Raw genomic sequence first — 286,398 nt, forward strand, 5'->3', positions numbered from 1 at the left:
AAATAAACTGAAAGGTGTTAGGCATCAGAATAGAAAAGAGTTACATTGTAGAATTGCAATTTATAGAAATGTGTTCATTGTATTGCCTAAAGTCTGGGGACATTTTTACAGGTCAGGCTTTTAAGAATTCCTGGAGCCCAGGAAGTTGAGGCTGCAGTAAGCTGTGATCCTGTCCCTGCGCTCCAGCCTGGGCAACCGACAGAGTGAGACATCGCATTGAACAAAACACACAAAGTGACAAAGGAATGAAACACAGGAAGGAAGCAATGAAAGCAGAGATTTATTAAAGCAAGAAAGCACTCCACAGGGTGGGAGTGGGACCAAGCACACAGCTTAAGGGCCCAGTAACAAAGTTTTCTGGGTTTTACACAGAAACTCTCTGCACCATCTTCACAACTTTTCTATAAATCTTAAACTATTCTAACATTAAACAAAGTTTATTAAGAGGAAAAAAAAACCCAGGCTTTAGATTTTGGAGCCTATACTTTTAACCACTGTGCTATACTCTATCTCTAGACTCCTGGTCCAAGGGAAGCTCCGAGGAGTTGACAAACGCTCATTTCCTAGGTCCTCAGAATGTCCTCATTCCTGCCCATGACAAAAACTGATTGTTTAGACTTTGCTTTGTATATCTGACATTCTGTAGTGTTTGTTCAGTGCATCTCCCTTGTTATTTTAATTAGACAAAAATATCTGTATTACTTACAAGCTAAACACATCAGCAGGGGCAGCAGCATCAATTATAGCCAACACTTATCACACACACTGTTAACGGGTCCTGTTCTAAATATTTTACACATATTCATTCATTTGATCCTCCTGAGAACCCTGTTAGTGATAGGGACAGGAGGCAGAGAAATTCTAGGCAGAAAAGGGCAGAGTCCCTGGAGAAGCCCCACCCTCAAGCTTGGAACCATGGCCCAAAGTGAAAACATGCATTCCTGTTTTCCTACTCAAATATTGCCTTTTCCAAAACTACACATGGCCTGCCCCACTCCCAATCCTGTACCCATTAAAAACCCATTACCCAACTGGCAGAGAGCAGAGAAGGGGAGAAGAAGAGAAGCAGCTGGACGTTGGAGACTGTGGTCTGACGTCAGAGACAAGCAGCTTGACTTCAGAGGGATGGTTTGACGGTGTTGCTTCAGAGAGGAGTCTGGCCAGGGATGACCAGACTCCAGGGCTCCAGGGGAAGATCACCTTCCTGCTCCAGCCCTCTTCCAACTCCCCTTCCTGTCGAGAGCCACTTCCATCAGCAATAAAATCCTCCACATTCACCACCCTTCAATTTGTTCATGCAAACTGATTTTTCCTAGATACTGAACAAGAGCTTGGGTATCATGGGTGTGGACACTAAAGGCTGTCACATTGACCCTCTGCCCTCACTGGCAAAGAGCAACTGCCTCCCACAAAAAGGCAGAGAGCCCACTGAGCTGTTTAACAGTTAAGCCATCCACGGACAGCAGAGTTAAAAGAGCACTGTAACATGTGCCTTCTGCGACTTTGGGGATCATGACTACTCCTCCCTAGATGCTGCCTTGGGGCCTACATGGAGTTTTGCTCCTGCTGGCACCCAAAAATGCTCACTCTGGCTCCTACACCCGCTCACCTGCATGCTCCCCCTCCCATGAGGGGTTGAGAGCTGCAGGCTGAATAAGTGAGGCATCCCTGTCACGAGGCCTGTGAAGGGGTCAAGGAAAATTTCCTGTTTCATTAGGTAGGTGTTAATATCTTCCCATTTTATAGGTGAAGCAACTCATGCACGAATAAATTAACTTGCCCAAGGTTACACATCTGGTAAATGGCAAATCCAGGAGGTGTGGCTCTGGAGTCTGATTCTCTTGCCCACTTGCTGCACTGCCCTCTCTAAGGAATTTTAATGATAGATGGTCTCAGACCTGGATTGGATGCTTCCTTTCCTTACGTTTCAAAACAGTGTGCTCCTCTCCTGAGCTTTTCCAGGGAGCATGAAGCTCTGAGCTCTGAATGTTATGGTCATCTTCCGACTACCTGGGGACAGGTACTTTGAGAGCACACAGAGATACAGCTTTTGGAATTCTCCATGCTGCATGTAGGTTTGTAAACCAATACCCTGCTCAGACACTGCATTCTTCTAACACCCTAGTGATGGGGTCACATTTCCCTCTCTAGGTACGACAATCTGGTTTTGAAGTTGCCAGAAGAAACTTGAATGGCTTCCTCTTTCATTCCCACAAGTCTCTGAAAACACTTCTGCTGATCTGCCGTCTTTACTCCTACCTCACCTTGGCATAACTGCACTCTACTCAAACTCTATCTGGAAGGAGCAGAGCTCAGGGCTTCTGACCCCACAGAATGGACTCCAGGCACTAAGAGGTGAACTACACAGAACACCTGTTCCATGTCGAGTTGGTTATCATTTTATACTTTGCTAAAAACCTCAAGAAAAATCTTCAACATAAGCCCTGGCATAAGACATTTTCTATGTATTCAAAATAAGAAAAGGGAATGGTGAATATATTGACAAGTAGCAATTTGAATTATAATGACAATTCTGTAGGATTTTATGTAGCTTGCATATTTAACATTTAAGTATATTGTTCTTGGAATTGTATGATAAAACTAGAAAATAAAGAGAAATTATGATGACCATGTGTTCACTCTTCAGACTTTCATCTATGAATCAGCTCACTGAGAGTGATACTTGAAAACTTCGCTTGTTTTCTTCTAATCCAGCTTTGGAATGTCCTCCACGGATGGATGCCATGCAGTTGAAACATAAATGCCATAAAAATTAATCCCCCTAGCACTACCGCTGTTGCCACGGCAATAAGCGTGTGTCCTGGGAATGGCAGTGGTGCCTCATCAACATAAATCTGCAACAGAAAAAGCAAAGTCTTTAAGCTTTCTGAATTTAGCAATGCAAAACACTGAAAATTTTATGGTCCCCACAATTAATCGGAGAGCAAAATGCTGCCCAGAGTTACAAAGACATTCAGCATCCACAAATCTTGGAAACAGTCTCTTGACAATTGAACAAGTAACAATTTGCCTACAATAAATAGGGGCTAAGAAGTCCATGTATTATCCTATGCCTTTACCCTGTCTTTAACGGTGGAAGGAGGCAGATAAAATGCTTACACAGCAGAACATTCTCTGTTCAGTCACAGAGGAATGGGCAAAGAGCTGTGGGAACAGGGAGGAGGGAATGCCTACCTGCCTAGGGCAGTCAGGGAATGCGCTTTCTGAGCTGGATCCTGACGAATAAGTGGGTTCACAGAAGAGAAGGAGATAAAGGAACATTCCAGGTAGAGGCCTATGTCTGTGCTCTTTCAAGCTACCACCTCTTTAGAAAATCCTCTTTGTAGGTGTATAGGAAACTTTTTATGTATTCAAAATGTTTCGTCTGCATGAATAGCTAATTAACAGAAGCAAGTAAATTTCTGGAGGAGAGATAGGATTATTGACAGAGAGGGACAGTGATGTCTTTTTCTCTGAGATGTGAGGCAAGGGTGGGGTCATTGTATGTTAAATATAGAAGTGGGGCATAAAGAGAGTAGGGGGTTCAAGCCCAGGCTTATGTTTCCTTTGTGAAGCAGGAAGCCAGATCATCTTTTGTGGGAGAAGAACATGCTGATGAGTGGAACTAGGACAGTAGGGAATGTGGGAAAGTGCAAAGGACAAGAAAAAGGATGACGGGCTGCTTTAAGGCCTAGCTCAAGTTAAAGGTACGGCCATCCTCCCAGTGACCCAAGGAGGTAGCTGGTTTCTTAGAAACAGTCCCTCCCATGCTACAAATTCTCTGAAATTCCCCTCACATTCATTCTTTCCATTCTTTCAGTACTGCTACTGTGATTATTGTGCCACTTTTCATAAATAGGCTACTCTAGTAGCCTCCTTCCCAGGCCACCAGTCCATGTTGACATCCTAACATTGCCAGATTTATCTTTGTATAAAACACCAGTCTGTGTATAAACACCTTTTTCCAAAAAATGTTTAATAGCTTTTCATTGTTGACAGGAATGCTCTAAAGCTTTCACTCTGACATTCAAAGCTTTCCATGACTGGACCCTAAGCTACCTGGTTTTCTTCTAAATAACCTTATATTCCAGCCACGTGGATTTGAGCTATTCAAAAAGCAAACTTTATGCTTTTGAGAGTGATAGGAGGCAGTCAAATGCCTAGGCAGATAGGGCGGGTCCCTGGTGAAACCTGACCTTCAAGCTGAAGGCAGTCCCAGGTAAATCCACATACTGAATTCAGAACCGGTGTTCCTGTTTGGCATGCTTTCCTCTGACTGATCCCACCCTTCACCTGTTTTACATATACCTATCCTTCCTAATTGGTTTTCTACACTGCTGTGCCCACCTTTGAGTGGTGACTTCGCTTTAGCCTTTCTTTGCATACTCATAAACCAATCAGCACCCTCTCCCCTATTCTGAGCCCATAAAGGCCCCAGACTCAGCCACACTGGCAAAGAAACCACCTGACTGCAGGGTGAGGGACCACCCCCTATGTCCCCTCTCTGCTGAGAGCTGTTCCATCACTCAATAAAATTATTCTCTGCCCTCCTCACTCTTCAATTGTCAGTGTATCCTCATTATACTTGGATGCAGGACAAGAACATGGGTACAAGCTACAACACAGGTGGGACAAGTGGGCAGGGTGCCTCCAGCAGCAGGCTCAGGGCTGAGCAAGGCCCAGGTGGAGGGTGTCACCAGCTGTGGAGGTCCCCGGTTGGTAAAGAGGCCAAGAAAAATCCTGAATCACTTTCCCATATCTGTACCTGGTCTCTCCATACAGAATGCCTTCCTTATCTATTTCTACCTAATGAAATTTCAGTCACTCCACCAGATGATGTAAAAATTTCACTTGTGGCTGGGTGCGGTGGCTCATGTCTGTAATCCCAGCACTTTGGGAGGCCGAGGTAGGCAGATCATGAGGTCAGGAGATCAAGACCATCCTGGCTAACATGGCAAAACCCCGTCTCTACTAAAAATACAAAAAAATTAGCCAGGTGTGGTGGCGGGTGCCTATAGTCCCAGCTACTCGGGAGGCTGAGGCAGGAGAATGGCATGAACCCAGGAGGTGGAGCTTGCAGTGAGCCAAGATCACACCACTGCACTCCAGCCTGGGCGACAGAGCGAGACTCTGTCTCAAAAAAAAAAAAAATTTTTTTTCACTTGCTTATTTAAGCCATTTATTGTATGTCTAAGATGAGAAACGTTTATCACCTCTGAATTCTGTATTCTCCATCTAAACTGCTACCTCTAAAGTTCTGAAATACACTTTTTCTTCAAATGTTTCCCTTCTAATCTTCTTCAACCATCCAAATATTCCACACCATTTCTAAAAAAGGTTAAACCTCAGAATTATGAGTCTGTTTTAGATACAATGTCTATTTACTCCTAAAGTAATTTGTATTTTTAAGCACAAAAATTCACTTAAATAACCAGAGTACAATGATCAAAGTCAAGAAATTAACATTAAGACAATACTATAATGTAATTACAGATCTTACTCCTTTTTTTTTTCTTTTTTTCAAGTTACCCCCATAATGGATTTTGGGTGAAAGAAAATCCAAGCTTATGGGTTGCATTTCATTGTTTCAGGATTCTCCTTTCTCCTCCCCTTTCTTTCCTTGACGGAGCTTTGCTATGTTACCAACCTGGAGTGCAGTGGTTATTCACTGACACGTTCATACTGGACTGAGGCCTCAAACTCCTGGCCTCAGAGGATCCTCCCTTGGCCTCCCAAATAGCTGGGGTTGCAGTCACGTGTCACCAGGTCTGGCTATTTCAGGGTACTTTCTTTTTTCTTTTCTTTTCTTTTTTTTTTTTTGAGACAGAGTCTCACTCTGTCACCCAGGCTGGATGAAGTGCAGTGGTGCGATCTTGGCTCACTGCAATCTCCGTCTCCTGGGTTCAAGCAATTCTCTTGACTCAGCCTCCCGAGTAACTGGGATTACAGGCATGCACTACCACACCTGGCTAATTTTTGTATTTTTAGTACAGATGGGGTTTCATCATGTTGTCCAGGCTGGTCTCGAACTTCTGAGCTCAAGTGATCCACCTGCATCAACCTCCCAAAGTGTTGGGATTACAGGTGTGAGCCACCACACCCAGCCTATTTCAGGGTACTTTCAAAAGCAGGTTCCAACAGTCCCAAGAACCTTTATACACTTTCTCTATATTTTCTTAACAATTCTTTTTCTTTATTAATGGTGCAGTCACTGCCTATCTTTCTTTTATCCATTTTTGTTCTTCCTCCATTCCTGAAGCTTCAAGTTTCCTGCTGTTATCACTTTTCTTCTGCTTGAAGAACTTCTTTAAGCATTTTCAAAAGAGAAGTTCTCCTGACAATGGATTTTCTTAGTTTTCTTTCATTTGAGAAAGTCTTGATTGTTTATTCCTGAAGGATATGTTCCAACACTTTAAAGATGTTGTATAACTTTCTTTTGCCTCTGTGGTTTCTGTTGAGAAATCAGCAGTCATTCAAACTGTACCCTTGTATAAAGTGTGATTTTTCTCTGACCGCTTTCAATATTTTATCATCTTGATTTTCGGTAGTTGATTATGATGTGTTCAGGCATGGTTTTCTCTATCTTTATCTTGTTTAGGGCTCATTAAGCTTCTTGAATATGTAAATTTATGTCTTCACCAAACTTGAGGCTTTTCAGTCTTTATTTTTTTCCTTTCTTCTTCTTTTTTTTTTTTTTTTTTTTGAGACAGGGTCTCATTCTGTCACCCAGACTGGAGTGCAGTGGCATGATCTCAGCTCACTGCAGCCTCGACCTCCCAGGCTGAAGCAACCCTCCCACCTTGGCCTCCAGAGTAGCTGGAACTACAGGTGTGTGCCTCCACACCTGGCTAATTTTTTTGTATTTGTAGACAAGGCCTTGCCATGTTGCTCAGTTGGTCTTAAATTCCTGAGCTCAAGTGATCCACCCACCTTGGCCTCCCAAAGTGCTGGGATTTTTTTCCCCATACCAATCTCTTTCTCCTCTTCTTCATGGATTCTGATGACATAAATGTGAGACCTTCTGATACTGTCACACAGATCCCTGAGGCAAGATCTTCTTCTTAAAATACTTTTTCTTCAGGTTGGGTTTCCACTGACCTGCTTTCAAGTTCACTGATTTTTTTCTTGTTCCATATCCATTCAGCAATTGAGTCCTTTTGATAGTTTTAAAATTTAGATACTACAGTTTTTAGTTCTAAAATTTCCATTTTGTCCTTTTTAAGTAGCTTCTAGATCTCTGCTGATAATCTATCACTTTCTACTTATTTCAAAAGTGTTTGCCTGTACCATATTGGAGCACGGGCATAACAGCTAGTTTAGAATATTTGATAATTGCATATGTGGTCCTTTGTTGATGTCTTTTCTCTTCAGAATTGATTTTATTGTCTTGGTTCTTGATATGGTGAATAATATCAGATTGTATCCTGGTGAATAATGGTGAGTAACATCAGATTGTATCCTGGTAAATATGGTGAATAGTAGCAGATTGTATCCTGGACATTTTTGATGTTATGTTGGGAGACTCTGGTTCTTGTTTAAAAGTTATCTGGAAAACGCTGATTATCTATTGTTCATTTTTAGCAATCAATCACACTGTTTGAGTTCAGTTCACAAGTTATGACTCACCTTCTGTGGGTGGTGGTTTCAGTGTCAGTTCAGTTTTCCAAGCTGTTGCTATGCTATTTGTGTCTTCCTGGTTGGTACCTGTGCCACTCAGGAGCTGCTCAGAAACTAGAGGATGTTTACTTTGTAGTTTTATTTCAAAGCCTTTGCTATTTTCTTTAGGTGTGCCCTGCTCATATGCAGCTTCTTTCTGGTGCTAGTTTCTATGAAGAATCAGGACTCCCTTTCTCCAGCCCTCTTCTCATAGAGATGTCCCTCCATGCTTTCCACTCTTAGAGGTCCTTTCCCTCGTTCTCTGAAAAGAAAGCTGAGCTTCTACGAGAATGTTAGCCCTCTGTGCTATTGTGCTGTTCCCCACAACCAGGGCTGCTCTTGAGCCAAAGAGATGAGAAAAGAGAGAAAAAAATAACAGGGATTTTCCTTCACACTCCTTATGTGACAGATGCTTCTTTTCCTAGTTTCTTTACCTAGTGGGTTGAATTTTTCTCTCAGGGTTTTAGAGGTTTACATTGCTGCAATGGCCACCCACCACTGTAGTAGTGCAGAGCCATTATTGGGGCTGGCCTTAGAGCTGGGTCAGAACAGGAGAGAGAGAGAGAGAGACAAAGAGAGAGAGAGAGAGAATGTTAATGTAACATCAGCATTTGACAATGACTCATTAATTGATTTTTATCAAATCCTTATTCCTTCCCATGCCTCACAGGCAACAGATGTCATTATGTGAACAAGCAAAAATGAGTTGTCGCTTTTATGGGATGATTTGGGAAAGACTGATTCTAGTTTCCAATTTCTTTGGATCTTGATAGCCTTTGAAATATTTAAGACAATGATTACAGTTCAAACAGCCATAAGGAGGATAATCAGACTAGAAACTAAAAGTTACAGAAATACGTTCTTTGGAGTAGGGGTGAGAGGAAGAGCATTAAAAGTCAGAAAACTGGGCTCAACAAGGAAGGTGGAGAAGGAACAAAAACAAAAACAGCCACATATTATTATATGTATTATTAAAATTCTGCCAGTATCAATCAGTCCTGGCACCCATCACGCACCCTGGCTTCATCACTACTGACAGTGTCTCTGCTACCCTTCAGGATCCCCTGTCTTTAAGCCTCATCCATCACAACAATTCTGCCAATTTTTTCTCTTCAATGTCTCTTGAATTGGTTTTGTCCTGTTTTTTCCCCAGCCATCACACCTTCATTTTACCTGAAATTCTTCAATTAAGTTACAAAAAGTAACTCCTGAAATGACGGTCACTCTAAAGTGGAAAAGTTCAGAGCCCTGTGGAAAAAAGCACACCCAGTTGTTAGCAGCATCAACATGTACACTCCTTTAAGTATTAATAAAAATATACCCTGGGGCCACTGTTCCTATGGATGCTGCATGAAAAAATTCCCATCCTCTTCCTAAGGCTCTCGGACATACACATCATGTATCAAAATAAAAAAATAAAAAGATGGATTGAAGTGGAGGGATTCAATAGTTGATACTGGTTTTTTTTTTTTTTTTTTTTTTTTTTTAGAATGAGGAGACAAAAACTAAATCTGGCCTTGATAAATACTTTGGACTAATCTCGTATGTGTGGTTTCAGTATGTTCCCTAATTCTGACTGGTTTTCACAATTATCTGTATTATACCAACTTCATGTATTTTTATGGGCAGCTGGAACCAGAAGACACGTTCCCCGTGCATATCCAGGTGAATAATACTGAGCCCATTTCTTCCCTCTCACCTTCGGAAACACTCTTTCTTCTCCACTTTGCTAAATAATATGTCTTGCCTATCTGCTCAAAACTTTGGAAATAATAACACCAAGGGAAATGGAGAAAAAATAAACTCTCTTCATATACTTTAAAGGTATATACTTTAAAGGTGTTATTCCCACCATTCCTGATTACCTATACTTTCTAATTAAAACCAATCTTAGTTTAGACATACATGTTTTATCTAAACTCAACACAGTAAAAACAACAATGCCATCATTACCTTTATGCTTAAGTTGAGACCTGAAGGATTATACACTGCAGCACCAATAATTGGTTCTACTAATTTTTTCATTTTTTTAATCTTTTCTGGCACAGTGTGTTCTAAAAAGACATAAAACATATTTTAAGCACACTTATTTTCTCATTTTGTATTAGGTTGGTGCAAAAGTAATTGCTGTTTTTGCCATTACTTTTAATTTACTATTACTATTTCATTTGCAATTACTAATATAAAATTTGTTAGGCCCATTAAGGTACAATGAAAGATTTCACTCCATAACATGACCAAGTTATCCCACACTTTTAGTTCTGCTTGACTTTGTAGACGATGTATTTAGGGGATTGAGGCCCAATATCTCACATTGCCTTTGAGAGCATCCTCAAGAAGTTCAAGACTTCTGATCACCTTCACGCTGACCTTTTCCTTCCAGCCCCATGCTCAGGATCAGTCCTGACCTGCATGTGCTTCGTGTTTTTGGCAGTAAGGTCATCTTAGGACCTCCTTAGTGGTAGGTAAACGATTTATAATAAGGTGGCAGTAAAGTTTTACAATGGGATTACTTGACGATTTTCCTGCCTTTCTTGTCATCCTTTATAAAACTAGACAGGTAGTGTAGGGGTTAGACGTTGCAGGGGTATAAAGGTACACAGAATCTAAACGAAAAGAAACAGCTGTGATTGTAATTTCCAATTTCCATAGTGTAAATACTCTCACCCTGGCTAATTTCAAGCTACCAATGGTTTAACATCCAGCTTGTAAAATGTTTTAATATTTAATGATCAGGACTCCAAAACTGGTAAGAACAGTTTCCAGCACACCACAGAAAATGGGGATGTCAGTTAATGCAAAATATTTAGTAACTTTATTTTGCTGGATTTTTCATTTCAAAAATGCATATATGTTGGCCAGAGTAAGACTCACTGAATACCAAATGCCCAGATATTTAGTAACATATTAATGGCCGACCAAAATTTGTTTAGTTAATTATTTCTACCTACCTACCTATCTCCTTAGAGTATTCATACGTGAACACAAAATGTGCAACAAAAAGTTACATATTTGAGGTAAAGTGAATAGGGGTAAACATCTTATTTAAAATATATCTGCATCTTTTCAATTATTTTACCATAAAACCTTTAAGAATTAGAAGATAGATCCTAAAGATTATCTGGCCACACCTTTTACAACCCCCTCTGTCACACTGAATCAGCAGGGAAAGGAGACGCCAGACCAGCATGCAGCACAAATTCAATCAGTCACTGTTGCTATTTTTTTTTTTTTTTTGAGACAGAGTCTTGCTCTGTTGCCCAGGCTGGAGTGCAGTGGCACATTCTCAGCTCACTGCAAGCTCTGCCTCCCGAGTTCACGCCATTCTCCTGCCTCAGCCTCCCGAGTAGCTGGGACTACAGGCGCCCGCCACCACACCTGGCTAATTTTTTGTATTTTTAGTAGAGATGGGGTTTCACTGTGTTAGCCAGGATGGTCTTGATCTCCTGACCTCATGATCCGCCTGCCTCGGCCTCCCAAAGTGCTGGGATTACAGGCGTGAGCCACCATGCCCGGCCCCACTGTTGCTATTAATCCACAAAATGATTTTCCATTTTTTTTGCAGTGTAAATTATTCAAAAATGCTTTTACCATAGAATCCAGGCCACTGGAAGTGATGATGAAATCAGTGGGAAAGAGAAGTAAACAGCAATATGCCAACTGATCCAAATCCATTTGCAAGAACTCCTGGCTCTCTTTTGTGTGAACAGGCTTTGAAAACCATTGATCTTTGTAAACCAGTAACAATATTACTTATAAGATAAAATAATTACAGATGAAAGCAAACCCTACTCAGTTTCCAGTTTTGCCTCATGTTCACTTCAGTCACAGTAACCAGATATGGAGATTCCAATGGGACACGTCCATCCTCGTTGATAATTTCCAAAGAAACTGGATATTGTGTAATTGGAAACTTAAAGCGAGGAACCTAAAATACAAATTCCAAGAATGAATGCAAACTTGGAAAAGTCAATAGTCACTTCATTTCCTGGTAAAAAACAAAAAGATATATTGCCAATAGTTTGGCTGTTCAATGAAATGTGCTTGTGAGGGGTTTCTGCCTTTTCAGTCATGAAAATGTCTTAGAGCAGAATCAATGTGAACTCCAAAGGCAGTCTATACATTGTGGTAACAAAACTCATTACTTCTATAGGCCCTTTTCACAGGAATTTACTATGATGTCACTCAAACTTTTTTTTGGCGAAATCATATCCCAGAAAGCCATGCATAGATCGCTCACCCTCCTTTGCCACTTTTCCAGCCAGTCAGTCTTTCAGGCACAATCTGTAAACTTGGCTCTGGCGTCAGAGCTTAAATCCAGCCCCAAAGCATGTTAATAATGTGATCTTTGGCAAATTGCCTGACTTCTCTGTGGCTCGAATTAAATGAGACAAATCTCGGAGAAGGCTTAGAGTAGCATTTAGTAGATAGTAAGTGCTCACAAAACATTATTTTAGTTCAGCAAGGGGGTATATAAAAACAGCCCTCATAATTTACAGAATGCTGGCCAGACACAATGGCTCACACTTGTAATCCCAACACTTTGGGAGGCCGAGGCAGGCAGATCACTTGAGGTCAGGAGTTTGAGAACAGTCTGGCCAACATGGTGAAACCCCATCTCTACTAAAAAATACAAAAATTAGCTGGGCATAGTGGTGGGCGCCTGTAGCCCCAGCTACTTGAAAGGCTGAGGTAGGAGAATCACTTAAACCTGGGAGGCAGAGGTTGCAGTGAGCTGAGATCACGCCATTGCACTCTGGTCTGGGCGACAGAGCGAGACTCGGTCTCGAAAAAAGTAAAAACAAAAATAAAATAATGATAATTTACAGAATGCTGACTCTATGCCAATGTATTGTATGTATGTGTGTATATATATATATATATATATATATATAAAATACGTATCATATATAGTCTCTAGATATCTTATATGTAATTTTATATATGTGTAGTCTGTGTAATAACAGTTTCTCAATATACAGTCTTACAAGGCCTTTGAAATTGATCTGTTTGAAAGATATACCAACTGCATATTTGTTTTTTTCTTTTTTTTGAAATAGAATCTTGCTCTGTCACCCAGGCTGGAGTGCAGTGGTGCGATCTCTGCTTACTGCAACCTCTGCCTCCCAGGTTCAAACAATTCTCCTGTCTTAGCCTCCTGAGTAGCTGGTACTACAGGTGCATGCCACCATGCCCGGCTAAATTTTGTATTTTTAGTAGAGATTGGGTTTCACCATATTGGTCAGACTGGTTTCGAACTCCTGACTTCAGGTGATCCACCTGCCTCGGCCTCCCAAAGTGCTGGGATTACAGGTGTGAGCCACTGCACCTGGCCCCAACTGCGTATTTTACTCTTCTAATGCAAACTTTGATACTAACAGAATAAAATATTATTTGACACAGAAGCCTTCTCTTAACCAACATATTATACTGTCTTTCATTTGTGACTGTCAGCAGGCTGAGCTTGATTACAATGACTTTGCTTTCTATGTTCCAAGAACCTGATACAAGATACTCAAAGTTGTTTTAAATGAATCAATATTTACTATAACCTGGTATAGTGTTTTACAGACTACAAGTTGCTTTCGTATACATAGGGGTGTGTTTGGGTGTGGGCGAGTGTGTGTCTTTATACGAATGCTGTGGAATGGACAAGGTAGTGCAGGTATTACTGTTTTATTTTACCAATGAGGTTCATTAACTTGCAAGGTACATTTAAATCTGGATCTTTCTAGCTCAATGTCATATTTAGCTCTGCATCATAATAAGACATTGTTTATATGTCCTAGTTTTCATGTTTAACCCAAAGGCACATTTCAAAATCTTGTTGATAAGAAAGTATCCTATCTTCAGGTAATTAAAAATGATCTTACTTTTTCCCTGCAATCTGAGAAAGCAACAGCATATGAAAACTTCTGATCCTTTGTGCAGTTACACTCCTCCCGAGTGGAAACATTAGCACACTGTTTGAATTTACCAGTTTTCTGCAAATAGAAGTAACAGATGTTGACTTGTTTTTCTGTGTTGCAGGATTTCTGCAAACTGATAAATATCTAATAAATATTTATTCCCTGAGTAAGCGAAATTCCTGAGAAATTAAAAGGGGAAAGCAATTCATTAATAATAAAGCAAGAATAGAAGTACAGTGTTTCTGAATTTTAATTGCCCCCTTGTGTGGTAATTTGAACCTGAGTATTACTCAGCCACTTGCTGGTTTACCTCGTGCAGTTGCATGGGACCTAGAAAGGCTGTGTCATTCTGAATTCTAAATCCCAGGACTACCAAACTAACTACTCTTGGCCCCTGCCATTGCAGGGATCCAGACGGAGACCTAAAATGAGTGGCCTTGATGACGTGGGGCTGCACACTCTCCAAACCTACTATTTCATACTTGTCTTTTTTCATAGCATACATTGATATTTTAAATCTCCACTCTATCTGCCCATTTGTCATTCATTTATACTTGATCTCTCTTGCCATTAATTAATATTATTATTATTATTATTATTATTATTATTTTTAGAGATAATGTCTTGCTCTGTTGCCCAGGCTTTACTGCAGGGGCTCAATCATAGCTCACTGCAGTCTTGAACTCCTGGACTCAAGTAATCCTCCCGTCTCATCCTCCCTAGTATTATAGTTGGGACTACAGGCACACATCACCACACTTGGCTGATTGAAACAAAATTTTTTTGGTAGAGAGTCTATCCTGACTATGTGATAGAAAAGAAAAACCCATTTTCTGGGGAGAAATTCAAGCCAGTTGCAGAAATTTGCAAGTAGTAAGGAGCCTACTGTTAATCCTCAAGACTTTGGGGAAAATGTCTCCAGACCATGTCAGAGACCTTCATGGCAGCCCCTTCCATCACAGGCCCAGAGGCTCAGGAGGAAAAAGTGGTTTTGTGGGCCAGGCACAGGGTCCCCACGCTGTGTGTAGCCTAGGCGCTTGGTGCCCTGTGTCCCAGCTGCTCCAGCTATGGCAGAAAGGGGCCAACGTACAGCTCAGGCTGTGGCTTCAGAGGGTGGAAGCCCCAAGCCTTGGCAGCTTCCACATGGTATTGATGCTCTGTGGGTGCAGAGAAGTCAAGAATTGAGGTTTGGGAACCTCTGCCTAGATTTCAGATGTATGGAAACGCCTGGATGCCCAGGCAAAAGTTTTCTGCAGGGGTGGGGCCCTCATGGAGAACCTCTACTAGGGCAGTGCAGAAGGGAAATGTGGGGTGGGAGCCCCCACACAGAGTCCCTACTGGGGTACTACCTAGTGGAGCTGTGAGAAGAGGGCCAACGTCCTCCAGGCCCCAGAATGGTAAATCCACTGACACCTTGCACCATGTGCCTGGAAAAGCCGCAGACACTCAGACACTCAACATCAGCCCATGAAAGCAGCCAGGAGGGAGGCTGTACCCTGCAAAGCCACAGGGGTGGAGCTGCCTAAGACCATGGGAACCAACCTCTTGCATCAACATGACCTGGAGTCATAGGAGATCATTTTAGATCTTTAAAATTTGACTGCCCTGCTGGATTTTGGACTTGCATGGGTCCTATAATCCCTTGGTTTTGGCACATTTCTCCCATTTGGAATGGCTATATTTACCCAATATGTGTAACCCCATTGTATCTAGGAAGTAACTAGTTTGTTTTGATTTTACAGGCTCATATGTGGAAGGGACTTGCCTTGTCTTACATGAGACTTTGTAATGTGGACTTTCGGGTTAATGCTGAAATGAGTTAAGACTTTAGGGGACTGTTGGGAAGGGATGATTGGTTTTGAAATGTGAGGACATGAGATTTGAAGGGGTCAGGGGCAGAGTGATATGGTTGGCTGTGTTCCCACCCAAATCTCAACTTGAATTGCATCTCCCAGAATTCCCATGTGTTGCGGGAGGGACCCAGGGGGATGTCATTGAATCACGGGCGCTGGTCTTTCCCATGCTATTCTCATGATAGTGAATAACTCTTACAAGATCTGATGGGTTTATCAGGAGTTTCCACTTTTGCTTCCTCCTCATTTTCTCTTGCTGCTGCCATGTAAGAAGTGCCTTTTGAACTCTGCCATGATTCTGAGGCCTCCCCAGCCATGTGGAACTGTAAGTCCAATTAAACCTCTTTATTTTGTAAATTGCCCAGTCTTGGGTATGTCTTTATCAGCAGCATGAAAATGAACTAATACAACGGTGAGGTCCCAAAAGCTCATTTTTAGCAGATTGTGAAGACTCATGTCTTGTGAAGAGAAAATAGGGGGAAGGAAGGGAGAAAAACAACAACAACAACAACAAAAAAGAGCAGTCCTGGAAAAATCAATATAGGCCACATTACTCTGAAGTCCATACATTAGTAGGCAGGTATGAAAGTGGCTTATGTATGTAAATAGGTTGTAGTTATTTTCTTCTGAAGTTTAAGTTGTCTGGCTTCAGTTCACAGGGTTTTAAGAAAGCACAGCTTAGTTTTCAGTGTCTCCAAATTAAGAAAAATGGGGGAAAAAAGAAGGAAAAAAATTGAAAACATTATTTTGAAGACTTGTAGTCAGGAAAAATTAGAATTTGGTCTAAAATATAGAAAATAATAAAAATTGAAAAAAACATTAGGCAAGACTAGGATCTAACAACAGATCTACTGTAGTTTAGAAACACAATTTTTCTCTCTCCAGTTTCTCAGTTTTACTAAAGACAAATCATGGTATGACTGGTATGCTTTATTACACTTGGCCTAATTATTTATATATAGTGCAGCAAGAATAATTATTTTTTACATAGGCTTTTAACTTGGCTTTGATGGAACTTTGTTCCATAGGAGGAATCAGACAAGACTTATTTATTTATTTATGTTTATTTATTTTTATTTTTATTTTTTAGTAGAGACGGGGTTTCACCGTGTTAGCCAGGATGGTCTCGATCTCCTGACTTTGTGATCCACTCGCCTCAGCCTCCTAAAGTGCTGGGATTACAGGCATGAGCCACCACACCTGGTCCAGATAAGACTTTTTTAAAGCCGAGCCCAGCCATGGATTTGTGCCATCAAATATCTATGAGTTTGGTGAATTTCCTCTCCTCTTGAGGATCCAAGATAAACCTGGGGCTTCTGTGCCTGTCAGAAAGTGACATTCTTTACTAAAGACAGGTCAGAAACTCTGTACAGGGACTGTGTACACAAACTATGAGGCCAATTTCCCAAGGGCTTTATTGGCTCCATAAGTCAAGTTTGATTCCTTAAAGAAAAGCACATCATTCCAGTCAAAGCCTTGGTAAAATAACCAGTTTCTCCAGTTGTGTCCTATTGCAAAAGAAAATTGATTCTTATTGCACTTATGCAAATAACTATATTGCCATAAATTAAGCATACTCACAAATAGTTTCCAAATTCTAGAGAAATCAGGTAGAGGGAAACAATTAGGTTCCACATTTTGTTCACAAAGTATACTTTACTCAATTGTTAAAAGCTGTAAATAGCTTAAAAGAAATGTTTTCTTAACTCTGAAAAACAAAAAAAGTATCAGCAACATTTTAAGCAAAAAGTCAAAAAGATTACTTCTGTTTTCTATCGGTTCAGTTAATTCGGTTAACTCCTATTCTGTTTGATAGTCATGAACATTTCAGCTCTCCATCAGAGTTCTGAAAGTTCCTTTACTCCAATGTCACAATTTCCAAAGTCATCAGAAAACCTGCATTTAAGTGAACTGTTAGAGTCCTATAGCTAATTATAAATTCATCTGTTTTTTTTTTTTTTTTTTTTTTTTTTGGAGACGGAGTCTTACTCTGTCACCCAGGCTGGAGTACAGTGGCACGATCTCAGCTCACTGCAACCTCCACCTCCCGGGTTCACACCATTCTCCTGCCTCAGCCTCCCGAGTGGCTGAGACTACAGGCACCTGCCACCACGCCCAGCTAACTTTTTGTATTTTTAGTAGAGACAGCATTTCACCATTTTAGCCAGGATGGTCTCAATCTCCTGACCTTGTGATCTGCCTGCCTTGGCCTCCCAAAGTGCTGGGATTACAGGCATGAGCCATCTCACGTGGCATATAAATCCACCTTTTAAAGGGCGTTTAAAACAAGGCAAAACAAGACAATTGTCTGTGGATGAAAAAAAGTTTTAAGGCAGCCATAGTTAAAAGCCACAATTGACAAGGAAATTTGTTACCTCTGTGGCACACAATAATTTTAACATAACAATTATGATTATTACTATAATGTACACTAAGGTATATCAGAATTACAGGAGTTTCCTATAAATTTGGAACACAATTAGATATGTATACAAATACAGCCCAAAGAAAACCAAACACCATTTCATATTTGACAATGCTTCCTGTATAATTTTTATACCAAAATAAGCCAAGTTATGTCATTTTTGGACTTAAGGAAACTAATGTCCTAAAGGACTAATTAGGTTAGATAAAGACATAATTTTTTTTTTTTTTTTTTTGAGACAGAGTCTCTGTCTGTCACCCAGGCTGGAGTGGCTATGGCGCCATCTCAGCTCACTGCAAGCTCCACCTCCCAGGTTCATGCCATTCTCCTGCCTCAGCCTCCCAAGCAGCTGGGACTACAGGCACCTGCCATCATGCCCAGCTAATTTTTTTTGTATTTTTAGTAGAGACGGGGTTTCACTGTGTTAGCCAGGATGGTCTTGATCTCCTGACCTCGTGATCTGCCCGCCTTGGCCTCCCAAAGTGCTGGGATCACAGGCATGAGCCACTGCACCCGGCCAAAAAGATATAATTTATAATTTGCTCTTGAAAAGTTTGTCAAATATAAAAGGTTTAAAATACTTGATATTACAAAATAGGATTATAGTGTTTGGATGAACGGAGGCAAGATGGCGCACTTCCGGGTTCTTCATCCCCCAACTTTTCCCGCCGCACGCCAAAATCCAGCGCGGCGCGAAAATCCAGCGGGCGACCCGGGAAGGTGCAGACCAACTAGGCATGCGCCAGGTGATGTCAATCTGAAGAGACCAAGATTTACCTGGTCGCACCTGCAGAACGCCCCCGGACACGCCCGTGCCCCGCCTATCGCCCTCCCACTCCTAGCAAAGCCGCTCCGGAGGATCGCCACGCATGGACTTCCCAGCTTCCCCACTGCGGTAGGTTCCCCACTGCGGTCGGGACTGTTGGAACTCCATCCTGAGAGCTGTACGGGTGACTCTGGGGGCCCCTTTTGTCGGGGGCCAACAGACCTCTCCCTACCCACCTTCTTCCCTTGAAGCTAGGTGACCAAAATAAACTTGCAGTTTTGCTCCTACCCTTGCCTAGTCGCTGGTTCTTTTGTACCCGCTCTGGTGGTCTTAGAAAAACAAAACATATAGGTCATTGTAAAGTCATTTATTTAACCAAAGTGATAATTCCAGCATTCCAAACAAAGCAAAAACCTTCATTATTTGAGTTGAGACTTAATTCTATAAACAAGAAACCCTAATAAAAACAGCATGAAGCCAATTACATTTGTTTTTCAAAATTTTGTAAACAATCTATAAAATTTAATCATGATTATAAAATATAACTTCCATAAGCCTTTTATAACCTTTATTAAGAAGTTCTTTAATGCTTCAAGAAAACCTTGTTAATCTGACATAGGTGTCCATTTACTGGTTTTGCAGCAGTGTGCCTTTGACATTAATAATTAATTTATAGAGAAACTGAACTTATTTTATCTTTCACAATTGGCCCTTACAATCTTATGTGCCCACCTCTTCTGCGATAGTCCCTGGGCCTTGAGGAGTTGAATGGCTTTAATATCCTGCCCCGTGTCTCAGGAATGCAGTTTGTTTTAATTTGTATCTTCTATGGGGCCTGAAAATGAGGCTTTAATTGCTGTCAGTGTTTAAGATTTAGCAGGACTTGGTGTCCTTTTTAGACCCAGGAGTTATAGCCCTGTAACTCAATGTTACAAGGACTTTAAAAGCACATACAGGAAGATACGTGGATGTAATAACATTACTTAAAAAATTTGTCTCAGTTTTTTTTCCTAAGCAAACCAAAAATAATAATATGACAACTTGATTATATAAAAGTTTTTTTTTTAAATATATAAATCCTCTTGTTGTGACTTATACTGACTATTCATGACATGGTTGTACCTTCTGATTTGTTCTGAAACTCCCTCCTTTTTAAACAACCAGTTATTTTATTTTAGACTAAATTTACCACACAAGATTCTTTCTTATATAAAATTATTTCTCTTTAAGCTTTTTTACCTAAAAAAATACCTCTTTATTTTTATAACTTTCTTTACATCTTTTTTTATTCCTGGCTCCTTTCACATTGTTTTGTATATAAGCTTTAACTAAGCTTTGAATTAGACAAAACTTGTTCATTTTTTTGGACACACTTTTTTTCTTTAGCAAGAATGTTTTCTTACAATATATATTTATTGGAAAATACCCAATAATGAAATAGCTATTATTTAGTTTAACTTTATTTTCTAAATTGTGACCAGTTTGTCTACAAGTATTTATCCCATTACATTTACCTAATTGTTTTAATTATTTACCTAGATTATTTATGAAAACTGTGATAGTCATGATTTAAAGTTATGAAACTGCCATTGCAAAATTATAACTGAGACAGCGAGAAAAGATTTGACTGGCTGGGCGTGGTAGCTCACGCCTGTAATCCCAGTACTACTTGGGAGGCTGAGGTGGGCAGATCACAAGGTCAGGAAATCGAGACCATTGTGGCTAACATGGTGAAGCCCTGTCTCTACTAAAAATACAAAAAATTAGCCAGGTGTGGTGGCGGGCACCTGTAGTCCCAGCTACTTGGGAGGCTGAGGCAGGAGAATGGCATGAACCTGGGAGGTAGAGCTTGCAGTGAGTGGAGATCATGCCACTGCACTCCAGCCTGGGTGACAGAACAAGACTCTGTCTCAAAAAAAAAAAAAAAAAAAAAGATTTGACCTAACTGATTCCATACTGCTCTTAACCTGCAAGCTGTACCTGTTCATTCCTGGACATAGGATGAACTAACTTTGGAAGGAACTTAGTTTATAGTTTAGCTTTGAAACAAAGATGATAACAGTCCTTTCCCAAAACAAACCTTATTGTCTGTGGATCAGACTGCCTAAAGCCACAGGATTAGAAGTTACGGTAATCTTACTAAATTCAAGATGCACCTATTTTCATTAAACCCATATCAATGTTTTATTTATTTAAAATTATACAAGCAAAGGTCATTCTATTTTGGGCTGGGTTTATAGTTTTGTAACCCCTATGCCAAATTTTGACATCTTTTAGTATTTGGTAGGGATAAGTATGAAATTGCTTGATTAATAAATGCAAACAAAAATGTATGCTGGGCAATTCTTAAGACATTTCTAATATTACTTTACCAATAATTTTAAAGCTAGCTATTTATTATAGATTTTACTTAAGTTATATAAAATTGAAAAAGCATTTGACTAGTCTTTGCTTTTTTAGTGTCTCATTTAAGTGCTTTTATTTTTGTAAGCCAATTAATTAGAGCTTTTATATATTTTTAGTAGTGAAGCATTCTGTACACAACACATAAATACAATACATATAAAAATGTATTAGGCATGCCGATGCAAGTACATTTTATAAATTCACAAAATCCCCCCTACCTTTTTTTCCTTAGACTTTCAGATTCTTGTTAACTGTTTCACAACCCTAGGCAGTTGTCAGCTAAATAGCCTTAAGTTTGCACATTAAAGGAAACAACTCAGGTGAAAACCAGGTAGAAAAATTTACATCATAAAGTACAGAGAGAAAATATCTGATGGTGCTAGAGGGTGACACTTTTATTTTTCTTTGAGCCAAATTAAACTTACTCTTTCTTAAAAACCCAAGAGTAGGCTGGGCGTGGTGGCTCACACCTGTAATCCCAGCACTTTGGGAGGCTGAGGTGGGCGGATCATGAGGTCAGAAGACCAAGACCATCCTGGTTAACACGGTGAAACCCCGTCTCTACTAAAAAAATACAAAAAACTGGGATTACAGGCTTGAGCCACCGCGCCCGGCCGAGCAGAGCTTCTTAACCTGAAACCCAAGATTTCACTAGAAGTCTGTTCACTTCCTAACTGTGTGTGTATGCATGGTGGTGAATGTGCATTAGTATATTTCACAATTTTAAAGCGTTCTCTAAGTCTGTCACTGTTCTGGGCACTGGGGATATAGTAGAGAAGAAACAGATAAAAACCTCTGCCTTATCAGCTTACCTTCTCAAGGGGTCAGAAAGACGAGAAGTAAAATAAGTGAGTAAAGTATGTAAAACCGTAGTAAGTGATATGGTGAAAAATAAGGCAGGGAAGGAGGGGAGACAGTGGAGATGGGGGTTATGATGCTAAATAGGGTGGTCAGAGAAAGGCTTACTATGATGGTGACTTCAGGAAAAGCACCTGAAGAGTCAGCCATGTGGTATCAGGCAGAAGAGCATTCCACACCAAGGGATTTTCTGCAACTGTGAAGGCCATGGGGTGGAAATATGCCCAGCATATTGGAGAAACAGCAATGAGACCAGCATGGCTAGAGCAGATCAAGCTGGGAAAATCAGGTCAGATGTAATGCCAAGGCCAAAGTCCAAGGAGGACTTTATAAACCATTGCAAGAATTTAGTTTTCACTCTGAATGAGATGGGAAGACAGTGGAGAGTTTTGAGCTAAAGAAACACCAATTTTATGTATTCACGTACATGCACATGTGTATGAATGAATATGACTGTCTGTCTGTACATGTGTATGGGCAGGTGGGTGCATTTTTCTGGAGAGATTCCACAGGCATCCATGTGGTGTCCTTGAGAAGCTGCCCCTGGCTGCACTTTTCCTCTGAACCTAAAGGCTCCCCCCTTGTCTCCCTCCCTCCCTCCCTCCCTCCACCTTTAGAGAGGCAGGGTGCTGCTGGGAGTTGGTTATTTTCTAGGCAGAATCTTAGCAGGAGTTTAAATGTGCCTGCATTGGAGCAGGCAGTTTTCTTCCCTCCTGGACATCATTCCGTTCACAGAGCTGAAGAGCTGGGGGCTCCTTTCATTTGAGAAAAGATGCTCTAACCCCATCAATGAAATCCAAAGGGGAGTCAGGGAGAGTCAAGGGGGAAAGAGTCCATTTAGACTCCTTGGCTCCAAAACTGTATTCAGAAATAGCTGTAAGAGGAGGGGCTAAAGTAGAAGGAGGAGGAACAGAGTAGTAATCACGATAATAACAGCTGCACCTTCTCATTTAACACTCACAGCTATATATATAATTTTACTGAATGATTTCCTGAATTCAAATAAATGCTAGTTTATTTGTAAAAAAGTTATTTACCTTTGACAAGTGAAACAGGTTTCTTGGTATGGGTTTGCTAGGATCTGCATGATAAAAATTATCTGTGAGTGGAATAGCAATTCCCATATTAGATGGAGGCCTGTAGTTTATCTGCAAGTGATTAAACAAAGAAAATGTATAATTCATTATTATGAAGTCTTTAATTTATAGATCTTGATTTTCTAGAAAACAAATCAATGCAAAAATTCCATTTTTAGCTACAGGTATTAAAGTAAATTTCTCCCCCAAGTTTTCTACCCCTCATTTTCTGGAATTTCAACAATTTTAACCCATGGTAATATAACTTGTAAATAAGTGAAAAAACTGCCATAAAGTCAATGCAATAAAGTTTAAACACTTTATCAAAGAGTCTCAGCAATGTATCATCGTTAGTAAATAATTCTTCAAGTTTGGTTATTTGCTTTTTGTCACAAAGAAAATTATAAGTAATAAGTTAGCTGACAAAGAGCAACATTTTATATTTAAAAAGAGTCATACATTCTGATAAGGCAAAAGTTAAAATTATTACATTGAAATGGGTAGATATATAGTTGACCCTTGAACAACACAGGGTTGGGGGTACAGACCTCCTGCATGGTCAAATATTCACATATAACTTTTGACTACCCCAAAACTTAACCATTAATAGCCTACTGTTGACCTGAAGCCTTACTGGTAATATAAAGTCAATTAATATATATTTTGTATGTAATATGTATTATATACTGTATTCTTACAATAAAGTGAGCTAGAGAAAAAAATGAAAATGCACTTATAGTACTATTCTGTATTTACGGATACTATAACTTTACATCATCTGTTTACAAGGTGAATTGTCTGTCTGAAATCCAGGGAAACTGCAGCTGAAGAACCTCAATCTACAGTGTACTTCAAGAAATTCAGCTTTTTTTTTTATGTCATGACTTTTCTCTGCCTCTTGGGAGTACTTTCAGCATCACTGGTGGCACTTCATATGGGACCCATGGTGTTATTTAAGGTTTACGGTATTACGCGATGAAAAATACATTAGAGACATGAGAGGTCACTTTTTATTGTGATTTGCAATTTATTGGCTAGGTGAACTGCTCACGTGCAGATGAATAGCCTCTCAGGGCATTTTAAAGGAATACTGGCAACATTTGAGTTCACCCAAGTAGCACCAGGAAGTGGCTACAAAATTATTACAGTAGTACAGTGTGTACTACAGCTGATTGTATGCAGTTATGATTTCATACTGTATCTTTACATTTGCTTACATTTCTCCAGCTCCATGTAGGATCTGTGTTTGTGTGTGTAAGTTTTGATAAATTTTAACTTTTTGTGCATAGTATATGATAGTAAATGATAAACTAGACTAGTATCTATATATAATTTATGCATTCATGACATATTCAACTTTTTATTAATTTTTTAGGTATTTCTTTTTAAAATGTATGTATTTATTTTTGAGACAGAGTCATGCTCTGTGCTCTGCTGCCCAGGCTGGAGTGCAGTGGCACCATCTCCGCTCACTGCAACCCCTGTCTCCGGGGCTCAGCCTTCCGAGTAGCTGGGATTACAGGCGCATGCCACCATGCCGGCCTAATTTTTGTAGTTTTTGTAGAGATGGGGTTTCTCCATGTTGGTCAGGCTGGTCTCGATCTCCTGACCTCAAGTGATCTGCCCGCTTGGCCTTCCAAAGTGCTGGAATTACAGGTGTGAGCCACCGTGTCTGGCCAATTTTTTCTACATTTTTAAGCTATGAGGTTTGTCTGTGAATTTTTTCAATTGTCACAAAATTCCAAAAAAAGTCCAATATATTTCTTGAAAAAAATCCGCATGTAAGTGGACCTATGCAGTTCAAACCTATTGTTCAAAGGCTGATTGTATCAGCTTAGGACAAGTCAATGTAAGGGAAAATAGTTGAATATATCACAAAAGCCAAAGGTCACACTAACATATGAAGTGTAAAATAATAATAATAATGACACTAAGTTACCAGGAAAAATAATTGTTTCAGAAAGCTTTTACAGTTTGGAAATCATCATCACATCCTCAAAATGACATAAGGATTACAAAATAACTGTGAAGTGTTTTGAGCCACTCACAAAAGAAATGCTGAAACTGAATGGGTAGGCAATCACACAAAAGTCACACAGCATTGCTTCTTAAACCAATATACTTAGATTTTTTTTACCGGCAAAGTTTTGATGAGGTTAAAACCTTGACTGTCTTTATGAACTCCACTAATCCAGTCTTCAGACGGGATAAATTTGCTAGGAATGTGATGCATAGATCTGAGATAACTACAGCTGCTTTTCAGTGTTGGCACCATGGTCGTAACAAAGCACTCAACAGAGGCTGACCACATAATAAATGCCATTGAAGTTGAACCCTGGAAATAACCAAATAAATGAAGGTTATTTAAAGTAACTGTTATGGACTGAACTGTGTCCAACAAAAATCACACGTTGAAACCCCAACCTCCAGGATCTCAGAATGTGGCTGTATTTGGAGATAGGGCCTTTAAGGAGGTAATTAAGGTAAAATGAGGTCATTTGGGTGGGCCCCAATCCAATGTCACTGGTGTCATCTTATAAGAAGAGGAGATTGGCCGGGCGCGGTGGCTCAAGCCTATAATCCCAGCACTTTGGGAGGCCGAGACGGGCGGATCACGAGGTCAGGAGATCGAGACCATCCTGGCTAACACGGTGAAACCCCGTCTCTACTAAAAAATACAAAAAACTAGCCGGGCGAGGTGGCGGGCACCTGTAGTCCCAGCTACTCGGGAGGCTGAGGCAGGAGAATGGCGTAAAGCCAGGAGGCAGAGCTTGCAGTGAGCTGAGATCGCGCCACTGCACTCCAGCCTGGGCGACAGAGCGAGACTCCGTCTCAAAAAAAAAAAAAAAAAAAGAAGAGGAGATTAGGATACAGACAACACAGAAACTGAGGGGCAACCATATGAGGACACAAGAAGATGGCCACACACAAGCCAAGTAGAGGGGCTGCAGAGGAAACCAACCCTGCTGATATCTTGATCTTGAACTTGTAACCACTAGAACTGTAAGAAAATAAATTTCCATTGTTTGAGTCACCAAGCCACCAAGTCAGTGGTATTTTGTTGTGGCAGCCATAGCAAACTAATACAGTGAAGAATATAGAAAACTAAAGAATATAGAAAAAGAAGAAATAGAAAAAGACATGACAGAAGTAGAAAAATATTTGACCATAAAGATTTGTTTGAGAATAAATCACAATAGAAGACATATTCTTTTCCAGGAAGAAATATATTCCAATCTAATTGGTTTTGGGAAGCATTTGGAAATAAGCTAGGAACCTGAGGACCAGCTGGGCACAGTGGCTCACACCTGTAATCCCAGCACTTTGGGAAGCCGAGGTGGGCAGATCACTTGAGGTCAGAAGTTCAAGACCAGTCTGGACAACACGGTGAAACCCCACCTCTACTAAAGGTACAAAAATCAGACGGATGGGTAGCATATGCCTGTATTCCCAGCTGCTTGGGCGGCTGAGGCAGGAGACCTGCTTGAGCCCGGGAGGTGAAGGTTGCAGTGAGCCGAGATAACACCACTGCACTCCAGACTGGGTGACAGAGCTAGCCCTCTCAAAAAAAAATGGCCGGGCGCGGTGGCTCAAGCCTGTAATCCCAGCACTTTGGGAGACCGAGACGGGTGGATCACAAGGTCAGGAGATCGAGACCATCCTGGCTAACACGGTGAAACCCCGTCTCTACTAAAAAATACAAAAAACTAGCCCGGCGAGGTGGCGGGCGCCTGTAGTCCCAGCTACTCGGGAGGCTGAGGCAGGAGAATGGCGTGAACCCGGGAGGCGGAGCTTGCCGTGAGCTGAGATCCGGCCACTGCACTCCAGTTCGGGCGACAGAGCAAGACTCCGTCTCAAAAAAAAAAAAAAAAAAAAAAAAAAAAAAAGGAACATGAAGACTATAGTTAATAATAGTGTATTATATTAAGTACTTAAGTATTTTTGCTGAATCAGCAGATTATAGCTGCTTTTACCACATTGGGGAAAAATAGGTGCCCATGTGAGGTATTTATTCCACAATGGTAATCGTTTTACTACATATATGTGTCTTATAACAACACATTGTATTCCTTAAATATACACAACAAAATTTATTTTAAAATATTTTTAAAAGACTTATTAAATAAATGCCATTATTACATCCAACTCATCTCGTTGAGGCTTCCTCATTCACTGATGAGCCCCTGAATATTTGGTTTGATGATATGAATAAAATAACTTTGATTGTTTACTGTTTACTCTTTCTTTCTTTCTCTTTCTTTCTTTCTTTCTTTTGTTCTTTCTTTCGTTCTTCCTTTTTCTTTAGAGACAAGATCTCGCAATGTCACCCAGACTGGAGTACAGTGGCACTATTATAGCTTACTTCAGGCTTGAACTCCTGGGCTCAAGCGATCCTCTCACCTCAGCTTCTTGAGTAGCTAGGACTACAGATATGTGCCACCACACACAGCTTTGGAAATCTGAAATTTACTCTTAGCAATTTTCAAATGTACAATACTCTATTATTAACTATATTCACCATGCTGTTCAAATAACTAAAAAAACTTTTTCTAAATTTTTTGTAGAGACGGGGTCTCGCTGTGTTGCCTAGGTTGATCTTGAACTCCTGGCCTCAAGTGATCCACCTGCTTTGGCCTCCCAAAGTGTTGGGAACACAGATATGATCCACCACACTTAGCCTGATTGGTGTATATTTTGAAAATGAAATTCACTTAGTAATCACTGTATTTCATAAAGATAGATTTTTATCTAGATTTTTGCTAGATTTTAAAAATATATGTACAGTAAATGTACTTGATCTTTGAACAATATTAAACAGCAATACAATTCAATAAATTCTATTTACAATTCTGAAGTATTTTTGGAACTTTAAAAATGTAGAAATACTAATAACCGTAGTGATATAGTAGGTTCTGGTAGCAGTCATTTTGTCCTGTCCCCATACTCTGTAGCCCTTAAGAATGGCGTATTTTTATTACTTTTGTCAAACACATTGACCCTGAATCTAAGCAGAGTTCCACTACTAAAGGAAATACAGAGGTCTAATGGCAAAAGTTAAGATACAAGGAAGCAAACAGAAAAATCTGGAATGTTGGAAATTCTATAGTACAACTGACCCAATTTCTATAATTCAATGGCAGGGGAAGAAAATGGAGTAGTAGCTGCCTTCAAATAAAAGACTTAAAAGATAAACAACCACATACTGTGTGAATCTTGTTTTTATCTCAGTTCAAACAAACTGACTATATATATATATATATTTTTTTTAAGAAAATTAGGGAAATTTGAGTATGAACTACATTTTATACAATATTAAAAAGTATTTTTAAAAAAATTTAGGGATGATAATGGCCATTGTCATTATGTAGGAGATAATATACATTTTTTTAGAGGTGTGTATTGAAATATGTAGGCATGAAATCACACGCCTGATGTTTGTTTTAAAATACGTCAAAACAAAACAAATTAAATAGGTATGATAAAACAAAAGTAGCACAATCTTGACTATTATTTAGTCTGGGTAATGGATGTATGGAAGTTCTACTTTTGTCTATATCTTAAAGTTTTCATGATAAAAAAATTTTAGAATATGTAAGAAAAATATTGACTTGAAAGGATTAAAACATACAGGTAAATGGAATGAGCACGTGTCTAAAAGTCTATATACCATGTGTCCTAATTTTAGGGAAAAAATAAGAAAATATTGTAAGTTAATAGTTACTGAGTGTTTTCTGGGTGCCAGGCATTGTTTTAGATATGCTATTTGTAGTATTGTTAGAGTAGGCAGAAGTGAGCAGGAAGAAGAGCCCCTGGGGAAGGAATCCTTGGAGATGCTGCCCACTGATTGTAGGCGCTGCCCACTGATTGTCAGCACTGCCAACTGACAGCAAAGAAAAAAAAACAATGGCTACAATGGCAACTTCTGGCCTCTTGGACTAGGCTTATCAGTTTTATCAGGCCCTAGCTGGAGATAACTGTGGTAGGGACTCTATCTGATGACAAGCACCGCACTCCTCCAAAATCTTGCCCTAGAGTAGCCTTTTGCTCATTATAATACTAAAAAGCACACCCTGGGTGGAGAATTTAAATGCTAATGAGACATACGATGCGACGTGTGTACTAGCACATGCAACCACAGCGCATGCGCCCAAGGGACCACTCGAAACATGCTTGCAAGTAACACCCCCTCATGGCCCTTCATGAATAATCATGTAAGATTCTCACGAAGAAGATTTCACCAACGCTAGCTGGAGCTGGATAGTTCTCTCGAGCAGCCAGCTCTGAGCGTATTGTCGCTTTAAATAAATTCTCTTGCCGCACATCTCTTGGCTGAATTTTTTCCTCCAAGAAGACAAGAACTGAGGACCCCACACTCCTCCTGGTAACATTATCATATTTAATTCTCAAAACAACCATATGAAGTAGCTATAATTATTGTCACCTCCATTTTATAGACGAGGAATCTTAGCCACAATAAAGTAACTTTCCCAAGGTCACCCACAATACCAGAAGTGAGAGCCAATCCAGGTAGTCTTCTCTAGGGCTCACACTTTTATCCTCTGTTCTGAACCTCTACACTGCCTTTTTAAATACCCAAAATGTTAAAAGTGCTTAGTCATCCTTGAAAGATATGGCTAGGTGCAGTGACTCATGCTTGTAATCTTAGCACTTTGGAAGGCCTAGGTGGGTGGATCACTTGAGCCCAGGGCTTTGAGACCAGTTTGGGCAACATGGTAAAACCCCATCTCTACTAAAAACACAAAAATTAGCCAGGCATGGTGGGCCTGTAGTCCCAGCTACCAGGGAAACTGAAGTGAGAGGACTGCTTGAGTCCAGGAGCCCAGTACTTTGAGAACAGCCTGGGCAACATGGTAAAACCCCATCTTTACTGAAAACACAAAAATTAGTCAGGTGTGGTGGGCCTGTAGTCCCAGCTACTAGGGAGACTGAGGTGGGAGGACTACTTGAGCCCAGGAAGTCAAGGCTGCAGTGAGCTGTGATCACACCACTGCACTTCAGCCCAGGCATCAGAGAGAGACCCTGTCTCAAAAATAACCAAAACAAAACAAAAGAAAGATAGAATTAAGCATATTTTTCCTTCTCTTTCATAACTTATATTCTAAATTTGCTATACTTATGAATATAATGTGGAATAATTAAATCAATCTGGTTAACATAGCCATCACCTCGAATACTTAATAATTTTGTGATGAGAACATTTAGAATTTACTCTCTTAGCAATTTTGAAACATACAATACTCTATTATTAACTATATTCACCATACTGTGCAACAGAACTAACAAAAACCCATATTCTTTCTGTCTGAGATCTTGTACCCCAGGGGTCCCCAACCCCTGAGGACCAGTACCAGTCTGTGGCCTGTTAGGAACCTGGCCTTACAGCAGGAGATGAGTGGCAGACAAGCGAGTATTAGTGCCTGAGCTCCACCTCCTGTCACATCAGCAGCAGCGTTAGATTCCCATAGGAGCTTGACCCCTATTGTGAACTGCACATGGGAGGGATCCAGGTTGCACATTCCTTATGATAATCTAATGCCTGATGATCTGAAGTGGAATAGTTTAATCCTGAAACCATGCCCCCGCATCCCAGTCCATGGACAAACTGTCCTCCATGAAACTGGTTCCTGGTGCCAAAAAGGGTGGAGACCACCATTGTAACCCTTGACCATCCTTCTTACCTCCACCTCTGTAACCATCATTTTGTTCTCTGCTTCTGTGAGTTCAATTTTTTAGATTTCACATACAAGTGAGGATGTGTGGTATTTATCTTTCTGTGCCTGGCTTATTTCATTTAGCATACTGTTCCAATTCCATCATTTTGTTGCAAATCATAGACTTCTTTTAAAAGGCTGAGCAGTATTACATTATGTATATATTCCTGTACCACATTTTCTTTATCCATTCATCTCTTAATGAACTTTTAGGTTGACCCAGTAACTTGGCTGTTGTGAATAGTGCTGCAATAAACACTGGTACACAGACATTTTTTTGACAAATGAATTTGAAATATTTTGGGTAAATACCTAGATGTGAAATTGCTAGATCATACGATAATTCTATTTTTAGTTTTTTGAGGATCATCCATACCATTTTCCTTTTTTTGTTTTTGTTTTTGAGATGGAGTCTCTCTCTCTGTTGCCCAGGCTGGAGTGCAGTGGTGCGATATTGGCTAACTGCAACCACTGCCTCCCGGGGTCAAGTTATTTTCCTGCCTCAGCCTCGCGAGTAGCTGGGACTACAGGTGCATGCCACCATGCCTGGCTAATCTTTTGTATTGTTAGTAGAGACGGGGTTTCACCGTGTTAGCCAGAATGGCCTCGATCTCCCAACCTCAGGTGATCCACCCACCTTAGCCTCCCAAAGTGCTGGGATTGCAGGCATGAGCCACCGCACCTGGCCACATCCCGTTTTCCATAGTGACTCTACTAATTTGCATTCCCAGAAACTTTGTACAAGGGTTCCCTTTTCTCCACATTCTCACCAAAACTTATCTTTCATCTTTCATCGCTTTGTACCTCATACATTTATACAATTATAAACTGTTAATTTACAATAAAAAAATAAAAAGGAAAAATGCCGAAGAGCACATTTATTCCATATCTGTATCTAGTCCTTTCCAGCGATTTTTTGTGGTTCTCATTTACTGAATAAAGTAATGCTAACGAAGGGTTTATGCCCTGGTAATTGTCCACTGTTAAAAAAAATGACTTGTAAATTTATAATTTGAAAAATGTTTGCTTTTCCTAAAGAATTGAGATATTTCTTCCTCTTAGATACTAGGAGTTTAGAAGGCTACATGTGTTTTATTTTTCACCATTTAGTTTTCATTTAGTAGCTCATCTTTATTCTATCACAATTTGAATAAATCAATCGTATTAAGTACATATTAAGAACATGGTATGAATAATAAGCCTTTATTTCAACTAGTGAATTTCTTATTATTTAAAGTGTTCCTCTTTTTTTTGAGACAGTTTCACTCTTGTTGCCCAGGCTGGAGTGCAATGGCACGATCTCAGTTCACTGCAACCTCTGCCTCCCAGGTTTAAGCGATTCTCCTGCCTCAGCCTCTCGAGTTGCTGGGATTACAGGTATGGGCCACCAAGCCCAGCTGATTTTTTTGTATTTTTAGTAGAGATGAGCTTTCTCCATGTTGGTCAGGCTGGTCTTGAACTCCTAACCTCAGGTGATCCACCAGCCTTGGCCTCCCAAAATACTGGGATTACAGGCGTGAGCCACCATGCCCAGCCTGTGTTGCCTATTTTTAAGCAGTTGAAGTAAGAAATGTAATTAACCTGTATATACATATAAAGTGATAAAAAGAAGTCCAAGTTAAACAACAACAAAAAAAGAAATGGCTTCAATTGCTACTGTTTCTTGTTAGTTTTTTCTTTAATTTGTTTTTTTTTTTTGAGACAGCGTTTCGCTCTGTCGCCCAGGCTGGAGTGCAGTGGTGCGATCTCGGATCACTGCAAGCTCCGCCTCTCGGGTTCACGCCATTCTCCTGCCTCAGCCTCCCGAGTAGCTGGGACTACAGGCGCCTGCCACCACGCCCAGCTAGATTTTTGTATTTTTTTTAGTAGAGACGGGGTTTCACCGTGTTAGCCAGGATGGTCTTGATCTGACCTCGTGATCCACCCGTCTGGGCCTCCCAAAGTGCTGGGATTACAGGCTTGAGCCACCGCGCCTGGCCAGTTTTTTCTTTAATTTTTAATGGAATATTTGCAAAATGTATAAATTGAACATATTAAATTGCCAAGATTTCACTGTGTTTTGGTCTGCAAAAGAGTAATTTCATATAGCTCAACTTAATATTTTTGTGGTGAAAAAATATGATTCTGAAATGTGCAGTTACCTTTAGTTGCATCTCAATTTTTCTTTTGTTAAGTTTGATAAATATATAAGTAATTACTAAAAATATTATGTAGGACATAAATCTATTTTTATAAAATTATTACAACGTTTTCTTCAATATATTTATCCTTATAACCCTATACTCTTATGTGTGTACTTATAAACAGAGATGTCTAAAATGATGCTCATTAAATGTTAATAATAATTGCTTTAGAAAATTTTTTCATTAGTAAGAATGTTTTGTAAATGAAGAAAATCCTACCCGATGTAAAACTTTGCTAGCTGCAGAAATTGCTATTAGATAACTGTCAGTATCATCAAAAGTGGCTTCAGCTTTAACTTCCAACAAATTAGGGTTTCCAACAAACACAGTCAGTAGCGGTATTTCAAGCATTCGAAAACCTATGGAAGCAAGGTTAACAGTTAATCTTATATAATGAAATCTGTAAACTCAATTTAATGATTGGCTAATCAGATTTTAGAACAAAAACAGAATCTATTCTGAAGGTTGCACGATGGCTGCACATAATTAGCAATTTATATAGAGTCAATTTTAAGAGTTCTGTTACAGGAATGGGTCCTGATCCAGACCCCAAGAGAGGGTTCTTGAATCTCGCACAAGAAAGAATTCAGGGTGAGTCCATAAAGTAAAGTGAAAGCAGGTTTATTAAGAAAGTAGAGGAATGAAAGAATGGCTACTCCATAGACAGAGTTGCTGGTTGACCATTTTTATGGTTATTTCTTGATGATATTTTAAATAAGGGGTGGATTATTCATGCTTCCCCCTTTTAGACCATATAGGGTAATTTCCTGACGTTGCCATGGCATTTGTAAACTGTCATGGTGCTGGTGGGAGTGTAGCAGTGAGGACGACCAGAGGTCACTCTGATTGCCATCTTGGTTTTGGTGGGTTTTGGCTGGTTTCTTTACCGCAACTGTTTTATCAGCAAGATCTTTATGACTGTATCTTTTCGCTAACCTCATATCTCATCCTGTGGCTTAGAATGCCTTAACTGTCTGGGAATGCAGCCCAGTAGGTCTCAGCCTCATTTTACCCAGTTCCTATTCAAGATGAAGTTGCTGTGGTTCAAATGCCTCTGACAGTTCTCAGAAAAATTGTTTACAGATATTTTCTCAGAGAAATGTTTCCCTCATTCCTCAGCCTGGTTCTCAAATGCTAATCAAGGTCTCCGATAATATTGGCTACACTGAGTCGGTTGACTGAGTAGAAAAACTGAAGGGTACATGGTCAATTGAAAGGGCTGCCAGTCAACTGTTGCCAAGACAAAATTCTTACGCATTTCAAACAAAATATTTCACCAGACCAATTTCTGCCTGCAGGCCACCTGTTTGCAACTTTGCCATACTGAGGACTTCAATGGAAAAACAGATTTGAAATACTATGTAGTCTAATTGGCATCTTTACCAATCAATAAACCAGAGTTCATAAACACCTACAGTTGTTTCCCTTAAACCAAAGTGACCTGGCCAGTGCTTCCTAGCCTTTACCTGGAGATTTTGTTGAAATACAGATTGAGCAGGTCTGGAGTGAGGCCTGAGGTTCTGCATTTCTAACAAGTGCCCTGGTGATGCTAACACAGTTTCAGGGACCACACCGTCAGTAGACTGGACTAGATTTTTCTGCAGAAACAGGCAACTTAGTTTATTTGTTGATTACTATTTGCTTCCGTCAAACTGAACACGTATAACTGACTGAGCCCTTTAATAAGCAATTCAGTATATTTTAAAGGGAAAATAATTAGAACATTGTGGCACTGGTGACAGAATGTAGAGAGATTACAATGGAACAAATCTCAAAAATTCAGAAATGGTCAGAATAATAGGTAAATTGTATACTAAGATAAAGTTATATTTTGAAATCAGTAGAGAAAGGATGCATTAGTCAATAAATAATATTGGAACAACTAGCTAACCATATATAATAACCAAAATAGAATAGAGGTAAAAATTAAATGGAAAGTTAAAACCATAAAATTAAAACTCTAAAATTACTTGAAGGAAATAGGGACAATTAGTCATACAATCAACAAGAAAGGATTTCTAAGGGTTTCAGATAGAAGAAAGGTTTTCAGGACATTTAATCCACGATACTGAGGGAAATAGATGTTCTCAATTTTTTTCAAAACTTCTACTTTTCACTTATATAAATTACTTGGTTCTGTTTTTTCAAATAAGCCTTTTTGTTTTTTTTTTTTAAATAGCATTTTGTCCTTTCGTTATGGTTCCTATTTCTTTTACTCTGAGAGTTTTATGCATACTTATTTGATAGTGTCATTCTGATTTTTCTGTTATCTCAAGTTCTTGAAGTCTAAAATTTTCCTATGCCTGTTGACTCTCAGTTAGGGTGGGTCATTTCCTTAAGTAGTTTTAAAGTTCTTTTCCTCAATTTGTGATCAATGGAGATTGATTTTTTCCCTGGAAGTCCATACTACCTGGGTTATGAAAGTATTCCTACAGAGAGTTAATTAAAAAAATATTTTTAATGTAATAAAATTTTGTGTGTGCGTGTGTGTGTGTGTGTGTGTGTGTGTTTTAATAGAAACAGGGTCTCGCTATGTTGCCCAAGCTGGTCTCAAACTCCTGGGCTCAAGCTATACTCCTGCCTCAGCCTCCCAGAGTGCTGGGATTAGAGGCATGAGCCACCATGCCTGACCCCTACAGAGAGTTTTGTGGTTCCTTGCGTTGGGGCCCAGGTGTTATTATTTCTCAGCTTCGAATTCTCCATCTGAATGCAGAATTCAGTCTCTGAATGTGATACAGTTTTGAAGTTTCGCTTTTTTATGGGAAATTCCTTTTCCCCATTCTAAGCCCATGCTGCTGCATGGACAGAGTTTTCCTAATTCTCTCTTCATGATTTGACGGTCCCAGCTTTCTTTAATGGTCTCCATTCCAACTTCCTTACACAAAGTAGTAAGGCCCAAAGTCAAACTTTCTGTCAACACTTGGGCATTAAAACCCATCTCACTGCCTTATGATCAGTATCTGGGTCTCACATCCTTCAGGGAATCATACATTAGCTAATCTCTTGGTTTTAAGTTCCCTCTTCATTTCTGGTGACACAATTTTCTTCTTTTTCTTATCCTTTCTCCCCTACTCCCTCGCTTCCATCTTTCCTTCTTCTCTTCCTATCTGTTATTTACTAAAATTTTTTGTTTTATTTTTTCCATTGTGCTATTCCTCTAGCATCTTCAACAATTTTTGTATTACTTTTGTAATAAACAAATAGCTTGAAAAATGGAGGAAAGTATAGAATTCTATTTCAAAGCCTTTTTTTTTTTTTTTTTTTGGTTTAAAATAAATGCAGTCATCCCATGGTATATACAAAGGGTTGGTTCAAGGAGCCCTGTATATACCAAAATCCACATATACTCAAGTCTCTAAGTTGGGCCTGTGGAACCCACATATAGGAAAAGTCAGTGCCTGTGTATATGTGGGTTTCACATCCCGCAGAAACTGTGTTTTCTGTCTGTGTTTGGCTGAAAAATATCTGCACATAAGAGGACCTGCACAGTTCAAACTGGTGTTGTTCAAGGGTCAACTGTAGCTGAAATAAATATAACAATACCAAAGTAATTAAAAAGTTTTCATTTCAGAGGGCAACAAAAATCTATACTAAAATTCTGTGTCAACTTGGGCTGGTAGCAATCTCATTTTCCTCATTTGTAAAATGAGGATTATAATCTATATTTTTAGGGTTGTTGTAAACATTAAATAAAATAATGTATAAAAACATGGCCGAGTGAGGTGGCTCACACTTGTAATCCCAGCGTTTTGGGAGGCTGAGGCAGGTGAATCACTTGAGGTCAGGAGTTTGAGAGCAGCCTGACCAACACGGCAAAACCCCGTCTCTACTAAAAATACAAAAACTAGCTGGGTATGGTCGTGTACACTTGTAATCCCAGCTACTTGGGAGGCTGAGGCAGGAGAATCGCTTGAACCTAGGAGGCGGAGGCTGCAGTGATCCGAGATTGTGCCACTGCACTCCATCCTGGGCGATGGAGGGGGAGTCTGTCTCATAAATAAATAAATAAAATAATAGTTTAATATAGAGCCCAGTACATAGTAAGTGCTCAATAATTAGGCACTAATACTGTTAGTAGTGGAATGCCAACAAGTATGGGAACCAAAGATAAAGTCAGTCAGTATCAAAGAGTATATTTCACATTCAAGAAAAGAAATAACATTTCCTTTTGATATTTTCCGATTCAAAACAAACTTACCTTTTGCATTCCGTATGACCTTAACTTTTAAAACATGAGAGTTTCCCAGATCAATGTATTTCACGACGTTGAGGGATGGTGAATCATCATGTTGAAACCAATAATTACATGGTTTTGAATATATTTTCCATGTTCGTCCATTCCTTTGCCCAAAGTTGTATAAGAACCATGTGTTCTTTAGAAAGGTCATATTGTTGGGTGCATTTTCAGGCATGGTAGCAATGGCTAATGCATTCTTATTATCTAAAATGCTTGTGATGAGGAAACTGCTGTACCCAGGAAGCACTACAGTCTTCTCTATATCTGTATCTTCAAACAAGGCCTGAACAACTGGAGATTAAACAGAAGAGACTTGGTATTAAATCAAACGTCTGGTGTTTGCCAAACAAACTGATTTACATAGCTAACAAATACACTGTTTGAGTTTTTAAACTATCTCTTAATCAGAGAACACATTTGCCAAATTTTAGTCATAATTCAAATTATTTTATAGAAAGTTTATCATGAATAGACCATGTACCTATGCTTTAATGTTTACTGTGAAACTACTGTATACAATTTTTGGCAGAGAAAAACAATGTAGAGCTAAGTAAAACTGATTTTTTTTTCACTATGGAACTATTAAAAGCCTTAATAACCTAAAATCTTTATTGTGATTCTACAAGAGAAGGATAATGTAGCCAGTTTCCCCAGTACCTAAAGATGTGCTTATTACAAAGAAGATACTCAATAAATATTTGTTGAAAGGATGAGTAATTGAGTATTTAAGGAGAACATGAAGATTTAGAAGAAAAGAGGTTCTTGGGCAGGACCTTAAGGAACATCATCATTTAAGAAATGGGAAGGGAAAAAGATCCTCTCAAGGAGACGAAGAAGAAATTAGTGGAGAAAATCAGAGAAGACATCAACGAAGCCAAGGAAGGCTGTTGAAATGAGAGGGAAGTAATCATTATCAAACTATTTTTGATAGGTCATGAAACATGTCATCAATACTCTCCTCACTCTAAAAAAAAATAGAAACAGTCAGAAGAGGGCCTCATCATTCCTTTAATTATGCACACATGCTCCATTTTCTCCCAGTTCAAACCAACCAACGAAAATCCTTTCCAATATTCCCTCCAACCGCCACGTAACTTCTCTTTTCCCCTTTGTAGTGAAACTTCCTGAAAGTTACCTTTATTCACTGTCTCTACTCTCCTCTCATAATTTTTTGAACCCATTCCAATCAGACTTTTGTCTACATGACTCCAGCCAACAGCTTTTTGTCAAGGTTCTCAAGGACTTTTTTTTTTTTTTTTTTTTTGATACGGAGTTTCGCTCTTGTCACCCAGGCTGGAGTGCAATGGCACAATCTTGGCTCACTGCAACCTCTGCCTTCTGGATTCAAACAGTTCTCCTGCCTCAGCCTCTCAAGTAGCTGGAATTACAGGCGCCTGCCACCAGGCCCAGATAATTTTTGTATTTTTTATTAGAGACGGGGTTTCACCGTGTTGGCCAGACTGGTCTCAAACTCCTGACCTCAGGTGATCCACCTGCCTCGGCCTCCCAAAGTGCTAGGATTACAGGCGTGAGCCACCGTGCCTGGCCAAGGTTCCCAAGGACTTTCGCACAGATCCACTGGCCAGTTTTCATTCCTTATCTTACCAGACCTACTGGTGTTATGCAACACGGGAGAGGAGACTCTCCTTCTTGAAACACCTTTCTCACCTGGTTTGACACACTCTCTCCTAGTTCTACTCTGACCAGACCACCCAATCTCCTTTCCTGATTCTCCTCCATCTCCCTGAACGCTAGATATTGCCCTGGATTAGACCTCAAGCCTCTTCCCTTCTATAACTCCACTCATTTCCCAGGTGTTCTCATTTGGTCTTATAGCATTAACTATCATACATATGCTGACAGTCCTCAAATCTGTGTTTCTAGGCCCAGACATCTTCTCTGAACTCCAGACTTTTATTTCTAAATGCCCGTCTTATTTCTCTGCTTGAATGAGTAACAGGCACCTTTAAGTTTAATATGATCTCACATGATTATTGTAATGGCCTCCTAGCTGACTTTTCTGCTTTCCTCCTTGCCTTCTCTCCATCACCTGCCCTGTCTACTCTCATCACAGCAGCCAAAGTGATCTTGTTGAGAGCTAAGTCAGATCATGTCACTTTCTGCTTAAACCTTCCAGTGGCTTCCCATTTAGTCAGAGTAAAACCTAAACCCTTAGAATAAACTGTACTAACTTTGCTGTGAATCAATAATCCTTTGAGATAGAAACATCCTATAGAACAGTGACTCAAAATTATTTTGTTAATGTAAGGCAAAATCTGTATGAACTTCCCATTTTCTTTCATTCCTTCTGATCACTCTTTAAGACAAAATAATCTCATAGGAATAAATAATAAGCACTACTATTGATGAAATATCAATGAAGTTATAACTATATTTTATTATATTAGAAAAAAAAATCTTGGGCAGGGTGTGGTGGCACATGCCTGTAATCCCAGCTACTCGGGAGGCTGAAGCAGGAGAATCATTTGAACCTGGGAGGCGGAGGTTGCAGGGAGTCGAGATTGTGTCACTACACTCCAGCCTGGGTGATAGAGCAATACTCCATTGCCAAAAAAAAAAAAAATCTTTCAGGAACCTAAATATATGTAAACTTTGGTAGGTTGCCAGTTGGACTAAAATTTGAAATCTATTGCTCTATAAATAAGCATTAAAAAGCCTTCAAAAGATAATTTTTCATTTTTTTCTAGCCATCAAAGATGTACGATATTATTATACCCACCTTGTGAATCAAGAGTGAGTTTATAGACATTTCCAGCTTTATTAATCAAAAGGGAACTAGACAAACAAGAGCTCTCATTCACTTCTTCTAATCCAAAAGGCTCTTTCATTTCTGCAATAACTGAGGACAAAAATCCTTTAGGAATGGTATGTTGCAATACCTTTCTTATGTGAGCTCTTCCAGTTTTCCTGAAAACAAATAAAACCATTAAGCAATTTGGATAAAACAGTGGATTAAATGAACCAATTTATGAACAAATAATTTACAAAAAAGTATACCACAAATAGCTTACAAATATTTGATTAACATTTGTTCAACTTCATTAGTAATCAATGAAATGGCAATTATAACAATGGGATACAATTTTTAACCTCTAAAATTAGCGAAGATCTTTAAATGACAGGGTTCAGTAGTGGTGGGAATTGAGTGAAGATAGGCACTTATCCACTACTGATGGGACTGTAAATTAGAACTAGCTTCCTGGAAAGCAATTTGACATTATGCATTAGGAGCCTGATAACCTTTTCCCCAGTCTGATTCCATGTCTATTATTATGGCTCTATCCTAAGGAAAGAACTTGAAACAGAGGGGTGGGGGAGAAAGCTTTCTACACAAAGATATTCATTATGGTAAAATTTAGAAATGAGAAATGTCAATAAAAAAACTAAGTGAATGATATTACATGATTTACTTAGAGAAAATGCAATGATTAAAAGGATGTTTAGAAATAGTTTTTAACAGTGTAGGGAAAATGATCATATTATAACGTCCAAATGACGAAAGCAAGTTAAAAAATGTTAAAATGCGCCGGGCGCGGTGGCTCAAGCCTGTAATCCCAGCACTTTGGGAGGCCGAGACGGGCGGATCACGAGGTCAGGAGATCGAGACCATCCTGGCTAACATGGTGAAACCCCGTCTCTACTAGAAATACAAAAAACTAGCCTGGCGAGGTGGCGGGTGCCTGTAGTCCCAGCTACTCGGGAGGCTGAGGCGGGAGAATGGCCTGAACCCGGGAGGCGGAGCTTGCAGTGAGCAGAGATCCGGCCACTGCACTCCAGTCTGGGCGACAAAGCGAGACTCCATCTCAAAAAAAAAAAAAAAAAAAAAAAAAAAAAAAAAAAAGTTAAAATGCATATAAAAAGGACTAACTGGTAGTTCATCAAAGTATTAACAGTCATACTTTCAATTATCTTAATATTTTTCTGTCTTTTAGGAAATTTCTATACTGACCATGTATTAACTTTATAAACAAGAAAACAATCTGTTTCTAAAATGTTAGCCTTGCATATCCACGTGCAAAAAATTCAATCTAGACACAGAACTTACAATCATCACAAAAATTAATTATAGGCCAGGCACAGTGGCTCACTCCTATATCCCAGCACTTTGGGAGCTGAGGCAGGCAGATTGGTTGAGCCTAGGAGTTCAAGACCAGCCTAGGCAACACAGTGAAACCCTATTTTTACTAAAAATACAAAAATTAACTAGGTGTGGTGGCATGTGCCTGTAATCCCAGCTACTCAGGAGGCTGAGGCAGTGGGATCACTTGAGCCTGTGAGGTGGAGGTTGCAGTGAGCTGAGATAGTGCCACTGCACTCCAGCCTGGGTGACAGAGCCAGACCCTGTCTCAAAAATGAAAATAAAGAACTCTAAATGAACCACAGACTTAAATATAAAATGCAAAACTATAAAACTCCTAAGAAGATAACATAAGAGAAAATCTAGATGACCGTGGGTATGGCAATTACTTTTTTCCCTCAATTAAAAAAATTATGTTAAAATATATGCTATGGTTTGAATGTATTCCTCAAAGTTCATGTGTTGAAAACATAATTTCCAATGCAAGAGTGTTGAGAGGTGGGACTTTTTTCTTTTCTTTTTATTTTTTTTTTTGAGACGGAGTCTCACTCTGCTGCCAGCCTCGAGTGCAGTGGTGCCATCTCCACTCACTGCAACCTGAGAGGTGGGACTTTTAAGGGGTGATTAGACCATGAGGCTCTGCCTTCATGAATGGATGAATGTCATTATTGCAGGAGTGGGTTAATAATTGTGGGGGTGGGTTCCTGATAAAAGAATGAATTCAGTCCCTTCCTTCCCCTGTCTTTCTCTCTCTCTTTTGCACATGAGTGCTTGTGTACATGTGTGCTCACATGTGCTCACTCTTCTGCCTTCCACCATGGGATGATGCAGCATGAGGCCCTCACCAGATGCGGGCCCACCAGCCTCAGATTTCCCAGCCTCCAGAACTGTAAGAAATAAATTTCTTTTCTTTATACATTACCCAGTCTGTGATATTCTATTATAGTAGCATGAAACAGACTAAGAAGATACACCCAACAAAATTTGCCATCTTAACGCAGTGACTGTTGAATACAACACCAAAGACATAATCCATGAAAGAGAGAATTGATACATTTCTCTCCAGTTTTCTGAAACACAAATAAAACCATTAAATAATTTGGATAAAACAGTGGATTAAATGAACCAATTTATGAACAAATAGTTTACAAACAAAATATACCACAATTAGCTAACAAACATTTGATTAACATTTGGTTAACCTCATTTGTAATCAAAGAAATCCAATTACAACAATGGGATACAATTTTTAACCAATTAGTAAAGATTTTTAAATGACAGTGTTAAGCAGTGAACACTGAATTTGTGTTAAAAATACATGCTATGGTTTGCATGTAGCTCTCATTAGTAATTGGTACCTTACTAAAATTACAAACTTAAGCTCTGTGAAATGTCCTGTCAAGAGAATTAGAAGACAAGCCACATACTAGGAGAAAATATTTTCAAAAGACATATAAAGGACTGTTATCCAAAATAAACTGTAGGGGAGGGGAGAAGAAACCTCTTTTTCCTCTATTCTCTTTAGTTCTGTAACTGAAACCTGACAATTATCCTGACAAATACAGAGTAATAAGAGAAAAACAGGGGGAATTTATTAACGTACGCATTGTGCTTACATGCAGGAAAAACAGCAGCGATGAGTAACTAAAAGGGGTAGTTAGAATATGGGGCTTCATAACAAATAACAATACATTTTTAGAGAAGTGACAAGACAAAGAAAAATGGGTTTAGGTTTTTAGGGTGAGCAAACTGTGGAAGGTAAATAAATGGAGGGAACTAATGGAAGATAAGGGTTGTTTTGACAAGGTTTCTTCTGTGAATTCTTTGTGTCTCTGGGTTTATTAATAGTCTAGAATTGCTTGTGTCTGTAATCCCAGCTACTCTGGAGGGAAGACTGAGGCAGGAGGATTGCTTGAGGCCAGAAGTTGGAGACCAACCTGAGCGCAACATAGTGAGATCTTGCCTCTAAAAAAATTTAAAAATTAGAAAAAAAAAACAAAAAAAAAAACCCCACTAGCTGGGTGTCGTGGCCCATGCCTGTAGTCTCAGCTACATGGGAGGCTGAGGCAGGAGGACTGCTTGAGCCCAGGAGTTCGAAGCTGTAGTGAGCTATGATTGCACCACTGTACTCCAGCCTGGGTAACAGAGTGAGAATCTATCTCTAAAAAGAAAAAAAAAAGTATATAGTCTAGAGTTATCTCAAGTGATTAAGAATCATTCTGCCCTTCCTGGTGGGAGGGGGCAAAGAGTTTCTCTTGTGTCTGTTTTTCCTTAATTGCCTTCAGCATAAATAATCTTAATGCCAAAGTGGCATACTCTTTGTTTTTGTTTTGTTTTGTTTTGTTTGGAAATTGGAGGTCTCACTATGTTGCCCAGGCTAGGCTTGAACTTGAGATCCTCCTGCCTCAGACTCTCTAGTAGCTGCAACTACAGGCACACACCACTGCATGGTTCTGGGGTGGCATAATCTGATCTCCTACAATACAAAAAACTCTAATAATACAACAATAAGAAAGCAGACAACCTGATTTTAAAAATGGGCCAAAGACCTTAACAGATACCTCACCAAAGAAGATGTGCATATGGCAGGTGAGCATATCAAAAAATGTTCTACATCACATATTGATATGGTTTGGCCAATGTCGCTACCCAAATCTTATCTTTAATTGTAATCCCCACGTGTCAAGGGGGCACCTGGTGGGAGGTGGTTGGATCATGGGGGTGGATTTCCCCATGCTGTTCTCATAACAGTGAGGGAGTTCTCATGAGATCTGATGGTTTTAAAAATGACAGTTTCCCCTGCACTGTCTCTTTCTCCTGCCACCATGTAAGATATGCCTTGCTTCCCCTTCGTGTTCCACCATGGCCTCCCAAGCCATGCAGAACTGTGAGTCAATTAAACCTCTTTCCTTTATAAATTAACCAGTTTCAGGTATTTATAGCAGTGTGAAAACAGACTAATGCATATGTCATCAGGTAAATGCAAATTAACAGTGAGATACCACCACATGCCTATTAGAATGGCAGAAATCCAAAACACTGACAACCCAAATACTGGTGAGTATGTGAATAATAGGAACTCTCGTTCATTGCTGATAGAAATGAAAATGAAAAAGTCTGGAGGACAGTTCCATCATTTTTTACAAAACTAAACATACTCTTAGCGTATGATCTCGTTCATTGCTGATAGAAATGAAAATGAAAAAAGTCTGGAGGACAATTCCATCATTTTCTACAAAACTAAACATACTCTTAGCGTATGATCAAGCAAAATGCCTTGGTATTTATCCAAATGAGTCGAAAACTTATATCTATATGAAAACCTGTAAATAGGTGTTTTCAGAAGCTTATTTATAATTGCTAAAACTTGAAAGCAACCAAGATGTTCTTCAGTAGGTAAATGAATAAATAAACTGTGGGATATTCAGATGATGGAATATTATATGATTCAGTACTAAAAAAGAAATGAGCTATCAAGCCATGAAAAGATATGGAGGAAATTTAGATGCATATTACTAAGTAAAAGAAGCCTCTGAAAAGGCTATATACTCTATGATTCAAACTATATGACATTCTGGAAAAGGCAAAATTATAGAGACAGCAAAAAGATCGGTGGTTGCCAGGGGTGAGGGAGAGAGAGGGATGAATAGGCAAAGCACAGAGAATTTTTAGGGCAGTGAAACTCTTCTGTATGATATTATGATGATGAATACTTGTCATTATACATTTGTTCAAACCCACTGAATTTGCAACACTAAGAGTAAGCCCTAATGTAGATATGGACTCTGGGTGATAAATGATGTATCAATATAGGTTCATGAGCTGTAACAAATGTATCACTTTGGTGTGGGATGTGGATAGTGGGGAAGGTTTTGTGTGTGTATGAGACAGAGGTATATAGGAACTCTATTTTCTGCTCAATTTTGCTGTAAAACTGTAATTAATTTAAAAAGTTTATTAATTAATTTTAAAAAGTTAACCTCTTTGTATCTGAAGTCAATGGCCAGTGGTCAGGCAGCTACCTTAATTATGAAAGCTGTCTCCCCACTTCTTCCTAGGATTCCACTTGGGGGTGATTAAGCACTGCTGTTCCAGAAGAGGAAAGAAAGTAGCTTTTAAAGGAGAAGGAAAGGGGATTTGGGCAATGGAGAATGAATCAGTGAGTTTTAGAGGTGGAAAGGAACAACTGTTGAGTGGAGAAAATACTGCAAAAAGACAAATATCACCAAACTAAGCTACCTATGCATTCTAAGCTCCCATCCCAATGCCTGTGCTATTCCCCCAGCCTAGCTGATCCCTTCCACTCCATGCCAATGAAACTGTTTTCATCAAGGTTACTACAGCCTAGAATGGTGCCAAATTCAAAAGTCACATCCTTAATCTTATTTTACTCAAGTCTCTTTGCAGCATGCATCATTGATCACTCCATACTTTCTGAAACACCCTTTTCTCTTGGTTTATGTGGCCCCACATTTTCCTGTGTATTTTCTACCTTACTGGCTGCTCCTTCTCATCCTTCTTTGCTAGGGCCTTCTTCTTAGCTCAGTCTCTCTTCCTGGAGTGCCCCAGGGCTTTTCTTCTCTACATACATCCTCCTCTGCAGGTAGAATCACCCATCTGTATCTGAACAATTGCCAAATGCCAAGTTTCCGCTCTGTCTCTTCTGAGCTATGAATTCATACATCTAACTGCCAACTTCACATCTTCACTTAGACACCAAACACACATTTCAAACTGAACATTTCCAATGTGGAACTCTCAGTTACCCTGCTTGATACCTGCACTTTTCATCTCAGAAAATGGTGGTATTGTCCTTCTAGCTACAAACCACAAACCTAGACAATTTTTTATCACTCTCTTGCTCATATCCCTAACAGGCAAATGCATCATCAGATCCTGTCTTCACTCAACTGCACCTGCTCCAGCACCATCATCTCTCACCTGTATTACTTCAATAACTTTCTAAGGGGCTTAGCAGCTTCTACTCACACCCTGTCCCACACTTTGCAGTCAGAGTGATCCTTTCAAAAATGTAAATTTGATTGTTTTTAAATAATCCAATAAAATTCTCCAATGGTTTCTGCTGATGCCAAGAAGAAAATTTACACTTTTCCTGCAGCCTATAATGCTGACTATGATTTGGCACTTGCTGACCTCCTTGCTGGCCTTTCCACCACACCATCACTGTGCATCATCTATACTGGCTTTCTTCATGCTTACTAAAAACACATCCCAATTTTTCTTGCCTCACTGTATGCAACTTCTTTAGCCTGGAAAGCTCTTTCATTGGCTTTCTGCTCTCTGTTCTTGGGTCTTTGCTTACCCTTCTCACTCTCTCTGTCACCATATTTACTTTCTTCAAAGCACATATTAGATATGAATTTGTTTTGGTTTACCTGTTTATCACCTGTATCTGTTTTTAGAATGTCATCTCCATGCAGGGAAGAGCCTTGTCTATCTTGTTTACCACTATATTCCCAGTGCCTAGCACAAGACTTGATATGTAATAGGCACTAAAATATTCATTGAATGAAGAGCTTTACTGAAACCTTTGTGTGTTGATGATACATTCCGTCTGAGTGATTTAATAAAAACATGGACATTAAGTCATCGCTTTTAAGATTTTGTGAAGATTCAGGGCCAGGTGTGGTGGCTCACACCTGTAATCCCAGAACTTTGGGAGGCTGAGGTGGGTGGATCACCTGAAGTCCAAAGTTCAAGACCAGCCTGGTCAACATGGTGAAACCCCATCTCTACTAACTATATAAAAAAATTAGTCGGGCGTGGTGGCAGGCGCCTGTAATCCCAGCTACTTGGGAAGTTGAGGCAGGAGAATCGCTTGAACCTAGGAGGCGGAGGTTGCAGTGAGCTGAGACCATGCCATTGCACTCCAGCCTGGGCAACAAGAGTGAAACTTCATCTCAAAAAAATAAATAAATAAATAAATAAAAGATTCTGTGAAGACTCTTAAGAACACCTGACCTTGTTACAAGATGACAGAAGTTCCTTCTCAAATATTTCACCATTTGTGCAATGACTATACTTCCCTTGTTACCAATCAGATAGTGTCGTTTATCTGTGTATATTTAATCAACTCCTATTGTGAAAGGATTTTGATTCAGTACCTAACATCTCATTGTAGGTGGTAGCCTATACCTTTGTTGAGATTTTGCAAGCCTTTTGGCCTCCATGATTCAGATTCATTGATAATGTTCAGAATCCCTTCTTTTCCATCATCTAACTTTAGTTCTTGATTCTTATTCTTCAAACTCTCTTCTGAATTCCAAGTCTACCATTGGCCATTCCCATACTGCCTGATTCCTCATCCATAGTCTGTCTACCTCAAGTACCTGTCCTCTTAAGCACAGTGTAAGAATCTCAGACAGCATCACCATAATAAGATCACATGTAGCTGGATTCAGTAAATAGAAGGCAAGAACAGTTGTGTTTTTTTAAGGCACAGAGACAGACAATGAAGTAAAGTAATGAAAATTGCTCTACTCCATTGTCCTGGTGAGTCTGTTCCCATGTATCTCTCAGTCCATTCATTCCCCTCAATTTCTACCATCAATATCTTAGACTAAAACATCGAAAATTTTAGCCTAGGCTACTGCAAAAGCCTTCTAAATGACCTAAGTGCATCCATAATTGTTACCCTCCAATTCATTCTCTATATCACAGCCAGAGTGACATTCTAAACAAAAGTTAGATTATTTAAGATAAATGAGAGGTGAAGAATTTAAAGAAGGAAGTAGTAATGGTGTATTGTGCATCTCACCTCTCATCTCCATGCCACCCTACACGTAGAAAGATAAGTGCCTCTCTTACAAAAAAGCCAAGAGGCAGCCGGGCGCGGTGGCTCACACCTGTAATCCCAGCACTTTGGGAGGCCGAGGAGGGCAGATCACCTGAGGTCAGGAGTTTGAGACCAGCCTGACCAACATGGAGAAATCCCATCTCTACTAAAGATACAAAATTAGCTGGGCAGCCTGTAATCCCAGTTACTCGGGAGTCTGAGGCAGGAGAATCGCTTGAACCCAGGAGGTAGAGGTTGCTGAGCCGAGATCGTGCCATTGCATTCCAGCCTGGGCAACAAGAGCAAAATTCCGTCTCAAAAAAAAAGCCAAGAGGGATTTCTTCAAGGGGACCACCTTAGAAACTATAATACATCTTCTGAGGTTTGAGGAGCAGAGGGACCAGAATTGGACTCATTCCTGAGAAATATAAAGGGTAGATACTGCCTAGATACCCAGAGCTTAATGATTACAGATGGAGTGGGAAAGAGATAAAGTTATTAATTAACTTTAGACTTTTAAGTTAACACACATGTAAAAATCTTGGGTAGCACTAAAAAGCAAAATAAAAGAGTGTAGAAGTCCTAATCAAGTAGAAGAAGAAAAGAATGGAAAGAGGAGAAAAAAGAACCTTAAAATAAGGTAAACAAGAAGAGAAGACAAAAATGAAACATAGAAAAAGTGGGACAAATAGAAAGTACAAAAGAAGATAGTAGGAATGAAGACAAATATATTAGTAAAAATAATAAATGTAGTTAAACGAAACTCTCCAGCTAAAGGACAGAAATTGTTAAATTGGCTAAAACCACAAAATCCATTTATGTCTTCTATGACAGATATACAAAGCAGGTGAAAGTTAAAGGATTGAAATAGTATACCACAAAAATATTATCCAAAGAAGGCTGGTGCCATGTATCAATAACAAAAAAAGCTACAAACAAAAACAAAACATTGAAACTCATAGCAAAAAAACCCTGATTGAAAAATGAGCAAAGGATTTGAATAGACATTTCTACAAAGAAGACACATGAATGACCAATAAGCACATGAAAAGATGAGCCGCATCATGAATAATTAAGGAAATGGAAGTCCAAATCACAGTGGGATACCATCTCATACCCATTAGGATGGCTATGATAAAAAAACAGAGAAAATAACAAGCATTGGCCAGGATATGGAGAAATCTGAACACCTGTACATTACTGGTGGGAATGTAAAATGGTACAGCTGTGGAATATGGTATAGTGGTTCCTCAAAATATTAAACATAGAATCATATGATGCAGCAATTCTACTTCTGGGTATATGCTAAAAAGACTTGAAAGCAGGGACTCGAACAAATATTTGTATACCCAGGCACGTAGCATCATTATTTATACTACCTAACAGGTGGTAGCATCCCAAGTGTTCATCAATAGATGAATGGAAAAACAAGATGTGGAATATATATATGCATATCACTCAGCTTTCAAAAGAAAGGAGATCCTGTCACATGCTACAACATGCATAAACCTTGCAGACATTATGCTAAGTGAAATAAACCTGTCACTAAAGGACAGATACTATATGATTCCACTTACAGAAGGTACCTAGAGTAGTCAAATTCATAGAGACAAAAAGGAGAATGGTGGTTGCCAGTGGGAGATGAAAATGAGGAATTATTATTTAATGGGTACAAAGTTTCAGTTGGGGAAGATGAGAAATTCTAGAGATGGATGGTGATAATGGTTGTACAACAATGTGAATGAATTTAATGCTACAGAATGGTACACTTTAAAATGGTTAAAAAAAAGCATAATAAAAAGCCACGGTCATGCAAAAAAGTATTATAATGATAAAAATAGTCACTAAATACCAACAAAATGTTCAACCAATCATGAAGAGGTAACAATTCTAAACTTATATGTATCTAATAACAATCTCAAAATATACAAGGTAAACTGACACAACTATAATTAAAAAATGGACAAACCCAGTATACACATTAGAAAGGTTTAATACAACTCTCTCAATAATTGACAGATCAAGCAGAAAAAAAAAAATCATTAAGGATACAGAAAATTGCAATATCACAAGGAACAGGATTAATCTAACAAATAAATATTAATACTGCACACAATAGGAAAGCATTCAGAACATAACACCCCAAAACATCTGCTCTAGACCACTGATTGAGTTAAAGTCACTTCAAACACACACACACACACACACACACACACACACACACACACACACACACACACACCAGCAAACACAGGAAGGACACTCTGACCTACCTAAAGGCAGGAAATAAAACTCCCATGGGGAAAGTGTCCTCCTTGCACCTGGAGAAGGACATTGTTTTTATTAGTAGAGATGGGGAGTCAAAGCCAAGAGAAATCTGTACAAATAGACCTTGTTAGACCAACCCTTATCTTCCTAGCCACTTCTCCACAGTTAACTACCCTATACCAAGCCCCCTTGCCTTGTCACATTTTCACAATTTACTGCTTTTTGTTCAACCTAGTATATACATGTTCAACTCTAACTTCTTCTTCAGGGGTCTTCATTTCTTTAGGAGGACTCCTATGTCACATAAAACTTACATTAAATAAATGTGTATGCTTTTCTCCTGTTAATCTGTCTTATGTCAGTTTAATTCTTAGGCCCAGCCAAAACACCCTAAGAGGATAGATGTAAAATTTTGCCTCCCATACAAAATATTTACTGAAATTGACCATAATGAATGGCCTAGTCCTAGGCCATAAAGTAAGTTTCAAACAATTTCAAAAAACAAATTTTCAAGGAACAAAATATTCCAGTCTTAAACTCTTCCAGAAAATACTACTACTAATAATAGTAATAAACAATTGTCTATGAAGCTAGTATAATCTTGTTAACAGAACCACAGAAGGACAATATGAGAAAGAAAAATTACAGGCAAACTTTCCACAAGAACATAGATGTTTAAATCCTAAATATTAGCAAACAGAGTTCAGAAATGTATGTAAATAGATAATATACAATGTCAAAGATAGGTGTATTCCAGCACTTTAAGGTTGGTTCAACATTAAATCCACAATATAATTTACAACATTAAATAAAAAGTTAAAGGGAAAAATTCTATAGATAAGCTCAATAGATACAGGAGAAATAATAATTAAAATCCCAAAGTCTAAATCTCTTAAACTAGAAAAATAGATAAACTTATTTAAATGATAAAGGGTTTAAGAAAACTATGTTTGGGAGGCCGAGACGGGCGGATCACGAGGTCAGAAGATCGAGACCATCCTGGCTAACATGGTGAAACCCCGTCTCTACTAAAAAATACAAAAAACTAGCCGGGTGAGGTGGCGGGCGCCTGTAGTCCCAGCTACTCAGGAGGCTGAGGCAGGAGAATGGCATAAACCCGGGAGGCGGAGCTTGCAGTGAGCTGAGATCCGGCCACTGCACTCCAGCCCGGGCGACAGAGCGAGACTCCGTCTCAAAAAAAAAAAAAAAAAAAAGAAAACTATGAAATGCTTTATATATATGAAGATATATATATCTATATATATAGATATCTATATATCTATAAGATATCTATATATATAGTCAGAAGCAACAATAATTCCATTATCTTATATTTAACAAAATATTGGAGGTCCCAGACACTATAACAGGAAAAAACTATAATATGCTAAGAAATGTTAAGGAAAAAACAAAAAAAATTATAGTTGACCCTTGAACAATGCAGAGGTTAGGGATGCCAACCTCCTGTGCAGATGAAAATTCACATATTACTTTTAATTCCCCCCAAATTTAACTACAAGTAGGCTGTTGTTGACTGGAAGTCTTACCAATAACATAAACAGTTGATTAACACATACTTTGTATGTTATATGTCTTACATGCTGTATTCTTATGATAAAGTAAGCTATGGGAAAAAATGTTATTAAAAAAATCGTAAGAAAGGGAAAATACATTTATTATTTCTTAAGTGGAATGGATCATCATAAAGATCTTCATTCTAGTCATCTTCTTGAGTAGGCTGAGGAGGCCTTACTGACTCAGGGGTGGCAGAGGCAGAAAAAATTCCATGTATAAGTGGACCTGCACAGTTCAAAGCCATGTTGTTCAAGGATCAATTGTACTGGCAGGTAATATGATTATCTACTTAAAAATATTTATACAGTATGGAAATTTCTCAAAGAACTAAAAATAGATTTACCATTCAATCCAGCAATCCCACTACTGGTTATCTACCCAAAGGAAAATAAGTCATTATATAAAAACAGACACCTGAACATGTATGCTTATTGCAACATAATTCACATTTGCAAAGATATGGAGTCAACCCAAGTGCCATAAACTGATGAGTGGATTAAAAAAATGTGGTGTATATATATACCATGGAATACTACTCAGCCATACAGAATAATGAAATAATGCCTTTTGCAGCAACTTGGATGGAAATGAAGGCCATTAACCTCAGTGAAGTAACTTAGGAACAGAAAATCCAAACACTGCATGTTCTCACTTACAAGTAGGAGCTAAGCCATGGGTATGCAAAGGCATACAGAGTGGTATAGTGGATATTGGAGGCTCAGAAGAAGGGAGGGTGGGAGGGGTGAGAGAGGAAAAACTACTTATTGGTACAATGTACACTACTTGGGTGATGGGTACACCAAAAATCCAGACTTCACCATTACACAATTCACCCATGTAACCAAAATTCGCTTGTACCCTTAAAGCTATTGAAACTTTAAAAAAAATTAAAAATTTACCTCTACTGTAAAACCCAAGATAATATGTAGAAAAAGTACTAGAATTATTAAAAGAATTTAGCAAATTTGAAAAATATAAGATTACTCTACAAAAGGCAATCACAAGACTTCTGCTTTTGCTTTAAATGCAGAAAGATGCTCTCGAACAAGAAAACAAAACAAAAAGTAGATAAAGTACAAAGTCATGACTTTTCTCTAGCTTGTCAGCGAACTAAGGTCACAAGATAACCAACTAACCTGAAACCCAGAGCAATAAGCCATTCCAGGGAGAGACTGAACACCAGGACAGTGTCACCTGTGGAAGAACATGGGAAGGAGAAACAGTGCTGACCTCAACACAAGCAAGTAAGAGTTAGCTGAAGTTGTAAAAAAGGGCCAAAGGTCAGGTATGTGCTAGCATGTGAGTCTGGAAGTGCTTGGGCACCTGACAAATGGGAGTCTGTACTCACTTGCAGACTTCACTGGCTTCCCTTGAAGGCTTGTGGCAAGGACTGGGGCAGGACCATAGACCAGAGACAGCCACCACTGGTGGTACAGATAGTTTGTGGGGATCAGAGGTTGGGAGGAAACAGACCTGAAGCATCACCTACTTCCCTGAACCTTCTCTCATAGGAAGTAAAAGCCTTAAAACACAGAAGGCTGGGCATTAGATACTTTTGCACACAGGCCTCAAAAGAGCTGATCAGTGGCTGAGGGTTAGGGGGTGTCAGGAGGGTGCTGGTATAGAAGTCCTGCCTCCCTCCCTCCCTCATCCTTTTTCCTTATGAAGCAAACACTTTTACCTACTGTCAGAGAAGAAGTAAGGGTCCACTCACCCACAGCGCCCAGGGAAAGACATGTGGCAGAGGAGGGAAGGAGGAAATAATAACTTCTATCCCTTAAGAAGAATCAGGAAACTGTCTTGGTCCTAAAATTCTACAAGAACTAACAATTATCTTACTGCTAGAGGAAGAGCACGAAATTCCCACCCAAGATCTATCTAACAGTGATATAAGGCAGAGTTTGGTTGCAAGAGGTAATTTCCATTACCAGGTTTGGGGGTTTTTATTTTCCTTAATGGAACTTGACAAGCTGAGTCTAACATATAAATGCAAGACCAAAAGCCAAGAAAAGGCAGAGGGAGGGGTTTATTCACACGTGTTTCATAATTAGAGTCATTTAGTCAGTGTGTCACGGAGAAGACAAATACACCAGTGAAATAGGAGAGAGGACAGGAGCAGACCTATGCATATATGGGACCAGGATATATCACAGAGCAGTGCTGTAGATCAGTGGGGGAAAGGAGGGGCTTGTATGGACAATAGATTACCCACATGAAAAAAAAAAAGGAAAAACTGGATTCCCACTTCACACTAGACACATCAATTCTACATCGGTAAAATTGAAAAGCCAGGCGGGGTCGCTCACACCTGTTATCCTAGCACTTTGGACAGCCAAGGTGGGCAGATGACTTGAGTCCAGGAGTTCAAGGCCAGCCTGGGCAACATGGCAAAACCCCATCTCTACAAAGAAAAAAAAAAAAAAAAAGAAAACAAAAAACCCAAAAAACTGGCTGGGCATGGTGGCATGTGCGTGCCTGTAGTCCCAGATACTCAGGAGGCTGATGTAGGAGGATCACTTGAGCCAGGGAAGTCAAAGCTGCAGTGAGTCATTATTGTACCACTGCACTCCAGCATGGGTGACAGAGGGAGACCCTGTTGAAAGAAGGAAAGAGAAAGAAAGGAAGGAAGGAAGGAAAAGTTTGACATGATTCCAAAACAATATAGGAGAATAGCTACATAAATTGTAGCATATTCATGTGAGTGAATTACAGACCACATACCAATATGGAGTAATTTCAAAAGCATAATGTTATATGAAAAAGGCAAGTCATACATTTCATAAAACTGGTGTTAATGCTCTAAAGCAAAACTTTAAAAGATGTTAACATAAAATCCAAGACAATGCTTGTCTCTGGGGGAGAAGGGTCATGTGGGGGTGGAGGGGAGGCAGGAAAGAAAAAAAAAATGCTGCCCAGAAGGACTGCTGAAAGGGTGAAGGGACCCCAACACAGTGATAGAATTCCAAGGGCTGGCAGGGCGGGGGTAGTTGTCACTAGTGGCAAGGGTAGCATTGCCTATAACCAAAGACTCTGGAAGTCTCCAACAGGAGGACTTCTTGTGCCTTTACCTCACCTCTCTTCTTTCACCCAAACTCTGAAGCCTAAGAAAAGAGCAGAAGAACAAGGATGAAGGAAGAGAGTGGTGGTTGGGGGAAGATTCCAAGTAAGAGGAACAGCATGCTCAAAGGCCTCTAGGCCAAAAGGAGCAGGATGTGTTACAGAAACCAAAGGAAAACCAGAGTGACTTCACTGCAGTGAACAAAGCAAAGAGGTCACTCAAGAGAGTGGAGCCAGGTCAGTGGGGCTTTTTGAGTTCCAGTAAGGAACTTGGGTGTTATTCCAGGAGAAATCTAGGATTCTCCAAACAAGAGCTCAAGCCCCAGGAAAAAACTCTCTAAATGCTGTATACTCCCCTTTTGTAGACTTAGTCAACTGTAATTACATACTTGTCTGCTTCTGGGGCTAGAATACAAGCTCACGGACTGAGATGCTTGAATGTCATGCTTACCACTCTGTTGCAGCACCCGCCACAGTGCCTTGCTGGTAGTCAGTGTTAAATGTTGATTGGTGGAGTGAGTGAATGGTTCACTCTGCCTTATGTCCTGACTACCTAGATAACTGGTTTGGCCTCCTGCAGACCTGAGAACACTGGGTTCCCAAATTCCTCACCTCCCTAGTTGAAGTTCCACTTGCTATCCAGGTCTCTGACCCTGGCTTTGCTCGTATTTCCTGCCTTGAAGATACCCATTCCCTAGTTTCTGTGCAAACAGAGCAAAGTTACTGAATCTTATCACAAATTGTGCTGTTCTGGTTTTTAAATACTCTGATTCTTAAGAGAATGACCATATGCTTTTAAAAATAATTAGAATATAACAAATTAAGATTAACATTGGTATAATATTAATCATATTAATATTAAAAGATTGAAAAGTGATTCTGTAGGTTTTCTATAGAAAAACACCTACATAAACATAAACTAGCTGATTTGGAACATCACACATACAAGATCCACCTAGAGCAAAAAACAATTCTAGAGATTACTGACACTTTTGTTAGAGACAAAATTTATACAGTCCTCATAAGAAAAAATATTGCTGATGTTTGTTATGGTAGGTCTAATTCCCATGTTCACCTCCGCTTCTGAGTGAGCTGCCTCACGGAGCAAGGTATTGTTAGCTGTGGGACAAGATACGTACTGACAGCCCCAAACACATGTAATATACAGATTCCAACCTGGTGTAAGAATAGAGCCCACCACTTTGAGACAAGGTGAATATCTTAGTCTATCTGGGCTGCTATAACAAAATACCATAAACCAGGTAGCCTATAAACAGCAGAAATTTATTTCTGACAGCCCTAGATGCTGGAAAGTCTGAGATCAAGGTGCCAGCAGATTTGGTATCTGGTGAGGGTTTACTTTCTGGTTTATAGATGGTGTCTTCTATCTGTGTCCTTCCACGATGGAAGGGCCTAGCTGGCTCTGTCCTTCAGTCCTTCCAGTGGTGGAAGGGTCTAGCTAGCTCTCTGGGGTCTCTTTCATAAGGGCACTAATTACATTCATGAGGGCAGAGTCTTCATGACCTAGATACCTACCAAGGGCCCTACCTCCTAATACTACCACCTTGAGGGTTAGGATTTCCACATGAATTTTGGGGGAAAACAGATATTTAGACCATAGCAGTGAGTTTCTGGTAATCTGAAATTGTTGAAATTGTTTCTGTTTTAGTTGGTAGATTTGGGGGTTATATAATTCATATTCTTTTTTCGAGACAGAGTCTCACTCTCTCACTCAGGCTGGAGTGCAGTGGCGCAACCTTGGCTTGCTGCAACCTCGGCCTCCTGGGTTCAAGCAACTATTGTGCCTCAGTCTTCCCAGTAGCTGGCATTACATATGTGAGCCACCACACCTGGCTAATTTTTTTATTTTTAGTAGAGATGGGGTTCACCATGTTGGTCAGGCTGGTCTCCAACTCCTGGTGTCAACTGATCTGCTGGCCTTGGCCTCCCAAAGTGCTGGGATTACAGGTGTGAGCCATGGCACCTAGCCAGAATTCATATTCTGAATAAGACTTATTAGGCCTTGAAGGGTTATTGACTTTTACTGATACCTTAGAAGTAAGCATTTCTGAGAATTCTGTATATTGTTCCATGCAATATTTCATAAAAGATAGTCTCCACTACATTAAACGTGTTAGTCTCTAGGATATACAAGAATTGTCATGTGAGTAAACTCAGTGGATAGGAAGTATCCAGTGTAGTCCAGAATATTTCTGATACTCAAGAAACACATTGCTATAGCTTGGCCTGATGGCGCTGATATAAATGGTCCTAGGTTTCTAAAATTGGGGCATCATGCAAGGCATCTTGGAGTCTATAAATGTATTTGGCCTTGTGGGGTGTCAAAAAAAGACTTACTCTATTTGACCAAGAAAATTATTCAAAAAAGTAGGTTCAAAATTTAGATCTGTTGGCCAGGTAAGTGGCTCACACTTGTAACCTCATCAGTTTGGGAAGCTGAGGTGGGTGAATCCCTTGAGTTCAGGAGTTTGAGACCAGCCCGGGCAACATGGTGAAACCCCATCTCTACAAAAAGTACAAAACTTAGCCAGGTGTGGTGGTGTGTGCCTGCAGTCCCAGCTATTCTGGAGGCTGGGGCCAGAGCACTGCTTGAGCCTGGGAGGTTGAGGCTGCAGTAAGCTGTCATCGCACTACTGTACTCCAGCCTGGATGATAGAGCAAGACCCTATTTCAAAAAATTTAAAAAGTAGCTTTTAGAAACCAATATACCATCTAAATAACTGCAAATCACTACCCAGAGTGTATCACTTTTCCGTAGTGTATATTGTTGAACTTCTTGCTGTAGATCGTTTCCTGTGGTTCGTTCTCAGGTACATATGCAAAAAAGATAATTTCATCTAAAGTGGTGTGCTGTGGGGCAAGCGCAGTCTCAAAGCCCATATCTGGAGGCTGGAAACAGAGAAAATATTATATTTAAACTACTTTATACTTCAATTATGACAAAATTCAAGTCACAGATTTATTTCCAGTTCACATTAAAACAATACTGGTATACTTAACAATTGGAGAAATACGTCAACATGTTTTGTTGGAACATCTACGTGTGTGCAAGGGAAGATGTATTTTCCTGTTAAGGAGGAATGGAAGTTCTGATGACTAAGATTTGGTGTAAGATTCCTATGTCCTTCGTGGATGGTTGGAGTGAAAGGGTACATGGAAACTTGACTCACATTGCGGGTGTGTGAGGAGCCTGGAGATGCAGAGTTTAGAACTGGGTTCTTATTTGAAGTTTTATTTAGGAAAGGGCCCGTGTAATCCCTGTCCTCACTTGCTGCTCCTGATCTCATGCTAGAGACTCTGGACAGCTGCTGTCTGAGTCTCCCAACTGGCAGCATAAGCCGTTCTCCTTTCTTGACTCACAGATCTCCCCTTGCAGTCTACCCAGGCACTTCTGGCCTAGATTTCTGATCTATAGGTCTTTCTTTTCAACACACCTTTCTCTAATCCTGACCCTGTCCTGCTTGGAGAACTTTTAGGAGAGAGAAGAGAGGTAAGGACCATCCCCAAAGGGGCTGTTGGGGTTGACTTTGTTGCTATGAGACAAGGTGTGGGTAGTAGATTATGCAGACTGGTTGGGGACGCATCCGTCCCATAGTGCCTCCAAGACTCATCTTCTGTCATGCCTTTTTCCCTAGTTACTGAATTTTGGGAATGCACTGAGGAGAAAGGGGAAATAGATGCCAGGAAAATAAATGTGGGACTGAGCCAAATGGCTTGAGGACTCTTGAAAATCACTGAAATGGCTAAACATCTTTAGAATTCTGTATGACACTGTAGCCTGCGAGTGGCAAGTGTATCCTAGGGAAAGTGTATGTAAATCCAATGAAAGGCAGCAGTATGGCTAAGAGCACAGACCCCGGAGCCAGTTGCCTAGGATAGATGTCTAATCCCAATAACTAACCAGCCTGTCTGTCCCTCACTTTCTTCATAAGTGAAATACAAATAAATAGTTGTTATAAAGATTAAGAGCTCCAACACTGTAATAAGAGGCAATGATTATTTTTATCCAGAGAGAATGCATGCATAGTTTGTGGAGAGGGAAGTGATATTGTTGAGTATGGCTTCATCAAACTTGTCCTAAGTATACAAATACCTGTAGGTTTTTTTTTTTCTTTTAATAATTTAAACTTTCACATAAGGGAACTAAGACACTTTCTACAAATTGTGAAGTTGGTGAAAAATGGAGGTAAATGCTTTTTTTTGGTTAGTTCTACGCTCCTGCCCACATCATTCACTTTGTATAAATGCAGAATCCACACCCCAGACTTGGGCAAAGACATAGGGCATCACATGTGGCATCTTCACTCTCCCATGGAAGTTCCCGCCCTCATTCTCTATGCAGGGTGGGGAGAGGGGAAGCTAAACACCATCCTCTCAACTGCAGCTTTGGCCTGGCAATTGGAATGATCTGTTAAAATCAGATTCATCTTTTGTTCCATTTCCTTGAAGTCAAAGGGCAGGTTTTACTAACCCCAGTCAAAAATATTTGATAATTTGCTCATGGTTTGAGAGTGTCCAGTTTTGTAACTGGTGCCCAAGGATGAGCTACCTTCACAAGTAGCATATTACACATTAAACTATTATAAAAACCTGTATCAAGTGTCATCTGTAAAGAAGATAATTCCTTTTTACGTTGTCACTAGAAAAAGAAGAAACCAGGGGGCAGGGTTAATAGGAAAGAAGAAAAGTAGACCACAGCTCATGTTCCTTTTTTTTGTTTGTTTTGAGGCAGGGTCTTGCTCTTTTGCCCAGGCTGGAGTTCAGTGGCACAATCACAGCTCACTTCAGCGGCATGATCGCAGTTCACTTCAGCCTCAACTTCCCAGGTTCAAGTGATCCTCCCGCCTCAGCCTCCCAAGAAGCTGGAACTACAGAAGAATGCCACCACACCAGGCTAATTTTTGAATTCTTTTGTAGAGCTGGGGTTTCACCTTGTTGCCCAGGCTAGTCTCCAACTCCTGGGCTGAAGCAATCTACCCACCTCAGCCTCCCACAATGCTAGGATTACAGGCATGAGCCACGGTGCCTGGCCTCACAACCCATGATTTTCCAGGGCCAACTTTAGGAGGTAGAGAATCATCCCTACCTTGGCCTGGGTTGGGAGTAATGGTTCTAGGTTAGAATGTCTAGTGTTGTTGTGTTGTGAAGATATTTGCATGAAGATATTCTAGGTGGAATTGAAACTATATAACCCCATATGGGACTTGGAAGAAGATTTGGAGATGTTTGTGGCACGTGGAGGTTCTTCCTTTAGTTAAATAGAGCAAACTGCATTAATGAGTTTGTCCCAAGGAAAATACTTTCCCATTTTCCCATTATTCTGTGTATCGAATGTGGCATTTGTCTTAAAATAAGGCAAACTGTTTCAATGCATTATATACTGACCTGTCCAAAAAGATTTCTAGAATTTCCAAAGGCTGTGGGTGGTCCACTAGCTTCAAAGCGACCCGGAGTCAGCTTATGTAGGAATCCCAAGTGATCATAGTATAATGTGAAAATTCTCTCAGTAACACTTCCAACTGCACCGTGTCTTCCCATTCCTATTAGGAAATAAAGAGAAGTGTCTTGATACTGATATAATAGAAGTCGAAAAACATTAATATCCTACCTTGTAAAGACACCTTCATTTAAACTAAGAGGTGGAAGTAGGGCCCTGAGACTCCTGAATTAGGAAAATGCGTGTTAGTTTTTGTTAAATCCCTGGGAAGTCGTTTCCAGACTCTGCGTCACTACAGAATCTGTTCACTGACGTAGGGGAAGAAACAAACAGAGGGGATGTTTAATTAAGAGATCTAGAGGAAAAGAAGTTAGGTCTCTCTAGCAGTGGTTTCTCTTCCTATTACCAGCAAATCAGATTCCTGAAGAGGTAAAAAGCAGTGAGAAAATGCCTTAGGAAGGCAAGGGGAATCATCAGTAGACATTAGTCATTAAGTTATACTAGGATTAATATGTTGAACCAAACTGGGTGCGCTGTGGTTCTCTCATCCTTAGGGCGCCACATTGAGAGGCACTGTCAGTAATCAGATGATGCCACAGCATTCACTTAGCCAAGCAGACACTGGTCCTGAGACAGGGTCCCCTCCCTTGGAAGGAGCTAGAGTGAAAGATCATGGCTCAGGATGAAAAAGGCTAATTTCTGCACACTGTGTCTCACCCAAACCCACCCAGTTAGCTCAGGCTCTCCTAGTTCATTCTACACATTGGAGTGTCCAGGACTCAGTTTTTAGATTTCTTCTCTCACTATCTTTGGAGATCTCATACAGTTTCAGGATTTTAAATCCATATTTAGATAGATAATTCCCAAATTTAAGTCTACCATCTAGTGCTCTTCCCTGAAGTCTAGGCTTATGTAGCTAACTGCCTTCCAACAGCTTCGTTCGATGTTGGTTGGGCCTCTCAAAGTGAACTCATTTCCAGACTGAGCTCCTGATCCTCACGCAAACCTCCTCCAGCCCCAGCCTTCCTCACCTTCATTAATGGCAGCTGCATTATTGCTGCTGCTCAGCCCAAAACCTCAGTGTCATTCTTAATTCCTCTGTCTCTCATACCCTGTATCGAATCCATCAGAAATCCTATTTACTCAAGCCTCATAATAAATATAGACTCCAGCCACTTCTCACCTCTGTCACCACTATCACCCTGTACAAGCCACTGCCATCTCTCGTGCCTCCTAATTGGTCTCCGTGATTCTGCCCATAGCTCCCTTCAGTCTATTCTCAAAAAAGCATCCAAAGTAACACTTTCAAAATGTTAAGTCACTTCATCCACTCCCCTTATCAAAACTCTCCATGGCTTCAACCTCTCTCTCAGTAAGAGTCAAAGTCCTTGCAATGCCCTCCAAGGGCCACCGTGGTCTGAATTCCAGTACCTCTCTGACCTTATCTTCTATGACTTTCTGCAATGCTTACTCTGCTCCAGCTACACGAGCCTGAAGTTGTCTATCTCCACAATTAGATAATCTGTTACAGGAATAGCTGGGCTCCTTCCTCTCCAACTTTACACTTCTAATATATTGTTCTTGCTTCTCTAGACTAATTCAGCCCTCCAATACAATGATGAATAGAGGTAGTGGTAGATGACACAGCAAAAGCTTTTGGTGTGTTACTAGAAAATCTGATTGGATATTTGCTATAGCTTCTTCCCCCCCAGATACTCTTAATCAAGAAGTTACATTCTATTCATGCTTTAATAAGTGTTTGTTTAAAAAATCATGAATGGCTGGGAGCAGTGGCTCACGCCTGCAATCCCAACACTTTGGGAGGCTGAGGTGGGCAGATCACCTAAGGTCAGGAGGTCAACACCAACCCGGCCAACACGGTGAAACCTCGTCTCTACTAAAAATACAAAAATTAGCTGGGTGTGGTGGCACCTGTAATCCCAGACAATGCAAATCAGGGCTGCAAATCTTACAGAGGCCTTCCAATGGCCATAACCTCTCAGACGGGGTTTTCTCTCTTTTTCTTTTCCTACCCACTTAACAAGACTACTTTGTTGTATTCCTTGGGGATATGTGTGAGTGTGTATGGATTTACCTCTGATTCATCTTTGTCCTAAGGGTAGAGCCCTTAGGGGTTCTGGTGTATGGTGGGGCACACCATCTATCATTCTCACTACCTGGGTAGACTCAGGGCCATAACTCTTCATTAGTCCACCAAATTCAAAGTCTAAGTTTGCAGGAATTTGTAAATCTCTTCAGGTCTAAGGGACTTTGGTACTGTGTGCCCTGTTTACCTCTCCAAGTGTATTAGCCTGTTTTCATGCTGCTAATAAAGACATACCTGAGACAGGGTAATTTATAAAGGAAAGAGATTTAATTGACTCACAGTTTCACATGGGTGGGGAAGGCCTCACAATCATGGCTGAAGGCAAATGAGGAGCAAAGTCACATCTTACATGGTGGCAGGCAAGAGAGCTTATGCAGGGGAACTCCCTTTATAAAACCATCAGATCTTGTGAGACTTATTCACTGTCACCAGAACAGCACGGGAAAGGCCTGCCCCCATGATTAAATTACCTCCCACCAGGTCCCTCCCACAACACTTGGGGATTATGGGAGCTACAATTCAAGGTGAGCTTTGGTTGGGGACACAACCAAACCATATCACCAAGGTTTTGTTTTCCCTTAGAGTTTGGCCTGGTTGTTTCTATTAGCTTTTCAGGTTATCAATTTAAAAAATAATTTTTCTAAGTATTTTGTTAAATTATTCTCAGCAGCAAAGTGATGCCACAACTGGAAATGGATACTGTGTTCTGTGGATGATGTTCATTGTATCATTACTTATCCAGTTGCCCTATGTGTAACTCTTGACTATACCCACTTCCTCCTATTTCACAGCCAATCCTTCACAAACTCCCACTGGTTTCATTCATAATTTGCCATTGTTTTCTTCATACTTATGGCCACTTTTCTAATCTAGACCCTCATCATCACACTGAAACTTTTAAAATAGCCTCTTATCAACATATCACTTGGCCTAAAATCTTACCTCTTCAGGAATCTGATTTGCTGGTAATAAGAAGAGAAACCACTACTAGAGACTTATTTTCCTCTAGATCTCTTAATTAAACATCCCCTCTGTTTGTTTCTTCCCCTACTTCAGTGAATAGATTCTGTAGTGACACAGAGTCTGGAAACGACTTCCCTTGGTTTCACAAAATCTTACATTTTCCAGTATATTCCCCTATATGGTCTTTCTAAAATACAACTATGATTATATTAATAATCTTTTAATGGCATGATGAAATTCTTTAGCTTGACTCAAATGGAAAACTGGCTTCAGTTTACCTCCCTGCTCTCATCAGCAATGAGTCATCCCTAGGAAATTTAGCTGTAGTATACTACATGTGCCATATATTTCAACACTTAATTCCTCTACATGGAATGTTCCCTTATAGTCTTATCTTGATCTTCATATATTAAAGATTTAATACTGTCAATTTCAAATGTATTTTACTTTGGCACTTCAGTTGATTTCTTCTTATGTTCCTTATAGTTCATTTTTGTATATTTACATATCTTGTATTATTTTAGAGCATTGATTCAATATGATATAATTTTACTATTTATATTTTATCACAGAAAGAACTTTATTGAATACTTTTAGCCTAAAACTCTTGCTCTGTGTGAATATGAACATTACTGCCTCTGCTTTCTCTCCCAGTGTGTTTGGCACAGTTGTTCAAATCTTTATTCATATTTTTTTCTCTCCACTTCGGGTTTAAGTTTTTCACTCCTGGCAATATATTTTAAGATTTTAAAATCCAAAATAAGACTCTGTCTTTAATTGAGAAATGTAGATTACCTCCGATATCTGCTCATTCCCTCATCTGCTTCAGGGCTGCTCACCTAGACTACAATACATGCTACACCACACAACACAACAAATGCTTCACCTGGCACTTCCTATTCACCTATCTTGCCTTTTTTTTCCTGCGTAGCATTTATCTTACATACAGCCTATTTTGGTTTATTTGTTAATTATCAGTCTTTTCTGACAAGTGTGTAAGTTCCACAGGAAAAGAGACTGCTGTACCCTTAGTGATTGGAACAATACCTGGCATATACGAGGTACTCAATCAATGCTGTTGAATAAATAAATCCATAACATTTGTGGTGATAATTGTAGACCAGCTCTACTTTTGGTTATTCTATTTTATACTTTGTACATTTTCCGGTATGCCTTCTTTTCTCTTTTTCATATCTATTTTTATGGGTTATTCTGTTTCCCTTGCTTTAATACATATACACAAACTTAAATGTATATATATGTGTGTGTGTGTGTGTGTGTAGACATTGTTGCCCCGGCTGCTCTTGACCTCCTGCACTCAAGCGATGCTCCTGCCTTGGCCTCCCAAAGTTCTGGAATTACAAGTATGAGTCACACATCTAGGCTTCTTTTGTTTTTTAAGACTTGTTGGCCGGGCGCGGTGGCTCAAGCCTGTAATCCCAGCACTTTGGGAGGCCGAGGCGGGTGGATCACAAGGTCAGGAGATCAAGACCATCCTGGCTAACACTGTGAAAACCCGTCTCTACTAAAAAAAATACAAAAAAACCTAGCCGGGCGTGGTGGCGGGCGCCTGTAGTCCCAGCTACTCGGAGGCTGAGGCGGGAGAATGGCGTAAACCCGGGAGGCGGAGCTTGCAGTGAGCCGAGATCCCGCCACTGCACTCCAGCCTGGGCGACACAGCGAGACTCCGTCTCAAAAACAAACAAACAAACAAAGACTTGTATTGTACACACTTTTTTTTTTTTTTTTTGAGACAGTGTCTTGCTTGCCACCCAGGCTGGAGTGCAGTGGCATGAACTTGGCTCACTATAACCTCCGCCTCCCGGGTTCAAGTGGTTCTCCTGCTTCAGCCTCCCAAGTAGCTGGGATTACAGACACCCGTCAGCATGCACATTTTTAAAAATTCCATGAATGATCACAATAAAGGATTCCAAAAAATTCCTAACTCCATGTAAAGTTATACTCAGATAAACAGTATTTTGGATTGCCTTTTAGGGATGGCAAAACTTTGGCTTTTTGGTTTTAACTTTTTGTTATTCCTCTTGTCTTTTAAATTCTTGATTATTTTATCTTGCAGTTCTGAAAGTCTCCAACTGTGTTTTTATTTTTTGTGTCAATAATATTCATAATTATTTCCTCTGAATCACATGTAGTCAGGTTTTTTCTTATGCTCCCGTGAGCTTTTCAGTAGCAAAACTTTGCTGATGTAATTGCTAAGGTTCAATATGCCATATTTTGTGGATAAATATGGCAAGAAATGCTTGTTTCACATGTTAACAGCTTGGGCATTGAGACACGTCTTATAATTGATGTGTCTTACAATCATTGTCAGCCAGAGGGCACTCAAACCATAGTGGTCAATTGCCTACCCATGCATGTACTTTGTCTCAGTTATTTATACTGTCATCACTTTAATTGAGCTTCCTAGATCATTGGTGCAATACATGTTGAGTTTTATTGCTGCTTAAAATGCTTTCAAACAAAGTTATTGTGGGTGCAGAGAATAAAACAAAGCAATAGGACCTACGTTTATCAGTAAAGCCAGTGTCACGGAAGGAATCACCATGATTTGTTGTAGAAGAATTCTACATTCTCTTTTAGAAAATGAATATGAATATGAATAATGAGTTGAGTTGGTTCCAAATTCTTATGTGAAACTAATTTTTTTGGAGGTTCTATATTAGAATATGCAACAGGCACAGTTGCAGCAGAAGAATCCAAGGCTGGCTTGATTTTTGTTTCTTTAAAATTGATTTACATTTTCCATTTCAAATAATTCAGAAGAGTGTTTCTGCTTTTAGTATTGGTTTGTTTTGCTTTTAGTTCAAAAAATTAATGTCATTATTGATTTTGGTTTCCTTTGTTCTTTCTATTTTTTGTATTTATCCATCCATCCATCCATCCACCCACCCATTTCTATCAGAGGGCTATACTATGCCAGGAACTGTAGATAAAAGAGAGAAACATACAGCCACAATTTTTGTTCATCACTAGAAATTCCTACAATTTTGCAGTTTCTGAATCCTTAGCATCTATATTTATTATTTTAGATTTTCTCCACTTATTTGTTCATTTTACATCTGGGTATGTTTCTGTAGTTTATATTTATAATTTTAAATATTTTATAATTTTTATTGACAATTTAGTTTTCTTAGGTGTTATTTTTACTGTTTCCAACATTATCTTCCTAGGTCTATTTTGGTTTTTATTTCACAAAATGCACTGTTTATTCTTTATTTGGCCATTCCTCCAGATCCACTCTCAGACTTTCTCCTTCCTGTTTGGTGCAATGGAAGACTGATTTTTATGAATTGCAATCTTTGTGCTGTTTCCAGTTGACTCCTGATTGGGCTTGGCAAATGAAATGCAGCAGCAGGAGTTAAGAAAGGGGAAGGAAACAGAAGTTAAGGTAGTTTTCACCCTCTTTCTTCTTGCTTTGGTGGTGTGGTTCTGTTGTGGCTGTGAGCTTCCTAGACTACACCTCTTAAAGGGTGGTCCCTACTCCATTCCAGCTTTGACTGGGCTTTAGTAATGCCATCTATCTATCTTATCCCTCTAAGCGAAGAGACTGTAACATCTTTCTTCCATTGCTAGTCTCTGGATATTTTAATATCACCGTTGCTCCCTTTAACCATGTCTGCCCTTTGCAAATAGTCTCCTTATAAAGCTTCTTCAGGTAAAACACCTGAGTGGAATTATGTTTCCTGCATAGTCCAAAACTGATATAGTGTTTTTACTTACAATGTCCCTAGGGCATAGAATATAGAGGTGGAATTCTGGGACTGAGCTGCTTACATACTTACTGAGTGAACAGATGACCACTTATGCCTGGCAAACCATAGCAAGCAAGGGCTTCACAATTACTCAAATTATCTCTGTGGCGAGTGTGGGATGCAGTGTCTGTGGAGGGCAAGGCTTGAGGTGGTCCAGTGGAGTAGCTACAGGTGATTACAATGACAACCATGGTTTTTACAAAGATTGGGGGTGGCGTGACTTTTATGGATATATTGGAGGGCTTACAAAAGCAAAAAGAAAAGCTTAAGATGAATATTCAATTCAAGGCCAGAGTAGAGGCTCTGGTAGTCATACGGGAAAAAAATGAACCTCACTTCATAACATATACAAAATTAGAGATTTTACATTTGATCTGTATATGAAATCTAAAACAATCAATTTCCAGATGAAAACAGGAGAATATCTTCATAGCTTTGGGATAGGCAAAGAATTCTTAAATAGAAAACAAGAAGTAAAAAGTGCTAACCATAAAAGTAAAGATTGATCAATTGAGCTTTCAAAAATTAATAATTTTTGTTCAAAAGATACCATGACTAAGGTAAATAAGACAAGCCACTAATTACAAGAAGATATTTCCAAGTCATATTTCTAACAAAAAATCATACCCATAATACATTAAAATCTCATGGAAATCAGCAAGTAACTCAAATCAAAATTTTATTCAAAAAAGACTTGAAAAGAATTTGCAAAAAAGAATATAAAAATGAACACATTAAAATGTGCTCAACATTATTCTCATGCAAACTAAATCTTCAATGAAATACCATTAGGCTGGGCGCAGTGGCTCATGCCTGTAATCCCAACATTTTGGGAGGCCTACATGGGCAGATCACTTGAGGTCAGGAGTTTGAGACCAGCCTGGGTACCTGTAATCCCAGCTACTTGGGAGGCTGAGGCAGGAGAATCACTTGAACTCGGGAGGTGGAGGTTGCAGTGAGCTGAGATCATGCCACTGCACCCCAGTCTGGGCAACAGAGCAAGACTCTGTCTCAAAAAAAAAAAAAAAAAAAAAAAATATGGCAAGAGGCAAGAGGGAGCTTTCTGGAATACTGGAAATGTTCCACATTGTGCTCCTAACAATATTCACGATTACTTTCATTTATTTCACAATCATATGATGCGTGATCACCAGAATCTTAGGTTGACACAGCTGCTGTCTCAACACACGATTCAGACATATGAACCACAATGATTAATCCTGATACTAACATAAGTTAAACAAAAGCTTTATTGACAGAATAGAGAATAAATAAACTGAGTGGTGAAGATCTGGAGAAATAGAATCAGGATTTTGTAGTCACTCTTTATCCTCAAACAAGGAAGGACCAATAGAGGAGATTCTATATCTGTAAAACTGCTTTTGCTGGTGAACATCAAGGACAAAATATTGAGGCCTACAAAACCATGCTTTTTGAAGTTATGTCAGAAACCTTCAGAAATTTGTCATTTAAAATCATATCAGAGACTGAAGATCAGAAGAAACTGGTTTTAAACTGGACAATAAAAAATGCTGTGTGTTAAAAACAAACACAGCCTCTGTCTTGTCTTGGTGAGAGTGTTTTTCTGATTCCTGTTAGACCTAATAAGATATTTCCAAGTCTACCTCAATCTCAAAACTTACCCAATAATCTATAATAGTTCATTGTTGAGGCAACATTGAGAGAAGGAAGGTAAATCAACAAAATCCTGAAGACTCTCGGTAATACTCTCCTAACAAGTAAGAAGGTATACTGGTCCCTTTTCATGCTGCTGATGAAGACATGCTCAGACTGGGCAATTTACAAAAGAAAGACATTTAATTAGACTTACAATTCCGCATAGCTGGGGAAGGTCTCATAATCATGACAGAGGGTGAAAGGCACTTCTTACATGGTTGCAGCAAGAGAGAAATGAGGAAGAAGCAAAAGCGGAAACCCCTTATAAACCCATCAGATTTAGTGAGACTTATTCACTATCATGAGAATAGTGCAGGAAAAACCAGCCCCCATGATTCGATTACCTCCCCCTGGGTCCCTCCCACAACATGTGGGAATTCTGGGAGACACAATTCAAGTTGAGATTTGGGTGAGGACACAGCCAAACCATATAAGAAGGTGACAGTGGATGAGAAGATATCAAAAGGAAAAGTAAAGGGAAAAATCAAACCCTCATGAGTGAAACCAGGTTTACCACTTTCCAAGGCACTTCACTGAGTTGAGAAAATGGGTCCAAGTCCTATCTAAATGAGGTGAAGCAGTTGGGTCTCAAGAATAATTCACTTACACTATGTTAGAGCAAATAGAAGATCTGACCAGTGCTGCATCTTTAATGATGAACTTGATGGAAACAGGAAGAGTGGGAGGAATAGAAGAAGAAGGAAGGAAAAGGGATAAAGAAGGAGGTGGGTGAGTAGAGGAGGGGAGTAGGGAAGATTAGAAAGGGAGGGATTATAGAGAGGAGGCAGAGCAAGATGGCTGAATAGAGCCTCCAATGATTATCCATCCCTGCAGAACATCAAATTGAACAATGATGAACACAAGAAAGCACCTTTATAAGAACCAGAAATCAGCTTGGGTACCAGCTTGGCCACAGTGGACAATGCATGAAGTGGGTTCCTGGGGTCTCTGGTTCCAGTACTTGGCTCTTGGGTGGTATTTCTAAACCTGCCCTGGGCCAGAGTGTGGCCACTGCCCTGAAAGGAGAAACCCAGGACTGGCAGCATTCACCAGAAGCTGACTGAAGAGTCCTTGGACCTTGAGTGAATAGTGGCGGTAGCCAGGAGGTAATTGCCATGGGTGGTGGCCATGGAGAGAGACTGCTCTGCTTCAGGATGAAGGAGGGAAGAGTGGGAAAGACTTTGTCTTGCAGCTTGGATACCAGCTTAGCCACAGTAGAATAGAATACCACATAGACTCTAAGGGTCTCAACTTCCTTGGCTCCCAGATGGCATCTCTGGACCTAGCTGGGGCTGGGGGCAACTCACTGCCCTGAAGCGAAGATCATAACCCTGGCTGGACTCATCACCTGATGACTATAAAGCTCTTGGGCCTAGAGTAAACATAGGTAGTAGCCAGGCAGTGGGCACTGTGGGCCTTGGGCAAGACCCAGTGCTGTGCTGGCTTTGGGTTTGACCCAGTGCAGTCCTAGTGGTGGTGGCTACAGGGGTGCTTGCATCACCCCTGCCCTAGCTCCAGGCAGCTTAGCACAGAGAAAGAGACACTATTTGTTTGGTGGAAAGTAAGGTAAGATAACAAAAGTCTCTTCTTGGTAATATAGGGAGTTCTCCTGGATCTTACACAAGACCACCAAGGCAGTACTTCTACAAGTTGGCAATAGCCAAAGCATTACTGGGCTTGAGGTACCTCCTAATGCAGATTCAGCTACAGTGAGCAAAGACTTAGATCACAACACTCAAGTCCCTTTGAATACTTGGAAAGCTTTCCCAAGAAGGACAGGTATGAACAAGCCCAGACTGTGAAGATTACAATAAATACCACACTCTTTAATCCCCAGACACCAATCAATGTCCAGAAGCATCAAGATCATCCAGGAGAACATGACCTCACCAAAGGAACAAAATAAGGCACGAGAGACCAATCTTGGAGAGACAGAGATATGTGACCTTTCAGACAGAGAATTCAAAATAGCTGTTTTGAGAAAACTCAAGGAAATTCAAGATAATACAGAGAAGGAATCCAGCCTGTCAGATAAATATAACAAAGAGATTGAAACAATAAGAATTAAGCAGAATTCTGAAGCTGAAAAACGTAATTGACATACTGAAGAATTATCAGAGTCTCTTAACAGCAGAATTGATGAAGCAGAATAAAGAATTAATGAGTTTGAAGACAGCCCAGTTAAAAATGCACAATTAGAGGAGATGAAAGAAAAAAGAATAAAAAGGAATGGAGCATGCTTGTAAAATCCAGAAAACAGCCTCAAAAGGGCAAATCTAAGAGTTATTGGCCTTAAAGAGGAGATAGAAAAAGAGATAGGGATTGAACATTTATTCAAAGGAGTAATGACAGAGAACTTCCCAAACTTAGAGAAAGACACCAATATTCAAGTAGAAGAAGGTAACAGAACACCAAACAGATTTAAGCCAAAGAAGATTACCTCAAGGCATTTAATAATGAAACTCCCAAAGTTCAAGGATAAAGAAAGGATCCTAAAAGCAGCAAGAGAAAAGAAACAATAACATACAAAGGAGCCCCAACACATCTGGCAGCAGGCTTTTCAGTGGAAACCTTACAGGCCAGGAGAGAGTGGCATGACATATGTTTTTTAAAACTTTTATCCTAGAATGGTATATCTGGCAAAAATATCCTTCAAACATGAAAAAGAAACACTTTCCCAGATAAAAAAAGAAACCTGAGGGATTTCATCAACACCAGACCTGCCATATAAGAAATGCTAAAGGGAATACTTCAAGCATAAATAAAAAGATATTAATGAGCAATAAGAAATAATCTGAAGGTACAAAACTCACTGGTCATAGTAAGTACACAGAAACACACAGAATATTATAACATGTTAATTATGGTGTGTAAACTCATATCTTGAGTAGAAAAACTAAAAGACACACTGATCAAATATAATAACTACAACAACTTTTCAAGACATGTCAGTTTAAAATAATGGGTTATAAGATATTACAGCAACCTAGAATTTAAAAACATACAACAGATATACAAAAAATAAAAGCAAGAAATTAATAGAATTGATCAAGTGGAATAAAAAATCAGTGAGCTTGAAGACAGAAATTAAAACATGCTACCAGAGAAAATTGCCTTCACTAAAAGGAAGATAGGAAGGAAAGAGAGAAGGAAGGGAAGACCACAAAACAACCAGAAAAAAATTAACTAAATGTCAGGAGTAAGTTCTTACTTATCAATAACAACATTTAATGTAAATGGACTAAACTCTCCAATCAAAAGACATAGAGTGCCTGAATGGATTTTTTTTTTTTAAAGTCCCAGTGATCTGTTGCCTACAAGAAACACACTTCACCTATAAAGACACACATAGACTGAAAATAAAGAGATGGAAAAATATATTTCATACAAGTGGAAACCAAAAAAGAGCAGAAGTCGCTATACTTATATCAGACAAAATAGATTTCAAGACAAAAACTATAGAAAGAGACAAAGAAGGTCATTACATAATGATAAAGGGGTCAATTCAGCGAGAAAATAAAAATTATAAATATATATACACCCAATGCTGGAGCACTCAGATACAGAAAGTAAATATTATTAGAGCTAAGGAGAGAAACAGATCCCAATACCATAACTGTTGGAGATTTCAACAACCCATGTTCACCTTTGGACATGATTTTCTGTCTGGACAGGTCATCCAGACAGAAAATCAAATAAGAAACATTGGACTTAATCTGCACTGTAGACTACATGGACCTAATAGATATTTACAGAACATTTCAACCAATGGCTGCAGAACGCATGCTCTTCTCCTCAGCACATAGATCATTCTGAAATAAATAGAATATATATTAGGCCATCCATATCCATATGCAGAAGATATCCATGTGCAGAAGAATGAAACTAGACCTTGTTCTCCACACACAAAAATCAAATCAAAATGGATTAAAGACTTAAATCTAAAAACCATAAAATGACTAAAAGAAAACTTTGAGGAAACTATCCAGGACATTAATCTAGGCAAAGATTTCTTGTATCTCACAAACACAGGCAACCAAAGCAAAAACGGACAAATGGAATCACATCAAGTTAAAGAGCTTCTACACAGCAAAAGAAACAATCAACAAAGTGAAGAGACAATCCACAGAACAGGAGAAAATATTTACAAACTACTCATCTGACAAGGAATTAATAACTAGAATATATAAAAAGCTCAAACAACTCAATAGGAAAAAACTTACAATCTGATTTTAAAATGGGCAAAAAATCTGAATAGACATTTCTCAAAAGATGACATACAAATGGGAAACAGGCGTATGAAAAGGTGCTCAATATCACTGACCATCAGAGAAATACAAATCAAAACTACAATGAGATTATCATCTCATCCCAGTTAAAAGAGCTTTTATCGAAAAGACAGGCAATAATGAATGCTGGTGAGGATGTGGAGATTGTACACTGTTGGTGGGAGTATAAATTAGTACAATGGAGAGTACATTAGTACTATGAAGGATAATTTGGAGGTTCCTCAGAAAACTAAAAATAGAGCTACCATATAATCCAGCAACCCCATTGCTAGGATATACCCCCCCAAAAAAGATCAGTATATTAAAGAGATAGCTACACTCCCATGTTTATTGTAGCACTATTCACAATAGTGAAGCTTTGGAAGCAGCCTAAGTGTCCATCAACAGATTAATGAATAAAGAAAATATGGTACATATACACAATGGAGTACTACTATTCAGCCATAAAAAAGAATGAGATCCTGTCATTTGCAACAACATGATTGGAACTGGAGGACATTATGTTAAGTAAAATATGCCAGGGACAGAAAGACAGAGTTTGCATGTTCTCACTTATTTGAGGGAACCAAATATTTTAAAAATTGAACTCACAGACATAGAGAGTAGAATAATGGTTACCAGAGGCTGGGAAGGGTAGTGGGGCATTATGTAGGGGGAGAATGGCGATGGTTAATGGGTTCAAAAATATCATCACATAGAACGAATAAGATCTAGTATTTGACAGCACAACAGAGTGACTACAGTTAATAATAATTTATTGTACATTTTAAAATAACTGGAAGAATATAATTTGAATGTTTGTAACACAAAGAAAGGATAAATTCTTAATGTGATGGATACCCCATTTACCCTGATATGATTATTGCACAGTGTATGCCTGTATCAAAATATCTAATGTATCCCATAAATTTATACACCTACTATGTACCCACAAAAATTAAGAATAAATTTTTTTTAAAAAAGGAAGGGAAGAGAAGGAAGAAACTAACAGCATGTAAAGATAAAAAGAATCAAGTTGAGACAAAGCATATCCCAAGAGAAGTGGTAAATTTACTTTCATATTCTGCTCAAAAAATATTAATAAACTAAATTCAACAAAACAAGATCTCAAAGACTCAATAATAGAATGACAAAATAAAACGAAAATGCAGGTCACGAACATATAGAAGTAAATTGAGAATCATGTCCCTTTATCACTCTAGGGTCCTAGGCTAGGACCTAGACTGAGTTGGAAAGGAGTGGGCAACTGTCATTAAGGTCAATCAATATTAACTGTTTTGAGATTTGCTAAAGGGTTCAGAATTACAGCCAGATAGGAAGAATAAATTTTAGTGTTCTATACCACTGGAGGATGGCATAGTTAACACTAATATGTTATATAGTTTCAAATGGCTAGGAAGAGAATATTGAACATTCCCAATACAAAGAAATGATAAATGTTTGAGATGACAGATATGCTAATTACCCTGATCTGATCACTCTACATTATATGTATCAAAATAGTACTTTGTACCCCATGAATATGTAAAATCAGTATTTGTTAGTTAAGAAGTACAATTATACTTAAAAATTAGCTACTTCTTTTGCTATGCAAACACTGATAGGAACTATATAGACTTGATCAATGAAAGCACAAGATTGCCAAATGAAAGCGATGACAGCAGTGTATCATTCACACAACTCCACCATTACTAGTTGTGTGTCAGTTGTATCAGTGTAATCAGCAGAAGTAAGCTAACATTACGTACTTCAGCAAGGTTGTTGTGAATATCGAATGAGACGATATTTGTAACATGCTGAGCACAATTGTAGCTTGACAAGTGGCAGCTGTTATTATTTGGCTTTTGGGACAGTAAAATATTTCTGAAATGGTAAATGAGAACATAGCATGGTGACCTAGTGTTGCCTTTCTTTAGGGCTATCCATAGGATACTACTTCTATAGATCCTACAAATCCATCACCCCTAATAGTTTTGAGATCTTAGGATTAGTTAATTAATACGGCAGATTTTTCATATATCTTCTAATCCTGGGCCACATGTAATGCTTACACCAGTGAAAGCAAATTTCTTACCTGCCTTTGTCAAGTAAACCTTTCCATGTTGAGAAACAAAAGTAATAGCTGATGTATAAAAACTATGAAAAGTCTTCTTTATGATATCATCATGAAAGTCAGCTACTAATTGAAAGGTGCTGCCGCCATCGACTGAAAGCCATATCTAAAGGAATAAAGAGATAATACCTCATTAAAGAGCTGCCATGCAACAGTTGGCAATTACCTATCAGCCTACATGAGAATAGCCATGTGGCATGATCTTTTCCATATGCCTACATTCATCACACACACACACACACACACACACACACACACACACACACACACTCGTATGCAGACTCCTTATCTACTTTGTCTACCTTCTATTTCCGTCCTAGAGTGTGTATGAAGGTGTCTGTGTCAGAGTACCAGGTCTACACAATATGCATAGTGATTGTATAAAACAACAAAGTTATTCCTATGATCTCCCAAATAATTCCGTGTTCATAAAAGAATGGAGTGCTGGGTGCATTTGGATCTGGGGAGGGGTTTATGCCATATTGACATAATACTTCATGTTCTAGGTATCTGGCAAATATATATGCAGACATAGTTTGCATGGAAGAGCCCTTGTCATTTGCAAGGGATGTGTCCTGGTACCTTCGTAGATCCTCAAATCACTTATCTCACTGTACAGTTATATTAGTTTATTACTGTAGCATCTTAGTTTCTCTATTTCCTCATCTTTAGGTAAGAGTTGTTTGAGGATAAAACAGATCAATTATGTATTAATGATTCTCACTTGCTACCTCTTTTAATAGCCTAAGACTCATTCACATGAAGATTTCTGTTGTTCGGATTTTTAAAAATTAATTTTAATAACAAGTTATACAAGAAAATAGGCTTTTCTTGCATTTCCAACTTTATAAATATGGCTGAAGAGTCTGAGACCACCATCCAAATAATTCTCCTTTTATACCTCATCTGATATAATCCTAGTCTCCTCTATCTCTTCCCAGAGGTAACCAGTTTTTCAGTTTGAAAATTCTAAGCATTTACATTCATATGTATGCAGATACCAATAAAATATGTACAGTACTGATTTCATTTTTATGGTGGGGAGTAGAGAAAGGCTTTTAGACTTGGACAGGAAGTACCTTTGCCCTGGACTGCTTGCTTACTGGGCCTGAATATTACAAACACACACAGGAAACGTACTGAATACACATAGGTGCTTCTGTTACTCAGGATGCAGCACTCATTGCTGGCATAATACAATCCATGAGCCGAAACATACGGTATGTGGACCTCAGTTTTCATTCTTGCTTTGGGCCCTGCAAACATTACTGGTGAGCAGGGAGGTAGTTAGGGTGTCTAAGGAAGGGCACCTTGAACAGTAGGTTCGAACTTGTATCATACTGTACCTGTTCTGTAAGTTACATTTGTCACGCAACCCTATGTCTCAGGTCTTTTTATGTTAGCTCATGTGGATCAGCACATTCTTCTACACTGTCCCATAATCTCCAACTTATGGATATATCATACTTGAGATAGTCTACTTTTCTACTAATGAACATTTAAAAGTTGTACCCAAATTTTCAGTGTTGTGAATAGTACTGAACTATCATTTATGCAGTGAACTATCATTTATCTGCCTATCTGTACTAATGTCACAGTGTTATCTTTAAAGGAAATACTGAAAAATTGAGTTGCTGAGTCAGATGCTATGCATATATATAAGACAGGTCTCTGTCACCCAGGCTGCAGTGCAGTGGCATGATCTTGGCTCACTGCCATTTCTACCTTCCCAGCTCAAGTGATCTTTTCACCTCCGCCTCCCAAGTAGCTGGGACTATCTGTGTATGCCACCATGCCTGGCTAATTTTTGTGCTTTTTTGTAGAGATGGGTTTTTGCCATGTTGCCCAGGCTGGTCTCAAGCTCCCGGGCTTGGCCTCCCGAAGTGCTGGTATCACAGGCATGAGCCACTGAATCTAGCCACATTTCTACAATTTTAATAGAGACTACCCAAGTGCTCTTCAGTTTTGCTGAACCAGATTATAGTCCCACCAGCAGTGTATGAGAGTATCTGTTTCTCCAAACCTCACCAATACTTGATATGACCAAAACTTTATTTTTAATTTTTACTTATGATCTGAATGAAAAATGACATCTCATTGCATTTTTTCCCTAAATATTTTAAATTATTTGTCTATACATGGCTCATTTGTATTTTTCCTTATATTATTTAATAATACAATGAACTGTGTGAACTGAAAACCTATGAATCAGCATATTGCTAGTAATTTACATCTTCCTGTTTCTCCCCATTCCTATCCCTCTACCTTTCCTGTTACATATCCAATATCTTGAATTTTGTGTTTTCTCACTCGCTTGGTATTTAAATTAATTTTAGCGCATATGTTTAAATAACATATTGTTTAATTTTACTTATTTTTGCTCTTTGTAAAAAGGGCTATCCATACCATATATTGTCTTCTATAACTTACTTCTCCTCAACATTATGTACTTAAATTCATACATGTTGCATACAGCTCAGTTCATTTGCTTTTTCATTTCCATATAAAAGTTCATTCGGTGAATAAGATGTAATTTACTTATTCATTTTCCTATTCATAGACATCTGGATTAATTTTAGTAATTTGATCTTATTACTAGCAGTACCCATGACAAACATTTTAAAATGTCTCTGGATATATGTATTTCCCTTGCTGAAAAGTGAAATTGGTGGGACACAGGATATGCAAATATTCACATTCACAAGATAATAATAATAATGGCAAATTGCTTTCCAGAATAGTTGTAATAATTTACTCTCCCAGCAGCAATATATAAGAAATCTTGTTGATCTACACTTTCTTCAACATTTTGTGTCGTCAGAATTAATTTTGCCAATTAAGTATCTGGAAATGATATCATTGTTCATTCCTGATTTGTATTTCCCTGATTGCTTGTAAACTCCATCATCTCTTCACATATTCATTCCACTTGTTTCCTTTTCTGTGATATGCTCATTTGTGTGTTTTTTCCTTTTTGTTATTAAGTTGTCTTTTTCATATTGCTTTGCAGAAATTCTTTATATATTCTTACTTCTATAATTCTTTCTTAGTTAAATGTGTTGCAAATATCATCTCCCAGTTTGCAGATTGTTGTTTTTCATTTCTTAGGATACCCTTCATGAAAAAGTCTCTTCGTTTTTCTCTCCTTCTTCCTTCTTTCTCCTTCCTCCTCCCTCCTCCACCTCCTTCTCCTCTTCTGCTTCCCCCTCCTCCTTTTTTTAAAAAGAGGATGCAGAGAACTTTCACTAGGTAAAAAGTGAAGTTAAGAGACTCTATGATCTGATTTGGGGGCCTAACCAAATGAGAAAACTGACTGCTAAATGGCTGACTTACAAGTGAGCTTTTGGCCCATATCACCAGTGTAACTTAGGATCAGTCTTCATTTCCTTTACTATTTTTCATTTTGAATGTTTAACTGGATCCAAATTATAAGTCATTGGCAAATTACTTTGGAAATATCCTTTGTCTTGATTGTGTTACTGCATATGGATGGTGCTCAAAATTATTAAAAATTAATTCAGATGTTTTCAATTTTGTGAAGAGATGGTGGATATTTTCTAGGTCAAAATACAAAAGTGATTTGTGATCTAACTATTGGTTATCTTATAAATTTTTCTTTTTTATTGAGGTAAAAAACACATATCATAAACTTTATCATGTTATTCATTATTAAGCATACAGTTCAGTAGTGTTACATATATTTACATTGTAGTGGAAGAGTTCCCCCACACATGCATAGTCTCCCCCATTACTAGCATTCCCCAACAACTGATGAACCTACATTGATACATCATTACCACGCAGAGTCCATAGTTTACATTAGGGACCTTTCTTAGTCTTGTATATCCTATGGACTTAGACAAATGTATAATGGCATGTATCCACCATTATAGTATGAGACAGAAGAGTTTCACTGCCCTAAAAGTCCTCTGTTCTCGGCCTATCCAACCTCTCTGCCCTCTAATCCCTGGCAGCCACGGATCTTTTTGCTCTCTCCATAGTTTTGCCTTTTCCAGAATGTTATATATGGGAATCATAAAGTTTGTAGCATTTTCAGATTAGTTTCCATCCCTTAGTAATATGCATTTAAGTTTCTTCCTTTTTTTTTTTTTGAGATAGAGTCTCACTCTATCGCTCAGGCTGGAGTGCAGTGGTGCAATCTTGGCTCACTACAACCTCTGCCTCCCCAGTTCAAGCGATTCTCCTGTCTCAGCCTCCTGAGTAGCTGGGATTACAGGTGCCCACCACTACACCCAGCTAATTTTTGTATTTTTTGTAGAGACAGGGTTTCACCATGTTAGCCAGGCTGGTCTCGAATTCCTGACCTCAGGTGATCCTCCCACCTCGGCCTCCCTTACAGTCTTCCATGTCTTTTACATGGCTTGATATCTCATTTCTGCTTAGCACTGAATAATAATCCATCATCTGGATATACCAAGTATATTTGTCCATTCTCCTAGTAAAGGACATCTTGGTTGCTGTACAACCCTCACATCCAGCTGGGCCGTTTTGTAAGCTCTATTAGATTTATATCAGTTTTAGCTATTGTTCTTCTGTTTCCACAAGAATTGTTCCAATTCCTTGGCCTTTCTAAATTTTTGTTCAACTGTTAGTTCTGTTTCTTAGCTCCATTTCAGAGGACACCATATAAACACTTTATCTTTAATTCTGACTATTTATTGTCCACAATCAAAACACACATAAATGGATTTTGTGTGTGTATGAGATCAGGTCTCACTCTGTCACCCAGGTTGGAGTGCAATGGCACAGTCTTGGCTAACTGCAACCTCTACCTCCCAGGCTCAATGAATCCTCCCACTTCAGCCTCCTGAGTAGCTGGGACCACAGGCACATGTCACCACAGCTGGATAATTTTTTTTGTATTTTTTGGTGGAGACAGGGTTTTGCCATGTTGCCCAGGCTGGTCTCGAACTCCTAACTCTGGCGATCCATCCACCTCGGCATTCCAAAGTGCTGGGATTACAGGTGTGAGCCACTTCACTCAGCCTGAATTTTTGAGATGTATAACATACTGGCAAAAAATTTGATTTACATGCTTTTAAACCGTAAGTTCAAGTATGACAACTCCTTACGTCACTGTTAGTTTCCAATCCATGGGCCCTAGGAATTCTAGAACAAAAGACAAGGAAGCAACCACTTTTTCAAAAAATGACAGAAAATGAGTAAATAAAGTCATAGGATTCTACACAGTTGGAGAAATACACAGAAAAAAAAAACACAAGATGGATACTGGAGGAACTTCATGCCCAAGAAGTCTATTTAGATGATCACCTGTTATATATGTGGAGAAACCTGAACACGACCAAATGCAAACTGTGTGCCTCTTATAAGGGGAACAAACATTCAAGGGTCAAAGAAGAAATTAGGGGTTTTAAACTGATATTGGCTGGGTGCAGAGGCTCATGCCTGTAATCCCAGCACTTTGGGAGGCCAAAGTGGGCAGATCACTTGAGGTCAGGAGATTGAGACCAGCCTGGCTAACATGGTCATGGAACCCCCTCTTTACTAAAAATACAAAAATTAGCTAGGTGTGGTGGCAAGTGCCTGTAATCCCAGCTACTTGGGAGGCTGAGGCAGGAGAATCACTTGAACCCAGGAGGTGGTGGTCACAGTGAGCCGAAATGGTGCCACTGCACTCCAGCCTGGGTGACAGAACAAGACTCTGTCTCAAAAACAAACAAACAAAAAAACAAACAAACAAAAAAACCAAAATTGATGTGGTTAGGCTTTGTGTCCCTACCCAGATCTCATCTTGATTTATAATCCCCATAACCCCCAGGTGTTGAGGAAGGAACCAGGTAGAGGTGATTGGATCATGGGGGCAGTTCCCCCATGCTGTTCTCATGATAGTGAGTGAGTTCTCATGAGATCTAATGGTTTTATAAGAGGCTGTTGCCCCTTCACTCTGCCACTCTTGTCTCTCCTGTTGCCATGTGAAGATGTGCCTTCTGTCACGAGAGGTGAAGCCAGCTGGACTTCCTGGGTCGAGTGGGGACTTGGAGAACTTTTCTGTCTAGCTAGAGGATTGTAAACACACCAGTCAGTACTCTGTTTCTAGCTAAAGGTTTGTAAATGCACCAATCAGCACTCTGTAAAAATGCACCAGTCAGCACTCTGTGTCTAGCTAAAGGTTTGTAAACGCACCAATCAGCACTCTGTGTCTAGCTAAAGGATTGTAAATGCACCAATCAGCACTCTATAAAATGGACCAATCAGCACTCAGTAAAATGGACCAATCAGTGCTCTATAAAATGGACCAATCAGCAGGACGTGGGTGGGACTAAATAAGGGAATAAAAGCTGGTCACCCAAGCCAGCAGTGGCAACCCACTCAGGTCCCCTACCATGCTGTGGAAGTTTTGTTCTTTCGCTCTTCACAATAAATCTTGCTGCTGCTCACTCTTTGGGTCCCCACTACCTTTATGAGCTGTAACACTCACCACGAGGGTCTACAGCTTTATTCCTGAAGTCAGCAAGACCATGAACCCACCAGGAGGAACAAACAACTCTGGACACACCCCCTTTAAGAGCTGTAACACTCACTGTGAAGGTCTGTGGCTTCACTCCTGAAGTCAGCGAGACCATGTACCCACCAGAAGGAAGAAACTCTGGACACATCTGAACATCTGAAGGGACATACTCTGGACACACCATCTTTAAGAGCTGTAACACTCACCGCAAGGGTCCGTGGCTTCATTCTTGAAGTCAGCGAGACCAAGAACCCACAAGAAGGAACCAATTCCGGACACATTTTGGTGACCACAAAGGGACAATCACCAAGTGGTGAGTACCATCGGACCCCTTTTGCTTGCTATTCTGTCCTGTTTTTCCTTAGAATTCAGGGGCTAAATACCGGGCATCTGTTGGCTAGTTAAAAGTGACTAGCATGACTGCAGGATTAAAGACACGGGTGTCAGGCTTTCTGGGAAGGGGCTCTCTAACAGCCCCCGACTCTTTGGAGCTGGGAGCTTTGGTTTGCCAGGAACCAGCTTCTGCTTTTCCTGTACTTCTGGGCTGAGCTGAGGGTCAACAGAGAGAAAAGCCATTCAGCTTCAGGGTCCCAACAACAAGTTGGTTGACCCTGCAGCCATGAGTGGAACTCTCAAAGTCACGTCGCCCAAGCAAGACTCGCCCATCTATCCTATCTATCCTGACCCTTGCCTCCTGGGTCCTAATGTCTGTCAGACAAACTTCCTCCCGCCTCTCTTCAACAAGGCTAGTCACGTTTCTAAAAACAACTCCCTGTCTCTGGTGCTTTTCTAGTTTCTCCTATAAGAATGATTTCTAGTATAAACTTTAGGACTCTATTCCCTTCTTCAGGCACCCAGGCTCACCAATCAGAAACACATAATTTTTGCCCAAAGTTCCATTATAGGGGGGACTACCTGGAATTTTAGGATCTCTCCTCAGACAAGCAGGCCTAATAAAAGCTATTCCTGAAGCTAGGATATGGGGAGCCTCAGAAATTGTATCCTTCCTATTCATGTAAGTGAGGACAAAAGGCATCACTCTTTCAACTCTGGAGATCCCTTCCCTCCCTCAGGGTATGGCCCTCTGCTTCATTTTTGGGGCATAGCATCTTTATAGGACATGGGTAAAGTCCCATTACTAACAGGAGAATGCTTAGGACTCTAACAGATTTTCAAGAATGCATCGGTAAGGGCCATTAAATCCGATTTTTCTCGGTCTTCTTTGTGGTCTAGGAGGACAGGCAAGGGTGCATGTATTTGAGAATGCATTGGTAAGGGCCACTAAATCCAACCTTCCTCAGTCCTCCTCGTCGTCTAGGAGGAAAACTAGTGTTTGTGCTGCTATGTCGGTGAGCGCAACTATTCCAATCAGCAGGATCCAGGGACCGTTGCAGGTTCTTGGGCAAGAGGTGTTTCCACTGCTGTGTTGGTGAGCACAACTATTTTGATCAGCAGGGTCTAGGCACCATTGTGGGTTCTTGGGAAAGAGGTGTTTCTGCTACTGCATCAGCGAGTGCAACTACTCTGATAAGCAGGGTCCAGGGACTGTTGCGGGTTCTTGGGCAGGGAGAGAAACAAACAAACCAAAACCACAGGTGGTTTTGCCTTTCAGATGGGAAACACTCAGGCATCAACAGGCTCACCCTTGAAATGCATTCTAAGCTATTGGGACTAATTTGACCCATAAACCCTGAAAAAGAGGCGGCTCATTTTTTTCTGCACGATGGCTTGGCCCTGATATTCTCTCTGTGATGGGGAAAAATGGCCACCTGAGGGAAGTATAAATTACGATACTATCCTGCAGCTTGACCTTTTCTGTAAGAGGGAAGGCAAATGGAGTAAAATACCTTATGTCCAAGTTTTCTTTTCATTGAAGGAGAGTACACAATTATGCAAAGTTTGCAATTTACATCCCACAGGAGGACCTCTCAGCTTACCCCCATATCTTAGCCTCCCTATAGCTCCCCTTCCTATCAATAGGCCTCCTCCAATCTCCCCAACCCAGAAGGAAGCAAGCAAAGAAATCTCCAAGGGACCACAGAAACCCCCAGGCTATTGGTTATGTCCCCTTCAAGCTGTAGGGGGAGGGGAATTTGGCCCAACCTGGATACATGTCCCCTTCTCCCTCTCTGATTTAAAGCAGATCAAGGCAGACCTGGGAAAGTTTTTAGATGATCCTGATAGGTACATAGATGTCCTACAGGGTCTAGGGCAAACCTTCTATCTCACTTGGAGAGATGTCATGCTATTGTTAGATCAAACTCTGGCCTTTAATGAAAAGAATGTGGCTTTAGCAGCAGGCCGAGAGTTTGGAGATACCTGGTATCTTAGCCAAGTAAATGATAGAATGACAGCCGAAGAAAGGGATGAATTCCCTGCTGGTCAGCAAGCCGTCCCCAGTATGGATCCCCAATGGGACCTCGACTCAGATCATGGGGACTGGAGTCGTAAACATTTGTTGACCTGTGTTCTAGAAGGACTAAGGAGAATTAGCAAAAAGCCCATAAATTATTCAGTGATGTCCACCATAACTCAGGGAAAGGAAGAAAATCCTTCTGCCTTCCTCGAGTGGCTACTGGAGGCCTTAAGAAAATATGCTCCCATGTCAGCCGACTCACTAGAGGGTCAACTGATGCTAAAAGATAAGTTTATTACCCAATCAGCCGCAGATATCAGGAGAAAGCTCCAAAAGCAAGCCCTGGGCCCTGAACAAAATCTGGAGGTATTATTAAACCTGGCAACCTCTGTTCTGTAACAGGGACCAAGAGGAACAGGCCCAAAAGGAAAAGCGAGATCAGAGAAAGGCTGCAGCCTTAGTCATGGTCCTCAGATAAACAAATCTTGGTGGTTCAGAGAGGACAGAAAATGGAGCAGGAATCACCCAGCAGGGCTTGTTATCAGTGTGGTTTACAATGACACTTTAAAAAAGATTATCCAATGAGAAACAAGACGCCCCCTTGTCCACTTCCGCTATGCCGAGGCAATTACTGGAAGGTGCACTGCCCCAGAGTGCAATGGTTCTCTGGGCCAGAAGCCCCCAACCAGATGATCCAACAACAGGACTGAGGGTGCCCAGGGCAAGTGCCGGGTCATGTCATCACCCTCACTGAGCCCCAGGTATGTTTAACCATTGAGGGCTGGGAAATTGACTTCCTCCTGGACACTGGCATGGCCTTTTCAGTGTTAATCTCCTGTCCCAGACAACTGTCCTCAAGATTCATTACCATCTGAGGAATCCTGGGACAGCCTGTAACCAGGTATTTCTCCCACCTCCTCAGTTGTAATTGGGAGACTTTGCTCTCTTCACATGCCTTTCTTGTGATGCCTGAAAGTCCCACACCCTTATTAGGGAGGGCTATATTAGCCAAGGCTGGAGCTATTATCTACATGAATATGGGGAACAAGTTACCCATTTGTTGTCCCCTACTTGAGGAGGGAATCAACCCTGAAGTCTGGGCATTGGAAGAACAATTTGGAAGGGTAAAACATGCCTGCCTAGTCAAAATCAGGCTAAAAGATCCCACCACTTTTCCTTATCAAAGGCAATATCCCTTAAGGCCTGAAGCTCATAAAGGATTACAGGCTATTGTTAAACATTTAAAAGCTGAAGGCTTAGTAAGGAAATGCAGCAGTCTCTGCAACACCCCAATTCTAGGAGTATAAAAACTAAACAGTCAGTGGAGACTAGTGCAAGATCTTAGACTCATCTAACGAGGCAGTAATTCCTCTATATCCAGTTGTACCCAACCCCTATACCCTGCTCTCTCAAATACCAGAGGAAGCAGAATGGTTCACTGTTCTGGACCTCAAGGATGCCTTCTTCTGTATTCTCCTGCACTCTGACTCCCAGTTTCTCTTTGCCTTTGAGGATCCCACAGACCACACATCCCAACTTAGGTGGACGGTCTTTCCCCAGTGGTTTAGGGATAGCCCTCATCTGTTTGGTCAGGCACTGGCCCAAGATCTAGGCCATTTCTAAAGTCCAGGCACTCTGGTCTTTCAGTATGTGGATGATTTACTTTTGGCTACCAGTTCGGAAACCTCATGCCAGCAGGCTACAATTTCTCGAACTTTCTAGCTAACCAAGGGTACAAGACATCTAGGTTGAAGGCCCAGCTTTGCCTATAGCAGGTCAAATATCTAGGCCTAATCCTAGCCAGAGGAACCAGGGTCCTCAGTAAGGAACGAATATAGCCTATACTGGCTTATCCTTGCCCTAAGACATTAAAACAGCTGCAGGGGTTCCTTGGAATCACCAGCTTTTGCCAACTATGGACCCCCAGATACAGCAAGATAGCCAGGCCCCTCTATACTCTAATCAAGGAGACCCAGAGGGCAAATATTTATCTAGTAGAATGGGAACCAGAGGCAGAAACAGTCTTCAAAACCTTAAAGCAGGCCCTAGTACAAGCTCCAGCTTTAAACCTTCCCATAGGACAAAACTTCTCTTTATACATCACAGAGAGAGCAGGAATAGTTCTTGGAGTCCTTACTCAGACTCGTGGGACAACCCCACAACCAGTGGCATATCTAAGTAAGGACATTGATGTAGTAGCAAAAGACTGGCCTCACTGTTTACAGGTAGTTGCAGCAGTGGCCATCTTAGTGTCAGAGGCTATCAAAATAATACAAGGAAAGGATCTTACTGTCTGGCCTACTCATGATGTAAATGGCATACTAGGTGTCAAAGGAAGTTTATGGCTATCAGACAACTGCCTACTTAGATACCAGGTGCTACTCCTTGAGGGACTGGTGCTTCAAATATGTACGTGCGTGGCCCTCAACTCTGCCATTTTTCTCCCAGAGGATGGGGAACCAATCGAGCATGACTGCCAACAAATTATAGTCCAGACTTATGCTGCCCAAGATGATCTTTTAGAAGTGCCCTTAGCTAATCCTGACCTTAACCTATATACCAATGGAAGTTCATTTGTGGAGAATGGGATACGAAGGGCAGATTATGCCATAGTTAGTGATGTAACCATACTTGAAAGTAAGCCTCTTCCCCCAGGGACCAGTGCCCAGTTAGCAGAACTAGTGGCACTTACCCAAGCCTTATAACTGGGAAAGGGAAAAAGACTAAATGTGTATACAGATAGCAAGTATGCTTATCTAATCCTATATGCCCATGCTGCAATAAGGAAAGAAAGGGAGCTTCTAACCTCTGGGGGAACGCCCGTTAAATACCACAAGGAAATTATGGAGTTACTGCACGTAGTGCAAAAACCCAAGGAGGTGGCAGTCTTACACTGCTGAAGCCATCAAAAAGGGAAAGGAGAGAGGAGAACAGCAGCATAAGTGTCTGGCAGAGGCAGGGAAAGACCAGCAGAAAGGAAAGAGATAAAGAGACAGAAATTCAGAGAGAAAGAAAGAGAAAGAGAGAGACAAAGTCAAATACAGAAGGAAAGAGAGAGATAGAAGTAGTCAAGAAAAAACAGTGTACCCTATTCCTTTAAAAGCCAGGGTAAATTTCTGTCTACCCAGCCAAGGCATATTCTTCTTATGTGGAACTTCAATCTATATCTGCCTCTCAGACAGTCTGCAAGAAATAACGAAATCTGTCTTTACTCTACAATCCCAAATAGACTCTTTGGCAGCAGTGACTCTCCAAAACCGCCAAGGCCTAGACCCCCTCACTGCTGAGAAAAGAGGACTCTGCACCTTCCCAGGGAAAGAGTGTTGTTTTTAGACTAGCCAGTTAGGGATAGTAAGAGATGCTGCCTGGTGTTTACAGGAAAAGGCTTCTGAAATCAGACGCCTTTCAAACTCTTATACCAACCTCTGGAGTTGGGCAACATGACTTCTCCCCTTTCTAGGTCCTGTGACAGCCATTTTGCTGTTACTCGCCTTTGGGCCCTGTATTTTTAACCTCCTTGTCAAATTTGTTTCCTCTAGGATTGAGGCCATCAAGCTACAGATGGTCTTACAAATGGAACCCCAAATGAGCTCAACTAACAACTTCTACCAAGGACCCCTGGACCAACCCACTGGCCCTTTCACTGGCCTAAAGAATTCCCCTCTGGAGGACACTACAACTGCAGGGCCCCTTCTTCACCTCTATCCAGCAGGAAGTAGCTAGAGCTGTCATTGGCCAATTCCCAAAAGCAGTTGGGGTGTCCTGTTTAGAGGGGGGATTGAGAGGTGAAGCCAGTTGGACTTCCTGGTTTGAGTGGGGACTTGGAGAACTTTTCTGTCTAGCTAGAGGATTGTAAACACACCAATCAGCGCTCTATGTCTAGCTAAAGGTTTGTAAACGCACCAAGCAGCACTCTGTAAAAACGTACCAATCAGCGCTCTGTGTCTAGCTAAAGGTTTGTAAATGCACCAATCAGCACTCTGTGTCTAACTAAAGGATTGTAAACGCACCAACCAGCACTCTGTAAAATGGACCAATCAGCAGGACATGGGTGGAGTCAAATAAGGGAATAAAAGCTGGCCACCCGAGCCGGCAGCAGCGACCCACTTGGGTCCCCTTCCATGCTGTGGAAGTTTTGTTCTTTCACTGTTCACAATAAATCTTGCTGCTGCTAACTCTTTGGGTCCACACTGTCTTTACAAGCTGTAACACCATGAGGGTCTGTGGCTTCATTCCTGAAGTCAGCAAGACCACAAACTCACTGGGAGGAACAAACAACTCCGGACATGCCACCTTTAAGAGCTGTAACACTCACTGTGAAGGTCTGCAGCTTTACTCCTGAAGTCAGCAAGACCACACACCTACTGGAAGGAACTCTGGACACATCTGAACATCTGAAGGGACAAACTCCGGACACACCATCACCACAAGGGTCCGTGGCTTCATTCTTGAAGTCAGCGAGACCAAGCACCCACCGGAAGGAACCAATTCCAGACACAATGATTATAAGTTTTCCGAGGCCTTCCCAGCCATGCAGAACTGTGAGTCAATTAAACCTCCTTTCTTTATAAATTACCCAGTCTCGGACAGTTCTTTATAGCAGTGTGAGAATGGACTAATACATAACCATTTAGTGTGAAAAACTAAAATATGGAAGAGAGTTTTAAGAAGACCTAGAAACAGGGTATCATCTTTACAAATCTCTAAATTTTGCACATAATATAGATAGTTGAGAAACAGAATTAGTTCCTTCTTTGGAAGTCATTGCAGTACTTTCTTAGTTCCAAAGTTTTGCTTAATGTTTCATAATCTGTGGCCCTTACTTTTTTAAACTGTTAGATGCTCCATAGATGGTATAACTACTCCTTTACCAAGCTTTCAGTGTACTGATACAGAACTGATTGAAGGAGCAGCCAGAGGGTGGAAAAAGCTACCAGAAGGAACTTAAAGAACAACAGAGTCAGAAAGTCAAGCTCAGACAAAATCAAACAGAAAAAGGCAAACATTAAATGCTGGAAACACCAGTTAGAAATACACTTTTGATGAGGTTAGTGGCAAAATCTAAGTAATTCAGAGCTGGAAAGACATGTATAGTAATTGGCAACATTCAAGATAACTCTGATGTACCCATGGCTCATTTTCATCAGCCAATGAACTACCTGAAAGGTAAAAACTGATAATAGACACCAAGCTTAGTATACAATAAATAGTCAATAAATATTGTCTTCCCTCCCACTGCCATCTCTAGGTCATCAGAGAAGTTCTGTTCTTAATGTACAGCCATACAGCATACAGTAGGTGGATGATTTAACTCTAACACAGACTGAAGTTTCATGTGTACGCACCTGATTGCCATAAACATACAAAAAGTGGCTTCGGGGATGAAATACCATTCCAACAGGAGAAGAGAATGATGGAGGAAACCGAAAAATTGGAAATTTTGATTGTGCACTTGGTTCATTATTTCTCAGGATGCTCACAGAGACAACAGCAGTTTTCTTAACCTAGGTAAACAAAGAATGAGCATGTCATAAGAATTTTGCCATTATTATTAGTCTGTGTTACAATTTTTAGAATTTCCTGTTACTTGCATTTTTATTAAGAGAGAGATACACTCACTAACACAACATAGAACTAGAAGGATTAACAGTAATTGTTATCTCTTTACTCCACTACTCTGGCCCCTGCCACACACCCATTTTATAGTTGTTGAAAATGAAGTTTAGGAAATTAAATAATTTGTTGAAAGTTCTATAATTAACAGCAAAGAGAGGTTTATTATAGAATCACTGCTGAACTTGGTAGACAGACTCCAAAGCCCATGCTTATGACTAGCACGCCAAAAGTATGGATGCCTAAGCCACACCCCAGTTCTATTCAACCATGATTTTAAAGGGGATAAGAATACGACAGCTCAGGCCAGGCACAGTCTTCAGCTTAAAATTATCTTTATATAAAAGTGGTTTGTAATCTCAGCACTTTGGGAGGCCTACACGAGAGGACTGCTTGAGCCTAGGAATTTGAGAACAGCCTGGTCAACAAAGTGAGACCCAACTGCATAAAAAAAATTAAAAATTAGCCAGGCACGGTGGCATGCACCTGTAGTCCCAGCTACTAATCAGGCCAAGGCAGAGGATCGCTTGAGCCAGGAGTTAGAGTCTATGGTGAGCTATGATCACACCACTGTACTCCAGCCTGAGTGACAGAGTGAGACCGTCTCAAAAGAAAAAAAAGAGATATGAAACCTCAAAATATGCTACTTTTGGCCAGGCACAGTGGCTTACGCCTATAATCCCAACACTTTGGGAGGCCGAGCTGGGTGGATCACTTGAGGCCAGGAGTTCGAGGTCAGCCTGGACAAAATGGCGAAAACCTGTCTCTACTAAAAATACACAAATTAGCCGGCGTGGTGGCACACACCTGTAATTTCTGTTACTTGGGAGGCTGAGGTGAGAGAATCTCTTGAACCTGGGAGGCAGAGGTTGTAGTGAGCCAAGATTGCTCCACTGTACTCCAGCCTGGGTGACAGGGACTCTGTCTCAAAACAAAAAAATGCCACTTTTATATAAAGATAATTTTAAGCTGAAGACTGTTGAGATTCAACAGATGCAGAGAAAAAACTTTGGGGCCTCTGGTGTCTGACTAAAAGCAGGAACTGCTAGGAAATGAGGCTGACAGAAATTCTTCTTTGGGGCAGATCTACTCCCAGAAGGAAGAATGCAAATAAAACCTGTCCCAAATCCCTTCTCCAGAGGAGTTTTATAGCCCTGAAGGAGAAGGAAAGACCACTCATACCTAGATTTTCAAACATTATCAAAATCATTCATATCTCCTGGCCAGGTGCTGTGGCTCATGCTTGCAATTCCAGCACTTTGGGAGGCCAACGTGGGTGGATCACCTGAGGTCAGGAGTTCAAGACCAGCCTGGCCAACATAACAAAACCCCATCTCTACCAAAAAATACAAAAATTGGCCAGGTGTGGTGGCGGGCACCTGTAATCCCAGCTACTTGGGAGGCTATGGTAGGAGAATCGCTTGAGCCTGGGAGGCAGAGGTTGCAGCGAGCTGAGGTTGTAGTGAGCTGAGATTGCACCACTGCACTCCAGCCTGGGCAGCAGAGTGAGACCCCATCTCAAAAAAGCCCCAAAGAACAAACAAACAAACAAAAAATCGTATCTCCTATTTGCTGTCATGAAAACCCATTTATCTTTTTTTTTTTTTCAAAAAAAGCAATTTGTGTTTCTATAAATGATTTTCTCCCTCTCCCCTTCACCTATTAAGATGGTACCTAACCTCCAAATTTTAACCTCATCACTGAGTTTCCCATGTGTGCACACTGCACATGTAAATAAACTGTTTTCTCCTATTAATCTTTTTTTTTTTTTTTTGGTTTAATTTGCAAGGCTCCAGTCATTGAACATAAGAAGGTGGAGGAAAGAGTTTTTTCATTCCCTACAATCTTGATGATAGGGGCTGAACTTATGGTTTTATTTGTTTGTTTGTTTGTTTTCTCAGACTGGGTTTTGCTCTGTCACCTCACCTGGAGTGCTAGAGTGCAGTAGTTCCTCACCGTGGTCTTGAAGTCCTGGCCTCAAGCCTCCTGCCTCAGCCTCCCGAATTGCTGGGATTACGGGCATGAACCATCAGAACTGTCAGTTTATGTGTTTTTTAATGGCTCCAAGAAGAATTCTAATTCACAGGTAAGGTTAAGGACGTTTGGAAGAAAAAAATATAGATCTGTGGCAATTAATTCCATTTTTTTTGTTTAATTAACCATTTTATGGAATCTTAAATTTATATAGAAAAATCCCAGTTTATATTCTTTAGAGAATTAGCAAGGGAGAATCACTATGCACACAGCATCACGTTTTCCATTTTCATCAAAATGAATGACAATCAGGCAAGAAATCTCTAAAGTGTCAAGCTATATTATAGATCTTAAATAATTTTGCTGTAGCCAATTTTATTAGGTTCTATTGCCAGACATAACAATAACTTGAAAATAACTTTCGCTAAGGTAAATTTTTATTGTTGTCATGTCAAGATAAATTCCCTCTGGGATATAAGGCCTACCTTGTTATGGAAGAGGAAAACTCCCGTACCATGCTCTTGGTCAACAAGAAATGTTAGCACTCTTGGAATACTTTTCATTCCTTTAAAAATGTAAGGTAAGCAGGGTACCCATTCAAGAAATGGTTCCTGACTATAAAAACAAGAACTTGACTATAAAAAAAAAAAAAGAAGGGAAAAATTAATGCTGTTTTTGAAATATAAGTTCTAATTCTCTTAGTGAAACTAGCCCAATTGTTCATAGAAGTAATACTTACAGTTTTTTTTTAACAAACAGAAATTAACCCTCCCTCCCTGGTCTTAAAACCCACTGGTCTTTAAACTCCTAGTCTTAAAACCTACATTTGTCTCATCTGAATTCCTTCTTTAGGAAATTGACCCTCAGGCAAGAAACTCGACCCTTAGGCAAGGAACTGAAACTCAACAGATCACCACATCCAGATAATGAGAAGTCAGACTCCTCATCCATCATGATTGCTTCCTTACCCATCTCTAATTCCTGTTTTCCTACCTTCCTTTCTGTGTAAATCCCCCAATTTTACTCAGAGAGACAGGCTTGAGATTTTTATCTCCCATTCTCCTTGGCTGCAGCACCCGATTAAAGCCTTCTTCCCTGGCAATACTTGTTGACTCAGTGATTGGCAGTCTATACAGCAAGCAGCAGGACCTAGACTGAATCCCTGGTGTTTTAGTAACAGTAGGAAAATAAATTAACAACCATTGTGTTGCTCTGACTGATCACAATTGTTTCTTTTTTTTAAATCCTTAATGTGACTGGGTTTGGTGGCTCACGCCTGTAACCCCAGCACTTTGGGAGGTTGAGAGGGGTGGATCATGAGGTCAAAAGATCAAGACCATCCTGGCCAACATGGTGAAACCCCATCTCTACTGAAAATACAAAAATTAGCTGGACATGGTGGAGTGCACCTGTAGTCCCAGCTACTTGGGATGCTAAGGCAGGAGAATCGCTTGAACCTGGGAGACAGAGGTTGCAGTGAGCCAAGATTATGCCACTGCACTCCAGCCTGGAGACACAGTGAGACTCTGTCTCAAAAAAAAAAAAAAATCCTTAATATCTGTGCCTCTCTTCTGAGGGATATGAGCCCAGAAAACATTGCAATGCATCTCTTTCTGGTACAAATTGTTTTTCTAAAATCATTGCTTAGGTCCTGATTAACATAATTAGGTAAGTACTACTAAACCCAAGTAGAAACACCCCTGGGAGCAAAGAGTGATTGTGAAGCCTTTCAGTCTGTAGGATTTTTTAGATTAATCACAATCCATGAAGTCATGTACAACAAAATTTCTTAACTTATAAAATATTCGATATCATACCTCACTTAGGGTTCTGTTTCTCTCAAAGGTGACTGTAACATAATCAACTATAAAATAAACACAAGGGTACAGGAATTATGAGCACATCTGTATTTCTAAAACTGGAAGGGTTAGTCTTAATAGTCATCATGAAAATCATAGAAGTTATTTTTGCAAGTAAACTTATGGTAAATGAAAATAATAATAAAAGTTATGTGTCATCAAGTAATGTATACTTGAATCTAATTTTCTTATCCCTATTGCAAGTGTACCTATTGTCTCAGATTTAAGTTAGAATTTTTTTTTTGTTTTAGGTCATTAACTTATATAAAGCAAACTTATCTTTATATTTTGGTCTAGTTTTATTTTATGTCATTTTATTAAATCTAGTTATAACTGAGTAGCTTAGATTCAAAATGCATTTTAAAACTTTTTTTATTCCTTTCTTGATTTTTGCCTTTAAAACATACTTTGGAACTTTGTTTCCCTCCCTTCCCATCTGACACTCCCTTGCACTGCTGACTTATCTAATTATGTGCTTGCTTAGAAGTTCCAGGGGCTAATTTTGAAACAAATCAGACATGGAGAGTCAGTTGTAAAATTCCAGAGATTACCTCAAGGAGGTTAGTCTACAACCTGGCCATCATGAAGATGACACCAGCCTATGCTCCAGGTGGACCATAATTCAAGACAGCCACTGGGACAAAACACACAGACCTTGTACCCAGCATCATTCCTGCATGTCTTCCACCCCAAGTTCCCCCTTCTAAACTCCTCTCCCCAGCCTAAAGTTTGGAATGGTCTTTTAAAGGCATGAGCCTGGCCACTCTCCCAACTGCTGGGTTTTGGAATAAAAGTCACTTTCCTTTCACTGCATCTCATCCTTGTTCATTTGGCTTTATATGTGGCAAGCAGCCAAGCTTGCATTCATTACAAATTTGGTAGTCCCTTTAGGGAGTCTGCATTTTGAGTGGTCTAGTCTGTCAACCTAGTTTGCAGCGAGTGGGTGAATTGGCTGCAGCAGTGTGCCAGAGCTTTCCTCTTCATGCTACCGGATGGGAAAAGAGTTGCTCATGAATACTAGCTGCTGCTGGCAAGCTGACCCTGCAGCTGGGGCTCTGGGCATTTTCCTGGCAGCTGCTGAGATACTTTTGTCTCAGGCAATCTTCCTTCTCTCCCTGTCATGGCGTTAGCTGCCTACTACACTTTGCTGGTGTAGGGTAAGTTACATGTGAAGAAGTTGACAGACTTCAGAACTGGATAAGTCAACTGGAATGCACCCAATTCTCCTCTGTCTCTTCTGTGGTAACACTTGAGCTCTGCTCCATTTGGACATAGCTGCTTGTGACACTGTCTGGGCAGGTACACTATCTTTATCTGTGGCATCACTTGAGCTTTGTTCTGTTTTGACCTAGCTGCTCATGGGGCCATCTGAAGTTGAGACAAGGTTTCAGGACTTTTATCCAGTCCCCTTGATGGGGAATCAGCCTGGGAGTGTACCATCTGAATCTGTAACTGTGTATGTATGTGATCTACATTTGGGCCCTTATCTACTTGCAACTTTCTTTTCTTCTTTCTCTACCCTTTAAGGCAGCGTGTATAAGCCCCCCACTCAATCTAGGGATCCAACCCTGAAGTAGAACAACTTCTGTCACCCTGGCTCTTGGCTGGGTTGCTCTGTATTGGACCCCAAAGTACTTCTCAGAGCTGTGCCAAATCTTACGGGGGAAAGAAGCATGTGAATTCTTCTGTAGGTTATCTAAATGGGTCTGTATCCCACTTACGGTTTTCAATGCTATTTGTCGGAAATACCTGGGATAAATGTTGAAACAGTCCCAACTCCAATTCTTTTGCCCTTTGTCCTTTCTGTCCACTTGTTTTGCCATCTCAATTGTTGCCCTTCCATTACTGCTTACTGGGATTGCAGCAGGACCTGGACTTAGATTAAGGTGGATATGCTAAAAAAAAAAAAGGCTATACTGGTCATTGCCAGTCATTAGCCTGTTGGGGAAACTAATTCTTTGACACATTTGGCTCTCCCAACTGTGTGGCAAAATTTACACAGGCATGCCTATTGGGACAATGAATGGTACCATCAACACTGGTTGTGTAAAGAAAGGAGAATTCGCCCAATTCCTGGCAATCTAGTTGAAGGGAATTATTGATACAGAGGCAAAAGCAAGGCATCAATCGAGGCTGCTCCTCTGCTCACTAGAGGCCCCTGATTTTGGGACTCCAGCTGGTTACGTATTATGGTCCATTTCTGTGCACATTTTAAACTGATGGGCAAATTATAGCAAAAAAAAAAAAAAAAAAAAAAAAAAAAAAAAAAAAAAAAAAAAAATCAGAGCTCACATGGTTAATTTGCAACTGTAAAGTTAATCAGCGTTCTAAAGCTATCTTCTCTTTTTTTCCTGCCTGCCTTGAATATGCTTTGAATCTGCTTTTACTAAGCTGTGGTGCTGAGATAGGACTCATTATTTATGTTCTAACTGAAATGTAAACATTGGAAACTCATTTGGAATGGAAGAAAAACAGGATAAAAGAGACTTTTAAAAACTGAACTGCCACATGAAATTTAAAGTAGTTTCTTCTAATTCTGTAAGGAATGTCAATGGTATGGAACCAAAAAAGAGCCCATATAGCCAAGACAATCCTAAGCAAAAAGAACAAAGCTGGAGGCATCATGCTACCTGACTTCAAACTATACTTCAAGTCTACAGTAATCAATACAGCATGGTACTTGTACCAAAACAGACATCTAGACCAATGGAACATAACAAAGACCTCAGAAATAACACCACACATCTACAACTATCTCCTCTTTGAAAAACCTGAGAAAAACAAGCAATGGGGAAAAGAATTCCCTATTTAATAAATGGTGCTGGGAAAACTGGCTAGCCATATGCAGAAAACTGAAACTGAACCCCTTCCCCACACCTTATAGAAAAATTAACTCAAGATGGATTAAAGGCTTAAATGTAAAACCCAAAGCCATAAAAATCCTAGAAGAAAACCTAGGCAATACCATGCAGGACATAGGCATGGGCAAAGACTTCATGATGAAAACACCAAAATCAATTGTAACAAAAGCCAAAATTGACAAACAGGAGCTAATTACACTAAAGAGCTTCTGCACAGCAAAATAAACTATCATTAGAGTGAACAGACAACCTACAGAACAGGAGAATATTTTTGTAATCTACCCATCTGACAAAGGGCTAATATCCAGAATCTACAAGGAACTTAAACAAATTTGCAAGAAAAAAAACAAACAACCCCATCAAAAAGGGGGCAAAGGATATGAACAGACACTTCTCAAAATAAGACATTTATGCAGCCAACAAACGTCTGAAAAAAGAGTGCAACATCACTAATTGTTAAAGAAATGCAAATCAAAATCACAATGAAATACCATCTTACACCAGTCAGAATGGCGATTATTAAAAAACCAAGAAACAATAGATGCTGGCAAGGCTGTGGAGAAATAGGAACGCTTTTATACTGTTGGTGGGAATGTAAATTAGTTCAGCCATTGTGGAGACAGTGTGGCTATTCCTCAAGGATCTAGAACCAGAAATGCCATTTGACCCAGCAATCCCATTACTGGGTATATACTCAAAGGAAAATAAATCATTCTACTATAAAGACACATGCACATTTGGGCCCTTATCTACTTGCTACTTTATTGCAGCACTAGTTACAATAGCAAAGACATGCAACCAACCCAAATACCCATCAATGATAGATGGGATAAAGAAAATGGGTACATACACACCATGGAATACTATGCAGCCCTAAAAAGGAATGAGATCATGTCCTTTGCAGGGACATGGATGAAGCTGGAAGCCATAATCCTCAGCAAACTAGCACAGGAACAGAAGAAAACCAAACACCACATGTTCTTACTTGTAAGTGGGAGTTGAACAATGAGAACACATGGACACAGGGAAGGGAACAACACACAACAGGGCCAGTTAGTGGGTGGGGGGCAAGGGAAGAGAGAGCATTAGGACAAATAGCTAATGCATGTGGGGTTTAAGACTTAGATGACAGTTGATAGATGCAGCAAACCACCATGGCACATATGTGTCTATGTAACAAGCCTACACGTTCTGCATTTGTATCTTGGAACTTAAAGTAAAATAAAAATAAAAATAAAAAACAAAACTGAACTGCCATAGAGACTGCTTTACCCAAATTTTGGTCCATCGCTTTTCTTGGATTACCTACTAAGGCAAACAAAGTTCAGCCATGTGAACAGATTCCAATTTTGTCACAAAAATAATTCAGATCCAGCTATCTTTTATAAAATGATGAGATTATATTGCTATCTTATGGCTAGAATTTGAAGGTAAAAGTTATTGGATATTTGTGTGTGCATATACATGTTTAGATATGTTTATGTGATACTGATATATTATGTGATGTGTCATATCTGGCACACTACCAAGCTGGCTTATAAGTAAATGAGTACTCATAAATGAAATCCAAAAGCTCTTCAAGTTCACATGAATCTTTGATAAATAAAACTGGTTTTAAATATGATTAATAAAATTAACATAGAAATGTCTTCAGAAGTGTCAGTATATATTTTTGTCTGAGTTTACTGATTAGATATGTTTTGTATTTGCCTCTGCTAGATATATTAAGCTGTCTGGATTTGGCATAAAAGTTATAAGGCTATAAACCCAGCCAAAAGCAGAATGATCTTTGTTTGTATGATTTTTTTGATACATAAGACTAATTTAATATTGGTGGTTCAATGAAAACAGCCAAATCTTCTAAGTTGTCAGCAAAATGCCCATGTGTTTAACTTTGAGGTTCTTAGGTGAACCCCTGATGTTTACAAGCTTTAAAAATGGTTAACAGGAAAATAACTTTAAATAATGACTAGTGCTAATATCTTAGTTTTCAAAAGTAATCTAGATTAATGATTAAAAATGAAAAAATCAAATACATATAAATGGGGTAAATGCTTGCAGGTAAACTTTTTATGAAATTTAAAATCTTAAAATTATTTGGGATGCTCATTTTGATGTCTGGGTCATTTCCAACTAAAAAAGGGTTATGATGTGGGAAAACATGTTTATAAAACTTGTAGAATTATTTCATCTATAAAATGTTAACATCTGATAAACAGTTCAGGATTTCTTGCTTCCTAAGCTTTCACTAAAGTTTAAAGTTATTAAAAATAAAAATACTAGTTAATATATAATTCCATAAGTTGTGTTCTTATTAACATAATTTTTGTATGAGAAAATATCTTATATGGTAAATTTCTGTCCTAAAGTAAAATGGTTGTTTAGGAAAGAGGTAATACAGGACAAGATAGAAAGTCTAAGCATGCCATAGATGGCCTGTGTCATAAGCCATATCCATGGATGGCCTATGTCAGATGTAAGATTTTACATCTTATCAAGATAATTTCTATGTTGTCTTTATTAGATTTTTGATAGCTTAAAAAACCTGAGATTTAAAAGGGTTAAGGTTCTTACAGCCACATAACCTTCTACATCGCCCTTAAAGTCTTTTGATTATTACTTTGATTAAATGAATAACTATTATTTTACAATGACCTATCCTTCTATTTTGACCAAATGTTTTGAGCCTTTTAACGTCTTTCACAAACGTCCTCAAAATCAAATCCTAAATTAAGTCTCTGACTTATTTCTTGGGCTCATCAAAGCTATAAAAATTAATCAATGCAAGTATGTAAATCTTTTTATGGTTTCCAGTCAGGTCATAGACTCCAGTATCACCATCTCCAGCTTCTTGAAAAGGTCCTTAACAGGTGCTATTAACTAATCCATGTGCTGTTAAGTTACAGGACTTTAACTCCTAGATGGACATATCTCATCTAAAGAAGATGCTGCCTCTGCCAGTATCTGATACCAATCTCAAGTCAACCAAAGCCTTATCTTTAGACCCAGACAAAGGTGACAATCAAAGTATACTGCCTTAATAGGACACAGGACAAGCCTGTATTAAAAAACATTAAGATTCACTTACTAATTTTGCCCCATCTGAATTAATATAATTTATTCTGTGCCTTAATTCTAAATAATTTAAATGTTTAGCTACCTGTGAGCTTCCTTTCCTGTCATTCTCAGAATGAGGCAAGGCTTATAACCATTTTGTTTGAAATGTTGCTAATTATGTTTTACTTTACCTCCAAAACTGAAACTATCCAGTCCTTCCAGGCCCAGGGACTATTGCAGAAGAGGTGGTCATGTGAAATTATAAGGGCTGGTTTTGAGGCATAAACTTAGTTCAGAACCTCCAAATCAAGGACAGGCACACAGATGCCTAAACAGCTAAACAAAATGCTTGTGTTTTGTATAACTAATTGCTACAAGCTAAGATTATAGTAGCCCAATGCATAAAATATATACATAAGTCAATTTTATAACTTTGTTTTTTGGCTTTTAGATTTTAGCTCTTATGCTGCTTACAAGGAATTTTAAGGGTTAATGAGTGCCTGCCCACCTCCATTATAATCTGGCCTGAAATGTTTAATTGGCTATAAGTCTTTTGACTCTAAGGTCCTTGGCTGTAGGTGTCCCACTGGAGGGCATGATGGACCTGGGACAGGTAGTCACACCACCCCAGCATTAGTATGGGACAAAGTAAAACTTGGCCATTGATACTGCCTCCGGCATATCTTTATCAAAAAAGAGGAAATATAAACCAAAAAATAAAATACTGAGTCCCCTACCAACTAAACAAATCCTCCCCCTTGGCCAAGGGAACCCCAAGAAAAACCCTTAAAAACTTAATTCCCAGCCATGATGGGATGGAAAGTCAGGCATGCCTCATTATATTCCCTCTGTTTTATGATTTAGACACTACAATTAATCACTATTAATTATCATAAGACTGACAGAACAGGTCTTTATGGCAATAAGCTATCAAATGATAAACAGGACCTAAGCTCATACCAGACAAGGATTAAGTCTCCCCCCAAGGTAAACAGAGTCATATGTTACATGCATGTTCATTCAATATGCATGTGTCAGGACCACTTTCATAAATATTCATAGGTCTTCCTATAACTTGTTCAATTCATACATTTAGCCAATCTTTCATCATGTCCCCACAGGACCTCTGAGTATGATGGACAATGGAAAACAAACTTACTTTCTTATTGATATGGGGGGCTATATATTCTACAGTTAACATCTGCCTATCCTCTGATTCAAAAAAGAATATGATGGTTGCAGGAATGTCAGGGCAAAAACTGTGACTCACCCCTTCCTACAACTTGTAGATTGTCATCTTGGAGACCACAATGACAGGAAAAACTAAAGAGATGAACCACACTCTAAAAAAATTGCATTGCCAAAATATATCAAGAAAGTAATTTGACTTGGGATTAATTTTTCCCATTGCCTTACTCTGAGTCAAGGTAACACCCCAAAGTGGGAGCAGGTTGAGCCCTTTTGAGATTGTTTATGGGAGACCCTCCCTGGGAGTCCCACCTTTAGATGTAATAAATGAATTAAGAATTAAACAATACATACACCAGTTAGGGCAGACATTACTAACCATGCATCAGTTTGCTGCTTCCAGGTCCTCATACCCTAGGGGCGAGCCCCTTCACCCTTTCCACCAAGAGTTAAGGTACTGCTAAAAAGTCTTGGAAAAAAACAAGGACCTGACTGGCAGCTACCCAAAAATGGATGGGCCTTATGATGCACTGCTGACCATGCATTCATCTGTCAAATTGGCTGGAATTAAACCTGGATACATCACACTCAGGTGAAGGCTCATCCTCAACCTGATACTTCAGACAACCAGCCTGCCTATTCATGTGTGCCAAGAAAAGACCTAAAACTGTATTAAAGGAAAAAAAATCACACAGATAAGTACTATCTTTTTCTTAACACGAACTTCTTAACAAGTTTTGTAGTCATGAGTACATTATTTATCTCTGCTGAAACTAACCTTTTTGCTGAATGGGCACAAATGGTAGCTTCCCTCCAGAATAGAACAGACTGCTGGGTCTGTGGGGAATTGCCCTTTCTTCCACTGCAGGCTTGCCATGGTGCATGCAAGCCACCAACCTATGTACTTGGAGTAACTTCTATACCTGGTATGGGGCACTTCACCCATTTCCCTTTCATGGCCATAACTCATCTCATCATAAGCCTCATGAATTTCCTACTTGCCAGGAAATCAGGAAACATGTTTTTCAACTAAGTCGCGAGCAGGTCAATGTCATCTCCACCTTGGGATATGCTGTACACAATGGTGTCAGATGGCTGACAGAGGTACAAATACAGGTAATAGGTCAAGCACCACTATGCACTGAACACCACAACCACAGCACACCTCAAACTAACACCTGTAACATGGGATGGTTACCTCCCCAGCAATGTAATCAGACTCTTCAACTGACTAGGAATTATATGGCTGGGGTAGCAAAACAGCTCCTTCTCACATGGAGCCAACCCTTCCCTCTGGGACTGGCTATGGGCCTGTGGCACTCACAGTTGGCCCTTCCTACCCTTTGATTGGACTGGCAGATGCATCTGGGAGTACCCTTACCTACCAGGATGAATCCTGTTCCATGTAGATTCTGCCTGCCAAGTGGAAAAGCACAGATGCCAGACACCACTGTAAAAAATGGGCATCCTGGTGGTTTTATCCACTAGCCATCTTTCTCCCCCAGGCAGTGATCATAGATGTAGAATTACAAGTAGAGGCCCTGGCTAAGCATATGGCTGCTGCCTTTAATAACACCCACCATGCCATCTCTCTTCTTAGTGAAGAAACTTCCAGATTAGGCAAGTGACCTTACAAAACTATATGGCTGTAGATATCCTGACTGCAGCCTAAAGCGGCACTAATGTATTAAGACTGTTGTCTATATATACTACATTATTCTCACAATATAACCTAAGCCATGCATGCATTGGATACTCATATTCTGCTATAGATGCCTTCTCCCAATAACGGATTGGTTTAGTCAGCCCCTTAGTGCATGGAAGACTTTCATATATAGCACAGTTTTGCTCATTGTCCTCTTCAGCTGCTGTGGATTTTATTGCTGTTGTATACTCCGCACAAGGATACAGGAAAGATGTTCTCAGAAACTCCTATGTCCCTGCACCATAACGCTCCCGCAAATTCCTACTGCAAGTCTAGGAACTTGAGAATATTTCCAGCTCCAGGTGGACAAATTCCATTCTGGTACCTCCTAACTATGGCCCTTCTCAGCAGGAAGTAGCCAGATCGACTATGCCACCCATTTTCCATAGAAATGGAATGGAATTTCACAATGGAAATTTGCAACTGAGTGGCTTAGGTTAAAAATGCATTTTTGAAACTGTTTTTTTCCTTTCTTGTTTTTAGCCTTGAAACATAGTTTGAAATTCTTGGTTTCCACCCGACACTCCCTTGCACTGCTGGCTTATCTAATTATGTGCTTGCTTAGAAGTTCCAGGGTCTAAATTTGAGACAAATCAGACATGGAGACTCAGCTGTGAAATTCCAGAGATTACCTCAAGGAGGTGAGTCTACAACCTGGCCATCTTAAAAGACCATTCCAAAGGCTGAGCTTGCATTCAGTTACTCATATATGTAAAAGTCTTTTAATACAGTATATCTTTAACCAAAATTTACCTTCAAAGTGCTCTCTGTTAGCAAAACATCTTTCATTATACCACAATTTTCCTTTCACATAGTCAACCTACATGAATAAATAAAAATATCACTTAGCCAATATGTAGACTTAAGATATCTTAAGATATAAGATAGAAAAAACTAAAAAATTTCAAAGTTTGATAGTTCAGGAATGTGAGGCAAATAAAGAGACAAAAATTGTATGCAAATAAAATGAAAGATTGTAGAATGAGGACAAGAAACAGGAATATACATTTTGAACAATGCACAAAAAAGGCATAAAAAGAAAAGAAATCACACATGAATTAGCGTATGTTAATGGAGGATGCCCTTGTCTATGAACTGTCTTTCAGAAGCTACCAGAAGTCATTAGTCTTTCAGCACAGTTACAATGGGTCACATGTTTATCTTTTATCCTCATTAGTGGCAGCTGGGTTTAAGGAGCATTCCCAGAAGCCTGACAGCAGCAAGAAGCAACAGGAAAAAGGTTTTGAAAATTGGTCATGAGAGAGAAGCTTCAAATATATTGAATATGTTGGATATAAATGTTGGATATTAATTAAATGCAACAGCTTGAGATTATTTTATTATAGGAAGATTCTGACCTTCAAATTTCTGTTGGGACATAAGAAAGACTTTCTTACATTTTTATAGACCAATAATATAATCTGTATGATTTGTGTGCAGAAGCCTTTGCTGATTTCTAATGATAAAACTTGAACACATGAGGAGACACTTCTTTTTTTTTTTTTTTTTTAATTGAGAAGGAGTCTTACTCTGTTGCCCAGGCTGGAGTACAGTAGCACAATCTTGGCTCACTACAACCTCTGCTTCTCAGGTTCAAGTGATTCTCCTCGCCTTAGCCTCCTGAGTAGCTGGGATTATTAGCCACCATGCCAGGCTAATTTTTTTTTTTTTTTTTTTTTTTTGTATTTTAGTAGAGACGGGGTTTCACCATTGTTGGCCAGGCTGGTCTTGAACTCCTGACCTCAAGTGATCCACCCACCTCGGCCTCCTAAAGTGCTGGCATTATGGGTGTGAGCCACCACACTGACAGAGGAGTCACTTTATTTATTGATTGATTGATATGGGGTCCTGGCTCTGTCACCCAGGCTAGAGTGCAGTGGCATGATCATAGCTCACTCCAGCCTCAAACTCTTCAGCTTAGCAAACCTCCCGCCTCAGCCTCCCAAATAGCTGGGACCACAGGTGTGCAGCACCATGCCTGGGTAATTTTTAAATTTTTTGAGGGAAAGGAGTCTCACTGTATTGCCCAGGCTGGTCTAGAACTCCTGAACTTAAGCAATTCTCCTGCTTTGGCTTTGTAAAGCACTGGGGCTATAGGCATGAGCCACTGTGCCTGGCTCCCAGTGAATTTTTTTAAGTATCTACATTGTGCCATGTACGGTGCTGAAATTTTTCATATGTAATGTTATTTGATCACCTCATTTCTAAGAGGTAGATATTGTTAGACTCATTTTAAAATGACGAAATTGAGGTCCAGAGAGTTATACAACTTGTTCAAAGTTTTATGTTACATGGCTGGTAAGTTAGTCCAAAATTTTTTTTTTTTTTTTTTTTTTTTTTTTTTTTTTTTTTTTTTTTTTTTGAGACGGAGTCTCGCTCTGTCGCCCAGGCTGGAGTGCAGTGGCCGGATCTCAGCTCACTGCAAGCTCCGCCTCCCGGGTTCACGCCATTCTCCTGCCTCAGCCTCCCTAGTAGCTGGGACTACAGGCGCCCGCCAGGTCGCCCGGCTAGTTTTTTGTATTTTTAGTAGAGACGGGGTTTCACCATGTTAGCCAGGATGGTCTTGATCTCCTGACCTCGTGATCCGCCCGTCTCGGCCTCCCAAAGTGCTGGGATTACAGGCTTGAGCCACCGCGCCCGGCCTAGTCCAAAATTTGAATCCAATCTGCCTTCATTTATTCACCCATTGACTCAATAAATATTCGTCGAGACTGCCTATATGCAAGGCCGTGTGGTAACTTATCAGGATACAATAGTAAATAAGATAGACCTTGACCGGAACCTAAAATCTTGTGAGGCTAGTCTGGGGGCTCAAAAGACAAAATAGGGTGATAATGATTGGAATCTGTGCTGAGAACTTGGACTGTGCACAGGAGGAGCACCTTGGTGGTCAGGGAGGGATTTCTGAAGAATAAGTTGAAATTCTCTAAGTGAAATAGGAGGAAGGAGTGCATGCTAAGAAGACAAAACATGTTATACAAAGGAGGTGAGGTGTGAGAAATGTTAGCGCATTCAGGGAAGGTGAGTGGTTTAGCATGGCCAGGCAGATGGCTGCAGGTAGGGGCAGGATGGCTGCAGGTAGAGGCAGGAACACTCAGGCTGAAGCATTAAGCATTTTGTGTGTCACAAGAATTTTAATTTTATCCTGAAAGAAGTGATCCATATTCCTTGCTGTTGCCACTAAACAGATTTTGGTGGATAACTAACAGATTTTATCTCATGTCAAACCCCCAATTTAGGGATCTTATACTTCCTATTACCTTTGCCTGGAAATGCTCTGTCAAAATAATTATTCCAAGTCACTCAAGTTTCTGCTTAAATTTCATCTCTTTGAAAAGGCCTGCTTTAATCACCCTATTTAAAACAGAATATTATCTTCCCCTCACTCTTTCTCTTACTCTGCTTTAATTTCAACAAGCACTTAATACTATCTAAAATCACATTATGTATTTGTTTGTGTATTTTTTAATGGTCTAACCCCCTCAGTAGAATGTTAAGCTACATGAAAGTAGGGACTTTTGTCTTGTTCACTATAGAATCCTCCTTGTCTGAATAAGCATTGAATATAGGAAGTGCTCAACAAATATTTGTTGAATGGATGAGATTTACTGAATGAATAAATCATTAAGTATTCACTCGTTCAATTACCTGCCTAAACACCCACATATATCTCATTCTGAATACCTTTGCTTCAATCATTAGTAAAAGAGGTCTTATTTAAAGATAGATCCTTATACCCTTAAAAATAATTTCACTTGGCCAGGCGCGGTGGCTCACGCCTGTAATCCCAGCACTGTGGGAGGCCGAGGCGGGCGGATCATGAGGTCAGGAGATGGAGACCATCCTGGCTAACACGGTGAAACCCTGTCTCTACTAAAAATAAATAAATAAATAAATAAATAAATAAATAAATAAATAAAATTAGCCAGACGTGGCAGTGGGTGCGTGTAGTCCCAGCTACTCAGGAGACTGAGGCAGGAGAATGGCGTGAACCCGGGAGGCGGAGCTTGCAGTGAGCCGAGATTGCACCACTGCACTCCAGCCTGGGCGGCAGAGCAAGACTCCATCTCAAAATAAATAAATAAATAAATAATAATTTCACTTTTCCCCTTTCCTCCACTCCCCAATCCCAGCACCTCTCTCTACCTTCGGAACACGGTATTTCCCCTCTCCCTCATCACTATCAACCATCCCTGAGTTTTACTAAGATATTTTAGTTTAATAGGACTTATTATAATATCCTTGCTAACTGTAAAAATTTCCATGAAGGGCAATTCGTGATTTTTTTTTTTTTTTTTTTTTTTTTGAGACGGAGTCTCGCTCTGTCGCCCGGGCTGGAGTGGTGCAGTGGCCGGATCTCAGCTCACTGCAAGCTCCGCCTCCCGGGTTTACGCCATTCTCCTGCCTCAGCCTCCCGAGTAGCTGGGACTACAGGCGCCCGCCACCTCGCCCGGCTAGTTTTTTTTTGTATTTTTTAGTAGAGACGGGGTTTCACCGTGTTAGCCAGGATGGTCTCGATCTCCTGACCTCGTGATCCGCCCGTCTCGGCCTCCCAAAGTGCTGGGATTACAGGCTTGAGCCACCGCGCCCGGCCAATTCGTGATTTTTAAAAAAATATTGCATAAGCATTTATCCCTTGATCTTCCAGTCAAGTTCTAGGATGTATTGTATCTACATGTCTGGACACATAAAATTTCTAGGTACAAAATTATTCATGGCAGCATTGTTTGTAATAGCAAAATATTGGGAAATTACCCAAGCATCCAGCAATGGATGATAATTTAAATAAACTGTGGTTAGTTCATACAATGGAATACTTGTAGCTGTAAAAAAGAAACAAAAAAAGAAAAGAAAAAGAGGCTATTCTCCATTTACTAATATGGATTTTTTTCTATGATAATTATTGATAAGTGAAGAAAATAATTCAGCATAAATACATATATTTATAGTATAATAAAAGGAAGAAAAGCATATATATATATATTCCTAATTATTTGAATTTCCATTAGAAAACACTGAAAAGATATAAAATAAAAAATGATTACCTGTAAGGGACAAGGAAAAATCAGGGTGAATATACAGAGAGGTGGGATAGAGACTTTTCAGTCTATATCTTTTTGTAACTTTTTTAGTTTTTAACTATGTGAATGTATTAGCTATTTGAACAGCATAACTTTTAGGTGTTGAAAATTCTCATTTCCCTTGCAACATGTCCTTTCTTGCTATAGGCTGTATGGGAGGGAGGTGGGGACTTTGGGAGGTGATAAGGTGAATGGAATTAGTACCCTTATTTGATGTGGGAGTGATTCAGTGAATCGAATTAGTGCTTTTATAAAAGAGAACCCAGGGAGTCCCTTGCCCCCTGCCATGTGAGGACACAGTGAACACATGGCTGTCTATGAACCAGGAAGGCAGCCCTCACCAGACACTGAATCTGCCTGCACCTTTATCTTGGACTGTCCAGGCTCCAGAACTGTGAGAAATAAATTTCTGTTGTGTATAAGCCACCCAGTCTATGGTAATTTTGTTATAGCAGCCCACATTGGCTAATGTGTCTCTGTTCAAAAATCCTTATCTAGGCTGGGCACGGTGACTCATGCCTGTAATCCCAGCACTCTGAGAGGCCAAGGTGGGTGGATCACTCAAGGTCAGGAGTTTGAGGCCAGCCTGGCTAACATGGTGAAACCCTATCTTTACTAAAAATACAAAAATTAGTTGGGCATGGTAACACACACTTGTAATCCCAGCTACTCAAGAGACTGAGGCAGGAGAATCGCTTGAACCCAGGAGGTGGAGGTTGCACTGAGCTGAGATTGCCACTGCACTCCAGCTTGGGCAACAGAGGGAGACTGTCTCAAAAAAAAAAAAAAAAAAAATCATTATCTAGTACTACATTTTAATTTATATGAATAGACAGAAAACACACGAATAAATATGAGATAAAATGAGAGAAACAGTCAAGCATTTCTCATCACTAGTCCTCTCCTCGTTTTCTTCCCCTTTTTTGAAATGTCTGTTCTTTTTCATTTGTTTTATTAAAGTTCTTTCTTGAGTATTTTCTTTAGTTGGGATAACCAGGTCGTATACTTTCTTAATCTGAAAGATGAATAATCTCTTGGCTGGAAATAGAAATTCTGGACTTTGGTTCTTTTGTGTTAAATAGACTGTAGATGTTGATTTCATGGTCTTCAAGCTTCTACTGTTGTGTACATAAAATCTAATACCATTGAGGTATATTTTGCTTTTGCTCTTTCTGTTTGGATACTTGTAATATTTCCCCCTTAACCTTAAAATTGAGGAATATTCCTTGGATATGCCTACATTTTTTCAGTGCTCCCTGGAATTTAGTGGATTATAATATATAGCTTTGGAACTTTCGTAATCTCAGTTAATGTTCTTCTTTTTTGTTGTTGTTGTTATTGCCTGTCTTATATCTGTTCCTTTTTAAATTTGTCTGAAAACTCTTTTGCTCACCTGTTAGCCCTTCTGGATCTCTCCTCAAAGGCTCACTTTTGCCGTCCATAGCCCTCTGGGCTGCCATGCCACCACCTTGGAAACGGAAGAGGCTCCCCTCTTTCCAGGTCTCCTTCAGCCTGCCTACCTCAGGCACAGGGAGAATGCAGCCCTCCAGGTAGGCCTATCTCCAGCCTCACCCTCAGCCACACTCCCAAAGCTGAGAGAACCCTTCCCTAGGAGTTCGTGGAGCTCTGCCAGTCAGACTCCCTCCAGAATCCTTCACCTTCCAGTCCTCTACTCCCCGCTCCGTGTTGCCAAGCACTTTGTTCTTAGGTGACCCAAGAGTGAGGTAATGGCATGCCAGATCTCCTCAGCGAGATTCCTCGAAGCAGGCTTCCAGTGACCCCAGCAGCCTTTTGACTTAGCAGGGCAGGTAGGCTGAAGATGAAAGCTAAACGGAGTTAAAGGTCACAGTCTCCTCCGTCCATTTATTTTACTTTTTGTGTGATTCTTCTTTAGGTATAACTTTCTAAAATATTTATTAGCTTTTCTTCAGTTTCCTATAATGTTCCTTTCCACTTATTGTAATTGCTGAGATATTTGGATTTATTTCTACTGTTCTACCTCGTAGTTTTTCTATTCTTTTACCTTTATCTCTCCTCTCCTTTCTTCCTTTTTGTAGAATAGATGGGTTGTTCTTTAATCTTGTTTTCCTTCCTCTGGAGGTTTGGAAGCTTTAGGTTATATTCTTCTTGTTTTATTTTAGTTTTTTGGTAATTATCCTTCAATTCTTAACATATATGCTGAATTACATATTTTTCTAACAAATTCTTAACTTATTTCCCATATTGGTTCTCCTTACAAAGGTCTTAAATGCTTTATTACCCACTGAAAACTATTGCCATTTCTCCTTGTTATATTGTCTAGAGTTTTGGTTCCATCCAATTATTAAACACAAAATGTATAACTTATTTTTTATTTATTTAATTTTTATTTTTATTTTGAGACAGAGTCTAGCTCGGTCACCCAGACTGGAGTGCAGTGGCGTGATCTCGACTCACTGCAATCTCTGCCTTCTGGGTTCAAGCAATTCTCATGCCTCAGCCTCCCAAGCAGCTGGGATTACAGGCGTAAACCAACACATCTGTCTAATTTTTGTATTTTCTGCAGAGATGGGATTTCGTCATATTGGCCAGACTAGTCTATAACTCCTGACCTCAGGTGATCCACCTGCCTCAGCCTCCCAAAGTGCTGGGATTACAGGCGTGGGCTACTGCACCTGGCTATAACTTATTTTTTATACCAATTCCATTCTTTGAACACATATTTACTAAGTACATACCTTGTATCAGGTGCCATTCTAGACACTGGGATCTAGTAGCAAACAGCATAGACAGGGCTCCTGCTCTCCTAGGTCTTAGAACTTACATTCTAGTTTTCCTCATTGCTTCTGGCATCCTACTCCTTCATGGGAATTTCTGGATGGTAAGCCTTCCCAATGTCTTTAGGTGTGAACATTTTCTTTTCACTCTCATTCTTGAGTTATATAGTTTAGCTAAGTATGGAATTCTATTTTGATAGTTATTTTCCTCTGTTCTTTATAATACAAATCATTTTTGCCCATCTGGCTCTCTTAGTTCTCTGCTTTGCTTGTCCTCTGATTAGTATGATAATTAGTCAGTTCTACGTGCTTCCTGAGAAATAAATGCTCCTTTCTCACAGACAGTGTGAATGTGGGTGTATGTGCACATGCACATGTGCACACAGACTGGAGCCTGCCCAATACAAGATAAAGTGCAGGCAGATTCAGTGCCTGGTGAGGGCCACCTTCCTGGTTCATAGCCATCTGCTCACTCTATGAGGACAGAATAGGGAGGGCATATGGCAAATGGCTAGGAACACTCATGATTTCATTTGTGGTTTTCCAACCGAAGCATGCTTATATTCTGATGGGAATGACCTAGCCCATTAATCACAAAACTTGACATTTTAACATACAGGGGAGATAACTGATGGAACAAAATCCCCCAAAAGGCCAGAAGCAGACCAGTGACTAGATTATGTGACATTTTTGTGTAAGTTAGAAAAGATACCCCTCTCTCCAAGTAGGATAGACTTACGCCTGGGTAGATGGATTGGGGAGTAAAGTGTTAGCCAGACCCTAGCACCTACTGTCTTCAATCAAGTGCCCTTGTGCAGAATCTGAACTGAACAACCACAGCTAGCCTGGACATAGCATAGGAGACGAGGTGAGGGTGGCCTCTGAAACAGGGAGGAGCACTTCTTCCTTTGAAGCAGAGGAGGCGAGCACTGCTTAATGATTGCTACAAATATATATATAAATAATATATGCTACAAATTCATATATATTTAAATATATATTTTGTTTAAACTATAAATAATGTAGTAACTGGAATAACATATATTGTGAATTATTGACTTGCATCTCATCTCAAGTCACCAAGTAAACACATATCTTCTAACCAGCCCTGGGAAATGTCAAGCTTCTTACCCTTTCAAAACCACAAAAGTCTGCTCTGGAAAACTAGAAGAAAAGAAAAAACTTTAATATTTGCTTGCATATCAGAAGGCCTAACAAAACATAGCAATTTAAATTATACCAAAGGAAATAAACCATATACATTCCTTGAAAAAAATTATACCAAAATTATATGTTTTTTCTATCCTAGCAGTTAAGATAGCCAAACATTAAAAGCAGACTCTGATATAGTTTATACAATATCCTGGGAATTTCCCCATCAGTCTTTGCCTCATTTCATTATTTTATTAATTTACTTATACCTTAGTGTGATTCCAGAAGAAAACCATGCCTTTTAATGATTTAAATGGAAGAATTAAGAAGTATGCAAGTGGTCTGGGTACGGTGGCTCACACCTGTAATCCTAGCACTTTGGGAGGCTGAGGCAAGTGGACCACGAGGTCAGGAGTTCAAGACCAGCCTGGCCAACATGGTGAAACTCTGTCTCTTCTAAAAATACAAAAATTAACTGGGTGTGGTGGCACATGCCTGTAATCCCAGCTACTTGGGAGGCTGAGGCAGGAGAATTGTTTGAACCCAGGAGAAGGAGATTGCAGGGAGCTGAGATCACGCCACTGCGCTCCAGCCTGGCGACAGAGTGAGACTCAGTCTCAAAAAAAAAAAAAAAAAAAAAGAAGTGTGCTGGCATATGCAAGTCTGCTGCCCCCTTGGGTTTAGGAAGGCACACCTTCAACCTATTATTTTCTCCTTTGCCACTCTGTTTCTTCTGCCCAGCCCAGAGTAGTCCGGAGATCAGGACTTACAATATACAATCCCTGTCTACTTCTCTGCACTTTGAATTTAAGCCATTGTAGCGTTCCTGGTTTCAGCTCTCTGTTTAAGCAATTATATAATAAGCATGCAAAAAACAAAACAAAACAAAACAAAACAACCCATATCCACTAGTCATCTGAGCAACAAATGGTACTTTCTCAGAGATGGTGAAGAAGGTTCAGGTATATGTGAATATTCTTATACCTGAAGAAAGATAATAATTACCACATATAAGAAATATCTGCCTCTCAATCAATACCATTTCCCCTTCTTTACTTCCCTCTATCTTTTCTCCTGCTGATCCCAAGTCTTTATTGCTGGTCTCATCTCTGTTGTGGTAATTTTTGAGAGGTATTTGTTAACATGTTTAAGAGTTTTATGATATATGCATATTAACAGTCTTCACCTAAACGTGTATTTCCCTTTGCTCAATCCCAACACTTACTTTTCACTTATGTTACTTTGTAATACTATATGTGGCTTTATAAATTACCTTAAAGCATTTGGGTAACATACATAGCTATAAATAAATGGATCAATCAATAGGTAGGTAGACAGATCTTTTCTACATGTATATATTTAAAACTTACTATAAATTCATACAGCAATAAAACTAGCACCATTTCCAAATTATATATTCAACACTACGAGGCAAAGGAAAAAGTTGCTGTATTATGCCTTTGTTTTTCGAATGAAAGAAGCATTTCAATTTTAAGGTACACCACACATAACTCAAGTATTAAATATTTCTTTTTGTGTCACAGAAGATATTTAAGGTTAGCTACTAGTTACAAAGCAATTTACATACCGATAAAATGTGGTGTGATGGATAACGAAGATCTTCACTTATAAAAAGGCCCAAAGAGGTGAGGATGACTAAAAAATGATTTGTTAAAACCATATCCACCAATGAAAGGTCTTCATGTTCTAAACCAAGAAATCATACCATGGATTAAAAATTAAGAAAAAAGTGAGCTCCTTAGTGAAGCAAAGACAATTTATAGATATTAATGAAATATTGATATAAGTAAAATGCTCAAGATGAAGGCAATGTTAGAGGAGTTACCTCCTTGAAGTTGGGAATTGATAACGCCTGTCATGTTAAACCATGTGGTATCAGAATAATGCCAGAATCCACAAAAGGTTATGCCTATGTAAACACCTGCCATGAAAGAAAAGGAAAATTAAAGCCAGGCAACTTTACAAGGTGAGTCACTCAATTGTATGGTGTCAGGCCTTCAGGGGCAAGAGCCCAGAGTCAGTTCCATCTTCCAACTTGTTGTCCTCTCTTGCCTCAACTCCCTCTCAGCACTTTGACTCTCACTTCCCCAAGCGTTGGAAAGATGAAGTAACTTCAAGTTACACCACATAATATTAGCCAACCATCTGATTGACTCCTAGAATGATTACTGCTGGGAATAATATGCCCTTAAAAATCAATCCTCTTAAGGTATTGGTTCATTCTCTTAAAGTATCTTCCAAATTGTACTGTATCTTTTTTTACATAGCAGGGCATCAGAATATGCCACCCCAAAATATGCTACTTTGGTTTAAGGATTTTTTTTTTGACCTGAAGGCAATTGAGAATCAATAAATGCAGTCTCTGCCCTCCCTTTATCTGCTTAAAAGCAAGCATAAATTGCCCCTTGTACCAGAAAAAAGAAAAAAAAAAAAAGAGCATTTTATCACTGGAGATAGGGAGCCCTTATCTGCCATTAGTTCCCCTATATATTTTCTAGTCACAACTTCCTTACAGCTAATTGTTCCTTGATTCCTAAATCCACTTCCTTTGTGAAAATGGTACATAATTTCCTGATTTAACCACTTGAGCTTCACTTCTTTTTTGTGAACTGCCATGCACATAAATAATAAAAAAAAATTTTTGTGCCTTTTATCCTGTTAATCTGTTATTTGGGCTGGGCATGGTGGCTCACACCTATAATCTCAGCACTTGGAGAGGCCAAGGCAGGAGGATCACTTGAGCCCAGTAGTTTGAGACCAGCCTGGGCAACATGGTATAACCCTGTCTCTACGAAAAATGCAAAATTAGCCTGGTGGTGCATGCCTGTAGTCCCAGCTACTCAGAAGGCTGAGGTGAGAGGATCGCTTGAGCTTGGGAGGTCAAGGCTGTAGTGAACTATGATCATGCGACTCCAGGCTGGAGACAAAGAGAGACCCTATCTCAAAAAAAAAAAAAAAAATCTGTTATTTGTCGATTTAATTCATAGAGCCCTATTCACTAAGCATAAGAGAACAGAGGAAAATTTTTCCTCCCTAGCAGTACCCTTCTAAGCATAAAGATGCTCCTATTTCAGGAATACAATTTTAGTTAATAATAATTTTTTAAAACTCCAAAGAAGAAAATTAAAATGTAAACTCCAAGAGAGGAGAAACTATGATTTACTTTTTTATTTGTGATTTTAAAAATAGAAAAAACTTTTGCTAAAGTTTCATTAAAACCTTGTAAATGAAGAAGACTGAACACATCACAAATCCTAAAAGTACTTTGTTCCCCGACCCCATCTTTTCTTGGTCTTAGGTAGGAATGTCTGGAGTCTTTTGTGTTTTAAATGTGAGGTGCTGATCTGAAGTTTTGTCAAAGGACGTAACTACTCGGCTGGGGAGGAGGGGAGGCTAAGGACCCTTGGCAATCTAACGCATATACTTTATTTCCAAAAGAGGACATTTGTAGAACGAGTCATATTGTGAAGTGTGAGTTTTAACTGCCAGCTCTTTTCTGTTTAAGGAAAGCTGTAGAAGGAAGTGTTATTTATTATTGTATACTTTTTCCAGGAAGAGGAAAACTAAATACAAACTTTGCCTTTCTGAGAGTTAAGTCTAGTTTTACAGATAATGGTGGAAATTTTTTTTTTTTTTTTAATTTGACAGAGTCTCACTCCACCACCTAGGCTGGAGTGCAGTGACGCAATCTCCACTCACTGCAACCTCTGCCTCCCAGGTTCAAGCAATTCTCGTGCCTCATCCTCCTGAGTAGCTGAGATTACAGCTACTCATGTAATACTCATGTGTACCACCATGTCTGGTTAAATTTTAGTAGTTTTGGTAGAGACAGGGTTTCGCCATGTTGGCTAGGCTGGTCTCGAACTCCTGACCTCAAGTGATCCGACCGCCTCGGCCTCCCAAAGTGCTGAAATTACAGGTATGAGCCTCCATTCAGCCTAACAGTGGAACATTTTAAGTGGGAATAATTATAGATGTCCAGCATGCTATCACATGACCAGATTCTTGCAAAAAATGACTAATGCAGAAATAATAAAATAAACACTTTATGCTGGTTAATATTTACAGACTAAAATTAAGTTACAGGCTACTCTCTGTGACAAACTATCCCAGGGCTTCCAGAAGCTGACGCAGACCATTGTGAAAAGTTTAGCTTTTATTCTAATGGCAAAGGGAATCCACAGGAGTGTTGGAAGCAGGGAAGTGATGTGATCTGGTTTATACTTGAGAACATCATTCTGGTAGGTGTATGGAGGCTGGTTTGGAAATAGAGAGATCATTCAAAAGGCTGTTAATTAGTCTAATTAAAAAATGTTGACCTGACCTAAGATTTTAGCAGAGGAGTGAGGTGGTCACATTGGGGATGGACCCTGGAGACAGCACAGTCGGAGAATGTTGTGAGGGTAAGAGCAGTCAAGAATGTGTCCTAGATTTCAATTCTGACCAATTTAATACTAATTGGGATGAGAAATACTGGAGAGAAACAGATTTTTCGAGGGAGATGAATCAAGAGTTCTGGATTAGACTTGTTGTATTTGAGATGCTCATTAGCCATCAAGAAGAAATGCAGGCCGGGCACGGTGGCTCAAGCTGTAATCCCAGCACTTTGGGAGTCCGAGACGGGTGGATCACAAGGTCAGGAGATCGAGACCATCCTGGCTAACATGGTGAAACCCCGTCTCTACTAAAAATACAAAAACAAAAACTAGCCGGGCGAGGTGGCGGGCGCCTGTAGTCCCAGCTACTCAGGAGGCTGAGACAGAAGAATGGCATGAACCTGGGAGGCGGAGCTTGCAGTGAGCTGAGATCAGGCCACTGCACTCCAGCCCAGGTGACAGAGCGAGACTCCGTCTCAAAAAAAAAAAAAAAAAAAAGAAGAAGAAGAAGAAGAAGAAATGCATAATAGACAGCTGAAGAGAGGATTAGTTTTGTTTTAAAGGGGTGGTCAGCAGCAGCAATACAGATTTGGGAATCATCAGCCTGAAGATGGCATTACTACCATCAGACTGGCAAGTCTTCAAGAAGGAGAATGTGGTAACTTAAGGAAGGAGAGCCAAAAACAAAGCCCTAGGTTCATCAGCATTTAGGGGTCACAACAAAAAGGAGCCCTCCTAGAAAACTAAAGAGTGACCAATGAGAAAAGATAAAGAACTTGAAAGTATTATCAAAAAAGCTAAAAGAAGAAAGTGTTTTGAGCAGAGACTGGTCGACTGTGTTAAATGCTGCTGGAAAGGAAAGTAGAATGGGCATAAAAGACTGGCTGTTGGAATTGGCAATATGGAAGTTGTGAGTGGCCTTGAGAAGAAATGTTTTAGTAGAGTGATGGAAACCAGAATCTGATTTGTAGTGGAAAGAAAATAAAACGGGAGGTGGAAAAACAGCATCATCTACACTAAATTCTGGCCTTAAATATTTTTTTTGAAGGGGAGATAGAAGTAAAGCGAGATAAATGAAGGTTTTGTTTAATTAAGATGGGGGATATTAGGGTATGTCTCTATCCTAATGGATACAATCCAGTGAGGAGGAAGAGTATGATGATGTTGGAGAGAAAGATGAGAATTGCACAACAGATGCAAGAGCAAGGTTGTTCAGATGACTGCAAGGAATGGGATCCAGAACACAAGGGCTGAGGGGTAGCCTTTGATTCCAGTAGAGACATTTCTTACAGTGCAAGAGGCAGAAAAGGCAAAGCATACAAATGCAGGTATGATGGCACATTTCCAGTTGCAACAATGTGGTTTCTATAATCAATCTTTATTTTCTCTGAAGTATTATATAAATGAACAGCCAAGAGTAAGAGGGGAAGAGTATTTGAGGAGTGGAAAGAAGTGTGATAAATTTATTTTGCAGAGTGGGAAAATAAATATACGAGGGAAGAGTGATAGGATTATAGACAGTAGGCTTTATAGGCAGTGCTGAGTGCCCACTTAAGATTCATGATCATGAATTTAGAGTGAGACTGGTCAGTAAAATGTCAAAATGAGACTAGCGTGCAATTTTTCCCCAGCAATATTCTGCTCTTCCAGGACAGGAGCAGAGGTGGTTTTAGAGTTGGGGTTGGGCAGGCAAGGAAGAAAAAGAAGGGCAAGGGAGTTACAAAAGTATTTAAAAAGATGGACTCTGAGAATTATGGTGAGAACAGAGGAAAATAAGGATGTTGGGTAGTGAAAAAAAGTGGTAGTGACAATGGATTAAGATCTCAATAAGATCAAAGAAATGTTGAAGTGTGAGTACTAGAACAGACTGAAAGAATAAGAGGCAGTGGACAGAGTGTAACATGCAGGTATTACGGATTTCAGGGACAATGACATTAGAGATGACAAGGTGAGGAGCATAATCATTTAAATCTTTACTCCATCTTGAGTTAACTTCTGTATATGGAGAAAGGCAAGAATCCAGTTTCATTTTTCTTTTGCATATGGCTAGCCAGCCAACCCAGCACCATTTATTGAATGGGGTCTTTTCCCCAATGCTTATTTTTGTTAACTTTGTTGAAGATCAGATGGTAGTAGGGGTGTGGCTTTATTTCTGGATCCTCTATTCTGTTCCATTGGTCTGTGTCTGGTTTTGTACCAGTACTATGCTGTTTTGGTTACTGCAGCCTTGCAGTATAGTTTGAAGTTGGGTAATGTGATACCTCAGGCTTTGTTCTTTTTGCTTAGGATTGCTGTGGTTATTTGGGCTCTTTTTTGTTCCATATGAATTTTAGAATAGTTTTTTCTAATTCTGTGAAAAATAACATTGGTAGCTTGATAGGAATAGCGTTGAATCTGTAGACTGACTGCTTGGGCAGTATGGCCATTTTGATGATAATGATTCTTCCAATCCATGAGCATGAACTGTTTTTCCATTTGTTTGTATCATCTATGTTTTATTTCAGTAGTGTTTTGTACTCCTCCTTGTAGAGATATTTCACCTCCTTGGTTAGATGTATTCCTAGGGAGGTGTGTGTGGGGGGGTGGGGTATTGGGGTATTGTAAATGGGATTGTGCTCTTGATTTGGCTCTCAGCTTGAATGTTATTGGTGTATAGGAATGCTACTGATTTTTCTATGTTGCTTTTTGTATCTTGAAACTTTACTGAAATTGTTTACCAGTTCTAGGAGCTTTTTGGTAGTCTTTAGGGGTTTCCAGGTATAAAATCATACTGTCAGCAAAGAGAGAGAGTTTGACTTCTTCTATTGGATGCCTTCTTCTCCTATTTGGATGCATTTTATTTCTTCCTGTTGCCTGATTGCTCTGGCTAGGACTTCCAGTACTGTGTTGAATAGAAGAGGTGAGAGTGAGCATCCTTGTCTTGTTCTGGTTCTCAAGGGGAATGCTTCCAGCTTTGGCCCATTCAGTATAATGTTGTCTGTGTGTTTGTCATAGATGTCTCCTATTATTTTGAGGTCTGTTCCTTCAATGTCTTGTTGGTTGAGAGTTTTTAACATGAAAGGATGTTAGGTTTTATCAAAGGTTTTCTCCACATCTATTGAGATCATTATATAGCTTTTGTTTTTAGTTCTACTTATATGGTAAATCACATTTTTGTGTTATTTTAAAAATGTCAATAGCTTTTGGGTACAAGTAGTTTTTTGTTACATGGATGAATTATGTAGCTGTGAATTCTGAGATTTTAGTTCAACCATCACCCGGGTAGTGTACATTGTACCTAATGTGTGGTTTTTTATCCCTACCTCCCTCCCAACCTCCCCATTCTGGGTCTCCAAAGTCCATTATATCACTCTATATGCCTTTGCTTGCTCATAGCTTAGCTCCCACTTAGAAGTGAGAACATACGGTTTTTGGTTTTCCACTCCTGTGTTACTTCACTTAGAATAATGGCCTCCAGCCCCATCTAAGTTGCTGCAAAAGACATTGTTTCATTCCCTTTTATGGCTTAGTAGTATTCTATGGTGTATGTATACCACACTTTCTTTATCTATTCATTAGTTGATGGGCACTTTGGTTTGTTCCACATCTTTGCAATTGTGAATTGTGCTGCTATAAACATATGTGTGCAAGTGTCTTTTTCACATAATGACTTTTCCTTTGGGTAGCTACCCAGTGGTGGGATTGCTGGATCAAATGGTAGATCTACCTGTAGTTCTTTAAGGAATCTCCACACTGTTTTTCATAGAAGTTGTACTAATTACATTCCCACCAGCAGTGTATGAGCATTCCCTTTCCCCCACATCCATACTGCCCAAAACAATCTATAGATTCAATGCAATTCCCATCAAAATACCAACACCATTTTTCACAGAATTAGAAAAAAAATCCTAAAATTCATATGAAACCAAAAAAGAGCGCACATAGCTAAAGTATTCCTAAGCAAAAAGAATAACATTTCTTGATTTGCATATGTTGAACCAATTTTGCATCCCAGGAATGAAGCCTACTTGATCGTGATGAATTAATTTTTTTTTTTTTTTTTTAGATGGAGTTTTGCTCTTGTCACCCACGCTGGAGTGCAATGGCGCGGTCTCAGCTCACTGCACCCTCCGCCTCCCGGGTTCAAGAGATTCTCCTGCCTCAGCCTCCCAAGTAGTTGGGATTGCAGGCACCTGCTACCACACCCTACTAATTTTTATATTTTAGTAGAGATGGGATTTCACCGTGTTGACAGGCTGGTCTCGAACTCCTGACCTCAGGTGATTTGCCCATCTCAGCCTCCCCGAAGTGCTGGGATTACAGGTGTGAGTCACTGTGCCCAGCCTTGAATTAACTTTTTATTTTTATTTTTTAAATTTTATTTATTTATTTATTTTAATAATATTTATTTATTTATTTTATTATACTTTAAGTCCTGGTATACATGTGCAGAATGTGCAGGTTTGTTACATAGGTGTATATGTGCCATGGTGGTTTGCTGCACCCATCAACCCATCATCTACATTAGATATTTCTCCTAAGGCTATCCCTGCTCTTGCCCTCCATCCCCCGACAGGCCCTGATATGTGATGTTCCCCCCACTATGCCCATAGGTTCTCATTGTTCAACTCCCACTTATGAGTGAGAACCTGTGGTGTTTGGTTTCCTGTTCCTGTGTTAGTCTGCTGAGATTGATGGTTTCCAGCTTCATCCATGTTCCTGCAAAAGACATAAACTCACTCTTTTTTTACGGCTGCATAGTAATATGCTGCTGGATTCTATTTGCTACTATTTTGTCAAGAACTTTTCTGTCTATGTTCATCAAAATATTGGCTTCTAGTTTTCTTTTTTTGTTGTGTCTTTGCCAGGTTTTGGTATCAGGGTGATGTACTTCCCCTCAAATCTAAAATAAAAGTTAAAATTATTAAATAAAAATTTTTAAGAAGAATAGTACCATAGGAGTAAGATAGGGGAAAGATCATTGTAGGAAAAGAAGCCTTGAAGCTGGGTACTGTGTGGATCATCCATATGGATGGTGAAGTTACTAAAAACAGTGATGAAAGTCAAGTGGAGAGGAAGGCAGGGACCCAGAGGTTAAACTTGTAAATGAATGACTGTGAGTGGTGAGGAGGTCACCAAATGCTGGCAACCAAGAAGAGTTAGAGGGAGGTAAAGCCTGAGTTCAAAAAAGTTCCATGTTTCAAACAAGATGACAGGAGTAATGATTAAGCAGTAATCCTAAAGAGCAAAGACAACAACCCCCACCCTGGGTTTTGAGATATGTGATACGTGGGAGGGCTGAGGGGAAAGAATGTCATCTGCGGATGACCAGGCACTCTTTATGGAAAGAAAGTTAAGGGACCATTCAGAGAAAAAGTGAGTGATATGGGGGAGTTTGTTAATGACAGGCCACAAATTCTAATGAAAGGATTTGGCCTCACAAACAAGGCCTCACAAAGGAATTGCTAGTTGGGTGTGGTGGTGTGCACCTGTAATCCCAGCTATGTGGGAGGCTGAGGTGGGAGGATTGCTTGAGCCTAGGAGGTTGAGGCTGTAGTGATCCATGATTGTGCCTCTGCATTCCAGCCTGGGCAACAGAGAGAGACCCTGTCTCAAAAAAAAAAAAAAAGAAAAAAAGAAAAAAGAAAAAAATGAATTGCTGGTTTAGGCAGTCACAGCTTGATACTGTGAGAACTTCCTTTTTTGCTTCAGCACAGTGATGACCAGTTGGGGAAAAGGTGGTTTCACCTAAAGAACCTGTTGCTGAAGTTGTTTGTTTTCTTTCTTTTTTTTTTTTTCTTTTTTTAATTGAAATTTTTTATTGATATAATATAGATTCATGTGCAGTTATAAGAAATGATATAGAAAGGTCCTTTGCACACATTGCCTAATATCTCCAAGTATTAAAATTTTATAAAATTAATGTATAATATCATAACCAGAGGTTGAGGTGGCCTCATGAGTGTGATCCCAAGGAATTAAGACTGCTGCTTCTCTCCCACGACTTTCATTTGTAAGGCAGAATCAAGCAGGTTGAGAATGATCCCTCTCCTGTGGCTCACGGAAGTAAGGTAGGTATTGGTGTTTGGATAAAGACGAGGAGGAGGAGGTCCTGGGTAGGACCTCCTATTCACAGAACAAGATAAGAAAAGGAGCCAAGTTTCTATCTGGATTGACATAGTGTAGCATATGACAGCAGAGAGTGGAAAAAGACACATTTATTAGGTTGGTGCAAAAGTAATAGCGGCTTTTGCCATTAAAAGTAATTGCAAAAACCTCAATTACTTTTGCACCAACCTAGTAAAACTGAAGGAATTCAGCAGAAGCAGACTGTAAGCCATTAGGAAGTCAAAGAGATTTGGGCAAGATTATTTGTCTATCCCTATGCTGATGCATACTGTTTTAATCTGTTGCTTTATAATAAGTCATGCTAGGATAAATTTTTGTTCTTTTTATTTTCTCTAAAATTATGTTTGCTATTCATGGTGTATCATTCTCCCATATGAATTTTGTGTTTGGCTTGCCAATTTCTACACCCTCCCACACACGCACACGCACACACACACACACACCAAAAACATTGTTATAATTTTTCTTGGAATCATATTGAATTGATTGATAAATTGGTAATAAATTTTATTTGTAATAAATTTATTTATAAAATAAATCTTTATAATACCAGAAGTTCCTGCTTATAAACATGAAATCTCTTATTTATTTTGGTCTTTTTTATTGACCTTCATTAGTTTTACAGTTTCTACACAATAGGCCTTGCAACTCCTTTTTTTATTCCTGGGTACTTTTTGGGATTTCTTACCTTAATAGGATTTTTTAAATTGTAATCTTTAATTAGTCCTTGGTGGAGTGATTTTTATACATTGTTATTCTATCTCACAACCTTCCAGCATGCCCATATTTGTTCTGAGTTTTTCTATAGATCTTTTTGGATTTTTATATAGGTATACACATTATCTATAAGTAATAACATTTTGTTTCTTATTCTTTAATTTTTATATGTATTTATTTTTCTTTATATTCACTGAATTTGGGGTCTAGGAGGTCATCAATTAGCTAGGAACAATAATTAGAATAATACTATTAGTAGTTGAAATGTGTAATGACATTGTAATATTGTGATATAATGAGAAATATATATTTGGTTTTCCCTGGCTCCTGATAGAGAACTCCTAAAACCCCCACAATTTCCTGCATGATGGAGTGCTAGGAACATCCTTTGTTCAAACATTTGGTCTCCGGCCCCAGTTCCTGATACAGAACCCCTAAACTCTTTGGAATTTCCTGGGTGATGTGATTGTCTTTTGTTCTAATGAAGCAACTCTTGACAGACCCCCAGATAGCTTTAAGATGTGGGGTGGTTGCCAGAAAAAGCAAGCCATGATTAGAAGCTTAGAGCCTTCAGCCCCTCAGTTCATCTCCCAGGAAGTGGGGAGGGGCTGGAGATTGAATAAATAATTGATCATGCCTATGTGATAAAGCCTCCATAAAAATCCTTACAGTGCAGGTTTTGGAATGCTAAAACACTTGTACATACCAGGGGTGTGGCGTGTCACAACTCCACGGGGACTGAAGCTCCTTTACTTGGGAATCTTTCGGACCTTGCCCAACTGTTTACTGTATCCTTTGTTTTGTCCTTTATAATAAACTGGCAAACCTAAATAAATGTTCCCCTGAGTTCTATGGGTTGTGCTAGCAAATTATTGAACTCAAGGAAGGGGTTGTGGGACCTCCCCAAATTATAATTAGTTGATTGGAACTACAACCTAGGACTTGTGACTGGCATTTGAATTGGGGGACAGTCTTGGGGAACTGAGTCCTTAATCTGTTGTTGGTTGGGGAGAAGGGTCTGTGCTAACTCCAGATAGCTAGTGCTAGAATTGAATTAAACCATAGGGCACCTACTCGGTCATCCACAGAGAACTGGAGAATCACTTGGTGTGGAAAATCCATACATTTGGTAGTAGAGTGTTATGAAATGAATATATAGAGAAACAGCTGTTTCTTTCCCTATATAGGTGCTCTCAGATATTACAGTAGTAATGAAAAAAATGCAAGCATAAACAAAGTAATGTAGTATTTCAGGAACAACAATACCTATTTATCCATGGCAGGAATAGCAGATAATCTCTGGGAGAAAGTAACATATTAATGGAGGGCATGGGATAAAGGAAATTAGGAGACACACTAAAGTCACAATTAACATGACAAAAAGTCACAGCAAGAAAACATACTTAGTATATCACACTTGCAAGCAGACAACACACAGCATTGAAGAATAAATTTTTAGATATTTTTAGGAAACAATTTTCCTTCCCTATGTCTATGCATTTATTTCTGCTGCCAGTTAAACATTACTGTTATAAAATACAAATGCCAACATCAACATTTAATGTAGCTGTAAACCTACCATCAAGTAGTGTATCCATAACGAAGCCTAGTAATGCCACGTCGTTGGCACAGGGGCATTTTGTCACTTTGAGATCTACCACATGTGGATATACTTTACCCATCTCACTTTCTGGAATCTCAACCCCAGGAGCCCACTGAAGAATCGGTTCTGCAGAAATCAAATTTGGGTGTTTAAATGGTGGGAGCACCCTTGAAAATGGAACATTGCTACTTTCCTTTAAAGGTTTTAAAAGAACTATGTAAAGAAACCATTCTATAGTTCAAAAAATGTGTATTACCTCACTCTGCATTGGTTAAAAATCAGTCAGTGACTATTTTCCAGGATATAAGGAGTAAAGTCTAATTCCCCTTGATGGGGGGCTGGCAAGGTTACATTGCAGCATGTGGAATAGGAGAGATTGTTTTGGCCACATTTGAAAAATACCATTTGCCACAGGATCTGTCCCTAGAAATGAAATTGCTGGATCACAGAATACACATATTTATAACTTCTGAGCCCACTCATTTACTTTTTACTCTCTTCCCAATCCCACTGAAATAGCAGTAGATTCATAAAAATGAGAATAAATCCAGAGTAGCAGGGGAGAACAGGGACAGTTATCATTAGTGGCCAAGAGACTTAGAGGGATTTCTGGAAGATAGTTGAAAAATACTATTTGCCACAGGATCTATCTGTATAAATGGAACTGCGGAATCACAGAATACATTTATAACTTCTGCTTCAAGAGCCCACTCATCTACTTTCTGTTCTCTTCCCAATCTCATTGAAACAACAGTAGGTAGATGAAAATGAGAATAAATCCAGAGTAGCAGTGGTGAACAGGGACAGTTATCATTAGGGGCCAAGAGACTTAGAAGGATTTCTGCAAGATAGAAGTTGGGAATGAGATGCAGAAGAAAAAGCAATCAGAGGTGAGGCATCTCCAATGCAGCACAGGCAGAATAGCAGCACTAGTGGCGAATAAGGTCTTTCACGTGGCAAACCAGGCCTTCCAGAATCTAACATCCTCTTGGTTCCTCAGCTTTACTTCTTGCCAGAACTGCCCTCCTACTAGAGGCTCTAGTTCATGGGGCTTTAAATGTCTGTTTTTCTCACAACCCTATTTTTCAGTCCTCGATGTGAATGTCTTCCTCTTTGGGAAGCCTTCCACGATGCCCTAGAATGAGTGAGGCTCTCCTCCCAGGTGCTCCAATAGGACTCTGCACTCACTGTTTAACTAGAAGAATCAGGTTACACTCTTCCTCACCAGACCAGGGTAGACAATGAGCCTTTTGAGAGAACATCATCAGACAAGGCTTCACAAATTTTAAAACTTAAAATATTACTTTTGGATATGCGAAGGATTGGAGCTAAAGTCGAATTTTCATGCATTAAAAAAAGGGAGGGTATTTTTTCTTTTGGAAAAAAATGAGAAAAAAAAAAAAAAAAAGAGTACAAAAAGTAAGCCAGGGCAATTTGAAAGACTACTGCTATCTGAATTTCAAAAATAGTCAAAGCACTTTTAAGAGCAGAGATAACTAATAACCAGTTATTTAGCTATTTACATTCTCCTCTGTCTCCCCACCTTTCAACAAAATCTGCTACAAACCCAAAGACTTTATGTGATATTTTTTTCACTTTGTGCAAAGCAAGAAGCTAACTTTTCATCAGGTAGACATAGTGCAGCACAGGGACAGCCAAGAAGGGAAAGAGACACAATCTCTAACTACACTAATTCACTAGGAAGTCATTCCAGAATTCACAGAAATGTGGGGCAAAGGGTGTAGTATGTGTTTGCAGACCATTCACACCCAGGTCAGGGAGATTTCAGCCTACCACTGGACATCACTGAGCTGACAATGCCCCCCTACTTATATACAAGCTCCTGAAGTCAGGTAGTATAGCTTAAGCATTTTAAGAACAAAGAAGTGATTAAAAGTTTTGACAGCTACTAAGAAGCCAAAAAGGGGACAGAAAAGTGACCAATATGAGGGTTGCTGGTGACTGTGATTAGCAGCAGTTTGAGAAGCGTGGAGGAGATGGAAATAAATGAGTGGTTTGGGGTGTGGATTGGATATAAAGAAATAGAGACAAGGTTTTACACTCTCTTTTGAGTTCAGTAGTGAATAAAGATTTCTAACTCTAGCTTTAACTCTTGATTCCTATTTCCCAGTGTCTGCTCCTCCTGTCTTCAGCATTTTGGTGAATGATAACATCCTCTACTTGAATGTTTGAGTAAGAAATCCAGGCATCATCCTTGTTACTTCTGTTTTCCCCCACCTTAGTCCACCAAGAAGCCATAGCAGCTCTACTTTCAAAATGTATTCTGAAGGCTCTGCTCACCACCTCCACTGCTAATGCTACTGTCCATCTACTCCAGACCTTCTCAAGGGGACTACTGTAAAAACTGCTACCAATTTCCTTTATTCCATTCTTGCTATCCTTCCTCAAGAGTTATTCTCTACACAGCAGCCAAAATGATCTTTTCATTATAAAAGATAAATCAGAATTTATTACTTCTCTGCTTAAAATATCCCAATGGCTCTAAATCATAATTACAATAAAGTCCACACTTTTTACCAAGATCCCTGCCAGCTTCTCCAAACTCATGATCCACCACTCTGTCATTTACTATGCTTCAGCAACACTAATCTCCTTTCAGTTCTTCAAACAGATCAATCTCATCTCCGCATCTGGCGCTTTCAAAGATCTACCAATTTGTGAAGCTTTTTGCTGCAATTATACCTCAGTACATTCTAAACAAATGTAAGTTAGCATTTTAATACAGTATGTAATATTTTAGGTGCATCTCAATTTGTAAATGATTCAGATTTCAGATCTTTTAAAAATTGATATAACAATTTTACATTGATATTTCAGTACTTAAAAAGTAGCATAGGATATCAAACTATCAGAGTCCCAAAAACAGTATTGCAATTACTATTGGACAATTAGTAACACTGTTTTTTTTTTTTTTTTTTTTAAATTTTGGAAGCTACCTAAAACTACATACTTTTTTGGAATAAGTAAATATAATCAACTTCATATGCCATTGTTTATAATGACCCTCAATATGGCCACAGTAAAATATGTATTTCCTTTTTTTTTTTTTTTTGAGACACAGTCTCACTCTGTTGCCCAGGCTGGAATACACTGGTGCAATCTTGGCTCACTGCAACCTCTGCCTCCTGGGTTCAAGCGATTCTCCTGCCTCAGTCTCCCAAGTAGCTAGGACTACAGGTGTGCATCATCACACCTGGTTAACTTTTGTACTTTTTTTTTTTTTTTAGTAGAGATGGAGTTTCACCATGGTGGCCAGGCCGGTCTCAAACTCCTGGCCTCAAGTGATCTGCCCACCTTGGCCTCCCAAAGTGCTGGGATTACAGGCATGAGCCACCCTGCCCAGCCTGTATTTCCATATTTCTATAGCACTCTTTGCAGATCTCTGTTAATAATTTACCCACATGTATTTAATTATTTGTCCTATCAGATTGTGAGTGTCTCAAGGGTCATGACTCTCTCTCTTTTTTTTCTTTTTTTAATCTCTAGGACCTCAGAATCTGTCATATAGCAGACGTCAAAGTTTGTTGAAACAATATATGAATTCCATTTTACTTCTGTCTGTTGGCATTTACCTCGTATACGATCCAATAGAGTTCCTTCAGTAGCATAAATATTTAGTCCATGATGTAAAGTGATCCTTACCAACCATTCTTCTACAGCTGCAATATCTGTTTGAAAACAAAAGGCAAATAATCAACTATGTTTTCATATGTCGTGTTGGTGAAATTTAAGGATATGTGAACATTACCAACAATGATAGCCTTTCCCTTTCCAACCATTTTGTTGGCATTTATATGTCAAATTTCATGTTTTCCCTATAAACATTTTGCTCATAAAATAATGAAAAAAGAATTATGAAGTGATATTACCATCATAGCAATGAATCTAGATACTAATATTTAGGTCATAATTGTTCTCCTAGAGCTGTAGGGGGTTGATAAAAAGCAAATTATGACTCTTCTTGTGAAGCAGACCATGATTAATTAAAATGCATCATATAAACCCTAAGGTGAACAACAAAAAAAGCTTTTAAGGTATAACTAATAAGCCCATAGTGGATATAAAATGGAATCATAGAAAAGAATGAATATGAATGAAGACAGAAAAAGAGGAGAAAACCAAAACAGGAGATTGAACAAATAGAAACAACATGCAAGGTGGTAGATTTTAATATAACTAGCTGTATCAACAATTACATTAAATGTAAGTGGTCTAAAATATCATCTAAAAGAATAGATTCGACAGATTAGATGTAAAAATCAAAATTAAACTATATGTTATTTATAACAAACTTATTTTAAATGTAAAAGCATAAATAAGTTAAAAGTAAAAGAATGGATAGGGCCTGGGGAAGCCAAGAGCAGTAGCTTTAGCCTGGGAGCTGCTGAAGTGGCTGTACCCATGGGCCAAGGCTGAGGTTGAAACTGAAACAGGGGTTCACTCATGAAGAACACGCCTAGTCCAAATGGTCTGGCTGCATAGACCCCCGTGTCCACCCAGGCATCTAGGCAGGTCTGTGCACTGTCATGACAAGGCTATGGCTACACTGGTGGCTACTAAAGCAGCCAGTGCCCAAGTACATCAATTGCTATCTGTGCCTCTTGCTGTCATCATTCTCCATCAAGAAGTTCCTGGACTTTGGGAGAGATAATGGCTTGAGAGAACATCATATATGATTTTACAAAGGGAGATTCCTGTGCTACCAGCTAACACAGTGAATGAAGCCAATTTTCTGCTGGGTAAGTGGTTTAACAGGCCTTCAATGGGATTGGTTCAAAGTTGGTATATGCAGAACTTTCTTGAAGTTTTAGAATATAAAAATAAGGGCCAGGCACGGTGGCTCATGCCTGTTATCCCAGCACTTTGGGAGGCCAAGGTGGGCAGAGCATGAGGTCAGGAGATTGAGACTATCCTGGCTAGCATGGTGAAACCCCGTCTCTACTAAAAATACAAAAAAAAAAAAAAAAAAAAATTAACCGGGCATGGTGGCGGGTGCCTGTAGTCCCAGCTACTCAGGAGGCTGAGGTGGGAGAATGGCATGAACCCAGGAGGTGGAGCTTGCAATGAGCCGGGTGAGTCACTGCACTCCAGGCTGGGTGACAAAGCGAGATTTCATCTCAAAAAAAAAAAAAAAAAAAAAAAAGAATTTAAAAATAAGAGCCCTGAAGATCTGAAGATCCACAGGTCTTAGATAACTTTCAATAAGTACTGATGAAAGTCAGAAAAAACATGCTTAACAACAGAGCTTCAAAATACTATAGTGGTACATGGAGTGATTGAATACAAGAAAAATTATGTGTTTGAGTCTTTTATTAGTAGTATTGCCAGTATCTTCCAGAATGGTTTTATCCCAACTCCATTTCTTCCCACATGCTTATTAACTAGCACGTAATTCTGTTTGATGGTGACACTATCCCTGCTCATTCTAAACCAGAAGAAATAGTGATCTCACCTGTAATGTGGCTGATGTAGTGAACAATGTATATGAAACAGCCAAGTGGCTGTGTGAATAGTATTAGCTGGTAGCTCCAGAGGTGGAAGTTGAAGAGGTCAGTGCCAAAGCTCCAGACAAACCTATTCAAGTAGTTTATATGCCTATACATCTGTTATACATGCAATTCAAGAACTCAGTGAGAACAACAGTAGCACTCCATGAAGACAGAAAATAGAGATATTTGGCTGTTAAAACCCTTGTTATTTGGGTTAAAAGATTTATTCATTAACATAAGTGACCGAGGTGGTGGTGACTCACTTTGAATATGCATCTTTTTAAAACTATGTGTATTCAAATTCTAATAGACATAGCTATAGCCTATAAGAGTTGTCCCTTTGGCTGGATTCAGTTAAAAGTCACCATTTTTTTCATCTGAGTGCTATATTTTTTAAGGAGATCTAATACTATGTGATGGAATAAATGGGTATTGATGCTGTCACTTATTTAAAGGCTGTTTTAAGTGAATCATTTGAGAGACTTCCAGTTTTTAAGAACTCTACTTGGCACCATTACAAAACTACACCTGAAGCTGATGATTGATATGATCCTAGCAGTAAACCCAGAGATGCTTCAAAATATAAGACTAAACAGGAAAAGGTCAGTACTGATAGAACCTTCTAGTACTCTATGTGAAGAAAGATTGTTTTTTGTAAGTCAATCAGAGAGAACACCTTTCGTCTACCCACTCTTGAGCGTGGCACTATAACTACTCTAGTGGCTGAATGTTTATTTCCTCCATGCCAGTTGGATGTTTTCATGGAGCCTTTCCTGTAGCCACTCTGACTCTTCCATTAAACTAGTAACTTGAATAATTTTTTACCATATCTTGCTGCAGTGTGGTTAGTGACACAAAGAAAGAGCTTCCCTAGAGCTCTAGCATCCTCATACCCTCCACCTCATTATTATAGAGTTAAATGCCTACAGTCTCCACAGGATTCTGAACTTTCTTCCCATTCTGGACATAGCATATACCCACTGTGACCAAATATAATGCTTGTCTCAAACCACTGATTAGGGGCTCAGGGTATGTGAAACTTAAAGACATCAGCTGAGTCCATCTGATAATTCAGTCCCAGGGTCCTTCCTTCCTCATATGCATATCTCCTCCACTCTCTTAGACTTTTGTCTTCCTCCACCTGATTATATTTTCGTCATGAGGTATGGGTACTTTTGTGTTAGATCTTACTCATTGATGCACTCGTTTTATTTTATTTATTTTTTGAGACAGAGTCTCTGTCTCCCAGGCTGGAGTGCAGTGGTGCCATCTCAGCTCACTGCAACCACCACTTCCTGGGTTCAAGTGACCCTCCTGCCTCAGCCTCCCAAGTAGCTGGGATTACAGGCATGTGCCACCACACCCAGCTAATTTTTGTATTTTTAGTAGAGACAGGTTTTCACCATGTTGGCCAGGCTGGTCTCGAACTGCTGACCTCAAGTGATCTGCCGGCCTTGGCCTCCCAAAGTGTTGGGATTATAGGTGTGAGCCACTGCACCCAGTTGGTTTTAAGATTCATTTGTGTACTTCCATTCTGTTGATGAAAGTGTTCCAAAAGTTGTCTTGAAAAAAAGGTGAAAGGATGAAGAAATATGACACTAATCAAAAGAAAGTTGTAGCAGCCATATCAATATCTGACGAAGGAGAGTTCAGACCAATGCAATATCAGGAATAAAGAGGGACAATACATATGATAAAGGCATGACAACCCTTAGTGTAGACATGCTTAACAACAGAGCTTCAAAATACATAAATCAAAAGTTATGTCAAGAGTACATGGGACATTTACTAAATAAGCCATAAAACACATTTTAATAAATTAAATTGCTATCACATGAAATACACCCTCTAAACATAATGGAATAAGCTAGAAAAATCAGTAACAGAAAGACATCTGAAAAATTCCCCAATATTTGAACATTTTACAACACACTTCTAAAAAACCATATATCAAAGAGAAAGTGCTGTGGGGAATTAGAAAATATTTTTAATTGAAAGAAAATGAAAATACAACATCACAATTTATTGGATGCAGATAAAGCAATACTTATAGAGAAATATATAGCAGTAAAATACTTGCATTAGAAAAAAGAAATCTCAAATTAATTACAGTAAGTTCTCACCTAACATCATCAATATGTTCTTGGAAACTAGGACTTTAGGCAAAACAATGTATAATAGAACCAATTTTACCACAGGCAAATTGATATAAACAAGAGTTAAGTTTCTACGGCATATGCCTGGTCACAAAAACATCACCGAACTTCTAAATAAAGATCCCAAATTATTTTAATATTAAACACTAAAATAAATGTGAGCTATGCATAGATTTTAAAAAGATTAGTAAAAACAAGTAAGATAATTATTTACCCAATGTTTGGTGAATCCGTAAGTAATGGTGGTCATAGTGGTGGTGGATTAAATCAAGGAATAAATGTTTGCAAAGGAAAACTGTAAGGAGCATCCTCTACCACATGCAGTTAAAAAAAAATCACAAACATGGCAGGCTAACTGTGGGCTTTTGTATTGCATCATTTACTGTCATGCATTTGTTTGTATGATTATCGTATACTTTATAAATTTTTACTTTATAATAATTTGTAATTATTCATTCATTCATCCATTTTCTAGCCTGCTTATTTCAGTTCAGAATCACGGGAGCCTACTCCAGCAGCTCAGGAACAAGGCAGGAACCAACCCTAGATTGAACGCCATTTCATCACAAGGTGCACTTACACACACACTCAAGCTCAGTCATACGGGGACAATTTAGACACACCAATTAACCCAACATGCACATCTTTGGCTGTGCTAGGAAACTAGAGTACTTAGAGAAAACCTACGCAGACATGGGGAGAACATGAGCACTCCACACAGACAGTGGTCCTGGCCAGGAATTGACTTTCTTTCCTTATCAATATTATAATGAAATGATGTTGAATGAAATGAGGTTATTCAAAGATCTGCTATATATGAAGCAGGCTTTGGAAGATAGTAAAGAGTTTGTAAAGGGTCAGATAGTAAATATTTGGGGCCTTATATGTCGTATGATATCTGTTACACCACTTCAACTATACCACTGTAGCATAAAAGCAGCCACAGAAGACACATAAATAAATGAGCATGATTGTGCTCCAATAAAATTTTATTTACAAAAATAGGCAGTAGGCAGGATCAGGGGTCAGTAGTTTGCTGACCCCTGATCTAAAGATTCCTAACAAACTAGAAAAAAAAAAAAAAAGAAGCAAATTAAATCCAGTGCAAGTAGAACGATAAGATAAAGAATGGCAATTGATGAAATTAGGAACAGAAAAAAAATACACAATTAATGAAATAATGAAATCAAAAGATGTCTCTTTGAAACATAAAAACTGATGAATCTCTGCAAGACTAATAATTTAAAAAATACAAATAACTCATGTTAGAGATAAAATAGGGAACACCACTACAGACACTATAGATATTCTAAGGATAAGAAGGGAATATCACAAACAACTCTGTGTCCATAGATTCAACAACTTAGATGAAATGAACACTTTCTTTGAAAGACACAAACTGCCAAAGCTCACTTAAGGAGAGACAGAAAACTTGAATATTCCTAAATCTATTAAGGGACAATGAATGTGTATTTAAAATCCTTCCACAAAGAAAACTCCAAGTCCAGATATCTTCACTGGTTAATACCACCAAACATTTAATGAAAAGGTGACACCAATTCTACAAAAACTCGTCCAGAATATAGAAAAGCAGGGAACTCATCCAAACTCATTTTGTAATGACAACCTTACTCAAATACCAAAATGAGATAAAAACATTACAAGAAAAGAAAAGAAATCTCCAGACTGATAACCTAGGAAACCTAGTAGCCAAATGAATCCAGGAATATATAAATAAGATAATACATCACGACCAAGTGTTGTTTGTCCTAGGATTCCAAGACTGGTTCAAAATTCAAAAATGAATCAATGTAATTTATCATATCAACAGACAATTATAAGAAAATCCTTATAATCATCTCAATAGATGCAAAAAATCATTTAACAAGATTTGACACCAATAATAAAAACTCAGCAAACTTGTAACGAAGGAAATTTCTTCAACCTGATGAAGGGTGCCTATGTAAAATACAAATGTTTTTTCTCTAAAACTGGAAACAAGGCAAGGATGTCCTCTCTTACTATTCCTTTCATACCGGAATCATACTAGAGGTCCTACCAGTACAATAAGGCAAAAAAAAAAAAAAAAAAAAAAAAACCCAAAAAAACAACAAAAAAAAAAAAAAAAAAAAAGAAAAAGAAACAAAATGAATACATATTGGAAGAGAAGAAATAAAATTATCTCCATTCCTAAATGAGTAATTATCCATGTAGAAAATCCCAAAGAATATATTAAAAGCTATTAGAACCAATAAGTGAATTTAACAAGATTGCATTATACAAGATCAATAAACAGAACTCAATCATTTTTCTACATACGAACAATGAACAATTGGAAATCAACATAGTAAAAAGTACCACTTACAATAACACTGAAACCATAAACTACTTTTCTTTTTTCTGAGACGGAGTCTCTCTCTATCACCTAGGCTGGAGTGCAATGGTGCAATCTCGACTCACTGCAACCTCTGCCTCCTGGGTTCAAGCAATTGTACTGCCTCAGTCTCTTGAGTAGCTGGGATTATAGGTGCCCTCCACTGCGCCAGGCTAATTTTTGTATTTTTAGTAGAAACAGGGTTTCGCCATGTAGGTTAGGCTGGTTTTGAACCCCTGACCTCAGGTGATCTGCCCGCCTCGGCCTCCCAAAGTGCTGGGATTACAGGCCTGAGCCACCGCGCCTTTAGAAAACAAAAAACAAAAAAACAGAAACCACTCAAACTGCATTCTCTCCCTCTTCCTCTACCACAAGAAGGGAAGAATGATCATCAATGGCAAATGGCAGTTGCAGCCAACCAACACCAGGTGCCAGCTTCACGCTTAGGAGAGAATGCTGAACCTTCACCTTGTAGTTTCCAGTGCTCTACACATTCACAGAAGCTTCTCTAGTAACAAAGTAACAGACTATAGAGATGATTCCTGAAAGAATAATTTTGGTATACTTTTTTTTTTTTTTTAAATATGCAAGTTCTCTAAGCTGAAAGCCACAAAACCTGGATGAAATAAATTTTTAAAAAGACATAAACAAATGGAGAGATATAGTGTCTCCATGGCTTGGAAGACTCATTACTATTAAGATATTGACTCTCTGGGCCAGGCAAGGTGGTTCATGCCTGTAATCCTAGCACTTTGGGAGGCCAAGGTGGGTGGATCACCTGAGGTTAGGAGTTCGAGACCAGCCTGGCCAACATGGCGAAACCCCATCTCTACTAAAAATACAAAAAAAATTAGCCAGGCATGGTGGTAGGCGCCTGTAATCCCAGCTACCAGGGAGGCTGAGGCAGGAGAATCGCTTGAACTTGGGAGGTGGAGGTTGTGGTGAGCCAAGATCATGCCACTGCCCTCCAGCCTGGGCAATAAGAGCAAGACTCCATCTCAAAAAAAAAAAAAAAAAAAAATTGACTCTCCCTAAACTGATCTATAGATTCAATGCAATACAAAATTAAAAATCACTGCAGGATTTTTGTAGAAGTAAACAAGTTGATTCTAAAATTTACATAGAAAGGCAAAAGAACTATAATAACCAAAACAATTTTGAAAAAGAAGATCAACATTGAAGGACTAACATTACTTATAAGACCTATTATAAAGCTAAAATAATCAAGACAGTGTGGTATTGGTGAAAGGATACAGTCCAGAAATAGCAATTCAATGGAGATAAAAAGTTTTCACAACAATGGTACTGGAATAATTAGATATCCAAATTCCAAAAAATTAACATTGGCCCATATAACTTACAAAAATTAACTCGAAATAAATCATAGACCTAAATACAAAAGCTAAAAGTGTAAACTTCTAGAAGCAAATGTAGGAGAATATCTTTGTGAACTTAGGTTAGGCAAAGATTTCTTAGCTGTGATGTCAAAAGTACCATCCATAAAATAAAAAGGTGATAAATTAGCCTTTAGCAAAATTGAAAATTCTGATCTTCAAGAGATACTCTTAAGAGATGAAAAGACAAGCCCCAGACGGGGAGAAAATATCTGCAAATCATATCTAGTAACACCCGTATCCAGAATATATAATAAACTTGTAAAACATTTGAACAGATACTAAACCAAATGGCAAATAAGCACAAAAACAAGATGCTCAATGTCCGCTGTTAGAAAAATGCAAATGAAAACCACAATTAGACCGGGCACGGTGGCTCACGCCTGTAATCCCAGCACTTTGGGAGGCCGAGGTTGGTGGATCACCTGAGACCAGCCTGGTCAACATGGCGGAAACCTGTTTCTACTAAAAATACAAAAAATTAGCCGGGCCTAGTGGTGCATATCTATAATCCTGGCTATTCAGGAGGCTGAGGCAGGAGAATCACTTGAATCCAGGAGGCGGAGGCTGCAGTGAGCCGAGATGGCGCCACTGCACTTCAGCCTGGGTGACAGAGCGAGATTTCGTCTCAGAAAACCCCAAACAAACAAACAAACAAAAAAAACACACAATTAAATGCCACTACGCTTTTTTTAGAATGGCTAAAAATTTTAAAACTATGTCTACCCATACATATTTACAAGCATACACACATACACACATATACTACATTCTGGGATGTATGCAGATCACCTGGTGGTCAGAACGCAAAATGATAAAGCCAGTCTGGGAAATCGTTTGACAGTTTTTCTTATAAAGTTAAGGTTACACTTACCATACAACACAGTAATCCTACTACTTGGTATTAGCTAAATGCAACAAAAATGTATGTTCACACAAAAAAATGTATGAGATTGTTTGCAGTACCTTTATTCATAATTGTCAAAAACTGGAAACGCCCAAATGCCCTTCAACAAAATTAACTATTCACACCAAAAAATACTACCCAATGAGAACACTAGAGAAACTATAACATAGACAAATCTCCAATGAATTAGCTAAGTGAAAGAAGCCAGATTCAAAGGCTGTATAGTTTATGATTCCATTTATATGCCCCTGGAATAGACAAAACAACAGGAACAGAGAACAAAACAGTGGTTGCCAGGGCCTGGGAGATGGAGAGGGGTTAATTATGGGTGGAGTGATTTTATTGCCTGAGGCAACTGTGTATGTCTTCACTGCAGTGATTACGCAATTGTAAACATTTATCAAAACCCATAGAACTGGACACCAAAAAGGATATGTTTCATAGAATGCAAATTATACCTTATTTTAAAATGAAAAGAAAAGGAGCAAATCATGTAGTGTAAATCAAGGAGGTGCTGTTTACTTTCAACAACAGTTTGTAGTTCATACTTCAAACTGCTTTCACCACCTAGTTATCTCTAAATTTCTATACAACTCCATGGGCCTCAGTTAAATCATCTGAAAATGAAGATACTAACAGTATCTACCACATAGTTAGGAATAAATGAACTAACGTAGAGCGTTTAGAGCAGTGCTGACATATAATAAGAATTCAATAAATGCTGCCTGCTATTTCTACTGCCACTACAATGACTATTTTACTACCTTTGTTGTTGATGTTGCCTAACCTACTTTTCCAAGATTTTACATACACTCAAATATATTCCCAAGATTTTACATATACTCATAATACTCAAATTCATGCCATAGCAGTAAATAAGGTGATTAAAGAGAAAAAAGTAAATGAATATGATCTCCTTACCTCTGAACATTTTTTCTCTGATTTTTAGCATATTACTATCTACATAAACCAGCCTCTCCTATTACAGTACTAGCACAACGATATTTCTTTTTACTCAGTCCAGGGAGTTGTATCAGGAGAGGAAGAGCTAATTTTGTCTTTTTCTAAAATCCTTAAGTTCTCATATCATCTTTGTTCCTGTCTGGGTGACTTTAGAATCAATGCTTTTCTAAAATTAAAGTTTGTAAATAAAGAGTAGAAGTAAAAATAACATGTGATCTTCACTTCTTCGATGGTCAAATGAATGTCAATATTGTGCTAAGCTTCTGGAATAACACTCTATCATTATATTAATAAGAGTTAGGCTACATCAAAAATAAGAGTACAATTTTCAAGATAAATTCCTTTAAAAATCACACATAGCTCCAATAAGAAAATTAATTTGAAAAAAATTTGAGTAAAGGGTAAAGATAGTGACACAATCTATGCCAGATGTTATGGCACTGGAGCATCTATTGCAGACCTTTACCTTTGACACATTTTTATTTATAGAATCTTTTCCGTCATCTCTAACTTACCCTCACCTTGCCTTGCTTTCATTCTATAGGACACAGTTTGGAATGTCCTTTACTTCAGTACCAGGAGGGGTTGGCCTGTATGTTTCCCCCATCCCACTCTCCCAATCCATATTTGCTTGGTACACAGGTAGATGCTGGATCAACAATGAGTCAACTGCAGATACTGTCCTGGGAATTTGGAATTGGGCTGACCCATAAGAAAGATACATAAAATTCAACTGTAATGAGGCCACTTTAGAAAGCCTGTCTACAAAAAAGAAAAATAAATGTAAATTTATAGAAAATACAGATAAGACAGACAAACAGGGTGAAAGTATTCCCTCAGTTCTTGATGGTTTTCCATTTCTTATTTCTAATTCCTTCTTATAAGATGGCACATTTTTGTCTTTGGGGTCTATGACTAAAATAAATTTCTTCTTTTTCCTTAAGTGGAGTCAAGTTGGTTTTGTTTAATGTACCTATCATATTAAAACAACAAACCTTCCACCATTTTTAACCTCTGGGAATGTGTCTCATGCCTAGAGATCTACTAGGTTAGTTCACTAGATCAATACTCACAGTTCCTGGAATTCGACTTTTCTCCTCTTTTCACCTAGGTATATACAGTAGCATATGATGCTACACTGCCACAAAATACTTAATAGTAGATTCCATAATAAAATAATACATCATATGTACAGCTTATAACATATTAAAATTAATGATTCATCTTCAGTAAAATAAATTAGTACCCATATTAATACTACAATTTCCAAGTTCTAAGAAATGAGTTTATTTTAAATAAAGGATAACATAAACGTTGTATATGTCAAAACAATCTACCTATAATAGGACTGTCAGATAAAATACAGTATCCCAGTTAAATTTAAAATTCAGATAAACCACAGATAATTTTTAGTAAGTATGTCCCAAATATCACATGGGAGATTTACATGAGACAACAAATCATTTTTAAGATAATAAATTCTTTTTGTTCTTTTTATTTGATAAATCCAGACCCGGGGGTAAAAGAATTAACTCAGATCACTCTTACCTGTGTTTTGTGTGATGTTTTCTCTAGGAATATCAACCAACCAGAAAATCCGATCACTGAACTTGAATAAAGAAGACATCAGAAAACAATGTTTTACAACATTAATAACAACATGTCACATTCTACGCTAGCTTTTTAAAAGAGAATTAAACAAAAACATCCAATGCATATACCTTTTACCTAGAAATTTCACTGTTAGGAATTTTTCCTACATTATGCTCACATATGTGTGAAATAAAATGTGTTCAAGAATAATTTTGCATCACTGTAATGGCTGAACATTGGAAATAATGAAAATATTCATCAGTTGTGTATAATATAGCCACGCAGTGGAACTCTATACAGCCAAGCTTCGGTAGCACAAAGTTGAAGTACTTACTGGCATGACATGTCAGAGACAGAGCTTGAAGTTGACAGAGCATTTGGGATATTAAGAGGAAAATTCCAGGAATAAGGAAACTGCAAGAACGGTAATCTCTGAGATTTAAATATAAACTGTGACCAAATTCTTGGGCAATAAACATGCAAAGGACACCCCCAGAAGACCAGTTTGAAAAAACTAGCAGTGCAAGCTAAAAGAATTGAGTAGCAATTTCAGCTGCCAAAATCACAGGTAAGATATTAGAGACCTGTGGTACAATTCATTTTTGAAGAAATAATGGCCGGAAACGTTCCAAATTTGCTAAACTTACAATTCAAGAAGCCCAGGGAACCTTACTTGGGTAAATCCAAAGAGAAAAATCTTAAAAGCATCCAGAGAAAAATAACATATTACATACAGGAGACAATCATAAAATTAACAGCTGATTTCTCATTCAGAAGCAAAGGTGTCTGATGACATTAGAATAAAATTTTCAAAATGCTGAAAGAAAGTGAAGTCAACCAGAAATTTTATATTTGACAAAACTATGCTTCAAAATTTCAGTTGACCGCTAAAAACCTATTAGATCTTACAGACAAGTTTAGCAAGGCTGCAGGATACTAGATCAACATATAAAAATCAATTATTATATTTCTATGTACTTGCAGTGAACAATCTGAAAATAAGATTAAGAAAGCAATTCCCTTTACAACGTAAAAAAGAATAAAATATTAAAAATAAATTTAGCAAAAGAAGTGTAAAACTTATATTCTGAAAACATAAAACATTGTTGAAAGAAATTAAAGATCTAAATAAATGGAGAGACATCCATGTTCATAGATTGGAAGACTTAATATTAGTAAAATGGCAATACTACCCAAATATATGTATGGATTCAGTACAGTCCTTATCAGAATCCCAGATGGCTACTTTATAGAAATTGGCAAGCTTATCCTAAAATTCATATGGTAACTCAGACTAGCACAAATAATCTTGAAAAAGAAGAACAAAGTTAGAAGATTGATGCTTCCTGATTTCAAACTGTAGTACAAAGCAACAATATCAAAACAATATGATACCAGTATAAAGATAGACATGTGGATAATGCAATAAAATAGAGAATCTAGAAATAAACTGTCCCATTTATGGTCAACTTATTTTCAACAAAAGTGCCAAAACAATTCAATAGAAGAAGAATAATAGTCTTTTCTACAAGTCATGCTAGGACAGCTGGATATCCATATGCCAAAGAATGAGTAAGGACCCCTATCTCACATCAAATACAAAAATGAACTCAAAATGGATCCAAGATCTAAATGTAAAAGGTAAATTATCAACCTCCTAGAAGAAAACATGTGGGGTAAAATTTCATAACCTTGAGTCAGGCAATGGTTTTCTACACATGACACCAAAAGCACGAGCAACAAGAGAAAAAATAGATACAGCAGACTTCATTAAGAAAAACTTTTGTGTATCAAAGGACACTATCAAGAAAGTGAAAAGACAATGCATAGAATGAGAGAAAATATTTGCAAATCATATGTCTGATAAGAGACTTGTATCTAGAATTTATACAGAACTTTTACAAATCAAAAAGACAAATACCCCAACTAAAACTCAGCAAATAATTTGAATAGATATTTCCCCAAAGAACATATTCAAGGGCCTACTAAGTACACAAAAAGATACTCAACATCATTAGTCATTAGGGAAATTAAAATCAAAATTATAATGAGATAGCACTTTATACCTACTAGGATGGTTATTTTTAAAAAGACAAATAAAAACTAGCATTGGTGAGGATGTGGAGAAATGGGAACCCTAACCCAGGTGTGGTGGTATTGCACTTGTAGTCCTGGCTACTCAGAAGGTTTAGGCAGAATTTCTGGGCACTTTAGCCCAGGAAATCCAGCCTGGGCAATACAGCAAGACCCTGTCTCTAAACAAAAAGAAAGAAAGAAAAGAAATTGGAATTCTAACAAGCTGCTGGTGAGAATGTAAAACAGTACAACCACTTTAGAAAACAGTCTGGCATTTCCTCAAAAGGTCAAACATGGAGTTATCATATGATCCAATAATTCCATCCCTCGCCATGTAGCTAAGAAAAATGAAAACACATTTCCACAGAAAAATTTTCACACAAATATTCACAGCAGCACTACTCGTAAGAGCCAAAAAGTGGCAACAGCCCAAAAGTTCATCAACTGATAAATGGATAAACAAAATGTGGTATTTATACAATGTGATATTATTTGACCATATTATGCTAGCTGAAACATATTCTAATTGAAAGAAGCCAGTCATGAACACTACATATATATGCTTCATTTACATAAAATGTTCAGAGTTAGAAAATCTATCGAAACAGAAAGATTAGTGGTTGTCTAGGGCTGGGGAGTGGAGGGGGGATTGGGAGTGACTGCTAATAGTTATAGACTCTCACTTTCATCACTTTTGGAGTGACTAAGGTATTCTGGAATTAGTAGTGATGGTTGCACAACTCTATGAACATACTAAAAACCATTTAAGTGCACATTTTAAATGAGTGAATTGTGTGGAATTATATCTTAATAAAGTTGTTGCCAAAAAAGAGGTGAAATAAAGACATTTTTAGGAGGAAAAAAACCCAGAGAATTATTTGCCAGCAGTTCTGCACTGTAAGAAATGCTAAAAGAAATTGACATCAGATGGCAACTTATATCTACAGGAAAGAATGAGGAACAGTATAAATAATAAACATGTAGGTAAAGGGTACAAATAAGTATTTCTTCTTCTTTAATTTATTTAAAAATATATGACTGTTTAAAGCAAAAAATGTAACACTATCATTGGGCTTAACACATACATAGATGTAATATTACTCAGCTACCTATTTTTAAAAAATACATCCTATAAGGAAGAGTATGCTTCTTGTTAATAACATATCACAGAATAAGATAAAATGTAATTACCAACGTTAAATTGAAGTGGAAGATGCCATTATATGTACTATTAATGATTCCCAAGCTGGGAGCCAGTCCTCCTGATGTGAACACACTTAGCATTCCTTTTGATGCAATTTCATTTTCAGTTTGGAAGAAACACTGGATTTTCTTTAGGAAAGAGCAAGAAAAAAAAAACAACAACTAATAACCACTTGCTGCAGAGACACAAGTTAGTTGATCTAAAAGTGATTAGTAATTCCAGTTTCTAGTTAGAAAAAAAAATCTATTTATAAAATTACACTTTCAGAACTCAGTAACCTATTATGCTGGCATCATAAAGGTTTCATCTTTATAATAATCTTTTCTATCATAGAAATGGTCATTATTATTACATGTAGTAAACATAGACTCAAAGCAATATGTTATCACAAATAGAAGTTCTAATTTTATTAAAATTGTTATTTTGTGTCTAAATAAAAAAGAAGCAACTGTATAAAGCAAACCTCATTTTACTGCATCTTTATTGGATATTTCCTAGTTTTGAGAAGGTATATGAAAATGTAGCCATCAGGAATGGTGAATTTTACTGAAAACTAACAAGAGACAGATACCAAGAGCTTTATTTCAATTAGTTCTCCTAGTACTTAAGATAGCTTTGCGCAAGTTCCTTATCTGAGTTTTAGTTTCCCTAATCTAAAAAATGGGGAAATACATTCATTCCAAAAACATCTATTGAGCCCTTCCTATGAATGGTGCTGGGAATGCAGATGTGAATAAAACAGACAGAACCCTTTGCCCCTGTGGAATTAACATTCTAATGGAGATTGGCAGGGAGACAAACTGGATGGAGAGATTGGTGGATGGATTGGTAGAGAATGAAGGAAAAGATAGAAAAAATGAAATGAATATAGAATACATTATAAGAACGAAGCAGGGAAGGGAGGTTGACAGTGCAGGAGTTTGGGAAGGCAGTACAATTTTTAACAGGGCTATTAGCAAAAAAAGAAACAATAGTACTTTCCTCAAATAAGATTAAATGTGTAGATTAAATGTCATAATGAATATTAAACATTTTTTTTAAAATGCCTGATACACATAGACACTTTATAAATGTTAGCTATCACTTCTAATACTACTGCTGCTAGAACTACTGTACTACAACTATCCAAAAAGTAGGTTATAATTCCCATTTTAGAAGAAGAACTGAGGGTCAGAGAGTTTAGGTAACCTGCCCCAGGACACACAGACCACAAATGGCAGAACCAAGACTGGACCCCAGCTATGAAAGTCCATTTTCTTCCGAAGCCCATTCTTTTTCCATAACATATAACAACAAATCAGAAATGCATTTTTGGCTCAGAGAGCATACACTTCTCAATAGTTGTATATGTAAAGTTTAAATACATACTTAAGCATATCAAGAGGAAATTGTGGCCTAAGTCAAAGCAGGCTTAGGAATAAATTTGTTCTCATGGAGTCTTTTTCTTTGTTTTTATTATATTTATCATAGATTTTTAGACAATCTGTGCATTTTTTATTAACGTATATTTTTGTATTTGCTGCATGATCTTGATAGCATGCTTTATTTTACTCTGTTGTGTGTGTTTTTAAAAAGTCTCCCATTCTTTGAATCAAAGGATCATATCATTCCTTACCCAAAATGACAACTTCAGTGTGGTACTTGTTATAGAAAGGCAAGACAGATTTTCAAGGTCATGTGAGGTAGCTTTCCTTCTCTAATAGGCTACATCTGTCAGACTTCAAAAGGCCAAATCAACTCCACTAAAAAGTGGAGGGAGGAGGCATCATTTTAAAAAAGAAAGAATAAAAGCAAAAACACCCAGGATACTCTATGGCTAAGTGAAGTAGTGAAGTATTTTACCTGCTCCAAGTAGACATACACTAGCAAAGACAGAAAAAATTATTATTTATATAGAATTTTCCTCCCCAAATCTGAATGTTGTAGAGGGTATTTGGAAGGAATACAGTGCTATTGGTTTTACACATGGACTTTAAAGGAACGTGAAGGGTTATAACACATGCTATCAGCGGACCTTACCAAGTTTCCTGAGAAAAGAAATAACTTGATTATTTCAGTCTCTTGAGGGAACCCTTTGCTAGAACATGCAAAGCGTTTCTCTGTATCACCTAAATAATAAAATATATATATATTAGATCACTGATAGAAGACTGTCCATAAAAAGTACCATGTTTCTAAAAATGACAAAATATTTTTAAGGAATAAGAATTATAATTGTACATTTTAAATTCACTTTAGGTAAAATTCAAAATTTCCCCCTTGTTTTTCTTTTTACACATACGCTATCAGGCATGTTTAAAAAGGGAAGGTTTGGCTGAAGCACTAATATAACTCATGCTAGACCATGACACAAAAGTTTTAGAGGTAGACAAAAACCAGTTCTTGACACTTCAGCGCCTCACCTGGAGGGTATAGAAGGATCCAGAATTGGTGACTGCAGGGAGAATTTGTGTTTTGATAGAGAGGTACTGAATGAAGATGTTGGGAGGAGGACCCCTTCTACTTATTTACCTTGTGTCTGAGGCAAGATGGTCTGATGGGCACACTAAAAAAGTAACATGTATCCCTGCAGTTTGGGGCGCAAACTCAGACTCCTACTTAGAAAATCTAGAAGGTAAGAGATGATTTGGTGGACAGAACAGGATATGGTTTGTTGAGAAAGAGATGGGTATGTTAACGATACAGACAGGAGACAGAAATACTGGGTAGAAGAGGCAAAGGCCCCATCCTCAAGCCTGGAAACCCACAGCCCTAATGAAAACAGGCATTTCTGTTTTCATGTCCAAAAGTTGCCTATCAGCCCACCACGCCCCCTATCCTATACCCATATAAATCCCAGACCCCAGGCCTCAGAGCAGACAAGTAGACAAGCAAGGAGATGAACAGAAGAGCAGAAGAATAGCAAAGAGAAGAGAAGGAGCGTCTAAATGCCAAGACGAGTTCTGCTGGGGATGGTCGGAGAGGCCCAAATCCAGGGGAAGATCATCTTCCCACACCATTCCCCTTCTAGCTCGCCATCTATCCTGCTGACAGCCACCTCAGGACATTCAATAAAACCCCTGCATTCATCCTTCAAGTCCATGCGCAAACTGATTATTCCTGGATGTCAGACAAGAACCTGGGTACCAAGAAGGCACTGAGCTGGTTAACACTTAAACGGCCCATGGACAGCAAGGCTAAGAGGGCACACTGTAACACACACCCACTTGGGCTTCAGGAGTCACAGGCTTGCTCCCACCCGTGGATGCTGCCATGGAGCCAGAGCCCAGGCATGCTCGTCCGGCTTCTGCACTTGCCCATCTGCATGGTCCCCATCCCATAAGGGGTTTGAGTGCCAGAACAGCCACACCCCTGTATGTCCTGCAAGAGGGGCCAGGGAACTCTCCCATTTCATTAAGAGTCCTGCACAACCAAAATTTACTGGGGCAAAAGATGGATGAATGCTTCCTGTGATCCAGATATAGGTCACTGGTGAAAAAATACTAACTTAGGGTCATCTAGGTTCCTGTCCTCAAAGGTCTCTCTGAGCGGCAACTGGCTGTCAGCAAAAAGTATTTGAAGGCATAGACAAAGAAATAAGTGACCAGTGGGAATGAAGAAGTTTTTGCCTTTGTTAGAAGAACTGCGGATAAGAGATTCCCGGTAATGTGAGGGAGGGGAAGGGGCTATGAAGGACTCATTCAAGTGCCCACAGATCAAGGGTCAGCTTTACACATCTGCTGGAACTTGAAAGTGCAAATGTCAGATGGTCCCCTCAGAACCAGTTAGGGCAGAACTGTGCTATTCCCTCCCACATCTCCCTCCCTTTCTACAATGCTGGAGCAGGAAGGGTCAAAACCTAAAGTTGGTGAGACAATGAAAAGGAATCTAAACACTAGGTGGAGAGAAGGGAAAGTTGATCTTAGCCTTTCTTCCTCACCTATAGGCTTCCCACCAGCACAGGCCCAGACAGGAAACAGGGAAGAAACTTCAATTATAAAATAAGAGTTAAATTTGACTTGTACATGGGCTTGGATATTTTAATTACAACAATTACAATGCAAAAGTGTTTTAAAATTTCAAATGCTCAGAGAACTGATTTTGGCTCAAGGGGAACATGTGCAGATTTGTTACAAAAGTATATTTTGTATACTAAGTTTTGGAGTACAAATGAATCTGTCTCCCAGGTAGTGAGCACAGTGCCCAACAGGTAGTTTCTCAGCCCCTCCCTGATCCATTTCTCCTGTCCCTCATATTCCCCAGAGTTTATCGTTCTAGGAGAACTGTGTGAATCATCCAATTGTAACCCAAAAAATCTTGGTTCTGGCCCAAATATTCATCCAGTGACAGAGGAAGAACCATGCCAAAGATTGGATTTAAATAGGAGGTGAAAATAAATTTAATTTATAATTGAATGCTACTCATTCTGTTTGTATAATGTAATGATTGCGATGCGCTTATTGAAATTCTATAAGTAAACATATCTTTACAAATATCACAAATATGCAAAGTATACAAATATTTCTGGAGGTTATAATGTTAAACAGTTTTCAAAGTACTTTCAACTTACACAATCACTTTGTCCATACTTGACAATGCTATCAGACCCATTTTTTAAAGCTATAATTTGATTGTGAAGTCCAAATCACTTCTCTGTTTAAAAATCTTCACTGACACACCCTTACCTCATGAATTAAACTCCTTAAATGGTGAGAGGCTAAACAGAAGGAAACTAACTCCTTTGAATAACATACTTTGAGCCATTAAAGCTCAAATGGGTTGAGCTGGATTTAGATGTTATTTTATGAAATTCCCACAATACCTTGGGCCATATATATTACTGTCTCCTCTTTAAAGAAGAGGATATCAAGCTCAAAGTTCATATAACTAACAACAGTGGGCCAGACTGGAACCAAGTTGTTTCTGGCTCTAAGGGCCATCCTCTCTTTATCCCCCTACACACTCTTTCAATAGTTAAATCCATTTTGTCAGTCTCCCCTGCACACAACCTCATCCATCACCTCTGAAATGCATGGGGTTCTCTCTACTTCCATTCTCTGCCTCAAATTTTAATACATTTTAAGATCCAGTTCAAATAGAAATTGTTTTTGTTTGTTTGTTTGTTTGATATAGGGTCTTGCTCTGTCACACAGGCTGGAGTGTAGTGGAGTGGTCTTGGCTCACTGCAACTTCTGCCTCCTGGGGCTCAAGCAATCCTCCCACCTCAGCTTCCTGAGTAGCTGGGACTGCAGGTGGGCACCACCACACCTGGCTAAATTTTGTATTTTTTATAGAGAAAAGGTTTTGCCATGTTGCCCAGGCTGGTCTCCAACTTCTGGGCTCAAGGTATCCTCCTGTCTCGGCCTCCCAAAGTGCTGGGATTACAGGTGTGAGCCACTGCACCTGGCCAAAGAGTTTTTTCTAACACTCGTCTCATTGCAACTACTTGATTTGTCCTCTGCACTTTGGTATCATTTTGTGAATTATGTACTCATATCAACAGAATCTTTTGGGCTTGGATGGCAAAAACAGAGGCAGAGATACTGTGAGGAGAGATAGAGAAACAATTTCCAAGTTTTCTAACTTTCCCTCCACGGACCCCTTTGCCTAGAAATTCTCAGATTATAGAGTTTGCTAGATTCTGTTACAATAATAAAATACAGAAAATTACTCTTTTGCAAGCTTCTAAAGGAAAGATGTGCCAGAGAAGTTATATTTTCAACAGTATGTGACTTCTTTAACAAGAATCATGATATAAAGGGAAACCATACAAGTGTAACCACCAATGAAATGCCTGCTCTGACTACAATAAAAATCCACTGTGGGACAAATGTATAGAAAAAAATGCCATTTATGAATTCATTCATTGCCCTATTCACAGTTATACAACCACAACAGTCCCCCTTTTTCTGTGATTTCACTTTCCACAGTTTCAGTTACCTGTAGCCAATCATAGTCCAAAAACATAAAGTGGAAACTTTCAGAAATAAGCAATTTATAAGTTTTACATTGTGCACTGTTCTGAGTAGTGTGATAAAATCTCATGCCATTGGCCAGGTGCGCTGGCTCACGCCTGTAATCTCAGCACTTTGGGAGGCCAAGGCAGGTGAATGACGAGGGCAGGAGTTCAAGACCAGCCTGGCCAAGATGGGTGAAACCCATCTCTACTAAAAATACAAAAATTAGCCGGGCATGGTGGTGTGCATCTGTAATCCCAGGTACTCGGGAGGCTGAGGCAGAGAACTGCTTAAACCCGGAGGCGGAGGTTGCAGTGAGTCGAGATCACACCACTGTACTCCAGCCTGGGTGACAGAGTGAGACTCCATCTCAGGAAAAAAAAAAAAAAAAAAAAAAAAAAAAGTCTCATGCCATCCTCCACCATCCAACCCAGGATGTAAATTATCACTTTGTCCAGCATATCCATACTATATGCTACCTGCCTATTAGTCACTTAGCAACTACCTAGGTTATCAGATCAACTGTCCCGGTAACACAGTGCTTGTGTTCAAGTAATCTTATTTTACTCAATAAAGTCATCTCACAAGGCCTATGTCATTCACCTTACTTCATCTCATCACACAGGCATTGTATCATCTCACATCATCACAAGAAGCGTGAGCAGAGTACTAAGATATTTAGAGACAGAGAAGAAAGACCACATTCACATAACTTTTACTACAGTATATTGTTCCACTTGTTTGATTTTAATAATAGTTATTGTTAATCTCTTACTATGCCTAATTGATGAGTTAAACTTCATCATAGGTATGTATGTACAAGAAAAAACAGTATATATAGGGCTTGGTACTCTCTGCAGTTTCAGGCATCCACCGCGGGTTCCTTGCAGGTAAGAGGGACGACCTTACAGCAATGAAGTTGAAAACAAAAGCAGCAAAAGTGCTTTCCATCTCTCTCTCCCCACCACTGCTGCTTCAAGGGATGAGGGCATGCCACATCAAAATATGTCACTTTGTCACATTGATTATTTTGAGCCAAAGGTAATCAAGAAACAGCAGGTGCACCTAAAGCAGGACAAATCTCCCATGATAAAGGTACCTTCCCTGTACCTTTCTCAGAACCATAAAAGTCCTACTGACTAATTCAATCTGTGTGTTACTTTTAGAAAACTCTTTTCAACCTCAATCCACTAGCCTTATAATTCTGTTTGCATTCATACAACAATGCAACCATTCATGGAGGAAATAATTTTAAAATGTCTGTTCAAATAAAGTTTTGCAAGTATAAAATTAAACTTTAAATATTCTATGACTTTAAAGTGATAAAATACTATAACCAGAGAAAAGTCTCCATGTACACAACTTGATAACAATAGGTTCACAATGATATTAGAAGCCGCTAGACCAGAGTATAATTGACAATATTGGGGAACAGTTGGAAGATAAGATAAAGAAGAAATACTAAAAGAAATTTTTTTTTTTTACTGTAAATAAGGAAGGGACACAAATAAGAACTCCTGAGAAGGAAATAGAGAGTAAGACAGTCTGAAACTTACCTTTATTATATACTATTCCTGATGAAAATTCAAATATGTTCAAAAGCAAAACTGAAACATATATAAGTGGCAATTCCATCTGTTGGAATAAATAAGAATTATTTTCTTCAATTACTCTGAACATATTTTTGAATTCCTTTTGCTATAAACAACTACAAAGTAGTAAAGAAATAATCTCAACTTAATATTCTTAATATTTCACACTATGTGACAAAAGCAGACAACACAACAGTTGACTAAGCTCTAAATTTACTTCCTACTTGGTATTAAAGGTAAATTTATAGATATAATTATTACAAACTAGAAAAAGAAATGTGACTCAGGTTTTCCTTCAGCGTACGTAACTTTTAGAGAGGTGAGATCAATTACACAGCTATGTAAAACAGAGCCTGAATTGATGAGGACTCTGAGGATGACACAGCTGTAACTTAATCTAATATTTTGACGACATTGCTTTTGGGGAAGATAATTCACATGGTCCTGAGTATCCCTGCACATTCTCGTTGAGTGTGCCAAGAATGCAAAGCCCTGGATGCTGTTTATCTCAGGCTTGTGTTTGCAGCCATCAGTCTTGAGGGATGAGGTAAGGCATCCTGGACAACAGCAGGCTTGTTTCCATGGTGAATAGCCTAATCTCACTGTAACTCTCCTGTAATGCACTCCACTATGTGTATAAGCATCTGTTATGGACTCAATTTTCTACCCCCAAAATTCTGAAGTTGAAGTCCTAACCATCCATACCTCAGAAGGCAATCATGTTTAGATACAGGATTTTTAAAGAGGTGATGAAGTGAAAATAAAGTCATTCGGGTGGGCCCTCATCTAATAGGACTGGTATCCTCAGAGAAGAGGAAATTTGGACGTAGGGAGGGTGAAGTGAAGACACAGAGGGAAGACATTCAGAGGGAAGATGAAGTGAAGACACAGGAAGAAGACAGCCACCTATAAACTCAGGAGAGAGGCATGAACAGATCATTCCTCATGGCCCTCAGAAGGAATTAACCCTACCAACACCTTGATCTCAGATTTCTAGCTTCCAGAACTGTGAAAAAATAGATTTCTGTTGTTTAAGCCACCCAGTGTATGGCCCTTTGTTATGGCAGCCCTAGCAAACTAACATGGCATCCATGATGAATTTCACCTCTTAAGGAACTTTGGGGACAGAGGGTACTAGAGCGAGCAACGTGTGGACACTCTGACTACTGCTTTTGCTGTTAGTAATAAAGTCCTTTTACTTGGACCTAGGAGTCTTGTGTCTTTTGCCAGCATCCAAGAAAACAGGAACAGACTAACTTGCCAACTCTAAGTGGAATAGAATCTCAGATCTTTGTGCAGTTCCTGACAACTGCTGGGTAAATTAAATGTAACTGGTGTTTTTCCTTCATCAGAACTGACTTGCTTATTAAATACATTTAATTGACAGTAGAAAGCTCAAACAGTTTGATTTTTGAATTCATTCTCACTACATTAACAGGGGAGAACTGAAGGTTTTTAGTGAATTTTAAAAAATCATCTTAGAAAACAACTTGTTTTCACAAGGCAAGAGGAAACAAATAGTAGATTAAAATTCTATCAGCATGGTGCAATGCTCAAGCATATCTTTGGTGTAAGAATGAATTTAACATTACGTGGAGACATTATCACAGTTAAACTCTGAAAATAGTGCTTTTACCAGAAAAATCTTATATCACTTTGCTAAACATTGAAATTAAATGACATAACACCACTATTAGAATCTTTATGCCTCTTCATGGGTCACCTGTACAAATTCGAGAGAGTTAGTATGAAGTATGTGGTGGAAATTCTGGTTTTAATGTCAGCAAGCTTGTTCTGTAAGCTTTGCTATCTGCCATCCTGCAAGCTCAAGAATTTCTGCTACCTACTGGTTTCTTTAACTCTTTGGGGCATAGCTCTAGTCTCATTCTTCTTATTTTCCCTTCAATATTACAACGTTTCCTTATTTGATACTATCTTCTTTCAACTTTCAGCTCATGATTAAAGACATAGACTTTAGCCTAAGATGAACTCTGTCCATCGAAATATTTGATTTTTAGCAAGCTATTTAACTTCTTGGAGTTCATATTCTATTCAGTAAAATGGGGATAACAGGCACTTCACAGTGTTGTTGTGAGAATTAAATGAAAAATACCTAAAAATATCTAACAGTTATTCTACACGGAATAAGCACTTGACAGGTATTACCTCTGAATTCCATATCTCTATACACTGCAGCAACTTCATTATCCTCATCACACTTCCCTACTGACCTACTTAGCAGTTAAATTACCGCCAGTTATCATTCTTTTGCAATTATTATAAGTTTTACATAATTATTGGATACAAGTCATATATCTGGGCATTTTCTCTTCTCTGGCACCAAATAAACATTGGGAATTGCCCCATTGAAGGAACCTATCTCCTCCCCTAGTTGGTTCATTTGTAGTTACTCCATTACTATGGAATAGTGATCACACTATAAATTCATACTCTAGCAGAGTCCTTATTTTAATATTTTTTACTGTAATTACCTCTTTAGGAGATGCCCAACTAGTTATGTTTTTCTTTTTTATATTTTGTCTAAGTTTCCTTCCATATAGACTGAGTAGAAAGACCCAAAGTCAGGAGCTGAGTTTTCCCTATTGACTGGCTTAGCAACTCTAGTCACCTTTGGTAACAGCCAATCAGCAGCTACCAAGTACAGAAGCATGCTTAGAAATCTAAAGGACAGGCAGTTGGAATTTCCAACTAACTGCCTCTTTCAGAGCACCACAGGACACTCTCTTTAAAAACTGATGAGAGGTGGAGTTTCTGCAAACCTACCATCTTTAATATAACATTCATCTAGATAGGATCAGAAACCTACATATGGTTATCTATAAAATACTTCAATTATCATATGATCACTGAATGCCTGGGGAAAAACATAAATGCTAAAAGCTCATGCTAACTGCATACAATGAGGTTTAAAAGGAGGCAATCTGTCAAAGAGGAGAAGCTTCATAACTGGGTCTTGAAGGAAGAGTGGGACTTAAAAAAAATAGAGAAGGCCTTATTGACAGGTAAACAAGACAAGCAAATACACAAAGTTAGGAATGAGCTGTGGATGCACAGAGACAGTGAGACTGAATGGCATGCCAGTTTGTCCTCCGTATTCGTGTTGCGTGACTGTCCTTAATGTGGTTGTATGTGCTTACTAAGGCTGCCTTTGACTAAGTACCGAGTGAGCTGAGGTTGAACCTTTCTGTCTTACCCAGCGGCCTGACTAGTCATGAATGGTCACAGAGGCTGATACATAACTTTTTGATAATCATGGCAATAAAACCTGTTTTATACTCGGGTTGTCCTTCAGAAGTCCCTTCACATGGCCATGTAAAACCTGCTTTACCCTCATATCATGAAATATGTCTGGTGTCTGGGTTTAATCTATTCCTGGAAGAGCCCACATGAGAAATATATCTCTCTCACCCTTTCTGGTGACCTTGACCTGAAGAAGAACCTGAAATAGTGCACAAAACACAACAAAATATCTCTCCTTATAAAGACTCAGTTCCCAGAAACTCGGAGCTCTCTTTCCGTTTCCCACTAGGGAAGGTGATAAAGCTTTAATGGAAGAAGCTGTAGCTTTCAGTTACCATAGCAACACTGCTACACATTAAAAAAAAGTCTGAGCAATGCTGAGGGTACACATTGAAGGCTCTAAAAAGAATGATGAAGCAGTTGACATTTGCCTTATATTCCCCCAGCAACCCCTTAGTTTTCTTTTCCTCATTTGCCCCCATGTGATGTTTCCTCACTTATGAAAGAGTAAAGGATCTGCTTTCAGTCACAGTCACTGATGAATTACACTTTGATGTGAGTACCATGACTACTCCCACAGTAGGTGATTTATCTGTAACAGTGGAATGAAAGGGGTTCTTCTCCCTGAAAAACAAATTATGCACTAGGCTTCTGTTTAGTCAGGAGGATAGGGGGCAAGGGAATGGGCTGATTGAAAGGATGACTTTGACTTTTTTTGTAATTTTTTGCTGGCTATAACAGTGCTTATTACATGTGAAAAATAAAAACAAATACAGAGAAATTAATTACCCATAAATCAACAACCAGATATAACCACTGTGGACATCTTGACATTTCTCGAATCTGTTTCCTCTGCATTTATACGTCCTTCTTTCAGTCATTGTTATTCTGACCATTTTCTCGTGTAACTCAGGTGTTTTATTTAAGTCTTCCCAGTTGTAGATCTAAAAATAATGGTACTTAATTTACTTAAACATAAAATATTGTGCTATTTCCAGTGTCATCTTTTTTGAAAAATGTGGTAATGAATAATCCTAAACAAAATTATTTTCCTACATTTAAAAGTAGTTCCTTAGGATATGAACATGTTTAAGACTCTTGGATGTATATTAACAAATTGCTTTCCAGAAATCCAGCAGTGAAAATTAGATATAATCTGAAATAATTTGATACATTAAAAAATCTTGTTTTACATTTTTCAATATTGGTGCAACTGAACACTTAAAAATATGCTTGTTTGACATTTTTTCTTCTATAAATTATCCGGGCATGTTGTTACCATTTTCTACTGGTAATTTAGTGTTTTACTTGTGAAATGGTAAAATAACCCCTTGCAATATTTAACGTAAATATTTAACTCAATTTGTCATTTAACAATTTTATTTATACATTTTTCTCATCTTTATTTATTTATTTATTTATTTGAAATGAAGTCTTGTCTCTGTCATCCAGGCCGGAGTGCAATGACGCAATCTCAGCTCACCCCAACCTCCGCCTCTCGGGTGCAAGTGATTCTCATGCCTCAGCCTCCTGAGTAGCTGGGACTACAGGCGTGCGCCACCACACCCGGCTAATTTTTGTATTTTTAGTAAAGACAGGGTTTCTCCATGTTGGCCAGGCTGGTCGTGAACTCCTGACCTCAGGTAATCTGAATGCTTCGGCCTCCCAAAATGCTGGGATTATAGGCGTGAGCCACCGTGCCCCGCCTTCTTATCCTTTTTATGTGAGAAATTTTAAACACTCAAAAAGTTCAAAGACTAAGATAACGAGGATGTTTCAGTCATCCAAGATTAACATCACCCCCAGTTTTTAAGACCTTTTTATTATGGGATGTGCCAAACATTGGGGGAAAAGTAGAATTACATATTATATGTATTATATTATAGTACAATACAAAATAGAATACTATTGTCTTCTATTTTGTATAATTGCCTACCTTTGGTTTTGTTTCATCTATACTCTCTTTCACTCACGTCCTCCTCCAGTATTATTTTGTTTTTTGGTTGTCGTTGTTTTTTGAGGCAGTGTTGCTCTGTCACCCAGGCTGGAATGCAGTGGTCTGATCCCGGCTCACTGAAACCATCCGCCTCCTAAATTCAAGAGATTCTCTTGCCTCTGCCTCCCGAGTAACTGGGATTACAGGTATGTGCCACCACATCCAGCTAATTTTTAGTAAAGATGGAGTTTCTCCATGTTGGTCAGGCTGGTCTCAAACTCCTGACCTCAAGTGATCCATCTGCCTTGACCTCTCAAAGTGCTGGGATTATAGGAACGAGCCACCACACCCAGCCTGCAGGATTATTTTGAAGATATCCTAGACAACTGTATATATTTCAGTATGTATTTATAAGAGAAAATGACTTTTTTTAAAGAAAAGAAAACCACAATACTATTTCACACCTAAAAATAATAGTAAGTCCCAGATATCTACCCAGTGACTGTTTATATTTCCTCAGTTACCTCATTCACAAAATTTTTTATAGTTGTATGAATCACGATCCAATAAGGTTCAAACTTTGCCACTGGTTGATGCATCTCTGAGGTGTTAAAATCTATAAGTAATTTTCTTTTCACCTCCCCCTTCACCCCATCATTTTTTTTTCTCTCGCTTTTTCCTTGAAACTCATTAAAGAAGAAGTTAGTTGTAAGGTGTTTCCCACAGTTTGGATTTTGCTGAGTGCATCATTATGGTCTCTTTTTACATCATAAGTTTATCATATTGTTTTGTAAATTGTTAAGTAGATTTAGAGGCTTGATCAGATGCAGGTTTAATTTTTTTGTCAAGAACACTTAATGGGTGGTGTTGGGTACTTCCATCAGGAGGCATCTAAAGTGTGGTTAGCTCTCTTTTTGTGATGTAGCAGCCATCATTTATTGCCTAAATCTATTAAATTCATTAGAGGCTGCAGAGTGATGATGTATTATCATTTCTTCTTTACTTATTAGCTGGAATACTTTTACAAAGATAACTTTTCATTCATCAACTATTTGGTTACTCAGAGGTACAATTCCTAAGAAGAGACAAATGCTTCATTCTTTTCCTTCATTTACCATTTTGAAAATAATGAATTGATTCCCTAGGATCCTCATAGAGGCAACCAATAAAGTTCATTTTTGGTATCATTATGAACTCACAGGTTTCCATTTAAACATATTTAATGTATTTCTATCATTATTGTTATTATCCTTATTGATGTTCAAGGTGTCTAATTTTAACAGGTATGGTCTTTCCGAAGTTCACTTCTGAGTCTTTTTGACATGACCCTAGTCATTTTTGACAGTTTCCTTCTTTCCTTAAAAGACAAGATACTCTACGTTCACCTTCTACATTTCCTGCCCTAGACATGGACTCAGTCATTTCCTTTTACTGGAAAATTGTAGTTAGAAGCCATAGTTTTGGGAGTTTGGCCCTTCTTCCTTAGGAAGGAAGGAGAAGGGAGGAAGGGCAGACGGAGGGAGAGGGGGAGGGAAGGAGGGAGGGAAGGAGGGAGGGAGGAGGGAGGGAGTGGGATGGAGGGAGGGGAGGAGGTAGGGAGTGATGATGGCGGAGGAGGTCCTTCTTCCTCTTCTTCCTTCCTTTCCTTCTTAAGGAAGGAAGGAAGGAAGGAAGTATAATTCCTTCCTTCCTTCCTTCCTTCCTTTCTTTCTTTCTTTCTTTCTTTCTTTCTTCTTCTTTCTTTCTTTCTTCTTTCTTCTTTCTTCTTTCTTTCTCTTTCTCTCTCTCTCTCTCTCTCTCTTCTCTCTCTCTCTCTCTTTCTTTCTTTCTTTTCTTTCTTTCATAAATATAAAAAACCTGGCCGGGTACAGGCTCACACTTGAAATCCCAGCACTTTGGGAGGCCAAGGCAGGTAGGTAACTTGAGGCCAGGAGTTCGAGACCAGCCTGGCCAACATGGTGAAACCCTTCTGTACTAAAAGTACAAAAATTAGCTGGGCGTGGTGGCACATGCTGTAGTCCCAGCTACTTGTTAGGCTAAGGGCAGGAGAATCACTTGAACCCAGTAGGCAGAGGTTGCAGTGAGCCAAGATCATGGCATTGCACTCCAGCTTAGGCGACAGAACAAGATCTGTCTCAAAAAGACGAGAGAGAGAGACAGAGACAGAGAGAGAGAAAGCAAGCAAGCAAGTAAGCCTTATATAAGATAGATGGTGGCCACCTAAAACTTAATTTCTCCATATATTCTTTTAAAAGTCCTATAATAAGAGGAGAATTAATAAAACAACACATAGCACAACTGGGAGGTGGAGATTACTAACAACTTTAACTTGCATATAAGTAGGAAAAGAAGCATATGAAACCAGAGGGACCAACTCCAGAGTCCACACCAAAGTGAAGTTGGGTAGAGGTTGTGCGGAAAAGAACAGAGGACAGCAGCAGTGGAGCAGCGCTGGAATCCAGATTAAATCTTCTCTAATGAAGTTCTGCCTAAAAGAGAAAATACACTGAGAATGGGTTTGAGCACTGGTGGACTAGAACACTGCCTTGAAAATCTTTGTGCGGTTCAGGAAAGCCTCATTCTATAGGCGAGGTAGATGTTTTGGAAGGGGGAGAAATGTTTGGATGTTTTATGGTGAAGAAAAAAGCAAGCAAGCAATAAAAACTAAAGGTCTTACAGAAAAAAAAAGAGAACCAGAAGCTGGGAAAACACACCTACTTCACCCACAAAACTTCCATGTATAAAAGTGAACTTTACTGTAACAACAGAAAAGGATGCCTTTGAATTAAGAAGCCTAGGTATACACCCAAATTCTGCCCCTTACCTTCAGGCTTCTCCAAAACAAGAGAGAAAAAAAATTGGCATTCCAAAAAGAACACAAAATGACAGACAGTATCATACAAAGCTATTAGAGGGTAGAAAATGAGGTTGGGCACAGTGGTTCATGCCTGCAAATCTCAGCACTTTGGGAGGTCCAGGTGGGAGGATCACTTGAGCCCTCAAGTGGGAGGGCTCAAGTGGGAGGGCTCAAGTGGATCATTTGAACTCAAGTGGGAGGATCACTTGAGTTCAAGATCAGTCCCGGCAACATAGCAAGAGTCCATCTCTACAAAACAATTGAAAAACCTAGCCCACCGGGTGCGGTGGCTCACGCTTGCAATCCCAGCACTTTGGGAGGCCGAGGTGGGTGGATTACAAGGTCAGGAGATCAAGATCATCTTGGCTAACATGGTGAAACCCCATCTCTACTAAAAATACAAAAAATTAGCTGGGCGTGGTGGTGCACACCTGTAGTCCCAGCTACTTAGCAGGCTGAGGCAGAAGAATCACTTGAACTTAGGAGGTGGAGGTTGCAGTGAGCCTAGATCGCACCACTACACTTCGTCTCAAAAAAAAAAAAAAAAAAAAAAAAAAAAAAAAAAAAAACAGCCAGGCATGGTGCATGCCTATAGTCCTGGCTGCTTGGGAGGCTGAGGCAGGAAGATAGCTTGAGCCCAGGAGCTTGAAGCTGCAGTGAGTCATGATCACCCCACTGCACTTCAGCCTGAGTGACAGACCAACACCCAGCTAGAGAAAACTGACACAACACTTCAACTTGAATTAAGTACGTTAAATTAATAATATTCTTTTGTTTTGTTTTGTTTTGTTTTTGTTTGAGACGGAGTCTTGCTCTGTCGCCCAGGCTGGAGTGCAGTAGCGTGATCTCGGCTTACTGCAAACTCCGCCTCCCAGGTTCATGCCATTCTCCTGTCAGCCTCCAGAGTAGCTGGGACTACAGGTGCCCGCCACCACGCCCGGCTAATATTTTTTTTGTATTTTTAGTAGAGACGGGGTTTCACCATGTTAGCCAGGATGGTCTCAATCTCCTTACCTTGTGATCTGCCCGCCTCGGCCTCCCAAAGTGCTGGGATTACAGGCGTGAGCCACCATGCCTGGCCAATAATACTCATATTTTAAAAATCACGTTGAATAATTAGTTCAAAATAACTCAGAATAGGACATAGAACAAATAGGACGATATGGAATGAGAGTTGACCAAACTCAGGAAATGGAAGAAAAGGACAAAATAATCTCATTAAATAAGATAAAGATTAAATATCAAGGTGCCCAAAAGAAAATAGTTTTGACCACAAACATAAGGATCATGAAGGAGAAGAATGGAAACCATCAAGAGAACACAATTAAATAAGGAAAAAGATAAAAGTATCAGAGAAAAAGTAGTAAGTAAGACAACAGGAAAAGAAAATCCAACATCTTCCCCAAACTAAAGAAAGTACAAGTATACAGACTGAAAATATTTAAACAATGCCAACATGAAGAATAGAAAAAGTTCATACCAGGTCACACCTGATGAAATTTCAGAACAAGGATAAAGGTTCTCAAAACTTCCAGAGAGAAGTTCCTACTAAAGGAACAGAATCAGACTGGCATGAGTCCTTATCTGCAATATTGAATGGTGGAAGAAAATGTGAGCAATGCTTTCAGAATCCTAAAGGAAAAATAAATGATTTCAATCTATAATTCTATAATCAAAGAAAGTATGAGAACAAAATAAAGACATTTTACCCATGCAAAGTATGATGACCATATGTTGTATTCTGGCTGATCAGCATCCATTCCACCAGTCTTTGACAGTGAGTTTTTTATTTTGGGGGACTTGCCCTCCTTTTGTAGTCTTGTGGGACTGTTAATCAAGGTACACTGCCTTTCCATAGCCAAGTGGCAAGCATATGATCCAAGCCAGAACAAGTAGCGTCCCCTTTCCTGGAGTGGGAATCCCGAGTATGGTGATCAAAAGACTGATGATAGTGAAAGTTGATTCTTGTGGCAGATTCCAAATAAGATTAATAAGTACTTTTTGCTATACCCCCCTCTGGAGCTGCCTAACCTTTATGTTTTCTGAACTGGGTTCATCCATAATCTCTGAGTCTGTAAGCACCCCATTATCTTTCAAATAAATCCCTTTTTAAAAATTACAAGTCTACTTTTACTGTATTATCTGATTGCTACTACTAGGACTTAGAAATTTATATCCAATGAATTATTCTTGGGAAGTTATCCGAGGAATTGCAGCAAAACAAAAGACAGGGAACCCAGAGAGAATTGGAGACAACCCAGATGACAGTTAAATTCTGTGAAGACAAGAGGGTAGCAAAGCTAGAGAGTAACCAATCTAGATTGGAACAGGATGACAAAAAGCTCCTGTTGAAAAAATAAACAGAAAAAAAAAAGAAAAAAAACATGGAGTATAAAGTATGATTTAAAAAAACAGAAACACTTGAAGATACAAAAACACATAATTTTTACAAAATTCAACATTCCTTCATTATAAAAAATAACTATCAACAAATTAGGTATAGAAGGAATGTTGCTCAATACAGTAACAGTAATGCATGTTTTCAACAAACATGCCAAAAACACATAATGGGGAAAGAACAGTTTCTTCAATAAATGTTATTTGAGGCCAGGCACGGTGGCTCAAGCCTGTAATCCCAGCACTTTGGAGGCCGAGACGGGCGGATCACGAGGTCAGGAGATCGAGACCATCCTGGCTAACACAGTGAAACCCCGTCTCTACTAAAAAATACAAAAAACTAGCCGGGTGAAGTGGCGGGTGCCTGTAGTCCCAGCTACTCGGGAGGCTGAGGCAGGAGAATGGCGGGAACCCGGGAGGCGGAGCTTGCAGTGAGCTGAGATCCGGCCACTGCACTCCAGCCCTGGTGACAGAGCGAGACTCCGTCTCAGAAAAAAAAAAAAAAAAAAAAAAAAAAAAAAAAAAAAAAAAAAAAAAAAAAAAATGTTATTTGAGAAACTGGCTATCCACATGCAGAAGAATAGAATTAGACTCTTATCTCATTCCAGATATAAAAATCATCTCAAAATGATTAAAGAATTGAACATAAGACCCAAAACTGTAAAACTACTAAAAGAAAACATGGGGGGAAACCCTACATTTATCTGGGCAATGATTTCTTGGATATGACCCCACAAGCACAGGCAAAAAAGCAAAAGTAGACAAATGGGATTGTAACTAAAAATCTTCTGCACAGCAAAACAAAACAAAACAAAACAAAACAATTAACAGAGTGAAGAGACAACCTACAGATAGGAAAATAATATTTGCAAACCATACATCTGATAAGGGGTTAATATCCAAAATATATAAAGCACTCAAACAACTCAATGACAAGAAAACAAATAACCTGATTTAAAAATGGTCCTGGGCACAGTGGTGCAAACCTGTTGTCCAGTTACTCAGGAGACTGAGGCAGGATTGCTTAAGCCCAAGAGTCTGAGTTCAATCTGGGCAATATAGCGATATTCCGTGTTTAAAAGAAATTTCTTTTTAAAGAGGAAAGGGCCTGAATAGACATTTTTCAAAAGAAGACATACAAAATGGCCAACAAGTATATTTTTAAATGCTCAGTATCACTAATCATCAGAGAAATGCAAATTAAACCTGCAATGAAATATCGCTTCACACCTATTAGAATGGCTATTGTTGGTGGGAATGTAAATTAGTACAGGTACATACATTTTGTACCAGTATGCATACATTTTGGAAAATGGTATTAAGATTCCTTTAAAAACTAAAAATAGAATTACCATATAATCCAACAATTCTGCTTTTGGATATATATACATATATACACACACACATACGCACATACATATATATATATATATCTCCAAACAAAATGAAAACAGTATGTAGAAGAGATATCTGCATGCCCCTGTTCACTACAGCACTATTCACATTAACCAAGATATAGAAACAACCTAAGTGTTCATCAGTGGATGAATTGATAAAGAAAATGTAGTGTATATACTATTTAGCTTTAAAAAGAAGAAAATTCTGGCAGGGTGTGGTGGCTCATGCCTGTAATCTGAGGACTTTGGGAGGCTGAGGCAGGCATATCACTACAGGTCAGGAGGAGTTCAAGACCAGCTTGGCTAACATGATGAAACCCCATCTCTACTAAAATACAAAAGTTAGGGATTAGCAGAGATTGCAGTGAGCTATAATTGCACCACTGCACTCCAGCATGGAGACACAGCAAGACTTTGTCTCAAAGGAAAAGAAAAGAAGGAGATTCTGTAATTTGCAACAACATTGATAAATCCAAAGGACAATGTGCTAAGTGAAATAAGTCAGGCACAGAAAGACAAATACCTCATGATCTCACTTATATGTGGGATCTAAAAAAGTCAAACTCATAAAAGGACACAGTAGGTTGATAGTTACCAGAGGCTTGTAAGTGGTGGTGGCTATCAGGGAAACCCACCCCCAATATTCAACGTGGGTCCTTTTCTACTTTCCCTAAGTGTTGGCTGGTCTGAGAAATAAAGGGAAAGAGTACAAAAGAGAAATAGTACAAAAGTACAAAAGCTGGGTGTCCGGGGGAGACATCACATGTCAGCAGGTTCCGTGATGTTCCCTGAGCTGTAAAACCAGCAAGATTTTATTAACGATTTTCAAAAGGGGAGGGAGTGTGCGAATAGGGTGTGGGTCACAGAGATCACATGCTTCATAAAGTAATAAAATATCACAAAGCAAATGGAGGCAGGGCGAGATCACAGGACCACAGGACGGGGGCAAAATTAAAATTGCTAATGAAGTTTCAGGCACGCATTGTCATTGATAACATCTTATCAGGAGACAGGGTTTGAGAGCAGACAACCAGTCTGACCAAAATTTATTAGGCCTAATAAGCCTGGGAGTGCTACGGGAGACTGGGGCTTATTTCATCCTTTATCTACGACTGTAAAAGACAGCCATCCCCAAAGCGGTCATTTTAGAGGCCTCCCCTCAGGGATGCATTCTCTTTCTCAGGGATGTTCATTGCCGAGAAAAAGAATTCAGTGATATTTCTCCTATTTGCTTTTGAAAGAAGAGAAATATGGCTCTGTTCTGCCCGGCTCACAGGAATTCAGAGTTTAAAGTTATCTACCTTGTTCCCTGAACATTGCTGTCATCCTGTTCTTTTTTCAAGGTACCCAGATTTCATATTTTTCAAACACACATGCTCTACAAACAATGTGTGCAGTTAACGCAATCATCACAGGGTCCTGAGGTGACATACATTCTCCTCAGCTTACAAACATGACGGGATTAAGAGATTAAAGACAGGCATAGGAAATTGCAAGGGTATTGATTGGGGAAGTGATAAACGTCCATGAAATCTTCACAATTTATGTTCAGAGATTGCAGTAAAGACAGGCGTAAGAAATTATAAAAGCATTAATTTGGGGAACTAATAAATGTCCATGAAATCTTCACAATTTATGTTCTTCTGCCATGGCTTCAGCTGGTCTCTCCGTTCGGGGTCCCTGACTTCCCGCAACAGGTAGCAGCACGGACAGAGAAAGGAGAGATGTTAATAAAAGAGTATAAGGACACAATATTCTTTTGTCTTTATTTTCTAATAAGTCTTTTATTTTCAGAATGTGCCTTTTTATAGACTCTTTTTATTTCATGTATATAATAACATTCTTTTCTGAGACTTAATGGCAGAGTTTTTGTTTTTGTTTTACTCTCCTTGCATAGTTTGATTCTGTAAGTCATTTTTCCTTTTGATTTTTTCTGGTTTCAATCTTTCAATTTTGAGACTTCTTAAACATCTCTCATGATCCTTGGTTTTCTATTCAGATTTAAAAGCAAGTTCTAAGAAGCTTATTTGAGGCACTGGATCCAAGAGAGGCCTATCAACTGTGAGTTTCACTGTAGCACATTCTGGAGAAGTTGTTTTACCGGGGAAGAATCTCAAGTAGGCCTTTTCTCTTTGGCTTCTCAAATTCCCTAGGTCTTCCATCTCCTTCCCAAGAGTACAGTCCTGGCTACTAGCATTCTGAGATGCCAATATGCAGTATTTCATCTTGTTCTCCTGTTTGCAATATGGCACCCACATTCTCAAATGTGCTTGATATCTACCAGGCCAGAGACCCTCTGTTTTAGCCTCTCCCAAAAAGAAACTTCCAATTTCTCCCTGAAAGGGGAAAGGGCAGCTGGTAGACTGTAAAGTACTGAGGAGATAATTTAAATACTTCTTACATGAGTGTTCAAACAATCCTACTTTTGACCCCACTTTCATCTCCACTTCAAAATCTACTTAGTGCTGCGCAGTCCTGAGCCCTTTAGGGGGCTCTTGAGTACAAATCATGTTGCTTTTAATCCTTTCCAAAAGCCAGTTTATGATTCTGGCTTTCCTGCATCTGCTAATTTAGTTACCACTTATCCATTTGCTTTCTAGCTGTCTAAATTTTGTTCCTACTGTCAATTCTCCAGTTCTTTCTGTCGTTATGTCTTTATGCCACTTCAAAAGTCCCTTTAGTGTGTAGTTCAGCAGTGAGAATAAATATGTGTTCAAAACCAAGAAACAGAAATTCTAAATGTGTCACAAATTTAAACAATTGATGGAGAGGGCTATGGTGTGGGTGTGTCACCTCCAAAATTCAGGTGTTGAAACTTAATGGCCATTGTGATAATGTTAAGAGGTATGAGGTCGTTAGACCATGAAGGCTTTGCCTCAGAATGGGATTAAGACCCTTATAAAGGAGGCTTCATGCAGCACTCTGCTCCCTTTCCCTTCTGCCTTCTGCATGGGAGGACACAGCATTCTTCCCCTCTGGAGGATGCAACATGGGGCCATCTTGGAAGCAGAGAGCAGCCCTCACCAGGCACCAAACCAGTGGGAGACTTGACCTAGAACTACCCAGTCTCCAGAACTATGAGAAATAAATTTCCGCTTTGTATAAATTACTCAGTCTCATGCATTTTGTTAAAGCAGCACAAACAGACTAAGACAGAGGATAATTAAAAAGAGATCCATTTGATTTTGATGCTGGAAACATTCTCTTTTTGATGGCCTAGAGGTCGTAACATTGGACCTCTAGGAAGGAGGAAATATAATTCCTCCATTGAACCTCTAGGATCTCCACTGGTCCTCCATTGGACCCCCAGGAAGGAAGATCAAATCCAGGCCAGATAGTGTGCCAGGATTACATTTCCTCCTCTAGAGGAGGAAATGAACAGTATTTACACAGTCATTGTGGCAAACATAACCCAAGGTGACCCACCATGATTCATGTCTTTGTATAATCCCCACCCCTTGAGTGTGCGTGGGACCTGTGACTTGCTTCTAACCAATAGAATATGGTGAAGATTATGAGATGTCACTCATTTAATTAGGTTATATTACATGACAGAGGTGAGGGATGTCACTCCTGTAATTACATTTCATTACATAAGAAGTCTTATCAGATTGCAGGGAGCCTCCTGCTGGTTTTGAAGATGCAAACAGCCATGTTGTGAGCTGCATGTGAAGAGGGCAGGGAATTGCAGGCAGTTTCTAGGAGCTAAGGGTGGCCTCCAGTTAGTAAAAATCTAGGACTCAATTATACAGACTTAAGGAAGTAAAATCTGCTAGCAATCCGAGCTTATAAACAAATTCTTCCCTAGTTGAGCCTTCACATGAAAAATCAGCCCAGACAACACCTTGACTGCAGCCCTGTGAGACTCTGAACAGAGAACCAGCTAAGCTTGTGTCTGGACCTATGAAACTGTGAGATAAAAAATTTGCACTGTTTTAAATCACTGTGTGTGATAACTTATGCAGTAATAGAGAACTAGTATAAATTATAATACTTTTTGGAACTCCAAGTTGAGACTGGTCACTTCGGTCTCTCATACATCTTTGAATCAACAAAGAAAGAAAGAGGTTACTGTACTGGCTAGAGTGATTATTATTATTTTTTTTTTTTGAGATGGAGTCTATCTCTGCTGCCCAGGCTGGAGTGCAGTGGCGTGATCTCGGCTCACTGCAAACTCCACCTTCTGGGTTCACCCCATTCTCCTGCCTCAGTCTCCCAAGTAGCTGGGACTACAGGCGCCCACCACCAGGCCTGGCTAATTTTTGTGTTTTTTAGTGGAGACGGGGTTTCACCATGTTGGCCAGGGTGGTCTCAATCTCCTGACCTCATGATCCTCCCACCTCGGCCTCCCAAAGTGCTGGGATTACAGGGATGAACCATCATGCCTGGCCAAGTGATTGATTCTGACTACCAGTGGGTAACTTGGTTGGTACTACACAACGGGGTAGACAGGAGTATATATGGAATACAGGAGAATCCCCCAGGGAATTGTTTAGTCTTCTGATTAAAGTCAATGTAAAACTACAACAACCCAATCCAGGCAGGACTACTAATAACCCAGATGCTTTAAGAATGAAGGTATAGGCCATACCATTATACAAAACACCTACAACTAGCTGAGGTGCTTGCTGAGATCAAAGGAAATACGGAATGGATAGTAGAAGAAAGTAGTTATAAATATCAGCAATGACCACATGGCCAGTTGTAGAGGATGGTAATAGTTATGAGTATTTCCTCCTTATTTTCATGATTATGTTTGTGTATATAGTAACCAAATATTTTTGTGGTTTTCCATCTCTTATTCCCTTATGATCTAGCATGTGATACAAATGACTAATTACATATCTCAGTATTTATGTTACAAAATATCAAAGAAGACGACTTGACATCACCCAGAGATTTTGTATCCTCTTCTTTGGAAAGAGTTAGCCTCTTACAGTTGTGCATAGATAGTTGTATCATCTTAGGCAGAATTATGATTTTGTCATTGTCTTTATTTGGACATTAAGTATGATATAAGCAGATGTATATGGGTGCCAACTTGACAAAGGGTGGCCTTGTGATGTGTCAACTTGGCTAGGCTGAATTACATTCCCCAGAATTTCCTTGCTAGCATGTTTCTAGTTAGGCCGAACTACAAGGGATATTTTCTTGCAAATTGGAGGACAAAAAGGGAGGGAGCAGCTATTTTGTATAAATCACATACTTTCTCCCGGTTATTATTCAAACACTAATCCAGGTCTGCTGTGAAGGGATTTAGCAGGTGCAATCACCCTCATCAGTTGGCTTTAAATTAATTTTAAAAAGTAAAGGATCAGATTGTAGATGAGCCTAGCTTAGTCAAATGGAAGGCTTTTAAAAGAGGGCCTAGGTTTTCCCTCAGTTCAGAGACACCAAGCTTCAGTTTGTGTTGATGGGTTCCAGCCCAAATGTGATCTTTCCTTTCTGACTACCTGCCCTGCAGACTTCAGGCTTGCTTAGTTAGTCCTCACAATTGCATAAGCTAATTCCTTATAATAAACAAATAAACTGGAATGTATGTACATATATGTAAATATGTGTGTATATTTAATATATTGATATTATATACTTTGCACACTTATATAACATAATACCATATGTAATAAATAGCATTTACATTATTATGGCTGTGTCAGAGTTCAACCAGAGAAGCAGAACCATATATACATATATACATATATACATACATATATATATGGTTCTGCTTCTCTGGTTGAACTCTGACACAGCCATAATAATGTAAACACCATTTACTGATTTTCAACATTTAAACTAAATTTAATAACAAAGCATGTGTTGGCAAGTCAAGAAATAGAGGAATTAGCATATTTTATAATCATTAGGACATAGAAATGGGTAAAAGAGGATACCTCTGCAAAGTGAGACTAAGGCAAGAGCTGATCGGAGCTTGAAACTATTGCTTTCACCATTAGTTTTTCTGTCCTACTTTGTTTGTTCCTATGTGTATATCTCCAAATAAAAGAAAACAGCTTTAAAAAGATACACACTTTCCTCCCCACTGGACTATAGATTAGTAAAGAGTAGGGATTCTGCAGTTAGCTTTCTTGGATTCTTTTATTTTTTTTTTTTGGAGACGGAGTCTTGCTCTGTCACCCAGGCTGGAGTACAGTGGCCGGATCTCAGCTCACTGCAAGCTCCGCCTCCCGAGTTTACGCCATTCTCCTGCCTCAGCCTCCCGTGTAGCTGGGACTACAGGCGCCCACCACCTCGCCCGGCTAGTTTTTTGTATTTTTTAGTAGAGACAGGGTTTCACCATGTTAGCCAGGATGGTCTCGATCTCCTGACCTCGTGATCCGCCCATCTCGGCCTCCCAAAGTGCTGGGATTACAGGCTTGAGCCACTGCGCCCGGCCTGCTTTCTTGGATTCTTATTCCTGTGGTCTTTATTAATGGTGTTACATTGAAAAGGTTACTTAGCCTCTTTAACTCCAAGTTTCCTTATCTGGGGGGATAGTACTGCTACTTACCTCACATCGTGTATGAGCGTGTGTGTATATGTGTGTGTGGGTGTACACACATATTTACACTTTCACTTTCCTTTACTTAAATTGTAGCTTACTATACACCCTATTATTTTCTTTATTTTGAGCCTAACAATACATGTTGGAGATTTTTGTTATAGCTGCCCCATTCTTATATTAGCTGCCTGTTATTTCATTGCGTGGATGTTCTATAATTTATACAACCAGCCATCTATTGATAAGACATTTCAGTTATTTTCAATCTTTTGCTATTACAAAAAATATTCTTCTCTCTAAAATTTCATGTGTATAATATAGCTATAAAATAGATTTCTAAGAATAAAATTGCTGGGTTAAAATAAATATGCTTTTAAAATGTTGATAATATCAAATTGTTCCACACTGCTGCCGTGGAGTCAGTATGCAAGAGTGTGTTTCCCCACACCCTCACCAAATGCTATGGGATCTTCAAAACATTATATCATCATTAACTTTGCATTTCTCATATTATATACTTCCTTTCTTCTGAACTGTTTGCTCATAGGTTTTGCCCATTTTTTGTAGGTTGTTGATCTTTTTCTTATTGATTTGTAAACGTTTTTATATGTTAAGAAAATTAGTCCCTTTTCTGTAAGTTGAATTACAAAAAAAAAAAAAAAAACAAACCCTCCATCTGTCCTTTGTCTTTTGATTTTTAAAATAGTGATGTGATATTTTTTCTTGTAGTTAAATAAATGGATTTTCTCTTCTATCTTCTGGTAATTTATGGTTTTATTTTCTTCATGTGGTATCTTTGATTCATCTGGAAGTCATTTTGGTATAATCTGTGAAGTAGAGGTCCAACTTTTTTTTTCAGATGTCTACTTAGTTGTCCCAACATCATTTACCGAATAACCCATTTTTCTTCACGGCCTTAAAATAAAACCTTCATTTAATTGCAGCATATATTTAGAGCTTTTTCTGAGTTTCCTAGTCTATTTCTTTGAATTGTTGATCCACTCATGTGCCAGTATCTCATTTTATTGTAGAACAAGTTTGTTTGTTTGTTTTTGCATCAGCTTGTCCAGTTCCAAACAAAAACAAAAATAAAAGTAGCCTGTTGGGGTCAGTTAGGTTAACTTAAGGAGAATTCGTATCATGATGATGTTGCATTTTTCTATTCAAATGTGGCAATGCCTTTACATTTCTTTAAGTTTTCTTTTCTGTTTTCTCCATGGTGTTTTATAAGTTTCTTCATATAGATTGTTTGCTTCGTTTTGAGACATTCAAATGTTTCGTGCTGTCTATTCCTTTATCTTTTTTAAATCTATAGAATGAGATCATTTCCTCTGTTACTTCTTTTAACTGTTGTTCGCTATCTGAGGTTTCTATTTCTGTGCTTTTTGTCTCAGTGACCTTACTGAATAATTCTACTAGTTGGCCTTTCAGTTGATTCCTGGGGTCTGCAAATATTGGTACAATTTCCTTTTTTATTATCTAAATCTGTATTTTAGTTTTTAAATTTTTTAGTTTTTAAATTGACAAAATTGTATATATCTATGGTTCATGACATGATTGTTTTGGTATACATTTACATTGTGGAACGACTAAATCAAGCTAACTAAGATAGGCATTACCTCACATACTTATGTTTTTGTGGTGAGAACACTTAAAAATGTACTCTCTTAGCAATTTTCAAGTATAAACAATTCCATATTGTTATTAACTACTGTCATGATGATGCGTCACAGATCTCTTGAACTTATTCCTACTGTCTGTTTAACTGAAACTTTGCGTCCTTTGACTAACAAATTGCCAATCCCCTAAGCCTCAGCCTGTGGTAACCACCATTCTCTGCCTCTACTAATTTAGATTCCACATGTAAGTGAGATCATGCAGTATTTGTTTTCTGTGCCTGGCTTGTTTCACTTACTGTAATGTCCTCCTGGTTCATCCATATTGTCACAAATGATAGGATTTCCTTCTTTTTAAAATAGCGGATCACGAGGTCAGGAGATCGAGACCATCCTGGCTAACACGGTGAAACTCCGTCTCTACTAAAAAATACAAAAAATTAGCCGGGCGAGATGGCGGGCGCCTGTAGTCCCAGCTACTCGGGAGGCTGAGGCAGGAGAATGGCGTGAACCCGGGAGGCGGAGCTTGTAGTGAGCTGAGATCCGGCCACTGCACTCCAGCCTGGGCGACAGAGCAAGACTCCGTCTCAAAAAAAAAAAAAAAAAAAAATAGCTGAAACTGGACCCCTTCCTCACACCTTATACAAAAATTAACTCAAGATGGATTAAAGAATTAAATGTAAAACCCAAAACCATAAAAACCTAGACGAAAACCTAGACAATACCATTCAAGACATAGACAAGGGCAAAGATTTTATGATTAAATCACCAAAAGCAATTGCAACAAAAGCCAAAATTGACAAATGGGGTCTAATAAAACTAAAGAGCTTCTGCACAGCAAAAGAACTAGCATCAGAGCAAACAGGCAACCTACAGAATGGGAGAAAATGTTTGCAATCTACCCATCTGACAAAGGTCTAATACCCAGAATTTACAAGAAACTTAAACGAATTTACAAGGAAAAAACTCCATCAAAAAGTGGGCAAAGGATATGAACAGACACTTTTCAAAAGAAGACATTTATGCAGTCAACAAACATATGAAAAAAAGCTAAACATCACTGATCATTAGAGAAATGCAGATCAAACCCACAATGAGATACCATCTCAGGCCAGTCAGAATGGAGATCATTAAAAAGTCATGAAGCAACAGATGCTGGCAAGACCGTGGAGAAACAGGAGCACTTTTACACTGTTGGTGGGGATGTAAATCAGTTCAGACATTGTGGAGGACAGTCTAGTGATTCCTCAAGGATCTAGAATGAGCAATACCATTTGATCCAGCAATCCCATTACTGGGCATATACCCAAAGGAATATAAATCATTCCATTATAAAGATACACACATGCATATGTTCACTGCAGCATTATTTGCAATAGCAAAGACTTGGAATTAACCCAAATGCCCATCAATGATAGACTGGATTTTAAAAATATGGTACATATACACCATGAAATACTGTGCAGCCATAAAAAGGAACAAGATCATGTCCTTTGCAGGGACATGGATGGAGGTGGAAGCCATTATCCTCAGCAAACTAACACAGGAACAGAAAACCAAACACTGCCATGTTCTCACTTATAAGTGGGAGCTGAACAATGAGAACACATGGACACAGGGAGGGGGACAACATACACTGGGGCTGGTTGGGGAGCTGGGGAAAGGGAGAGCATCAGGATAAATAGCTAATGTATGCTGGGCTTAATACCTAGGTGATGGTTGATAGGTGCAGCAAACAACCATGGCAGACATTTACCTACGTAACAAATCTGCATGTCTTGCACATGTATCCAGGAACTTAAAATTAAATTAAATTTTAAAAAATAATTTAAAAAATTACTGTGGTAAGATATTAACATTTGTATAAGAAAGGGGAAAAAAGAACTCTGTCACTGCTTAATTTTAAATTTTAAAAATAATCTTCATTCATTCAAAAATATTTATCAAATGTGTGCACACCTCATTAGGGTCTTGGAATAAAATACCAACGTGTCCTTGCATTCATAGAAATTATAGTCTAGTGAGGGAAAAAGACAAAAACTAGTAAAAATTTGAGTAAATTAATAAGAGATCATGAATAGCATTGTGCAATAACCAAGAATAATGGTGTAAGAGGTATGTGCTACTGCAGGAATGCATTTGAGCATTGAGAGGTATGCATGATTGAGGGAATGCCTCTTTGAGATGACACCTAAACTAAAAGATGAGAAGGAGACCTTCTGATGAAGAGTTGTGTACTTAAGGGGTGGCACTAGAGGGAGTGGTTGTGGAGGACAGAGGGAACAGCACATGAACTCCTAATGACTTTTTCTCATTATATGATTCAATATTTCAAGCTAGGATAAGGATGTGTGTAATGAGAGTACACAAAGTATAAAAATGATCTTGTTGGGATAGGGAAGGCTTCCTAGAATTCTTAAAGTTTGTGCCTTCATTTCTATGAAAATCTTTAAAAAACAGAATCATGTTCTGCATCATCTGGATGATTCCATATAACTAAGAACTACCATATAATTCTATTGCCCAAGTATGTGTTCATAATTTTTGTGTTTAACTTTATTGTTCCAAGCCTGAATAGAAAGAACAATTTGCAGTATTCTCTTCCCAACCCTCAATTTTGATTTTTGTTACATTGACCAAAAGCACATGGGAAATAGCCCATCATCTGAACATTCTTTTCTGGTTTCCCCCCATATCTTTAACCTCTTCGTTTTAGATTCTGGTTTCCCCCCATATCTTTAACCTCTTCGTTTTAGATTCTGGTTTCCCCCCATATCTTTAACCTCTTCGTTTTAGATTCTGGTTTCCCCCCCATATCTTTAACCTCTTCGTTTTAGAGAATCTCAGGGCTGAGTCCTTCGTACTCCTCTCTATCTAGACTCATTCCCTAAGCAAGTCTGTCCAGGCTCTTGGCATTGAACATCATGTGTATCCAAATGGCTCCAAAATTTACATTTCCAGCCCAAATCTTGTCTCTGAACTAAATCCTATATATCCAATTTGCCCTCTTGAATCTTTGGATGTCTCACATTTAAAGTTTAATATGATCAAAATGGAAGTTTTCATCCTGTCCTCCTACCACAATAAACCTTCTCCTTCTCCACAGTTCCTTCATCTCATCACCTACCCAGTAGCAAAAGTAAAAAACAAACTTGGGAGTCATTCTTAATTCTTTCCTTTCTCTCAACCCTCCATCCTGTGCCTCCAAAATTTATATCACCTCTCTTAATTTCTTTCCACTTATGATGCCACCACCCTAGCCAAAGCAATCAGCATTGTCGTTAGTCCATTCTTGCATCACCATAAACAAATACTTGAGGCTGAGTAACTTATAAAGAAAAGAGGTTTAATTGGCTTGTCATTTTGCAGACTGTACAAGCATGGTGCTGGCATCTGCTCAGTTTCTGATGAGGCCTCAGGGCACTTTTACTCGTGGCAGAAGGTGACACAGAAGCAGATACGTCACGTGGTGAGAGGGAGCTAGAGAGAAGTGGGAGGTGCCGTATTTTTAAATGACCAGATCTCACATGAACTACCAGAGCAAGAACTCACTAATCACCAAGAGGATGGTGCTAAGCCACTCATACAGGATCCACTCCAATGATCCAAACACCTTCCCACGGGGGGAATTACATTTCAACATGAGATCTGGATGAGACAAACATCCAAACCATATTACCATCTATCAAATAAACTACTACACTGCTGTCTTGATTTCTCTGCTCCCATTCTAAACATTCTCCATACAAGAATGACAATTATCTTTTAAAAACCTAAATCAGAATGAGTATTTTGAAGTTTGCTTCAATGGCTTCCCATTGCAGTTAAGATAAAATAAGAACTCCTCATCATGGCCAGTGAGGCCATTCATTATGATCTGGCTCCATCCTGTATTTTGAAGTTCTCCAACTTCATCTCATGCTGCTTTCATTCTCCCTTCCATCTATGTCTATGCTTCAGCCACCCAAACTAGCCTTCTTTCAATTCCCTAAACATATCAAATTCTCTACCTCAGGGATTTTCCACATTCTTCCTCTGCCTAGAAGGCTCTTATTCTAGATCTTCACGTGATTTACTTTCTCAGAGCTCAGGTCTCAGCTCAAATGTCACTTTCTCAAACAGGCTTTTTTGATCACTTGAATAATCCGAAGTACATGGCACATCCTTTAAATCCGCTTTTTTTCTTTGTAGCACTTACGTAGGTTTAAAGACAAACTCCACATTACACAGCATGGGTTAAAGATACACTTTATTGGGGAAAGAGAAAATTTACAAGTAAAAGGCCACAGTTAGTGAGAGAATAAAAGCTACAGGTATCTCATTCTCCTCCTACAAGAACCAATACTATGGGGATTTGCTTCTAGTTGGAGAGACAATGGCCTCTCTGCTATTATCCCTTTTTATACAGCCTTAACACTGGAGGAATACACTTGGTGCCAGGCAGTCTGACTTTGACAGCCAAGCAGGCTGCTCACTGGAGTTAAGAATGCCAGCTTCCCTGCAAAGTTGAAATCACCTCTACTGGGAAGACAAAGCCACCAGTCTCATAAGAATTGAGCACAGCCCCTCCCATGACGTAGAAGAGAACTCCCCAGTTCTCACAGTCCAGGAAACCTAGAGTGAGAATTCATGGCTATTTTCAGACAATCCTGCTCCTTGAACTGTAATTTCTTGTCTTTCTCCCTTACTGGACTGGAAGTTCCATTAATACAGCAACCATATCTCTTTTGTCCCCTATTGTATTCCTATTACCTAGCAAAGTGCTGGGCACATATTAGGCACTCAGTAAACACTTTCTGAATGAATGAATGAATGGTAAATTGAGGGCAGGGGGTACAATAAAAATAGGTTCAAGATTAGAAAAACACAGCCAAAACACAGTGATTTTCTGTCATTAGAGTGAAACAAAAATCAGTAAGTCTAGTCTATCAGGAATGGTTTCAACTTATGAAATTCTTTCTTGATTCAGGTTTCTGATCAAACTAATTCCATAGAGCTTAAAATGAGCCTCACTAGAGAGGTATTTATGGTGTATAATGGCAACAGTAGGATGAGTCAGATACTGCTCTAGTGGCACTGACTATAACATGTGGCACACTTGGTTGAGTCAGTCCACCAAAAGTCCTTCAGAGAAAACTGTGCCTTTATATCAAATATGCTCACATGGCTGAAAAGGAGAAATTTAATAAGCCACTATCCAGGTAGCAGATGATATCAGCACTCCACCCATAGCTACTAGAATTCATTAACTTTTTCATGCACATGGCTCCTGGTGTGCTTTCACCCCCACAGCCAATGCCAGTATCAGTCAGAGGGCTCCTTTTAAGTTGCCAAAGACCATTTTGCTTGAGTACCTAAAGTTCCCAGAAATTTACATCTCCCCAGGGACAACACTTAATCCAATGGTCCTGAATGAGGACGTGACTTTGACCTCCAGGAGTCAAAGTGTCTAAAGATACTTTTGGTTATCATAACTGGTCCGGGAAAGGTGGCTGGGAGGCTACTGGCATCTAGCACATAGAAGCCAGAAATTGTAGTCAGCCTACAATGTGCAGGACAGACTCCCACAACAAACAAAAACAAAAACAAAAAAACAAAGAATTACCCCCAAAATGTCAATAGTATCAAGGCTAAGAAACTCCACCTCAAACAATGACTGATGGGCAGGGAAGTAGGCACACTGCAGTTTTTTTCTCTTGTACTTGATCTGAATAGTTCTGAGATATGATCTACACTGTCTCCAGGGCCCCCCTGCGGGACTGAGCTAAAATTACTTGCTTGGAAGTTTGCCTGACATTGTACCATTGTTTGGTTTCCTTCTCTTCCCTGGCCACTTCCCCACTCCTCTACCAATTTTTCCTGAGAACACCTAATAAGCCGCTTTTACACAAATCCCCGTTTCAGGATTGCTTCTGGGAGAAACAACCCAAAAAGGTGTGTACAAGTGGATATGAAGGAGAACTACAGATTTTATGTGCATAATGTGGAGTAGGTTACTAAATGGTTGGCTATACTGTAACAGAACTCATAGCTAGACAAGCCCATAAATAGGGTATCAGAATATCTTAAACCAAGAAAGCATGGTGTGTTAGGGAAAAAAAACTAACAGTGAAGTTAGGAAACCCAGGTTCCAGTCTCACCTCTTAAGTGAGATCTCAAGTAAATCACAGCCATGTGGACAATGAGAAAATAAAATTGGACAGTTATCTAACATTCTATGCTATCTTAGGGCAGTGGATCTCAAACAGGGGCAATTTTGACCCCTAGGGAATATGTGACAATGTTTGGAGACATTTCGGCAATCATAACTGGGAGCAGGGTGCTACTGGCATCTAATGAGAAGAGCCCAGGCATGCTGCCAAACATCTATCTCATAATGCACAGACAAGTTCCCCCTGCTCCCCACCAGCAAAGGATTATCCAGTCCAGAATGTCAATAGTGCTAAGGTTGAGAACTGCCTTACAGAGAAAATTAGATTAGATATTAACCTAAGAAATGTTTGAGGCTTAAAATTATTAAAAATAGGTAATGTATTATTGAAGGAGACTACAGCATAGTCTCTATATCCTTAAAAACAGCATAGATTATAGATGCTTTTCAGTATAAGATTGGGAGAGGCTTATTCTAAACAGATCTTGAAATGTTATGTGGGAGAACTAAGCACCTATGCAAGTAGCTAGAGACAGAGGAGAGAGCAGGAGCCTGAATCTTAGCAGGTTTGCCATAGTGCTGAAGACTCGACTCTCACCCATGTACTGGGATTTAAATGTATTATGAGCATATCTCCAGATCCATCCATCTCCCCTGCAATCACTGAAGACAACCTCCCTCACATGTTTATTAACTTTTGTATACAATTTTGGGGACCAATTTTTCTCCACTAACATTTTCCTGGAGGGAAAAAGATAGTTTCTGCAAATTATATACAGGTAAAGATAAGAGAAAACTATTTTATGGCTAGCTTATCTGAGTTAATAAAAACACTTAAATGTACAACATATTTGCTTATGAATCCGGGTTTATTCATGTGACAGGTGGTAAGATGATGCTATACTTAACTTTGACTTCACATTCCTGTTGGTCAAAGCCTCTCACACCCTTTTTAAACAAAGCTGGCAGTAAAATCCAACATATTGCATAACTAACCAGCGTTACATATTGCTCAGAAAACTTTACACTCCCAACAGGAAATTCCAGGAATGAAAGGATTTCTGTTTCATTATCAGAAAGGTGCCTTGTTCTAGTAACCACAATAGGTAGGGTAAATTAAAAGATTTATTCCTGGATTGTTAATTTCTCTGAAAGTGACTTAAGAACAAACTTAAAACTTTTGAGGTAGGTCTGACCTAATGAATTCTCTTTCATCTGTGATAATACTTTTAAATGTGCATCAGAAACTCTTCAAAGGTGCTTAAAGCTTTGAAAGGCTAGCTGCTGTCACTTGAAAGTTAGGGTGACAGCTGAGACAGAGCCCAAGGTTTTCATTTGGGCAACTTGCCTGTCATGGACAGACCCAGCAGGGACCTGTTTTCTGCACTTCACTGAAGTCTTACTCATCAGGAGTCAGGCAATGAGAGGCACATTTTCCTCTCCATGGTCTTTGGTAGACTCACTCATTAAAGGAGGACCTAGATATCATCTATTACAACCTTCACCATAAGGCACTTTGACAACCTGCTGTCAACTGCCAAATCAATACATGTTTAACAGAAATGCAGAGTTTTAACTTTTTAGATCCAAGGTCTCAAAGCTGAGTATTTGCTCTTGATGATATAATTTTCAGTGTTATAGTCAGTAGCAAAGCATACATTTTAAGTTGATTTGTACTGTTCAAAGTTACTAAATGTAAAATTTTAAAAATTAAATAACAATGATTTTTTGTTACTCCTATTATCATGTTTTTAATCTTGCAGGGACATTGTATATCATCAAAGATGTGAAATTGACATTAATTGAGATTCTACTCCAAATTTTCCAATAAGTTTAAGTAAAATGCATTTAATTATTGGAGTGGTTGGGGGTGGTAGGCAACTGAAGGTACCTATTTAAATGAAGGCTACTTTACTGTCATTTGTGGTATTTAAAAAATAATAAACCTAAAAATGAGGTTTGCTTTTATTCTTTACAGATTTGACATGTCAATCTTTATTTAAGACAACAAAAATTTGTATACCCTCATATTAAGATATATTTCCTTTCTAGTCATATTAAAATAATCTCATTTCATTACTCAAAAAGAATACATAGGAAGAGAATGAACATAATTCAAGTAGACAGATTTCTAATTGGTTAAAAAATGTTTAAGCAAATGATGTTCAAAATATACTTACTAAAGGAACAGCACCTAGAAATAGGCAGTAGGGCAATGTTCACTTTAAGAATTTTATCAACAACTAGGGCAAAGAACAAAATCATTATCAAATTTTGAATTACACAAAAGCAATGGCCTATTACCTTGTTAACATTTGATATTTCTATATATCTTCTTCTCTAGTTGAAATGGGCAATGACTTGTGTTACAAGGATGTTACATTCTAAAATGATTTAAGCCAAAAGATTACCTTTAATACATTACTTCTAGATATAATATGTACTTGATGTCTGTTGCATTGAAGACTACTAAACTAGACATCAAGAAACATGAATCCTTGACTCAGCTCTGTCATTAATTACCTTATAAATCTATGTAAGTCATTTATTTTGGACCCGGTTGTTTATCATAAGATGTTCATTTTAGTTCTGAGGTTCTGTGGTTCTAAGACAAATCATATGGGTTAAGTAATAACATTTTAAAATAGCAATTGTTATGTGAAAATCCACATGTTAGGTTAAATGCCATCAACTCCTGAACAACAGGATTGCAAGAGGAAGAAGAAAACTGGCCTAACGATAGCTCATTTAGAGAAAAAGACCTAGTGGTAAACTGTAAAGTTCAAAGAGTGATAAGTCTAGAGGGAAAATGAATGAAATCTTGAGTCACATTATTAGAAATATAGCAACCAGACTACAGAAGAGAATAATCTTATTGCAAGTGCTATGAGCTGGTCAGGTCATACCTAGAACACTCAGTATAACTGCAAACCAGAAACACTGTATTTTTTTTTTTCTTTTCAAGACAAAAGTCTTGCTCTGTCACCCAGGCTGGAGCACCATGGTACAATCACAGCTCACTGCAGCCTTGAACTCCTGGGATCAAGGGATCCTCCTGCCTCAGCCTTCTGAGTACCTGAGACTACAAGCACATGCCACCATGCCTAGCTAAATTTTATATTTTATTTTATTGGTAGAGACAGGATCTCCTTATGCTGCCCAGGCTAGACTTGAACTCCTGGGCTCAAGGGATCTTCCTGCCTTGGCCTCCAAAAGTGCTGGGATTACAGGTATGAACCAATGTGCCTAGCCTACAGTTTTTTAATTTTATAAAATAAGTTATTTCTAATGTTTCTCCAAAAGCAAAAGTGGTATAGCAATGGCAATATTAATTCAGGCATCCAGAGCTTTGAACCTACATTTGGGTGAGATAAGGAAAAGCGTATTGTTAATTTTATGTGTCAACTTGGAAGGTGGTTCTGGATGGGATTAACATTGACACTGATGTCCTTTGAGTAAAGAAGACTGCCCTCCATGATGTATGTACACTTTATCCAATCAATAGAAGACCTGAGTAGAATGAAAAGACCACCTTCTGCAAGACAGAGGAAATTCTCCAGCAGACTTCTGTCAGATTGGAACCGTACCATCAGCTCTCCTGGGTCTTGAGTCTGCCAGACCACACTGCAGATTTTTGGACTTCCCAGTTGCCATAATCACATGTGCCAATTCCTTATAATAAATGTGTATGTGTGTGTGTGTGTGTGTGTGTGTGTATTCAATCACATATTAATAGCTTTTATTTTTTGGCTTGGTCCCACCAAGACCAAAGCTAATGATTTCAAGTATTGAGGTTTGTATCTGAATCTGTCTCTTATTCTGTATCCCCAAGAAAAGGAGAAATAAGCATTCCCAAAGAACATGTATTTACATATCTTCAAATTCTCTTTTTCTCAGGACAGACTATTTCAAATGACTTGTGGCAGGTAATTAATCTCTCTTGATTAATGTTAACTATTCCTACTTGAGTCAGATTCAGTTGGGAAGATTTCCAACCACTAATGGTCATTGAGTTGCATAAAAATCAGCTGAGAGCTTTCTCCCACCACTTTTTCATAGATATGCATGTAAGGCTGTATATCAATATATGTCGAATAATGAAAAACTAGAAATTTTAAATGACTGGCATAACTTGGTATGGTCATAAGGCTGATAATAGGTTTCAATTGAATCACACTACTATAAAACAAAAAAAAAATACAAAGAAACAGTCTTCTCTGGATTCTACATATAATAGACACTCAATATACATTAGTTCATTGAAAACTACATCTAGCTTGGATTAATTTTAAAGCATGTATCTATTAAGACAACCATTTCTGTTTTTTTCTCCAACATAGCAGAATAGTGGCTTTGCCAGCTTGCCTCATGCATTTGGAAAAGGCAAAATAATGTGTAGAGATTCACACTGTGAAATTTTATTCAAGAAAGAACACGGGAGTTCAACATAAAAGTGAAAAAAACTGGATACTCTGAAAAATAAGGCAAGCAGCAGTCTGCGGGGTGGATCTGGTGGGAAACTGTGAGTGAATCCCCAGTGTATGAGATGGGGAGAAATTGTCTCTGTGATACACACTCCCACTGGAGAGTCAGGCAATCCAGGCCATGGAGGAGCTTCTTGACTTTACCAAGCCCTGATCTGACTTGGGGAGCAGTCAGGAGACTGTGAGAAGTAACGGCAGTGGGAAGTACCCCCCACACACTCTCAGACATGGGCGCTGATAGGAGAAAGCCATTTTTGATGCTAACTCATAGTGGGTTGTGTAAGAATGTGCCAACAAGGATGGGTTGCAGTCACTGATTTGGAGAGTCTCTGGATGGGAATTTGCAATCTGGTTTTGAGTAGGAGAGGTGAGTGTGGCATGGGCACCTGATATGGATTGGATCTGTGTCCCCACCCAAATCTCATGTCGAATTGTAATCTCTAATGTTGGAGGTGGGGCCTGGAGGGAGGTGACTGGATCATGGAGGTGTTTCTCATGAATAGTTTAGCACCATCCCTTTGGTGTTATTCTTGTGATAGTGAGTTCTCATGTATTTGGTTGTTTAAAAGTGTGTAGCATCTCCCCACTGGATCTCTCTTGCTCTAGACATACCTGCTTCTGTTTTGATTGTAAGCTTTCTGAGGGCTCCCAGAAGCTGGGCAGATGCCGGCATCATGTTTCCTGTATAGCCTGTAGACCCATGTTTTTTCTTTATAAATTATGAGTCTCAGGTATTTCTTTATAGCAATGTGAGAACAGACTAATACAATACCCTCCCTTTGTGGTACTGAACTGGGAGGGTTTTAGTCTGATAGCCACAGTTTTGACCTGGGCAGGAAGCTTTACAGCTTGAGGTAGTTTCATGGTCTGAAGACAAACTTCTTGTGACTTGCTGCCAGTGTCGGACTGCAGGAGAGAGCCTCGCTGGGTCAGGAGCACGAGAACAAAGTGGGTCCCACTACCACATCCCACCCCTCCTGTTTCAGAGGCAGATCATGGGACCAGGACTACTGAGAGTTCCATGGCCTTACCCATCATCTGAAATGCCCAAGAACTTCTCCCGATTAACAAAGGTCAAGCATAAACTCTATTGCCACCATCACAGTTGGCTCTCACTTTTAGGTGCTACCTCTTGGCCTAAAGGTTGGTCTACACAGTTCCTTACAACATCTGCTGACTCTAGAGCACAGAGCTCAAGGAGACAAGCTTTACATTGCCTCTGTTACCACCATTGCTCACAACACCCAGGCTACTCAGGAGGCCTTGAGCCCACTCACCCACCCAGTACATCACTACTACACCTGGCATTTGAGAAAGCTACCACACAGGTTACTTATAACCATGGAAATCATACGGAATCTATGCCACTGAATGTACCCAGGAGCAAAGCCAAATGACCCTACTCAACAAACACCATAGTCGCATCCTCAAGAAAAAAAAGTCCTACCCTAATGAAGGTAAAATTAAAAAAAAAACCGAGCTGAGCACAGTGACTCACACCTGTAATCCCAGAACTTTGGGAGACTGAAGTGGGAAGACTGCTTGAGGCCAGGAGTTCAAGACCAGTCTGGCCAACATGGTGAAACCCCATCTTTACTAAAAATATAAAAAAAGTAGTCAGGCATGGTGGCACACACCTGTAATCCCAGCTACTCAGGAGGCTGAGGCACAAGAATCATTTGAACCTAGGAGGTGGAGGTTGCAGTGAGCGAGATTGTGCCACTGCACTCCGGCCTGGGCAAAAGAGCAAGACTCTGTGTCAAAAAAAAAATTCTGGAAATGAAAAATTCATTGAAAGAATTACAAATACAGTTGAAATCTTCAATAATAGACTAGTCCAAACAGAAGAAAGAATCTTAGAATGCAATGACTGGTCTTTTTTTCTCACTGAATTAATCCAGTGAGAAGAAAATAAAGAAAAAAGAATTTAAAAGAATGAGAAAGCCTTCAAGAAGTATGGGACTACATAAAAACAAGCAAACTGACAAATCACAAGGGAGAAGAAAAGGCAAAAAGTTTAGAAACACTATTTGACTCACACCTGTAATCCCAGCACTTTGGGAGGCCAAGGTGGGCAGTGGGCAGATCACGAGGTCAGGAGATGGAGACCATCCTGGCTAACATGGTGAAATCCCATCTCTACTAAAAAAAATACAAAAAATTAGCCAGACGTAGTGGTGGGTGCCTGTAGTCCCAGCTATTCAGAGGCTGAGGCAGGAGAATGGTGTGAACCAAGGAAGCGGAGCTTGCAGTAAGCCGAGATCGTGCCACTGCACTCTAGCCTGGGCAACAGAGTGAGACTCCATCTCAAAAAAAAAAAAAAAAAAATTGAGAAAATAATTGAGGAAAACTTCTCTATTCTAGCAAGAGATTTAGACATTCAGATACAAGAGGCCCATTGAACTCTAGGAAAATATGTTGCCTCACCACAACATATAGTCATTAGATCATCTAAAGTCAACATGAAGGAAAAAAATCCTAAATTCTGCAAGAGAAAAGCATCTAGTCACCTGATAGAGTTTGGATGTTTTCCCATGCCAAATCTCATGTTGAAATATAATTCTCATTGTTGGAGGTGAAGCCTGGTGGGAGGTGTTTGGCTCATGGGGGCAGATTCCCCATGAATAGCTTTGTGCCCTTCCTGAGATAATTAGTGGTGATGGATTCACATGAGATCCAGTTGTTTAAAAGAGTGTAGCACCTCCCCCATCTCTTTCTTGCTCCTGCTCTTGCCATGTGACGCAACAGTTCTCATTCACCTTTCTCCATGATTATAAGTTTCCTGAGGCCTCACCAGAAGCCAAGCAGATTCTGGTGACATGCTTATACAGCCTGCTGAATCATGAGCTAAATATTTTATAAAATACTCAGCCTTGGGTATTTATTTATAGCAATGCAAAAATAGCCTAACACATCACCTATTAAGGAAAATCCATCATACTAACAACAGACTTCTTAGCAGAAACTTTAGAAGCCAGAAGAGATTGGGATTCTATTTTCAAAGTGCTTAAAGAAAAAACTGCCAACCACTAATCTTGTATCCTGCTGGAATAAGCTTTATAAATGAAGGAGAAATAAAGTCTTTCCCAGACAAGCAAATACCCAGGGAATTTGTTACCACTTGACCAGTCCTACCATAAATGTTAAAGGAGTTTTAAACATGGAAATGAAAGGTCAATATTTGCCATCATAAAAACATACGAAGTATTGTCAATGAAAAGAGTCAAACTCTGTAAAATATTTGAAGAAACTTATTCTGAGCCAAATATGAGTGACCATGGTCCATGACACAGGCCTCAGGAGGTCCTGAGAACATATGCCCAAGGTGGTCGGGATGCAGCTTGGTTTTATATATCTTAGGGAGACACGAGACTTCAATAAAAAAAAATTTAAGAAATACATTGGTTTGGTTCAGAAATGCAGGACAACTTGAAGCAGGGGCTTCCTGCTTATAGGTAGGTTTAAACACATTCTGGTTGACAATTGGTTGGGTTTATCCAAAGACCTGGGATCAACAGAAAGGAATGTCTGGGTTAAGATAAAGGACTGTGGAGACCCAATTTCTTATTTGCAGAGGAAGTCTTCAGGTACTAGGCTTCAGAGATCATAAGTTGTAAAATGTTTCTTATCAGACTTAAAGTCTGTGTTGATGTTAATGCCAGAGAGGTATAATGAGGCATAACCAACCCCTATTTCCCATCATGGCCTGAAACAGTCTCTCATGTTAAATATTAAAAGAGCCCTGGTTGAGGAGGAAGTCCATTCAGATGGTTGAGGGGGTGCTTAGTATTTTATTTTTGGTTTACAGTATAAAACACACAGGTCTTAGAAAACAATGACACAAAGAGGACAGAGGAAGAAATCAAATGACAAAACAACAAATGACCAAACCACAAAGACAGATGGACAGAAAAAAAACAAAGAATCTACAAAGAAACTAGATGACAATTAATAACATAATAGAAACAAAACCTCAAAATATGGGGTATATTACATATATGTGTGTGTGTATATACACACACACACACCACATATGTATATATACATATATATATAATATACATAATGGAAAACTACTCAGCCATTAAAAGTATTACCATATCTTTTTCAGCAACATGGGTGGAACTGGAGGCCATCATCTTATGTGAAATAACTTAGAAATAGAAAGTCAAATACCATATATTCTCACTTATAAGTGGGAGCTAAATAATGTGTACACATGGACATAGAGTGTGGAATAATAAACATTGGAAACTCAGAAGGGTGGGAAGGTGAGAAGAGGTGAAGGATGAGAAATTATCAAAACAATACTCATTATTTGAGTAATGATTACACTCAAAGCCCAGACTTCACAACTGCATAATACATCCATGTAACAAAATTGCACTTGTACCCCTTACATTTATACAAAAAAGTAAACTATTTCTCATGTGCTTATTATTTTCTTTGGGTATGGATATTAAATTAACCTTTTCAAATGGACATGATTTTACTTATGACCAATTGGCTTCGTAATGGTACCTGATGTTTTACTCTTATTTTTCTCTATTCCTAAAAACTTGAACTTTGTCTACGTTTTCTCATTATTACTGCCATGACAAAGTTATTTGGAATCTTAACAGATAAAGCTTTTTTCATGAGTGTAAATTTTCAGATGTTTTTTATAGGTATACTTTGGTAAACTCCCCTCCAAAAAACCATTCTGGATGGTTTCTGTAAGTGTGACTATATCCTAGATATAGTAAGAAGAAAAGATAAACTCAGATTAAGTAAATTCTTGAGTAGCTTTAGCTCTAAGAACTTGTAACTTTCTCTAGCAAATACTACTGTAATATGCTAAATTGATGGCAACCATTCTGCCACTTTGGTTAAAAATGCAAATAAGTTACTTTTACATGACTTGTTAGCACCACCAACTCCCTACAAAAAAGGGAAAGATATGACTGAATCAAAGAATCTTAAATTTTAGATTACATTGTGAACATTACGAATCTCATAATGAAGAAACCCTACTTCTGAAACATGCAAAAAATACTGTGACTTTACAGAGAATATCAGCAAGTCTTTAAAATATAATACTGTAATAAGATTGTATTTCTTTCAAATAGTAGTACACCACACTTGACATGAAAAATCCACCTCTTGCCATTTTCTTCCTAAGGCAAAACAAACAAACAAAAAGAAAACGCTGTCACTTTTGGATAAATACAGTGACATAAGATATAATAGTATCAAAAGTATACTTATAACACTTTCCAGTGACCCTGCAATAAAAATGGAAAACTTGCTAAAGAATGTGAGGAGCATAAAAAGACAGAAACAGGTATTTTGACAGATGTAATCCCTGTAATCCCAAAATTTTAAGAGGCTGAGGTGGGAGGATCACGTGAGGCCCAGAGTTTGAGACCAGCCTGGGCCACATAACAAGGCTCCATCTCTACCAAAAAAAGAAAAAAAAAAAAAAAAAGGAAAGAAAGAAACAGTTATTTTATAACAACACATCACTGGTTAGAATCTCTCAGTTCCAGGCATCCAAATTCCAAACTGACATATTCTTGGGATGCAGATTCACATAACTATGATGATGACCTGAAATAGTCTTTGACAAACCAGAGAGGTATTCTACGCTAACAATTTTCTCTTACTTTCCTTGTGGTATGAAGCCTACCAACTAACTACAATATAAACCATGTTTAGCTTCCTTACCCTTTGGATGACAATGCCATATTTGCCATGCTAGCTAATACAGTAATAAAGGAACCCCCACACCCCAAAAATCGTTTCTCAAAAGTGAAGAAATGTGTTAAGGAAGGTATAATCAAGTATGTCAAATACTTCAAATGCTGTTGATAGATGAAATTTTGCAAACCTAGAGACTTCAGACATACATTTATTTATTACCAAAGAGTGGAGAGAGTTCCTAAAACTGCACTTCAGATAACCCGGGTATAAGGTCTGGGAGACATCGTAAAATGGGATTTTAACTTAGCAAGTTGAAATCTCATCAATTAAACGATAACTTGTCTGGCCAAAGATTCTGTAAACAGGTGGGAATGGTTAGAATGAAATATAGCAAATGGGACGGTCAAAGAAACAGTATAAACAGTGTAAGTCCTGTGCTCTCCAACAGAAAGACACTAAATCTGGGCATCTGACAGTAAGGATCTTCAGCAGACTCCTGTTTGAGGCAGGATGTTACACTGGCCGTGCCGTGGCCTGGATAATACCTCTGTCTACAATCCACTTCCCTTTGCTTTGATTGCATGCTCCCCAAACAATTACCTGGCTTCTAAAATTCAACTTCATGCATGCCCTGATACAATGCAGAGGTGCTGTAAAGGCAGACATAAATATTTATATCATTGGAAGGGACTATCTTCCATTTATAAACTAGTAAACTAGTATTACAGTTTGCACATCAGACTTTGGAAAGTTTTATTAGCTGAACTAATTCCCCTAATTTATTAGCATCCTGATGAAATTAAAATTCAAGCCTTATAAAACTGAGGGCCTAGACTTAAGAACTGTGAAGCCATCCTGAGTTGTTTTGGTCTCCCCAAGTTATTCTCATCTCCTTTCTCAAACAACAACCAAATTCATCTACTTCTCTTATAGCAACCAATCACAATCACACAGAGTCCTGAAAAGAATTATTATTTCTGCTTTACAAATTAATATTTTGAGTGGTTAAACCAAAGTTTTCCAAATGTGGCCCGAAGACCAAAATATTAATATCTTCCAACATTCTGATTTCAAAAAATAAAATAAGTATATCTTGTTCATTTTCCTTATTCCTGGGGCATAGAAATTATCTAGGCAATAAGATTAATATGGAAAAAGTGATTAAGAAATTCAAAAGAACAGATTACATTTTCATGTGTGAACTGCCTGAAGATAAAACAACATAGACTAGGTATGTGTGTGTGTTTCACTATGTTCTACCTCCTTCAATAATTGGGGGCTTTTTTCAAGATTCACAAGCTGGTGAAAATTATTGCTAGTATGACTCACTATTAGTGATGGAAATGTGTCATACCCTTCAGATGTGCTAGGGAAGAAAAAAGGTCAAGAACTATTTTCTTTCACACACCCAGGTAAACCATAAGGGAAAAAAAAAAAAAAATTTAACCTTATCAGCTTCCAAGAAGGAAGCAGGGATAGAAACTCCTTGAGAATTCATCATTTATTATCACATAGCCGAGACAGAATGCGAGACACAATGAGCAGATCCGGCTTCGCACAACCACATATAATCTAAGCCAAATAATCCATGGCATTATCCCAAACACTTTACTGTTTTGTGTCTACAACTTAGTTTCTTCTGGCCTAGGAAAGGGAAAACTTCCTTATTTGTCAAGCTTAGTTTTTTTCTGGACTAGGCAAAGAAACACACTTGACTGTGATCAATTCTGTTACAATATTTCCACCAGTCTTCTTACCCTGTCGATCATTTATTTCCCTCATTTTCAGGAAAACATGTCATTTTTCTAATTCTACAAGATAAATGGCATGTGTATTGTGAGCTCAGGTATATGCACATACACACACATTATCATAAGCCAAATCCTACCACTTACAGTAATTTTCTTGACCCTCGATGTGGCCATTCCCCTGTAAAAGTCCAGTATCTTGGGGCCGGGCATGGTGGCTCACGCCTGTAATCCCGGCACTTTGGGAGGCCAAAGCGGGCGGATCACGAGGTCAGGAGATAAGAGACCATCCTGGCTAACACAGTGAAACCCCGTCTCTACTAAAAACACAAAAAAATTAGCTGGGCATGGTGGCAGGAGCCTGTAGTCCCAGCTTCTCGGGAGTCTGAGGCAGGAGAATGGCGTAAACCCGGGAGGAGGAACTTGGAGTGAGCCGAGATTGAGCCACTGCACTTCAGCCCGGGCAACAGAGCGAGATTCTGTCTCAAAAAAAAAAAAAAAAAAAAAAAAAAGAGCCAGGCATGGGGCACATGCCTGTAGTTCTAGCTACTTAAGTGGCTGAGGTAGGAGGATTGTTTGAACCCAGGAGGTTAAGGCTGCACGTGAGTTATGATCACACCACTGCACTCCAGACTGAGTGACAGAGTGAGACCCTGTCTCAAGAGGAAAAAAGTAGCTCAAGGAAAATAGTACCTCTTATAGGTATATAAAGTAACCAATATATAGCTTTTATAGGTATATAAAGGTATATAATAGTACCTCTTTATATAAAAATATACCTCTTTATGGGGGCAAAGGACATGAACAGACACTATTCAAAAGAAGACATACACTTGGCCAACGAGCCAAATGAGAAAATGCTGAATATCACTATCATTAGAGAAATGAAAATCAAAACCACTTTGGCTAGTATTAAAAAGTCAAAAAATAACAGATGCTGGCAAGGCTGTAGAGAAAAAGGAATGCTTATATGCATTAGTACATTATTAATATGAGCATTTGAAGACAGAAAGAGATTCAGTGATGAAGAATGGCATACAGAACAGTCAAATAGAAGGAAGGACCAGTAATTTTCTTGACCCTTGATGTGGCCATTCCCCTGTAAAAGCCCAGTATCTCGGGGCCGGGCATGGTGGTTCACGCCTGTGATCCCGGCACTTTGGGAGGCCAAGGCGGGTGGATCAGGAGGTCAGGAGATAGAGACCAACCTGGCTAACACGGTGAAACCCTGTGTTCTGATTTTCTATTTGTTCATTCATTGCATGAAACCCATCATATTTTTGTTGAAAATATTCTGTATATTCTGATTTATTCACTAAAGTATAAGCTCTATGAGGGCAGCGTTTCTTGGTCTATTTTGCTTAGCGTTGTACTCCTAGCACCTGAAATGAGCAGCACAAAGTAGCTGCCCAATAAATATTTGTTGAAAATAAATATTGCTATGTTCTAGTTAGCTGAGCATTTACAGTAGAGGACTCTTAGGGTCTTTTCCAGGCACAAGAGCCAGTGATTTTTATTACCATAGACCAAACTAGTTTTCAGATTTTCGATCAGGAAAGCAAAACATTAAGCAGGAGTTTTGGCAAATAGCAGGGACTGGAGAGAGAGGGAGGAAGGAGGGCAGGAGGAAAGGATGCAGGAAAGGAGAAGAGGAAGGGGCAATATAAGAATTTTGTATATATTCCTCTGAAGGAAATCTGAATTATGACAAGACAACTTATATAAAATGAAAATGCATATAGAATTAGGAAGCATATAGGGTCACTATGCCTTCTTACTTTCTTACCTTCTTACCTTACCTTCTTACTTTTCCATCCTTAGCTATTCTCCATAAACTTCCCTTCCTTTTTAAAGGCCTCTATCTGGTTGTCCATCTATTCTTCCCAGGGTTCTTTTTCATTATGACTTAAGAAAACATTACTCAGCAATCCTTTTCACCTTCTTTATCTGCAGATCTATTATATGTCCTTCCTGGATAAGGAGAGGAAGAGGAAATTGTCCCTAGTATTGAGATGTACATGGGATGAGGCCTGCTTCTCTTACAGCCTCTTCCCTGAATCCATTTCCTAAATTATATCAGGAAGGGTCTCCAAAATTCTCATTTTCTCCCTCCAGGAGTAGAACTATCATCTAACCAATTTTCTACACTCATCTTCTTTCCTACAGAAGTCTTATAAATCCTGTTTAGGCCGGTAGATAATAACTACAGTACTTGTTTATGTAGGGTCACTTAAATATGTTAGTTACATCTTATAAGAAAATTTCAAAGCTGGACAAAATCTAAGTATTGTTCCTACTTTATAAAGAAATCAAATTTAACTCATTCCCTGCAAAAAATAAATGTTTTAAATAAATTAATATAATTTTTGTTCTTAGTAATGATACACATTAAGCTGCTAACATGTAATGATAAGGCAAAATCTGATAAACATCTCAGCAGTCTACTAAATTTAGCATTATGTGTTATAAACACTTTAGAATTTCAGAAGTTTTTTGTAAGCTTGATAGTATGAGTTAGATATGAAGCTATTATATCTCTTCTCTCTGATTAAGAAATGTACCAATGAATTTTAAAGTAAATATGGTAATAATGTACTATACAGCATTATCTCTTTCAATAAGAAGATACTGGCCTTAACTACCACTTTACTGAGCCATAAAACCTAACTCTATGTGTTCATTCATTTTTTTTTGTTTGTTCACTGTTAAATCCCTAACACTCAAAACATTGCCTATCAGTTAAATGCGTAAATGAACAAATATTGACTATGTACCTCTTATAGGCCAGATACTGTACGAGGCTCAGGAATGCAGCAATAAACAAGACCCTGCTTTCATGGAAATTACAGTCTAGGAGAGACAACTATGTAAGTAACTATTTAACCATAACTCTGATAAAAGCTATAAAGAAAAAGTATAAAGTATATGAAAATAAGATCTAATATTGCTTGAAAAGTCAAAAGAGACTTTTCTGAGGAACAGATATTTAAGCTGGCACCTTTAAAAACAGAATAGGATTTAGTAAAGGGAAGAGTGAAGAGAGAAACTATTCCACATAGGTGAAACAGGACGTGTGAAAATTCAGAGGAAGCTAAGCGTGTATTGTCCATCCTCCAAGAATTGAAAACAGATCAGTGAGATTAAAGAGGAGAATTGTTAAAAATAAGGCTGGAGTAGAAGGCAGAGCTCAGATTATACAGGGATATGGTAAATTTTTAAAACTTCCTATTTTCTTGATGCCTCAAGATTCCCACAAACAGGCTATGAACACTCTGTCTGGGCATCAGGTGCACCAGTGTGAAAAGGCTGGTTCCTGCCACAAGTTCCCGTTTTTGCTATTCTGACTGTGACCTAGTGACATTCAAACACTCCAATGAAACACTCTCATGCTTTTTGCTTATATATTGTATCCTGACCACCAACAAAGCCCCTTGTCCATAGGTCCTTCCCCTGAGCCTCTCTCCGCTCCCCATCTGCTTGGTTGAGCTCACTCCCTGAGAGTTCCTCCCACATGCCCCCTGCATGGCATGCCATGCCTCCCTCTTCCAGGACTTGTCAGTATAATAAATCTCCTTCATTTTCACATGCCTCTCCATGGTGTTATTACATGTCTGCATCTGACCGATCATCAAAAAATCAAACAAACAAAAAAAACCAACCCATTTTAAATAACACAATTATTCCTTACAACACAACAGGAGAAAAGGGATCAGGATATATCACCCAAAGTATGCCACTCTGGCATAAAGATTTTGAGCTGAAAGCAACTGAGAAACAATAGATGTAGGAAGAGTTCTTTGCTGTCCCCTTAACTGCCTAAAAGCAGGGCATAAATTACACTTTGTGAAGGTGTCCTCTGTACTCCGTGGACCAGGAAGAGGAGTGACTTATCACCAGAGATGGAGAGTCAACACTAAGATGAGTTTGCACAAACAGACCTAACTAAAATAACCCTTATCCTCCATTAGTTCCCCCATATATTTCCTAGTCACTTCCCCACAATTTATCTCTTAAAGTCCAAACCTCCTTTCCTTTATTAAAAAGGTACATAAACTCCTAGTCTAATTACCTCTTTGAGTTTTACTTTTCTGTGAATATTCATGCATGTAAACATTAATACAAATTGTATCTTTTCTCCTGTTAACCTGTCATTTGTTAGTTTGATTAACAGGCTCCCATTCATTGAATATAAGAGGGTAGAGGAAAAGTCTGTCATCCCCAACAAGGGCCTTGTAGGCTGTGTTAAGGACTTTGGACTTCACACTAAGAGCACCGAGAACCAAAGTGTGACAATCCGATTGTAAGGAAAGTACAATACTACAGGTGGGAGATGATGTTGCCTTTGATTAGAGAAGTTTCAGTGGAGATGGAGAAGTGGGTGCATTCAAGATCTATTTAGGATATATATTTCAGAACAGGGTGACTGAGTATGGGAGATAAGAGTTCCAAGGTGTGATACTGATATAATATAGATTTGGTCTCTGTCGTTGACTCCTGGCACAGAGCTCCTAAAACCCTTAGAAGGCAGCTATGCTCACCGCTGTACCATCAACACACCTAAGACGCTTGGAATTTCCTAAGCAACAAGTGTGATGAGGTATCTTTTCTTATATTTGGTTTTTGTCCCTGGCTCCTGAAATAGCTCCAGAGTAATGAAGGTTAAAGTAGCATCTTGTGTCATTCCTAACAAGCCCCTTTCAACCACATCCCAGTTTATGTTAATGAGGTGACTTTTGGAAAGCCACTAATAGGGGTCTTGTTGCCAGGAAAACAAAAATATAGTTAGAGGGTTGGAATGTTCAGGTCCATCTCCCAAGCCCTCTCAACCTCTGGGGAAGAGAGAGTGGGTAGAGATTGAGTTCAACCACCAATGGCTAATTATTAAATCAACCATGCCTATGTAATGACGTCTTCATAAAAATCCTAAACGAAGTCCAGAGGGTTTATTGTTGATAAACACATCGAAGAGCCTGCAAGGTGGCACTCCCCAAGTAGGCAGGGAAGTTCCACATCCCTCCCCGCTGGCTTGCCCCATGCATCTCTTCCATTTGGCTATTCCTGACTTGAATCCTTTATAAAAAACTGACATGTACATAAACTGTTTCCCTGAGTTCTGTGAGCAATTATAGCAAATTATCAAACCTGAAGTGTCATGAGAAGCTCCAATTTGTAGTCAAGTCAGACCAAAGTTGTGGGTAGCCTGGAGACCTGCTACTTATGATTGGCATAGGAAATGGGGGGCAGTCTGTGGAACTGAGACCTTAACTTCTGGGGTCTGCGCTAACTCTGGGTAGTGCTGGAATTAAGGTAAATTACACAACACCTAGTTGGTGTCCACAGGGAATTAAAGAATTGCTTGGTGAGAAAAGCCCACACACTTGGTGTCAGAAGTATTGTAAGAATAGAGAAACAGCTTTACTTGTTTTAATTCCTCCCCCAGCACATCCAGAATACAGAAAGAGAAATAGTTTTTCCATTTACATGTGTTAGTAACTGGTAGAAAATGATTCCAACAAATTCCTAAATAATTATTAGAATTTAAGTGTAATTAACTCAATGAATAGGTTTCTGGGATGACCAACTAGGTGGATGATAGTGCCTTTTTACTCAGATGGGGAAAAGTGAAGATCACACTTGTGGTAGGAACGGGAAATCAAAAGTTTGATTTAGAACACATTCAAGAAAAGATGTCCACATTAGCTATATGACAGTGGAACTCACAGCAAGATTTGGGTAGAGATGTAAATTTGACAGCCTTTAGACAGTAGATAGCATTTCAAGTCATGGAAACAAATGAGGTTGCCCAGGACAACAGTGTGGAATGACAAGAAAAGATGGCCTAGGACTGAGTCCTAAAGAACTTCTACTTTTTAAAGTCAGGTGCATGAAGATTAGCCAAACAGAGAAGAAAAGAATAGACTAGGAAGGTGTTTAAAAATATAAGCAGAGCATAATGACATGAAAGTCAGAGGAAGAGATGGTTTCAAGGAGAAAGGCAGAGAGAGAGAGAGAGAGAGAGAGAGAAAGCTATTGTTAATAAAGTTGAGAATAAAGGGAAAAAATAGCTGAAAAGCATTTATTAAGACTTTAACATGAACTCTGGTGGAGTGGTGAGGATGGAAGATTGAAGAGAATGGACTAAGGACAGAGTGGTTAGAAATTATCTATAAAGGGGAGAACAGATAAGGCAGAATCTAGAACAGGAGAGGAGGTCTAGGAATATTTTTTAAGAAAGAAACCATAGAGAAAGGTGACCTAACGGATGCTATGCTGAGAAACCAACCTTCCTATTCATTGAGTTAGTTACACTTAAATTCCAATAATTACTCAAGAATTTGTTGGGATTGTAGACTACCAGTTACTAACACCTGTTGAGCAAGCAGACATGAAGGCTATGCTTGGGAATAGTTAGGTGGAAGAAGGAAAGTGAGGAAAGAAACTCCTGTGAGAATGAAAAAGAGCTTCTGGTGCCCAGGAGAATCTTCACTGGCTATGCGTAGACTCACCCATAGCAGTCCGACCCAGGAAAAGCTTTGGGAACCTGGGAAGACACACCTCTAAGGGGAGCATGCTGCATTGGTTCCTGCTTTATGTAATGTTTCTTAGTCTATTCAGGCTGATATAACAAAATACCATGAACTGGGTAGCTTACAATGAACATTTATTCCTCATAGTTCTGGAGGTTGGGAAGTCTAATATCAAGATGCCGGCAGATTTGGTTTTGGGTAAAGGCTTACTTCCTCATAGAAAGTCATCTGTTCACTGTAACCTTAGCCGAGGGGCGAGGGCTTTCTTTGGGTCTTTTTTATAAGGGCACTAATCCCTTAACAGCCTAATTACTAATGCCTTAATGACCTAATCTTTTTCCAAAGGTCCCACCTCCTAATACTATCATCTTAGGGGTTAGCATTTCAACATACAAATTTTGGGGGGACATAAACATTCAGTCCTTTGAAGTTTACATAGGTTCCTTCATCAACACAAAAACCTAACCCCCAAAACTGTATCTGTAGAGTTCTTTGCATCAAACACACCACCAACCAAGTTTGAGACAGCCACACACCAGAGGTTTCAAAGATGAAACAAAGAATCCAGTAGAGTGAGCGGGAATGGCTCAAAAATAGGAGAGAATGGGCATAACAAATGGAATGAAATCTCAGAGAAAGCAGAAAGGACTGGATTCAGAAGTCACGAGGAAGCACTGGCTTTCTAACATAATGGGGGAAAGGATGGATATGGGTAAAAACAAGTTTGTGGATATGGTGGTAGGAAGTTGGAGGAAAACCTGACATTATTTTCTTTGCAAATCATGACATAAGATCTTCTACTAAGAGCAAAGAAAGCAGCAGGTGGGCTAAAGGTTAGAAGAGAGTGAAAGAAAGTATAAACTTTTTCACGGTGAGTCAGCTGACAACACAAATGAAGTAAGATGGCTAAGAAGGCAGAGTCAGTGCAATCAGCAGTGCTTGGTTTTGCGTGTTTCAGGTCAGGGACCTACCAAACCTTTCCTAATTCCTTCAGGTGCATTAAGTTCTTTCTCTATTTGAGCCTCTAAAACATTTTGTTCATACCTTAAATCCTGCTTTCTCCTAGAATCTTGCTTTATATTGTTTCATTTACTTACCTAAATATAAAATCTCAATGTAAACAATGATGGCTTATTCATTCTTGTATCCCTGAAAGCATAAAGCATGGTTCTTTGTGTGAAGTACTAGATTTTTTTGCATTATTAAATATATCATATAAAATGGCTCATTAAAAAATGTGGTTTCAAGATTGACTTCATACATTATATAATCAAGAAAGATGAAAGACACAGAAATTAAAAGACAATTTTAAACCACAGTCAACCAAATTTATTTCTGCTAAAATAAGTATCCTATCATGAAGGGCAGACATTTTTATCATCCTACTGCCTCAGAAACTAAAGGCAGAGCAGTGGCTCATGCCTGCAATCTAAGCACTTTGGGAGGCCGAGGCAGGTGGATCACCTGAGGTGAAGAGTTCAAGGCCAGCCTGGCAAACATGGCAAAATCCTGTCTCTACTAAAAAAAAAAAAAAAGGGAAAAAAAAGAAAAAATTAGCCGAGCATGGTGGTGGGTGCCTGTAATCCCAGCTACTCAGGAGACTGAGGCATGAGAATTTCTTTAACCTGGGAGCGGAGGTCGCAGTGAGCCAAGATCGTGCCACTGCACTCCAGCCTGGGCGACAGAGTGAGACTCCATCTCAAAAAAAAAAAAAAAAAAAAGACAGTGACCCAGAACCAAATCCCACAGCATAGAATATGAAAATCAATACTGAATAAACATCATCACCATTTAAAAGTCATATTCTCATTTGGTGATTTAGTTTGGCATAGAATCAGATAGCTTTCTATCCTTTGAAAAGACATACAAAACGTTCTTTCTTTTTTTTTCAGATAAGAGTCTCGCTCTGTCGCTCAGGCTGGAGTGCAGTGGCACGATCTCAGCTCACTGCAAGCTCCTCTTCCCGGGTTCACACCATTCTCCTGCAGCAGCCTCCCAAGTAGCTGGGACTACAGGCGTCCACCACCTCGCCCGGCTAATTTTTTGTATTTTTAGTAGAGACAGGGTTTCACCGTGTTAGCTAGGATGATCTCGATCTCCTGACCTTGTGATCCGCCCACCTTGGCCTCCCAAAGTGCTGGGATTATAGGCGTGAGCCACCGTGCCCAGCCCAGAACTTTCTTTCTAGACATCTACTGCCATTATCAGAGTCCTACAGTTTAATATAATGATTTATTGTAATCATTGTTTATAGAAACCACATTTTTTATAGATTAAAAACTTAAAAATAAAAAAGTACTAAGTTAAAAAAAATCCACTAGGAGATTACTAAAAATGCAGGCCACATTCATCTTCCTACAATTCTTCACCCACAAAATAAAATCCAATTTAGGAGGTTCCATTAACTCTTTTAATATATTTCTAAATCTTAAATCTATATTTCAAAATGAACATGGTACTTCATATGGGCCCACTTTTCATAATTCTTTCAACTCAATGTTTTAGCCAAAACTGCAAACATTTGAAATTTAATTTTGAATAAAAATTATAGCTTATGCACCAAGACATTAGAAAGTGCCCTCTGACATTTTATCAGGTACTTTCCTCATTACACCCAACCAAACACAGAAAGGAAATATATATTTTTGAAATGTCGATTACTGCCATGATGTCAAAAGCTGACATTTATTACAAATTTCTGAAATCCTTTATAAGCAAATATTTGATTAAACAAAAATAGAAAATGTTACTAGGAGATATAATTTCCACCTGGTTGTTGAGTACATTAGTATCAGAGAAATTCATATAACTATATTTAAACAGAACTTCAGTTTAGGTTCTTTTCAGACCACAATTACATAACTTGTTCAAAATCCCACTAGTTTCTTCTTAACAGTCTTGGTAAGAGATGAAACTGATATACTTCAGAGGCCATTTCCCTAGGAGTACTGCTTTTAAAAATCATGCAAAAAAAAGCCAAATACAGATGTTATATTTTAACCCGGGCTGCAGCTATTTGTGTTGATCTGAAAGCTTACAAGTAAATCCACTGTTATGAATCAGCACTGTGCGAGCTATCAGCTATCAATGAGAACCCTTCTGTGGTTTCCTTTGGTCACGTGGCATCATTATGATTCCCTTCTCCTTGCTGTAAGTGGGTAAAGGTCAAGAAATGCCTAGGCAAATATGAAGAGAAGTTATTTTGGCATAGAATCTCATTTTTTACTACCAGCTCCTAATGTTTTTCTCACAATATGTGCACCTATTAGCAGGAGATAGGATTTCTATTTACAGATCCACATAAAGCTTCAAGGAAATAACCAGTGTTAGTACGTCCTCACCTGAAAAAGGCTTAAGTAAACACTAATTAAAACATTTAGGATCTTAGTTGCATCAATACTTCTCTACTTGAAAGGTCATTTAAATGAAAAGGTTTTCTTCTTATTGTTTTATTTACTCAGGACTTTAAGAAACCAAGAATTCATAGCTTTCCCTTAAATTACACATCATACATATGTTGTAAGAATATAGGCCAGGCGCGGGGGCTCATGCCTGTAATCCCAGCACTTTGGGAGGCCGAGGCAGGCACATCATGAGGTCAGGAGATCGAGACCACGGTGAAACCCCATCTCTACTAAAAGTACAAAAAATTAGCCCAGCGTGGTGGCAGGTGCCTGTAGTCCCAGCTACTTGGGAGGCTGAGGCAGGAGAATGGTGTGAACCTGGAAGGCAGAGCTTGCAGTGAGCCGAGATTACACCACTGCACTCCAGCCTGGGCAACAGAGCAAGACTCCATCTCAAAAAAAAAAAAAAAAAAAGGAATATAGAAAATTAAATAAATAAAATAATTAAATATTGAGTTAAATGCATGACTACATATATTAAATTTGGAAATTGAAAGCATTAATAGAACAGAGAAACCAGCTAAAACAAATTGTAGCTTTAAAAATAAACAATAAAGCCTGTTATTTATTATCTGAAAGCCAGTAAATACATTTACTTCTTTGGTACCCATTAAAATAGTTGCATTTGCAGAGGATGTATAGGGCAGTGAAACTACTCTATATTATAATGATGGATACATATCATCATACATTTGTCAAAACCTATAGAATGTATAACACCAAGAGGGAACCCTAATGTAAACCATGAACTTTGGATGATAATGATATTTGAGAGTAGGTTCATTGATTCTAACAATGTACCATTGTGGTGCAGGATATTGATAGCGTGGGAGGCTGCTGAGGGCTTTGTTGGGGGAGAAAGGAAATCTCTATCTTCCTCTCAATTTTTCTGTTAACCTACAACTGCTCTAAAAAAAAGTCTATTTTTAAAAACAATTTTTAAAACTTGTATTTGTCTCAGATTCCAAATAGTATCACACAGATGATTTATCTTAAAAGTCCATGTCAGTATTGACCTATATGTCATTTTTTACAAATCTAAAACAAAAGTATTTCAAAATGTTCAGTAGCAGAGAGTACTGGTACCACAAAAGCAGGGCAGTAGAAGCAAAGGGGATATAAGATATGGACATTTTGTAACTTGAGGAGATGGCACCTAGGGAAAGGAGAATTAAGTGTTTATTTGGGAAAATGTTAATGATATACATAGAACATAGGAGCTGGAATAAAGAAGACATGCTTAGGTTATAGCAAGGCATACTCCTGGCCTAAAATATCACCATCTATCTCTGCATTTGTGGGACAAAGAAAGAATGTGGCGGGGGGGAAGGGAAGACTGAGAACACAGAGCACTTGGTCTACTTATTAGCAAAAATAAAGTGAGATTTTCTAAAATCAGGTATAATGTCATCTGCCTCTCCAAAAAGCTGTTCTTTTTGGCCACAGTTCTTATGGTCAATTAAACTGAAATTATTTCCAAATACTGAGTTCTAATTAAAGTACTGGAAAGAAAACTGCAATAGAAAATACTTATTTGTTACACAGTATAATCAGGTATGGTTATAAAAAAAATGGGAAAATACTCAAATATTATAAATTATAGAATAATCTAAATTTTAAAAACTAAAAACAAAGAACTGATTATCATAAAATACTGAATTTGCTATTTAAGCTCATTTAATTCTGTGAATTAGGATAGACCATATGGATGATTCTCTTACTTTTACTCCAAATAAAACAAATAGTAAAATATTTGAGGGAAGAAAACAGCAAAGTATGTATATTCTGGGTTTCCAGTTAAACTTCAACCTTCTGGTGTTTTCAATTATTCCTGCCAAAATGTAGTTTTCTATTTCTGAAGTTTCTTGGAGATAAGTAGCTTACAAAGTGATAATGTGATGTCTTATGGGTAAAAAATTACAAAACACAGGGCACAAACTTTCCCCCAATATAGAAAATAGTTGAAATGGTTCAATTCATTTTTACCAGGAGAAAATATATAGCAAGAGGTAAACAATGGAGCCAAGACCCAATCAATAATGCCTAGCACTGAAGTAATGTTAAAGTCTTCTAAATATCAATAGTACTAAGAGACTTGCTATACCAGGTTTTGAATATCTAAGTAAAGCTTAAAATATAAAAGCAAAAACATAATATAGAAAGAACTATTGGTGGTTGATATTCTCATAGACTTTATAATTTATTTAGTCATCTTAATACTATCCTTTGATTTTACTATCTGTGTCTCTTGTTGCACAGTTTTAAAACATTTCCTTTACTTTGAATATCTGATAAAATTCATTATATTTTCTTATCAAATTTTCTATCAGATACATTATATACTGTAATTATAGCCCCCATAAATTGACAAATATATTGATTTGTCTCTTCTCATTGGTAGCAAATTGAAATCATAAGTCTTCTAAAAGAATGTCAAATTCTTCACCAAATTAATATGTGAAGTCTTCAAGATGGAGTTAATTTGTGCCACTTGATAACAACCTTTTCTGGATTTATTACTGTCTCTTTCCACTGGTTCACTGCTTCAATGTTATTACTGTCTTCACTTATCCAAATCTGTAAAGGAAAGTAAGTACAATCATTATACTTGACACAGTAATAATAACTAAGTTCAGACAGTTAGTTACTGATGGAAGAAATTTGGAAGTTTGGTTCATATATTTTAAATTAAACATCTTTCTTTTTTTCAAAAGTCAGTTTGATTTCTCTATTTGACATTTAAATGCTAAAACATTTAACCTGTTTAGTCATTCTGAAGACTAGTTTATAAGGTTCAATTCAATTAAAAAATTCAAGGTGAGGCAGTCAGGCGCAGTGGCTCACGCCTGTAATCCCAGCACTTTGGGAGGCTGAGGCGGGCAGATCACGAGGTCAGGAGATGGAGACCATCCTGGCTAACACGGTGAAACCCCGTCTCTACTAAAAATGCAAAAAATTAGCCAGGCGTGGTGGCGGGTGCCTGTAGTCCCAGCTACTTGGGAGGCTGAGGCAGGAGAATGCTGTGAACCCGGGAGGCAGAGCTTGCAGTAAGCCGAGATCGTGCCACTGCACTCTAGCTTGGGTGACAGAGCGAGACTCCATTTCAAAAAAAAAAAAAAAAAAAAAATTCAAAGTGAAATATTACAAAATCATTTCCCCTATTATTACTAATAATATACTAATAACTGGGGATACTAATATCCCCAGTTATTAGTATCCTTTCCTATTCAAGAAATCTAGGAGCTCAACTTAAAACTGACACCGACCACTCAAAAACATTCTTGTGAAGATCAATTAAACTGAGGCTAATCATGATTCAACTTAGATTGGTAAGGAATGTGCATTTTAAAGGACCTTTTACATGAAATAAACCATAATCTCAATTAAAATCTAATAAATAGTCATTCTTGATCAATAGTAATTTCATAGTACCCATCATTTATGTAACTTAAATACTACATGTGAACATATACATAGTATTATGCAAATTATACAAAAGACATCACAATAATTATATTATTATGAACCTTTATGAAGACAAGGAATAAAAAAACTTGAATTCTCACCTTACCTCTAGTACTAACAAATGCTTTTACCTTGAAGTTAACTTCTCTGAGATTCAGTTTCTAAGAGATTAGAGCAGGTCATTGGTTTAAAGCTTTTTCCTTTTCTTTCTTGGTCTAAAGAACCTTCCTTTCAAATGAAATCTTACAAATAACCCCAGTATGTAAAACAGACATTAGAGTACTTTGGTTGATATAGGGGTGGAAGACCTTGAGTTCACCTTTGGCTACCCCATCATGGTTCCTCCTAAGGCTATACCAGATAAGCCATAGGGAGCAGATGACCAACAAGAACCTTTCCAGAATTATTATTCTAACTAAAATCTTAGCCAAAGAATGGAATCACCACAAATGTTATCATGAAAATCATTTCAAGTAAATTTCCTATTCCATTCATACCATTAAGTTGAGTCTTGATGATATACGAAAACTTTAACTGAATTGACTTCATAGGCTTAATGGCTTTCAAAAGTATGCTGGTTATATGAATTCTTGAATTCAAGTTATTTTCCAAATAGTAAATGATAAACAAAACAACATTTTTATTAATATTTTATGTAAAAATATGTATTAAGTAAATCAAGGAGCTGATATCAATCTTTGAAAATTCATATATAATTTGAGGATTTCATGCAGACTGTTAATAATACCTTATCAAGTTGAAGCTTTTAAACCAATAATATAGATTGTGGAATTTAAATGTGGTTCAAACAATTGTAATTAAGGTGAAAGATAATGGATAGCTACCACTAGTCTATTCAGAGTAAGGAAAGGAAACAAGTTCCTAGAAGACTTGCAAGTTAGCAACTGTTATGGTGTTTTACACAAATTATACCAAGATTTTAAAATAATTCAGACAGTAGTATTAACTAAATAATATCACAACCACTGTTAAAATGGACATGTTCTAGGAATTCAAAACTAACATAACTCAGGTAAGAGCATATAAAAAGTGCCCACGTTAAACATTACATCAAAGATTAAACAAAATAAAGTAAATTTGATACTCAAAGTCTTAAGAAATTGATTTAAATACTTAATGTTCCCTCCTTCCACAAGGAACAAATCAGTAGTACTGAAAAACTGATAATTCTCATCATTTTTAAAGTAAAAAAGCTCAGAAAAAAACATATTTAAATATAAACCTGATTGCTCAGAAATTCCAACTATTTGTATTAAAGCAAAAAGTCTGACAAGTTTTGATTTTTGTAGCAACATTGAATTTTGATTTATGATGCTAAAGAACTGTACTCTATTCGACTTTAATATTATCCTGTATTCTCTTTGTTAAATGACTGTTTGAATGCACAGAAAAATACAAGGAAGGATAAAAAATCCTACTAACCTGGCCCACAAAGTGTTTTCTTCTTACAGAGCTTCGACTATAAACCTTAATGAGAAAAACAATGTCTTTTTCACTCTGCATAAGTGGAAAAATCATAGTCTCTCCCCACTTGACTCTTCCATTGGAGGCCTTCAGTAAGCGTGTCTTTTTCTTGTAAATCAACTCTCCCGAGCTAAACATTCCCACCTTCACAAAAAAACCTTAAAAATTAGAAATATTGGTTTATAAAATGTTTTTCAAAATACCATATAAAGGTGTGTATATACACATCCAAGTTGGAATTTATATATATAACATTTATTGTAAAAATATGGATAAGTCACTTTTAAATGTCCGATGAGCTACAACTATAACAGAAAACAGCTCTAGTCAACTTTATAACTTTGGCCATATTACTACTGTAACTTTAAATGAACTTAATCTTTCTGTGGCTGAATACCATTAAAGACTGGAAATGGAGGCATAAACAACAACCACAGTAAAAGAGTGCACACTGAAAAGGATCACACTAAAGAGAGGCGCCAATTTTTTAGACAGCAGGAGGTATTTATTTCACAATTTTATATAAGTAAAATATAAAAGACTCCAGGAATTAAGTATATGCCCACTAGATAAAATCTATACTTTAAATAAATTTGAGATGTAGAGCTTCCAGTAATGGCAGAAAAGTTTGTATAAACTAACCTTCCCATAAATAACAATTATCAACTTTGGAAAAAAATTTAAAAACACTAAAAGCAGAAAGAAATTGGAGGGAAGTCAACTGGTAAGAGATGGGAACTTCCCTGGGTAAAATTCAGCTTGATACAGCTTTTCACCTAAGCATACTCCCCTATCTGACTGACACAGCGCCTACAGCTCAAGCAGAAAGTACAGTCTGACTAATTGGAGGTGACAGAGCTGGGCTGCCAGAGAAGCAAGAAAGTGAGAACTCCTAGAAAGGAGGGAGCCACAAAGTGAGGGCTGAGATCCGACCATCAGATTGATAGAATGAAGAGCTGTGGTCATCCTGATGAGCTGTTTTAAGGGGAGCCCGTTATAAACCACAGCTATTGTCCTTGTTTCCTAGAATTAATTAGATATAGTCCTGAAGATTTATCCAAGTTAGGTTTTATTTGCTTATTTTTATTTTAGGATTTTCCATCTATCTACATAGGTGACACTAGTCTATAATTACTTTTTGTGTGTGCTGTCCATTCTGTTTTGGTATCAAGAATATGCTGACCTCACAAAAGTACTTTTTCCATCTTCTTTTCATGCTTTGGAGCAGCTTATATACAGTAAAAATTACATGTTCCTTGAAAATTTGGTAGAATCTTCCAGTACAATTACCTTGGCCTAGTGCTTTTATTAGAGGCAGTTCTTTAACTACCTTTTCATGGTTATTCTTTTATTCAGATTTTCTTCCTCTTCTTAAGATTCTACTTTCGGCCGGGCGCGGTGGCTCAAGCCTGTAATCCCAGCACTTTGGGAGGCCGAGGCGGGTGGATCACGAGGTCAGGAAATCGAGACCATCCTGGTTAACAAGGTGAAACCCCGTCTCCACTAAAAATACAAAAAACTAGCCGGGCGAGGTGGCGGGCGCCTGTAGTCCCAGCTACTCGGAGGCTGAGGCGGGAGAATGGCGTGAACCCGGGAGGCAGAGCTTGCAGTGAGCCGAGATCGCGCCACTGCACTCCAGCCTGGGCGACACAGCGAGACTCCGTCTCAAAAAAAAAAAAAAAGATTCTACTTTCAACCACTGAATTTCTCAGAAAGTCATTTATTTCACAGATACCCAAATAAATTGGTATAGTTATATATGGTATTGCTTTATATATAATAGAATCTCTTCTGAATTTGAAATTATATCCTCTTCATTGCTCAGAACATCATTCATGTTTTCTCTATTTTTTTTTCACTTGATCTCACCTGCTATAGATTCGTCTATTTTAATGATTCTTTCAAAGAGACAGCTTTTAGTTTTATTGATTATGCCTTTTGTGGTTGTCTCCCTATCTGTCACCTTCAACTTTAGCTTTAGTACCTTACTTCTAATTTCTTTGTGTTTGTTGTTTTTCTAGCTTCTTGAATTGAATGCTCAGTTTCATTTATTTTCATTTCTGGTTACAGTGAACATGCATTGCTTTTGCCTGCCCCCAGATAGTTCCCTTCTTTTAGTAGGGTAAAGGGACACTCCTACCCCAACTCAAATCTTTAGGACTAGACAACCAAAGTATCACAATCCCTGGTTGTACACAAAACACAGGGAGGGAAAAGTGTTTCTAGGTTTGTTTTTGATATATATATATTTTTACAATTAAGTTTCTAGTTAGCAGGGCATTCCACAAAGGGCACAGACCTAGAGAGAGGATAAATCATTTCAGGGGGTAAAATATAACTGAGAATCCTCTAGACATTCAACCTGTACGAACTGATGAGCTAAATAAAAAACAGTATCAAAGGCAGAGAGGTCATAACTGGATAACACTCAAGAGACCACTGTATTAAGGTAGACACAATGGCTAAAATTTGAAATCTTATAATTTTAAAGTAAATAAGTTAAATAATAAAAGTTACTAAGATTTTAATCTCCATGGTAAGAAACGTAGAAAAAATACTTTCTATTACTAATACTTTCTGAGGATTCTACTTTGAACCATTGATATACTTACTCAAAGTCAAAGGTGTTGAGGAGCTTGGAAGGTATTGTGCCTCGAGAATTTGTAACTGAATTCTGCTATTTACTGCTTGAAAACAAGTCCCCAATTCAAGTTCTGCATGGCAAACCTGCATATCAAAAAAGTGTCATTTGGTAGTTAAGAATAAAGTTTTTGGGATAATTAAAAAATTCAAAGAGAAAAAGCTAAGGTTAGAAATTTTGAAAGTATTCCTTTCCAATGATATTCAAAACTATAAGTTACAAGAGAAAGTTAAGAAGATAAATAACATGAATTCTTTAAAGTACTCATTTGCATGGATTCTGAAAATACAGGTTCTATCTACGTACTGAAACTTCAAAATCAGTGACACCTAGAGCCAATTCAAATTAAAAGTAAATTAAATTCATAAGCAGTATCAATTGAGAAAATGTCAGTGAAATTAACACAAAAGGAATACACTTTCAAAAGAACTAAATGTAGTCAAATTATTTTTACAGAACACATGAAATATGATTAACAAGTTACATATGAAAATCATCATTTTTTTCTAATTATGGAGATCAGGGTAGGTGCTACCAAAATCAGAAGACAGCAATAAACAGATCTGTGGATTAAGAGTTGAATTACTATGCTGAATGGAAGCAAGCTAAAGAAAGCTGGCAAGAAGGAAGCTAGCTAGTCAAAGTGATGAGGCAGTAAATAATAAGGAAAAGGTCAAAGAAAACCTGAGGCAAACAGTAAAATGAAGGAGACTTAGAGAAGAGGAAAAATTAAAACGTGTTCTTCAGCACTGCTGACCAACAGCAGAAGAAAGTTGGTAATTTGTCTGTGAAATATAACACAAGTCAGACTACTTAGGTGGATTCCAAGGTCCTTGGACTGAAAAATAAAAGGGAGAACAGTAGTCCAAACACAAAAACACTATTGTTTACATGTTGAAAAGAGTAAGAATAGGAATAAAGTAGGAGCATAATGTTTACAGATCATACTAGGGCTCAGCATAGACAGACACAAAAGTTTTTGCTAGTACTGATTCCAATAAAGTTACAGAACAACTGAAAGACACTTGATGAGGACATTTATATTTGACATTGCTCAGTATTCCCCAATAACTGGCTTATGGCTCACTGGGGGGGAAAAAAAAAAAAACCTTTCCATATATATAACATTGACAGAGGCTTGGTGTTTTGTTAAAATATGATTCTGTATTTTAAACTAGTCATGCCATAAGAAATGAAGAGATAGAAAATGAAAAGTGAATTGCTTAACAAGTACAAACTCAACTGCTGGAATTTAATTCCCCCTTGAAAAGGTCTAAATTGATGATAAAACTTGTTATTTGGCAACAAATGATGACTTCTAATAAGTAAGTTAATTTATTGCTTTTGATTGTAATCAAAATGAGAACGAACTAACAACTTTTCACATGAACTGATTTGATAGCCATAAAACAAAACAAAAAAACCTTTGCTGATACAAAAAAATTGCTGCCCTTGGCATTTAAAAAATATATTTTAAAAGATAGAGTCACACCGTTTATAAAACACAAGGGAAATCACGGTTAAATTTTTTTAATTATTTTTTATTATGGTTTTGTACCCAAAATGTAATAACACTTATGAAAACATATAAAGGTGGCAAAACTTCTCTTATTGTTACACTATTGTAGAGTTCACTCTCATAAAACAGAGCAGCATTTGGCAATAGGCTTACCATTTCCCACTTGCCAAGGTTATTTCACAAATTCAATTCATGTTCCAGGACATTAATTCAGATCATGAAAAACTATTCAAAGATTTAAACTATTGGCCAGGCGCAGTGGCTCACGCGTGTAATCCAAGCACTTTGGGAGGCCGAGGTGGGCGGATCACCTGAGGTCAGGAGTTCAAGACCAGCCTGACCAACATGGAGAAACCCTGTCTCTACCAAAAATACAAAAATTAGCCAGGTGTGGTGATGCATGCCTGTAATCCCAGCTACTTGGGAGGCTGAGGCAGAAGAACTGCTTGAACCCGGGAGGCGGAGGTTGTGGTGAGCTGAGATCGCGCCACTGCACTCCAGCCTGGGCATCAAGAGTGAAACTCGGTCTCAAAAAAAAAAGAGCAGCATTTGGCAATAGGCTTACCATTTCCTGCTTGCCAAGGTTATTTCACAAATTCAATTCATGTTCCACTTATTTCAGATCATGAAAAACTATTCAAAGATTTAAACTATTTAAATCTCATAATAACCAAAAAATTAAAATTCCAATCAATTAGCAGGTATGTATTGACTGCATTTAATAAGCACAAAACTGCTCCTGAATAATGTATCCTTTTATTCAGAAAAGAAAATATTGTTAGCTTTCCTGGAAGGGTTGAAATGAAATGTTGAGCATCATTAGAGAACATCACGATCTGGTGATGTTTGAGAATATCTTCTTAGGGGGGCAATACATGGTAGAGTTAAAAGGGCTGGCTTTGGAATCAGACTGCCTCCATTCAAATCCTGACTCACCAACTACTGGCTGTATGACCTCAGGCAAGTGTTTCCCTGATCTCCACAAAAGGGATAAAGAGCACCGGGGTGATAATTTTGGTGTGATCATTAGATCACATGGCATTGAGGCAGCCATAAGATAAATCTCTGTAAATGCCAGCTATTTCTTCAGGAAAACGTATTTCTTCCACATTATTCAACACCAAAATTTGAGATCTGAAGTAACTATTTACATTACTATTTGTCAAGTAACTCTTTATTGAGTAAAAGCCTGAAAGTTGTGCTGCTCATGGTGAAACAGTTGTCAGTGTGGATGGATAAGTCCGGCTCTTTTTTTTGAGACAGAGCCTCAGTCTGTCACCCAGGCTGGAGTGCAGTGGCGCAATCTCGGCTCACCGCAAGCTCCGCCTCCCAGGTTCACGCCATTCTCCTGCCTCAGCCTCCCAAGTAGCTGGGACTACAGGTGCCCGCCACCACGTCTGGCTAATTTTTTGTATTTTTAGTAGAGACGGGGTTTCACCGTGTTAGCCAGCACGGTCTCGATCTCCTGACTTTGTGATCCGCCTGCCTCGGCCTCCCAAAGTGCTGGGATTACAGGTATAAGCCACCGTGTCTGGCCAAGTCTGGATCTTTAAATGTCACAATTAGAATATTTATTTTCCTCTTCAACACATTAAAACAAAGCATACTATTATTGCTTTAGCCAATAATATGAAACATTCACACTTATTAACATAAACTCACTGGTCCAGTATAGCCTGAACACTCTTCTTTCAGGGTTTCAATCTATAACCCTAGCACCTGGCATTCAGGAAATACACAAATATTTATAAGATCTCTGACACATGAAATATGATTTAGTAGAAATTTAGCCATAATTATTCATTCATATTTTCCAACACAGATAATAATGTCTCAATTCCCCAGAAAATCCCTGAGTTCTCTTCTTATATACTCTGTTTTTAACGTTTTAATATATGAATTATCTATTTAAATAGTGTATTTGTGCTTTCTGTAAACTATGGCTGCAGATTACTACCTACTAAGCTAGTGTCAAATATGTCAGTGACAAACTCCTGTCATAGTTACAGAACAGCACATTGGGGGTTGAGATAAAGAATAATAGTCAAGGCTGGGCACAGTGGCTCATGCCTGCAATCCCAGCACTTTGGGCGGCCGAGGCAAGAGGATTGTTTGAACTCAGGAGTTTGAGACCAGAATGGGCAATATAGCGAGACTCCTCATCTCTACTAAAATTTTTAAAAATTATCTGGGCATCGTGGTATGCCTGTAGTCCTAGCTTCTCAGGAGGCTGAGGTTGGAGGATTGCTTGGGCTGGGAGATGGAGAAGGTAGTGAGCTGTGATTGCGCACTGCACTCCATGCTGGGCTACGGAGCTGTCTTTCTTCCTCACAAAAAGGAAGGGAAGGGAAGAGAAGGGAAAGGGGAGGGGAAGGGAGGAGGGGAGGGGAGGAGAGGGAAAAGGAAAGAAGGGAGGAAGGAAGGAAACATGTTTCTGCCCCATATCCCCCAAAATTCTGATTTTTTTTAGTTTATGTATGGGCATTTTTTTAAAGCTCCCAGATGATTCTAATGTGTATCCAGAGTTAAGAAGCACTTCCGGGCACCTTAAATATTTTTGGAAAAAGGTAAAATATAAATCCCATATAAATTTAAAACCACATATAGGTTTGACCTTATAAAAGCTTAAGACTGATTTTTATAAATATTTATCCTAACATTTGATCTATACAATTTAATTAAAAATTCCTAAACAATTTAAAAACAGTGTTCAGTTTGCTGAGAGAAGCAAAGAGCAGGTCCCAATCGGCACCATTAGGCAATAAAGCTTTTTACCAAAAAAAAAAAAAAAAAAATCAGCTGTAAAAACTTCTAATCAATTTATGAGCTGCTGTATAGCTTACTCATGGTTAAAACAACTTTTCTAATCTATTTCAGGGCAATCTCTGATTGAGTTTGGAATTTATGATTCTTTTTTGTTTTTCCTAAGTTATCAGCTACCTAAAAAATCTTTAAAAAAAAGGTTATTCATACCTCAAAGTTATTTTCCCTGAAGTATAAAATATTAATAAGAAATGTGCTAGGAGAAGGTAACCCTGAGGTTATTTTCCAACAGAGAAAGAAAACAGTTCTGTTAACATTTTATCAATAATTTCTAAAATATCATTTGGAAATAATATTATTGCTACTTGAGAGCCTTCCAGATCCTCTAATATTCTATTCAGGTTATCTGCTAACAAACAAAAACCCATCCACCAAATAATTCTAAAAGTATGAAATACTCTTAACATACTATTATCACTTACAGAAATTTTTGAAGGTGGTGTTATATCCAAAGAGTAATCCATTTCCCGTGTGCTAAGGGTTCTGAGTGATAGTGAGCATTCTCCAATGGTTTTCTTCCTGGGAGTCTGGGTTTGAATCTTAAATACAAGCCTTACGGTTTGAAGACTTTGAAGTTTAATAGCAAATACAAACGTTTCCATAAATTCAATAGCCTTTAAAAAAAAAAAACAAGAAAACATAAAATATATAAATAAAAGGCTTATATGCCAATACAAAATAATATTTTATTTTATATTTAGAAAAGGTATATTTAATTCTCTTTACAACAAAACATCTTTTTAATGTGAGTGAAAATAAGAATGGCAAGACTTGCTTTTCTAGAGTTTATCCTGGATACTCCCTTTCTTAATTTGACAAATCATCCTTTAAATTATTTAGGAATTCGGGTCATATCAACACCATGCTCACCACAATACAGCTCTTTCCCTTTTTGAAAATTAATTGTTTTTCCATCTTTGGTTCTGGCATCTTTCCTGTCATCATCACCATTCTTCAACAGTTCAGGAGAGCGGTGCAAGAATCTCACATGCAAGCACTCTCTTGTTCACAGTATCTAACTTGTTCACATAAAGAGACTTGAATTATTTCTTTAAAGGAGTTATTTTTTGTCTAACGAATCTTCGCATCTATCTTAGGCTTCAGTTTCCTTTTTGGTGACATTTATTCCACCCTTTCTTATCTGAAAAACTAACTCCTTGATAGAGAAGACAAAGGAAAATATGAGTTTGAAATTATACCTTCTCTCCTAATCACCCATCTCAGTCAGCAAGTCAGTGTTTTCCAGCCTCAGAACATTTTTAAATGCTCTTGTTACTTTTAATATTTTTAAATCCTTGGCTTACTATGGGCTAACATGTTCTTGACACTAGACTGTTCTTTGCCATACACTTCTTTCTTTCCATCTTTAATGCATACATTTAGAAAGGAGCTTTTATTCCTTTTGAAAAGGCAAGGTATCTGGGCAACTAGCATAAATATTTTGAATACAGGCATACCTTATTTTACTGTACTTTGCTTTAATATGCTTCATAGACATTACATGTTTTGCAAATTGAACGTTCGTGGCAACACTGTGTTGAGTAAGTCTATCAGTGTCATTTTTCTAACAGCATGTGCTCACTTCATGTCTCTGTCACATTTTGGTAATTCTCACAATAGTTCACACTTTTTCATTATTATTATATCTGTTATGGTGACCTGTGCTCAGTGATCTTTGATATTACTATTGCAATTGTTTTGGAGTGCCACAAACCACACCTATATAAGATGGGCAACTTAATCGATAAAGGTGTGTGTTCTGATGGCTCTGGCAACCAGCTGTTCCATCTCTCTCCCTCTCCTCAGGCCTCCCTGTTTCCTAAGACACAACAATGTCGAAATTAGGCCAATTAATAACCCGAAAACGCCCTGTAAATGTTCAACTGAAAGGAACAAACGTATATCTCTGACTTTAAATCAAAAGCTAGAAATGACTAAGCTTAGTGAGGAAGATACGTCGAAAGCCGAGACAGACCAAAAGCTAGGCCTTTTATATCACTTAGTCAAGTTGTGAATGCAAAGGAAAAAATTACTGAAGGAAATTAAATGTACTACTCCAGTGAACATACAAGTAAGAAAGTGAAACAGCCTTATTGCTGATGTGGAGAAAGTTTTATTTGTCTGGACAGAAAATCAAATCAGCCACAACATTCCCTTAAGCCAAAACCTAATTCAGAGCAAGGTCCTAACGCTCTTCAATTCTATGAAGGCTGAGAGAGGTGAAGAAGCTAAAGAAGAAAAACTAAAAGCTAGTAGAGGTTGGTTCATGAAGTTTAAGGAAAGAAACAGTCTCCAAAACATAAAAGTGCAAGGTGAAGCAGCAAGTGCTAATGTAGAAGTTGCAGCAAGTTATTCAGAAGATCTAGCTAAGAAGGTGGCTACATTCAACAACGGATTTTCAATGTAGACAAAAGAGCCTTCTGTTGGAAGAAGATGCCATCTAGGACTTCCACAGTTACAGAGAAGTCAATGCCTGACTGCAAGGCTTCAAAGGACTAGGCTGACTCTCTTGTTAGGGGCTAACGCAATCAGTCACTTTGAGTTGAAGCCAACACTCACTTGCTGTTTTGAAAATCCTAGGGCCCTTAAGTATTATACTAAATTAACCCTGCCTGTGCTCTATAAATGGAACAACAAAGCCTGGATAACAGCATATCTGTTTAAAGCATAGCATGGTTTACTAAATATTTTAAGTCTACCATTGAGAGCTACTGCTCAAAGAAAAAAAGATTCCTTTCAAAACATTATTTCTCATTGACAATGTACTTCGTCACCCAAGAGCTCTGACAGAGATGTATACAGAGATGAATGTTATTTATTTTCATGTCTGCAGACATATCCATTCTGCATCCCATGGATCAACTTTCAAGTGTTATTACTTAAAAAATAAATTTTGTAAGGCTATCGCTGCCATAGATAGTGATTCCTCTGATGGACCTGGGCAAAAGCAATTGAAAACTTTTTAGAAAGGATTCAGGATTTTAGATGCCATTAAGAAAATTCATGAAGCATGAAAAGAGATCAAAATAAGGACATTAGCAGGAATCTGGAAGAAGTTTATTCTAACCCTCATGGCTGACTTTGAGGGATTCAAGATTTCAGCAGAGGAAGTAATTGCAGATGTGGTGGAAACAGCAAGAGAACTAGAATTAGAAGTGGATCCTTGGCCCGGCGCGGTGGCTCAAGCCTGTAATCCCAGCACTTTGGGAGGCCGAGACGGGCGGATCACGAGGCCAGGAGATCGAGACCATCCTGGCTAACACGGTGAAACCCCGTCTCTACTAAAAAATACAAAAAACTAGCCGGGCCAGGTGGCGGGCGCCTGTAGTCCCAGCTACTCGGGAGGCTGAGGCAGGAGAATGGCGTGAACCCGGGAGGCGGAGTTTGCAGTGAGCGGAGATCCGGCCACTGCACTCCAGCCCGGGCGACAGAGCGAGACTCCGTCTCAAAAAAAAAAAAAGAAGTGGATCCTGAAGATGCAATTGAATGGCTGCCATCTCATGATAAAATATGAACAGATAAGAAGTTGCTTCTTACACATAAGCAAAGAAAGTAGTTTCTGGAGATGGAATCTACTCCTGGTGAAGATGCTGTGAACATTGTTGAAATGAATTCAGAGGATTCAGAACATTACATAAACATAGCTGAAAAGCAATAGCAGGGTTTGAGAGGATGGAATCCAATTTTGAAAGAAGTTCTACTGTGGATAAAATGCTATCAAACAGCATCACATACTACAGGGAACATTTTTGTGAAAGGAAGAGTAATAGATGTGGTCAACTTCACTGTTGTCTTATTTTAAGAAATTGCCACAGCCACTTCAACCTTCACCAGCCACCACCCTGATCATTCAGCAACCATCAACATCAAGGCAAAACCTTCCACCAGCAAAAAGAGTACAACTTTCTGAAGACTCAGATGATCACTAACATTTTTTAGAAATAAAGTATTTTAAACTAAAGTGTGTAAATTACTTTTTTAGACATAATGCTATTGCACACTTAATGGACTACAGTATAAAGATAACTTTTGTATGCACTGGGAAATCAAAAAGTCATGTGATCTGTTTTATTGCAATGTTCGTTTTAGTGTGGTGGTCTGGAAGTGAATCTACAGTATCCCCGAAGTATGCCTATACTGTGCCCAAATTGTTACTCTTGTTGTAATAGCTTATGTCTCTCTGTATAGCCAGAATTGTCTTTCTGGGGGTCTCACAACTACTGAGCTATCTTTTTCTTTTAGAGTCTCAAGCCATAGAATCAAGCCAATTATATATTACACACAAAATGTTTAATGAGCTTACAAATTAAGTAAGTGTGATGCTTCATTTCACACTTTCCATATTTTGCCAAATAGGAGTCTCCCAAACAACTTTATATGTAATAATAAAATTGCAAAATGAAAGATTCCATACAAGTCTTAATATGGGAACATTTTTCCTAACTTTTCCTAAGCTAAATTAGTTTTATTTGAAAATCAAAAAGTAAAATTGTTTAATTTAGAAAGTAGTCATCTATGAGTGTCAAGGTTATAATGAGTTAAGGTTTATTTTTAGCTAAACTTTCGATGATACATATTTTCATAAAGTGAGATCGTAATATATACATATACACATATATATATACACATTCATACATCTATACACATACACACACACCCCAATTTTGATCATTGTCTTTTTCATTTATTAAAAATGTTTTTCCAGCTCCTTAAAAACTCTTCCTAAACATTAGTTTTCATAGCTACCTAGGTTTCTATCACATGGTGTTATGGGCTGAATTACACCCTTCTAAAAAAGATATGTTGAAGTCCTGAGCCCCAGCATCTCAGAATGTGAACTCATTTGGAAAGAGGGTCACTGTAGATGTGATCAGTGAAGTTAAGAGAAGGTAATACTGAAGTAGGGTGGACCCCTAATGACTGGTATCCTTTTAAGAAGATGGCCATGTGAATACACAGAACACAGGTATAATGCCATGTGAAGACAGAAGCAGAGACTGGAGTGATCTACAAGCCAGGGAATGTTAAGGATTGCTGGCCATCACAGTAACTGGAAGAGAGGCATGGAACAGATTCTCCCTTAGAGAGGGAATCAACACTGCTGACATTTTAATATTGGACTTTCTCCAAAGCTGCAAGAGAGAAAATTCTGTTGCTGTAAGTCACCCAGTTTGTGGTATAGTACTGTGTTATGGTAGCCCTAGGAAACCAATGCACATAGGTACACCATTAGGTTTTTCAACCATTCCTCTGTATGACATGTTTGGACTTTTTTCAATTTTTCTTCGAACAAAACTTCCAAGAATATTTTATATATTTTTGTTTGTATTTTAGATTATTTCCACAAAAATAATTTCCAGTTTCAAAGCAGAATTACTGTTTAAAAGTGTAAATATTTTAAGGTTTTGACATGTAGTGTCAAGATAATTTCTAAGAAGTTGTATGTTCTAGAATACCTGTAAAATTTTTCCTAATTCTAAGAAGAAAGGAAAGAAAGAAAGAGGAAGAAACGGAAAGCAATATGCAGTTTAAATTTGTATTTCTATGATTAATAGTGAGAAGAAACTTTTTGTTTATTAGTCATTTGAATATTATTTTAAAATGATGTCTTTTAGAAGATATATTTTCATTTGCATAGAAAAACAATAATCTTTTAACCTATAACAAATGACAGAAATGAACATGTATTTAAATTAATGTAAAATCTAGAATCTACAAAACCAAACTCAGGATGGTAAGTCCTTCTGTTATACTAATTGGAAGTATTTAAAAGAAATTCATTGTAATCATGAAATTATTTTTCAAAGCCAAAGTGGGTTGGGGGAAAGGGAAGCCAAGATTTATTTCCTTTCACACAAGAAAAGTAAATAGGTTTCTTAGATATTGTTCATCTTCTATATATTCTAGTGAATAAGATATTCTTTTTAAATGCATCTTAATACTAGACAATGAAATATCAAATATTTTTGAGACTCAAAGTTGTCTTGAAAAAGCAACAATACATAGTTGTAGTTTCCCTCAGATAAAAGACTTTCTTATTCTGATTTGTTTACATGGGTAAAAGTGACAAATATAAGAAAAACAGAAAAGAAATTCAAACACAAACAGCCACTTACGTTGGAACCTTCCTTGGCTGAAGATTTGAAATGCACTGGTTTGGGCAATGTAAGTATTCCTTTTATAGAAACAGTAGGAGTGTCTCCATAACTAGAGGGCCAACTTAAATCTCTGCACTAAAAAAATTAAAAATACAGTTGAATTTTACAAAGGACCCAACAATAATACAAACATCTGATGTATTTCTTGAGGTACTGACTTTAGATAAAAACTATAAAAATAAACTTGTCTACTGAGACCTCATTAAGCAAATTTTGACATATAATATTCTAGATGTCATGTCAGTTTCCCTCTTGAGCTTAAAAGCACACAAACTTCCATCATACTACAGATTTTTTTTTCTTAGATGCTTTATTAAATACTATTTTCTGTAAAAATATTAAAGAATTCCAAATTTCAAAGGTGGCACTGGCCCATTCCCCAGAAAAGGGCAACAGTAAATGTTTACAATGTCTAAATATTCAATTTTGTAATAAAGCTGGTATTAACTATACTAATTTACCTGTAAAACTGTGATCCAGATCTGTTCTACTGAAGAATTATAAAACAATTTCACATTCAGTCTCCCAAAGTCCCTTTCATCTCCTGATAGAGTAATTGTATCTGAATTATAAAAGGACAAAGATGTTTCAAATACCATGCAATCCTTCTAACCCAATTAAGCTTTGATACAATCCAATTTTAAGAGCACAATTTTTAAATGCTACAATTATTTTTTAAAGTTCACAATCTAAGAAGACAAAAATCACACTTCAATGTTTTTATTGAAGCACTAGAGGGAAGATATATGCTATAAAAAGGTCTCATGGTTTTAAAAACTTAACCCAATTGCAGTCAGGGATTTACATTAAAACTAAGAGAAATCTTTCCAAATAATATATATATGGCCTTTATACTGTATTCTTCTGGAGGCTCCTTTACCAGCACACTTTACTACAAACAAAAGATACTCAACTGCTTCACTTTTTAAAAAGTCACACTTGTACCTGAACACAGAAATGGACCATGCGACCTGAGTATCCATATGCTGATAACACTACCAACATAGTTTTATTTAGACTTAATTATATCAACATAGTAGATACAATCATCTAGAGTTTTTCACCTTATATACAATTTCAAGTTACTAGAAATAATTATCTTAAGAGTATAAAAATAGGATACTTTATTCCTTACCCAGGCTTCTGTTACTCCCCTGAGAATTTTTCCTTGAAGAAGAACTACTGGGTACACTGGACAATGAATCATGTCTCTATAAATAAAATTATTCTTTAGTCAGAAATTGCATATGAAACCTTAAGGATTCTGATACATATGCCTCAATATCCATCCTCGTAACAAACTGCATGCTATTTTGACAGTATTACAGGTCAGAATTTCCCACTTACAGGTAGTGAAAAAGAAAAAAGGTTTTGGCATTTGTTAGGAATATCTTAAACATCTTACAAGATAATATACTGGAAAGCCTTTGCTGTTTTTGATTTGGTTTTGTAATAAGGAGAAAGATGTTACTGCTTAGGTTTCATACCTGAGAGTATTAATGAAAGTGAGAATTTATTTAGAAATAGCCTGCTATGGAAAAACTTGTAAAGCTGCAATTATCAAAGCACAGTCAATCTGAACCTGCAGCATCGGTATCATTTGGAACTTGGTAGGAATACAAACTCAGGCCCTACTGCAGAGCTACTGAATTAAGAATTCTGGGGATGAAGCCTGTCATCCTGTGTTTTAACAAGCTCTCCAAACAATTCTGATGCATGTTAAACAACTGTTGCTATAAAAATTTAAATCTATAAAAAGTTAACTCAGTTGAGGATTAAGGATTATCTATAATATATTTCCATTTTATAAAATACATGTATATATATTCACATGGAAACAAGACCATGAGTACATATAACAATATTTTCACATGGCATTTACCCTGAGTTATAGGAAATACAGGAATTTGTCTTTCTACTTTGCTTACTTCTATTTCCTAATTTTAAATAACTACAGCTTACTTGTAATAAAAAAGAAACATTTTTTAAAACATCAAAATAATTCTTAATTCCTTTTCAAAACCAAGAGGATGCAGTGTTAATATTAGTGAATAAAGTCCTACATCTCAAAAGAAATATGATTTTTAATAACTAGCTGGTTATATTCAGTAAGAAAAGCTAAATTAATAAGCACTTTTAATTATACCATTTTAAATACCAACTGTTTCAAGGTTCCCTGAGAGCATACCAACTGAGATATAAAATTTACTGAAAAAAGAAAAACTACTGCCTTTTAGCAATCAAATAACAACAGCTTTCTAAAATAATGCACATGGGAAATAGCAATTATTTATTCTTCAGATATCAGAATAGATACATCTATAAAAAATATACAACATATTCCTAACATAATTCACACATTTCTGAATTTTTAATTTGAAAGGAAATTATCACATATAATTAAATTTATGTAGCTAATTCACCTGGATGAATCGCTGAGATGAGCTTGTAAGATCAAACATAGATTTGCTTAGCCCAGGGGAACCGGGAAGTTTGTTGGTCCTTAAATCACAAACTACAAAGGGATATGAAAAAAGTATATATTTTTAAGAAACACTGGAATTCTACTTAATTACCATGAACTAAATCTCTGTAGCAATACATCATGAATATTACGTGTAAATCTACAGAAGAGATAAAGCCTTCTAATAAAATATTTAACTTAAAAAAATTTTTCCAACTATTTTATTTTTGTTGGAAACAGAAAACATAAATCAAACAATACATTTTCACATCCACATCAAATATCAAATAGGGAAAATTCACTTTTTTCTTTACATTCCCCATTCCTTGATCCAATAAAAATAATCTAAGAGTAAATACTCTGTATTAAGTGTAATGCAATTATTTATTATTAATAAGCATGTATTACTTTTAAAAATCAATACTCAATTCCATGTGCTCCTATATTTCTAGTCTGTATTTTTAGTTTCCCTCCTACACTGTAAGATCTGTGAAGAAAGGAACTTTGTATGCCAATTGTATATTCAAGCACAGTAGTGAACACAAGGCAGGCCCTTAAATAAGTATTTCTTCTTTATTTTCAGTACCTCACCCTAAATTCAGTGGTTGAGATATATAGATATAGATACATATATATCCTGAAAAATTGAGAATTTTGTGAATCACAGATGAACATGGTAGACTCTAATTCAGTCTCAAATATGAAACTACAAAAGCTCTATAATCACTTAAGCAGTTTCTTTGTTTATATTTCCCATCACACCATGAGTTTCTAAATTCATCATTTTCACTGAATACAGACAATGAAAAAATATTACTGTATTTAGTACAAATATCTATGTACAAATGGCTGTTATAGAGTTTATGAATATACAGATGACAAGTGAAATGCATACAAAATAATCTGGGCTGGTGCAGTGGTTCATGCCTGTAATCCCAGCAATTTGGGAGGCCAAGGCAGGAGGATTGCTTCAGCCCAGTTCAAGCCCAACCTCAGCAACATGGCAAAACCCCGTCTCTACACAAAATACAAAAAAATGAGTCAGGTGTTGTGGCACGTGCCTGTAGTCCCAGCTTCTGGGGTAGGGGGCAGGGGTGAGGAGGAGCTGAGGTGTGAGAATCACTTGAGCCTGGGAGGTTGATGCTGCAGTGAGCTGAGATTGCACCACTGCGCTCCGGCCTGGGCAACAAAGTGAGACTCTGTCTGAAAACAACAACAAAAAGACAAAATAATCTGAAAACTAAACTTCTTGCTTTTTCATGTTTTCTTCCCTTGTACCTGGTATGCAGCTAACTCCCTTCTCTTTTGTTGTATGTATTTATCATGAATAACATAACGTTTTAAAGTATGTATACATTGCAGAGTGATTAAATCTAGCTAATTTACAAACGTATTACTTCACAGTGATCACTTTTGAATGAAAACAAAGTGTTTTGAAAACACCTAATATCCACTCTCTTAGCACTTTTCAAGAATATATCATAATTAACTATAGTCTCCGTGTTGTACAAAAGATCTCTTGAACCAAAGCTTCTTTCAAAAAAGGAAAATTAAATGGAATGTAAAACTACCAACAGATGTAACTTATTAACCTTTCAATTTTCATATTAGACATAATACTAGAGAGATGTCATAATGTTTATCACATTTATGAAGCTTGCTTTTTTCTTATTTTTAAATTGCTTTTAATAGTAAGAACCATTTATTCCCAGATCTTAGATTTGATTTCTAAATTTCTTAAAGAGAAACACGAAGAGGAAAAGCAGAAAAAATTTTCATACCCGATCCATACAGTCTCGTCACTTCTGAACGGGGAGGAAAGCGTCGACTCAAATCAGGTGAAATGTGCTGATACATATAGAATGGGTTATACACATCATAGCTGGGTCCGTGCTGGGATGAACTGGAAAGTTCTACCTTTCGATCTCCAAAAGATGCTCTGGCAGATGCTGAAAGCAAATGTTTCTAAAAGTTTATAATATCCTTTTCTTGGAGTTATTAGCCAACAGCTGGTACACCCAGGGCAAAAGAAAAAATATTTTGTCTCAAGTAATACTAAATCACATGCCTTTGATAGCTAAAAATATCAGCACATATTTACAGAGTTCTGTGTGAAGTATTATGCCAAGGATCAGCCATGAAGCCTGCACTTAAGACAATTTGGTATATTTCTGGCATTTTTCTTTGCCCCATAGACAATTCTGTATTTTGTGATCTGAGTTTCCTCTTATTTTTCTACTTGTATATAGAACATCTTTTAAATTACAAGATTGGGTGGGGGGGGGGATATATCCTTTTCAAGAAGACGTAGAACATTTATTAAAATTGACCACATGCTGAGATACACTAAGAAACTCTCAAATTTGGAAGGATTGAAATCATACAAAGTACATTTTCTTACTACAATGCAATTAAGTTGGAAATCAAATAGCAAAAATAAAAATTAAAAATATTTATATGGAAACACTAAAGACCAAAAATAACCAAAAACTTAATCTTTAAGAAGAAAAACAAGACTGAAAGATTTGCTCTACTGGGAATTAGGAATATAATATTGGTAAGTGATAGAAAAAGAGATCAATGGCAAAGAAGAGAAGGCCCAGAAACAGATACCCATTTCATGAACACTTAATTTATCATTAAGGTGGCACTGCACAAGAATGATCTTTTCACTAAAAGGTGATAAGACAACTGGATATCAATAGGGAAAAAATAAGCCTGCATTCAACTAAACATATTCACAAAAAATTAGTTCCATGGGGATTGTAGATCTAAATTAAATATTACAGGCAAACCAATAAAGCTTCTATATTCAGGTTAACTTATAAGAAAGTTATCATGACCTTAGGACAGGGAAGCACTTCTTAAACGGAACATAAAGAGCATCAATCATATATATAATTTCATTTATTTACTTATTTATTTATTGAAGTTGATTCTCACTCTGTTGCCCAGGCTAGAATACAGTGGCACAATCTTGGCTCACTGCAACCTCTACCTTCTGGGTTCAAGCTATTCTCCTGCTTCAACCTCCCAAGTAGCTGGGATTACAGGCACCCGCCACCACGCTGCCTAATTTTTTGTATTTTCAGTAGAGATGGGGTTTCACCATGTTGGCCAGGCTGGTCTTGAATTCCTAGGTTCAAGTCATCCACTGCCTCAGCCTCCCAAAGTGCTGGGATTACAGGCATGAACCACTGCGCCCAGCCTAATCATAGACATATTTTAATAAACTGAACTGCATTAAAATTTAAAATTCCCATTTGTCAAAGACTATTTAAGGTAACCCACAGAGTGCAAGACGATATATGCAACAAGCATAACTGGCAAAGGGCTCATATCCATCCAAGTACTAACCAGGCCCGACCCTGCTTAGCTTTGGAGATCAGATGAGATCAGGAGCATTCAGGGTGGTATGGCCATAAAGGGCTCATATCCAGAATACATGAGGAACACCTACAAATCAATTTAAGAAAAAGACAGAAGAGACTATATATAAATTGGCTTAAGACATTAATAGGCACTTCAGAAGACAGACTATCAATCTCATTAGTCATGAGGAAAAAATAAGCTGAAAACCCAAGGAAATACCACTACACACTCACCAGAATGGTTAAAAGTAAAAAGACTGACAATAGCACGTGTTGACAAGAAAGTAGAGGAATGTAAACAATCATACTCTGCTAGTGGAAATGTAAATTGATATAATCACTATGGAAAAACAGTTTGGCAATTTCTTCTAAAGCTGAAGATATTGATAGTCTATGACCCAACAAGCCATTCTGAACATATACACAACTGAAATGCTTGTACATATGCACCAAGAGATAGGTATAAGAATGTTCATAAGTATTATTACCCATAATAGCCAAAAAATTGGAAAACTCAAAATCCCATCAACAGTAAAACAGATGTAGTATATATTTACTACATAAAAATACCTTATAGTATGCTACACAGAAACACTACTGTACACTATGCCATTTAGAATACAGAACAAATTATAATATACACTTACTGCACAGACATACAAACTAAAACTACTGACAATTACTTGAATGAATCTCAAAAACATAATGTTGAATGAGAAAACCATAAACAAAAGAATACAGACTGAATAAATTGTTTATTTTATATAAAGTTCAGAAAATAGAAAAAATTAAACTACAATATTCAGGGATATGAGCTTAGGTGGTAAGAAGAAAGGCAAGAGAGTCATGACTGTAACAATTGTGATACTGAACACTCTAGGGTGACTGAAAGGCAAAAAAATGGAGAAAAGCTTTGGGGTTACTAGTGCTACTCTATTTCTTCACCTAGGTGGTACCTATATGGGTCTTCTGCTTTGTAATAAATCACTGAGCTATATGTTTCTGTTTTGTGCATTTTTCTATGTGTACAGTATTTCATAATTTAAAAAGGATAAAATATAGGTCAAATTCCTTTCAAGGTTAATAATCATGTTGGGAATAATACGTAGACATAAAGCTAATATCTACAAAGGTTTAAATTACAGTAATTTTCCAGATAACAACACTGTGATCAACTATGGACCACATATACAACAGTGGTTCCATAAGATTATAATGAAGCTGAAAAGTTCCTATGGTCTATTGACATGGCAATGATTGTCATCAAGATGTGTAGGCCTAGGCTAATGTGGATGTTTGTGTCTACATTTTTAACAAAAAAGTTCAAGAAGTAAAACAAAAGTTTTTAATAGAAAAATGCTTATAGAGTAAGGATATAAATATTTTTGTATAGCTGCACACTATGTTTGTATTTAAGCCAAGTGTTATTACAAAAAAGTGAAAAGTTTCAAAATATTTAAAAGTTTAGGCCGAGCACAGTGGCTTACGCCCGTAATCCCAGCACTTTGGGAGGCTGAAGTGGGCAGATCATAAGGTTAAGAGATTGAGACCATCCTGGCCAACATGGTGAAATCCCGTCTCCAGTAAAAATACAAATTAGCTGTGCATGGTGGCCCATGCCTGTAGTCCCAGCTACTTGGGAGGCTGAGGCAGGAGAATCGCTTGAACCTGGGAGGCAGAGGTTGCAGTGAGCCAGGATCGTGCCACTGCATTCCAGCCTGGCGATAGAGTGAGACTCTGTCTCAAAACAAACAAACAAACAAACAAAAGTTCGTAAAGTAAAAAAGTTACAGTAAGCTAAGGTTGATTTATTATTGAAGAAATAGAAATATATTTAATAAACTTAGTATATCCTAAGTATACAGCATTTATAAAATCCACAGTAGTATACAATAATGTCCTAGTCTTCACATTCACTCACTACTCACACACTGACTCACCCAAAACAACTTACAGCCCTGCAAGCTCCATTCATGGTAAATGCCCTATACAGGTGTGATATGGCTTGGCTGTGTCCCCATCCAAATCTTATCTTTAATTGTAGCTCCTGTAATTCTCATGTGTTGTGGGAGAGACCTGGTGGGAGATAACTGAATCATGGGGATAGTTTCCCCCATCCTGTACTTGTGGTAGTGAATAAGTCTCAAGAGATCCGACAGTTTTATTTTTTTAAGGGGTTTCCCCTTTTGCTTGGCTCTCATTCTCTCTTGCCTGCTACCTGTAAGATGTGTCTTTTTCCTTCCACCATGATTGTGAGGCCTCCCTAGCCACCTGGAACTGTGAGTTCATTAAACCTCTTTTTCTTTATAAATTACCTAATCTTGGGTATGTCTTTATCAGCAGCATGAAAATGGACTAATATAGTAAATTGATACTAGGAGTGGGGTGCTGCTGTAAAGATACCCAAAAATGTGGAAGCAACTTTGGAACTGAGTAACAAGCAGAGGTTGGAACAGTTTGGAGGGCTCAGAAGAAGACAGGAAGATGTGGGAAAGTTAGGAACCGCATAGAGAATTGTTGAATGGCTTTGGCCAAAATGCTGATAATGACATAGACAATGAAATTCAGGCCAAGGTGGTCTCAGATGGAGATGAGGAACTTGTTGGGAACTGGAGAAAAAGTGGCTCTTGCTATGTTTCAGCAAAGACACTGGTGGCATTTTGCCCCTGCTGTAGAGATTTGCAAAACTTTGAACTTGAGGGAGATGATTTAGGGTATCTGGTGGAAGAAATGTCTAAGCAGCACAGCATTCAAGAGGTGACTTGGCTGCTGTTAAAAGCATTCAGTTTTAAAAGAGAGCATAAAAGTTCGAAAAATGTGCAGACTGTCAATGCAATAGAAAAAAACACATTTTTCTGAGGAGAAATTCAAGCCACCTGCAGAAATTTGAATAGGTGACAATGAGCCAAATGTTAATCATCAAGACAATGGGGAAAATGTCTTTAGGCTATGTCAGAGACCTTTGCAGCAACCCTTCCCATCACAGACCCAGAGGCCCAGGAGGAAAAAGTGGTTTCATGGGCCAGGCCCAGGGCCCCCCTGCTGTGTGCAGCCTAGGGACTTGGTGCCTTGCATCCCAGTTGCTCCAGCAATGGCTAAAGGGGCCGAGGTACAGCTCAGGCCATGGCTTCAGAGGGTGGAAGCCCCAAGCCTTGGCAGCTTCCACATGGTTGAGCCTGCAGGTGCATAGAAGTCAAGAATTAAGGTTTGGGAACCTCTGCCTAGATTTCAGAGGATGTACGGAAACGCCTGGATGTCCAGGCAGATGTTTGCTGTAGGGGTAGGGCCCTCATGGAGAACCTCTGCTAGGGCAGTGTGGAAGGGAAATGTGGAATTGAAGCCCCCACATAGAGTCCCCACTGGGGCACTGCCTAGTAGAGCTGTAAGAAGAGGACCACCGTCCTTCAGACCTCAGAATGGTAGATCCACCAACGGCTTGCATTGTGCACCTGGAAAAGCCACGGACATTCAATGCCAGCCCGTGAAAGCAGTTGGGAGGGAGGCTGTACCTTGCAAAGCCACAGGGGTGGAGTTGCCCAAGACCATGGGAACCCACCTCTTGCATTAGCATGACCTGGATGTGAGACATGGAGTCAAAAGTGATCATTCTGGAGCTTTAAGATTTGACTGCCCTGCTGCATTGTGGACTTACATGGGGCCCTTAGCCCTTCATTTCAGCCAATTTCTCCCATTTGGAAGGGGTGTATTTATCCAGTGTCTACACTACTATTGTATCTAGGAAGTAATTAACTTTTGATTTTGCAGGCTCATAAGTGGAAGGGACTTGCTTTGTCTCAGAGGAGACTTTGAACTGTGGACTTTTGAGTTAATGCTGAAATGAGTTAAGACTTTGGAGGACTGTTGGGAAGGCATAATTGTTTTGAAATGTGAGGACATGAGACTTGGGAGGGGCCAGAGGCAGAGTGATATGGTTTGGCTGTGTCCCCACCCAAATCTCATCTTGAATTGTAGCTCCCCTAATTCCCACATGTTGTGGGAGACACCTGGTAGGAGACAATTGAATCATAGGGGTGGTTTCTCCCATACTGTTCTCGTGGTAGTGAATAAGTCTCAGATCTGATGGTTTTATAAGGGGTTTCCCCTTTCGCTTGGTTCTCATTCTCTCTTACCTGCTGCCATGTAAGACGTGCCTTTCACCTCCTGATATGATTGTCAGGCGTTCCTAGTCACATGGAACTGTGAGTCCATTAAACCTCTTTTTCATCATAAATTACCCAGTCTCAGGTATGTTATTCATCAGCAGCATGAAAACAGACTAATACAAGGTGTATCATCTTTTATCTTTTATACCATATTTTTACTGTACTGAATGCTGTATTCAGTATAGTATACAGCATAGTAACATACTGTATAGGTTTGTAGCCTAGGAGAAATAAGGTATCCATATAGCCTGTGTTTAGTAGGCTACATCATCTAGGTTTGTGTAAGTGCCTCTACATTGTCCATACAATTATAAGATAGCTTAACAACAACATTTCTCAGAACATATCCCCATTGTTAAATGATTCACGACTGTGCTTGCAATACAATTTTAATCATTATTGATAGCAGTCTGCCCTATTCACTCAAAATCTTCTCTTTTCTCAACCCATCATTCACATATGCATACATACATACACATATTTAACTTCTATAATTAGGTACCACCTTACTTTCTTGACTCTAATAAAAGTAATTTTCTCTCTAATATATAAAAATCAGATGGTTTTACCACTTCTTCAGTGGACCTATAATTTAGGAGTTAACCAATTTCTTCCTCATTCAACTCAAAAAGCAATGTTTTCTAGTGAGCACAATGTCAAGAACATAAGAAAAACTATCACATACTGCCAGGTGGATATTTCTTATCTTTTTTCTGATTGTGAAAATAATAGAGTAAAAACTCAAAATTATTTAATAATAGAAAATTCATTAAACAAATTATCATATATCCATATGAAGAAATACTATGTATTCATCAAAAAGCAACAAATATGAAATATTCACAATATATTATGTGGATAAAACAACTTATAAGACTGTGTGGTTTAATCCCAGTGTTGTTAACAAGTATGAAAAAAAGAGAAAGATCAATTGATTACATATTCTGTAAGCCAGAACTTTTTAAAATTATTTTTGAGAAACACTATTGACATGCGCAAAGTAATATGATAGGCCAGGCACTGGGTTCATCTTTTCTCTTCTTTAAAAAATTAAAACTGGGCCAGGCATGGTGGCTCATGTCTGTAATCCCAGCAATTTGAGAGGCCAAGGTGGGTGGAATGCTTGAAAATAGGAGTTCGAGACCAGCCTGTTCAACATGACAAAACCCCATCTCTATAAACACAAAAATTAGCTGGGTGTGGTGGCGTGCACCTGTAGTCCTAGTTACTCAGGAGGCTGAGGCATGAGAATTGTTTGAACACAGGAGGTGGAGGTTGCAGTAAGCCAAGACCATGCCACTGTACTTCAGCCTGGGCAACAGAGTGAGACTCTGTCTCAAAAAAACAAATTTTAATTTAAATTTTAATTTAAATTAAAAAATCACTCCTACCAGACCCAACTCTCTTGTAGGTAACAATAAACTCTAGATCGAAACTAAAACAAAGCAAGAAAATAAAAACCCTGAAGGCAATGAAGACTAAAGAAAATAATGCAGATCTGGACAGGAGTTGACTCTGGGGAAAAAGGTAATGGCACAAAGTAGAGTTCAAGGAAATCAGAGCTGCAGGAAAGTAAGATGGGAATCCTGGAAAGGAGAGATTCTCAAATTCTGTAAATAAAGCCTTTTCAAATATCTGTCTCATCTCTGAACTACCACCCTAGAGCTGCCACCCAAGACAAGATTTGTAGTTTAAGTCCAACCAGTTTACTTGTCTGGTAAAAGGGAGGAAGAAAGAAAGGAAGGAAGGGAAGGAAGGTGTGTTAGTCTGTTTGTGTCACTATAAAGGAATATCTGAGGCTGGGTAATTTATAAAGAAAAGCGGTTTCCTTTGCTCGCTGTTTTGCAGGGTGTACAGGAAGCATGGTGCAAGCATCTGCTTCTAATCAGGGCCTCAGAAAGCTTACAATCATGGCAGAAGGCAAAAAAAGAATAGGCACATCACATGGCAACAGCAGGAGCAAGAGATGGGCAGTGGAGGTGCCAGGCTCTTTTAAACAACCAGATCTCACATGAATCAGAGCTAGAACTCACTTATCACCAAGGGGATGGTGCTACACCATTCATGAGGGATCTGCCCCCATGATCCAAACACCTCCCATCAGGCACCACCTCCAGCACTGGGAATCACATGAATTTGGTGGGGCCAAACATCCAAACCATATCAAGAGGGAAAGGAGAAAGGGAAGGAGGAAGGGAGGGATGAAAGAAGAGAAGAAGGGAGGAACGGAGAAAGGGAGGAAAGAAGGAACCTTTTCAGAGGAATATAACTGAATCTAGAGTCTCCACAACATAACATTCAATATTTTTGATATTGGTATCAAGAATACAACCCCAAATTATTCCATATACAAAGAAACAGGAAAATGTGATCTATTTTCAAGAAAAAGGACAATCCACAGAATCCAAACCTAGATGATCAAGATGCTGAAATTAGCAGATAAAGATTTTAAAGCCTAAAAACATAAAAGAAAACAGGTTTGCAATAATGTAAAAATAAGAAATTGCAGTAGAGGAAAACTATAACAAAGAACCAAATGTAAACTCTAGAACTAAAAAATGCAATGTCTAAAATAAAAAATTCGTGAATAGGCTTAATAGCAGACTAAAGATAACAGAAGAGACAGTGAACTTGAAAAAATGATCAGTATTATTGAATCTAAAGAACAGAGAAAAAAAGATATTTGAAAAAAAAAAAGTCTCAGAGACCCATAGAACAATATCGAAAGGTTCAACATAGGTATAACTGGAATCCCAGAAGAAGAAAAGAGAGAAGGTAAGACAAAAAATATGTGGACAAATATTGTAGATTTTGATAGAGATTCGGATTACACTGACAGATACTTTTGTCAATATTCAACAAATATACACTTAAAATTCAACAAATACAAAATTCTATAGACATTCACTTGGGCAGCTCATTGTGTGTAAAATTTATGCCAAAAGAAGAAAACTGTAAAGAGATCGTTGAACCTAGTAAATGATATATATGTTTAAGCGTTTGCAAGGAAATATATTGGTGTCTTCAATTTACTCTGAAATTCATTCCTCTCCAAAAAGTGGATTAATAATGGATAGAAGAATGGATAGGTAGACAGATATTTGATAAAGCAAGTAAAGTAAGTAATGTTAATGGCAGAATTTATGTGGTGGACATACAGGTATTCACTATTAAGTTTTTTTTTATTTTCCTGTATGTTTGAAATTTTTCTAATAAAATTTTGAGGGTAAAAAAGCCATTGTGACTTACGGTGTTTCAATGGACTAACACAAATTGTTTTTAAAAAAACAAGACAAGAGCTACATGTTGTTTCATCTTCTCTCTAATAATTTGGCTTCTACATTCAGCCACATTCAGCCAATGGATCTACCTTATTCAATTAACTATTTAGACTGGGAAGTAAAGACCGGTGAAGAAAGAAGGGAAGGAAAAGTGACTATTAACCAAATATTAGAAAACAATAAATAAGAAACATGTTTTCTATGTTTACTAACCAATACAAAATAATTCCTTTACTTTTTCATTCTAGACATGTAATGGATAACTGAGGTATTCTAATTACAGTCATCCCTCAGTATATGTGGGGGATTGGTTCTAGCCCTCCATGGATACCAAAATCCATGGATGCTCAAGTCCCTTATATAAACGGTGTAGTATTTGCACACAACCTATGCACATCCTCCCATACGCTTTAAATCATCTCTTGATTACTTATAATACCTAATGCAATGTAAATGCTGTTGAGATAGTTGTCATATTGTATTATTCAGGGGAAAAAATGACAAGAAAAAGTCTGCACATGTTCAGTACAGATGCAATCATTCTTTTTTTTTCTGAATATTTTTGGTCTGCAGTTGGTTAAATCCACAGATGTGGAACCCACAGATACGGAGGGCCAATTATATATTATTTCTTGAAAAAAGGCCAAATCTACAAATTATTGTATTATGATCAGATTTCAAAATAGGACCTTTTAAAACTACTGCACCTTAAGTTCTTCTACATAAAGAGCAAAATATAAAAAGTAAAATAAAAAAATTTTATAAGAATTTTGTATTAAAAATATAAAAGCAAAATAACAGCACTTAAATGTTACATATCGATTTTTAAATCCTGCTATTTTATTGTTTACCTTCAAGTTCTTCCATACGTGAAGGAGTTTCTTGTGTCCTGGGTTGAATATAAGATAACTTAAACTTGGGCACCACGAATGGTACTTCTTTGCCATCAGATGGTAATTTGGAAAGCAAATAATCCTCAGTACAGCCAACCTGAGGCTTTACAGAAACAGAAGTCAATGGAGGTACAGAGATAGTAGCATTTTGACTATTTGGGACTGCTGCTTTAAAATCTCTTTCCACAGAAACTGCACATAAAAGAAAAAAGAAAAGAAAAAAGTCACAAATATGAATATAGGTTACATATAATAATCTAAACCTAGCATACTTCAATATTTATTTAACCACTTTAGAAAAAATTCCTGACACATAAACTACTCTTGGTTCTTACCAAACACTTGCGGAATCTACATTAATTTTGTCCAGACAGTATCTGAGCAATTAATACACTATTGTTAAAGTGCATTAACTTATCATAATGGTAAAAGCAGCTTTCAAGAGTCTTATTCCCACAAGAATTCACAGACGGAAAACAATTTTATTTTGTAGTCAGTTATACAGTGCTTTCGAGTAAAAATCTAGTCATTTAAAACTACTGTCAACAAAAGCAATTCTTGTCAGTACTACTGGTTAACATCAGTCTTAATTACATAGAGCAACACTACAAGGAAGCTAAAGGTTCCCAAGCCTATAAAAATCACAACCAAATCACAAAATAAAATGCACTCTGACCCTAGATATACTTCATAATGGCAGCTATCCCAGGCGTAGTTTCTATGACCCATTGTATTCATTCTTTAGAATCATATGTGATTCCTAAGCTACATGATTTAAGATGGGAGGTAAGTTATTTTATATATATAATATATATATATATATATAATGCTATCTGTAGACTGAAAGTACAAGTACTATTCTGTAGAAATTTATGAAATGTTTTAATGTAAAAAAGAAGCCTTCATACTCAAATATACTATGAAGCTCTGCTATAGATTAGGAAATAAAAGTGACAGAGAAGAGATAAGGAAGCCATGCAACAGAAAAAGAACTCTCCAGGGGTCCTTAATAAATTTGAGTCTTCATAGTTATGGGTCTCTTCCCCATTGATCATTTATTCATTCAAGGCACTTTTAATGTTATATAAATACTGTAGATAGTCTCTATTTAAATCAAAACATCAGTCAGAATATGTTGTCTCCCAAACACACTTCTCTTCCCTCCCTGCCTTTGCCTGTACTATTTCATCCACCTGTAATGCCCATGTCCAATTTTCAGCTTCTCTTCCTTCTTCCCACCCAGCTTGCTAAAATCCTATTCAGATTTCCATAGCAAATGCAATCTTCTTTATGGTAATATCTTACATATACCCTGGGTTGAATTAATCTCTCTCTCCCCTATACTCCAGACTACTTGAAGTTATAGAATACTTACTTAATGTGCCTTATGTTTCTGCCTCCCCCAAGAAGTTGGAAAACATGCCTAATTCTTTGTATTACAAAATGCCACAAATGAAGGAGGTGCTATATAAATGTTACTGAAGTCAAAACAAAACTCACAGTTGTGTTTTTCTGTTTCACCATAGAAACATCCTCCACAGCAACTCTTTATAAATTCTGTTGCCATTACATTCAATTTCCAATATCCAGCAAAAGATACAAACTTCCAATCTTAATATTAATCTGTTGGTAGAATAGAAAACAAGTTAACCTGCTTGTCATGTTTAATACCATTAGATATTACTAAATAAACCACATTATCTGTCCATTTAAGACATAATGAGGATTCTGAAGCAAAAATACTTAAGAGGAAGATAGATTATTCTAACCATATGAAATTTTGTATAACTTATGTATAAGTTATTAAAATTATATGTTTAAAAATTACTAAATGAACAATCTCAATGTTAAAATCTGAAAAAAAGAAAAATTCCATTCTCAATTTTCTTTCACGAAAAATAAGATGGAAGATTGAGTGGATAGATATAGAGTAACAAGGGGGGGGTGTTTATGGGGGGAGAGAGATAGAGAAGGGACAGTGTGGAAAAAGAACAGCAACATGGAAGAAACACAGAAAAACAAAAAAAGAGAGAAAAGAAAAAAGAAAGAGGTAAACTAGGACATTTGCTGATAAAACAGCAAGAAACCTAAGACAAAAGCACATAGAATTAGGAAGAAATGTTTGGGAAGGGAGATGAAAAGGGAAAAGTCAAAAAAAAAAAAAAAAAAAAGCCGGGGGCAAACCTAGAAATAGAGAGTGGAGACTAGACAGCAGGAGAGAGGGTGAGTTGAGGCAGAGAGAGAGAGATAAGAAATAAAGAGGGGAAGAGTAGAATGAAGCAGAGAGAGAGGGAAGGAGAAATGCAGATGACAGCAAGATGAGAGGTACAAAAGGGCAGAGAAATCAAAGAAGAAAAAGAAGGATGGAGAAAGAGGTAAGAAAAGGAGAGAGGGGAAAACACAAAATGTAAAAGAAAAGAGATGAAAAGAAAAAATGTTCAAAGAAACAGTGAAAGTTAGAAACTGAAAAAAGGATGAAAGATGAGAAAAGGGGAAAAAGATTGAGATAGAGAAGCAGAGTAAATTTAGGAGCACTGGTCAAAGAATATAAAATTAGTTTTGATAGGAGAAATAGGTTGAATAGCTCTACTATACTCCATGTGAATACAGCTAATGAAGATCTGCAGTACTCTTGAGAGATGCTAAGGCTGGATGTTTAATGTTCTCTCCACAAAAATAACTACGCCAGGTAATGCAGATGTTAGCTAGATTTAATCATTTCACAATGTATAGGCACTTCAAAACATCACATTGTATACAATAAATACATACAATTTGGTCAATTTGAAAAGTAAAGAAAAAGCATATTTAAAAAATGTAAAGAGAGAGTGGTAAAGGAGATAGGGTTAGAGAGGTAGCAGAATACAGGGATAAATAAAAACAGACTAGGAGAAATGGAGATGAAATTAAAAAGCTGATAGGGAAATAAACTAAGTATCTTAAAGGAAAGTTTATTCATTATTATATTCTAATAAATACACATGCAGTATAACTAAAACAATTTTCCTCTTTCACCTGATCGATCTAAATCTATGTCCAAGCAAAAGTTAAAAGAAAACATGGCACTCCATAGAAAGTGTGAGAAAACATTCACTTCCTCCAGATCAATTATTCTGGTAATTCAAAGGCCCTATAATGGGCACCAATAAACAAATAAACTGCATACTTCATGAATTATTTTAATCTTTAGAGTTATACTAATAGAAAAGTATACCTTAAGCACTACATCACATACACACAAAAAGACACTACAAATAAGACATAGTGCAAATAAAGGAAGTCTATTTTATATTTACCAGGAAATTAAATTGTGTAAGAACTTCATGCCCAATTTCCTATTTTCCTTGGTCTCAGTGCCTTTGTTCTAAATGCACTCTCTTCATTTATGCCTACTTAAAAAACTCCATACCTTTTTCACAGGAGGTTTTAAACATATGCAAAGTATAACAAAACCCTAATCACTCAGATTAAAATAATTATCAACTCATGGCAAATCTTATTTCATCTCTGCCTCCCCATTTACCCTGTCCTTTGGATTATTTTGAAATAAATTCTAATCATATAATTTCATCCATAAATACATAAATAATGATCTCTAAAAGATGTGGCAAAGGACTTAGGAGTTAACTTCAAGGGGTTCTCACTGGCTGAAGGTGAATCATTTCAAGTATTAATACAAACAGTATCTGTAATGAATGGTAACATATCAAATATTTCTAAAACGTTGCTCTTTTTAAACATAACCATAATAGTATTATCATGTGTAAAATAATTAATGCCACCAACTACTTATTCACTGTTCAAATTTCCCCTATGGTCTCAATTTGTATAGTTATTTTGTTGAAATTAAGATCAAATTTTAAATTGTTTCATCTTTTGTTATTAGAAATAGTGCCACAGTAGCTTTGTGCAAACATATTTCTCAGATATTTCTCAGTATATATCTGTAAGATAGATTCCTAGATATAAGACTATGGGGTCAAAAGGTGTATATATGTGATTTTGCTTGTATTGCCAAAATTCTCTCTGAAGCACACCATTTTGCAGTCCCAATAGCAATATATAAGAGTATCTTTTTCTGTTACCAACAAAATACATTGTCAAACTGATGGACTTTTGCCAATGTGATAGGAAAGAAATGATATATTGTGTTGTTTTAATTTACATCTTTCTTATTATAAGTGATGTTGAGCTTCCTGTCATGTAAGATTAATCTGTAATTGTTTCTATGAATTCTATTCATCATCTCCTGCCAATATTTTCATAAAGCTGTTGGTCTTTTTCTTCTCCAGTTTTTGAAGCTCTTTAGATATTTCAGAGATTAACACTTTGTCCATTATACAAGTGGCAAACATCCTTCTGGTTTGTTGTCTTTTCACTTTGATTATGGTGTTTCTGCTATGCAAAAGTGCGTGTGTTATACAAATCATAAAATAATTTACCCATATGTTCTTCAAGTACTTAGTACAGTGTTATTTTCCATACTGACATCCTGCTATACAGTATGAGAAATGGATTCAAACTTACCTCTTCCCAATTCACTATCTCAACACAAACACCACATACTGAAAATTCTACATTTTCTCCACTTACAGGATGCTCCCTTTAGTACACATTAAATTTCCATATGCAATTGGGTTTATTGTGTATTTTCTATTCTCTTCAATTGTTCTGTCTATTCCTGTACCAATAGTATATCATTTTAATCTTAAATTCATATACCATGTTATAACATGTAGCAAGATAAGTCATCTTTACCCCTCTTCACTTTCTGCATTTTCTTAGCTATTCTTGCTTGTCTGTTCTCGAAAATGAACTTTATAATCTGTCTAGCCTTAGGAGGAAAAATCTGATGGTACTTTCATCAGGATCATATTAAACTTATACATTGTTTTTTAAAACTGACATCTCTAAGAATATTGAGTTTTCCTACACAGAACATAGTATATCTTTATATTTGTTCAAGTTTATGCTATGCCTTTGGGAGTTTTTATAGTTCTCATAAAAATTCTGAAGATTTCTCATTAAGTGTATGCCTGTATAATTTGCTTGACTATCACAAATGGTATCTTCCCTTCTATTACAGCTTGTAACTATTTCTATTTTTAAAATGTATACATTTTCAGAAGCCCTGTTCAGCCCCAGCATATCAGAGTAAAATACTCCGTAACCACCCAAATCAAACGAATAGTCTCCCATTTCTAAATGTCTAGAGTCTTAAAAAAAAAAAAAAAAAAAAAAAAAGTTTAACATTTTTCTTAACATTTGATGAGATCTTGTTCTATCTCCCCAGTTAGAATATAAACTGTTCAAAAACAATATTGTACTCACTTTCTGCTTAGCACTCAGCATACTATATGATGCTGGGAATATAGCTGGAACTCATCAAATACATAGCTGATAGATAAGGAAACAAAGTACAACTATTTTCCATAAAAACTCACAATATATTCATCAAATCACATCTCTGACACCAATCAGCTTGCAAATACCTAACGTTAATCATGACAGGAATGTGGAAGAATTGGTTAAAAATGACTGCTACTTCAAGTGGAAAAGTTCTCAACACTGATGGCCTTGAGTCATCCAAAATAAGCTGGGGAAGATGGAGGAAGGTAGTAGAAAGAGTGAAAAGTTTATATGAATGAAATGTGAAATCTGATTAAAATGAACACCCAGTAATACACTACAGGAAAGACAGTTAAAAAACACATGGATATTTTATTTTTGTAAAACATAGAGTAACAGGGACAGATTTACGCTACCACCTGAAAAGCAAATAAAATATATGGAACAGCAATTTTCAAGACACTGGCTATCAGACAGCAAAGAACTGAGAAACAGGAACTAAATGAGGTAAGCCTTTCACCTTACTCCCTTGAAGGAGTTTCCAGGCCATGGGAACTTACTCAGGCAAAGCTGAGTAGATTTTCTGAAATGAAGAGACAAAGCTGAAAGCATGTGGAGAACAAGGCAGCGAGAGTTTGCATAACAGACTACCCTAGAATAAAGAGGTACATACAGAGAACAATGGAGATCAGCAGAGGGTCCCACTCAAGTATTCAACAGAGTACTGATCAGCACACACACACAAAAGGAAGCTACACAAGACTGGGAGGGAAAGACACCAGAAAAAATTACAAAAACCATACATAACCAGTATTCACCAAGGTCAGGAGTGATGCCTGTCCCCACAAATCAGACTGGAAAAGGGATCAAATTGTTTACACAAAACTTAACTGTGTCCCAAAGCAAATTTACAGAAATCCAAAAATATCCAGCATACAAAGTAAAACTCACAATATCTGGTGTCCAATAAAAACAGTACCAGGTATGCAATGAAGCAAAAAATATATAGAACCCATAATGAAGAGGGGAAAAAAAAGCAATCAATTAGAAACAACCTAAAATTGAGACAAGGCACTTGAGGACATTAAAATAGTTATAGCTGGACTCGATATGTTCAAAAGGTTAAGCAGAGATATGGAAGACATTAAAAAGACCCAAATCCAATCTGTAGAGATGAAAACTAAAATGTCTGAGATGGAAAATATACTGGATGAGATTAATACCAGATTGGATATTGCAAAAGAAAATATTAATGAACTTGAAGGCACAGTAAGATAGACTAACTAAAATGAGACACAGAGAAAAGATCAAACATCAAAATTTTTAAAAGATTTAACATCAAAATGATAAAAGCCATCTGTGACCCATGGGACAATTTCAAGTGACCCAAAATACATGTATTTGGAATCCACAAAGGAGACGGAGACAGCGGGGAGGGCACATATGAAGAAATAATAGCCAAAATTTTCCAAACTTGGTAACTACCAACCACAGATCTAAGAACCTCCACGAACACTAAGGTCAGGAAACATGAAGAAAACTACACCAATGCACACCACGCCATAATAACATCATTCAAAAACAGTGATGAGAAAATGTTAACAGCACCCAGAGCAAAAAGACATGTTATATACATCAGAGTAAAGATTAAGATTAGCAGCATATAACTGGGCATGGTGGTGTGTGCTTGTAATCCCAGCTACTCAGGAGGCTGAGGCATAAGAATCACTTGAACCTGGTAGGCAGAGTTGCAGTAAGCCGAGATCATGCCATTGCACTCCAGCCTGGGTGACAGAGAGAGACTCTGTCTTAAAAAATAAATTAACTAATTAACAAGGATAGTAGCATAGTTCTCAATGGAAACAAAACAAAAACAGTGGAGCAAGATCTTTAATGTACTGAAAGAAAAAAACTCATCAACCTAGAATTTGACACTCAGAGAAAATCTTTCAAAAATGGAGGTGACATAAAGACTTCTTCAGATATACAAAAGTTGAAAGAACGTATTACCAACAGATCTACACCACAAGACATGTTAAATGATATCCTTCAGGCTAAATAATTCATATTTCTAAATATGAATCTACACAAAGGAATAAAGTGCACCATGAGTATAAATATATGATTTATTATTATTTAGATTTCTTTACAAGTTTATTAAAGCTTAGACAAAAAATAATACTGTGACAAAAGGTTTGTAACATATGTAAAACTAAAATGTATTACATCAATAGCACAAAGGCCAGGGGGAGAAATAAAAGTAAATAATTTTAAGCTTCTTATAGTATATGTGATGTGGTATCACATCATTTGAGGACTGACTGTAGAAAGTTAAAGATACGTACTATAAACCCTAACGCAACCACTAAAATAAGAAAACAGAGTTACAGCTTATAAGCCAACAAAGGAGATAAAATGGAAGAATCTAAAAATACTCAATTAGTAAAAGAAAGCAGAAAAAGAAAGGGGGAACAAAAAACAGATAGGAGGAGTAGAAAACAAATAGCAAGATGATAGATTTGAACTTAATTATATCAAGAATCACAAGTGTAAATGCTCTAAAATAGGCCAATTAAAAGGCAGAGATTGCCAGACTGGATAAAGAAGTATGATCCAAGTATATGCTGCCTACACAAGAAACACTTTAAATACAGATAAGTTAAAAATAAAAGGATGGATACTTCTCAAGAATATACACACAACATCCTCAACAAAATACTGGCAAGCCAAATCCAGAAACATATAAAAAGATTTATATATCATAACCAAGCAGGATTTATCCCAGGATAGTAAGATTAGTTTAACATCTGAAAATCAATTCATGTAATGCATCATATTAACAGAATAAAGGACAAAAACTATGGGATAATCTCAATAGATATAAAAATTTGACAAAATCCAATATTTGTGATAAAAACACTGAGAATAGAAGAGAATCCTTCAACATAATAAACAGCATCTATGAAAAATCGATAGTTAACATCACAGGAACTGCTGAAAGACTGAAAGTCTCCCTCTAAAGCCATGAAAAAAAAAAAGATTTCTACTCTCTCTACCTTTATTCAACACTATATTTGAGATTCTAGCTAGGGCAATTAGGCTAAAAATATTTTGTAAAAGGCATTCATCTGGGAAATCAAGAAGTTAAACACTCTTCATTCACAGACAACAATATCTTGTAAATAAAAAAAAAAAACAACCTGAGAAATTCACTAACAAACTTATCAGAAGATCACTAAGGTTACAAGATATAAGAGGAATATATAAAAGTTAATTGTATTTCTATATACTAACCATGAACAGTCCAAAAATGAAATTAAGAAAACAATTCCATTCATAATAACATTTTTGAAAAACTAAAATACAAATACTTTTAAGAAATGAAGTACAAGACTTACACACTGCAAACCACAAGACATTACTGAAAGATATTAAAGAAGAGCTCAATAATTGTGAAGATATCCCATGTTCATGGATTGGAAGATGTAATATCATTTAAATGTTAATATTATTAATATTGCTAAGATGGCAACACTCCCCAAATTGGTCTAGAGATTCAACACAATCTCTACCAAAATCCCTTCCAGCTTCTTTACAGAAACTGACAAGCTGATCCTAAAACTCATATGGGAATGTAAAGGGTGCAGAATAGCCAAAACAATCTTGAAAAAAAAAAAAAGAACAAAGTTGAAAAACTAACTTCAAAATTTACTACAAAATTAGTCATCAGGACAATGTAATATTAGTATAAGGACAGACAAATAAATCAATAGAATTAAATTCAGAGCCCAGAAATACACCCTTACATTTATAGTCAATTGATGTTTAACAAAGGTGCCAAGAAGTTTTAAAGGGAAAGAAATAGTGTTTTCAACAAATGGTGCTAGGACACCAAATATCCACATTTATATCCACATTATATCCACATGCCCTCTCCGCCAAAAAAAAAAAAAAAAAAAAAAAAATTGGATCCCTGCCTCCCACCATATACAAAAACTAACTCAAAACTGATCACGCACCTATATGTAAGAGTTAAAACTTCAAAACTCTTAGAAGAAAACATAGGAGTAAATCTTTGTAAACTTGGGTTAGGCAGTAATTTCTTAGACATAACACCAAAAGTACACATGATCAAAGAAAAATTTAATGTACTAGATTTAATTGAAATTAAAAACTTTGTGCTTTAAAAGACACCATTAAGAAAGTGAAATGACCACTCGGAGACTGAAAGAAGATATTCGCATATCATACACCCAATAAAATATGGATTATATCCAGCATATATAAAAAACTATTACAACTTAATAAAAAAGAAAAATAACCCAATTAAAAAACAGGCAAAAGATTTGAACAGACACTTCTCCAAAAAAATCTACAAGTGGCCAAAAAGCACATGAAAACATGCTCAACACCATTAGTGATTAGGAAAATGCAAATTAAAACTATAAAAAGACAACAATACACATCGATTAAAAAGGATAAAATTACAAAGATTGACCATTCCAAATGTTTATGAGTATGCAACAAGTAGTACTCTCCTATTCTACTGGTGGGACTGTAAAACAGCATGACCACTTTAGAAAACAGTTTGACAGTTTCTAAAGTTGAACATATACCTGCTACATGATTCAGACATGCCATTACTACATATTTATTTAAGAAAAAAGCAATATGTTAAGAAAAAAGCAATATGTTTACACAAAGAGTTGTACACTGGTGTTCATAGCAGCTCTATTCAAAATAGCCAAAAACTGAAAACTATCAAATATCTATCAACAGATGAATCCATTCAGAAAACAAAATGTGACTCAATGGAACACTACTCAGAAATAAAGAAGTAAACTGGTTAAACATGCAACAACATGGATGAATCTCAAAATAATTATGCTGGGCGAAAGAATGCCAAAAAAAAGAGTATGTGCCATACAGATACGTGCCATATTCTCTTGTATTTGCTTTATTAATAACAAAGCCATATTTCAGTTCTTATTATTTCTTCTTTAATTTGGCTTTTCTAGCTATCTTATTAATACTGATTTGTAGCTGAACTCCACTGTGTGATTCAAATTATATAAAATTGTAGAAAATGGAAATTAATCAATAGTAACAAAAAGTAGATCAGAGGCTGCCTCGGGAGAGTGAGGAGTGGGGAGACGAAGGGCAGAGAGGGACAGAAAGGAAGGACTTGGTGGGGCAGGAGGAAACTTTGTGGGGGTGATATACTCATTATCCTTTTTTTTTTTTTTTTTTTTGAGACGGTGTCTCTCTATGTCACCCAGGCTGGAGTGCAGTGGCGCGATCTCGGCTCACTGCAAGCTCCACCTTCTGGGTTCATGCCATTCTTCTGCCTCAGCCTTCCATGTAGCTGGGACTACAGGCGCCTACCACCACACATAGCTAATTTTTTGTATTTTTTAGTAGAGACGGGGTTTCACCGTGTTAGTCAGGATGGTCTCGATCTCCTGACCTCGTGATCTGCCCGCTTTGGCCTCCCAAAATGCTGGGATTATAGGCGTGAGCCACCGCACCCAGCCTATACTCATTATCTTGATTTGTGGTGATGGTTTCATAGGTACATACGTAAATGAAAACATCAAATTGTAGATTTCGAGTATATGTAACTTACTACATATCAATTATACCTCAATAAACCTGAAACAAAATCATACATAAACAGAATTATGGAACATTAACATAAAAAGAAACCTCAAAAACATTAACAGAGCAGAAGGCTTAGAAATCATTTTATCAGGGCCAGGTATGGTGGCTCATGCCTGCAGTCCCAGCACTTTGGGAGGCTGAGGCGGGCGGATTATCTAAGGTTGGGAGTTGGAGACCAGTCTGACCAACATGGAGAAACCTCATCTCTACTAAAAATATAAAATTAGTCGGGCGTGGTGGCACATGCCTGTAATCCCAGCTACTTGGGAGGCTGAGGCAGGAGAATCATTTGAATCCGGGAGGCGGAGGTTGCAGTGAGCTGAGATCCTGCCATTGCATTCCAGCCTAGGCAACAAGAGCAAAATTCCATCTCAAAAAAAAAAAAGAAATCATTTTATCAAAGTCCTTCTAATTTTACCCAAGAAAATAATGAGTCAAGCAACTAGATAATGTTAGGTTTAGAACCAAACCCTAAGCTTCACAACTTTTTCTAACATACCACATTGTTTCAGGTAGGGTATGGGTAGAAGGGCAGGACCAGTCAGGTTAACAGACTATGTGCTGGCTATCTATATAGCCACATGTTTGCTTTTTTAGCAACAAGGAGAAGCAAATATAAATGGTTAAAAGTATACTGCCTAGGTTCCAATCCTGTAACTTTCACTTATTAGCTATATGACCTTAAATCTGTTACTTAACCTCTCTAACCTTCAACTTCTTCATCAATTAAACAACAACAACAAAAACAACAACAAAAACACTTCTTAGGGTTATTGTGATGATCAACCAAAGTAATGCACATAAAGTACAAAACTAGTGGCAGGGCTGTTTTAAGAATAAATGTTTGCTGCCATCAGCAGCATCATTATTATATTTATTATTATCAGATCCTACTTACAACTGATCTGATTCATGCTAGGCACTTTACCCAATGCCAGGAATGATATGAGGACATTTAGCTAGAACATTCTAGTATGAAGACAGACTGTAAAAAGACTTAAATACTTCCATATCAATAGATAAAAGCTATAAGCACTCTAGTCACTTTAACTCCCCCGTAAGTACCCCTGAGGTAAATGTCTGAGAAAGCAGGGGCCTCCATGACTCTGCTCCAGTGCTATGGCCAGTGGTCATGCAGGACAAGTTGTTAAAATACTTTTAATATCACTCCCTGTTTGGGGTTCCCAAAGGGCTTATTTGCCTCTCCTGGTCCGACATAGTCTAGGAACAGCCCTACCTATGGTATTCTCACAAATGAAGGACAGTACATCATCACGACTTTCCCCTGCAAACCTGTTTTTCCTCTGGAATTTCCTACTACAGTACCACTATCCAGCTAATAACTAAGCCAGAAATATGAGTGCTATTCTTGAGGCCTTCTGCTCCCATAATCCACACACCCAATTCATTCATTCACTTACTTACAAGCATTTATTGAGCATCTACTATGTACTAGGCAATTTGCTAGGCACTGAAGACAAAATAGTGAACAAGACAGACAAGCTTCTGAAGAGCTTACCACAGAGGAGGGAGATAAACAGAAAAATAGACAAACACATGATACATTCAATCCAATGAGGAAAATTAACCAAGATTCAAGAGGAACTAATGTTAACTCTGTATAATCAGAAAAGACTTCTCTGAGGAGGTTAACAATCCAGCTGGAACATAAACACAAGAAAGGATCAGCTAGCAAAGTTCTTGATGGTGGAGCATTCCAGAAATTGCAAAGATTTTGAGTTGTACCCACTTTGCATTATTTTGCAAGGTACTGAGCAACAGAAAGAGTGGTTAGAAGGTGAACTGTGAAATAGGCAACGGCTAGAATTCTGTTGAGTAGAGTCCCTTAATCCTTGTAATTTTTTTTGGGGGGGGGGTGGGGGACACGGAGTCTCGCTCTGTCCTCTAGGCTGGAGTACAGTGGTGCGATCTCGGCTCACTGCAACCTCTGCCTCCCGGATTCAAGCAATTCCCTGCCTCAGCCTCCCGAGTAGATGGGATTACAGGCACCCGCCATCATGCCCGGCTAATTTTTGTATTTTTAGTAGAGATGGGTTTCACCATCTTGGCCAGGTTGGTCTTGAACTCCTGACCTCATGATCCACCCACCTCGGCCTCCCAAAGTGCTGGGATTACAGGTGTGAGCCATCGCGCCCAGTCATCCTAGTGATTTTCACACCTTCCTTTCTATTCTCAATTTGATTATTTTGATTCAGATGTTATGATATCCCAAATTACAGAGAGCCAGCTAATAGGTCTGCCTTTCAAATTCTTTTTATCCCCCCACTGTGCTGCTAAAGTCCTTCGTCTGCTTTAAATAATGCTATGTCTCTCTGTCACTTTCAGGATAAAATTTATTCTGCTAAATACAATATGTGACCCTTCTCTTGCTCATCTTCCACTACTTCCTTCTGCAAATACCAAGCTTCAAAACATAACTACCTGATGTGCTAGAAACACACCATTTCTCTTTTTTACTTCTGCGCCTTTGAACTATGTTAGGGTAGGAATGTCTCTAGTTTCTTTGAGACAGATTTGTCTGTATTAGAAAAACTACCTGCCTGCAGATACATGCCATACTCTTCTATATTAACTTTATTAATAACAAAGCCCTATTTCAGTTCTCCATCTGCCTTATTCTTTTGTTTTTCTTTAATTTAGATTTTCTGGCTATCTTATTGATATTGATTTATAGCTGAATTCCACTGTGATCAGAGAAATTGTATATGATCAATGATAGGCATAGTATATGATCAATTTTAATAAATGTTCCATGTACATTTGCAACTTTGAGGTGCAATGCTCCATGTACATCACTAAATCAAATTTGTTGGTCATGTTAAAATCTTCTGTATCTTGGCAGGGCACAGTGCCTCATGCCTATAATCCTAGTATTTTGTGGGGGCCGAGGCAGGAGGATCATTTGAGTCCAGGAGTTCAAGACCAACCTGGGCAATATAGGGAGACCTGCATCTCTACAAAAAATTAAAGAATTAGGCCGGGTGTGGTGGCTCAAGCCTGTAATCCCAGCACTCTGGGAGGCCGAGACAGGCAGATCACGAGGTCAGAAGATCGAGACCATCCTGGCTAACACGGTGAAACCCCGTCTCTACTAAAAAATACAAAAAACTAGCCGGGCGAGGTGGCAGGTGTCTGTAGTCCCAGCTACTCGGGAGGCTGAGGCAAGAGAATGGCGTAAACCCTGGAGGCGGAGCTTGCAGTGAGCTGAGATCCGGCCACTGCACTCCAGCCTGGGCGACAGAGCGAGACTCCGTTTCAAAAAAAAAAAAATTAAAGAATTAGCATCTAAAAAGAAAACTCCAACTATGACTGTGGATATATCTATTTCTTCTGTTAGTTCTATCAGATTTGTTTCACATATTTTGATTCTAATTTATGACGTGCATACAAATTTATTAATCTCCCTTTCGATCTCTAGTAATATTTCCCTTAATGTTGGCTTTCCCTGATATAACTAGAATTTCTTTCAGTTAGTATTCGCATGTTATATCTTCTTTCCATCATTTTCTTTTCAACCGTTCTGTGTTATGCTCAAGGTTCCTTTTATAAGTAGTATGCAGTTAGATTGTGTTATATTATCCACTCTGATAATCTTTGTATTTATTTGTATTTTAACTGTATTTAGTCCAGTCATAAAGATTTAAAGCTGTTTTTAACATATTGGTGATTTAAATCTCTTATCATTATGGTAACTTTTTAATTTCTAAAAATGCTTTTACCCTAAAAACAATTTTGTCTGATAGTAATATAGCTATGTAGCTTTCTTTTAGATAGCATTTGTATGGAATATCCTTTTCTGTTTACTGTTTCCATTTGTTTATCAACCTATCTGTCTCCTCATATTTTAGATATGTCTCTTATAAATAGCATTTAGTTGAAGTGTTTTAGTCCAGATAAACACTCTTTGTCTTTTGACTGTAATATTTATTCCATTTATATTTAAGATAACTGGCTGATATATATTTTAATTTAAACCTATATTTTATCCTGGGATTTCTATTTGTCCTACTTGTTCTCTGTTTCTTTTTCTTTCCTTTCATCCTTCCTTGGATTGACTGAGTATTTATGATCTTCATTTTTTTTCCTTCCAATAGATTGGATATTGTATTAGTTTCCTATTGCTGTTGCAACAAATTACCACAAATTTAATGGCTTTAAATAAACTTACTGTCTTACAGTTCTGGAAGTTTGAAGTCTGAAATGGGTTTCATTGAGCTAAAATAGAGGTGTTGGCAGGGCTGCATTACTTCTGGAGGCTCTATGGGAAATTCCATTCCTTTGCCTTTTCCAGTTTCTAGAAGAAACCCGAATTCCTTGGCTCATGGCCCCTTCCTCTACTTCAAAGCCAACAAGACAGCATCTTCCAGTCTCTCTGATCCCTGCTACCATTGTCACATCTTCTCTAACTCTGAATCTCCTACAATCTCTATTTCATTTAATAAGATTCTTATAATTACATTAGGCCAAACTGGATACTCCATAATCCAAGATAATCTCCCCATCTCAAAATCCTAAATCACATCTGCAAAGTCACTTTTTCCACGCAAGGTAACATTCACAGGTTCTGGGAATTAGGACATGGTAATCTTTGGGAGGCCATTATTCTGTATACTATAAATTTTATACACTCAATTTCCTTTTCTTTAGTTACTTTGGTTGTTTTAATATGCACACTTAACATGTCAAAGTCTAAAGTTAGTCCTTTTATATTCTCCTGTTGCATAGTAAAAAGACTATTAAAGATTTTTAGCTCCTTTACATGCCAACCCATGTGTGACTTAGGCGTGATGTCACCATTGCACATATTTTGATTCTATCTTGTTAAAACCCCAGAAAACATTATTATTCTTTTGTAAAGTTAGTGTTCATTTGTATTTACAAACATATTTCACCAATTACTTTCCACTTCATTCCTTCTTACATTCCTTCCATTCATTCTTTCTTGCATCACCAACTATTCATATATGATCACATTATTTTTGCTAATATCCTTTATGATTTACTTCAGTGAAGGCATGTTGGTAGAAAACCTTCTCAGTTGTTGCTGATCTGAAAATGTCCCTGATTTTTATATTTTTTTATGAAAAATATCAATAACATACAAAAGTACAGCAAATATAAAATAAATCCACATGGACCCATTATTTAGCTTTAATTATTATCAACTCATAGTTAAACTTTTTTCCACAATATCCTCCCACTTCCAGAAATTTTGAAAAAAAAATCAAGATATAATTTTATCTATAAATATTTCAGTATGTATCTCTAATATTTCAGTATGTATCTCTAAAAGACAATATTGAAGAACATCTAATACCAAATACAACTTATATTTATATATTTATACTTATATTTATATATTTATATTTATATTGTATATCTCTTTTTAATGCAACTACAGTACCATCACACTTTCAGAAAAATCTATAATTTCTTCATATTATTAGTATTCCCATTTCCCCAATTTTCCTATAATTTTTTATAGTTTATGTGAGTGAAATAGGTTTAAATAGTTCTTAAATCTCCTTTAATCTACAAGTATCCTTGTAAGTATTCTGATGCTGAAATCAGGTCTCTTATCCAATACAGTGTATCATAATAGGATTTTGCTGATTGCATTCCCATGGTGTCATTCAGCAAATCTCTGCTTATTTTTCTGTAAAATTATAGTTTGATCTATAACTTAATGTCATACGGATTTTTAGGTTTGACTTTTTATTTTTATCAAGACTACTCCATAGGTTGTAGGTACATAATGTTAAACTTTTATTTTTTAACAGTGTTAGCCACCATTGATCATCACCCTGTATTACTCTCATTCTTAAAGATATTTCCTCTGGTTATGAATTCTAAATTATAAGCTATTTTCTTCAAGACAAAAATATCTTATTCCATTGTCTTCTGTCCCACCATTGTTATAAAGAAGTCAGCTGCCAGCATAACCACTGTTTTTTTGAAAAAGAAAAAAAAAATCTTTTGTCTAGGCCTTAAAGCAATGTAAGATTTTTCTCTTTGCCTTTGGTTTTCTTCACTTCACTGTGATGTTTCTAAGTATGTACTTTTTCTTGATTGAAATTCATTGAGATTCTTGAATATACGGATTGGTGTCTTTCCTCAGTACTGAAAAATTCTCATTCATTATCTCTTTAAATATTGTTTTTGCCCATTTCTTCTCTCTTTTCTTGCAGAAATTCTAATTTATTAGACTTTCTCACTATAATTCCTCACTCTGATCACTCTAATTTCCATGTCTCTTCGCCTCTTTTATATTTTCCATTTCTGTCTCTTTGAGCTACATTCTGAATGATTTATTCTATCTTCCAGTTCATTCAATCTCTTTGTGGAGTACATCTAATTTTCTAATTAGTAGTTAAGCTGAAAGATGAGTTTTGAGTTTTTATTACTGCATTTTTCATTAGTAGAAATTACATTTAGTTATTTTTTCAACCTGCTGTGTAGCTCTGTCACTTTTTAGACTCCTGATCCCTGAACATATCTTTAAATCTGTCTTTTATTTACTTAAACTCAGTCCAGTATAGTTATCATGATGATCTACGACTGGTTTTTCAAGCTTTTGTAGGTTTATTTCGAGTTTCTATCATTCTGCCAATTCTTGCTCAGGATGTCCTACTTCCTTGTACAGTTGGTTATCTTTGACAATGAATTATTCATTGACCATGAAACTTTACTGGTAGAACTTTTTAAGCTAAAAATGAAAGTGTATTCCAGAGAATATCTGCATTTGTTTACCAGACCATTTTCAATTCATGTGTTGACAAATAACCCAATTCTAAAATGGACAAAGGAATTAGACATTCCTGCAAACAAGATAAACAAATGGCCAATAAACACATTAAGAAGTGCTCAATGCCACTGATTATTACGAAAATGCAAATCAAAACCATAATGAGATACCACTTCACACGCACTAATCAAAAAGACGGACAAAAAAATAACTGTTGGTGTGGCTGCAGAGAAACTGGAACCCTCATAAATTGCTTATGAGAATGTAAAATGGTGCAGCTGTTTTGGAAAACACTTTGGCAACTCCTCAAACACTTCACACAGAGTTACCATATGACCCAGGAATTCCAATCCTCGGTAAATATACCTATGAGAATAGAAAACATATTTCCACACAAAAACTTTTTACACAGATGTTCACAGCAGCATTATTCATAATAGCCAAAAAGTAGAAACAATCCAAATGTCCATCAACTGATGAATGAAAAAACAAAATGTGGCATATAGCCATATGATGGAATACTATTCAACCATAAAAACAAATGAAGCAATGATTCACACTACAACACAGATAAATCTTGAAAACATTATGCTAAGAAAGAAGTGAGACATAAAAGACCACATATTGTGTGATTCCATTCACATGAAATGTCCAGAATAGGCAAATCCATAGACATGGAAAATAGATTAGTGGTTGCCAGTGACTGAGAAGGAAGAGGCAAATGGGGAATGGCTGCTAATGGGTAGGAGGTTTTTTTGGGAAGGTGAAAAGAATGTTCTGGAATTATATAGTGATGATAGTTGCACAGCTTCATGAATATACAAAAATAAAACCCACTGAATTGTACACTTTAAAGGGGTGAATTTTATGGTATGTCAATATCTCAAAAATGAAATGATTTTTTAAATTTACATCTTGAAATATTTTTAGACCATCAAGGTAATATAAAACTTCTTCCCATGGTATGTTTAGTGGTCACAACTTCCCAAGGACAGGCTTTTTTTTCTTCCTTGTTTTACCTGGCACCAAGGCAACTTTTTTTGCACTCCCTTGAAGGAGGCAGAGTGAGTTTTTCACCCTTTTCGTGACATCACAGCTCTTTGTGGTCCCAGAATTAGTCTCTTAGCCTACATTGAATGAGCCCTGGGCTGACTTCCAACTATCCTTGGTGACATGCAAATCTACCAAGTTCCTATTCAAATCCATCAAGTTTCCCCAGTTTAGCAAATGCCCTCAGGGCAAACAAGACTTAAAGCCTCCTTCAGTCTCTCATACGTTCAGCTTGCTCTTAGATTTTGGCATGTTAATTCCTATCTTTTGAATTGTTTTTTTAAATACAGGATTCTTAGCTGTTTTCAGCTAAGGCTGTCCAATACCTCAACTTACACTGTTTCCAAAATGCAAATCCTATATTTACTTTTCAAGTTAAAATTAATTCTAGTGAGTAAGGAAAGGATTTGCAGCCCGATATAGTCTACCTTAGAGTAGCTTCGGTATTATGACTTCAGGTGATTACAGTAGATATTTAAGAATTAAATAACACATTTTATTCCTTTTAAAAAGAAAAAAATTAAACATTAATTTGAGGAGCAGTCTAATTTAAAAGAAGCATGGGTGGATAACTTGTTCTCTCAAGTATCAAGGTTCTTTAAACAGCTAAAGTAAATAAGACTGTGGTAAGGATACACAAACAGATCTGTTTTAGAAAGAGTAGCTTGGAAACAACTACACATATATGGAAATTTGATCTATGATACTTGTAGATCACTGGATCTTATTTATATTTATATATTTATATAAGTATATATAAATACTTATATGAATGAAAAACAGAATATTCAGTTCTATAACGCTGGGAAAAACTGATTAGCCATATGGGAAAAAAAGAAATTGGACCCCCACTTCACACCACACAAAAATCAGTTCTACATGGATTAAGGACACAAATATGAAAGCCAACTTTTTAAATAAACTTTCTTTTTTAGAGTAGTTTTAGAATCACAGTAAAATTGAGAAGGTACAGAGATTTCCCCTATACTCCCCTGCTTTTAGTAGAAAATATCAGACTATATTTTTATAATCTCAGGGCAGGTAAAGATTTGTTAAACAAGATGCCAAAAGCACAAACCATAAAAGAAAAAGTTGACATAGTCAACTGTATTCAATTATAAAATGTGTTAATCAAAAGACACTATAAAGAAAGTAAAAGACAGGCTGCTCACTTGGAGAAAAAGAAATGTGCCACATGCATAACTGACAAGGGATTATATATATATCCAGAATATATAGAGCTTCTATTACAGAAATCCATTTTTTAGACCTAAAAACAGAGTGCAATGGCTCACGCCTGTAATCCCAGCACTTTGGGAGACCGAAGCGGGTGGATCACCTGAGGTCAGGAGTTCGAAACCAGCCTGGCCAACATGGTAAAAACCCGTCTCCACTAAAAATACAAAAAAGTAGCCAGACATGGCGGCACGCACCTATAATCCCAGCTAGTCAGGAGTCTGAGACAGGAGAATCGCTTGAACCCAGGAGGCGGAGGTTGCAGTGAGCCAAGATCATGCCATTGCACTCCAGCCTGGGCAACAAGAGCAAAACTCCATCTCAAAAAAAAAAAAAAAAAAAAAAAAAAAAAAAAAAAAAAAACTATGCTTTAAAGTAAAAAACAAAAACAAACCAAAAAAAATGGCAAATGACATAAACACCGACAGAATATAAACTATGAAAGGTTCAACATCATCAGTAATTAAGGAAATTTAAATTAAACCCCCAATGGGATACCGTTTCTCACTCACCCAATTGTCAAAAAGAAAAAAATTTCAGGTAATTATGAATGTAGAAACGTCTTACACATTGCTAAAAAAGGGAACAAAGTGAACACTTATATACTGCTTGTGAGGGTATAAACTGGTACAGCCACTTTATAAAACAATCCAGTATTTTCCAGAAAAACTGAGGGTTCTTAAAATCATGAACACAAACAGACATGAATTAGAAGGGTCACTTAAAAACAGATTTTAGTGGAAAAAAGTAAAAATTAAATTTAAAAGCAAAAAATTTTTAAAAAGACTGAAAACATCCTAAATATCCATCCACAGGATAATGGATAATGAGTGGTAAAGTTACACAATGAAATTACGTACAGCAACAAAAAGTGAACAAACTATAACACATCGGCATGAAGAAATCTCACAGATAGAATGTGCAAAAAGCAAAGCCATAGGAGTCACATAGTAGAATATCATTTACACAGCATTCCAAAGCAGACTAAACAACACAGTGTTTGGAATGCATATGCATGTGGTAAAACCATATAGAAAATCAAGGAGAGTGGAAAGAAAAAGATATAATCAGGGAGAATACACAGGTTGGCTTCAAAAAATGTTGGTTATGTATTATCTCTTAAGCAATACATAGGCACAGGGGTATTTATTTTATTTGTATTCTCTGAATCTGTAGATGTGTCAAAAGTACTATTTTGCACATATGAAATAATTTCTCATTTAAGAAGTAAATAAATACATGGTTATGGTACAAAACGTCAAAAATTCAGAAAACTATATGAATAAAATAAAAATTATCCATAATTATATTACCCTGAAATAACTGTAGTATTTGAAGGAGGTAAGTATACTTAAATGATGTGTCTTTCTTCTTTATTTTTATTTAATCTGTTTTAAAGCTTTATTGAGGTATAATTTACCTACAATAAATTTCACATATTTAAAATGTATAATTAAATGAGGGATATATATACAAATAAATACATACACACACATTGGTGGAAGCATCATCTCATCAAGAAAATGAATATATCCATCATCCCCTAAAGTTTCTTCACACCTCTTTTGAATTCATCCCTCCTTACTTTCTCTTTCCCCTACCCCCAAGTAACCATTGATGTGTTTTCCATCACATTAGTTTGCATTTTCTAGAATTTTGTTGGGTATATGTTTTGGCATAGCTTATGCGTATGTTTTACTTTCGCAGACAATGCCAAAAAGTTTTCCAAAATGATTACACCAATTTACATTTCCACCAGCAGATTATGAGACTTGCAGTTGCTCCACATCCTAATCAACACTCAGTTGCCAGAACTTTTCCATTTTAACCATTCTTTTCATATTCCTAAGGAAAATACTCATAAAATGATTTTTCTGAACTATTGAGCAACAAAAAAAATCAAACTTTCAACGAAGAACCGAAGTGAAACTCATTATACAGAAATTTTAATCTAAGAGCCATTTCCCCTGAATGCATAATAATAATTGAAGCAAAGTCCTTAAATGATGTATGCCTCACAGATTCTGATTGAGTCCCAACACCTGATTTCTACACAAGATCTTTAGAAGAACCATCGGGACATACATAAAAGAACCGCATAACTTAAAAGCAAGTTGGGAACATCAACATACTGGAACTCAGGTAAAATAGAGTCCAACACAGTTTATATGTGTGACTTAAACACCTGTAACACCTGAACCCAATACACCAAACAAAATACCACTAAAATCGTGTTCATAATTTGGATGGGCAGGGCATAACTACTTTATCACGAATAGTTCTTTTCAATATGTTCAGCTTCTTGCTCTCAGCTTCTGCTACGTAACCATGAGACAGGAACAATGTTATGAAATGATGCACTTCATTTTTAAAATTTGTAACTATTATGGATAACATAAAGGTAGTCTATCGTCCTTATTTGTCTTTTTCTTTTCTTTCTTTTTTTTAATCGTCTCCCTAATCAATGGATCGCCTCTCCTTCTAATATTTATTTCTCAAAATACGGATTCTAAACTCACATTTACTTGTGAGTGCAGAATCACTATTCTCTCCTCAGATTCATTCAAACTTGGCTTCTACCCTTATGCTGTACTTAAATTATGTCTGCTGAGGTTAAAGACCCCTCCTAACTTCCAAAGCCAATAGGTGTAATCAGTTCTTGACTCCCAGATAGACTTCTCTCCTTTTTAAAACTCTCCTCTCCTGGCTTCTATGAGACCACTGCCTCCTAGATTTCCTCCTTTCCTGATGCTGCTCCTCAGACTCCTTGGCTGTCTCTACCCATCACTTAATGCTGGTGTTCCCCATCCTTGGTCTTGCCCTCTTCTTACACTATACTTACCTGAATGATTTCTTACGCCCTTACAGTATTAACTACCACAAATCCACTGCTGCTTCCAACATCTACAAGTCTGATCTTGACTTCAGAAAACCTGATACCAATATATCTATTGGTATATATCCACTAGACAGCTATGCCAGATGTCACACCAGAATCTCAAACTCATTTTCTCTCCGCCTGAATTAATCTGTCAATATTAGTTTTATTTGTGAATGCACAATTATAATTCAAATGAAGTCAATAAAATACAAGATATACTTAAATTTTTCATGGAGGGTTAAACAAAGAATAAATTTGTATTATGGCCTCTTCCCTTGTTATGAAGGTAGCTCATATTCATTAGCAAAAACTACAAAATACAAAAGAGATGATAAAAAGCAAATATCTCAGCTCTCAAAGGCAAGCAACATTATCCTCTCCTTCCAGAAAAAGCAATTTTTAACCATGCTGAAGTTACACATCAAAATATGAAATCGATAAATAGGATTTTGCTGTTATTGCTAATTCTCAATATTTTCCAGGCTATGTTTTACAATATTATTCAGAGAAAACAAATTTCTATTAACTGCCTACCTAAAGGGAGAACTAGAATAATATTTTAATTACAAAGGCAATCCTTTTATATGCTGTATTTTAAATGTTCTAAAGAAATCAGTGCTCTTGGTTTGGCATCTATCTTGTCTATACACAGACGTCTATCGGTGTGCACTATAGCCCACAGTTCATCCACAGTATCTTCCTGTAAAGAAAAGCATAGCAAAGGAAAACCTGGAAGAACTAGAGCCAAATCTAAAACCTAGCTGGGTAGATTGTGGTTTGCAGACACCACAGTAAAGTGACACTTTTAACACCCTTTCGCCACTTTACAAAGTTTCAGAAACATTACAGGTAAAAACTCTCTGCGAAGTTCTTCTCATCACACCCTGCCAGGGAAAGAGGAAATTCGCTTCTCTCTTTCCCCAAAGCCCAGAGCCCACCTGGACGCGCCGTCGGAAGCCCGAGCACGGAGCAGGGAGCGGGGCGCGCGGCCGTCCCCGCCGGGGCTGGGGTCTCGACCGTCCCCGGTCACGGGTCCCCCTAGGCAGAGCCGCCCACTTGGGCAGCGAGGGACCCAGCCTCGCCTCGTCGCCCACCCCGGTGCCCTCCAGACCACCGCGCTTGCAGCTGTCGCGGGGCCTAAAGCTCCCTCAGGCCCCCGCGACACAGGCGTCGCTGAGGAGACGTGGGAACATCCCCGGGGCCCGACCACGGCCCCATTTTAGACAAAGTTAAGGACAAAAGAGACAGAATGGGCGCTCACCGCCAGCCCGCAAGGCAGAGCCGCCCCCAAAGGCGCCCCCGACAGCCCTGAGCGAGCAGCCAGCTGGGAGAAGCGCACCTGAGCCACGCCGCGCCCTTCCCCGCCCGGGTCCCGCCGCCCTCCTCAGGGTCTCCACGTCCCACGCTCGCGCTGAGGCGGCGCCGCGCGACCGCGGCCGCTTACCTGCTGGAGGCAGTGGGCGCTCTGCTGTCGCCGCCCGCGGGAACTGTGACTCCGGTCACCTCGCGCTGCCGCGCCTCGAGTTCCCACCCTCCCCGGGGCCTCCCCTGCCCTGTCACTTACCCCCTCCCCTCCACTTCCCTCCCCATCTCCACTCCAACACCACCCACCAGGCCCGCCCTGCCCCTCCGGACGGGCGCGAAGGAGCGAGGTAAGGCGGGGCGGGGCGAGGCGGGGCGGGGCGGGGCAGGGCGGGAAAGTGGAGTGGCGCGGAGGGGCTGGGCGCAGAGGGGCGGGGCCTCCCGCGTACCTGAGACGTGCTGCGCCTGCGTCCCCCGCGACTCCACGCTTGGCAGCCCCTTCTTGGAAGGTGTAAAATGACGCCAGGTATGGGGTGTGTTGTGGGAGAAGAAGGGAGACAAGCGGTAAGAGGGGGACAGAGGGGAAGCTATTGGCCTGATGAAACTTCTCTGACTTGGGTAGGCAGGAGCAGTCTTTCTGGCTGGAGATGTTTCTGCACACTTTTCTTAGAAGCGGAGTAGGCATGTTATTACTTGACTTTTAGAGTTTTTATAAAAAGTCTAATTTATAAAGTCTTTGAGGATCAGCCCTGCTCTCTTCGCTTTTGTTGCTTTCTATCTGCTACTGCCTTGCCATCATGGGTGTCTTGGAAAGAATATTAAATGTATCCACCGCAGCACCTTGCCATCATGGGTGTCTTGGAAAGAATATTAAATGTATCCACCGCAGCACCTCACACCCCCGGTTCTGAGGGAATCCCCTCTAACCCTGGCAAAGAGGGGGCCTGGCCCTTTTCTCTGGGCTTCCTTGGTGGAAATCTCAGCACTGCTCGGAAAGTTGTTGAATGAGTTTCCTAGATAGTATGATGAAGAATGGCTCAGCATTTTTTGTTTGTTTTGTTTTGACAGAGGGTCTGTTGCCCAGGCTGGAGTGCAGTGGCCACTCATGGCTCAGTGCAGCCTCGACCTTCAGGTCTGAAGTGATCCTCCCGCCTCAGCCCCTCCCCCAAGCAACTGGGAATACAGGCGCGAGCCAGCATGCCAGGCTAATTTTTTAATTTTTTTGTAGAGATGAGGTCTCATTATGTGGCCCAGGCTAGTCTCGAACTCCTGGACTCACGTGATCCTCTCACCTCTGCCTCCCAAAGTGCTGGGATTACAGGCATTGAGCCACAGTGCCGGCCTGGGTGGTGGGACTGTAAAATTGAAACTAAGGTTCATACTTTTCTTCCTGGAGAGCAGTCTTTCCCAAAGTGAGTCCTGTCCATCTCAAGGTCCTAGAGATGCTGGAGTGGGGGTAGGGGTAGATCCCCAGATCACATTAATCTGGGGGAAAGAGACACATAATACTTGTTTTCCTTGAGATTCACAATGCATACTAGCATTTTACAAACCTAAGAACCATGTTTTACTTTCTTTGAGCCTGCATCTCCCAAATGTGTTTGACCATAGAACTCTTTTCTTGAGAAATGCCTATTTCCAATCTTGGGCATTAATATTTCAACAAATACTTTGAAAACCACTGCTTTCAAGTCCTAGTAAGTTCACCTTTAATAATGTATCACCAATGTTTGCAAAGTTCTGCACTGTTTACACAAAGCTTTCATGAGTCATTTCATTTAATCCTGGAAATTGCAATGTAGCTGTTACTATCTTCATTTTGCTGTTGAAAATATTTAAAGGTTAGACAACCAGTTAGTGGTTGCCCAAACATACAGTCAAGATTTGAATCTGAACTTTGAACTCCAAGGTGTTTTAGACTAATATTCTTTCTCTCTCTCTCTGCTCTCTCTCTCATTTGTTCCTGTTTTTTTTGGACAGGCTCTCACTGTTGCCCAGACTGGATTGCAGTGGCACAATCATAGCTCACTGCTGTCTCAAACTCCTGGGCTCCAGCCATCCTCCCACCTCAGCCTCCCAAGTGTGCTGGGACTACAGGCACATGCCACCATGCCTGGCTAAATTTTTTAATTTTTTTATAGAGACAGGGTCATGCTTTGCTGCCCAGGCTGATCTGAAACTCCTGGCTTCAAGCAATCCTCGCACCTCAGCCTCCCAAAGTGCTGGAATTACAGGCAAGAGCCACGGTGCCCAGCTTCCCTTGCTACCTAAGGAGAGCACATCCTTGGTTAGAAATTACTGGATTCGTGTGTTAGCTGAATCTTCTCAAGGGCAAGACCATAACTTTACCTATATTTTACTTCTTTACAGCACCTGACTTAGTGCAGGGCACAAAAGTGTCATTGAAATGTACTGAATGAATGAAGGAGGAATGAATGCTCAATAACAACTAATTGAAGTGAGCTGATACTTGGTTCCTTAAATGAACAACCTCTTCGCTGACACAGAAGTACCAAGAGCAGGAGCTCCCCTAATTGTTCCCAGTTTTCTTCCCTAGTCCATCTTAAAACACTTTCCTAGAAGAATCCTCTCTATTGACAGATACAGTTTTTCTTGTAAAATCATGAAGCCAATTCCTTTGTTTTCCTTGAAATGGGCCTCCTTCCTGTTCTATCTGAGGCAAGGCTACATGAATGGAGGGTATTATACACCTTTCTTTGTGCTCTTATTTCTAATCTCTTCCCACAAAAGGATTGTCCTCAAAATATTATGAACAGGTTTTTGTTTGTTTTTGAATTTAGCAATTTTATATTATTTGAAGCCGATCTAAGGAGAAAAATAGACTGGTCAATATGGATAACGCGGTTGCTTAGATATACTGTGTGTATCAATTCTTTCATTTGATAGAGACAAATCACATAATTCCTACTCTAAACCCCTATTCATTCTTTATTTAATGCAGTTTAGAAGTGCTTTGTGACTCAGCCCAAGCCTGCCTCTCCAGCCTTATCTCCCAGTATTTCCATCATACCTTTTTGACCTACTGAAGGAATTGCAGTTCCCTAAACTGTCAAATTTGCACATACCATTCCCTCTACCTTTCTCTTATGAGTATCAACTAGCAAACTCATGTTCATCCAACCAAAATACCACCTCTTCTAGACAATGAAACCCCACAACACCCATTCTTGACTCAATTAGGTGCCATTTCCCAGCATAACCACCACAATCCATGTGTATCTCTATCATGGTGCCTATGTAATAGCTGCAATTACTGGCTTCTTTTCCCACTTCCCTCTAGATGCATTCCAAGTGAGTTACCAATGGGCAGGAATGATGACTTCAACCGCTATTTCCTGACCACACAGCATAGCACTTAACATAGAAGGCACTCAACAGTTCGTTGAATAAATGAAAACATAGCTTCAAAAGAGTATGAATTCCTAGAGTGCTTGTGAAATAATTGTACAAATAAATGGTCATGAATACAGTGGGTAGCAGACAGATATTTGCTTCTCTCAAAATTATTTCCTTCCTATTTTCTGCCTTAGAATGTAACAGCAGAAGCCTATACATATTCACTCATTTCATGTGTTTGTTCAAAAAACATTTCTGAGTGCCTACCATATAACAGGTGCAGTCCTAGACACTTGCTTCAGAGAGAAAGTGACATTTTAGAAATATCATGGATGCTCACCAAACCTCAATTCCTCTCCCTGGGCATGAAGCTAAACTGCTTTGCCCATTCACTCCCCTTGCATCTAGGTAAGGTCATGTGGCCAGTTCTGACCAATGGAATTTGAGCAGAAATAGAGTTTCATTTCTGCATCTAGGCAACTAAGATCAGGTGAGCCTTCACCCCCCTCTCTCCCTCTTTCCATTCCATGACAACCTTGGACTAAACCATGGTAACCATTGCTAAAGTTCACAATATGACAAGATGGGAGAAATATCGGTGTCCTTGATTGGCTTCATGGAACAAAGCTCTCCCCACCGCCCACTAACTTTGATTGGATGGTGATGTGAGTGAAAAATATACTTTATTGTGTTAAGCCACTAGTATTTGGGTTTTTTTCCCAACACCTAGCTTTACCTACTCTGATAGGCACTGTCATGAATGATGACATATAGATTACATTAAACATATCAAAAAAATGTTTCTCATGCTATAGGCATTCTACGGGAGACAAAGAACATGAAAATTTATCAAGGAGTGTGTTAAAGTCATAGAAAATTTAAGTTTGTCCCAGTAGATAAAGAAAAATCTTTGTGGATATATAGCTCTCTATCTTTCGGGTAGCCACCTTATGAGAATGCTGACATCTTCACCTGAAAGCAAGCACAGAGTCACCATCATGCCTTCTTCATCATCTTTATCTGCACTTCTCTGTCTCTTTCATGCACTTTGAAGGGTTTCCCTGAGTGGGCTTCAGGAGATCCAGTGTTACTCAAAGTCTAGTATATATTTGGGAGAAGAGAGAAATAAAAAGGCTAGGCTCTAAAGGGTCTTGAATATCTTACTGAGGAATTTGCCCATTAATCCACAGGATACGTAGTCGAATAAGCTAGGAACTATTTGTAGTGAGATGAGTTGCTTTTTTCTTTTTTTGTTCCCTCCCTCATCATCTTCTTACCTGGATAACTGTTACCCACCAAACTAAGGTAACAATGGGATAATGGCTGGTCACAGATGCTCCACCAAGAGAACTAACCATGAAAGTCGCATTTCTCAGTGCCCTCCCACAAAGCCCTTCCTCAAAACACCCGTCTGCCTCCTCCAAACCCCACTAATCAATGAAACTTCATAGCACTAAAAGGCTGACACAGTTGTATTAGAGGTCTAAACGAAAAATATGCAGCACCTAGAGCAGGAGGCAATAGCACCAGTAGGGTCAAAGGAAATCTATGAAGGAGGAAACAAAGAGAGAATCCAAAAACAAAAGGTTTTCCACCAACCACATGATTGGCTCACCCTGGCTGAGCAACTGGTCCAAAGAGGATGAGAGCACATGAAACTGATCAGGATTCAAGAAGAAAGGCCCCAGACTCACTGAGAAGAGCAGAGAAACATCTAAACCCCTACTTCTGTGACCTCTGTATGGACTGGAAGAAATGACTCAAACCTGAAGCAAATGACCCTGCATTCTTCTGGACCCATGTCAATTTGCTTAAATTGGAACTCCATTTCCCCAAATTTATGTCCCTACATGGTTGCAAGTTAGGCTGGCCAAAAAGAAGAATTGAGGCAAGATTTGGAAGATGAAAGTAGAGCAGAGCCACTCCCTCTGAAGATCCTTGTGACTACACATGGTGGCAGACACACAGAGATTCTGGCAGGTTCCGGCTCGTCCTCCTCCCCATGTCTAGCTCTTCTTTCCAACTCCAGTCCCTGCTGTCCAGAGGACCCAAGATGACTCCAGAGCTTGGTGGGAGACCTCCGGAAGTATCAGCTATCTATGGACTTTTCCACAGCTCCTCTCCTGGATACCACTCCAGCAGTTAGACATGTGCGGCTTCCTAGAATCATTACAAGTTCTGGCCTTACAAGTCCACCTGTACAGGACTTCAGGATTGCTGGTTAGTGACTTTTCTCTAATCCTTCAATTCCACTTTCAGACCTTTACTTCATCAGTTTCTCACATAATTCTGCAAGAGATTAGTCCCATATCAGTAAGACTCTAGTGGTTCTGCTTCCCTGATTAAACCCCTCTAATACACCATTCATGTTCTTGGCTACCTAGCAATAAGATTATGTGGATCGTACTACCCTTCCCTTCCACCTTTTTGTTTGTTTGTTTGTTTGCTTTTTAGACAGGGTCTGGAGTGCAGTGGCGTGATCATGGATCACTGCAGCCTCCACCTCCCAGGCTCAGCTGGTCCTCCCATCTCAGCCTCCTGAGTAGCTGGGAGCATAGACATGCCAACACAGCCGGCTAATTTTTTGTATTTTTTTTTTTTTTTTTTTGTAGAGACAGGGTTTTACCATGTTGCCCAGAGACAAGGTTTCACTATGTTGCCCAGGCTGGTCTCAAACTCCTGAGCTCAAGCCATCTGCCCACCTTGGCCTCTCAAAGTGCTGAGATTACAGGCATGAGCCTCCACGCCTAACCTCCTTCCCCTACACTATTAAAGGCCAAGTGCTGAAGTTATTTATATATAGGAACTACAGAAATTTGGGTAAAAATTATGCCCTGGTAGTGGTCTCCCCGTAAGAGGGTGACTGGTTGCCCACTACCTTCACATTGAATTTACATAATAGAAGAACTGACTTTCAGTTTTTCAAGCTTAGAAACTTGCTCCTTTTCTCTTTTAGCATACTGAGTAAATCTCTGTTGAAGAAGGAAGTTTGGTCAGGCTCACCAGAAGTAGACAACAGTATGTCTGTCTATTAATATGGAATGAGAAATAGGATTGTTGCAAGGCCCAAACATGTGTATTTTATTGCCAAAACACTATGCCCTGAAGAAATAGCTATCCAGGAAGCTAAATGATAACGAAAAGGTTGCCTGATCAGGGAAATGGAATGAAAATTAGGAGAGTTGGGGGGAATATTGAGTGTTAGCGTTGAGTTATGATAGCTACCATCAATACCACAGAAGGGACTAACCTGTCAAAGTTGCAGATAAGCTATGTGGTTCCACTTACTGGAGCCACAGTCCTAGTCATATTCCTTCTTTTTAGTAGGTTACAGTATTGGCCCCAGGACTTCATCGTGTACTGTATCCATGCCCATATCCAAAGCCTATGACTTTGAAGTTCCTTCCACTGAAGGAGTAGAGTTTATTTCCCTACCCCTTGATTTTGGGTTCAGTCATGTGACTTGCTTTGGTCAGTAGAATGAAATGGAAGTAATTGTGTTCAAGTTCTGCACTAAGGCCTTAAGAGACTTCATGTGTTTCTGCTTGCCTTCTTGTACTTCTACGAATGCTAGGAGACTTCCCTGGGCCAGCCAGCTGGTCCAAGGAGGCTAAGACACCCTAAAGCAGAGTCATGCCAGGTAAACCCAGCTTGGAACAGCTAATCCCCAGCTGCCCAGCAAGCATGAGAAATAAAAGATGATTTTTTTTTTTTGTACCATGGCATTTTGGGGATATTTGTTAACACAGAAATAGTGACCTGACATATCCTCCCATCATAATTTTCTGGAATGGGGAAAATCTAACCCATCATGGCCCCAGAGTTTCAGACCAGTGTTCCCAGGGCTCCTCTCCCAAGTTACTAGGCAGCACCAATTTAGTCAATGGTAAGTTAAAAGATTCAGTTTCTCACCCTCAATACAATTCTACTTGGAATTTTCTGTCCTTTGGGTTAGATATAAAATCTAAATATTTGTTAATAGCAGAGATGAGAAAGATTTAACAACTTTTCAGAAAGTTACTTCTGAATATTAGTGATTGTACATGCCACTCAAAATCACTGTATGAAATAACATTCGAAGCCTATCATTTGTAACTTCTGCTTTCATCAGAGTTTTAGGAAAATACCTATGTCCAGCAAAAACCCCAGGCAGTTTTAGGACACCAAAGCTTTCTTCATCTGTCTTTAAACCCGCTCCACATCCATAAAGATAATTCATGAATAAATGTGGTTGGCAGATGAACCAAATATTCAGGGACATCTTTTTTAAGCCTTTAGTTAAGACCTTTCGTTAGTTAGTTTACACGTTAGTCTCTCTATGAATTAGAAGTGGAGGGAGGGGCTCAAAATGCTTTATAATCCTATTTTTTTCAGACATTCCTTCTTTCTCCACCACTCCCAGCCCTTCACTATCTTCCTCTACCATTCTAGCTTTTGACAGGACTAGTGATGTTGGGACAGTTTTTGAGGAAAGTGGGAGGTCTGTAATACATTTCCTACTTGACGTGGGTTACATTTTTACCAGAAGAAAGGAAAAAAGAAAACAATGCAAATATATTTCCAGCACAGCTGGGCGGCAGCTCCATAAAGTGGCTTTTAAAGAGCTATCCCATTGCCCTGCGAGTTGACAGCACTCCAGGGAGGGGACAGGGTCTGTGAGGGCCAGAGAGGCATACCCTTCCATTCCTGAGAAACATCCCCTCAGGAAATGATTTGGCATTTCCTACAAAACATGAACTTGTTTGGCAGCCTGACCAACTCATCACCCCTGTTCATCTCATATTGCATGCCTGATTAATAACAATGACATAGTGAATACAACTTCAGTAGGAAAGAGGGGAGGAAGAGCCAAACAACACCCTTGCCAAATAAACACGCATGTGCACATGCCCACAGACTCACACACCCCAATATATAAAGCCACTCTTTAAATGTTGGGAAATATAAAAATGCTTCCAACAAAACCATGTTATGGGCCCAATGTGGTGGCTCACGCCTGTCATCTCAGCATTGTGGGAGGCCGAGGTGGGCAGATCGTGAGGTCAAGAGATCGAGACCATTCTGGCCAATGTGGTGAAACCCCGTCTCTACTAAAAATACAAAAATTAGCTGGGCGCGGTGGCACATGCCTGTAGTCCCAGCTACTCAGGAAGTTGAGGCAGGAGAATCGCTTGAACCCAGGAGGTGGAGGTTGCAGTGAGCCGATATTGCACCACTGCATTCCAGCCTGGGCGACAGAGCAAGACTATGTCTCAAAAAAAAAAAAAAAAAAAAAAAAAAAAAAAAGCCATCTTATGTTACTGGGAGGGACCAGAGTTGAAGATTACTTCCTTTCTCCCGTCCAAATAGTACATCGACATACTTGGGGATGATAATAGCTGTCATTCTTCATGGACCTACTACGTGCCAAACACTGTGTTAATGGTCCATATAAGTAAGTGTGTATACATTGGCCGGGTGCAGTGGCTCATACCTGTAATCCCAGCACTTTGGGAGGCTGAGGAGGGGACAGATCACTTGAAGTCAGGAGTTCGAGACCAGCCTGGCCAACATGGCAAAACCCCGTCTCCACAAAAAATTAGTGACGTGGCGCACACCTGTAATCCCACCTACTCGGGAGGCTGAAGCAGGAGTATCACTTGAACCCGGGAGATGGAGGTTGCAGTAAGCAGAGACGGTGCCACTGCACTCCAGCCTGGGCAGCAGAGTGAGTGAAACTCCATCTCAAAACAAATAAATATGTTTATACATCTAGTTTAGTTCTTGCAACAACCATTTAAGAATTAGTAGGCATTATCTAGAGGTTACAGATAAGTAACTTTTCCAAGATCACAAAGAAGTAATGGTACAGATTGGACTTGAACCCAAAGCTAGGTGTGACTCTAAAGCTCAAGCTCCTTTTGTTAAGTCACAGATTTAGTTGGTAAATTGTAAAGCCTAGACTTAGGGTTGCTTCCTTACTCAAAGCCCAGTGAAATTGTCATCTCTTCTGTGGGTTCTTGCCTTGTTCTGGACAAAATTCTGATGGTTACAAATAACAGAAAACCTCTCCAATTAGCTCAAGTAAAAGTCAGGGAATGGTATTCTACTCCTACCCGCTCAAGTAAAAGTCAGGGAATGGTATTCTACTCCTACCCTTACTTTGGGTAAGAAAACAATGGGAACATATTCAGAGAACTGAACAAGCAGGCATCAGAAAGGGCAGGAGCTAAGGTAGCCCAGACACCCTTCAGCCTCGCATTTCATGGAGACTGCTTCTTTTTGCGCACCTGCACATCCCAATCAGCTTATCTGAGTCACCATTCTCTCAAAGCTGCAATCTACACCTGATTCTCTAATTACTTCCTCGATGGTGTATCTGTCCAGCCTTTGGGCTCAGGACCCACCATCTTAGAAGTAAGTGCTTCTCCCTTCCCAGTTTTCTGGGAGAGGAATCTGATTGGCTCAGCTCATATTTTCCAACCAGGCCACACGCAAAGTACAAATTGCTGGCTGGTCTATGGTTGGGCACCCGTTGGTCAGATGTTCGCCCTGGTCCACTCAGAGGTAGCTGGGGAGGAGAGGGTGAAGGGATCTGCTGCTGCACCTCTGGACAGGGAAGTACCCTGAAATCCAGCGGATAGATGCTCAGCTCTTTCTCTCCTTTCTTTTGTAAGACTGTCACACCTGCATTAGGATTGAATTTTAAGTAGCCTCCCTTGCTCTCCAACTGCCCTCTATTTATTTTCTAGATTCTTACAGTAACATCTTATTGTGGTTCTATCTGCAATGCCTTATCAGAGTGCTAAAAACTAGAGAGAGAATATCAAATGCCTGGTGACAAGTCTTTGGCTGCACTGGCTTCACAAGAGCTTATGTGGAGAAGAAAAAGAATTTGAGCCAGAGCAACAAACCCCTAAAGTTGTTTCTAGCTCTCTTACCAAAAGAGGCATCCAGCCCAACAGCCCTCAACCTGGAGTAAAGCTCCCACATGCCAGGGGGAGCATCCTTGCTTTGATTCCATCCCTTTACTCCTATTCAGAGAATTCTATTTGAATTTAGGTAAATGACTCTTCCGCTATTATTGTGGTAAGCTTGATTCTGCTGTGATTAGAAAAGAACAAAAAATAAACAATTGCAAAACCTTTGTGTTAAATTACTGGTAACAAATTACCGGTAACTTTGTTACAATTGGCATTGTGACTGAGAGCTGTTAGTTAAGGACATTCTGCTGACCGCAGCTGAGGTGACACTAACTGTATCAATAAGGATGTTTTCAGCCCCAAATAAACAGAAAACTCAATTCAAAAAGGATGCTTTCAGCCCCAAATAACAGAAAATCCAATTCAAATGGTCATAAAAACAAGGAATTCCGGGCGTGGCGACTCACACCTGTAATCCCGGCACTTTGGGAGGCCGAGGCGGGTGGATCACGGGGTCAGGAGATCAAGACCATCCTGGCTAATAGAGAGATGGGTGAAAAATACAAAAAATTAGCCGGGCATGGTGGCAGGCGCCTGTAGTCCCAGCTACTCGGGAGGCTGAGGCAGGAGAATGGCATGAACCCGGGAGGCAGAGCTTGCAGTGAGCCGAGATCACGCCACTGCGCTCCAGCCTGGGTGACAGAGCAAGACTCCGTAAAAAAAAGAAAAAAAAAAAAAGGGAGGCCGGGTGTGGTGGATCACGCCTATAACCCCAACTCTTTGGACACCAAGGCAAGTGGATCACCTGAGGTCAGGAGTTCAAGACCAGCCTGGCAATATGGTGAAACCCCATCTCTACTAAAAAATACAAAAATTATCTGGGCATGGGGGTGGGCACCTGTAATCCCAGCTACTCAGGAGGCTGAGGCCGGAGAATTGCTTGAACCCGGGAGGCGGAAGTTGCAGTGAGCCGAAATCATGCCACTGCACTCCAGCCTAGGCAACAGAGCAAGACTCCATCTCAAAAAAATAAAAAGGAAATATTTTCGTTTCTGTAAGGGTTTAAATCGTCCACAGTTCTTTGAAACTCCTTTCAACAAAAGCTGGAAACTGTGTCCTCTGAACTGCATCTAGGCTAACCATAGTGACTGATCAACCAGCAAAGTACAGTGGAAATGATGCTATATGATCGCTGATGCTAGGTCATAAAAGGTGATGCAGTTTCTACATAGTTATCTTTGTGTGCTTACTCTTGGAATTCAGCCACCATGCTCTGAGGAAGCCCACGCAGTTTGTGGAGACCCACATGAAGAGGGCCACATAGAAAGGAATGAGGCCCATGACCTTCACATCTGACTGAGCCAGCATTGACTTTCCAGTTTGTGAGGGAGCCGTCTTGGAGGTGGATTCCCCCTGGTCCTGGCTAAGCTGCGCCACCTCACCCCTTGTGGAGCAGATCCAAGCCTTTCCCACTCAGCCCTCCCCACATTGCAGATTCATAAACTAAATAATGATAAAATGCTGTTGTTTTGAGCCACTGTTTGGGAAAGGTTTGTTGCACAACAATAGATAACTAATACGGTTAACCTATGAGGAAATCCAAAGATAGATCAGCCTTCAGAGTCATTTATTTCCAATTCAACCATTTAGCATTGAGTGTTTTCCTTCCCTTTTCTCTGTTCTGCATTGTGTAAGTTTCATCCTAAATCTAGTTTCATTTGTGGTTGTAGAATGGCTGCCAGGGGAAGATCCTCCTCCTTCAACTCAGGTGAAGAGAATAGAACAAATTCTCCTGGAATGCTCTTAAGAGAAAGTAACTTTCCCAGAAGCCAGCAAACCTCTCCTCTTATCTCTTTGGCCAGAATTAGGTCACGTGCTTACTTTTGAACCAATACTGGCAAAGAGGATAAGATATCATTTTGACTGATCAGGCCTATCCCTTAAATTGAGACCAATTTCCCAAACCACATGGCTGCTGCTTATGGGATAGAATGGAGGTTGGGAAAGTCGCTTCACCAGTTTAAGATATCTGAAAGAAGGGACAGGTAAATGAGAAAACCCTCAGGTGGTGACCAGCCCAGGCACATAACTAAGAGAGAACCCACAGGATTAGGAGTATCCTGGGTAAGCCAGTAGAGGGTCTAGCATGATACAGATTGCCTACTTTGAAGACCCACGTGACTGCAGATCTTCCCTTTATCCCCTTTTCTGGCATCTCCCATTTTTGTTAACTGTCTTACCTTTTTCAGCCATCTGCATATTTATTCCAGCTCCCTTGCAAGTATCAGCCTAGTGGGAGGAAAATGCACTATTCAACTTCTGGTAACTTTATTCCAATTTCTCTCTGAAGAAAAACCTCCTGACATATGTAAGGGTTGGTGTCATTATTTTTCCCATTTTTGCCAATGAAATAACTAAGGCTTTATGATAGTCTTGGGAAGGTTACTTCTCCTCCCTGGATCTGTCTACTCACATGAAAAATGAAGGGAGTAGACCAGAAGATTAATAACCTCTCAAGCTCCAGGAGTTTCTGTACTCTTCCTCCTGTCTTTTCCAAGATGACTTCAGCCATGGCTGAAAATTCGTGTCGTTTGTTGCTGCGATGCTGTATGCCTAGCTCTTCTTTGTAGTCATCATCTCCCCAACATTCACTATTTTGCTTTCACTGCTTTGGGCCATCTGCAAATCCTGCCTTCCTTTTTCACTTTTTGGGCAGGCAGTCACTAAAAGTAATGAGGATTCCTTAATTTTCTACATGGCTTTTTCCTGTTTCTACCTTTGACCTTGTGCTGCCTCCGTTAAACACAGCACAACAGTGTAATGGAGTTCAGCAAACATTTCATTTCCAGAAATTTAATAGGATATTTCATGAAAAAAACATTTGTGTGAATTAAGTATAGGAGACTCAGAGTCGACATCTGCTTTTAGTCTCATCATGAGGACCACTCTTCCTCCATTCCAAAGTTGCGTGGCCACTGTGACTTCCCACTATTTCACTTCCCCAGTCAGAGTTGATTGGTTCATGAGATGGTATCTAACCCGAGGCGATCAAGCAAAATCCTTCCCTAGAATTTTTTTTAAACTATAACTAGAAAAAAACAGTCAGTCCTCTTTGTAGTGACAGAAGACACTTTAGGTAGAAGACGTCAATCCATAATAACAGACTGTGAAGTTGATGTGCCAAGAGAAGTAAAGATAAGAGATGGTGAAGGATTCTAAAGGCATTAGATTTCTTGGTTGCATTCTTGGTTGAATTCACCTCTACTTTTCCCCTAGTACTAGTACGCAAACCACACCAGGTATAAGCCCATAACTAATATATTTTACCTAAGTTAATATATGATTAGTTCTTGTCACTTAAACACAAGAGATTTAATATGAGTACTGAGAAAACTGTGTCCCTATAAGATTCTTTAGAACTGAGTCTTTAGCATTTTTATTCAACTGTGATTTGCATACATTTTTATTTTCTTTAATTGCTTGCCTCTGAGTATTTGTTTATGGCATTAAAGATTGGGTTTAGAAGCCAGGCACAGTCACAGTGGCTCATGCCTGTAATCCCAGCACTTTGGGAGGCCGAGGTGGGTGGAGCACCTGAGGTCAGGAGTTTGAGACCAGCCTGGCTAATATGGTGAAACCCTGTCTCTACTGAAAGTACAAAAAATTAGCTGGGCGTGGTGGCACGCGACTGTAATCCCAGCTACTCAGGAGGCTGAGGCAGGAGAATCACTTGAACCTGGGAAGTGGAGGTTACAGTGAGCCCAGATCGCGCCATTGCACCCCAGCCTGGGCAACAAGAGTGAAATTCCGTCTCAAAGAAAAGAAAAGAAAAGATTGGGTTTAAAAAATGGGATTTAGAGGCAGAAAACCTGAGTTGAAGTTCTGGCATTAATACTTTTTAAACATGATGACATTGCAAGAGCCTCCCTGAGCCTCAATCTCTTTCCTCAAAAAAAAAAAAGAAAAAAAAAAGGGATAATTAAAATTGCTGCCTTAGCAACCTCTCAGAGTCATGATGATAATCAAAATAAAAATTGGGGAGGGATGGGGCCATATTCATCTTTGCATTTCCGATGTCTACTTTAAAGCCTAGGACAGTGTAGCACATACTGAATAAATATTTGGTGGATGAAAGAAAAAACACAAAAGCATTTTATACACTATAAAGCGGGGTCCCCAAACCCCAGGCCTTGGATCAGTACCAGTCTGTGGCCTATTAGAAACCAGGCCACACAGCAGGAGTTGAACAGCAGGTGAGTGAGTGAAGCTTCATCTGTATTTACAGCCTCTCCCCATCACTCATATTGCCACCTGAGCTCTGCCTCCTGTGAGATCCGTGGCAGCATTAGATTCTCGTAGGAGCACAAACCCTACTGTGAACTGCACACATGAGGGATCTAGGTTTCATGCTCCTTATGAGAATCTAATGCCTGCCCAGACGCAGTGGCTCACACCTGTAATCCCACCACTTTGGGAGGCCAAGGCGGGCAGATCGTGAGGTCAGGAGTTTAAGACCAGCCTGGCCAACATTGTGAAACCCCTTCTCTACTAAAAATACAAAAATTAGCCAGATGTGGTGGCGGTGTCTATAATCGCAGCAACTCAGGAGTCTGAGGCAGGAGAATTGCTTGAATTTGGAAGGTGGAGGTTGCAGTGACCCGATATTGCACCACTGCACTCCAGCCTGGGTGACAGAGCAAGACTCCATCTTGAAAAAAAAAGAAAACAGTATCTAATGCCCGATGATCTATCACTGTCTCTCATTACCCCCAGGTGGGACCATCTAGTTGCAGGAAAACAAGCTGAGGGCTCCCACTGATTCTACATTATGGTGAGATGTATAATTATTTCATTATATATTACAATGTAATAATAATAGAAATAAAGTTCACAATAAATGTAATGTGCTTGAATCATCCCCAAACCATCCCCTCACCCCTAGTCCATGGAAAAATTGTCTTCCATGAAACTGGTCCTGCTGCAAAAATATTGGGGACCACTGTTCTAAAGGACTATTTAAATGCGAATTATATAATGAAGACCACTTTACAATAATACAGGATGTGTATAAATATTAACATTGGCAACTTAAGTTCGTCTTGGGCTGAATGACAATTTCAGTGTCATGAACAGAGCTTCCTGTAAACAAACTGTGAAGTGAGTGGAATTTGTGGACAGTACCTCTCCACACTTTCTTTGGTTGTTCTCCCTCTGTTTGGTCTAAATAGTGTGTCAGCGTGTCTCTGGTCCCAAGTTCTGTAAGTGGCCAGTGCTCTGGAGCTGTCTGATGCTGTTGCGGTACCATCGGAATGAAGAAGGAGGTTTTAAAAATCACCTAAGGCTCTTTCACTTATAACTAGCACATAACCTTACCTGTCCCTTTGAAGTTATCACTATGGCTGAGGCTCCCGCAAAATTCCCAGGCTGAAAATTGCTTGTTTATAGCTTCTTTTTCTCTTCCCAAATGCCTGTGTAAAATTATTCAAAGAAGACATGCAGATCCAAGAAGCACACTAGCCTGGTGCCATTCAGCATACGGGCAAACAGACCTCCACACTGTATTATGCCACCAATGTTTATCCTGAATCATCATGAAGTAAAACTCTATACATGGAGTCTAGCTACTAAGACAAAAAGTGGTCCACAGTTTATTTTTAGCATCCATCAAAATGAATAAAGTTATTTAAAGGTTTAGTGCTTCAAAAAGTATTATCTGAATTATCTGAAGTACATTTCCCAAAATGATTCATTTTCTAACTATTCAAGATAGCCTTAGTTTTCAAGTATCATTGCTCATTCAATGGTTCAATAAGTTAATCACGGGTTCTAGATTCCCATAATGTACAGTAGGTGAAAACAGACAGCCTCCTAGCAATAGGCATATTCTATTGAAATAAAAACGTGGCCAGACGTGGTGGCTCACGCCTGGAATCCCAGCACTTTGGGAGGCCGAGGTGGGCAGATCACCTGAGGTTGGGAGTTCGAGACCAGCCTGACCAACTTGGAGAAACCCCATCTCTACTAAAAATACAAAAAAAAAAAATTAGCCAGGCATGGTGGTGCATGCCTGTAGTCCCAGCTACTTGGGAGGTTGAGGCAGGAGAATCGCTTGAACCCGGGAGGCGGAGGTTGCGGTGAGTGGAGATCATGCCATTTCACTCCAGCCTGGGCAACAAGAGTGAAACTCCGTCTCAAAAAAAAAAAAAAAAATATATATATATATATATATATATATGCTCTGCCTCACTAGCCTTAACTTTTTCAATCAGGAAACCTGTCTTTGATCACGTTTCCTAAAGTAAAGATTGTTATGAAAGAATAGATTATCATGAATTTTTGAATTTTGTTACCCCCACCAACAGATCACTAACTTGTTGTTTAAAACAAATGATCTCCCACTTTTCTACCTTAATAGATGTAATATAATGTGTGTGCTTTAATCTTTGCTTGGCCAGTGAACCATACCATATCAAGAAAGTTGCATGACATGTTTGAGGAACAGTGAGAGGGCCAGAGCCACTGGAGCAAGAGAAAGAGAGAGAGAAGGGTAGGAAGAGAGGGCAGAAGAACATGGGGTAGAGTTGGCCTGGCCCAGTGGCTCACGCCTGTAATCCCAGCACTTTGGGAGGCTGAGAGGGTGGATCACGAGGTCAGGAGATTGAGACTATCCTGGCTAACACAGTGAAACCCCATCTCTACTAAAAATACAAAAAATTAGCCAGGTGTGGTGGTGGGCGCCTATAGTCCCAGCTACTTGGGAGGCTGAGGCAGGAGAATGGCGTGAACCCAGGAGGAGGAGCTTGCAGTGAGCCGAGATCACGCCTCTGTACTCCAGCCTGGGCAACAGAGCGAGATTCTGTCTAAAAAACAAACAAACAAAAAAGAACATGAGGTAAAGGAGATGGCATGGCTGTTATTAAACATTTGCTGCTACTCTAAATAGGCTGAGAAGCCATTGGAGAGTTTGGAGTTGAGGAATGACATGAACTGATTTTTTTAGTACAGATCGCTCCAACTGTTGGGTTGAGAATAGAGTGGAAGGGACAGGGGCAGAGGTGAAGGCAGAGGGACCAGGTAACTGATTCTGCCTATAATCAAGGTGAGAGAGGAAGGTGGCTGGGACTCAGAGTGTAGGAGTGAAGGTGCCAGGTACGAGGGTTAAATGGTATAACATATGCACAGCATGATTATTGGCACAGTCAGTCCCCAGTAGATGTTCACTGTGATAACGGCATTCTGAACAACAAGACTCAGTAGTAGATGGTTGGTTCGTTGCATGGCAGACCCAGGTAAGTGATTACAAACTAGGTAGTCGATGTCAGAATTAGAAAAGGAACTTTTTGAACATTTCTGCATGTATCAATTGAAGTGAAATTGAGTCAAAAGTAAGAGTTCATGCTGCCTTTCAATGAATTCTCTGCTTGGATTTTTTTTTTTAACTACACACACACACACACACACACACACACACACACACACACACACACAATCTGTGATCAAAAAAGTTATTGAAGTTATTGAAGTGTTGTGTTTGCCCAGAATTCAGCCTGACCTTGCAGCACTCCTAGTTATTAAAAATCATTTCTATGGGCTTACATTTTTTGGTTTAACAAGCACAAGAGGCCATGAACTCTTAATATCTGAAGCAAACGTGTTAAACATCTGGGATCTGGCATAAGCTTCTCCTGTGGGATGCATTGTTTGTGCAACTTTTATTGAATTAAAAAAAAAAAAGTAAGTACTGAGTTTCAAAATATTCGTGTAACCTAGTAAGAATATTTCTCTGAATCCAGAGTCAAAATACAGAGTTTTAAAAACTGATTTATAAACTTAAATTTAAAATTAGGTTAGAAGTCTGTTCTTAAAACACAGCATGGTTTTGAAGTGGAACCAAACTTCAGCTCTAGCTCTAACAGCAGATGGCTGATCTAAATTAAATAAGTTTTTCCAGGCTAAAAGCACAGCTTCTGACCACTCTAAGAAAGCTATGGGGTTTGCAGGAAGGGTACTGGCTTAGAGTTTAGGGCAAGTTCTGTGACAAACACAGATAATCTTGGGCAACTTACTTTACCCTGGGCTTGATTTTCCTTATTTCCTATAGAAACTGGAAGGAAAAATACTTACCCATGGATCTTAGAAATGTACGAGGATAAGAAATAAAATAAAATAATAAGTGACAGAGCTTTTAAAAGTTCTACACATAAGATGAGGCGGAGGAGGGGGAGGGGGAGGGGGAGGAGAAAGAGGAGGTGGAGGAGAAGGAGAAGGTGGAGGAGGAGGAGAAGGAGGTGGAAGAGGAGGAGGAGGAGGGGGACAGGGAGGAGGGGGGTAGAACAAAAGAGATTCCTATTTGAAGATACAAAAGACCAAACAAACTGAACAAAACTTTTTAAAGAAGAAAGACTAAGGGTTGTCTTTGGAGTGTTCCTCTAGGGAGGGACAACCTCTTGTATTCCTTTAGTATCTCCTTGAAGTGTTCAGGGAAGCATCCGGACACGGGGGACAGTCTTATCCGTCTAGAGTTAACTGACAGACGAACAGATCCCTCTCGACTTTCACAATCCATAGCCTGGACATTCTGAGGAATAAGGGAGAGCAAAGCCTGGCTCAGCCCACCCCATTGCCTCTGCTAGACTGAAGGACAGGAAATAGAGAAGGAGCCAGTCTTCCCCAGAAAGAGACAGGGATAACTTTTTAATCTCACCTCTCCCTTCTGAGAGGAGGCTGCTATTCCTTGCAATGTATTTTTGTGCAGCTGAGGATCTGGAGGGTTTCTGACCTGAACAGTGGGCTGGGAGCTGAGTTTGGGAGCTGGAGTTCTGCATAATAGAGTAGGATGAATTTGGAGTTTGGGGACTCTGTAGAAAGAGGAGATGAAGAAACAAGTTGAGTAGGGGAAGGAAGGATGGGTGGTTGAAGTGGGAGCCAGTGGAACAGCAGGGATCGAGAGCTGAAAAGCAGGTTCCCTTCTGTCCTACCCTCCACTCTCAAATCCTCAGGAAATTTGCCTACACACCCAAATGCAAATGGAATGTATTCATTTCTAGGGCTGCTGTACAAGGTACCACAAACCGAGTGACTTAAAACAACAGACGTTTATTCTTTCACAGTTCTGGAGGCCAGAAGTCCAAAATCAAGGAGTCCGCAGGGCCATGCTCCTTCCAGAGGCTCTAGGGGAGAATCCTTCCCTGCCTCTTCCTAGCTTCTGTTGGTCATGTAAATCCTTGAAGTTCCTTGGTTTATAGCCTCAGAACTCCAACTCTGCTTCCATCTTTGCATGGCTGCCCTCTTCTCTGTGTATCTTTGTGTGTCCTCTTGTAAGGACATCAGTCATTGGATTTAGAGCTAACCCTATTCCAGCATGACCTCATCTTAAGTTGACTAATTACATGTGCAGAGACAATATTTCCAAATGAGGTCACATTCCATGTGGACGTATGTTTTCGGGAGGACACTATTCAACTCACTACAGTGTTGTTTATTTTTGTTCTTATGGAGATCAAGTAAGAAGTAGAATCTCATGTCAGGGGGAATTGGCAAGAGATGATTGGATGGTGGGGGATGAGGGGAGTTGTGGCGGTGGTAAAATGACCTGTGAACCAAACGAATCCAAGGGAAGTGCCGAGGTTGGAGTCAGAAGTGACCATGAAAATAAAAGCCCCCTCCACTTCCCATGGGAGTTTTAGAAGTGTGGGAAGACTTTGAAATTCCACAGGGCATGGAGTAAGTTCAAAGCAATATCATCCAGATCTCAAAGGCCAGGAAACCACAGCTGACTTCTGGGTTACAAATAAAACGAAGACATATGAGAGAGGAGAAAAAAAGATGAAGCAGAAGGAAGGACAAACCGTGGAGAGATGAGCATGAAAGACAGATGAGTTTTTGAAGAGAGACAAGGGAGGGAAAAAGCACCAGCTCTTTGGGGTCAGGGTTAAGGCTCTAGCACCTGGCATATAAAAGGTATTCAAGATACGTTTAGGGGCCAGGCATGCTGGCTCACACCTATAATCCCATCATTTCAGGAGGCTGAGGTGGGTGGATCACTTGAGATCAGGAGTTTGAGACCAGCCTGGCCAACATGGTGAAACGCTGTCTTTACTAAAACATACAGAAATTAGCTGGGCATGGTGGTGCACACCTGTAATTCCAGCTACTTGGGAGGCCAAGGCACGAGAATTGCTTGAACCCAGGAGGCAGAAGTAGTTACAATGAGCTGAGATTGCACCATTGCACTCCAGCCTGGGTGACAAAGTGAGACCTTGTCTCAAAAAAAAAAAAGTAAGTTTAGGGAAGGAAAAAGGAAGATAGGGAGGAGAGAGAGCTGTGCCTGGGAGGCCTCGTGTGGTGTCACTAACAATTGCCTTCCCTGTCCCCAGAGCTGTCTATATTGTGGCTGTTTGTTCATGACCCTAATTAATGTCAAAGCCCAGAGTGCCATGTGGGAACCCTCTCTGCACCACAGGTCTTTAGACTGAAGAGGCAGCAGTGCATCTTCCACCAAGGCTTCTGGAGTCTCTCCATCCTTTTCCAATGATGCTTATTGTATCTAAACTCTCATTTGAGTGGCCACATATCCTGGCCTCTTTGTGGTTTTTGCTGTCCCTAGTGCCGCCAGAGTTTACCTTGCCTTGAAAGGTCACAGAAGTGGTCTAAATTAGGGAATATCCTTCAACACAAAAAGGCAAGGAGAGCCCTGTGGATTAAGCCAATTGTTTTTAGATCACTTGAGATACAAGTAGTTAAAACAGCTTAGGATTGGAAAGATCTTGTAATTTATGAGAAACAGCACTAGACCAAGAGGTAGATCAAGCAAGAGACCCATCTGCCAATCTGCCACTCACTCCCAGCCTTCCCTGAAGCTAGTCAATCCCCAACTCCAACCTCAGAGTCCTCATTGTAAAAGCATTTGTCCCTCATGACAGAATTTCTAGATCCTTTCAGTTGTCGTGGACTATATTCTATACTTTTCTGGAAGCATTCTCAACAAAATATAATTAAAATTACCTCCCTGGTACACCCGTAGTGTATTTCCAGAGGGAAAATGTTGCTAGAAACTCCCTTCCCAGTTTGTAGAAAGCAGCCAGGAAATGGGTCTGATTTCAAATCTCTCTGAAATGCAATGAGAGGAAAGCACTGAGGGAATGCTGAAGTGGGGCCACTTTAGTTCCCCAAGTTCCAGGAACCATTTATAAACCGAGTCGTGGCTTGGGTGAATGGCTTGTAAGTTTGAAGTGAGGAAAGATGTAGGGGTACCAGCTGCTTGCTCAGATAATAGGGAAGAAAGACACCAAGCACCTCCACACATCACCTTATTTCTCAAAACAACTGGAGGAGGTATTATTATCCCCATTTAACAGATGAGAAAAGTGAGGCTCAAAGAACCTCAGTAAATTAGTCCAGGTCACAAACTAGTAAGTGGCAGGGTTGAGACCCAAATCCAGGTCTATTCAACTCCAATCCCAGCATTCCTTCCACTATTGGCAACAGATTGGCACTATGATGTTCAGTCACCTGAACCACAACAAAATTCCTATAAAGAACCAGAGTGGTACCCAGCCCACTTCTCCAAGTTTGGCGTAAAGAACAGAGCCATGCTTTTGAGTTGGGAGTAACAGCTGTTTGGGCAGGGACCAGAGCAAGAAGTTGTTCATGCAGGGATATTTAACCAGCTCAGTGCCCAGAACAGAGTGGAAGCTTGAAGAATTTTTGGGTTGTTGTTGTTGTTGTTTGTTTGTTTGTTTTTTGAGATAGGGTATTGCTCTGTTGCCCAGGCTGGAATGCATTGGTGCCATCATGGCTCACTGCAGCCTCAACTTCTTGGGCTTAAGTGATCCTACTTCAACCTCTTGAGTAGCTGGGACCACAGGCATGCACCATTATGCTTGGCTGATTCTTTCCTTCTCCTCCTCCTCCTCCTCCTCCTCCTCCTCCTCCTCCTCCTCCTGCTTCTGCTTCTTCTTCTGCTTCTCCTTCTTCTTCTTTTCTTTTTCTTTTTTTTTTTCTTTTTTTTGGTAAAGATGGTGTTTCACTGTATTTCTTAGGCTGGTCTCAAACCTCTGGCCTCAAGCAATCCACCAGCCTCAGCCTCCCAAAGTGCTGAGATTACCTGGCATGAGCCACCACTCCCAACCAAGAATATTTGTTGAGAAGTTGAGTAAATACAGGATTCAGGGTTGACACCGACATCTTTTTTTTTTTTTTTTTTTTGAGATGGAGTCTTGCTCTGTCGCCCAGGCTGGAGTGCAACGGTGCGATTTCGGCTCACTGCAAGCTCCGCCTCCCGGATTCATGCCATTCTCCTGCCTCAGCCTCCCCAGTAGCTGGGACCACAGGCGCCCGCCACCACGCCCGGCTAATTTTTTGTATTTTTAGTAGAGACAGGGTTTCACTGTGTTAGCCAGGATGGTCTTGATCTCCTGACCTCATGATCCACCCGCTTCGGCCTCCCAAAGTGCTGGGATTACAGACGTGAGCCACCGCGTCCGGCTGACATCAACATCTTCTGCAGGTTACCAAAGAAGGATCTGAGGCTCAGAGAGGCCAGATGACTTGCCCTAGGTCACACAGCAGAGAGAATTGGACAAAGAACCAAAGATGTCTAGATTTTCAGACAGGGATCTTCCTGTCACATCACCGTAACTCCTCTGGCCAGGAGAAATTTTCCTGTACATTTAATTAAATGCAGTATACTTTGGGGCAAATGAATGCTAACCTCCAACTGAGAACACTTATTTGCCTAATGAGTTCGTTAGCAAAAGACTCTGCTGCTTCAGGATGCAGAGATAGCTTGGTTAATGCACGTTTCAGTTTTCATATTATGCTATGAGTCATTTTTGTTTATCTTAGAATTCTTTCCTCATCTGTTGTGTGTGGTGGCCCTAGTCACCAGGGATAGGAACTTTGTCACTCACTCAGGAAGTGATGGACTGACTCCCTGTGAGTGGATGAAGAAACTGCTTTCATAAGCGTGGTCATGCAGATCAAAGAGTGGGTCCTCTACACATGTTCCCAATCAACTGTGGCCATCCCATTCCGTGTCCCTTGCACTCTCCAGCATAGTTTCTAATCCTTTAATAGCCCAAACAACAAGAGGGAAGCCCAGCCCAGCCAAAACAAATGCAGAAAACAGCCAAAGGAAGATGAAAACATCCTAGTGATTAGTGAGAGAGATCCAAATATCCCAGTAACTGGAGCCACCTCGGGGTACTGGGATATTTGGAGCTTCTCACCGCAGGGGGTCGCCTCATCTGCACCCAGTGTCACTTCCCACAAGGACCCCAGAGCTCAGTCTGTAGCACCAGACTCTGTGCTTTGATACACACTGCTGGTCATCTTCACAATACCGTCACCCAAATGTGGCCATCTTCGATTCAGCATGTTTCATTTGTCAAACTCTGTAGTTAAGATCTATCCATTTAACTGTATGTATTACCTTAACAAAACATAAAAATTTAAAAAAAGAAGCAAGTTTAAAATGACATTCACCTTTCCCTTCTACCAAAACTCCTCCTCCTGAGGTCTTTAGCCCACTCAGGATGTCCTTTGGCTCCCTAAGCCTCCATACCCAATCAATCACCAAGACCTATTGATTCCACCTATTCCATTTATCTTGCAGCTTTCCCCTTCTCTGCATTTTCCCATCATCGCATTCTACCCAACCTACTGACACTGACCACCTACCATGGGCCAGGCACTGTGCTAGGCTGTAAGTCTACATTATGAACAACACACAAATAGTATCATGCTGGAATTTGCATTTTAGAACCCCAGGTGGAAACTACACCACAGCGGCACTGGTAATACAGAAGGAGGTGACTCCCTCTACACAGGGGTGGGGGCTTGGTGGGCTGCACAGACCACACAGGTCAGGAATGGCTCTGGAAAGTTCCTAGAGAGGCTGATCTCTGTTGAAAGATAAATAGGCATTTGCCAAGTGGGCAAAGAGAAGAACTGCATTCCAGCCAATGAGAAGAGCTCAGATAGGAGCAGCTGGAGGGAGTACCTCAGCCATTCTGGTTTGTCAGGGATGTGTTTGTTTCTTCGAGAATTTGTTCTAAAGGAGGGGAAAGTGGTAGGAGCTGGAACTGGAGAATCGAGCAGGAACCAGATCACAGAAGGTTTTGTCAGTCCTATTCAGGAGTTTGAAACTTAGTCTGTGGGCCTGTGGGCAGAGGGAATGTCAGTAGGGTTCTAAGTAAGGACCTAGTCAACCTGACTCTTTAGAAAGATCACTTTAGGAATAATGTCTCTCATGTGAACAACTGCAATTATTTTTCTTAACTCTCATCTCCCCTTCCTCTATACACCATTTCCAAAGTGGAAAACAAGATGATGTGTTTGCCCTAATTAAAAATGAAAACAAAATTAAAACCTCACCACAGCTTCCCATAGCAGACAGCAGCAATTCCAGACTCCAAGGAAAGTTGTTCCTGGGATGTTAATAGTTGTTATGGGGGGTAGGGGGGCTGGGGAAGGGGGGAAATCATTTCCTTGCACAAAAATAAGTTGGATTAACCTTTATACGAAATTAAGCAGGTTTGCTTTTCATTGCAGGACTTCTCAGAGGCTTCAATTTTCTAAAATCAACTGTGACTGTTTGAAAAGGGGATTCAGCATTCAAATCCCCCAACTTATTAAATAAGTGAGCTCCTTGATCTTGGAGTGTTGATTAGCATCTTCATGGGCTAGTCTTCTGTGAAATGCTGACCTGCACAATATGAAGTCCAAACTCAGCTAGGTGAATAGTGTTCTGAATAATCTAGCCTCAACTTTTATCCCTTCCTGCCATACACACACATCCTTGTATCCTCTGTTCCAACGACACTTGCCTTCTTAGTGTCCTTCCCCTCTCTCTGTGCTTGAGGAATTCTGGGTCATCCTTTAAGCCATAGCCAAATAGCAACTCCACTGTGAAAAAGTGGTCTGTAGTGAGGGTTGCAGAGATACAGGTTGATCTGAATCAAGGCTACTGTCCATGAAACCCTTTATGTAGTATGTGGAAATTATTTGGATGAATAACTCTGTAATCTGTGAATCTGTGAAGAGGGATGGACTACATTTTACAAAGCAGTTAGGAGTTCTTTGTGACTGGCAAGGAGACTGTGGCCTCTGGAGACTGTGTACTGTCTTGTGTTTAAAGAGACTTCAGTTTTTGCCAGGCTCTCTGCTCTAGATTACATGAAGAACAGAAGCATCATGTCAAGGCACTGGATACCATAATGGAGTGGGACAAAGGGAGTGCTGGAAAGATGTCTGGAAGTCCATGTTTGGGAATGAGTGGGGGTAGCCTGGATCTCTGACAAGGGGTATTGGAATGAAGGAAATTGATTCTAGGATGGAGAGACTGGAAATCAAAAAGAACCCAGAGAATGAGTCTTCGGAAGAACAGCCACAAGAAAGTACCATGTTCACATAAGTGGATACAGATACTTTCTTTTTTAAAGCAGGAACAGGAAGAGGGCAAGTAACAACAACAACAAAAAGCTATGACTTTGCTCAGGAAGAGATGTTCTAGAGACTGCTTCTGTGTGCTTAGGAGAGAAGAAAAGAGGAATTTAAGGGAGAAGAAGTAATAATGCGTAAAAAGCTTTGTACTTTGTCCCTTGGACCCAGCTTTGCTTTCACTGGACAGGACCTAACCCTGACTACCGCCTTGCAACTTTGGGAGAACAGGTGAAGGGGAAGGTGGGCCAGTGCAGAGAAAGAAAGAAGAGAGAGAAGAGAGGCAGGGGAAGAAACAAGAGGAGGAAGTGGAGGGAAGCAAAGGGGTCACCAGCTCTTATGCAGAAGTAAACAGGAGCCGGACATGATGGCTGATGCCTGTAATCTCAGCACTTTGGGAGTCTAAAGCGGGTGGATCACTTGAGGTCAGGAGTTCAAGACCAGCCTGGCCAACATGGTGAAACGCTGTTTTTACTAAAAATACAAAAATTAGCCAGGCCTGGTGGCCGGTGTCTGTAATCCCAGCTACTTGGGAAGCTGAGCCAGAAGGATCACTTGAGCCTGGAAGGCGGAAGTTGCAGTGAGCCAATACCGTGCCACTGCACTGCAGCCTGGGTGACAGAGTGAAACCATGTTGTTGGAAAAAAAAAATACATACATACATATATATATGCATTGCATCTGACTCAGCAACTCAATTTTGTAATTTTAACTAATTTTAAACAATTGGTCTTAAATTATAGGCTGGGTGTGGTGGCTCACACCTGTAATCCCAGCACTTTGGGAGGCTGAGGCGGGCAGATCACTTGAGCTCAGGAGATTGAGACCAGCCTGGGCAACATGGCAAAACCCCATCTTTACCAAAAATACAAAAAATCAGCCAAGCGGGCACCTGTGTTCCCACCTACTTGGGAGGCTGAGGTGTTAGGATTGCTTAAGCCTAGGAGACGGAGGTTGCAGTGAGCTGAGATCACATCACTGCACTCCAGCCTGGGTGATAGAGTAAGACTCTGTCTCAAAAAAAAAAGAAAATAAAAGAAAGCATGGATTCAGAGTTTGACCCAGGGAGGGAGAGGAAGAGAAAGAGAAAGAGAAAGAGAATCAGCCACACCTCCACCTCCTCTTAGTTTTCACCTCAGCCATCAACAGGTTTGTTGGTCTTTGTTGAACCGGCAAAGGAGTGGAGTGGAGCTGAGGGAAATCTGGTGAAAATTAAGATCAAGAGCAGCCTTGAGGCGATTTCCCAGGATGGAAGCCTCCTGCCGCTGCAGATCAAGTGTGAGCAGCACAGGGCACCTTGGCTCAGCATTTGCTGGAAGGAGCCACTTCCTCTCCTCCCTGTGGCCTGCCCCATCCCTGCAGTCACAGCAAATGAGGCAGCCTGCTTCTTTTTGGTGTGCCTTATTGTTCCAAAACTTCTTGGAGTACACCTGGGAACTCTTCACCACCTACTGATGAAAAGTCCCAGCTTTTATGGTGAAAAATAATGTCCCGGATTCTTTTTTTTAATCGCATTGAAGTCCCTAAAAAGATAACACATTCCAAAGTTCCAACAGACTCAAAAAAAAAAAAAAAAAGCCAGAAGCAAAGGAGTCTACCTCTCTGTATGACTTCTGAGCTGAAAGGATCTCCCTAACTATGGTTTTACTGAGAGATGTAGATGATGATTTTAATAATGCCTTTGCTCAACAAAAATGTAACTGTTACTGGCCCATAGGGCTGCTTCTTAGAAAGACTGGTATGGAAAGACTGGCTTAGAAAGACTGGCTGTGTGGAAATGCCAGCCTTGGGGCAGAAACCTCCATGAGATCTTTTTAAAAGTGGAACTAGAACAAAACAAAATAAGACAAAACAAAACTACGAGGTTACAGCATCACCATAAAGATCTAAGGTATCTACAAATGTCATAGCTTGGTTTCGATGATATTACCAAACCAAACTGGAGTCGGCTTGCCTAGCGCAGTAAGGCCAAATGTTCACATCAAGGTTTTCTAGTCGGGGAAGGAAGGGGATTGATTTGCGAGACACCAAGCAAGGAGAATTGGGCAGCTCACACCTAAGACCTGATCTTCCCAATGGCTTACAAGCAAGGGTTTCTAAAGGGTAAACTTCAGGAAAGTGGAATTTACAAGCAAAATTGTAAATTGATACATGGAGGTTATATACCGGTTTGACCTAAAAAGGTGAGATAGCTTGGAGTTGGGGGCTTACAAGGTCCTAGGTAGATTCAAAGATTTTATTTGCAAAGAAGGGAAGCTTAGTCAAAAGACTTGGGTTTGGCAGAAAAGAGTGTGGGGTCTGGCCCGTGGGTGTGACTTCCTGCAGGTCTTTCAGGAAAAAGTTTAGAACAAAGAATGGAGGCCGGGCATGGTGGATCACAGCTGTAATCCTAGCACTTTAGGAGGCCAAGGTGAAAGGATCACTTGATGCCAGAAGCTCAAGGTCAGCCTGGGCAAAAAAGCGAGACCCCAGACCCCATCTCTACAAAAAAAAAAAGTAAACAATTAGCCAGACATGGTGGCACATGGCTGTAGTCCCAGCTACTTGAAAGGCTGAGATGGGAGGATCACAGGACAGAAGGTCGAGGCTGCGGTGAGCTGTCATTACGCCACTACACTCCAACCTGGACAACAGAGCCAGACCCTGGCAAAAAAAAAAAAAAAAAATAGAATAAAGAACAGAGGTCAGAATTCAGTCCTCAGTTCTCCCTTATCTGAGGTCTGCATGCCAGGGGATCCATTTGGTGGGGGTCTGGGTTTCTGAAAAACAACTCAGGGATATATGTTAAGATGTTACCTTTAGTTTCTACAACTCTAACTTCCCTGACTATTGTTTTAAGCTACTATTACCTTCTTGCTTATCAAGTTGCTCCTTACTTCTCAGGGCTAGCTGGGTGCCTGGAATTTCCCTTGCAGGAACTCAAGATTTTGCTTTATTTCCATGCTTGTTGGGGAGTGGGGGAAGGAGGCCTCTAAAAGGGGTCCCTCCTTTATCTCAGGGATGCCTTTTTTGGCAAGTTTTCAGATCAGGGGATGTAGAACATTCACAAATAAAACAATCCACACTCGCTTAAGGGATAAATTATGAATGGTTCGTACATTAAAACTCCAAAGATCCCAAAGCACCTATCCTATTTTAAGGCATAGTAGCTATTGTGATACAAGCCAGTTTTGCAATGTTAAATTCATTCTGAGTAGAAGATTGGAAAGGAAGACTTAGAAAAAAGGAACAGGTTGAAACCAAAACAATCCTCCCCAAACAAAAACTTCTTTTAAACAGAATCAAGTGATCCAATGACTCTGTGGCCTTAAATCAATATTAATTAATTTCTCGAATCCTAATAAATAGGTATCATAATGACACTGGTATTTGCATGTGTGTACAATTTACCCTGCCTTCATCTTATTTTTTTGTTTGTTTTTTGAGACAGAGTCTCACTCTGTCACCCAGGCTGAAATGCAGTGGTGCAATCTCGGCTCACTGCAACCTCTGCCTCCTGGGTTCAAGCAATTCTCCTGCCTCAGTCTCTGAGTAGCTGGGATTATAGGTGTGTGCCACCACTCCCACCTAATTTTGTATTTTTAGCAGAGACGGGTTTCACCATGTCGGCCAGGCTGGTCTCGAACTCCTGGCCTCAACTAATCTGCCCACTTCGGCCTCCCAGAGTGCTGGGATTACAGGCATGAGCCCCTGTGCCTGGCTCCCCTGCCTTCATCTTTACATTATTGCTCAAGAATATTCCAAATTCCTGAAAAAGTCACTGCCTGCCAACATGCAGTTCTCCTCTGAAAGAACACCAATAATGGCGATTCAGTAGATCATTCCCGTATTGACACCTATTTTTTCACTTTAATGATTTATTTCTCTGATGGCTGCTGGCTGAGATTCATTATTAAGAACCATTAGTAAGTCAAACATTCTAACTGGAGGCTTTCATCCCAGCAAAAGCTACCAAAGTAATAAATTTTGCCTCTGTACACTCCTTTGTCTTGGAGCCTCTTGGTTATTAAAAAAAAAAAAAAAAAAAAAAAAAATCTTTTAGCTACGTTCAGGGATTCCAACAAAGATATCAGTCATTTGTTAAGTAACAGGACCAAGAAATCTGAAAACAAAAATATCAGCACAAGGAACAATCTGTATATTTGTTTGTAGTTTATGAGCATTGGCCAATTCCAAAATAATGAAGAGATTTGCTAAGTGCTCACTTTTTTTTTTCAGATAAGAAAATATTGCATTTAAAGTAAACACAAATTGTACCAAAAGAAAAAAAAAAGTTTATCTAGCATTTATTAGTGTTTCAAAATATTTAATAATTCTAAGCAGGGGCAACTTATTCTAAATTTCAAACACATGTCTATAAATATTCCTAAGAATTTTTCTTGTATAAAATAGATGTCTTCATAATTTTTAAAATCTAACTAAAATAAGTTTTGTTGACCCTGCTACTGCACCTACCACATTATATTTCCAGTTTTGTCTTGTATGCTGCATAAATCCTTGGATAAAGGTATTATTAAAAAGTTATTAAAGTTTTAAATTAACTTTTTATAAAGTTTTAATAACTTTTTAAAGTTATTAAAAAGTTATTAAAGGTGTTATTATAAAGTTATCGGTGGACTGTTTATCCTGTTCATGTCTCTGAATCCAGCAACCGGCTTAACCAAAGTGTATTCTCAACCAAAGTATGTGATCCTCTCAAGACAAAGACCTTTTACAAACAGGATTTCATCTGGCAAGAGGGGAGTAGAGAAGAGCTCCTTCATCAAGTCTTCTCTCTGTGGGTGAACCCGTTGGCTCAGAATGAACAACTTGGGCACATTACGGTAAACACCCAGGCCACAAAAATGCGTTGAAACCACTGAAATGAAATAATCAGACCTACTTAAATGTTTTTACCATCTGGGCAAATAACACCCCAAGGGCCAAGACTTACCTAAGAAAGTGTCTAAGTATGTTACCCAAGGCTGAGAGGCAACAGGTTTGTGGATTTTGTGCCAATTAGAAAGTGTTATGATTGGCAAACCACTGCAAAACTCTGAAATTGCAGTGAAATGGAAATGCTGGCTGTCATCCCCAAAGTACATTTCAAGGAATCACAAAACTTCAGAATTAGAAGCAACTGAATTAACGTTTTCACCCATATGAAAGTTGGAAGATGAGATGGTAACACGAGAGCTTTTGCAGGTGTCCCTGTTCTTAATCTGTGCCCCTTCCACCTTGGTACCTTTCATTCTTCAGGACCTGATGGAGTGGTACAAAGCAGGGGTCACTTGACAAGCTCTCAGCCCAGCTCCTGGATGGGGCAAAGCTGACAAGGAGTAGACACAGGGAGCCTGGAGATCTCAGGGTCTAGGAAACAGCCGCCCCATTGGAACTGCACAGCAGAGCATAGCACTGGGATCAGAGAGCAGGCTTATCCCCAATCTTGTGCAAAAAATAACATTTGATGATTCCCAAGGGATAGGTGAAGCAAGTAGCATTTGGGGTTCCAGCAGCCTCTAGAACTGTTTCCCAAATGTTTGGAGCTTGACTTTGCAGTATACACTTTGCCCTGGACTGTTTTTCTCTTAATTTTTAGGCCCAAGTGTATTTTAAGGTAAATGGATCCCACATGCCTCTGATGCATTTACACTGAACTCATCATACTATGTTTTGAAAGAGCAGTCTAAGGTCCAAGAAGCCCTTGGAGGCTGCTTTTATGAGCCTCTCTGTGCTTCTTTTCTTAGAAGCAGGAAGCCACATTTTGACATGAACAAATAAAACACAAACCTTAGAGACTTGGATCTGGTTCCAAATATGGCACCTCTGAAACCAGTGGGTCCTCAAATCATCAAGACAGAAAGCTTCCCAGCCTTCTTTTTGAGAAGTTCATGGAAACTTAACTGTGTTCTGTTGAGCCCAGAGGCAGTGGTTCAGAGGTGCTCGGTGCAAAGGTCACATAAACCTTCAGTGTTTCTGTTTCCACACTTCTTCCCAGCACCTGAGTCTCCCCACACAGCCAGGACCCAGGCTCACTGCTGCCTTCTGGCCTTTGCTCTTCGGAGAGCTGAGCTGAGTGAGTCCCAAGGGAATCACCCTCTGTTTTCTGAGCTTTGAAACTGGAGCATCCTGAGCCGTTTGTTGCTGATGTGATTGCTAACACCACTTGACCCTGACTGAAGAACCACAACTAGGCATGGTTTAGATATGCTTAGTTAGAGAAAAAAATAACCACAGCCAACAGCAAAGTGAGGTGTGTGGTGTGGGTGTGAGAAATGCTCTAGGGGTGAGGAGGGAGGACTTGCAGCTTCTTAGATGCTACAGGGAGTGGAACATGCTGTTTCCTTCCACTG

General features: G+C 38.8%; 2 protein-coding genes and 1 non-coding gene across 4 annotated transcripts; all 3 read right to left on the minus strand.

Moving 5' to 3' along the window:
- Positions 1–2,521: 2,521 nt before the first annotated feature.
- On the minus strand, positions 2,522–154,097 carry CATSPERB (cation channel sperm associated auxiliary subunit beta). The gene is made up of 27 exons (XM_010358596.2): positions 153,950–154,097; positions 149,864–149,942; positions 144,391–144,479; positions 142,359–142,499; positions 139,047–139,107; positions 127,788–127,883; positions 124,171–124,320; positions 113,216–113,311; positions 112,958–113,076; positions 111,349–111,381; positions 103,134–103,200; positions 93,528–93,574; positions 92,196–92,345; positions 89,469–89,627; positions 75,239–75,383; positions 60,304–60,458; positions 57,653–57,807; positions 39,843–40,030; positions 37,064–37,393; positions 33,085–33,224; positions 25,087–25,284; positions 22,911–23,021; positions 13,530–13,640; positions 11,449–11,584; positions 9,610–9,710; positions 8,830–8,904; positions 2,522–2,855 (listed from the first exon to the last, which is right to left on the minus strand). Exons 1-27 carry the CDS (start codon positions 154,016–154,018, stop codon positions 2,652–2,654), a joined length of 3,405 nt encoding a protein of 1,134 aa, XP_010356898.2. The 5' UTR covers positions 154,019–154,097; the 3' UTR covers positions 2,522–2,651.
- On the minus strand, positions 134,569–134,792 carry LOC115898086. The gene has a single exon (XR_004057838.1). It is a non-coding gene; the product is annotated as a small nucleolar RNA U3 (small nucleolar RNA).
- A 44,294-nt stretch (positions 154,098–198,391) lies between the features above and the next one.
- TC2N (tandem C2 domains, nuclear) lies at positions 198,392–254,658 on the minus strand. Of its 2 annotated transcripts, none has more exons than XM_030929941.1 (12): positions 254,509–254,658; positions 231,622–231,744; positions 230,080–230,313; positions 220,195–220,362; positions 218,373–218,464; positions 217,085–217,160; positions 216,411–216,511; positions 215,908–216,024; positions 210,214–210,405; positions 205,421–205,535; positions 202,767–202,966; positions 198,392–200,435 (listed from the first exon to the last, which is right to left on the minus strand). In XM_030929941.1, the coding sequence occupies exons 2-12, from the start codon at positions 231,686–231,688 to the stop codon at positions 200,325–200,327; spliced, it is 1,473 nt and encodes a 490-aa protein (XP_030785801.1). In that variant the 5' UTR covers positions 231,689–231,744; positions 254,509–254,658; the 3' UTR covers positions 198,392–200,324. The 2 variants fall into 2 exon arrangements, with proteins under 2 accessions (XP_030785801.1, XP_030785802.1); XM_030929942.1 differs by having other exon boundaries at positions 230,080–230,224; positions 254,509–254,653.
- Positions 254,659–286,398: the final 31,740 nt, after the last annotated feature.

The sequence above is a fragment of the Rhinopithecus roxellana genome, chromosome 5 (assembly GCF_007565055.1).
Source record: "Rhinopithecus roxellana isolate Shanxi Qingling chromosome 5, ASM756505v1, whole genome shotgun sequence".
NCBI classification, from domain to species: Eukaryota; Metazoa; Chordata; class Mammalia; order Primates; family Cercopithecidae; genus Rhinopithecus; species Rhinopithecus roxellana.

Excerpts from the sequence above, each read along its gene's own strand:
- CATSPERB (XM_010358596.2), bottom strand. The coding sequence starts at position 154,018 with ATGCAGAGGAAACAGATTCGAGAAATGTCAAGATGTCCACAGTGGTTA. Across the intron at positions 40,031-57,652 it reads GGAAAAGTGATACACTCTGG|GAAAACTGGAAGAGCTCACA; the intron begins GTAGTGATTTGC and ends ATTTGTTTTCAG. Across the intron at positions 25,285-33,084 it reads CTAGCAAAGTTTTACATCGG|GGTTCAACTTCAATGGCATT; the intron begins GTAGGATTTTCT and ends GGTTATTTCCAG.
- TC2N (XM_030929941.1), bottom strand. The coding sequence starts at position 231,688 with ATGGCAACAGAATTTATAAAGAGTTGCTGTGGAGGATGTTTCTATGGT. Across the intron at positions 230,314-231,621 it reads TGAAACAGAAAAACACAACT|TTTCTGTGGAAAGAGATTTT; the intron begins GTGAGTTTTGTT and ends TTTTATGTGCAG. Across the intron at positions 217,161-218,372 it reads CATCTCAGCGATTCATCCAG|AGACATGATTCATTGTCCAG; the intron begins GTGAATTAGCTA and ends TTTTATTTATAG.